Here is a 278,095-nt window from a genome sequence, read left to right as displayed (position 1 = left end):
TTATCTTGTATTATGTTAGTTTTCTTGATTATTATTTTTGTATTATATTAGTTTCCTTGATTATTATTTTTGTATTATGTTAGTTTCCTTGATTATTATCTTGTATTATATTAGTTTCCTTGATTATTATTTTTGTATTATGTTAGTTTCCTTGATTATTATCTTGTATTATATTAGTTTCCTTAATTATTATTTTATATTATATTAGTTTCCTTGATTATTAATTTGTATTATATTAGTTTCCTTGATTATTATTTTATATTATATTAGTTTCCTTGATTATTATTTTGTATTATGTTAGTTTCCTTGATTATTATCTTGTATTATATTAGTTTCCTTAATTATTATATTTGTATTATATTAGTTTACTTGATTATTAATTTGTATTATATTAGTTTCCTTGATTATTATGTTGTATTATATTAGTTTCCTTGATTATTATCTTGTATCATGTTAGTTTTCTTAAGGAATAGTTTGGGCTGTGTTGGTTTTCTTCATTGGTATGATGCACATTTCCGTGATGTTTTCATTCAGAGAGTGCATGAAAGTTTACGAAAACAATTACGAAATTGAAACAGGTGGAAAACAAAATCCAACTTATTAGTTTAAGGTTTCAGTTGAACTTAACTTGTGTTTATTATCCAGATTAGACACAAAATTGACAAAATCTTTCTGTGGATTGAAAATTATTTAGATAACAGACTACAACCATAAATAGCTTTCCGTTAAGAGATGTTGCAGTGACTTAGTACAGACTACAACCATAAATGGCTTTCCGTTAAGAGATGTCGCAGTGACTTAGTACAGACTACAACCATAAATGGCTTTCCGTTAAGGGATGTTGCAGTGACTTAGTACAGACTACAACCATAAATGGCTTTCCGTTAAGGGATGTTGCAGTGACTTAGTACAGACTACAACCATAAATGGCTTTCCGTTAAGAGATGTTGCAGTGACTTAGTACAGACTACAACCATAAATGGCTTTCCGTTAAGAGATGTTGCAGTGACTTAGTACAGACTACAACCGTAAATGGCTTTCCGTTAAGAGACGTTGCAGTGACTTAGTACAGACTACAACCATAAATGGCTTTCCGTTAAGAGATGTTGCAGTAGTCTAAGGAGAAACATCCTGCTTCAAATATTCTCATTAATGTGTTTTTTTTTCCTTAGGAAGAAGCTTATTCAGTGAAAATCATTTATAACATACAAAGTAAGGATATAAATTGGCTTTTTTTTTAATCTTGTCAAAATTAACTTTCAAACATTATTCGGTCGGCATGGTCTAAAGGTTAGGGGACGCTCGACTCGCAATCTCAGGGTCGTAGGTTAAAATTCCGATCACACGAAACATCCTCGCCCTTTTCGCTGGTGGACGTTACGATGTTACGGTCAATCCCACTATTCGTTGGTAAAAGAATATCCCAAAAGTTAGCGATAGTTAGTGAGGACTAGTTGCTTTCCCTCTAGTCTTACACTGCTAAATTAGGGACGGTTAGCGTAAATAATCCTCGTGTAGCTTTGCGACAAAACCAAACAAACTCAACAACAACAACAAAATTTTAAACGTTCTTGTTTTGAGAAATAGTTCAATCTGCAATATAAAGTATCATACTTTCCACCGTAGCGCGTGCAGATGTATATTGTACAAATAGAACACAGAGGCTTTTCTTGTTACATTTAAAGGAACCTCCGTGTACGAAGAAGGAGATTTACTATACTCAGCCAATGATCGATGGGAAAGTTTTACGTTCGATCTTGGGCCACGCCTGGGTACGTGATGTTTCCGGGTGGGTGATCGGTGTAAATATGTGTCTTTCTGATTATTAAACGTTGCGCCATAGCTCCTGTGCCGTCTTGTTTTGTCCTGTTGATCAATATTAGTAGTGGAACGCAGATGATTGATACCAACCACAGTGCCCATCTTCCTGTTGCCAAATCTCTTCGGAGTATGGGAGTGGAATAGCTTTTTTATATGCTTCTGTAGCGTTTCATTTCGAAAGACGTAGATGTAAGGGTCAATGAAACAGGAGCTAGAAGATAGGAAAATGACCACCAATGGGAAGTAAGCCGGCATCCAGGTATCTTGTGTAATATAAGAATTGAGAAACAAGACGGTGAAATAAGGTCCCCAACAGGCGATGAAAGAAAGAACTACCAAAAGCACAGTTCTGACTGCTTTACATTCTTTACCAAACAGAGAAAGCTGGCTGGAGCTGAAACTTCGACGACAGGGCTTCATTCTGTAGAACGGTGTGTCCGACATACCGAATGGGCCCTCTACCGGATTTTTTGCGTACGAGCTAACAGTACGGAAACTATTTTGTTTAGTTCGTGCCTTGTTTGCTCGAGCGGCCTTAAATAGCACGAAATAAATCCATATGGTATAAAAATACGGTAATACGAAACCCACCAGCGCAAGCAGAGAAGTATAGAGTGTGGTAATATAACCCGTTCTAGACCCTAGGCTAACGCAGCCGTACCATGCTTTCTCGTATTTTATAGCCGTCACACCAAACACCGGTGGGAGACTTATAAATATGGCTGAAAACCACGTGCTCGCGATTAGTAAATACACCTTTCTCTTATTCGTAGTTGTCTTATAATGTAACGGACTGCTGATCGCACAGTTTCTGTCCACGGCAATCAAGAGTAGAGAAAAAACGGTTTCCACGTTCAGGCACAATGATACTGTTTCACTCACTTGACACCAGATGTCACCAAATATCCAGTCTCGGTAAATAAGTGACGTCAGAGTGAAAGGAAGCACGAATAGTAAGTGAAGAAGATGAGTCACTGATAGGTTTAGAACAAAGCTATTAGAAGGTGTTCTCAGTAAAGGTTTCCTATAAAATCAACAACACAACTCCATTGCTTACCAAGCTAGTTGCCAAGACAACGAACAACATAATAGTTTCGAATTCCAATATTATTTCCTTTTCTAAGGTGTGTAGCAAAATATTATCATTCTTTGGAGATGTGTTTTCGGACCTATTGCCGACATTAAACATAGAGTTATCATTTAATACCACTAGATGGCTAGAAACTTCACTCATTGTGTAATTTATTATTTTACATATTTGTCAAATTACTTCACCAGATAGGCAGCAGCTTTGATAATATCTTAACCTATTCATCAAAGTCTCCATTAGATGATATTGATAACTAGCTAAAAGGAGTCACTTAATTGTCACCAGCTGTTTCGTAGGTGGCGCTTCCTCTTTTCACTGGAAAAAAAAAACAAAACATGAATCATTTCAATGATTATTTATATATATATACACACACCTATGTCTTGTTTTAATATGTCAAAATATGTAATAAAACGGTAATTTTTAAGTTCTTTTTGCGTATATCAATAATGTAAGAATTTATCTTCCACTAACGAACACCAGAATTGAAACCAACCACAAATGACCATACGATTAGTCGTTTCGTTTGGTACGCTATGCATATGTGCAAATAGGCATGTGTGGACGTCTATCTATGTAAATATCAAATAGTATAAGGAAGTATACGTGAAAACTACGCTCTTGTGCACGTGGACCTGTCACACAAGATCTCTAAGTATGTTTGTCTATTTCGCTTATTTTTCGTTACTTAATAGGCGACAAACGAAGCTCTCTGGAAGATATTGTTTTATAGTTAAAATGTATCTCAAGACGGCTGGTATAGGTATTAAAACTTTAATTAAAATAAAGTACAGAACAACGTTTCATCCTTCTGAGGGTCATCTTCAAGTTAACACAACAATAACATAATTTATGAGTGCAATGCAACAACTGCCACAACTTCTGTATTGGAGAAACAAGCATAAAATGAAAACTACATTCAAAGAACATAAAAAACACCTTCACACGTTTTGAACACTACAACTCAAATAAACACAACAAAGCCATAGAAAACACCCAAATATTAAGTAGAGAAACAAATATAAACAAACACAAAATCAAAGAAGCCCTACTTATGCTGCAACTAAAACTAAAATTAAACCAGCATAAAGGAACACCTTTATACCTATACTAATTAATAACATAACATCTAACTGCAACGCCCCTACAATCCGGTACCCGTTTATACTCTCGTCCCTAAGGCATGTGCCCGGCAAGGGTAAGTTGCAAACTCTTTATGTTAGCCTGAAGATGATCAAAGAAGGTCGAAACGTTGTTCTGTGCTTTATTTTAATTAAAGTTTTAATATCCACCCGTACCAGCCATCTTGAAATAAATTTTTCTTCAAATGTGTTTCTCGTAATCACAAATGTTTTAGAAGACACACTGGGCTACTAGCTTCTATGTCAACAACCTGTGAGATCGCGTACTTCAGAGTTGCAAGTCCAAAAACTTACAACTCTCTCACTGGGAGGGGAGGCTGTATTAGCGCAAAGCTACATAATGAGCTATCGCGAATCGAACTCCGAACCGTGGCGTTATAAGCCCTCTAAGCGCACCATTGAAACCTGAAGGATATCGCAGATTAGAAGGTAAACTAAGTTGTTTTACAACTAAAAATATCTTTTATCTTTTTAAAGTCACTGGCTGTGTATTAAAGTGTTCATCGATAAATGTTATCTCTCTACGTCTCTCAGTTTAAGGGTAATAATTAAGGGTAACGTCTAGCTCCACCGGTTTCGTGTGTTTCAAGAAATCTTATACTGCTTATTCCTTGACGAAAGAGACGTCCGGCAGATGCTCGACTCGTAATCTGAGGGCCGCGGGTTCGTCACACCAAACACGCTCGCCCTTGCAGCTGTAGGGGTGTTATAATGTGACGGTCAATCCCACTATTCGTTCGCAAAAGAGTAGCCCAAGAGTTGTCGGTGGGTACTGATGACTAGCTGCTTTCCCTCTAGTCTTACACTCTAAATTAAGGAAGGCTAGCGCAGACAGCCCTCGTGTAACTTTGCATGAAATTAAAAAAAAAAATCGCATCCAGTCAACCTGGTATAGAAATCAGCAGAACGTAGCAAACATTCCAGTAAACACAAAATTTATTCAAAAACCAGGTACGAAACTAAAGTCCATACTATGTAAAATCTCCACTGACAAACACAACACAAACGTTATTTATAAAATACAATTCAATAACTACTACGACTTCTATATTCTAGAAAGAAGCAGAAAAATGGAAACGAGATACAAAGAACACACAAAAGACCTTCACACATTTTTGAACCATGCAAATCAAATAAACACAACATAACCATTGAAAAACTCACATACTAAATAGGAAAACAAATACAAACAAACGTAAAATCAAAGAAACCCTATTTATACAAGAACTCAAACCAATATAATAGAACACTTTTATACCTATACTAATTAATACGGGTCCGGCAGGGCCAGGTGGTTAAGGCACTCGACTCGTAATCTGAGGGTCGTGGGTTCGAATCCACATCACACCAAACATGCTTGCCCTTTCAGCCGTGGGGACGTTATAATGTGACGGTCAGTCACACTATTCGTTGGTAAAAAAGTAGCCCAAAAGTTGGCGGCAGCTAGTGATGACTGCCTTCTTTCTTGTCTTACACCACTAAAGTATGGACGGCTAGCGCAGATAGCCCTCGTGTCGCTTTGCGCGAAATTAAAAAAACAAACAAAGAAAATATATAATGCAATGTTAGCACCACCATAGACAGTTTTATGCAGTTCTTCTCAAGGTTCACAATATAATCAGGAAGTCAGGCTTAAACTGGTTTGTATCTCCTTGTTCTTATCTGTAGTCGGCTGGAAATAGATTTGTGTCTGGACTTCTCAGTCCAAAGTGATTGGAAACTTGTTCTTTACTTGATAATAATAATGGAGAAAATGCATTATGGTCCACCACTCTGGAAACTCCACCCCCTTCCGTCTCCACTACTAGAAAGTGACGTGATAAGATAGTTGTTAAGTTTAATATTTCGATATTGGAATTTGTTATCCCTGAAGCAGGGCTTGTACTAACAGCTACTGAATGTATGTGTACAATCTACTTATCTTAAATTTTTTTGCGTTCACTGTAGAAGAAAATGTGTACAATAACTACATTACGTGCGTATCAAAAAGTCAAGGTTCGAGCCCGTCATATGGTGCCGAACACGTTTGGAACTTTCAGATGTTGACTTGTTATAAAGTGACAACGAAACTAGTTCTCACTTTAAGAATAGAATAATATGTAGTGAACTGTGCTAACTGGTTTTCTTCCTTCTGATCTGTCTCCCTTTGGTACATCGGTAAGTCTACGGATTTACAACGCTAAAATCAGGAGTTCGATTCCACTCGGTGAACTCAGCAGATGATCCGATGTGTCTTTGTTATAAGAAAAACACACACACACACGCTCCTTACGCTCTGTTTTGTAAATTAATGGTGGCTACTTGCAACGTCAGTTTTGAAGTGCCTGAGCCGTCTGATCACCCATGGTCAGCTTGAAAATATAAATATCGTTACTCTCAGCTGAAACACTGGTTAATATAATGTCTAGTTTCGTACCGGTAACCGTAGTAAAGTGTGAGACTCGCGATAACTTATTCCATAAAGCAATTCATATGATTCCTAATTCACTATTCATCAAAAGTTTGACATATTGCAAATTTTATCAAAGTTGAGAGGACGTTAAAAGAATATTATTATTCAATAACTACTGACCCACTGGATCAACAGGAAACCGGAGCCCTTATAGTGCAAAAAAACTGGTTTTAATACCCGCAGTAGACACAACACATAGCCTATTGCGTAATTTTGTGCTTAATGCTATAGAATTATACAAACCAAACTAAACTTATCCATGCTATAGAATTACACACACCAAACTAGAATTATTCGTGCTAAAAAAGAATTATACACACCAAACTAGAACTATCCATGTTATAGAATTTACACACACCAAACTAGAATTATCCATGTTATAGAACTATACACACCGAAACAGAATTATCCATGTTATAAAACTGTACACACCGAACTAGAATTATTCATGTTATAGAACTATACACACCAAACTAGAATTGTCGTAGATCCTGACAACCAAATTTGTTTTATTAAAGGTTGTTTGTTTGCAGTTAATCACAACGGTTATCTGTGCTCTTCCTACCACGGGTGTCGAAGCCCGGTTTCTAACGTTCTAAGTCCGCAGACATACCATTTTGCCAGTGCTGTGCATTAATATTACTACCTCGTTGAGTGTTATATTATATAACAGTGCATAACCTATCAAAAGTTACGGGACAAATAATACGATTCCCACTCTATAGTTTACCCTAACCTCACGTTAATTTTACGAAATCAATCTTGGACTGCAATGTGCGGTCGAGCCAGTCAAAAGTCGGTAAATTCCTTTGTGAGCCAATCAAAATTAACATCATTTATAAAATTAATTTGTGGCGTATTCATAGAACAATTATTGGAAAAAATAAGATTAGATTAATAACGTATATATGAAAAAGCCAGTGCGTTTTTAACGTACGTTCAAACAATCACTTCTACGTCATGTTACTGCCCGGCATGGCCAGGTGGTTAAGCGCGACGCGACTCGTAATCTGAGGGTTGCGAGTTCAGAATACCCGTCGCACCAAACATTCTCACCCTTTCAGCCGTGGGGGCAATATAATGTTACGATCAATCCCACTATTGGTAAAGAGTAGCTCAAGAGTTCGCGGTGGGTGGTGATGACTAGCTGCCTTCCCTCTAATCTTACACTGCTAAATTAGGGACGGCTAGCTTTGCGCAAAATTAAAAAACAAACAATGTCATGTTGCTTATCAACAAAAGTATAACCTAATATTGTTGTTAGTATAAAACGAAATGTATAAACAACAAAACTGGTAAAATATTTGTTGATGTATTAATTTAGTCTCAGTTGATTAATATTTATTTTTTTGTTTAAAATGGTGGTAATATAATAGTTTAATTCAGAAACGAAATATTTCTAAAATGTTTAAGATTAAATCGATATTTTTGTCTCATGAAAAATTGTATGCACTTGTCTCTATGTTAGTTGATCTCAGACCATGTTTTTACTTATTATAGTTGCTTAGACTTATTATACCAACACTCACAACACTTAAAAGGTTTCTCGTAAGCCGCCACTAAAATCATAACGAGCAGAGAGAGTAACCGAACTATTCTATCTGGATAAATGTTTTTTACCTTTTATGACCTCTGCTATTTCGATTATTCAAGTTTGACATAAGGTGGCACACACACACATTCATTGGTTTTGCACAGTTTGTTTTCGGTTTTTTTTTTATTCTCGCGCAAAGCTACACGAGGGCTATCTGCGCTAACCGTCCCTAATTTAGCAGTGTAAGACTAAAGGAAAGGTAGCTAGCCATCACCACCCACCGCCAAATGGCTCAAAGGGTGAGCATGTTGGGTGTGACTGGTATTCGAACCTGTGACCTTCAGATTACGAGTCGAGTGCCCTAACCACCTGGCCATGCTAGGCCACGTTATATACAGATTGGATGTACCGCTGTCTAATACTGGAATACAACAAAAACAAAATCCTTTGTACACTTAATACAAAGATTAATAATTGTTTTTTGTATTTTTGGTTATACACTAAAGTAAAATCAAATCTTAACCAGAAATCAGTAAGTTTAACTTTAATTATTTATGGATTTTAAAACTGTAGGAAGCAGCTCCTTGTGCTTTCTGTTTTGTAGCAAGTGTTACGTGCCTATCTAAGGAAATAACTTCTGTACTTAGCTCCACGTGCTTGTATTTCATAGTTTTATCCGCTCAAGCACGTTATTCCTCAAAATAAGTCCTTGATGCAGTAACTTATAATGTGATCTAAAAATACAACAAGAATGTTGAGTTTCCACGTGTTATTCAGATGATCCGTGGGAAAATAAAAGCCACGTCCACGCATATGTCTAAAATGTTCATACAGTTTCTAAAACTTTCAAAACAAATTAATACTTGGTAAACACTGTAGTTTTACATTTCAACCTTGAAAGTTTAAATACAGTAAAGAAAGGCACTTCCAGTAGCAATAAACGAGTTTATATTCAACTAGATACCCAACGTTTCGCTTTCCAAGTTCTTCAGGAGCGTTCATTAAAACACAGACCAAAACTAAAAGTACAAAGCTTCAATTTCACCTCTCATCAGTGGAACAGCAGTATTTCTGTCGACTTGGAACGCAAGACACCAGGTTTCACAGATAGTCCACAATGGAGCTTTGTACTTAGTATAAATGAACAAACAAACATCAGATGGTCCAAATAATAAATTGTTTTCGATTGATTAAGTTTGTTTTGAATTTCGCGTAAAGCTACACGAGAGCTATCTGCGCTAGCCGTCCCTAATTTAGCAGTCTAAGACTAGGGGAAAGGCAACTAGTCATCACCGCTCACCGCCAACTGTTGGGCTACTCTTTTTACCAACGAATAATCGGATTAGCCGTCACATTATATTGCCCTCACGGCTGAAAGGGCAAGCATGTTAGATATGACAGGGATTCGAACCCGCAACCCTCGGATTACGAGTCGAGCGCCTTAACCACCTGGCTATGCCGAGACCAAATTGTTTTCGAATCTACAACATGCTTTTCGCACATTAAGGTGTAAAGCTTATTGCTGAATGAAACGTATTGTTGAAATAATTAACTAGTACCTGTTGTAAATAAAAGTTCCATGAAGATTACGAAGTAGAAGAACAAAAAGATAGGATACAAATAGAATAATTAAAAGTATAGAGCCATTTTCTGCCCTATTCATCTGTGATCCTAGTTCTTAGACAAGAAAAGTTTCCTCAAATTTCCTGTCAGTGTACTTTGTAATTTTTTTAGGGAGGATGACAGTTGTTAGCTGTCCATGATTAGTTGTAAACCGGGTTTTTTTTTCACGTTGTTGTTTATAAAGAGCGCCACTAGTTTCTTCAAGTCTTCTGTTTAGGTTTCTTCCTGTTCCTTCTATGTACGTCTGATGTTACATGTAAGCTGGTTAGCAACACTGGAGACAAGACACCCATCTTTAGATTGAAAATATGTTTGGGTAAGAAATTTGGCTTTATTACATTATAAGGCAGTGTACTGAGATTTTGAAAGTAGTTTTTTAGGGTGAGACCAGGTCGTCCTATAGCGTTAACCGGCATTTCATATTTCCTAATTATATTTTTTTATTTTCTTAGATACAATATAAACATAAATGTATTTTTGGTGTATCATTGTGTAGTTTCATTAATCATACGTGTTATGAAAATATGTTTGTGTTTTTTTTTTTGTCTTCTTGTTTACCTGTGTTTTCTTGTGCTGCTGATTTTGCTGAAAAATTGTTCGATGTCAAAAGTTGGATATTTGTTGTTCAGAAGAAGTGATTTTAGTTTGGGATGTTCATTGCTTTTTCACTACAATTGCCATCGAGTCTAATTAATTATTCAACGATTGCATCTTTCTCGGAAGCTTTGGAATGACGGATGTTGAAGTGAAGGAAGAGAGGTTTTGCTTTTGAAACAAGTTAGTTTGTATATTATTGTCATGGTCGGTCCTTGAAATGATGATTGTATAGCATATGATCCTCTTGTCATTCCAATGATGTTTTGTTGTTTTTTGAATTAAGCACAAAAGCTACACAATGGGCTATCTGCGCTTTGCCCACCACGGGTATCGAAACCCGGCTTTAGCGTTGTAAGTCCGCAGACATACCGCTGAGCCATTGGGGGCCATTCCAATGATCCATAGTGAATTAGATGCTCAATTGTATGGAATTTACACATTCTATAAGCTGGATTAAAGAAGGAAGACCATCATTCCACAGTCCAAACACGTCATCAACGTATCCAAGCCAGAGATAAGGATCAGTGATGGTATCTTGACACCACTTATCAAGTGTCATTGTTTCAAAGCGTGAAAAAAACAACAGCGACTCTGTTACCCATTGAGGCACCACTGGGTTGGAAACAGCTTATTCTCAATACGAAAATATTCGTTGTAAAGGATGAAATGTAAGATTGCCCCGATAATGCCTATTGTCGGGCACATCTCCAAACCGTTTAGGTGATTCGTCATAAAATCACACCACTGCATTAACGTCTTCTTCTGTTTGTATAGATAGGTAAAAAACTAAAATGTCCATTGTAAAAGGTATTGTCGTGTTGATCACTAAATTGGGTACATCTTTGATTGGAGTTTGCAGATACTGTGTATTATCTAAATGAACTGGAACGTAACTTAAAATTACACCAAAGCTGAGACTATGTGTCGTAATGGCTTATCCGGTTTATATTCCTTTGTTAAACAGTATAATTGTGGGATGAGGTATAAGTTCATCCAATAGCTTCGTAGAAAGATTACTTGTTTTATAACTTCACAGATAACCTCTATAGCTTTCTTTTCGATTAAATAAAAATATTTCTGGTCTCCTGCTCAGAATGGCCAGGTCTTTAGGACACTCGACTCGTCTTGATGGCGTAATAATGTGACAGTTAATCCCACTATATTTGTAAAATAGTAGGCTAAGAGTTTGCGGTGGGTGGTGATGACTAGCTGCCTTCCTCTAGTCTTATGCTGATTAATTAGGGACGGCTAGCGCAGATAACTTAGCGCGAAATTCAAAAACACACAAACAAAATCAAATGTCTAATCTCAAGAACTTTTTTTTAATTACTGAATTTAAACTATATTCTAATGCATGTTGTTCAACAAAGAAAAAATCGGTAAATTTAATTATTTATTACAGATTTTATATTAAGGAAGAATCATTTTGTGTAATAAATACGACATTACTGGTGCGATCAAATACACAAGTTTTAATATTTACATCAATATTCCAACAATGTTGATTAACATAGTTTATTCAATTGATGGTTAGAAAAATGTTTATTGAAAGTATTAATTTAATTGATTGTTAGAAATAATGTTCGTTGAAATTGTTAATTTAATTGATTGTTGGAAACAATATTGAAACAAATTGTTGATATAATTCATTGTTAGAAACCATGTTCATTGAAATTGTTGATATAATTCATTGTTAGAAATAATGTTGATTGAAAGTATTAATTTAATTGATGTTTAAAATACATTGTTTGATTGTTGAATGATCGTTTAATTAGTAAAATCTTAGTTACCGTTAAACTTATGTACTTAAGAATGATCAAACAAGTCGTATCTGATATAAAAAATGATCTTCCTTACTATAAAAGCTGTTACTTTAAAAAAATACATTTAATCAGTAAGTGAATTCAAAACGAAACACCCTCTAGTGATACAGTGGAATGTCTTCGGACTCACTCCCCTTAAAACTGGGTTCCAGTACCCGTGATGGTCAGAGCACAGATAACCCATTGTGTAGCTTTGTGCTTACTTCCAAACGATCAGTCAAAATGAAACGAAAAATATACTTGTTATACACATGGTTCTATTACTTTACGAAACAATAATATCAAACTATAAGACAAAAATAAACATATTGTTACCAACCAAAACAGACTGTTCATTGGAAAAACATTAGTCTCGTGATGGGTATGAATACATTACAGCTGTTATAAGATACGGGTCGTACTTAAGAATTAAACGTGAAACACGAATACATGTTTTCATGTCTTATGATCACAAAAAGTGGGTGCCCAGGAATTTGAATTTGATCGCTAATGGTGGGGGGGCATACTTAGAATTATAAATAGTTTCATAGATAAGTGATTGAAAGAAGATCTGTCAAAACAAGTTGGTCTGTATGCTTAGGGTTATGGAGGGACGTGTCCTCCCTGCTCCCATATGTATATTCCTGTTACAAAATATTTGGAATACACCACAAAACTAAGCATGAAGTTAGAAAAGAAATCGCTATAAAACGCATATATAAAAGGAAACAGAAAATTAAATATTTACCAATGGACGAATGAAATACAGGAAAAGAAAGGAATAGAAACAAAGTACAGGTCAAACTTGTTATTTTTTATTTTAATTTATTTCAGAGGCAACAAATTAACTAAAAAAATATATCAAATGGGAATAACTGGAATGTAAAAAAGACGACATGGGATTAGTGACAAAATAAAACAGATTATCAACTTAAAATAAGTGTCATAACACTTTATCTTCAGCATAATGTAATAAGTGTCAGAAAACATAACACTTTATCTTCAGCATAATGTTGCGGAATATTTCCCCTCTCCTTTCCATCCCTCCAAATAAGAAGTATACTAGGAAATCTAAATTTAAGTTTAGAATATTTTAATAGGAGAATGTATTTGTGTATGTTTTTCTTATAGCAAAGCCACACTGGGCTATCTGCTGAGTCCATCGAGGAGAAATCGAACCCCTAATTTTAGCGTTCTAAATCCGTAGAGTTACCGTTGTACCAGAGAGGGAATGGTAGGAGATATTTCTGTAGAATGAATCAGATAACTTATACGAAGTTGAGGTTGAAACCAAATTGGAGGGTAATAATATGTCAATCTACCTCCCCCCCAGTGCACAGCGGTATGTCTGCGGACTTACAACGCTAGAAACCGGGTTTCGATACTCGTGGTAGGCAAAACACATATAGTTTATTGTGTAGCTTTGTGCTACAATATATGCCAACCACACCTTATCAAAACCGACGAGGCCTTTCGCTAAGTATCAAAACAGAAGTAAGTAAAAATGTTGAATGGGACAACAACTGTATTCAAGTAGACGTTGCACGCGTTCATGCTGTCACACGAAAGTAATGTTGACAAAGTGCTATTAGATAATGTTTAAAATCGTATTAACAGCAGTGCAACGGTGCATCCGTTCAGCTTTGAAACAAAATAAGAAAACGTATTCTTAGCAGTGGATTTTAATTGTCATGTGCAGCACATCACAGGAGACCTTACTTTAAAATCCGAAACTAACATATTATTACGCGTCTAGGTCATTTCTAATTAACGGATGAACCAACGGTCTATCTCAGTTTACTTCTTCATTCATGTCTAGGCCTAATACTTTTAATCTCTTGGACTAGGCGTGGCCCAATTCGAAAAGTCTAAGATTTACTCTACTCTCTACTTTCAGTTGTGGATGCGTTATTGTAGCGACAGTCAATGCCGTTGTTCACTTCAAAGTAAGAAGAGCCCTCTCACAACGAGTACTTTTGACCAACTGCCAGAATTCCTCTGACCAATAATACAATAATTAGAAATAGTTATACCTGAGCCCTAGTGATCTCTGGCCTGGCCGTCTAACTCATAGCATAGGTTCCACTCACATTTCAATACGAGTTCCTTACACCACTATACTTTCTAATGAGCAATGTAAAAGAGATAAAACACTAAAACGTTTCACGTTTTCAACGTTGCGGATTAGAATATTGGGTATACTAGAACCAATATGCTTTAAAACAACTGTTATGGTTGGTTGTTTTGAATTTCGCGCAAAACTACACGAGGCTTATCTACGTTAGGTGTCTCTAATTTGGCCCGGCATGGCCAAGCGTGTTAAGGCGTGCGACTCGTAATCTGAGGGTCGCGGGTTCGCATCCCAGTCGCGCCAAACATGCTCGCCCTTTCAGCCGTGGGGGCGTTATAATGTGACGGTCAGTCCCACTATTCGTTGGTAAAAGAGTAGCCCAAGAGTTGGCGGTGGGTGGTGATGACTAGCTGCCTTCCCTCTAGTCTTACACTGCTAAATTAGGGACGGCTAGCACAGATAGCCCTCGAGTAGCTTTGTGTGAAATTCCAAAACAAACAAACAAACAAAAAAGTATCTAATTTAGCAGTGAAAAACTAGAGGGAAAGTAGCTAGTTATCACCACCACCACCAAATCTTGGGCTACTCTTTTACCAATGAATAATGGTATTGATGTTCAATTATAAAATCCTTAGGGCTGAAAGGGCAAGCATGTTTGATGTGACTGAGGTTTGAACCCGCGGCCCTCAGATTGCGAGTCGATAGCCCTAAGCACCTGGCCACACCGGACCATTCCACTCTATAACTCTTAAATTAGGTACAACTAGAACAGATAGCTCTCGTGTATCTTTGCGCAAAATTCAAATTCAAATTGCCTTAAGGAGTGATAATTTATATATTACGCTAGTGAGCGAGAAAATACAGAATAATCTAATACTGTATGACGCAGCTGGGAAATAATTAAAACACATTCAGACACGTGTTCCACGTGTCTCTTGTATTTAAAATAAGAATAAAATAAAAAGAAGACCTACCGAAACAAAAACATCTCGAGTTTGTTCGTTTTTTTCTTCAGAGTTTCGTCTACTAAGTACAGCTTAGACGTAATACATACAATAAGTTTAGGAACTGGTAGTGGTTCAGGTTCTGGTTAGCGTTCTTCTACAGAAATGGCCCTAGCATCTCGAGCCAAGCTTTCCAAGATAAGGCAGTGGCATTTAACGTTGCCATAACAACAGCGATCCGAACAGTCGACCAAGCTGTTTATGTTTCCAACGACACGTTTTTTTCATTCTTATACACACCAGTTTACAACGCCGAGTTTTTCATTATGTTCCCCTAGGGTAGAGTTTTGCAAACCGTGGGGCACTCTCCCTCCCCTTCCCTGCAAGGGCGACCTTTTGACGGGAGAGTCCAAAAATAACGACGAAAGAAACAGAAGAGTTGAAGATGACGATAACCTAACAAACCATCACTTTCTTCAAACCAGTTTGTTTCTTTTGTCTTTCTTTCTTTTGCTCTCGCATTTCCTCACACCTTTAGACTCAACATGGTCAGGTGGTTAAGGTGCTTGACTCGTAATCTGAGGGTCGCAGGATCGAATTCCCGTTACACCAAACACGCTCGCCCTTTCAGCTGTGTGTGCGTCATAATGTTCAGTCAATTCCACTATTCGTTGGTAAAAGTGTTGCCCAAGAATTGGCGGTGGGTGGTGATAACTAGCTACTTTCCCTCTAGTCTTACACAGATGGTCCTCGTGTAGTTTTGCGCAGAATCAAATTTAAAATGATTTTCTTACAAGCATTTTTTCATTTAAAAAGCAGTTTGTACAAGCATATAAAGAAAATGTTCATTTTGCTGTTATTACGATACGACGGGAGTATCTAGAAATATGTAGTGAAATCGTACAATTATAACATACTTTGTATCACTTGAATTGTACTATTATAACACACTTTGTAACACTTAAATTGTACTATTATAGCACACTTTTGTAATACTTAAATTATACTATTATAACACGATTTGTTAACACTTAAATTGTGCTATTATAATACGATTTGGTAACACTTAAATTATACTATCATAACACCCTTTGGTAGCATTTAAATTGTACTTTTACACTATGTAACAAAAGTTATTAGGCAGAAAGCGTTATTTCCCAATTGCTTATGCCTAAAATAAATGAATAAGACTTCTTTTTTTCTCTCGCTCTTCAAACTTTACTTTTGTAGCTTGAGTAACGAAATTTTCAAATTTACCTATTTTTCAGGATTTTTCAGGTAGATTCAGTGCTGAGTATCTGATAGAGAATTTTCTCGAACTTACAAAAAGTTTTGAGAATTTTCTAGAACTTTCCATGGTAATATATATACAGGGGCTTACCACTCATCACTTCAGTTTAGTTCTAGCTGCCTAAGTGAACACATAGACCTATCTGATTTTATCAGAGATGGCATCAAAAAGCTGCAAGCATTCTCCAGACGCATTCTGCTATGTATGTTGTCAATTTATCAAAACAAGAGCGAAAAAGTACTCTGTAACAGCATCTGATAAAGGTGTGAAGCCTATAAGGTATATTTCGGCATACCTGTCGGGAATCAAGACAAACCCTGGGCACCTTATTTTACCTGTGAGCACTGCAAAAAAACTCTAGAAGGTAAGACGGACAATTTTTACTTGCTTGAATAGTAAGATTTTATATTATACAAATTTTAGACCTTTTAAAATTTAAATATCTTTGAATTTTTAAAATTTCCAATAGTATAAAAAAATATCACATACAAACTATTTTGCATGAACCTCTTACACATTAATTGTGAATGAAATAAATGTATTCTTCATAATAACAATTTTATTTTGCTCTTTTGCAGGATGGTACAGGGGAAAAGAGAGTCATGAAGTTCGCTATTCAAGAATTTGGCGTGAACCCACTGACCACTCAAGCAACTGCTATTTCTACATGGTGGACTTTTACAAACGTCGGGCTAGCAAGAATGCATCGCTGTCATATATCCGGACCTTCCATCATCCCTCGCCCCAGTGCCACACTGCCCTGAGTTCCCTGTACCCACTCCCGTCAGAGAGAAAACAGCCATCCTCAGAAGAGAACAACAAATCAGAAGAGAAAGTAAACGTTGAATATCCAGATAACAATTTGAAAGGTGCAGCTGTTGAGAGAAACCCATACTACCCCAACCAAAGACATCTCAATGACTTCATCAGAAATCTTGGTCTAACGAAGTCAGATGCCGAGACTATACTTTGGGGCTGATACGTGAAAGTGATTTACATTACAGTCGCAAATTTCGAGAAACTACTCACTTCTAAACATTTTATTCATTTTTGTTTAACTTTAATATAAATACATCTAAATTTTCATTCATATGTTGTTTTATTCAGACCTTATGTAAATGAAAATGTGCAAATTTGCCCATTTTTACATAGAAAATAGGTTAATTTCTAAATTTTATTATCACAAAAGCAAAGTTTGAAGGGAATAATGGCCATTTTCTGTACTTTTACAACGTAAGCACTTAAAAATAACACATACTATCCAGGACAAAATTTGTATTACATAGTGTTATAACACACTTTGTAATACTTAAGTTGTTATAATATAACGCACTTTGTAACACTTTAATTGTACTATTATAACACACTTTGTAACATTTAAACTGTACTTTTATAACACACTTTAGTAAACACTTAAACTGGACTATTTTATCACACTTTAGTAAACATTTAAGCTGTACCATTTTACCACACTTTAGTAAACACATCAATTGCACTATTTTACCACACTTTAGTAAACACTTAATCTGTGCTATTTATCACACTTTAGTAAGCACTGAAACTGTACTAAGGTTACCACACTTTAGTAAACACTTAAATTGCACTATTTTACCACACTTTAGTAAACTATTAAACTGTACTATTGTACCACACTTTAGTAAACACTTAATCTGTGCTATTTTACCACACTTTAGTAAACACTTAAACTCTACTATTTTACCATATTTTAGTAAACACTTACCCTTATGTTTCTTTGTCTGGCTATTTTATTACCACAGAATGAAACCCTTGTATTTATATATAAAGGTTATCTGTAACTTTTTTTTTTACTTCGCTGGTTTATTTTTAACAAACCAAATATTATCAACCCAACACATAACGAAGGCATTGAAAACACAATTGAAAACCAGATTGTCAGTCTGCTTCTGTAGGATGATGTCCCACTCAGCCATAAGTGCTGCACATAGTTCAGCGAGAGAGCTGGGGGCAGGATCCCAATGACGGATGCGCTGATACAGAATGTCCCAGAGATGCTTAATGGGATTCATATCGGGCGAATATGGAGGCCAGTCCAGAACATTCATATTGTTCTTGTTCAACCAATTTATACACACCCTTGCCGTGTGCGGACGTGCATTGTCGTGCATGAAGGTGCTCCCCAAAGTGTGCCTCGATCCTGGCTAGTGTCATCCATGTCATTAGCATCCCGACCACCTGATCTCTGCTTTCTTGCGTCATTCTTGCGTTATAATGTGACGGTCAATCCCACTATTCGTTGGTAAAGAGTAGCCCAAGAATTGGCGGTGGGTGGTGATGACTAGCTGCCTTCCCTCTAGTCTTACACTGCTAAATTAGGGACGGCTAGCACAGATAGCCCTCGAGTAGCTTTGTGCGAAATGCAAAAACAAAAAAACAAAAAACTTACATCTAAAACTATCACATACCTACGTCTGGAACTATTACATACATATATATGAATTATTATATACTTAAATCTAAAACTAGTACACACTTAAAAAGGGAACTATTACATAGATATATCTAAAACCTTTACATACTTACATCTCGAACTATTACTTACTTTCACCTGACACTGTTACATACTAACATCTGAAGTTTTACATAGATCTTTCTGCAACTATCACATAATTACATCTGGAACTATCGCATGCTTATATTTGGAACTATTACATACTTACACCTGGAACTATTACACACTATCACAAACTTACCTCTGAGACGATTACACACTATATCTGGAACTTTTACATACTTGCATCTGGAACTATTACATACGTATATCTGGAAATATTACATACCACACCTAGAAATATTAAATACTTACTCCTCCAACTATTACACATATACACTGCTGGCCAAAATCTGAAGGCCAATGAACATAAAGAAAAAATAGGCATTTTGCGTTGTTAGATTCAACCACTTATTTGAGTAGAGCTTCGAAAGATTAAAATAAGAAATGGGAAAATAAAAAACTTTTTTAGCATTTAATAGGGAAAATGTGAACACTATGAAATTAGCCTAAATACTAGTTGGTCAAAAGTTTAAGACCATACCAAAAAGAAGTCCTAAACATGGTAGAAAATACCCAACAAGAGGTCTCAGTAGTAAGTTGCACGGCCGTCATTGCGAATAACTTCAAACATTCGCTTTGGCATGGTCAATATAAGCGTTTGCAGAAGGCTGGCTAGAATGTTATTCCAAGTGGTGAAGATGGCTTCACGAAGATCATTCACTGTTTAGAATTGACGTCCATTTCTAAAAACTTCCCTTGCCATTCACCCCCAAATATTTTCAGAGGTTCAGTTTGGGCGAACACGCTGATGGTCCAAAAGAATCACCTTATTCGCCGTGAAAAAGTCCTTTGTCCTGTGGGCATTGTGGATTGTAGCGTTGTCCTGCTGAAAGATCCAGTCATTTCCACACAAGCGAGGGCTTTCAGTCAATAAGGATGCTCTCTCCACCATGCCAATGTAGCCAGCTGCTGTTTGACGCCCCTGTTTAACCTGAAGCTCCATTGTTCCATGGAAGGAGAAAGCACTCCAGATCATGATGGAACCTCCTCCACTATGTCGTGTAGAAAATGTCTCCGGTGGGATATCCTTATCGTTCCAGTAACGTTGAAAGCCATCTGGACCATCCAGGTTAAATGTTTTCTCATCAGAAAACAAAACCTTCGTGCACTTTTCTACGTCACACGTTTGGTGCTTCTCAGTAAAGTTTAATCGAAGTGTTTCGTGGTGTGGAAGGAGGCGTGGCCTTTAAAGACGTTTACGGTTTTTAAAGCCTTTCTCTCGTAGATAACGTCTTATTGTTCTTGAGCAGCACTCTGCGTCCGTAAGGGCCTTAATCTGGTTCGACGATCGGCTGGTGTCTTGCTGGACAACCCTTCGAATCCTTCTGCTCAACGCTGGCGAAATTTTCTTGGGCCGACCACTTGAAATTCTCGTTCCCTATCCCTCAGGGTGTTTTAAGAAATTTACAACAGCAGTTTTAGTAAGCCCAATCTCACCAGCGATGGCACATTGAGAAAGACCTTGCTTTTGCAGCTCGACAATTCTGCCACATTCAAACTCTGTCAACCTTTTAGCCTTTGCCATGTTTTTACCCAATGTAACACAGGAGATGTCAGTGGAAGATGTTGACAACGCTAATGTTTGAACACAAATGACTAAGTTCGTTACGTGTTTACCGATTAACACTTCGTTTCAGTATGGTCTTAAACTTTAGCCAGCTAGTATTTAGGCTAATTTCATGGTGTTCACAGTTTCCGTATTAAATGCTAAAAAAGGTTTTTTATGTTGATTTTCCCTTTTCTTATTTTTATCTTTCGAAGCTCTACTCAAATAAGTGGTTGAGTCTAACAACGCAAAATGCATATTTTTTCTTTATGTTCATTGGTCTTAAGATTTTGGCCAGCAGTGTACATCTAAAACTATTACATACATACATCTAAAACTGTCACATACTAACATCTGGAACTATTACATACATCTAAAACTATTGCATACTTACTTCTGGAACTCTTACATACTAACACCCGGAACTATTGCATACTGGCATCTGGAACTATAACATACATCTTGAACTATTACATACGTACATCTGGAACTATTACATACGTACATCTGGAACTATTACTTGTACATACTTACATCTAAAACACATATCGTAACTGATCAGGGTATGAATATTTCATACAATCACTCTCTGTAGGTAGGTATACATCATATCGTAACTGATCAGGGTATGAATATTTCATACAATCACCCTCTGTAGGTAGGTATACACCATATCGTAACTGATCAGGGTATGAATATTTCATACAATCACCCTCTGTAGGTAGGTATACACCATATCGTAACTGATCAGGGTATGAATATTTCATACAATCACTCTCTGTAGGTTGGTACACATCATATCGTAACTGTTTGTTAAAATGAATTCTTACATTCAAGAGTAAATAGAGTTATCTGACAGTTGTTCCGTCTTCTACTACCAGAAAAGTAACAGTAAAAAACAAAGGTATGTCAAAGCTACGATATTGTTACTTAGACAATAGTGAACATATAATAATAATTATTACTATTATTGTAAACATGACAAGAATAACAGTATTTTTATTACATGCTCACGAGATTCTATGGAATCTTTATTGGTTGACTTTCGTCTGTCTGCTCAGCTAGTTCACCGTTACAACATAGAGTAAATAAGATATCGCTAAAGTTAGTTACTGGTTCACTGGGGTTGTTTTCCTATTTCTATAAGTACACTGTAGGTCTCTGTTTCTATCAGTACACTGTAGGTCTCTGTTTTTATCAGTACACTGTTGGTCTCTGTTTCTATCAGTACACTGAAGGTCCCTGTTTCTGTCAGTACACTGTAGGTCTCTGTTTCTATCAGTACACTGTAGGTCTCTGTTTCTGTCAGTACACTGTAGGTCTCTGTTTCTATCAGTACACTGTAGGTCCCTGTTTCTATCAGTACACTGAAGGTCCCTGTTTCTATCAGTACGCTGTAGGTCTCTGTTTCTGTCAGTACACTGTAGGTCTCTGTTTCTATCAGTACACTGTTGGTCTCTGTTTCTATCAGTACACTGTTGGTCTCTGTTTCTATCAGTACACTGTAGGTCTCTGTTTCTATTAGTACACTGTTGGTCTCTGTTTCTATCAGTACACTGTTGGTCTCTGTTTCTAGCAGTACACTGTTGGTCTCTGTTTCTAGCAGTACACTGTTGGTCTCTGTTTCTATCAGTACACTGTAGGTCTCTGTTTCTATTAGTACACTGTTGGTCTCTGTTTCTATCAGTACACTGTTGGTCTCTGTTTCTATCAGTACACTGTTGGTCTCTATTTCTATCAGTACACTGTTGGTCTCTATTTCTATCAGTACACTGTTGGTCTCTATTTCTATCAGTACACTGTTGGTCTCTGTTTTAATTATATGATGAAAACAGATATCGTGCAGTTGCGTTTTTTCCTCTAACTCTGAACAATATGAAAGTTAGTTTCACTGTTGGATTTAACTTATGCTTAATTATATGAAGACATTGTGTGAACAATTACAATTCATATTGTGCTAACAATTAGAAATCATATTGTGCTAACAATTAGAAACCATATTGATTTAACAACTGCAAATCATATTGTGTTGACAATTAGAAATCATATTGTGCTAACAATTGGAAATCATATTGTGTTGACAATTAGAAATGTTAAGCAAATTTCTGAGAATTCAATTTTTTATTTATTTTACGATAAAACACAAAATAAACAGTAGAGATACTTTTATTCAAAACCAAGCACTAAAATAAAAGTTTATCTCAAGAAGGTTCATTTTGACAGAAATATTTACATACAGCGATACGATAACACAATATACGAAACGGGGCGCAACATAAACATCATTGTCAAAAAACATAACAATCTCCCATCACACATTTACGAACACAGCAAAACAAATGAACATTCAAGTAGCATTAAAACCCTTAAAATATTAACCAATTAAAAATATTAATAGAAAAAAGAAACTGAGTATTGATTATTCATGAACTAAATTTAAATTACATCTTATCCTGTAGGTTTTCCAAACTGGACTAAGACGCTCGAGCGGTATTTCACAAAACAGAGACACCTACCTGATGAATGCCACACGAGTGGTCGAAACGTAAAAAAGTTGAATAGAAGCAAACAATTCACTCACAAGCTGTATCCTTGGAAATTTGTTTGAAGCGTATAATTAATTTTCTTTCCTCACAACAATTAGAAATCCTGATTGAAACTATTACACCTTGTTTCCAAACCGTATGGAGGAATTGTGTGAACAATAAGTCCATTTTCACTGTTGGGTACTTCTGTTTAATCATATGAAAACATCGCATCAACAATTAGGAATCCAACTAGAAGAAAATAAAAGTTTTTCATGAAGTAATAAACGTTATCTTCGTTCCTAGGTTACTTGCTGCTTATTTTGAGAGAGTAGTGGTCAACAGAACTAAGTGTAATTTTATCCGTAGTTAATAACTAAGATATAAGGTAAACTACGAGGTCCGGCATGGCCAGGTGGTTAAGGCACTCGACTTGTAATCTGAGGATCGCTGGTTCGAATCCCCGTCACACCAAACATGCTCGCCCTTTCAGCCGTGGAGACGTTATAAAGTGACGGTCAATCCTACTATTCGTTGATAAAAGAGTAACCCAAGGGTTGGTGGTGGGTAGTGATGACTAGCTTCTGCTAAATTAGAGACGGCTAGCGCAGATAACCCTCGTGTAGCTTTGCACGAAATTCAAAACAAACAAACAGGTATACTATGTGCTTTTATGTGCATTATTTGGTCTCATTAGACGTAGCTTCAGTTTACACCGTCATCAGGAGCTAGACGTACACGTACTCTGGGTGTAACATGCTACAAATCAGTGCTTGACTGTAACACACATCATTATTAGTGGTCAGAGGCTTGTTCGTTCTCTGGACAGTTTGTAGTTAACCGCCGGGCCATATCAACAAAAACAGGTAACATAATGAAAAATAGTCTGCACGGCCATGTGGTTAGGCCGTTCGTCTCGCAATCTGAGGGTCGCTGTTTCGAATCCCCATCACACCAAACATGCTCACCCTTTCAATTGTGAGGGGATTATAATTTTACGATCAATCCCACTATTCGTTGATAAAAAAAGTAGTCCAAAAGTTGGCGGTGGGTGGTGATGACTAACTTACCTTCCCTCTAGTTTTACACCACTAACTTAAGGACGACTAGCTCAGATAGTCCTTGTGTAACTTAACGCGAAATTTAATACAAACAAATTCAAAAACCAAAAAAACGCGTAGATTGTAATGTAAATTTCTCACCACGTTATAACTTTAATAATTACCCCAAGAGGTAAGATATAGTATATCACAAGATATAATATATATAAGATATAATATATCACAAGTCGATAAAGTTTCTTGTTTCCTATGGTTCGGGTCACATTGGTCAAAGTGACCCCAAAGAAAAAGAAAAGACAGAAACGTCACCAAATTAGTTAATTTTTTAATTTGTTCAAATACAAATTACAAGTTGGATGGTTTTAGAAGGTAATTTACATATCATATAAATCATAATAAACAACTAACTATCCGTTAACCCACAACAACTGTTAGTGACTCTCGTTCTACTGTTTGAAATGTTGCTTCTCTCTCTGTATAAATGTTGAAGAAATTCCGTAAATCACATGTTACGTTCAACAAAATTTAGTTTATGTTACTAGTATGTCCAGGGGCGGATTAACTGTACTTGGACCCTGAGAGCCCTTTTTTATAGATTTTTATCAGCGATAAATGTGCATGTACAGTGTAAAGTACATTTACACAATTTACATGTATGGTACATATAGGCTAATTGAAAAGCAAACCGAAGCGACCCTGAACATAGTGTATTTTGTCGTCTGCTACCTATACAACAACTTAAAATACTAACGATTATAAAATTAAAATAAAAAGTAACACATATATTAAATATATTTTATGACTTTTTTTAGTTTGATATTTTAATACTACATTCCCACATATTTATATCAGATTTTTCTCTTATGCTCACTGGAGCTCTTGAAGCATAGAGCCTGAAGTTTCAGCCTCGATGATAACCCGCATCGGAGTGTTTATAAGATTTGAAATGTTTCCTCAGTAGTACAGCGGTATGTTTGCAGACTTATACCGTTATGAAACCAAGTTTCGACACCCGTGGTGGGAAGAGCATTGATAGCACTTTGTGCTTAACTACAAAACAAACAAATTCTGAGGTTTACTTACAAAGCTAATGTGCTTTATTGTGTTTGTGCTAATTAAACAAAACTGAAGGACAGTGCTAATCTACGGAATGACTTAAAATTAACCTTCCTATATTCGATTTCAGTTTACGTTTGTTACAACATGTCCACAATCACAGAAACGATGGCTTCCGTTATCCTGGTCTTTAGCTCTATGTTTACTATGGGTGGCCATATACGATATCCTTAACATACTCCATGCTTCTTTCCTGTACTGGCGTCTATAATTAAACTGCCCCACAGTCATGACTTGGACTCTCAAGCCAAATTACGCCTTGAGCCTCTTCTTGCACGGTTGTCATTTTACGAGGCAACACTAATCACTGAAATGACAAAAAAGCAAACAAACCTGACAATAAAAACGTTTTAAGTTTGTCTGCAAGATGTCGAAAGTTGCATGATTGCTCTTCCTTAGTTATTTAAGTATTAAATTTTAAAATAAGAAAGATAATTTTGGGCTACCCTGGACTTTGTGTTTCACTTACACCATTTGACTTTTCACGTAATCTCAACTTAACTACGTCATATCTACTTCTTTTATCTCCATGTTCTACGCCTTTCCTTCAAGATGCATACGCGATACTGACAACAAAATGCTTATAATGCAATCCGTCAGGGATTCTAAAAGTGTACATAGTAAGAACAGCTAGTCTACGATACGCGAAATAATTAACATAAAAAATAATAATTTGAGCTTCCCAAATACACTGCTCTTTTTGCTTCCATACTCGCTCTCCGCCTACAGAGACTGCCAAATATTTTCATCCCTTTATACTGAAATACGTCGCACCGCACATCATTTAATCATGTAAAAAAAAAAAACCGCATCCTTCTTATCAATATGTCAGTGTTAAAATTGTTACTTTTTTCTACTTCTTACAGATGAAAGGTAAATTCATCACCTACTCGAGAAACAATTTATCAGAAGTTTAATTTTAACACAGTTTAAGAACGTGTCTATAACATGTGGGCTCAGCGGTAAGTCTGCTAAAAATCTGGGTTTGATACCCTTAGTAGGCACAGCACAGATAGCCCATCGAGTAGTAACTTTGAGCTTAACCACAACCAAATCGAAACATGTTTATCTTCATGATACGTCTATTCACCGCAGGGAATCGAACACCAGATATTAAAGTCGGAGGTCCGTAGACTTACTGCTGACTCAGCCATGTAATATTGAGCAAATGTAAATCTACGTGGAAATTACTTTAATTAATTACAGTAACTGAAGAAACAAACAAACGGTTTCAGGAAGTAACATAATCAGTGACTCGTCATTACAAATGACACGTGGCGTTGACGGGTGTCACTTAGATGCACGTGTTCACAACTGTTATTTTCAGCGTTGGTGTTTAGTTCATTATGTAATTGAACGTAGTTTCGTTATGTAACCAAGAAATGGGAACAAATTAGAAACTAGGCTGCGAAATAACCTATCTGGTTGTTAAGGTATTTAAAGTACTGGTATAGCACCTAACGGTATCTTTTCACACACAAAAAGTAATAGTGTGAAGCCTTTTTGGTTTTGTTGTAATTAAGCACAAAGCTACGCTATGGGCTACCTGTGCTTTGCCCACCACGGGTATCAAAATCCGGTTTCATACTGTTGTGCCACTGGGACACAATTTAATAATCGTGTTACTTTCAAAATGGTTTCAACAAATAATATGTTTTACCACTTCACGCTCTCAGTTCAGTGTCAAATTTGTTTTATTTCTGACCGAAAATGTCCAGTTTTATAAACGTTGTGTGTTGTTAAAAACGCAAGTTTGCAAAACAATGAACCGATTTAATTAAACTCGTTGCAAGTGTATTTCGTTTTTTTTTAAGTTAGGCACGGGTTTCGAAACCAGGTTTCTAGGGTTGGAAGTCCGCAAGCATACGGCAGTACCACTGGGATGGGGGGAGGCCTTATGCGTGTACCTGACCTATTTAAGACGAGGATTTATAAGCTCAGCCACGGATGTCATGACATCAAATCCAGGTGGCGCTATTATATTTGTGCTGTATTAAAAGTAACTTTGTTTTTGCGAAAAAAATGGCTTTTATTACGCACAGGTTAACCAATTTTAATTTGGTTGATTAAAATTATCAAAAATTTTAGCGTTGATGTTTAGTTGGTGTTAGGTTAACCAATTTTAATTTGGTTGATTAAAATTTTTGATAATTTTAATCAAAAATGATTAAAAAATAATAAAAACAGCAACAGTATCGTGGTTTTAGAAATATGAGTAGATATTCTATGAGACAAGGATCTTTCGTGCTGTTTGGTTGTTCACTCGTAACATATTATTTGGTTTACGGCCGAAAACATCGTTAAGTGATGAAGCAATACAATCGTTATAAATGACAAAAGTCGAAAATTGTATTTAATTTATATGCTCACTTCCAGTTATATGTGACTTTTCAGTTTAGATCTATGTTAACAGGTCCGGCATGGCCAGGTGGTTAAGGCACTCAACTCATAATTTGAGGGTCGCGTATTTGAGTCCCCGTCACACCCAACATAGTTGCCCTTTCAGCCGTGGAGGCGTTATAAATGTTACAGTCAATCCCACCATTCGTTGACAAAATAGTAGCCCAAGAGTTGGCGGTGGTTGGTGGTGACTAGCTGCCTTTCCTCTAGTCTTACAATGTTAAATTGGGAACGGCTAGCGCAGATAGCCCTCGAGTAGCTTTGTGCGAAATTCAAAACTAACAAACAAACATATCACTACACCATTTGCAATACTTTTTTTTTGTCTGCTCTCAAACGAAAACCACGTGTTGTGAATGGACGTCTATTTATATACCTTCCCACAGGCACGATATAAAGTTCTGTGAACAAGTGATTCTAATTGCGAAGAAAAATTGAAGGTGAATCTCAAACTAGCGATTATCTGTAAGAAAAATACTACAAGCTCAATTTGTATCCATTCTTTAAGTAGTTGTAGTGAAAACGATGGCCCTACGTGTTTAGGGTTAGCACTCAAACTACTTGTAGTCTTAACATATACCTTCAAGTTATAACTTTGTATTAACTTCTGCAGAAATGATTTTCTAGTTAATATTTCTAGATGGCGCCAGCAGACAGCGACTTAAAGTCCCAAAGCGTTTACATATATATATTACACTTTTTTCATGTACTTTGTAAATTAATAATATATGCTAATAAAAATTGTGTTAGAAATTGCAATACTAGAGAATATTTAATAATTAAGAAATGAATTGCGCATGAAAACGTTACTAATAATAAATAAATGATATGTTGTATCTCAAGACGGCTGGTATGGGTATTTATACTTTTATTAAAATATAGTACAGAACAACGTTTCGACCTTCTTACGTCATCTTCAGGTTAACTTATATGTTGATATCTCGTTAATGACAAACACATTACATGTAAATGTTTCATTAAAATTTAACTCATAATTAACAAGAGCAATGTATTATAATTAGCATATTCCCTCACTAGCCCGAATACAAGTTTTTTTTTGTTTGTTTTTTTTGTCCGGCATGGCCAAGCGTGTTAAGGCGTGCGACTCGTCATATGAGGGTCGCGGGTTCGCATCCCGTCGCGCCAAACATACTCGCCCTTTCAGCCGTGGGGCGTTATAATGTGACGGTCAATCCCACTATTCGTTGGTAATAGAGTAGCCCAAGAGTTGGCGGTGGGATGGTGATGACTAGGCTGCCTTCCCTCTAGTCTTACACTGCTAAATTAGGGACGGCTAGCATAGATAGCCCTCGAGTAGCTTTGTGCGAAATTCAAAAACAAACAATACTTATTTTTTTACTATTTTGTTAAAGGTTAATTTTAATAACTTTGAAAATGCATTCGACACTTTACTGTAAATAGAACAAGTTGATTTACTACTAACATTACCTGTCGTTTTCTTTATCACCTATGACTCTTCGGTGTTGAGCGGTGGGACATCAGTACGCTTACAAACTTACAACGCTAAAATCCAAGGTTCGATTTCTCCACAGCAGACACACCAGATAGCCCAAGAGCTTATAATGGTAAAATTCTATATTCGATTCATGCTGTGGGCCAGCACAAACTGTACAGTTTTAGACTTAAACAAAACACACACAATGCATGTTTAATGTTGTTCTGTAAACACCAAACAATTAACTTTGGCTTAAAACTCATTTGTTTTTAACCTGACACAGCCCCTGACGTTAATAAATAGCATTATTATTATAACTACTTGAATATCAAATTATACATAGATATGTTTATTTTAATCTTTAAATTACGTACTTGTTTGTAATTTTGAATTTCGCACAAAGCTACACGAGCGCTATCTGCGTTAACCTTCCGTAATTTAGCAGTGTAAGACCAGAGGGAAGGCAGCTAGTCATCGCCATTCGCCGCCAACTCTTGGGCTACTTTTTTACCACAGAATAGCAGGATTGACCGCACATTATAACGCCCCCACGGCTGGAAGGGCGAGCATGTTTGGTGTGACGGGGATTCAAACGAAAAAACGTGTTTCTGTTTCATTCAGTTTTTGTTTTTAATTTCACTTTGTTATTTTTTTGTTTGTTTCAACAAAATCTTTTCAAATCTTTAAAACGTTCTAATTTTCTCCAAACTTAGAAAATAAAAAGTTTCTACTACGAGTCTAACTAAAGAAACAATACTCGTTAAACTTTGTAACGAAATTTCGTCCCTGGATTATCTTTATGACTCGTCAGCACGTTTAGCCTAGACGGCTGTTATTAGCTAAACTTGACTTCTATTTCAAGAAATCGTTTAGTTTTTGTTATGTTTATTCACAAACTTTTACTGACTGTTCAAAAAAAGTTTGCTAGGGATACAATAAAAATATTTTGCAAGTTTACCACGCTTTAATGGTTTGTCTTATGTCCATTTGTCAGATTAGAACAATATTCCTCGTAAAGGAACGGAATGAACCAGATTAACATTTATGGTTGGATTCCACAGAAATGACGTTAATTTAATAGACCATGTATGTATTATTCCTTCAAATATCAACTAATCAATTTTTTCTGGGAATGCCAGCAACAATCAGCCAAGTTCTAAACGTTTGTCGAGAATGAGATGACATTGGTTTTTGAAATTAATTAATTCTGATATTAAATTAACGTATATGTTGTAAAAGCAATTATAGTGTCACAAGTCAGCAACAGATGTCAGGAAAATCGTTATTAAAATATCTTTTTGTTGTTTTAAATTGAGCTCGAAGCAACACAATGGGATATCTGTTCTCTGCCCACCAGAGGTATCGAAACCCGGTTTTTGGCGTTGTGAGTCCGATGTGCCACTGGGGCATAGCTCTCTAAAATCACTGTTTAGCTTTATTTACAACATGTCACGATTACTATAAGTGTATTGTTAATTATCGAAATTAATTTAAAAGTATGTGATACAATAAATAAAGAAAAATACAGAAAAAGAAAACTGTATCTTTTAGCTAGTTTTTAACAAACTTTTGTTGTTGTTGTTTTTTTAATGTTTGTTGTCTCTTTCTAATTTGGAGCAGGGCGTGACCTCCAGGTTAAATAGTCGACCTTCGCATCAGAAGAACCACCCTAGTTTCAACGTTATAAGCCCTCACACTCAAGGCTAAACCATCAAAGGTGAACAAAAATATTTCGTTATCGTCAAGAGCCCGGAGAAAACACGTAGCACATCGAGATTCGAAGAAACGTGTACATAATCAATGACGTAATACAGCAGTTGTTCTTAACGTCTTCGACACCAAAAACCTCGTAATAACACAGCAGTTATCTTCTGCCTAGTTTAAAGTTTGTTGCTGTTGTGATTATTTACTTATTTTAGCATCAACAAAAATATTTTAAAGAATTATATTTTCGAGTAAAATAACAACAATTCTTAAACACGAACAACAGAGCGATATGCGAAATGTAGCTTGAAGTGATTTTTAAAAACGACAGTGAATGTTTTGTATTTCAACACCAGAATTTTTGGTGTAATTCATACGTGAAAAAAACTGCTTTTTACTTTCAAAGGAAATGAATCGAAATGAAAAATTCAGTTTAAATGTTAGATAACTTGATACCCCAGTGTTAGATAACTTGACACCCCAGTGTTAGATAACTTGATACCCCAGTGTTAGGTAAGTTGATACCCCAGTGTTAGATAACTTGATACCTATATGTTAGACAATTTGACACCCCAATGTTAGATAACTTAATACCCCCAATGTTAGATAAGTTGATACCCCAGTGTTAGATAACTTGATACCTATATGTTAGACAATTTGACACCCCAATGTTAGATAACTTAATACCCCCAATGTTAGATAAGTTGATACCCCAGTGTTAAATAACTTGATACCTATATGTTAGACAACTTGACACCCCAATGTTAGATAACTTAATACCCCCAATGTTAGATAAGTTGATACCCCAGTGTTAGATAACTTGATACCTATATGTTAGACAACTTGACACCCCAATGTTAGATAACTTAATACCCCCAATGTTAGATAAGTTGATACCCCAGTGTTAGATAACTTGATACCTATATGTTAGACAATTTGACACCCCAATGTTAGATAACTTAATACCCCCAATGTTAGATAAGTTGATACCCCAGTGTTAGATAACTTGATACCTATATGTTAGACAACTTGACACCCCAATGTTAGATAACTTAATACCCCCAATGTTAGATAAGTTGATACCCCAGTGTTAGATAACTTGATACCTATATGTTAGACAATTTGACACCCCAATGTTAGATAACTTAATACCCCCAATGTTAGATAAGTTGATACCCCAGTGTTAGATAACTTGATACCTATATGTTAGACAACTTGACACCCCAATGTTAGATAACTTAATACCCCCAATGTTAGATAAGTTGATACCCCAGTGTTAGATAACTTGATACCTATATGTTAGACAATTTGACACCCCAATGTTAGATAACTTAATACCCACAATGTTAGATAGCTTAATACCCCTAACAATGCTTCAAAATATATAACGTAAGTGACTGAGAGGAGAAAACTGATCTCTTCTTACGTTTTCAAATATTTCAGAAGTGACAGTGTGACACGACTTTTACAGAAGTTCACTAAGTTACTTCTTACGATCTCGATTATCTTCACAGATACAGAGTAATGAAAAGTACCTCCAGGTCATTTAATTTGACCTCCATCCATCTCCGTTCACTGATCGTTAGTTCAATACTTAACAAGTTTCCTTTTTTGATAATATTCTATAGGTTATTTTCGGTACGTTTGTTGTTGTAACACTTCTATACATCTTTACTACTTTCTTCTACCTTGTCTTCAATCATAGCTATTTTAATTTAAATACTACATCTACGTCTGTTTCTTTTAATCTTTCTCTTAAATTTCCGTCTCTTGTATTTTAAAGTTAGTTTTAGTTTTCTCTCTCGTTTTTGTACTTTATATTTCTTCTTTATTGTCTTTCAATTTTCCACAATTTTCTTCTTTTATCCTTGTTTTATTTTCACCAAAATTATCCCACTTCTGACAACAGTATTGTAATGTATTCTATCACTGAACGGGTTTTTTTGAAACATTTACTGAAAACAATGTGAAGGCTTTTTTTTCAGGCTCGGCATGGCCGTTGGTTAAGGCGCTTGACTCATAATCTGAGGGTTGCGGGTTCGAATCCCTCTCACACCAAACATGCTTGCCCTTTCAGCCGTGAGAGCATTATAATGTTACGTTTAATCTCACTATTTGTTGTAAAAGAGTAGCCCAAGTGTTGGCGGTGTGTGATGATGACAAGCTGCCTTCCCTCTAGTCTTAAACTCCTAGCGCAGACAACCCTCGTGTAGCTTTGCGCAAGATTCAAAAACAAACGAAACAGGAGAACAACAGTATACGATTCATACTTGGATTAAAACTACGTCTTTAAATTTATAATGGTTAACTTTAATTTGAAAGGTGAATGCTTATTTCTGGTACCACAATACAGGAAGTATCAGTTAATTTTTTTTTGTGAGAAATGAAATTATTTTTTATAAATATAAGAATAATCTAATGATGGAAATAATAAACTAGTATACACAGATATTCTGATACACCTAACCATCTTTTCTGGTAATTGTTCATTTTTCAACATTTTTTTAAAATTGATTATAGGCGAATACAACGACTCAGTTGTCTTGAATAGTAAATTAATGAGCTAGGTTTTCGTTACGTCTATCAAAAAAAAATTAAGTTTTTCTATTCGACGTATCCAGGTCAATAACCAGAGAGAGTTCACTGTATCGGTAACGAGTTGCCAACCCAGAACCCTCAAATTCACAGCCCAGCACAATATAAACACTAAAACAGTACAAGCTTTACATTAATTAGACTGTTTTTACATCTTGAAATACAGAACAAAAAATTGATACGTATGGTACTTTTAAACAAAATATGTTCATCGAAACATTTATTGTATTTAATATGAAACATTCATATTAACATAATAAGATATCAGTTTTCACGATAATGTGGACACGGATAAAAAGATAAGAGAACTGTGTTTCTAACACGAAGAAATCAATAGTTGTACCTGAAATGTCTATAAGTAATCTCCACACTGTTGTTTGTTTTAGAAGAAAGCCACCTTTGGCTATCAACTGTGTCAACCGCGGAGATTCATGTCCCAGGTTTTATGGCTGCAAGTTCGTAAACTTACCGCTCACCCACCGGGGAACATAAGGATTATATAAATATATACATATCTACCTTCGTTTAACATGCAACTTACTTGTAGATATCCATCCATACATTACAATTTGTTTGTTTTTTTACTTTGCTTTTACTTCACTCAGTTTGTTTGTTTTTCACTAATTTTGTAACGTGACGTAATGTCCCTACCCACATCTGTCTTTCCCGAACTTTACTACCTCTGCATGGCTGCCTCAATTTAGAACTGAAACCGGTTATTTACAGTAAAGTAAGTTTGGTCTTTCATAAAAAGCGAAAACGAAAATAATTTTTAATGTTATGTTAATACATTGCTCACTTGGTATCGTGTGTGTATATGAGTGTGTCTTTATTAGTTGTTATACTGAAAGCTTAAGATTTAACTACATTGAGGTAACACTTAAAAAAGCATTGAAAACTCTCAATTCTGAAACTAGCAATCACGATTATATGAATTTGTGTTATGTAAGCATTAAAACAATATAGGCTGTAATAACCAAGACATCTTAACACGAGAAGCACTCCTAAAAATTGCTAGAACTTTTAAAATGTGGTCATAAGATTTTATAAGGTTCATAATTGCGTGAGTTTTGGTTTGATATATACTCATATCTTTCATTTTAATACTACATAAGTTGATATAAGCTTCGAAAATATAAACCAAAAAGTCTTGAGTCATAGTACACGAAGCCTCCATTGGCTAAGTGGTAAGTCTGAAGGCTTACGACGCTTAAAAACCTGGTTTTGCAATTTTTTGTAAGTTTAATGTTGCGTAACAGCACATAAAATAGAGGGTCCTTTGAAAGGTAGCTCCAAGTATGTTAGCCCCTGGTCAGTTTTTAACGAATTCTGTTTGATTAACCTAAGAGTCAAAAGTATTAAATCTGATAATATATTGTTACGTGTTTTTTGTCAGTGTAATAGTAGGCAGTACGTTTATACATGTATTAATACTATATTTCAGTAAAACAGATATATTAATATAACTCGAGTTACTTATACATAAATAAAACAAAAACTGAGAGAACTGCCTTTGTGTACCTCATACTTTTTTATTGTCTTGGTGACCTCAACCCTTTCATTCCACTTGCACGACATGCGTCAAGGGTTCCAATATACACGTCGATCAGCTAATGCTCACGTGAACACCACCGAATCACTGTTTACGCATGCGTATTGTTACACTAACGTTTTCAAATCAAAATGAATAGGTGTAGAAGAGTTAAACGATCGGCTATTGTGGTGGAAGTGGAAAATTCGAGGAATTTTAGTTACAGTAACCTTTAGTATTCAGAACAGATGAAATTTTATCTGCGGTATACTAAAACTGTTGAACAATGTACTAGAAGTAGAGGAAAAGCAAAACTCTAAGTTACAACGTATAATATTCTAAATATCTGTCATGTAAGTTTGACGTTAGGCGATACGCTAAAGCCTAAAGACCATTTACTAACAAAGAGGTCTCGAATGAAGGTAAGACCATTTTTATTCAATTTTACGCAGGTAGCTTTCAGCCTTGCAACTATTATTGTTCCTAATATTAGGGTTAATGGGTCTCTGTTGATACTAATATTAATCTCGACACAAATATTGTTTGAAGTTTTGTTATTCATTTTTCACATCTGACGTTTTCCTCTGTATTTTTCTATTAAGTTAATTAATTAAAATTACATTACACAATGTGTCTAAATATTTAATATTATTTTGTCTAAAAAGTAGGTTTGCACTTAAGCCTTAACTTCAAAGTTGAATTTTCAGTTCAGTCCGATTAGGTCAACTGATACAACAATGAACTTTCAACTTGAAGATGGCCTAAGAGGTCGAAACGTTGTTCCCTGCTTATTAGTAAAAGTGTTAATACCCATACCAGCCTTTTTGATATGCATTTTATTTCGAGTGGGTTTCTCGTCATCAAGAATGAACTTTTACTGTTAGGTCCATACTGTAAAGAAAATGCATTATGTGTTCACTAAGTCTTCTCACTAGAAATGCATTTTGATTACTACTGTGCGTTATAACTTCTACTTTTATTGTGGTTAATATTCACAGAAAGTCGGTGATATCACTTCAGGCCTAGGAATCATTATTAACTTGTTCATTCTGGTGTAGTTTTGATAGTTTTAGCTTAGAGGATGTGACAGACATGAGTAATCAGTGGATCTCTTGTGGTCCCTAAATGTTGCTTTTCCTTCAAATTGGGACTTGTGCTTGTGAAGGTAAGGACAAAGTAATCATAAATTAATACATATTAATAGATATATTTAATATAAACATTTTAACAGCCCTCCATCAAGAGCTAAAATGTAATTTAACACTTTGTTACTTGCTAATTAAAGTGGAAAGTAAACCATATGATAAAACAATATAATGTCTTAATTGTTTTCATATTTGTTCAGTGAGGTAAAGAACAAAGATGCATCTTAATTTGTACATTTTTTTACTATGGTTGGTGGATGATCTCTATATGTATGGTTTGTATCTAGTGTTATATGAAATTATTCTAATGAACGTTGTTTCTGTAAAGTATCTAAGGATAAGGGAGAGTCCTCTAAAATTTATATAGAAGACTTCAAGATTGCTTTTATTAATTGAAGTATATTCAGTACTAAATGATAAATAAGAAGGTACAAGATATGCCTTTTATTGAAATTAATTTCAATTTATCCTTTATTCTAGAAGTAATAATAAATATATGTATTACATGCTTTTTTTTTTATTCATCCAAATAATTCATCTGTCAGATATTAAGTTACTAATGCTCTGAGGTAAATTGCATAATTTTATAATATGTATACTTTTAGAATTCTATAGAAGTTTTTCTTTTCAGATCTTCAATGGAAACAATGACAACACATGCAAGATAAGTTTTCAATAACATTAGGTTCAAGAAACACAAGATTTTTGGGTAAATCAACAAAAGAAAAACCTGAATTTAAAAGATGTCTAGTGCATTGAGAAGAGGACACGCTATCATTGGTCATTTTGGAAGTAACGTTCTACGTAGCATTGACAACCAAAAGTATGGGAAAAACACATCTTGGCTTGTTTTTCCTGCAGCTAGGACAATGTCCTATGTAGGAGATAGTCAGATAAACTTCCAGTTCAAGGAATATCCACGTACTATTAATTCATTCTATAACCAGACAACCATTGATGTAGCTGCTGCTCAGGTATTTATATTCATATTAAAATATTACCATATTAATTGTAGTATCTATTTAACTTTCAACTAATGTTGTTTCCAAACATTAGAAATTGTGAAAATCATTTTTTCGTTATTTTTAGTTGATTTTTCTCAAAGGTTTTCTAAACTGGTTATGAAACTTCTTATAGGAATACTTCTTAACTTTAACCACTTAGCTTTAATTTTACCAAAACATAAAATAACATGTCTTAATATATAATAGTGTTTTCCCTTTAGCTGCATTACAATAGTGAAATTTTCTTTTTCCCAGCCCTCAGTTCGTTTAGATCCGTCTACTCTCTTGTATTCCAGTAAAAGTCCAGATGGAAGTCATTTATTGGTAAGGGTAAATCTACTTTGTACGTTAGATTTTACATACAAAATGTAACTTTTCAGAAGTGTGTTGTTGGTTTTTTTTGGTTTTTTTTTAGTTCTGTGTGTATACATATTGGAGAATATTGTATATTTCCTGCACTACCTTTGAGAAGTTTTTTGCATGGCTAGACACCAAAAGCATTCATCTGTGAAACTACAGGGGAGCTGGGGTTTGTAGGACATGACAAGCTTTAAAATTTCTTACAAGGGACCAGTTACTTTTTATTTAATGGAGGGATATTTTGTAATTATAACACAACTGCTCTCATTATGACTGCTGCATTGAATTTTAGAACAAAAATGATATTATGACCAAATATCTTATGTAATTATTAGCTTGAGTGACAAAACAATTATTTACCCAAATATATGACTGATAAGTGACATATCTGTTAGTCATTAAAAAAAATTAAAACATTGTAAGATGAGAAATACATGTATGCACTGAGAACAAATGAGGATACCTATTGTTGGACCAAAAAAATAAATAGTTTTTAATATTTTTAAACTGTAGAAGAGAATATAATTCCATAAGCAAAGAAACTGCTTTTCTCGTGGTAATATACCACTTACCTAATGAACTGTTTTTATAAAACTTATTTTACATGTACTTTTCTCGTGGTAATATACCACTTACCTAATGAACTGTTTTTATAAAACTTATTTTGCATGTACTTTTCTCGTGGTAATATACCACTTACCTAATGAACTGTTTTTATAAAACTTATTTTACATGTACTTCAGAGAACTGTTTCTAATGCATCTGTAACCTAGTTTTCCTTCTGTGAAGTTAGACTTGAATGATAAAACATTCTGTATGTTCAACGTTTATTAGTTTCAGGTAGCTGTTTTAGGCATTTTGCCAAATGCATGGTCGCAGATCTATTAATATTCTTCCATGTACTGTATGCGTAGCTTTTACATATTGGTATGGGAAAGTACAGAATTTAGGTACATGAATTAGGTTGTGCATTTTACTATTATATATCATTCTATTTTATAAACTAAAATAGGTCATTTAGCTACGTGTATGATGTTACAATTTTCTAAGGGTTCTGTGTTTGTAATAATTTTTGTGTTAGTACTGTATTGTCCATGAAAATGCAGTGAAGTTATGAGTGATCATTTACTTTTTAATATGTATATATTTTATTGAAAATGTGTTTTGAAATAGTTAATAAATCCCATTATATTACTTTTTAAAGGAATCTAAATAAATAACCATTAAAAATAAATATATTGTACCACATATTACATATGTACCGCCTAGTTGGCTGTATTGTTTGTTAGATGCATTGTATGATTTATTGAGGATGAAACCAATAGTGGCATTTATGATAGATCAAACTGATTGTAGCACAAATTTGTGTTATAAAATCAAAATGCAATGTATGAAACTAATAACAAAATTGTTTTATGTAAACACCACTTTAAATGACTTTGCTTAATTTGGAAAATGGAACTTTTTTTATTTATTTAAGTTTTTAAATAAAAGTACATGTGGGAACCTGTTGCATTGTTTGTCTGTAAAAAGAAAAGTTATTTCCATGTTTGTTTAAAACCATTATGGCTGTTAGTTTGTATGTGTTTCTAAGAGTGGAATAGAATTCATTGTTTTTAAATTTTTCCTGAGTCATAACAGATTAGTCAAAAGTATGTTATATAATCATCTGTCATGACTTATCAATAAAAACTAGATAGTCCTCAATAGTTGCAACATCTGGAATCCTTTTGAGCAGGATTAGAATAAATTAATCTCAGACCTTTGGTTTTCCTTTTATTAGCTGTATTTTTGTGCATCTACAGTACTAAGCATGGAGTGCTTGTATACCCAGTTTGATTTTATTACTCATCAGGAACTCTTCTAGCCTACCTGCAAATTGTTTTTGTAGGTAGGATTGGAGTAAATTAACCTATAAGACCTTGTTTGTGATCAAATACATCAATTGAAAGGGTGTTAAGTCTCCTGAGTCCAAAACTGTGATCAAATCTTGGAAGGGTCAAGAGATGGAGCTACAAGCTAAAAGTTTGTACTTGAAAGAAACAAAACCACTTGGAGCTGTTATGTCATAGCTGAAAGTGGGTATAGGAGACATACATTTAAAATGTTTGAGGCATTAAATAATCTTAAATACCATGATGCATAATTATTTATAGATATTTGAGCAAAATTGTAAGTAATGTATCAGTGTTTAGAATGAAGTAATGAATGTACTGTGGTGATGGGAGAGTACTTTAATATTGCAATTTTCTTGAAATAAACAAGCAAATAGGCTTAACTAATTCTTTATTTATGAGAGATTAACACTGAGTGAACTATATTTGTGTGTAGACAAGTGATTTGAAATAAGATTTTGTATATATAGTAAAGTTGTATTAACATAAACTTGAATGCTACATTAAGTTGATATTTAAGCATGTAACGTTTTAAACAGTATCTTGTTGTGGTGCATGCTGGATAAATTTTAATGTCCTGTAGTAGTTTGGGTTGTTTATATGTCCAGTGGGAGGAAAAAATTGAAATGTGGGAAGTTTTTATGTAGCATGAGACTACTTGAGTTTGTGTGTCTCAGTCAGAAGTATTTCTAAAAGGAAACAAATGGCAACAATTGGAAATACATTTTTGTTTTTCTTAAGATGTTTGAGAAATAAAATACCCTATATGTTGTTTTTAAGCATATAAAATATGTATGTTTTTATTTTATAATTGGGAAACACAAACATTAATCTAACTTTTGTTTGATTTAAAAAGTGTTAGTTATGGAACTTAATTTTGAAATTCCACAGAAATCTGTATACTTATGTTGTATAAAAATTATTGAGGATCTGTGGCTTTACCCTTGGCATTTGTTAGTAATGTAAAGTTTCTAATGTTTTTATTTGCTTCAGAGGAGTGCTCAGTTTTTACACAAAGAATTGCCAGTGAGAATTGCTCATCGGATTGCTGGATTTCGCAGCTTGCCTTTCATTGTTGGATGTAATCCAGTCATTGTATCTGTGGTAAGAAAGGATTATTTCCCATCACCCTTATGGTATCTTGATCTCTAAGCCTTAGTTTTCTCTGATTTCATGGCACCATCCCTCTCAGATGTTTTATTAGTTTTATCTTGCCAGTTGATAAAGGTATGCAATGGCAAAACAAATGTGTGTGACTTAAGGTATTTTCTTTTCAATTTTATTACTATTGCAAAATTTATTACATAAACTTCCAAATTAAACTAGTGGCCACCTTTGGGATAATTACAAAAAAGTGGACTGGACTTTTTTTTTCTCAACACACTGGTAAATTTAATTCCCTCTGACCTTCTGTTAAAATAAAACCTCTAACAGATATTTCGAGCAGATGGTATGACAACTGTGTGACCTTTTAAAATACATGTTTGATTTTTGTCCACAATTTATAGTAAAATTAAAATCATCACATAATAAAGTTGGATATAATGTGATTTTTCTTTATCCACATAAACATTGACCTGAAAGCAAGTGTTCTTAAACATATCACAGTAGACTTTAACATTATGTACTAGGCTATTGTGTTGAATGAAATACTGAAATCAATTAAATCTATCATGATGATACATGGATAAAGGGCCATGCTTATCATATGTTTAGATGCCTTCTACAACAAACTTGCTGGTTCAGTCAACTTAGCATGGAAGCCAGTAAAACCAATGCACTCTTGAAAATATTCAAGTAATTAATTTATCAAAGTTCTAATGGGGGATGAATTTTGGTAGTACTAGTACTTGCAGGACTTGCTAGCATTATGTAGATTTCTGTACTTTTGTGTTGGAGTATGGTTATAGTGTATTTAAGTATTGTAATTGTTAGTTATTTGTATAATACATTTGACCTCTTCTATAAGTTTGTCTTTTGTTGTTCACTTTTAGCATGAGCTCTACATCCGGGCCTTCTTCATCTTGTCAGAATTTCGAGCAGTAAGTTTTCTACAATAAGTTTCTTAGGAACTACATATACTAAAACAGTTAATCTGCATATAACATGTATTTTTGTTTTTCTTGTAAAATTATATTTCAGATATTTTAATATGTAACTATTCAAGTTTAGCACTTCCATTTTTTTCTTTAATACTGTGTGTATGAAGAATCTTGTAACTTTATTTTAAAATGTCTTCATAAAAACTCCAACTCAGTTGTTGCATCTCCTCAAACAAATGATTTTTGCCCATTGTTTGTATTGTAGTGTTAAACATTCCCTAGTTCTTACTTGTCCATTTGATTTTAAACATGTAATTTTTGTGTGTAAATTGCATCTGTATATGTTTTTAGAATATTTTTTTTTATTAGATCACTGACTTGGAAATGGAAAAACAGTACAGCAAACTGCTTAAAAATCTGTTGGATGATCATCGGGATGTGGTCACAAAGCTGGCATCTGGATTCCAAGAGTGTAGAAAGCACATTAAGGTTGTTGTTGTTTTATCAATATTTAACCATCTTCCATAAAGTTGTAATGACAACTGTTTCACTTCTAATTTGTATGGTCATTTTAAATTAGTATAAATACTGATTGACAAAAGAAAAATAACAGTTTATAAAACAAATCTAAGCAGAATTTTTATTAGCTTAACAGATTGTCCTCGGAATAAATGTTTTTCTTGTAAGTATTAAAAATATTTTCAAGTGTGTGTGTGTGTGTCTAAATGAAATGGTTTAATTGTTCTTGCAACCCCCATGTAAAGACTGGTTAAAGTGCTACCTGTTGAGAAATACTGATGTTATGACAACACAAAGTGTAAATGAAAGCTCAGAACATAGCTTAGGTGTACAGTAACAATTATATTTGTGAAGAGAGTTTTCATTGTGAGGGTGGTAAAAGTGAATCATCAAAACATTCAGAATCTAAATGTAATGAGAAAAGAACAGATTTGATCCATGGTGAGATCTAACAATTGGTTCACCAGAAACATATAATGATAATTGTAGGTGTCAACTGACAGGAATTGTGGTCTAATTTGATTTATGATAACTTGTATAAATGGAATGCAAAGTAATTATTTAATAACCATATTTTGGAAGATATTGTACATGGACATGCCAGTTTAATAATATTGGTAATGTATTTGTGTGTGATTTATATGGAAATAAATCCAGTGAATATAGAATTTCTTTATAAAGGAAACTAAAACATCAGTACACATCCCAATACATCTACCACTAGGGGTAACAGCTACTTTTCCTGATTCTTTTGGATAGATGTAGAATCATGCAGCCATACAATGCTTCCAAATTTTAACACATTTTGTCCACAAATTCCTAACTTATGTTTAGATTTAAACACTTATTAATAGTACAATAGTTAGCTATTGTTTTGAACTAGAAAATGTTTTCTAGAATTACATTACAACCAGCTTCAAGTCTGTAAACAATTCATGATAAAAATTAATAACTAATAATTGTGACTGTTTCAAACACTTGGGACAATGGATTTTGCTACTTGTGTCCCTGAGTTGACTTTATCCTTTCTCTGTAAGTGTAGGTGGTCTGTCTGAAAACATGTGACTGTTGCCTGTGTTTAATAACGTATCATGATAAACTTCTGAAATTAGATTCTTATGAACTAAATCTCATTAATTAAATCACCTTAGAGATAGGAGTTGATTTCACTGATCCACAGGTTCCTTTTTTTTTATGTTGCAGGAGGAAGAATTAGTTCGGAAGTTTCTTGATAAAACTTTGACATCACGACTGGGAATCAGAATGCTAGCAGAACATCATCTAGCCCTACATAATGAACAGGTATAATTTGTTACTTAACCAAGTGTGGGCTATACATGTATGGTTTATGTTACTCTAAAGTATATTGGGTTAATAACTAAATCTTATATAAATGAACTACTTGGGAGAGGGAGAGTTAATTATGTGTTGTAATATTTTTCTGGTTTTTGGCAGTTGTGCATGCATTAAATAACATGACATTAAACTAGAGTAATGTTTTTTATAAAGTGTAATGTTGGTTTTGGTATGTAATCTTGTAGTCTGTTGGTGATACATAACATGCATAATGAAAGAGTTGTTAGTGTGATAACTGGTTATTGAGTCAATTATTGAGCCTGTTAAATGTTAACCAACAAGGTTTCAAAGTTAATGTAAATATGTGTAACATTATGGTAACTCAACATTTTATTGTTTTTCTCCTGTAAAAGTTGATGATAAAAGTACCACATTCACATTGTTTTACCCATGCAGGTGTGACAGTTCATGCTGATCACTCACTACATGACTTGTTATGCTGCTCATGTAAATTATTACATTTTACAATTCACATTGGATTATATATCAAAGTATTGAAGTAAATTTATCGACTGTCTTCACTGGCAGATTTTTAAAATGTTGAGAATCTTTGAAAGCCTAGAATTTTATGTCTTTTAATTTAAGTCTTCATTTTAAAACTATTAAATGAGTTGTTTTTGTCCTTTCACTAGCCTAACCATGTTGGTGTTATCAATGTTGCCATGAAACCCAAAGATATTGTAGACCGCTGGGCTGATTTCACAAGGTAAGTATGTTAGGTTTTTCAAAACAGAAAGGATCAGTGTTTAGGTAACCTTGATTGTCTGTCCCACAAGATTAATTGGTGTCGTCCATCCACAAAGTCTCACTAACAAACAGACCCTCCTGCTTCTTTCTCACAGGTTGTAAGCTTCTGTCTCTAGAGGATGAAGTATTTTGCAAAGCAGTGGTCCAATTTCATAAAGGAGGTGACTGACGTAGTGGACTATAGAGTACCAGTTGTTCAACCTAGGTGACATTTTCTAATCTACCATGAAGTGTTCTACACCACCTGGTACCTGAAGCTTAACTGTTAAACATATTCCTGTTTCTTTCCCTCATTTTCTTTTTTTCACTCTAGTTTATTTTTCAGGACTCAGAAGAAATAAAATAATAAATGTATTTGTCATTTTCTGAGGGAAAGAGAAAATTGGTAATATACTATCAGAGCAATGCAACAAAAATTGTATTTCAGTTTGGCACTGTATATTGCCTGCTTTCATGTGAATGAAGGTTTAAGAAAGGGGTGTGTGGGCACGGGCTGATATATGTATACCTTAAATCAGATGGACAGATAACAGTATGTAGATTTTCTGAGAAAGCTACTTTATTAATTCATGTCAAATGTTAAATTCACCAAAATGTAAGTTATATGGAAGTGTTTCATCCATTTTGAATAATTCTAAGTGAATGTGTAATGAAATATAACTCTGAAGGCTTCACTTTAATACTGTTTAATATTTTAGGTTTCATCCAAACTGTGTAGGTTTTGACTGACTTAAAAAAGATGCATTGAAAACTTGATAAGACAAGTTATGTAAATCCAAGATCAATTAATTGTCAGTTACTGGAGAAAATTGCATTGCAAGTAATGTTTGCTCAGTGTTGACTTAAAGTGAATAAAAAATATTTTAACCCTGTAGTTGTGATGGTGTTTTTAAGGTCCATGTAATGTAAAATTCAAACCAAATCTGGTTTTGTATTTCTTTAATTAAAATATTGGTGAGTACAAGTACTCTTCTTGTTTGTCTTTGTCTGTTGACAGTCAGTTATACATTTTGTAATGTGGTTTAGGTTTCTAATCTATAATTTATGCTATTTTTTCGTTCTTATCACTTATCTTGTCAAGTATTTTCAACCTGGTTTAAAAGGAAATGTGTTTATTCACTGCAAGATTGTTAGAAATAGTTTCCTAAGTTAATTTACAAAAATTGTCTGTTTTTGTAAAAGTTCATAATTTGATTTTGTTGTTTGTCTTGTGTTTCACATGCTACAAAAGAAACAAAGTATAGAAGTTAACATCTAATTTCACATCACACAGCTCTTTTAGTTCTCCAAGCTTTGACAAAACATTGGATGAAATGGGTTTCACTATCATGTAGAACGAAGACCTATTTAGTTTTTCAAAATTTACTGCCAAAGAAAGTTAGGAAAAGGAGTTCAATTTTATTTATATCAATAAAATTCTTTGGTAAGAAAAAAAAATGTTTTTCCATGATTAAAGAAATTGTATTCAAAATGGTGACTTCTAATACCCAGCTGTATATATATCCTGTATTTTTAATTGTTTAGCTTGCCTCATTTGTTTCTAGACAAATTGCTGACCATAAATATGGGAAAGCTCCAGTAATAAAATGTAATGGACACATCACTGCCAGTTTTCCATACATTCAGATTCCGATAGACTATATGATTCCAGAACTTCTGAAGAATGCAGTAAGGTAAGCAAAGAAACAACTCTTTAAACAAACAACTCAGTGTTCCTTTTCTTCTTTCTTATATTTTAGAGGGAAAAAAGAAGGAATCTAAATTATTCACAGCTAAGCTAGCTATTTAAATTTATTTAATTGTTTAAAAAATTATATTCATCTTGTAGGTGCTGCAGTCTTTCTCTATTCTGGTCAGTAACTCAAAATTTGTGATAGTAACAGTCCCAATAGTTTTGTCAGAAATACTGAACATTAAGCCATCTGGTTTAGAGATGTTAACCTTGGATCAGCATTGTCTTAATAATGGGAGACTTGGTCATTATAGTGCTTTATTTTTAGTAAGTGATCTTTGAGGAGGAATGGAATAGGAGAGACTGGACATGAAGTGAAACATGGTGAAATCTGTCACATGTAATACATAGCCTCTGTGCTTGCTACATTGACTCAAGGCGTTCTCAAGTCATACCTGTGGACAAGTAATATCTAGGCGATGCTGTGACCTAATGATATCATGAAAGGACTGTGTAATCAACAATCTTGCAATATCATTTTACTCCCAAATACAACTCTTATAATAAAGAACTATTTTAAAAATGGACGTGAAGTTTTGATTGCACTGATGACTAAAATGTCATACACTTTTACAAGTACCTGTTGTTACTATAAACCTAGAATTTGTAATGCAGTAATGGTTATAATCAGTAAAATGAATCTATTGTTAAGGAATGTTATCCACTAGAAAATAAAGGGTGTAAAGCAAAGACAACTCAGCACCATGTGTTACATGAAATATGTGCAGAATAAATATTACAAGAAAATAAAAATGTTTGGTATGTTTATATGGCACTGTTACCTCTTGTATTATTCAAAAAAGTAGAGAAGACTGGTGCAACATAAATGCATTTCATTTGCTAGTTGCAAGTCAGTTTTGTGTATCCACATGTAATTGTTATTTAACTTTTTCTTTGTTTAACTGAATAACTATATTACATAACTACTAACCTTTTGTTTTGTATTGTGAATTAATAAGTTTATGGTAACAGTAGCTCAGTGAAGATGAAGTATGACAATAAAATTATGATGGAAATCGAAGTGAAAGCTTTGTCTGAATTAAATATAGTAGCTTTTGTGCACTGACCCGTTTTTATAAATCAGAATGACTTGAAATTTAGAGGGTCAAATGAGTGTTTCTTAACCATATTAATTGACAAGGAATTCTAAGGACTTGGATAGGATATTCATACGTAAATTGTGTTGGTTTTTCATTTTGATTGCACTTCAGTGGTGCACAACAGTTTATGGAGACAGTAATCCTATCTCCAGTATTGGGAAAGGTTGAGAGACGTGAGCGTTTTGTTCTGTTTTGTATAGCCAAAATCTTAAGGCCACTCAACGTAAACAAAAAATATGCATTTTGCATTGTTAAACTCGACCACCTATTTGAGTAGAGCTTCAAAAGATGAAAATAAGAAAAAGGAAAATGAAAATAAACTTTCAGCATTTCATAGGGAAATTGTGAACACTATGAAATTAGCCTAAATACTAGCTGGTCAAAAGTTTAAGACCATACTGAAATGAAGTGTTAATTGGTAAGCACGTAACAAAACTTAGTCATTTGTGTTCAAGCATTAGCATTGTCAACATCTTCCACTGACATCTCCTGTGTTGTATTGGGTAAAAAGATGGCAAAGGCTAAAACGTTTGAACGTGGCAGAATTGTCGAGCTGCAAAAGCAAGGTTTCTCTCAAACGTGCCATCACTGGTGAGATTGGGCCTAGTAAAACTGCTGTTGTAAATTTCTTAAGACCCTAAGGGATACAGAATGAGAATTTCAAATGGTCAGCCCAAGAAAATTTAGCCGGCATTGAGCAGGAGGATTCACAGATTTGGAGCTTTAGGTTATACAGGGGTGTCAAACAGCAGCTGGCTACATTGGCATGGTGGAGAGAGCATCGTTATTGACTGAAGGCCCTTGCTCGTGTGGAAATGACTGGATCTTTCAGCAGGGCAACGCTGCAATCCACAATGCCAGCAGGACAAAGGACTTTTTCATGGCAAATAACATGATTCTTTTGGACCATCCAGCGTGTTTGCCCAAACTTAACCCCATTGAAAATGTTTGGGGGTGGATGGCAAGGGAAGTCTATAGAAATAGACATCAGTTCCAAACAGTGCATGATGTTTTTGAAGCCATCTTCACCACTTGGAATAACATTCCAGCCAGCCTACTGCAAATGTTTATATTGACCATGCCAAAGCGAATGTTTGTTATTCCCAATGACGTCCATCAAACTCGCTACTGAGACCTCTTGTTGGGCATTTCCTACCCTGTTTAGGACTTCCTTTTGGTATGGTCTTAAACTTTTGACCAACTAGTATTTAGGTTAATTTCATAGTGTTCACATTTTCCGTATTAAATGCTAAAAAAAGTTATTTTTATTTTCCCTTTTCTTACTTTAATCTTTCGAAGCTCTACTCAAATAAGTGGTTGAGTCTGACAATGCAAAATGCATATTTTTTTCTTAATGTTCATTGGTCTTAAGATTTTGGCCAACAGTGTATAACATTTAACTGGGATGTCTTGCTTTTCATATTCATCAGTGATGTGTGATAGGTGGTTAACTTGAATGTATACATATATGAACTTTGATCCTGTTTATTAAATGTTTTCTTTACTTAAAGGGCTACCATTGAAAACAACCCAGACAAACCAGAATCCAGTCTTCCTCCTGTGATAGTGACCATTGCCAATAACGATGCAGATTTTGTTTTAAGGTAATGTTTTGCCAGTGTTGCTATTATGTTTTGAATGTTATGAATTATCACTCCTATCTTCTAGTAACTTTGTGTGACTGAATCCTTGTACCATCATCACAGTATGTTGTGATGGTTGGGCAATATCTCTTACATTGTTTATTTTACTATAAAGATTTTTTCATTTTCATTTTTGCTAGTATAAATACATTGGAAGTTTCTAAAGATGAGATTTTCAGAGTTAACTCAGTTTTGCTTTTTTGAAAATTTTTCTAATTATAATTTTTTTTTTTTTAATCCAGAGTCTCAGACCGTGGGGGAGGAATTCCCCACCACATGGTTGACCACGTTACTCAGTACCATTTTACTACTGCCAGCACCTTGCAGGAGAAAGACATGGGATTGTTTAGCACCCTGATTTCAGAGTCTAACCATGGTCCATCTGGACCAATGTATGGGTGTGTAAACAAAAACATTTGTTACTGGTCATTTCAAATCTAGTACAAGTCATTCAAGCATTTTTGATGACTTGCACTAAGTTTTGTTTGGTGATTCTAATTATGGATTAAAGTATAAATTTTACCAAAGCAAACTAAAGTTGATGGAACTTATGAACATTAACTGTTTATCTATTTCTTTCTTCTTTAGGTTTGGTTGGGACTACAATATATTAAATATTATAAACCTAAAATTTTCTGATTTTTTTCTTCTATGAGGGGGGGGGGTATTTTTCTCCCTACTGCAGCCCTTATGGCGGCAGGAAGTGTGCCTCGTTTTTAGTAACATTGGCTGTGCACTTAAATTGTGACTGTTCACTCAGGAAAACAAGTGTGGTAAACACACTGTTTGTTCTGCTTGTTACTAGCCTTCCTTACACCAGTGTTTTTCCAAATGTATAGTTACCCACAAAATATTGGGAAATAATAAATATGTATCCAAGTCCTTCGTGTGATTTACCAGTTGTCACCAATTTGTGTCAGTTTTGAGGGAATTTCATGGACAGTTTAAAGAATTGGATTAAGTCTCATATAATCATATTCTTTCAATTTGTCCAGAACACCTGACAGTTGGTTTATAAAGTGAAAGAAAATTATCTGTTTTTTTCTTTCTATGAACATGTATGAAAGACTGTTGAAATTAATATCAGTTTCAAGCATGTTGTGAAGGAATACTGCAACATTTGTTGTATTAGGTGGATTATGAGAGACAGAATGATGTATGGTAGAGCTATGAGTGAAACTATAATTTTTTTTTTTCTTGTTTCACATATTGTGTTTTAATTGGGACATAATTTCAAAATATAATGAATATTCAACAAGCTATCTTTCTTTTCAGGTTTGGTTTTGGGTTGCCAACAACCCGAGCTTATGCAGAATATTTAGGTGGAAGTCTGACAATCCAAACAATGCAAGGAATTGGTACAGATGTGTATCTCAAGTTGAGACACATGGATGGAAAACAAGGAAGTTTCAGGATTTGAAAGAATAATCTCTTAAATCATAAGAAACAACCTAGAGACCAGAGCCTACAGAAGTTTTCAGGAAGTTTTGTTTTCTGCACAGTGTTCTTGATGTACATATAAATTCCTGTGAGTTCAGTCATAAATTCTTTATTTATATCTACTTCTTGCTGGAGATGTTTGTTTACTTAACTTATTGGCTATTAACTTGCACCTTTTATACATCCTTGTGTATTAGCTGGGAGGAATGAAATTTTGTATTTCTGAATCTTGAACACTTCTCATTTTAATTTTTTTAATTGTGATAGAATTGTTTTGATAAATCTTGAAACAAGTCCAGAATGTATTTGTTTAGATTGTGATAAAACAGGTGTGTTGTCCAATATTTTGGGTGCCTAATCCTAGGGGTTTAAATATAATGAGCTATTAAGTTTTAACACACCAGTTGTTATGACACCTAACTGAAAATAGTTAAGTGTTTCAATCCTTATTGGTTGTTTTATTAATTATTAATTAATGAAAATAAATATAATTAGTACCTACCTCATAAGACATAATTTTTCTTTGAAAAGAAACACCAGAATTGGAAATTTAGAATATGGAGGGTCAGTAGAGAACAAATGTTGTATTTCTAAATCTTGAACACTTCTTGATTTGTTTGTTTGAAATACTGGAAAAGAAATTACTTTGTGAAAACATTTTGTGTACATATGCTAACTTATTAAGTTTTTTCATACATCTGTCTAAAATGTCTATTTCAGTTACTCATTTTCCATCCAAATTTGGTGAAAGGTTAAAGTTATGGTTTTTTATTTTTTAATATTTTTTAAGTTAAACATCTGGAAGATAAGGTAATATTTCACACTTTTTGTGTGTGTTTAGTTATTTGGTTTTTAATATTTCATTTCTAAAACTTGTTTTAGTTTAATTTGACCATGATATTAATAGTTTGAACAGTTTATTTCTTGTTACCCAATAGTGGCTTAGCAGTAACTAATGGCTTACAATAGTGAAATTCATAGTTTGATACCTGTAGTGGGTGAAGCATTAATTAATAGCCTATTGTGTAGCTTCATATATTTTGACTTTGAAACAAAATCACACTAAACACTATTTACAACAACTAAAGATTTGTGTTAATTATAACATGGGTTACTTAAACTAATCATTCAGTTGTGTATCTACCAACATGAAGGCGTCAGCCTTATTTTCAACTAAAAGATAAGAAATTCCTTTTAAAACTAATCATCTTCTGTTGTCGCACATTTCTTATGTGAATTTTCTGTTTTCTTTGTACATTAAGACTACTTTTCTTCTTGACCCATGAAGTTAATGGTGGGTGATATAGCCTTTTATACAATCAGTCAGTTTTAATGTTTTAATTAACTTGAAAGATGTATCTTAAGAGAAAGTAGCTTAAAGCATCCTGAACTGAGTTTTTAAATTATATGAATATCACTTGGATGGAGAAGGAAATGTTTAAAAACCAAAACTAATCACAGAAAACATTATCAAGCATGCTTTGTTTGAGTTGGTTTAAACATTTCCTGTTCTTACAACACATCTTCAGGTATTTTAAACTTAAATAAATCTTTGACATGTACAATTATTAAACAGTTAAACCAACTGTATAATTTTAAATAACATGTGTGAACTATCATGAAATAAGACTCAAAATCCCATAGAAAACTTGGCTTTATTTTGATTATTGAGACATTGGATCTAAATGCAGGTGTTCTTTGACTAATCTTATTGCAGCTCCAATAATAAGTTTTAGTAACTGTTTGAAACTGACTGTTAAAGTAATGTTGACCAACTATCAGTGAGGTTTTTTACATAAAGTTCAAGAACTATTTCTTTTATTTAAAACTGTGGCATGAGATGTATATAGATTGGTATCAATGTGAGATTTAAATTATTAAATGATGGTGTTACTGCTGTTACCAGGAATTAACTAAAATAGGTTTTCTGGGTTCCAATGCAATTTTAAAGATACCATTGTTGCTAACAGTATTTTTGCAATGCTTGTGGTTTTTTAATTTTTTATTATATTGACAAAGGTTTACATATTACCATGTTTTGGTTCTTGGAGGTGACATGTCTCTTATTGCATTAAATTAAATTCAGGGTTCGATTCCTCACTGTGGACACAGCAGATAGCCTATTGTGACTTTGCTTTAAAGAAAACTACCAGATTCATATATTTGGTATAGTGGTTATGATAAAACAAAGATACGTTTCATTTAGTCATGTATGTCTACAAGCTATGTTATACGTCGCATTCTAGTACTAGTTAAAAATTGTTCATACAGAGTAGAGGTCCTGTTTTGTTGCATTAGTTTCTACTTTGTATTCCCGGATGAAAGAACTGATTGCCAACTGATTTTTTTTCTCCACTTTAAACAAGAACCGGTTTTGGTCGTTGTGTGCAGCCTGTGAGGGTTGGGTTCAAGGACCTCTTCCTGCACAGCTACTGATGAATGGGTTTTTGTTAAATGATACACAAGGGTATATTTTTTGTTGCTCTTGTCACAAGTTTGGTTTGAATTTCACGCAAAACTACACGAGGGCTATCTGTACTAGCCGTTTCTAATTTAGCAGTGATAACACAGAGAAGACAGCTAGTAAACCACCACCCAGAGCCATTACGGGCCCCAGCACAGCAAGCATAAAGCCCACTCCCCTTACATACACACACACCAAGTGGCAAGGCATTTATGTATAGCCAATAAAGCTTTTATAATATATATAGGCTGAACCTATACAAAACAAAAATCTGAAAATTCACATTTTATTTTTTTTTAAATATAAAAACAAAATCTAATCAAGTTTAGAGCAATGGACCTTTGCGTGCTTTAGTCTTAGCAACATGTCTAATTGTTTCAAAGTCCACTCTCCTCACCAGATGAGCCTCCACAGCTAGTGTTCCAAAACTTACATCTATTCTGGCACGAAGTAGAACGCATGACGTTTTTCACTCTAGAAAGTGTGCTGAAGGAACGCTCGGCTTGCGCAACTATGAAGGGCAAGGTACAAAAGAGTTTCAGTAGGTCCAAGATGTTTGGAAACAATGCCTCCAGTTTGAAGGTGAGAAGCTTATTCGGCAACTTAAGAAGTAGCAGGTCATTTTGACCAAGATTCGCTGGGGGAATCACTCTCAGATGTTCCAACTCCTGTACTAGGTCTGCTGATACATCGACTTGATATTTCATAAACAGTGTTTTGTGCAAGGTTATGAACGACTTCGGATTTCAGATGTGGATACTTATACAAGACACCAAATATTGACTCCCGTTTCATTGCTGCGTCATATTCCCAAGGATACAATCAAGAAAAACATAGACTTCATGTTTGAATCTGTCTTCTGGATCACAGTCAGTAGTATCTTTTTGTCTCACCTGCATACAACTTCCTCTCTCCCGTTGTTTTTCTGTAAACAATAGCGAATTTTCGATGCCATTAGCTTTTGGCAACTAGCTTGGACTCGTCCAAAATGGCGTTCTAGTTATCCCTCAAGCTCTTCAGATCTTGGATGAAACTCTTGATATTCTCAACCTCTGTCTAGTGTTGTGTCTCTTACTTGTAGAACTTTATTCCTCTAGTCAATTTCCGTCAGTATTTTCAGCAAAAAGAGGCTATAATAACACATTCAAACGATCCCAGACAGGTAGGTATACCATTTAGGTTTCCTCGCGTTTCTGGAATTAGGTTCATTTCGAGTACGCTTTAAACAGCTGTCTTCAGTCCCCCTGTGTGAGCCGCAAAATGCTGGACGCTATTAACCCGTGCAGACCAACATGTCTGCAACATACTGTGTAGAGAGCAACCAATGTTCTGTTTCAAAATTTCCCACCACTGTGGATTGGAACTGAAAATGTTATACAGTTTGTCAATGATTCCGAATAATGTTATTACCTTTTGGGCAGCTTCCTGCCGCATGAACGCCACACAAATTCAAGCTATGATAGCACAGGGAGAATAAGTGGGACACCGTTTTAAAATGTGAACTTGTGCACCTTTATACTGACCACTCATTACTTCCATTGTCGTGACCTTGTCCACGACAATCTGTTATTGGAGTTTGATGCTTCTTCAGAGTTTCAAGGATAAGTCTTGCGATTTCTTCACCAGTTTTGTTGATACGTAAAAGCTTGCTACCATCACAAAATAGTGTTGTTTATATCACTGTTACCAAAGAATCCGAGACTGTCCAGTCGAATCTGTCCCTGGGTTGCACGCTTTTCTTTTCTCTTCTGCACTCCCGACTTTGTGTTGATAAGCCATGATTTCTCGACGAATTATTTCATGAAGCACTACCGTTTCACTGCACGCTAGCCTACAATCAGTTGGTGTTATTTCAAGACCGTGACGTAAAAACGAATGAAAAAAATATTGTTATTCAAACAGATAGTTGAAACGTAGCTGACATACTAACTGTAACATTATAGGTTATTTGTAGCAACTGCTGGCTGCTTTAGTACGTGTGTACCCGTAGTAGCCCTAGAGATCTTGTAGTGGGGAGATGCACAAGTGTCTGAATAACGTCAGAAATGTTTCACAATCATCATACTGGGGGACCTTTCTTGGGTGATATGAAATGGACGTCACTATTCAGTACAATATTATAAGACCTATGCATGTGTTTCGTGTTAATTGCGGACAGCATTTAATTAATATGCGAAATCTTTACAAAAAACATGCGGACTAAGAGCAGTATCCTTACAATTACCACAACATAGTCATAGACGTGTGACTGAGGTGTCTGCAGCTAACGTTGTAAGACTATATATTTTTTTTATATTTTATAACCTAATAACTTTATAAGTAATCATAGAAGCTATTTCTTGTTATTGGATTTATTCACAAATTTCAGGGCCTACATGTGTGCATTTAGGGTGGGCCTTTCGTGTTTCGTGCTACACAAGTCTGTAAAGACTGTACAGTGTGAAAGACGAAATTGCGACGCCATTTCACTCCACCCAGAAGAGTGTGCAACTGTATGACCTATTTACATTTTGGACGTCAATTTGCGCATCTCCCCACTACAAGATTTCTGGTAGCCTTACATGCTAGTTCTACAAAGTCGATTGATGTAACCAGATGACAAATTTATTATGATCCTAATGTCATTCCCACAGTGAAAAGTGAGAACAGTTGAATCCGGCCCTAGTTAGTGTGCATTGACAGCATTGTACATGTATATAGCTGCGAATGAATAAACATCATAATGTTTAGTGATTTATTTTTACGAATTTTTTTGCTCTTCTTCTGGACCCCGGAGCACTATCCCCCCCTCTCGTCGAGCCTGACACCACCCAACATTCGGTGGGATTCCCTTTAACACTATAATGCGCCATGATTGAAAGGGGCAAGGATGTTCAGTGACATGGATTCGAAGCCCTGTCGTAACATTTTTAATTCTAGTTCTGTATTAACCATGCCACGTAGGAGGAAAGTATATTTAAGCCATACAGTAGGTGTCTCTTGCATGGTAACTGTTGTTAAACACAGAAACCTGAGTAAAAGAAGCTATTTAGTTTAATTCAACAGGAGAACATGGCCCAGGGTTAATTATTTTACTTAGATATGAACGTTCTAACTTTACATGAAGGATACAGTCTTGTGAATTTTGTAGCAGGACTTGTGTTGAAAGAACATAAATTATGCAAGTCTTGTTTATAAATATATATTGACAAATGGTTGTGGAATTTTAATGTAACAAATCTGAGAAAACTTTGATGTCAAGTTTCAATAAAAATCTGACAAAGTTGTGTGTTGTGATATTCATTATTTAGGAGACCTAAGAAGACCTATGGTGATGATGAATTAATTTTTTTTACACTTTAATTAAATATTTTTACAACTCTTTAAATCTTTAATATATTACTGGGTAAATAAAGAATAAGATGTCTGTAGTTAAAAATTAAATATGTGCTGCAAATTCTAGACGTTAAAAACCATGCGTGGCTTTAACGTTCATTATTCTGTAGAGGTTATCCTTATGGTTGCAGTGGTTAGTGATTTCCAAAACACTCTTGAAATAAGTCATCTGGAACATTACCAATAATTTCTTAGTTTTGAGAATTTCCATTTAAGTTAAAATCAAACTCTAATTCACTCGCTCTTGATATATCTAAAACTTTTATTTTAAGTAATGAAAGTGAGTTTAGAAACAGACCATCCTGAACAAGTGGTCTAAATTTTGGGTACCTTCCAAGATCGTTGAAACGAATAACTCGTTGACAAGAAATTGTAGTTTAGACGTGAATAGGGTTTTATTTAAAAACTAGACACGTACGCTTTCGACGATATTAAATTAAAATCTTTCAGTGCTTTAACTGTTGCCACATTAATACTTCAGTATTTCAATGCCTACTGAAAAAGTTGTTTATGAAATTGTAAATTTATTATCTAGAATGGAGGTTTTCGAGGCGACGGTTAAGCATAGAGGTACAGCTAAAACAAATGTTGATGGCGCCATTGTGGGGGTTACATAATATTATGTATCTATTGATTTCAGTAAATCTCTTGGTAATCCATTTTTCTTGTCGATAAAAATGGATTGAATATTGTAATAATTTTTGGAGGCTAGTGGGTGATAAGTCTCATAACTTAATACTAGAAAGTACATTAAAGGTGTTTGGATACCTGTGATGGGCACATTACAGATAGCCCATTGTGAAGCTGTGGACTTTATAAACAAACAAAAAATAATGTCTAGGCTTAACCTACCATTGGGTAGTTTGTATTTGCTTGGTTTTAGACTTTCTAATTATGAATGTTTCAGGTAAGATTTGCTCGTTGTTACTTTCAATACTTTAAACAATGATTTAGTTTTCAAAATTATTCTGTTGAAGTTATTCTATGGTGAATATATACAAAGGTTGACTTTTGTCTCCTAGGTTAGGGGTGGGCAACGTATTTTTCATAGTGGCCACAACTGTGACTAATGAAAACAACGTTGGCCATACTATTCCAAAGAATTTGAAAGATGTGAGCTTAATCGAAATAATTGCATTTCAACTAACTTTCAATGTGAAAATTGGGTGTTTTTTATCAACATGTTTTGTGAACTTTGTCTTAATATCTATGCTCAATGAGCATCTTAGCTCTGCCTCTAAATTTATGTCAGGAAGCCGAGATCTGTACCTACACTTGAAAAAAATCTAGCATAGAAAATGTTGACTCTCGCGCCAATGTGGCTCCAAACATGGAAAATAATTTTGAAAGTCCTATCTTTAAATTTCGAAGACTCATTTTGTCAGAATAGTAAGTCACAACTCTCTAATAAAACATTTTTGTTTGCCTTTTATGTGTTTTGCAGGGTAAGCATCTCGTTTTCAAATCCACACTTATCCAAAGACAAAGATGTAATTTCCTAAGTCAAATTTAAATGGATCATGCAAAAATTCAAATATCAACTTTAAATTTTCAAATTCGGAAAAACGTGATTCAAATTTTTGATATATTTTAATCCAGTTTACATAGCGATAATGTTTAGCATCAGAGAAATCATAGTTCTTATTATTTTCTAGAAAACTTTGCAAAATATGTCAAATCATTCTTTTGTAAGTGTTGCAGAAGGAGGTTTAGCTTCAATTGAAGTTCATGAATAGACTGTGATTACTCTCGTATTATTTTACCTCTTTCCTGAAGCTCCGTATTCAAGTTGCCATCATGTTGCACGGAAAGTGCAAATCACACTGCTATGACAAAGTTTCGATTTCAGGGAAGTTTTCAATATAACATTTTTCAACAACATACTCTTTTATTTGAGGAAATGATTATGTAAATCGTTCCAAGACTCTTCCTCAACTTAACCATCTTACATTTGCAAAATCAGTAAGGTCATCAAAAGGACTCGCTGCTTTTCTTCAAAAACTCAACAAACTGTTGATGGACGAGAGGGCTTCCACTTCTAATATAATTCACAATTTTTACAACAATGTCCATTTAATTTTTGAATTCATCAATATAAGACGAAGGAGCACATACAGTTTCATGATGCAAAATGCAATGAAAATATGGCAGCGTGGACTTCACATTATTTTCAATTAAATGCTGTTTTCAAAAGAGAAACAAACCGTAATTTCGCCACGGTCATGGCTGGAACACCGTCTGTTGTGACAGAAATCAGTTTTTTTTAAATCCAGGTTTAACTTTTTTGACATTAAGAAATTTTTTAAAGATGTTTTTCCACATGTTCGAGATCGTAATCCATAAAGGCCAAGGATTTCTTTCCTCACTTGAAGATCTGAAGTTCCATCTCGAACCCAAACTATCAACTGTGCAGTGTCACTAACATCTCCTGTCTATCTAATAGTAATGAAAAATACAAGCATTTTTAGTTGTTCAACCAACTGATTTTCTATGTATTTCGCTACCTCTAGCATTCTGTATAGCTAGCTAACATAACTAATTCTATCGATGATAAAAGTCTTTTTAGTGTTCCCTTTTGTTCATGAAGCTGTGCTTTCAGAGGGCTGATTTCATTTATACGACTTTTGGTATCAACTGGAAATTTTACCTCAAATTCATTGTAAAAAATTGTTAAAGTGTTGCTGAAGGTTGTATACTTTATTATTCCTAAAACTTTGTTACACAAAACACATTGGCTTATTATTTGCTTCAATCACTGCAAATTTCAACTCCGAACTTTCGTTAAATTCTCGTTTCACGTTTCTCCAGTCACGCCTCATTCTCTTTACGTTAGTAATGCCAGAATCAATGAAATTGTCTTTATTTTCTGAGTGTTCACCATCATCTGGATTCTTTCGTTTTGGAATAATCCACTTATTGATACTGTGGTATTAAAAACAAAATATACTTAACACTCCTACGAAAAGTGGGGCCTAATAGGCCCCAGAGCAACTTGAAAGGTTATTAATATTAGGCTAATAATTTTGTATTTAAATGAAATTGCCATTTAAATCCATTAATGAATGGATTAACGGGATTCCCACTGTCCCTATCTACTATCTAGCGAAACCACAGCCAGGGGAACGGGCTTGGAGAAATCAGGACTAGAAACGTCTTTTCGTAGGAGTGTTAAATATCTGGAAGTAGCAAATTTGCTTTTCATATATTTATGTTCCGCAGTTTTTATGGGCGATTTTTTATAACAATTACACATAAGGGAAGCAACTTTTCGTGCCCTAAAATAATCTTTCATTAATCATGAATACACATAACCTCCTGATGTCGAAAAACCCGTTTGAAGTAAAACTGTATCTCAAGATGGCTGGTATGGATATTAAAATAAAGTATTTATTTATTTTAAATAAAGTTTTATTACCCATACCAGCCGTCTTGAGATACATTTAAACATAACTTCCGTCCAGGGTACAAGTTAAAAAACAGAATATCTAACCTCACTGGCTAAACGGTCTTTCAAGAGATGGTTTGAGAGTGTTTATGTGGTGAAATTAGGCTAAGAGACAGTGGGATTATCCTTGCACGTTTCTGAAAGAGATTGTGTGTTTGGAACTGTGAAAGGAAAAATGTGTTGCTATTCCTTTGGTAGAAACACATTTGAAACGTTTTCATGAAACAAATAGAACGTGGAGCCATCTTTCTCGGTCTTTGTATCACTTTTAAAGGACTGTCACTGTCTTTGTGTGTTACAATAATAAGCTTCTTTGTAACTTTGAGAAAACATACCAGTTAATGAAGGAATGTTTAATGTAGAAGACCCAATATCAAATAAACACATTCCACAAAGTTCCAATTCTCCTTTTATACGTGGAAAAGTTGAGTAACTTCGTGATAAAAACATAGATTAACTTGTATATACAGTTTCCATCCTATGCGTTCTTCTGTGATAACTAAAAACTGGTAGATGCCGGTAAATGTTGCCTGGGATGACCGTGTTTTGATCAGGCTAACTGATCAAAGTCGAAAGAAATTTTGCAACACCTTACGACAGGAATGGAATGAACATTCCAGAATTTCCGAGAAAACACATATTGTTTGGGCAAAATAGCATGCCAACTTACAGTTGGGACACTGATAACATGTCATCTTTTCAGATGGATCCTATTTCTGGATTGTTAAAGCTGATGGTAGGATTTGTGTTTATCGCTTGACTAGAGAACAGATAAGAGAAATATGTTTGTTTTTTTCCACAAGGAACCCACAGGAGGTAGTACAGTACATGTTTGGGCAACTATTGATCAAGATGGAAAAACTAATATTTGTGTCTTCCAGGGAAATGTCAATGGCGCATTCTAGGGACAACACACGTAGACAATATTTCGGCCATATGCTAGGACAAAGTTTGGAAATAATCTTGTGTTCCAGAATGGCATTGCCACTGTCTACAGTGCACGCACCGTGCAGGATTATCTTGACCAGGAAGACATTATAAGATTGTTATGGCCAGCAAAGCCTACAGATTATAATCATATTGAGAACTGTTGAGAAGTACTTATCCGAAAAATTGTTAACCACAATCCGACATCTGTGACTGTAATTTAGTTGGAGCGCCTTCTAGTAACAAGTTGGGATAAAATTACAGTGGATTACATCAATAACCTCACTGACAACATACCACATCGCTTTGCTGAATAAACTATGTATTATTCTGTTACTGATGAAGAAATATTTTTCTCATGATTGGAAGATTGCTTCATGATATAAAGTTGTGAAAGCGTCCACATGGAAGTTTTGATTGTTTGGTTATGAATTTTGCGCAGAGTGATAAGTTGGGATGAAATCATAGTGGATTTGCATCAATAACCTCATTGACAGCATACCACATCACTTCACTGAGGTTATTAGAGTACGAGGAGGACCAACCAGGTCCAGTATGAAAAAATATAAGGTTACAGAAGCTATTTATAATAATTTGATGTTATTTTCTATCATTATATATGTTTTAACAAAGTTTTGTTGTGATGGGTGAAATGCTGAATTACAAATCATTCTACAGGTTTTTGATAAAAATGTTTGATGTTCTAATAAAATCGTTCATGATGGTCATACATCCTGTCTCATTATACAAATTACATATGTAGATGTTCAGTATATGACATATATCTTAATTTGACAGCTGTATAAAATATTAAGTAATATAAACGAAGCGCAATCTGTCATTCCATTTACCACACGCCAAAGACGATATCAGTCTCGAGTAATTCCGCCATCATTATCAATATCACAGAATACGTAATAATTTTATAGTTGTCAATGTATAACACTGGGGAACACTTTTTCAGTAACTTTGAGTTGCATTGGATATTTTAACTGATTCTGAAGGAGTTTTAGGCGCTGATTTCAAATTTGAAACTAGTTTTTCTCTACAAGCTCTAGTTTGTATGCAATTTGAGGTTAATGAAATTGTACAAATGTGAACTTGCGTAAACCATGTATAAGCATTTTCACGTCCATTTTTTGAACAGCCACCTTGATAAGTTCCCTGACAACCTGGGGGCTGTAAGTGACGAACAAGGAGAACGATTCCACCAAGACCTAAAGGTCATAGAAGAACGCTACCAAGGGCGCTGGGACAAAAGTATGATGGCTGACTGCTGCTGGAGCATTAAACGAGATTGTCCAGATGAAGTGTACAAACGCAAAAGTTACAAACGCAAATTCCTACCTGAATAAAACACACAAACAAATTGATAAGCTATTCCTATAATTTCCTATAATAACGAAACATTAAAAAATAAATAAAAATGTCAAATTGCATAAAATCTGTAGCTTGCAGACAAAAACCGACTTCAGATTTGAAATCAACACACTCAAATTGACTATAGAAAGGTCTTTTTTTAAATGCAACAAAATGAGTGTTCCCCAGTGTAATAGAATATGTCTATAGTTATTTTTCTCTTGCTTACATCTTAGTTTGAATTCAATTTTTGAGTGATTTTCTTTACTTCTGTCAATTTAATTTTATATACGTTCTTAAACTGGTTCATGTTATAAAAAGAGCAATTATTATACAAAGTTCAGGTCAGATTATTGGACAACCAGATAATTTTCAGTAACGGAGACAAAACAAAAATCAGGCTTATTCTATAGTAACGATACAAACTTGAAATTATAAAGACAGCATTAGTTTTACAAGTGGTTTAGAACACTATTAAAATAAACATAAGCTAAGCAGTTTATATAAAGTACAAGTAGAAGAAAAAATTTGAAGTCATTTCTCTGTAAGAAGTATGAAAAATAAAACCGAAACCACACTTATAAATAAAATCTCTTTATCATAAAGATCTATTTGAAATTAAAAACTTATTTTTACTGTTGGTAGTTAAGAACAATTATACCTAGATATTTTTATTTTGGATACGTATATACAAATCCTTACGAAACTTTACTTAAACTAAATACTTTCGTTAATAATCGTTTTATAGGATTACTTTGCAGACAGGACTCGCACTTTTAGTTTGTTGCGTGGTTTCACAACAGAATTTTAGAGGTCCTTTCAAATACCACCAACAGAGTGTAAATATCTTCCACGATATTTCTATCATAATAAAACGTTTACCAGGAGTGGGGCTCGAACCCACGTCTCCTTACGAAGACCAGATCTTAAGTCTGGCGCCTTAACCACTCGGCCATCCTGGTGGTTGATGAAAATAAACTTGATATACATAGGTTCTTCATACTATAATAAATTTAAAAATAAAGTGTTTTTAATCTAAATTTTTTTATCTCTTCTTTTATTCTGTGGTGGGTGGTGATGACTAGCTGCCTTCCCTGTAGTCTTACATTCCTAAATTATGGACGGCTAACGCAGATAGTCCTCGAGTAGCTTTGCATGAAATTCAAAACAAACCAAACCAGAAAATTAATGATCCAGCACATTATTGCAAACATGGACGTCTGTAAGAGATCATCTGAAATGACCATAAAAACTGACGTGTTAGATGCAATTGCATTTTTAAGTCATTTAATCAAATGCGTAATAAAGTGCTTTCGAAATGTGGATTTATTTTTAATAATGGCAGATATTGTGGAGAAGTTGTTCGTTATGACGATTCTAGTGAAATCCAAACTCTGATTGAGAAGATTGATGCAGATAATTTTGTGAACGTGGAAAGTTTTGTGAATGTTGACAAGAATGTTTCAACAGAAACTGATCAAACTGATTTAAAATCTATAGTAGAATCGCAAGATGGTAACAGTGTGAGAGATTCAAAAGATGAACAAAATGGAAAAGATAGTGAGGATATGGAAATTCCTACTTCATCGCAAGTATTAAGTTATATTAACACTATCAAATTGTATGCAAAATGAAGAGGAGAATGAACTTCATGAAAAGGCCGTAGAATTAGCATTTTCTTTTAACTGCAATAGCTGAAATTTTACACTTTCTTTAAATAAATGTGGTTAAAATTTTGTGTACTTATGTATATTTTGAATATCTATTTTTATTCTTATTCTAATAAATATAGCATAAACAGTATAATAACTTTATTCACAAACGTCTTACTTTCTTTGAGTCAAGCAAGTATAACGTTCCGCTCAAAAATTATATATAATTAAGTAAATGCATGTTCACTGTCTAAGCCGGAAATTTTACTCGGTTCCGTGCGATTCCGCCTCAGACAGGTTTTACTGTATATTGATATATGTTTTATTTTTGCCTGTGCTATTATGTAGAGATAATACAAATATCACCCTTGCTATCGTGTTTATATTATTCTTGAAGGACTGGTATTGGCCATCCCTACATTTACTTCATTTTTAAACGTATTTTATTTATTTATTTCCTTTTTCTTTTATGCAGTGTTTCAGAAGACTTATGATGATTTTTTTCTTATTATCAACTTCAAAATACGACGAGGATTCAACCATAATTTTTATTGTGTATTTCTTATTGGCTGATTATTCCTGTTCTCTGTGCACAAGGTTTTCTAAGAGACATAAAAATATGTAAAAACTTATATTCAATTAAGTTAATAAGGATAAAATTGTTTACACTAAAATTACGATGTTTTTTATTACTCCTAGTTGAAATTATTTATAAAAGCGGATATTCTGCTAAAACTTGTCATTTTAGTGAAACTGGCTGATGCCATTGTTTTGGTTTTTCGAGTTATGATGTAATAAAAGAGAAGAGAAATAAATTCAAACTTTTTATATTTACAGACATTTCCAGATCTTATGACAAGTGCGTAAGGCGTGCGACTCGTAATCCGAGGGTCGCGGGTTCGCGCCCGCGTCGCGCTAAACATGCTCGCCCTCCCAGCCGTGGGGGTGTATAATGTGACGGTCAATCCCACTATTCGTTGGTAAAAGAGTAGCCCAAGAGTTGGCGGTGGGTGGTGATGACTAGCTGCCTTCCCTCTAGTCTTACACTGCTAAATTAGGGACGGCTAACACAGATAGCCCTCGAGTAGCTTTGTGCGATATTCCCAAACAAACAAACAGATCTTATGACTCAGTTATTATATAGATGTTATTATAAAATAAAACACTGTATAGTATTGTATAGTTCTGATGACCTCTTGAGTAGATATTTAAATTACCGTTTTACTAAGGACAGTCTGAGCTATTTCTATATAGACAGTGCTGCTACCTGTCTGATTAACAAGTTAATAGATCTGCTGGCATTCTATATAGTATCAGCGTATATCGTTGAGGTATCTACTGCATAAACGTTAAAGCTAATGTTAGCTAGAATGACGAACTTTGTTTTCATGTATGAAGTAAGTAAACTACGGTAAAACTAGCCTCCTTTATTGTTTGTTTGTTTGGAATTTCGCACAAAGCCACTCGACGGCTATCTGTGCTAGCCGTCTCTAATTTAGCAGTGTAAGACTAGAGGGAAGGCAGCTAGTCATCACCACCCACTGCCAACTCTTGGGCTACTCTTTTACCAACGAATAGTGGGATTGACCGTCACATTATAACACCCCACGACTGAAAGGGCGAGCATGTTTGGCTCGACGGGGATGCGAACCTGCGACCCTCAGATTACGAGTCGCACGCCTTAACACGATTGGCCATGCTAGGCCAGCCTCCTTTATCAAGAATGAATATACAAGAGATTTGGTATTTAAAAATAATCATACAAAAATACTTTGTATGCTTAAATATGGATGCTTTCGAAACTTTATTTAAACTAGATACAGTGTGAATAATATTTGATTATTATTTAATTTTTTATAAGATGTAATTATTTAATTTTGTAAAGCAGGATTATGATAAAATCAATTTGACATGTCGTTGGCAAAAGTAAACCAAGAGTTAGTAATAATTTCATTTTTTTTTTTAAGGAGTCTTGAAGCATGAGAACTGATGAATCAGTCATTGCAATGAAAACAAGCTATATTATACAACGTCATATGTATACCATCCTTGCAGTAATATGACCGAAAAAATAAACAAAATTGTATCATACAGAGTTCTAACATATACCAGATGGCGCTAACAACAAAAACATTCAATGAAAGTTAAGTTAGGCATCTATTGACAGAGTATTTGTACTATTGCATAAAGCTGATGTTTTAATTTTGAGGAGAGGTGTGTCTTTCGTATTGTCTCTGTCGGTACGTATTTGTTGATTTTGGTAGTTTGCTATGAAGTATAACTTATTTTGGTTTAAAATGTCATATAGACTTAGAATGACCTCTTGAAAGCTCTTTGATAATGATCAGTTGGGTCTCTCAGTTTTACTTTCAGAATGTTTTGTTTAACGGTTTGTATATAGTTTACACTTCAGTCTTTTTGAAGTATGATTTTACTATCCTAGGGCTTATACGTTATTTTGAGAGGCTAGTTTAAAATTTATGTTTTAATATCACAGTGTACAAATAAAACTAAACCAGAACAGTTATTTGTAAGGATTACAACGTACAAATTATGATTTTACATTGTATCTTTAATATGCTTTTGAAGATGTGATTTTAAATTTAAATCGGGTAGTTGTGCAGTATATGGAAGATACTTGAAGGTTGATTTTTATTAAAATATATCTTGAAATAATTATTTTCATTGCTGTTACTGTTTTAGTTTTCCATAATATATGACTGTATTCTTAAAGTAAACTCTTACTTTAACTCCTGTAATGCAGTTTCAGTTTCACTCATTTTGATGCTTTTAAGTAACTAACAGTTAAAGTCATAAAATAAAAAAGAATGGAAAGAATAGGTCTGGTATTGCATGGTGGTTATGGGGCCACTGTTTTTTGATCAAGTGTACTCCAGTAGTTTTTGTATGTGCGTGTGTGTAGTTTTGACTAACTACCTTCTTTCTAGTCTGTATCACTGCTGAATTAGGGATAGATAGTGATGTAGATGTCCCTTTTGTAGCTTTCTGCAAACAAATATATAGAGTGGAATGAAATTAATGTCTTGAAAATATACTACAAGAAGTAGTATGTAAGTTTAATATTCAGCTTAATCATTTGTTAGTTGTGAATTGAAAGAAATAACTAACACATCTGAAGCTGTCTTTTTTTTATGAAGGATATCTGATATCTGTATTTAAATTTTCAAAATTACAAAATTAAAAGAATTAATTGGCCTTATATATATATGTTATTAAACTAAAACTCAAAAGATGTGTGAGTTTGGGATGGCTGCTACAGTTTTTATTAGCTGTAGTAATTTGATAATGAATTTAGCCAGATTTAACCTCATTTTAAAATAATTGTAGGTAATAGACTAAACAGTATAGCTAGTAAAATAAGCATTATGTGACTTAGATGTTGTGTATGGGTGTGTCATATCTAAGAAGTTTATATCAGATTAATTATATATAAATCTCCTCAGGAATACGTTAGGCTTAACTAGCTGTATTTTTTGTGATACACTTATGGAAGTGTGTCAGTGTCAGGCTTAACTAGCTATATTTTTCGTCAGATTTGTTAGATTTTTTTCACAATACATTCATGAAGGTGTATCACCATTTATTAAATAGGTAGGATTGGATATGTAATAAATAATTTGTGGAGAGTTTTTGCTATTAAATAATGTATTTGCTAAAAGTAACATAATTTTAATAACTATTTCACTTTTAATATTATTGATGCCATAAATGAGGTGCCATATGAACAAAGCCTGCCTTTAGATTTTACTGTAAAGAAAGATGGCAATAGCTCGTCCTCCTGGGATGGAGTTTGATCATAACTGGCCTGAAAGTGCCGAGTGTTTGACTCTTGATTTTGGCCCATTTGAAACTGTTCATCGTTGGAGAAGAATGCCAGAATGTGATGAGTTTGTTGGGGCACGGTGAGGTTTGAAACTTAATATTTATTATAGTAAACAGTCTATGATTTATTGTAGCTATTTATGTAAGAGTTACACATTTAACAGTTTGAATTGATGTTATAAATGTTTCATTCCTCTCTTTACTTCTCACTCTCAGAACAAAATCTGTCTTTCCTCTTAAACTGTTAAAGAACAATTTATTTGTTATGTTTTATGTACCAACCATTACTATATCTAGAGATAATAATCCAAGTATTCTTAGTGAAAATACAAGCTATCTATTGTTGTATAGTTCTTATTTCTTACTCAAAAAACGAGTTATCCACTATGCTTTTCAGTGTATCATTTTTTTCACTTCTTATTGTCAGTGTACAAGTTATCCATTGTGTTTTACAATGTATTGTGTTGTCTACCATGTATTCAACTAATGAGTTATCTAATATGGTTTATAAAATGTACCTTCCTTCTCACCTCTTATTTTTATAATACGACTAATGCATTATTCTAGACAATTACATAGACACAAGATATTCCCTCTTTGTGGTTGATTTAAGATCAAACAACAGTTCTTTTTCATCCAGTATTCTTGAAAAAGATATTTGTGGAAAGTATAATGTACTCCAGAACAAAATTATCTGCACATTTAACATCCAAAGAAAACTTAAGTGAAAAATGCTAAATTTCTGAAATGTATTAAGAGGTCAAAAATAATCAAAATTGTTTTAAATTAGTATTTGTTATATCTAGTAAATTTTTTAAGTAAAAGATGGTAGTAATTATAATATGTATATATCTACACTTGTACATATGGTAAAATTTAGTGCTTAGTGAAAGAGCGTATAATAACAGAATATAAACCACCCTTCACAGAAGGAGCAAGCATACTGTTGTAGCATACAAGGATGCTATATATGTATTTGGAGGAGACAATGGGTGAGTTGAACTTACTGTGCAAAAAGAAGTGTTTTTGTGTTTACCTTTTGTAGATTTTCACTGCTAAGAATGAGTTCAAAAACATAATTTGTTTCACAGATACTTTAGCATAAGTTGATCTTTTAGAGAATTGATAATTATTTGGATTAAAATATATAAAGTGAAATCCCTTTCTAACATTTCATAAATCATTTATGATCTTACAAGTTACCTAATTTGCTTTCCAAAAAATCCAACTTATGATTGTGTATCTTGAAGAAAAGATTTGTTGTGTAACAGATGAAATGCCAGCTTTTTAAAAACTACATTTCTAAACTGTTATTAGTGTTTAGACATACAAATAGTCATGCATGTTTATTGAGTCATTTTCTCAGTTTTTGTAAAAATTAGGAGACAGAATTTCATTCTAGTTACAACTTTGTTTGAATGACTTGTTAAGAAGTAGACATGAGTTATAAATTACATTTTAGAAAATGCATATGAAGTACTTTATACAAACATTATTACCTTTTGTATGTTATGTCATACAAATGCTTTCTTTTATTTTCAAAAAACAAAATGTTTGCTTGAGGCCTAAATGTAATGTTTCTTTTAGGATAAAGGAAAATGTTTGTATGTTGTAACTTGTTTTTGTCATAAGGTATTTTAATACTTTGTTTCAACTGCATGTTTTCTCATTATTTTGTGTGTGACATTATGTTTTAATATGTTCTAAGTTAGGTTTGAATTAATTAATAAAAATAAATCACTCTAATAATGTGTAAAAGCAAGAAGGTCTGTTAATTGTAATGTGTTGTATAAAAACTTCAAGCATTGACCGATTGTTTCCCTTGTAGTTTTTTATGTTACCTACTCAAAATATATTATGTAAAATAAACTAATTTAATCAAGGATTTTTCAGACTTCAGTTATGTTTTACTAAGTATTCAGATAAATGCAAAAAACACTAGTTAGTTTCCACAAAAAGTGATAGGAAATTGTATAAAGTTTTCATGTTTTGTAGATTTGTTTGTTGTTTTTTTGTTAAACAGTTCTGAGTTAATGTAAAAGAATTGTTGTAAACTCACTACTGTTTGCTGTTCTGCTTTCACATAGGAAACATATGTTGAACGACTTGTTGAGGTTCGATGTTAAGGATAAATCTTGGGGCAGGTGAGTGCCTGAGATCACACACATATATTACTGAACACTGTTGGTTGTGAATGCTGTTAGTTACTTTCATTTACTAACAGAGCACACAATAAAATAAAATTATAAGGGACCTTGAAATGTAAGAAGGTCATACAGTTAGTGGCATAGTGTAATATTAATACCACTTCAAAAATTTTTTTTCATTATTACAATTACTTTTTTGGCAGATTGCCCTTTTTCAGATGTTTTAAAACCATAAAACTAGAATAGGCTAAACATGTACTGCTTACATTAAGTTGAAATATTTACAGATCTTGTGTTGTAGCACAAAGAATTATCTGATGAAATTACTCAGATGTTACAAGTTTATATTCATTTCACTTATATAATTATTTTAATGTAGAAGTGACTCAGATATTAAGTGTTGGTAAGTTGTATTTTGAACTTATATTTGAAGACTTACTCATTTTGTACTTCCCAGTTTTCTCATTCACATCTGAGACACATTATAACCCAGTAACTGGAGAAAGGATTGTGTTTTGATGTAATTGTATTTACATTGATTAGATTATAATTTATTTTGTGTTGGTGGTGGTTTCAGAGCCTTTACGACAGGATGCCCTCCAGCACCAAGATATCATCATTCCTCAGTTGTGCATGAAAACAGCATGTTTGTTTTTGGTAAGTTTTTTAATTCATTTTCCAAGTGCTTAACACAGCCTGGTGGTTAGAGTGCTCGAATTACTATCCAAGAGTTGTGAGTCTAACTCTCATCACTGTACGTGTATGTCGATTTAGCCATACAGGAGTTATAATGCAAGTAAAATACCTTTATTAGAGTTGGTAGTGGATGGTGTTGACTAGCTGCCATCCCTCTGTTCCATCACTTCTATATTAGGGACAGCTAGCACAGATAACTATTTAGGAGAGTTGCCCAAATTCCAAAAAATAAAAAATTATTCTATTTTGGTTTTTGATAATTTTATTTCTCAAATAGCAAAATAAAAAGCCCTTTAAAATGTAAAAAAAATCTTAAAATATCCAAACTTATTTAACCTTTAGATATTTTCCATGGTATCTCTTAATTCCTGCTTACAAATAAATATATTAATAGGACATAGCTTATCAGTGAGTTTAGGTTTGGTTTGTTTGCTTTCTTTTGTATCAATCACAATAAGTATTTTGTAAAAACCTTTTTCTGAAGCTGCATATTACATTTTACAAATTCTAAGTTACATGTCCAGAGACATTTTATGATCAAGAATTATATTGTTAAAAGAGTTTTAACATTTTCTGTATAGTATTCAATACACTAAAGAAATTAGGGGCCAAAATGTTTTCATTGTGATGCCTATATTTGTAGGCTTTCCATATTCTTACCTCAGTAATTAGACGTATATGACAGACTTGTGTTGTATGATGACCTGTTTAAAAAAAAACTACTCTTATCATGTTGTTATTTATTCCTAGAGGTGTGCTTTAATAAAAACTTAATTTTTCAGGAGGTTACACAGGAGATATTCATTCGAACTCCAACTTAACGAACAAAAATGACCTTTTTGAATATAAATTTACTACTGGTTTATGGAGTGAATGGAGGTTTTTTGATGGAAAGTAAGCATTTTTAGTTTAGGTTTTATCAGTAAATTTGTTTCGTAAGTGTGCTATGTGTATAGCTGAAGACCTTGTAAAAGTATAAACACGAGAAATAGTTCATTTTTTTTATATCATACTTAATATACTATGGAAGGAAACTTGTCACTCATGACATGATTCTGACACGTTAGTTGATTTAAAAGAAATTTTGTGCATAAAATATTTCAAAATTTATTTCCTTATTGGATATTAGTGTAGAGAAATATCCTTTGTGCCAGTTTGTGAAGTGGGAAATTGATTTTTGAAGGTCAGATCGTAAGAAGTGAAGTAAATAGGAATTACGACTGTTGGAAATGTTTTTACAAAACATGTAATCTAGTTGTAATTTTTTTTTGCAGATAATCTTATTCTAATCTAGTATGTACATGAAGTATCGTTTGTAACTGAAACACAATATAGAATTAATGGAAAATAATTATACATTTCAGATTATTAAATATGCATCAGTCAGACAAAAACTAACCATCAGATTTAGGGAAAAATATATAGTTTTTATAAGAAATAAACTTTTAATTTGGTAACATTTGCTCTATTCCCAAATTTAAATTGGTGTATAGACTCTTGCACGAAAATAAAGTTTTTATATATTTAGCATCGATGATGGTTTTTACAGTGTTCGTAGAATGCCAGTTCCACGATCTGCCCACGGTGCTGCAGTTTATGATGGTAAACTATGGATATTTGCTGGCTACAATGGTAATGCCAGATTAAATGACATGTGGACATTCTCTTTGTTAGGAGATTCAAAGTCATGGGAAGAAGTAAGTTAGAGCCAATGGTGTTCTGGGTAAAGTCTGTTAATGGATTACAGGATTTTAATTAAGGTTTAAAATGTGTGATAAAATACACACACACACACACACACACACACACACATCTCCAGAAACTGATTATAAGGATAACATAATTTGTTTGGATTTACTAAAACTAGCTGCTGTGCCTGTTCTATATGTGAGGAACACATGTGGGTTTCCTAGGGGGTATGGGCTAAGTTTTGTGGTAATAGCCCATTGATGTATCGATTGTAAGTGGACACATGAACTTCTTGAAGGACAGTCTAGAATAGTGTTTAAGACTTGTATGTGTGTGTATATATTTTAAAACGTGGGTGTGTGTGTGTGTGTATGTTTTATTTCGTCTTATGAACAAGATATTTCAACGCATCTTTTGTACATGCATCATTCCTATTTCTTTACCACATCATCAGTAGAATAAGGCTTACTTTAAACAAACCTGTTATTCATAGTTGATAATGTACAGTAATTTTTAAGAGGTACTTTTTTAATTGTTGAACATATACAAAGTCCTTGTTTGGTGGAAATGTGATATTTATTTAAAAATGAGACATGATCACTTACAACATCTATAGGCCTAACACAGGAATGAGAAATTCTCATAATAAAATATGCATACATTCACATTCAGGTGTAAGTATTATTCTAAGATGTTTTGTTAATTTCAGGTTCCTCAACGGGGAGATTGCCCTCCCACTTGTTGCAACTTTCCAGTGGCTGTAGCAAGAGATAGTATGTTTGTGTTTTCTGGTCAGAGTGGTGCCAAGATAACCAACAGTCTCTTTCAGTTTCACTTCAAGGAGAAATAGTACGTGTCTTAGATATTTGGTAATCTTGTTTGAGGATTAAGTCTAATTGAAAACTAAGTTATTCCTCTGTCATGTCTGCGTGGATGCATTCTGCCTCAAGAGGAAAAATTGCATCATTGAATAAAAACAAAATTATAGAAAATAAACTGGTAGTTGTTCTTTGACATAGATTTGTAAAAAGTAGAGAAGAAATATTTCAGAGTTGAAATTTATTCAGTTAAAAAAGTTAGTTTATAAGAATTAAAATGAACTGTAAGTATTAATTTTGGATTGGTTTCAGCATGCTCTAAACAAAATAATTAATTTCTGTGAATAAGCTGGAAATTTTCAGAGCATAATACAGCACTGGTAACTCTAGGAAGAAAGTCATAGTAGTTTTGAATAAATATTAATAACCTGAACTGACACAGCAAGGCCAGATGGTTAAGGCACTCGACTTGTAATCTGAGGGTTGCGGGTTCGAATTCCTATCACACCAAACATGTTCACCGTTTCAGCCGTTGGGGCATTATAATGTGATGGTCAATCCAGCTATTCATCGGTAAAAGAGTAGCCTAAGAGTCAACAGTGGGTGGTGATGTCTAAGCTGCCTTCCCTCTAGTCTTACACTGCTAATTTAGGTACAGCTAGCACGAGTAGCTTTGCGCAAATTTCAAAACAAACTAACTTGACCTTGTAACTTGAAATACAGTACAAATATAGTTATATCGATCTTTAGCCAATCACATTTTCCCAACCTCATTTGTCATGACGTTACACAATTGTCTAATCCCAGTTTGGAGAAGACAGAATACTGATATAAACAGACAAGTAAAACTAGTATTATTTCCAGTTAAACAGAGATTCATTTAGAAATAGGAACAAAGTGATAAAATCTAAGCATGGTTATATTTTTCTAGAAAACAAAATTCTTTTGAAACAATTTTTATCACAAGTACAAAAGTGATTTAAGTTTTTTTAAAGCTTTTTATCATTTTGTATTTTTTGTGTAACAAGATCAGCTGGGCTTACTTAAATTGTTTAGCATTTGACCATAGCAAGTTTTGGTTTGCTAACGAGGCTGCTTTGTTAGGCCTTTTTATTTTTACTTATATCATATTGGCCTAAGAAACCATTTAGATGTTTGAAGAAAATCACTGGAAGTAAATATAAAACAGGTTTAAAGTTTATTACATTCATGATATGAAATCTTCTGATTAACAGTTTTTAGAAAAAAGTGAGCTTGCTTGTGATATAGGTATGATAGAAAAAATTGTTTTAATGGTAGACCACTGACTCTGTGTGTGATGTTTCTCAAATTAAAACAAGGTAAAATTTTCCACTTCATGAGATAAAATCTTCCTAGGATAGTTTTTAAAAAATGTAGAAAAACCCAGAAATTGATTATTAATATCTACCACAAATGTAAGTAAGTTTCAGTATAAAAAAGGTAAATTTATTTTTCAGATTGCACCTACAAAGTAACTTCTTAAGAAGTTTAAAAGGTAACACACAAGAAACCTATATGCAATAACTATGTTAAACTGTGCTGAGTGTTATGTACTCACAACAGTGTTGACAGCAGTGTTAGCCCTAAACCCAGATATAATATATTAAATATTTATTACCATTGTTATCCGAGGGGCATATTTTGACTGAGTGCTCTATTTAACCCAACCAACACCAGTCAAAGGTCATGTTATTGTGTTTGCTTTCAAAATGTTATTGAAGTACTATATTATGAATGTATGTCTGTATATTTGGTATCAAATTGTAGATTGTAATTCTGATTTTAGTATTATATACTAAGCAATTTCTAAATTTGAAAAGGAATGTTAAAAGAACATGCCTAAATATCTATTCTTATGTGTCACATGGGATGTTTAATGCAGCAATGGTTCTGTTTAGATGTCTGTGATATCCAAGTACAAAGTCATTATTTCTATATAAATTAGATACTCAAATTACCAGTATTGATAATTTAGAATATGAGAAAAGAACCTCTTATCTTTTCAGTTTTTGAAAACACCTGCTTACGTAATCTTCTTTGCTCAGTGATGTGTATAATCGCGTGTACAGTGTGAAAACTATATCAAACACAAAATGATTACCAGGTTAGCTCCTGGGACTGAGTCCATGTCGAGAGAGTTCACAGACTAACATGGTTGATTGTTTGTTGCTGTATTTATTTTTTTATTGGTTTGGTTCTTGAGTTGGTGTGAAAGAATTATTATACATTTTTATGTTTGAAGAATTCTATTTAATAACTGTCTTATTGTATTCATTGTTTAGTGTAACTAACTTAAATTGCAGCTGGACTAGAATATCTACTGACCACATACTGCGTGGAGCTCCACCGCCACCAACACGCCGCTATGGACACACAATGGTGGCATTTGATCGTCACTTATATGTCTTTGGTGGTGCAGCAGACAGTACTTTGCCGAATGACCTACACTGGTTAGTAAAGTGTGTGTTATGCTTTTGAAAGTTAAACCTTGTTGATATCATTGTATAACAGTATAAGTGAGTTTTTTGTTTATGTGGTGCATTTACAAGTTTTGTTACTTTTATGGATGTTTATATTAAAGTATTGTCCTTTCTTCTGACATGGGAGAAACTCCAGAAGAAATAATTTATTTGGAGATTATCTGTTACTTGTAATTTTATATTTAATGGATTCCATGGTTTCCTAATATTTTGTTATTTTTTAGAATATGTGAAGTAACAAAACAAGAGAAAACAAAGAGGGAATTTTGTTTACTGTTCAAGTTTTTATATTTATAGGTATTATATTAACTTTATCTCACATATGTTAAAACCTATAAATATGATCAGAATCTTGTCCGTAATTCTCTCATGACACGTATGCTAAATTAACACTCCACTTGCACTTATGGGAGTGCTTTTAATTATAATTTCAGCATTGTAAGAACCTTCAGGTGTGAAAGCTGGTTTTTTAAATCACCGAATGTGCCACATCTAACTCTTCTTTTATATGTACCATACAAACAATACTAGGTCAGTGTGGGTGGTCACACTGAGTTCAGGGAGAATAGACCTTGATACTTGGTAGTAGTGAATCTTTGCAGGGAGAAGACCATCTGTTTCACCGTTAAAACACACACATCATAAAGTTTGTTCTCAGAGAAATTGTGACACTGCCTGTTTTGACTATTTTAACCTAGTGTTAATGACTACAGGCATTCTTTGGAAAAATTTGCAAAGTTTAAAGTCTGTTTACTTGCTTCAACCTATTTCCATGTTGACTTTTTACAGTCTCTTGGAGCATAATGTGTTGTTTTACCAGTTTTGCGACAGTGTTAAAATGAGTTTCTTGTCTTTTATAATAGAACAAGTTAATAACAGTTACAAATAACATTACAGCTATTACAGAATGTGAAAATGAATAAATTCTATGGCCAATAGCTTTCACCATTTTAAACAGCAGTTTAATACTTCTACTGACTACAGCACTTCTTTTACAAGTATTTACAAACTGGATTCCATTGAAAGGCACTGGTTATGCTCCTTTCATAAAAACAGAATGGCAAATGAGTTTTAACATCAGGTTCATGAAGGAAAGTTTATGCATGCAAAAATCGTTTTTCTACAACAACTACATCATCCTGTTGTAAGTAACTGCTTGGAATATGTAATGAATAATTAATCTTTCGTTATTTTGCTCATCAACAGAGTACTGGTTAAGACCAATGTCGCATACCCGTCAGGAGGTTCAGCCACCTTTTTTAACGAGTGGCTTTTATTTGTGCTTGGTGTAACTTCACTTCTGAAATACAACCCTGAAAATTTTTCTACTCGTATAAACGTGTGTCATATAAACAAGAGGACAACACCTCTGACCCCATGCAAGAGGATGAGTATGAATAAACATCAATTTCTGGCAGTAAATACAATCAGGTCTAGTATACAAAGGAACAAAATTAATTGAATATGTTTTTGATCTGCAGCAGATGTATTTGTGCAAATAATTATATTGGATAACCAAATACAGTTTAATAAGATTCAGAACTGTACAAAGAATTCTGTTGGCACATCTTCATATTCAGTCTGGTCAGATTAAAGGTTTCATCATTATAACTTTAGTGTGAGAATATCAAGGTTTTTTATTATTATTTAACTGAACCCTTCTAAATATCAATCAAATCTGTTCTGTTATAAATGGCAGAGTTCTTTGTGTTTTTATCTTTGCTCCTACCACTTAGCACAAATTGCTTTTTGTCCAAGTTACTTTTGCAGCTTTAGGTCTTAGCAGGGATGACAATACGTTGAATTACAAATACTTGGGTTTTTGTTTTATAAGATGTTAATCAAACATTATGCATGTCCTGCTGGAAAAGATAAGTGTTTTATAAATTTTTTGGGATAAGTACTATCTTTAGATTTCCCAATAACAATTTAACAAACGTTGACATGTTGTAGGTTTGACAAACAATTTTTACTTTTCTAGTTTTGATCTGGATTCACAACTTTGGTCAATAATCCAGCCATCGCCAGATAGTGAGGTCAGTAAATCTAAGAGATGTCAAATTTCCAGTTGCAGTTTGTTTGTTTTTTCATATATAAAATTCAATATACAATATATAGAGAGTAGATTAAAATGCTTCCATTATCCAGAAAAAATTACTTTATTTCAAAAGGAGATTATTGCATGATAGCTTTTATTTTTAAACATGATTATAAAAACTTCTTTTTAATTTCCTTTTCAAGTTCAGATGAACTAAATTAAGTAGACTTGTCTTACAATATTTTTCCAGAAAGGTGTCACTTTAATTTATCTATATTCTTTCATTACCTTTCATACAAATTTTATTTAGTTGGGTCACACACATTCTGTTTATTTTCAGGATTGCAATGGCTAAATGGGCCCAGCATGGCTAGATGGTTAGGATGCTTGACTTGCAATCTGAGGGTCACTGGTTCAGTTCCCTATCCTACCAAATATGCTTAACCTTTCAGCTGTGGGAGCATTATAAAATGATGATCAATCTAACTATTCGTTAGTAAAAGAGTAATCTAAGATGGTGATGACTAGCTGCCTTCCTTTTTGTTTTACATTGCTAAATTAGGGATAGCTAGTGCAGATGGCCCTCATATAGGTTTGAGCAAAATTTAAAAAGAACAAACAAATCTTAACTCTTTGGTTAGTATAATTGGATTCATCCAATTTGACATTTATTGTCATTTGGCACAACAGCAGATTTGCCAAATGGTGTCACAAAATATTTACTCATAGTGCAACAATGGAGATGCACATCCTAGAATTTCCCACCTTAGTATTGCACTTATGTATATCATTGGACAGAAGAACAGCTAGTGGATTTAAATATTTAAAAATGCTCAAAAAGGTAAATTTTAAAATTTCATTAATTAACAGTTTTAGAGAATCCACTTAAGATTTAATTAAGCACTCAAAGGGTTAACTGTAGATATCAACATTATTCTGATGTTTTGTTTTGAATACTTAACTAGGAATACAATGATAGTGTATATATACACAGATTTTGTTAACTCTTCCTCAAATAAACAAAACTTAAGTTTTGTGGTTTTTGAAAGCTGAGGACATTTTCTTCTAAAAATTGATACATTAATCATCAGGTGCCTTCGGGAAGACTCTTCCATGCTGCAGCTGTGATTGGGGATGCTATGTACATATTTGGAGGAACTGTTGACAACAACGTTCGCAGTGGAGAAATGTTTCGCTTCCAGTTCTCCTGTTATCCAAAATGTACCCTACATGAAGACTTTGGTAAATTATTAGAGAGTCGACAGTTCTGTGACGTGGAATTCCTGGTGGGAGAGGTGAATTGGATTCTGTACGCATATATTAAAACTTTAAATCTTTAATTCATTATAAATAATGTTTAAAGCTAATGTAGTTTTACTGAAAAGAGAGTGAAATTATTGTTTCAGTTTATTTTCACTGAAAAGTAGACAGTTACCATGTAATAATGTTTTTCAGTCATAGAGTTTAAACTTTTTATTTTCATTCTTCTGTTTGAGTTTAAAGATAGTAGTTGCTGAGTTCATGCAGCTTGATATGAAACTATAATAATATTTAATATTGTCATGCAGTATGTAGTTTAATTCTGAGATATGTTTACTTACCAGGTACAGTTTTTAAACCTTAATCTGTTTTTGTGTAGTCTTTTTTAACTTAAGAGATAGCAATTATTACTGTACCTTTACACCTACAAATAAATTTTAGAAATTGTGTTAAACTGTGGGTAACTTATGTCCTTGGCTTTAGGAAGAGCACAAGATTCCTGCCCATGTAGGGTTTGTTGCAGCTCGCTCCCATTGGTTAAGAAACAAGGTTCGACAAGCAAGAGACAGACACAGAGAAATGGTAAGATAGACTTATAAAACTTTACATTTATTATTTTGTTAACCCTTAAATGGCAGCCATCATCAATTGATGCAGCTACCTGCAATGTTCCCACTCTTTAAGGGTTAAATGCATACTTTAAGGAGCAAGGCTTGACAAGCAAGACACAGATACAAAGAAATGGTAAAATAGACTTGTAAAACTTTACACTTATTACTGTGCTAAATACATACCTTAAAAAACAAGGTTCAGTGAGTACAAAATAAGATTTTTTTTTGCCAATTAGCTGGAGCAGACTGCTGTGTATGACTACCACCAGATGTCAGGCAAGCAGAACACACCTTTGCTACAAGTCAGGTTGAAAGATGCTGTCCCTGAAGCTTTTGAACTTGTTCTTACTTACATATATACTGATCGTATAGACCCTACTAAGAAAAGTAAGCTGATTTCATGTTATTATAGTTTGAAATAATACTGTCTTTGATTGTGCTTACCACGTGTTTGCATGGACAGTTGTACAAATGTTTATCCATAATATGAGTTGTCAAACATACTATTTTTAATTGCAGAAAATGAAGTGAAGCAAGAAACAAAAACTACCTGACTCACATTTAAGATATATTTACATGACTTTTCTAGGATATAACCATTTACTGCATGGTGCATGACTCACTAGAATGTAACCATTTACAACATGATGTACTTTAGAAATTGTTTTTCATTACTTCCTTTCACGGAACTCTTCATCCAACACTTGTAGACGTAACATATTCCTTCTTCACAAACAAAATTTAAATTTGTTACATATTACAATTCATTATGATTTGACAAATGGTTGATTCTATTTCTTACTGCAATGTGAAAACCACTGGAAATGTTGTAAAAATCATGGTGAATCTTGATTTGAAGTGTGTGTATTGTGTTGTTCACAAACTTAGAAAGTTTTGTATAAATGTAAATGCTATCTAGCTGGACCTTGTCCAATTTGTGGCGAGATCTCATTTGGTCTCCAGGTATTGGAAGGACCTCTTAGTTAAAGTTTAAATTTGTAAAACAAAAAACATCATTTATTTAGTGTTTTAAGGAGAAAAAGTATTATATTTCTCTCACTCTGTTTATTACAGTTCTGTAAAAATACAGTGCACAGATGTATATATGTTCCAACTTTCTAGATTTTTAATTAACAATTCTGTCTACGAACAGATTAAGAAAGTACAATCTGACATCATTAGTTGGAAGTTTAAAAATCACAATCTAAGTTAAGATTCCAGAATAGTTTGATTAGAAATACAAATGCATAGTGAATGGTCTTCTTTTTACAGTACTGCAAATTTTGTCACGTTTTTTGTAACTTATAATATATAATTATATAATATACAAGACACATTCTTGGTATCTTAAACACTTTTTGTTTTATCTGTTAATATCTACATAAATCATGAATTAGTTTTCTTTTCTCCTTATTAGGTAGAGATCCACTTAGTAACAAGATTGTTCTTTTAATGATGGATGTTTACCGACTAGCTGTACAGGTAAGATAAAACATTTAGTAATCTATCTTCACTGTTATTTCTTCTTTTAATGATGTTTACCAACTAACTGTACAAGTAATGTAAAACATTTAGTAATTATTTCTTTATTTGTATGTATTTGTTCTTTTAATGATGTTTACTAACTAACTGTGTAGGTAAGATGAAACATTTAATAATTCTTTCTTTACTTATATTTGTTCTTTTCATAATGTTTACCAACTATCTGTACAAGTAATGTATAACATTTAGTAATTCTTTCTTTACTTGTATTTGATCTTTTAATGATGTTTTTCACCTAACTGTACAGGTAATGTAAAACATTTAGCAATTCTTTCTGTACTTATATTTGTTCTTTTAATGATGTTTATCAACTAACTGTCCCCTCAGTGTGGATTCCTGTATGTGGTGAGGGGACCTCCTAGAGAAAGTTCTGTACTTTCAGCTTGTCTCTTCTGGGATCTGAACATCCACCTGCGTGCTTACCGTTCATGGTGACCCATGAAGGGAGGAGAGGATCCTGGTGGTTGAAGGGTCTAATTCCAACACACCACTTTAGCCTTGAATTCCTGTAGATGGACGGTCTTGGGGTGACCCCCTCAAGATCAGTCAGCTAGTCCATTTGGGCCAGAGTCAACTGAGTGCCAGCATAGGACATCCTCAACAGGTGTAGTGGACATTATGTCTGATATTGGTGCTTGGGTATAGCTCACGAAACCCTGCCGTTGCTGCAGTGACCTTATGTGGCACTGTAGTGTGTCCCCTTGTAGTGCTCCATGGTGGGTGGGGTCAGTGGGTGCCAAAATATTCCTGTTTTACTATAGGTACCCCTTAAATAGAAAAAATAAACAAGCACGACAGCATAGAGAAAAATTCGACTACCAGCAAACAACCATGCATTGATGATTCTGTATTGTCAAACTCACAACTTGAACCTGTCCTGCAATTTTCAATCATACATTCTTTAACTGAAAAACCCTTAGAGCAGATGTCTCCATTTTTTATTCAGAAGGGCTTGCTGGCTCACCTAAACTGTTAAAAAAAATTACAATCTGGGGACATTTTAGTAAAAATAGCTTCATCACAACATTCTAAACTCCTCTTGAAGTCAAAGGCCATTGTGCATATACCCATTGAGGTTACTCATCATTCTGTTTTGAATTCTTCCAGAGGAATTACAGTTGAGAGGAATTTAAAGACCATTTCAGAGTCAGAGATCCTCGTAGGTTTACCAGCCAAGGCGTTACAGCCGCGCGCTGAATTTTTACTCGTAGAGATGGGATTATGGAGCCAACATATGTTTTAATATTAACATTTACAGCATTGTGTTGTCCTACCACAATCAAAGCAGGATATCTGAATTGTAAAGTACAACCTTATATTCCTGACCCTTTTAGATGTTTTCACTCAGAAACATCTTGCTGTGGTTCCTTAACATGTGCCCGTTGTGCTGGTAAAGACCATGATACTTTTAAATGTCAACTAGAACCACATTGTGTTGACAGTAATGGTCCACATCTTTCCTATTTTACTTCTTGCCCTAAATGGGTGGAAGAGAAAGAAGAACAACATCTTAAGACAGTTCTAAATATTACTTATTCAGAGGCTCAGAAATTACTGTTCCCAATTCCATCTTGGACTTATTCTGCTGTAATCCATTCCACTGCTACAGTAGGAGTGCAGGTAGACCTTTCCATAGCTCCTACAGAATCATTAGCAGCACATCTTAATCTAGTACCCTCCAAAATCAACAAAGTTAATGAATCAGTATCTACTTCTATCTCTGTCCCTACCACATCTTCTAGTTATTTCCTAACTTTACCTTGCTCAAGCCCAGATGTTTCCATGGGGTCTTCCTCTCTTGACACCCCAAAAATTAAACAACCCATTTGTTCACATCCTGAATCACTGGAACGTATGTCTACAAACTCCGTCCTGCCTGCTCGATCCAGAGCAGGATCACTAGAGAGTGACCGACCCACATCCAGTAAAGAGAAAAAGCGTGGTCGTAAGCAGAAGGTCTCCTTGCCATATTCTCATCCAAAATAAAGACAAATGGCCACGCTAATTCAATGGAACTGTCGAAGTTTTCAATCATATGTGAATGACACCAAGGATTTGATTGACTTTTATCATCCCAATTGTCTTTCTTTACAGGAAACATTTTTAAAACCTACAAATACAGTCAAAATTTGACAATACTCCTTTTACCAAAATGACAGGTCATGTGTAGGACAAGGACATGGAGGAGTAGCACTGCTGGTTGATCAACATGTGTCCACCCAGTTTTTGTCATTGAATACGCCTTTGGAGGCTGTAGCCATCTGTATCTCCTTGGGTTGTATCATCACTGTTTAATCTCTGTACCTTACCCCTGGAAAAAATTATCATCCCTCAGACCTTGATACCCTCATTGAGCAACTGCCAACCCCCTTTTTAATTTTGGGGGATCTTAATGGGCATAATCCCCTCTGGGATGGTTCTAGTATTGATGTGAAGGGTCATACTATAGAGCATATGCTCCTGAATCTCAACCTGTCTCTCTTCAATACTGGCCCTTACACTTATTTTCATGCACCCAGTCAGTCATTTACTGCAATAGATCTTTCTATCTTTGCTTTTCACTTGCTTTTCTTAGTTAGGTTTACATCAATCCACGGGTTAGTGATCATTTACCTATCATATTAAGAGAGATTGGCTGTGGTCAGTGCCACCTGACCCGTGTGCCTCAGTGGAAGTTGGACCAGGCCAACTGGCCCTCTTTCACTGTTCTCTTGGAACTTGATCCTGTCATCTTATGTAAATCATTGATAGATGATTGTGTAGCAGCAGTAACTAATTGTATTATCCAAGCAGCTGCTCAGTACATCACTAAAACCTTGACGTTTTTCCACAGCATCCCCACCCATTTTGGAATTTCTGCTTGTTATATAACACGAAAAACTCAGAAACATGCTTGGGATAAATTTTATAGATACTCCACGTTTTCAAACTGCATTGCATTTCAGCAAGCCCATGCTCATGCTTGGCGAGTTAGTCATCAAAGCCAGAAGGAATCTTGGATTAAATACACCTCCAGCATTTCTTCAACCACCAGTTCAAAAGTCATATGGGACAAGATCCAGAAGGTGAGCAGTTGGTATACTTCAGCCACCCTCTCTTTCTTAATATCCAATGACCATGAAGTTGCTGATGTTCAGAGCATTGCTGGTACTCTTGATTAATGTTTCTTTCATGTATCTAGCTCTTCAAACTCATTCCCTTCCTTCTTTGCTATTAAAACGTGTTGAACATCTGCCTCTTTCCTTTTTGACTGATTGTTCCTATGACTACAATTGCCCACTGGTGGAACTCAAACTTGCACTTCATTGGTCTGGCAATACATCAGTTGTACCTGATGATATACATTATGAGATGCTATGCCACCTTTCTCCTGCCTCTCTCACTATTCTTCTGGCTGTCTCTAACTGGATAAGGCAGGGGAATGTCTTTTCTGATGCTTGGTGCCAAGCTATTGTACTCCCTATTCTTAAACCTGGGAAGGATCGAGAGATTCCTTCAAATTACCATCCCATTGCTTTGACAAGTTGTCTTGGTAAGACCTCAAAGAGGATGATTAATGCTTGTCTTGTTTGGTTCCTTGAATCAAACAACCTTCTCACCCACTCAATGTGGGTTCCGAAGACGATGCTCCACGATAGACCACTTAATTCGTCTTGAAACATCAGTTAGAGAAGACTTTTTGAAGCAACAACATTTTGTTTTTTTTTATTTATTTATTTAAAGAAAGCTTATGATACAACATGGAGATATGGCATCTTACAAGATCTTCACTCATATGGATTGTGTGGCAATTTGCCACTTTCTATTAAGAATTTTTTAATGAACTGCCAATTCCAGGTCCATGTGGGCTCAACACTTTCCCATTTTGTCACACAGGAACTTGGAGCCCCTCAGGGCTCTGTTCTGAGTGTCACATTTTTCATTATAAAGATTAATGCCATCTGTGAACAGCTACCCCCTACAATTGTAAATGGTCTTTTTGTTGATGACTTTCACATCTCATGTCAGTCATCAAAAATGAGGTTTATTGAGTAGCAGCTACAGACTGCAGTCAATCATATGCTTATGTGAACTACAGCAAATGGTTTTCAGCTTTCTCTCTCTAAAACTGTTTGTGTACATTTCCGCTGCCAACAGGGTATTCATCCAGATCCAGAACTTCATATTGATGATGCTGTACTTCCTGTTGTCCCTGAGGCAAAGTTCTTAAATCTTATATTTGACTGTAAATTAAACTTTATTTCCCGCATTAAGCAACTTCGTATCAAATGTATAAGAGCACTAAACATCCTCTGTATCCTGTCTTCCGCCTCTTGGGGAGCAGATCAATACTCCATGCTTAAAATTTATTGTGCCCTTATCCGATCCAAACTTGACTATGGGTCTATGGTTTATGGTTCTACCAAAACCTCAGCACTGAAAATGCTGGATCCTATCCACCATGAGGGGCTTCAGCTTTACACTAGGGCCTTTCATGCTTCTCCAGTCCAAAGTTTATATGTGGAGTCCCATGAACCCCTCTGTATATTTGCCATTTGCAACTGTCTCTTATGTATGCTTCCAAACTTTGCTCTTTACCACAGCATCCTACTTGGGGTTGTGTTTTCCATCCTCAGTGGGCCACATTTTTCTATAATAGAAAATCTGCCATTGTTTCTTTTAGCCTTCATATTTGGGCACAATAAAAAAAAATTGGATATATCTTTGAATAACATCACAGTATCAACAGTTTGGCCTCTTCCACCATGGCTAATTACTATCCCCAACTGTGACCTATCTTTGAGTCATTTGAGGAAGGCTGGTACTCCCAATTGGAAATATCACTCTTCATTTGCTGAACATCTTTCAAACAATCCATCCATTCCCATATATATGGATGGTTCAAAATCAGGTGACTGTAGGTTCTGCCATGGTTTGATACTGTTCAGTTTATTGCACACAGAATCCCCTCTATAGTTTTTGTGTTCACTGCCAAATTGTATGCCATTTCTCTTGCCCTGAATCATATTGAAATTATGCAATATATGAATTATATGATCTATACTGATTCACTCAGCTGTCTATTGGCCCTGACATCATTCCATGTTTGTTACCATCCTATTCTTATCAATATCCAAAACAAACTGGCCCATCTCTCTATATCATCTATCTATATCCAGTTTTTTTGGATACCAGGTAGTGTTGGTATTCGTGGGAATGGGCTAGCTGACAGAGCAGCAAAGACCAACTGCTCTGGCTCTATCACCACCATCCCTTTTCCATACATGGACTTTGGTCCAGTTATCAAAACCTGACTATACACCAGTTGGCAGTCGACCTGGAGTGAGCAATGAAATAATAAGCTTTTCCAAATCAAGCCTTCTTTAGCTCTTTGGGCATCTTGTTTCTGTAAAGATAGAAGGGAGGAAATTGTTTTGGTAAGGCTATGCATTGGCCATAGTTTTTTAACTCACCACTTCCTTTTATCTGGTACTGATGCACCAATGTGTGGTCTGTGTGGCACTCAGGTCACAATCATACATATTTTATTATCATGTCGTCGTTACAACCAAGAACGACGATGCCATTTCAAACATATTTTTCAGGTAGGTTTGTCCTTGACATTAGCCAATGTTATAGATGATACTGGCCACCTCGCTCATGTTTTTACATTTTTAGGAGTCATTGGTCTTTTAATCTTAATTCACGGTTTTTATTGGATTATACACTGTTTTAGCATGATTTATTTTACACATTTTAATTTTATTTTGACCTGAACTGGAAAGACCAACTTCAGGTGACTGACAGCAAGTTTGAACTTAATGCTTCAGTCTTCCTGGCTGGTTTTAATTTTACATATTTTATGTATTTTTATCTTCATTTCCATGTACCATTATAATGTACTACATCTTGTTTGGTACAGATAGCCTAGTAGCTTTGTGCCAATAAACATAAAAAATACCTACCTACCAACTAACTGTACAGGTAATGTAAAACATTTAGTAATTTTTTCTTTACTTATATTTGTACTTTTAATGGTGTTTATCAACTTACTGTACAGGTAAGATCTAGTAATATAAATTTTAATAGTTCTCATTTCTTGTAGTTTTTATGGTCTTATTTCAAGGAAGTGTTGCAGTCTCAGTTTATTTTGTGTAATGTTGATATTCATTGTCTTTTGTTGATTAAAAGATATTTATTCTATTCTTAATTAGATTTTTAACTGATCTTGAATGTTTTCCAGTTATTCTTTTGTTGTTTCTTTATATTCAGGTTGATGTATATTCAACCAGGAAAGTTTAATTTATCGTTCTAATGGGGTTTTTTGTATACAGAACTCATTTAGAGTGAATCAGAGATGAGTGTTTAGTGGATAATATTATTTGATTAAAAATCAGTATCATATTGTTCTCCAATATTAGTTCCACATGATGCGACTAGAGCAGCTTTGTGTACAGTACCTAGAATCAGCTGTCAATCACAGAAATGTTCTTGTGGCCCTGCAAAATGCCTCAGATCTTAAACTGGACTTCATCAAGGTTTGTGCTCTTTGCTTGACGTCAGGACTAGTTTTTTTGAAAGGGGGAATTGTTTCTTGACTTTATCAAACACATCAGTGATATGTACACTCGTTGTATTATCACACTTTTTGGCACTTACTTTGAAGTCTATTGTTTTGTCTCATGTATTGATGTGAATACTTGCTGTACAAATTCAGATGTTTTGATTATATTTTTTAGAAGAACATGGAAGGTGACTTTTTGGCTCTGTCACAAAAGTTACCTTTCATTTTCTGGTTATGGTGTCGTAATTTGTCCAACTGTAGTCTCCTGTATTGTTTAACCTCTTTTATAAATACATTAACTAAATATTTGTTTTAACATTCTTGTACAGTGCAGCTAGTCTTGCACTGTCAGAAAATGGCAAGCACATTATACAAGCTGTGCGTGGTTCCTTGCATACATAATTAGACTAATTGGTATGTTTAATAAGTAATTTATTTTTAAATTAATAATTTAATGAAAAAAAGAAATGTATCAGGTCATCCCACAAGCAATGTCTGAAAATTTAATACAAGGTGTATCATCATTTCTGTCTTTGTAAAAGGCTTTAATGACTAAAATATATAGTAGTACATGTATAAAAATGTTCAGACAAATAAAAGAAATTAATCCAACTCCACTTTTTCAGATAATTTATCAAATAAACCCTTATGAAGATGGATGTGTCTGAAAATCACATTAGGCATATAATGCTTTGAGTTTAAAAAAGGCAATAGTGCAGCAAAAACTACAAGAAACATTCAAGGTGTTTATGATGTGGAGTCTCTCAATGAAAGAAAATGTTGAAGGTGGTTTCAGAAGTTCAGATCAAGTGACTACAGCTTAAGTGATGCGCCATGTTCAGGTTGTCCTGTTGAGTTTAAAGATAACTTGCTGCTGGCTGGGCTTTGAAGATTGTGCTGTAACAGTTGAAGAACTAGCACAGAAGCTTAATTCAACCTATTCAACAGTTCACCATCATCTGCAACAGCTTGGTAAGGTATCAAAACTTGGAATATGGGTCCCCCATGATTTGACAGAAGCCAACCTTAGAGCGAAAGTAAACATTTACACTTCTCTGCACTTTTGTGAACGTATCTCACTTTTTCCGGACAGGTTAATGACTGGAGATGAAAAATGGATATTTTATAAACTTATTAAGTACTTCAGACAATGGCTCAGTGCAGGTAAACTGGCTAAAGCACAGTACAAAGTGAACCTCAGCCTTAGGAAAGTCTCATTAAGTGTTTAATGGGATATTGTTGGTGTGATCCACTTTGAATTGCTGCCACTCAGTGTAACATTTACATCAGACTTCTGTTGTCAACAGTTAGAGCACTTGAATGTTACACTGAAAGAAAAGAGGCATGCTTTGATCAATCATAAAGGTGTTTTGTTACACCAGGATAATGCATGGCCCCATAGAGCAAGGATCACATCTGCAAAGACTGAAGAGCTAGACTGGGAAAAATTTCCACATCCTCCTTATTCTCCAGACCTTGTCCCATCTGATTATCATATATTCCGAAGTTGTAGAACTATCTTGATGGAAAAGAGCTTGGAACACATGAAGATGTCGAAACTACCCTCTCTACATTCTTTTCCTCCAAATTCCAAGAATTTTATAGAAGTGGCATTCAGAAGCTTTTGTGAATCATTGGCAGGAAGTAATTAATAATAATGGAACACACATTATTGATTAAATAACATTAAAAGTGTTTGAAATCCTTTCTTTTTTTTCTCAACCTAATCCCCTCGGTGTGGATTCCTGTACGTGGTGAGGGGACCTCCCAGGGAAGGTTCTGTTCTATCTGGTTACCTTCTCTGGGATCTAAACATCCACCCACGTGTTTGCCATGAGTGGTGACCCATGAAGGGGAGGAGAGGATCCTGGTGGTTGAGGGGTCCAACCCTAACACACCACTTTGGCCTCGAATTCCTGTAGACGGGCGGCCTTTGGGTGGCCCCCCTTGGGTCAATCGGCTGGTCTACTTGGGCTAGAGTCAACCAAGTACCAGTGTTGGAAGTTCTCAACGGGTGTTGTGGACATTGTGCCTGATGCTGGTGTTTGGGTATAGTGCTCACGAAACCCTGGCGTTGCTGCATTGTCCTTGCGTGACTTTGTAGTGCGTCCCCTTGTAGGGCTCCATGGTGGGTGGGATCAGTGGGTACCGAAATTTTTTCTTTTTCCTATGGATCCTCTAAAAAATTTAAATAAAATTGTAAAAAAACAGTCAATGGGTAGCGACCACGTCTTGAATACTCAGAACAGCAATCTTCAACATCAGTAACACACGCATTACCTCATTCTCTTATATTACATTCTCTTCGAAAACCTTTAGGGCAAATGTCCCCTTTTTTATTCAAAAGGGAATAGAGGGACTTGCTGGCTCTCCAAAGTCAGTAAAGAAACTTCGATCTGGTGACATATTGGTTGAAACATCCACATCCCAACACAGTGAACTCCTCTTGAATTCAAAGGCAATTGGGGATATACCTATTGAGGTTACACCCCACGCTACCTTGAATTCTTCACGAGGAGTTATTGTTGAAAGGGATTTGAAGAACGTTTTCGAGTCAGAGATTGTCGCTGGTCTCTCCACTCAAGGAGTTTCTGCAGTGAGGCGCATCTCCACTCGCAAAGATGGAGTTACACTGCCAACAAATACCCTCGTTTTAACATTTACTTCACCACGTGCACCTGACACCATCAAGGCAGGTTATCTCATTTGCAGGATTCGGCCACTCAAAGACATCTTGTCGTGGTTCCCTGACACGTGCTCGTTGTGGAGGCAAGGACCACGATGCCTGTGACTGTGACATGAACCCACATTGCGTAAACTGCAATGTTCTCACCCCTCTTACTTTCATTCTTGCCCAAAATGGTTGGAGGAAAAAGAGGTGCAGCGTTTGAAAACGACACATAACATTAGTTATCCTGAGGCTCGGAAATTGCTGTCCACAACTCCATCTCGGACATATGCTGCTGCACTTCATTCCACAACTATAGTGGGAGTGCAGACAGATCTCTCTGTGCCTCCAAGAGAATCGTTTTCAAAACAAATGGAAAGCCTTTTGACCTCCGTGGTTAAAAAGGTTGATGAATCGACTTCCACACCCATCTCTGTTCCTCCCATACCTTCCAACAAATCTCAAGATCCACGTCCTTCAGTTTCAAATACAGGCATTTCTTCTGATACATCTTTTTCTCCCACCACAAGAGACAAAACAATTATTCGTTCGCGTCCTCAGTCACTGGATTCCCCCTTCCAATAACAAAAACCTGCCCACCCGACCCAGAGCAGGATCCATGGAGGTTGATAGACCTCCTCCAACTAAAGACAGTAAAGAAAAAAGACGTGGTCGTAAACCGAAGGGTTCTCCAGCCACTTAACCTACCCATTCTTAAAAATGGCCACCTTGATACAATGGAACTGTCGAGGTTTACGTTCTAATCTGGATGATATCAAAACGCTGATTGCTTCCTACCATCCTGTTTGTCTTTCTTTACAAGAAACATTTCTCAAAACTGCTGATACTGTCTCCATTCGGCAGTTTTCTCTGTACAGAAATGACAGGTTGTGTGATGGTCGAGTACATGGAGGGGTGGTACTGTTGGTTGATCAACACGTGCCCACCCTGTCTTTGTCACTCAACACACCCTTGGAGGCTGTAGCCATCCGTGTTTCCTTGGGTCATACCATCACTGTTTGTTCTCTGTACCTGTCCCCTGGAGAGACATATGATCAATCAGATCTTGATGCTCTCGTTGAAGAATTGCCATCTCCATTTCTAATCCTAGGGGATTTTAATGGACATCATCCCCTCTGGGGAAGTGCTATTATTGATGGGAGGGGCTGATCTGTAGAGCGGATGCTCTCTGATCACAATCTTTCTCTTTTCAATACTGGTTCTTCCACTTACTTTCATGCACCTAGTCAGTCCTTTACCACTATTGATCTCTCAGTTTGCTCCCCTTCATTATTCTCCCATTTTTCATGGAGGGTTGACAGTAATCCACTAGGCAGTGATCATTTTCCGATCCTTTTGAGAGAGACTGGCCGTGGTCAATGCCACCCTACCCGCGTGCCCCCGGTGGAAGCTGGATCAGGCAGACTGGTCCACTTTCACTGCTCTCGTAGAACTTGATCCTGCCATCGTAAATCAGCCATCAATAGACGACTGTGTAGCAGCGGTAACTGACTGTATTACACATGCAGCTGCTCAGTGTATTCCTAAAACCTCGACACGTTTTCCACGATATCCTTGTCCGTGGTGGAATCCTGCTTGCCACTTAGCACGGAAGGCTCAAAAGCGGGCCTGGGATACTTTTTGTAGATATCCCACACTTTCAAACCGGGTTGCTTTCCAACGAGCCCGTGCACATGCTAAGTGGGTAAGACGTCAAAGCCAGAAGGAATCTTGGATTAAGTTCACAACCAGCATATCTTCTACCACCAGTTCCAAGATCATATGGGACAAGATTCGAAAGGTTAATGGGCACTACAATTTTGTCCCCCTCTCGATCTTACTCTCTGATGTTCAGAACATCGCTAACACTCTAGATGAAAGCTTTTGCCCGGGTATCTAGCACTTCTGCTTGTTCCTCCACCTTCCTGGCCATCAAGACTCGGGCAGAGCGATCACCTCTTTCCTTTCGAACTGACTGTTTCTTTGACTATAATTGTCCCTTTACCCTGGTGGAACTAAAAATGGCCCTTCATCGGTCTGCCAGTACGTCTGTTGGACCTGATGATATTCATTATGACATGCTGCACCATCTATCTCCTGCTTTTCTTAATGTCCTTCTGATTGTTTTCAACCGGATCTGGCAGGAGAAAGTTTTTCCTGATGCCTGGCGCCAGGCTATTATTTTACCTTTCTCTAAGCCAGGGGAAAGATCCCAAGATTCCTTCAAACTACTGTCCAATTGCTTTGACGAGCTGTCTCTGTAAGACATTAGAAAGGATGGTTAATGCTCGTCTTGTTTGGTTCCTTGAATCAAACAACCTCCTCTCGCCCACCCAGTGTGGGTTCCGTCGACAGCACTCCACCACAGACCACCTAATTCGTCTTGAAACATCTATCAGAGAAGCCTTTCTCAACCGCCAACATCTTGTATCAATATTCTTTGACATAGAGAAGGCTTATGACACAACATGGAGGTATGGCGTCTTGCGAGACCTCCATACATATGGGTTACGTGGCCATCTACCCATGTTTATTAAAAAAATTTTAATGGACAGGAGATTCCAAGTTCATGTGGGTTCGACACTTTCCCGTTCTTTTGTACAGGAACTTGGAGTCCCTCAAGGCTGTGTATTAAGTGTTACACTCTTCAGTATAAAGATAAATGCCATCACTGAACAACTCCCTCTCACTGTTGCTAATGGGCTGTATGTTGACGACTTTCACATCTCATGTCAGTCGTCAAACATGAGATATATTGAGCGGCAACTACAAACCGCCCTCAATTGTGTACGGAAGTGGACTCTGGCGAACGGCTTTAATTTCTCTCTCTCCAAAACTGTATGCATGCACTTTTGCCGTCGACGGGGTATTCACCCTGATCCTGAACTTCATATCGGTGAAGTTTTGCTGCCATTGGTCCCGGAGACCAAGTTCTTGAGGCTTATCTTTGATCGTAAACTGACCTTTATACCACACTTAAAGCAGCTTCGGGTCAAATGCACAAGAGCACTGAACATCCTCCGTGTTCTCTCTTCTACCAGTAGGGGGGCAGATTGCTGTTCAATGTTAAAGGTATATCGTGCTCTTATTAGATCAAAACTCGATTATGGATCAATGGTCTATGGCTCTGTCAGACCCTCGGCCTTAAAGATGCTGGACCCCATTCATCACCAAGGACTTCGACTCTGCACTGGGGCTTTCCGTGCCTCTCCAGTTCAAAGTATATACATTGAATCTCATGAACCTTCTCTACACCTTCGCCATTTGCAACTATCTTTACAATATACTTGAAACTTCATTCCTTACCAAAGCATCCCACCTGGAAATGTGTTTTCCTTCCTCGGTGGGCAGTACTTTTTCAGAACAGACGATCTGTCATTGCTCCATTTGGCCTTCGCATCCGGACGCAATTGGATGAATTGGGTCTGTCCTTGGATAACATTGCAGATTCCACAGGTTGGCCCATCCCACCATGGCTTACTACAGCCCCCAAATGTGACCTTTCTTTCAGTCACCTAAAAAAGGCAGATACTCCAGATTGGAAGTACTGTCTTTTATTCAATGAATATCTTTCAAACAATCATTCAGTTCCCATTTATACAGATGGTTCCAAATCAGGTAATTCAGTGGGCTCTGCTATGGTTTGCTATGGGTCAGTAGTTGCATGCAGAATCCCTTCTACAGCTTCTGTGTTCACTGCTGAACTGTATGCCATATCTCTTGCCCTGGATCATATTGCAGCTGAGCAGTACTCCAACTGCACTATTTATACTGATTCGCTTAGTTCTATACTTGCCTTGGAATCGCTACACGTTAGCTCACATCCTATTCTCGCTGATATTCGAAACCGACTGGCCCATTTCTCATTAGCAGCTACTTCAATCCAGTTTTCTGGATACCAGGCCATGTTGGTATTCGCAGGAACGAGCTTGCAGACATGGCAGCTAAATATGTCTGTTTCAGCACCATCACTCCTATGCCTATTCCGTACATGGACTATGGTGTTGTCTTCAAGGCTCGACTCCGTGCCAGCTGGCAGTCCACTTGGAGTGAGCAACGTGACAACAAACTTTTCAAATCAAACCCAAAATTGGACTTTGGCCATCTAGCTTCCGTAAAGTTCGGAAGGAGGAAGTTGTTCTCACTAGGCTACGCATTGGTCACAGTTTTTTAACTCATCATTTTCTTTTATCTGGAACTAATGCACTAATGTGTAGTTTGTGTAACACTCAAATCACTATCAGCCACGTTTTACTTTCTTGCCATCGTTACAATTCTCAACGACGGCAATATTTTAAACATATTTTTTCCCAGGGTCAGTCTGTAACATTGGACAGAGTTATTGATGATGGTGACTCTGTCCACCTTGATAATGTTTTAATTTTTTAATGGCCATTAATCTTTTTAATCTCATTTAAGTGTTGCATATTTATTCATTACACCTTTTTAATTGTGGTTCCTTTTTTACAGTTTTAATCTCTCTCCTACAATTTGACATTGGACAATGGCCAGAACATTAAATAACTCGACACCAGGACTGGAAAGGCCAACTTCAGGTGACTAACGCTACTGTTTGAACTATCCGTTTGAACTACTCATTAGTCGTCCTGGCGAGTTGTTATTATACTTTTGCTGCATATCATTTCACACTTTTACTACTTAACTTTTTAGTACTGGCCATATTGACTCATAACCTGGAACCAGGACTGGAAAGACCAACTTCAGGTGACTGACGGTGGTTTTTATACTTACCTGTTAGTCTTCCTGGCGGGTTATGATCATTACCATTCTGCTACAGGTAGTTCTTTACAACTTTGCTGACTAGATGTCAACATTGGTTTTTACGCCATTTTCTGTTTTAATTGCCATTTTGCGTTTATCTTCAATTACTTTTACAAATTTTACTCCATTTACTTGACTTTTATCTTTTTACTGGACATTTGACTACTCATTGTTACAATTTTGCTATGTATCTTTTAAAACTTCTATTCTTTTACATTTTGATACTGGTTGCTATGACACATAACCCGGAACCAGGACTGGAAAGACCAACTTCAGGTGACTGACGGTGGTTCTTGAACTTACCTGTTAGTCTTCCTGGCGGGTTATGATCATTACCTTTTTGCTAGAGTAAATACCTTACAACTTCTTATACTCTACCTTTTATCTTAACATTGTAGACTAGGTGTCAACATTGGTTTTATTCTTTTTTGTTTTACCTTCATTTCCATTTATGTCTATTACTACATTTATTTATTTGTTTATTTTTTTTTTTACATTTTTACCGAATGTCTGGCGCAGATAGCCTCGCTGCTTTGTGCCATAAAACACTAAATCAATCAACTCAACCTAATATCATACATTACTTAAGGGACGACCTGATAGATATAAGGTTGTTTAATTTTAAAAAATTTATCAATTTTCAAATTTGATTACACTTTGACTAGTTTTACACATGAGGCTTCAAATTTGCACTGACTGAATGAACTAATACGTCTTTGTGAACTTGCATCATGTGAAGGACAAAAATGTATTGTTATAAAGAAAAATTATTGTGTATATTGTCTTTTAAGAGTTTATTTAGAAAATACACTTTTTTATGGAGTGAAGGAGTTTTTTCACATGAAACTTCATTTTCAGGGTTGACAGCCATGTTTTATACAAAATTTGAAATCCATGGATATGTATTTCAAATCTCTGGGAAGATGGTAAACCCCAGCCACAGATGTGCATTGCAAGTTGCACATCTGTCACAAACTCACATCTCTTACCTAATAGTTGAAGGCACCCTTTGGGGAAACTTTGTAAACTCTAGACATCTGGTGCATAAATCCTGCACTAATCAAAATCAAACATCAGTCACAAACTGAAATTTGTTTCCTGGCAGTCTGAGCACAGTATTGTATAAATTGTTTGTTCATATTGATTTATGAAGTACATTGTATATGTTTTATTATTGTAAAAAATAGTTGAAACAATCATATTAACCACAAATTATTTGATAAATAAACTACTGTGCTCTTGAAGTTTCGAAACTGAGTGTTATTTAATATTATAATAAGTCTATTCAGCATCTGATCATGCATGTTATGCTGGAAAGATTACAGTTGCCACCTACGAAGTTATGTATCTTTTAAAAAGGACTCAATTTTTTAAATGGTGTATCTCTCTGTTTAACCTTTTCCATTTATTGTTTAATTATTTTCCAAAATTGTGAAATTAAATCCCAAACTGACCATCCTTGTTGTCATGCTTATTAAAGACCTAATGAAAATGATTCTGTCCTTATGTTTTGAAAAACATTATTTTCCAGAATATTGTTTTCTTCTGGAGTTATAGTTGATGTTTTCACGTTTTATTATTTTGTGTGTGTTTAGTGTTGCAGTATGTTGTAATTGTTAAAACACAAGAATATGGATTTTCATGTTTTTTTTCAGTAAAATGAGTCCAGAGAATAGTTTTGTGAAAGATGAATAATGAGGCTTGTGAATTATAAAAAATACATTAAACATTTTAAAGATGGATATAATATTATGCTGACATTTAATGGCAACAAATTATCTTGTTATATAATATAAAGAAATTTACAGCTAAACAAAACATTCGAGTGAACTGTAAGTACTTACAGAGTTAAATGTACAGACATAACCTATGTTTGACTTTTTCAGTTTTAGCATTTTTTTATGTTACTACTGAAACAAATTTGGTTTCCAGGAATTTTGCCTCAAGTTTATTGTCAAGGAGAGCAACTACAACCAGATTGTGATGAGTAAAGAGTTTGAGACTATAGCACAGCCTCTAATGGTGGAAATCATCCGTCGTCGACAGGTGCCTGCTGTTCGACCTTTGACTGAACCACAGTGCGACTTGGCAGGTATTTTCAAGTCAAACATGTAATTAAATTACATTTTATAAAGCTGTAACTCTGGGTTGTATCCCCACAGAGGACATAATGCTTATAGCACATTTTGCAGCATTTTGTTTCTAAATTGTACGTGTTTCCAGTCTTAAAGTGTATCCACCTTTCTCTTTGTAACATGAGTTTGGATTAGATCATGATGTATTTGTTTCCTACATCACTTTTATTTGGCATTTAGTTTTAATTGAGAACCAAACATTTGGCTTAAAAGAAAAATGGGCTGATTTTTGCATAAACATGGTTACCATGTGATAAGAAGTGAATTGTTTTAAGACTGTAGTAAAAAATTTTGAGATTGAAGAAATAAAACAGCCACAGTATTGAAATGAAAATAATGCATTTTAATGGTGGTTTTATGTTTGAGCCACTTAGATTTTTTTTTAATTATTAAATATAGTAAGAATAAGTAAGGTTTTCATGAGTAGAGTGATAAATTTATCTTTTTACATAACATTAATATTAAACAAATTGCTGAAGCAGTATTTAAAAAATGTAAACTATTTTTTTAATGGAGTTTGTAAGTTCTCTGCAGTCACTAATAAAGCAACCAAAAATAATTTTGGTATTTAAATAACATAATTAAAATACAGAAATTATGTTAGGTTGCTTTATTGGTATTGCAAAGGACTTAAAAACCCCATTAATGCTGTATAGAAATCACCATTATAAGAGGCTTAACTGCATTTCTTTGTTTTGCTAGCCCAAGTTGTGTTTGTGAGTTCTCAATAGATGAAACTTAAGTCACACCAAAGGTTTCAGCCAATCAAAGAAAACATTAGTTCTCTGTGACACAGATTCTCCTTTAAATTTTACCTTTTGTTGGAACTGAAAAGAAATTTGTAACTAATATTTTTAATCATTAAACTAATTTCTTGTTTAATAATAGAGAAGTGAGAGAACTCTACAAACAACAAGTTATTTAATACACAAATAATACTTACGATATCTTAGAACTAGAAAGTCAAGCTAAAATGTATTGGTGTACTCATTCAGGTTGTTATTTGCTGGAGATTAGAAGATAAAGTTACTTCCATTTTAAACTTCTCAGCTCAAAAACTTTATATATGCAGCTCCTGTTAATAAGTAATGAAGATGTAACAAAGAGTTCTTGTTGAGTTTTAAGATATAGTTATAACAAAGAGTTCTTGTTGAGTTTTTTTTTCTTTCTTTTGAGTACTGATGAATAAAATATTCTGTTTCTAAGAGTAAACAAAGAAATGTATAGTGTTATAAAGTAAATGGTAGATTGAACTTACTATGGGAACTATAAAAGCTACAGGGTTGTTTAACCATAGTTTGATATTGTTATGAGAATAAAGTACAACACATTGTTAACAGTACTTTTATATTGTTATGGAAGATGTAAAAATGTATTGTAGTGTTTTGACAGTGGTCTGAAATTGGTAGACAAATGTAAAAATACAGTGTAGCTTTTTAACAGCTATTTGACATTGCCATATTGGATCTAAAACGTGTCTTTATTTCTTGCAGGTACAACTTTAGAGCAAGATATGGAAGCATTCCTGAAGGGTACTGGCACAGAATTCTGTGACATCACTTTGATGCTAGATGACCAACCAATCCCAGCTCACAAGGCAGTTCTTGCTGCAAGATGCAGCTATTTCGAAGCCATGTTTCGCTCCTTCATGCCTGAAAACAACACTGTCACAGTATATTACTTGGAAACATTTAGTTTTATACTTAGTTCTGGCTTTAAAATAATTTTATCTTTAAATTCAAGAATAAACCAACTATAACTTACCTAGATTATTTTGTGTACATGATTCAAACTAATGGTTAATGAAGACAATGTTTGAAAAGTAGTTTAATTCAGGGCTAAACTAGACCATTAACCAAACTAGATACAGTTTGCTGTGCTCATGTTGTCAACTGATTGTTAGTGTAGGTGTTGTGTTTTTCAGATTGCTATCGGTGAAATGATTCCTTCAATGCAGTCTTTCCATACGTTATTACGATACATCTACTATGGAGATGTTACCATGCCTCCAGAGGATTCTCTGTATCCTTACCTTATTTTAACGTTCAACTCACAGTTTGTCAAAATCAACATATTTTGATATGTACACAAATGTTGTTTCACTTAGAGCATGAGAGTATCATCTTTTATAACTGTTGTTGACATGGGAGGGTGTGTCAGTGAGGGTTTTCAACCTGTTTTTCTCACAGGTAAATTTTAGTATATTTAAAACTGGTAGTAAAAACAATTGTCGAATTAAGTGTCTTTCTCTGTGCAAGAAAACCCATGTTATGCATAACTGTGAAGTGCAGTACTGTGTGTCACCGTGAAGTGCAGTACTGTGTAGTACTGTCGCTGTGTTTTACTCTTTAACATGATACAAAACAAAATAGTGATTCTAGGTGCATTATGTTACTTTGTTAGGCTGAGTTGTTAGTGTGTGATAATTTGTTCATGAATCTAGGGAGCTGTGCCGCTTTTTTAACATCAGCATTAAAGTTATATGATGTTTTGTTACACTGAACCTCCAGAGTGTTTGGTGATATAACAGTTGTGTTACTTGGATAGGTTTGACATTGGTAATGTTTGTTTTATACAGTGATGTGGAACTTGGTGAATGATGTTAGTTAGTCAGTTAACTTGGAAGCTATTTTCTCTTAACTATTTATCTCTCAGGTACCTCTTCTCAGCTCCTTACTTCTATGGTTTTACCAACAATAGACTTCAGGTGAGTTAATGTATTTAATATTGTGTTAATAAATAAGTTTTGTGTAATAGTAATAGTGTTTGTAGTAGTATAGCATACAAATGATCTGTGACAATTGTACAAGAAATGCCAGTTTATGTCGATACAAACAAACTTGTGTTCAGGTGGATGTATAAAAAATTTGTATTGCATACACCTGGATGTTAAAACTGTTTATCAGTCAATACAAACAAGCTTGTGTTCAGGTGGATGTATAAAAATTTGTATTGCATACACCTGGATGTTAAAACTGTTTATCAGTCAATACAAACAAACTTGTGTTCAGGTGGATGTATAAAAAATTTGTATTGCATACACCTGGATGTTAAAACTGTTTATCAGTCAATACAAACAAGCTTGTGTTCAGGTGGATGTATAAAAAATTTGTATTGCATACACCTGGATGTTAAAACTGTTTATCAGTCAATACAAACAAGCTTGTGTTCAGGTGGATGTATAAAAAATTTGTATTGCATACACCTGGATGTTAAAACTGTTGATTGGTTGATACAGACTGTTAAAAACTCTTTAATTAGTTGGACGTATAAATTCATGATATATGCAGGTGGATGTTAAAACTTAACATCTGTTAAAGTTGAATGGCTAAGTGATGTCACTTGTATGACATTGAAGACCCATCTATGGTTTAAGCACAACCATGAAGATATTACGAGCTACATTAAAAGGCAGTAGCTAGTTAGTAAACTTGCAGGATTATACATTGAAATAAAGATGTGTATTAAATACTAGCCACTGTAGACCTAGACCTCAGTTGGACAATATTTAAGTTATAGGAAGAGTCATTTAAATAGAGAGAAAAAGAAACATTACAAATGATTGTTTGTCTTTCGTACAAGCTACTGATAAGGAAATGTCCGAAAGTTGTAAGATCACCATTCATTCATTCCCATTCTTCTCTGTACATCTTGCAGACCCTTTCTCAGAGTAAAAGATAAATCTCTTGAGAAGTTGACAGCTCATTTACATTGAGATGTCTTATAAGTCTTGTTTCCAGTTGAAGAGGACATGTAGTAGTTACCTATGTAACTTCTTTGTTATGGGGAATTTTAGAGAACAGAAACTTTGATCTTAGTTTTTTGTTTCAGCAATATTTACCTGTATAACAAAAGTTGTTATACTGTTTGTGGTTTTTGTTTCTGTTATACACAGTCTCTTTTGTTTTAACAAGTTTATCATAAGAATAAAAGAAAAAATCCCTTCAAAACAAACCTGTGTTGTACTGCTTTAACATACAGTTTAATACTTGTAATCATGCTTCTGTCTTAGTTTACGTGAGAAACAGTAGTAAGTATAACACTAAATGTCCCTTGCTGGGACAACAAGAAGTTTGATTCCACTCAGTGGACACAGCAGATAGCCTGATGTGGCTTTGTTCTGAAACAAACTATTAAATTTTTTGGTGTCACAGTTATTTTAAAAAAACTTCAAGTAAACCTTTGTCATAGAGAAGTTCGTTGTTAAAGGTGACAGCTGAATGTGTTCTCATGGGTTCTAGAGACAACCTAGTTGTTGTTATTGTGAATCATTTCACCATCAACGTAACTTTATTATGGTTATAAAAAAATATAATTAGTGTAATTGAGACTTCACTGAATTCATAAATGAAAACTAACTGGAAATAAAAAAACCAAAGCACTTATTGTTTCATTGTGATACAAATGCTGTTATAGGCTATCTGGAAAAGTCAAGGTTATGATTTAACTTGTATTTCATTTGTGTCTTATACAAAATAACACAAGCTAATAATCTTGTAATTTTATTTAATGTATTTACTCATAAACATGTTTATGTTAGTAACACTAACCATTTACGATGTATGTCAAGTGTTTTTGTATCTTACGTCTAGTTGTGTTTCTTTCATAAATACAGGGTGCTATAGTTATGCAAGCTTTAAACCATATATTTTGCACATTTTTCTTTCTTGTATCTAGGCTTTTTGCAAGCAAAACTTGGAGATGAATGTCACATTTGAAAATGTCATCCAGGTAAGAATTGTTGATGGAGTTACCACAGTCCTGAACTTTTTAAGATTTCAGTTTTTAGTAAATCTTTCAGGTTTATTCATAACTGTTGGTTATGTTTCAGTAACAACAATTGCTGTTATTTAGTTTTGTCTTAATACCTTCAGTGGTGTCAAATATCATTCAATAATAATAAAACATGGTGCATAATTTTACCATAATACCTTGAATTCTAATCATCGTGTAAACCCACATTTACTAGTGTTTGTTAATATTATCCGACAGGTTTTCATACTATTTATTAACAGATTTAATTTTATTAGTTGATGAAACTTGTGGCATTTGCATTTGCAAAGCACATCTGAATATTTTTATTTTAATTATGATTAGTAAGTTTAAAGGTTATCTGAAATCTTTTCCCAGATTTTGGAAGCAGCAGACAGAATACAAGCTTTCGACATGAAGAAGCATGCACTAAACTTAGTTGTCCACCACTTCTCTAAAGTGAGTATAGTTATTCAAACTCAAGTAAATATGACTGAAACTGTACAAGATCAACTCATTGTGGTTGTTCAATTAGCCTTGGTTGTCCACCACTTCTCTGAGGTGAGTATAATTATTGAAACTCAAGTAAATATGACTGAAACTATATGAAATCAATTAATTGTGGTTGTTCAATTAGCCTTGGTTGTCCACCACTTCCTGAAGGTGTGTAAAACTATTCAAAATTAGTTAAACTAGGTTGGTCACCTTGGAGAAATGGTGGACAAAACTAATCAAAATTGGTCAGGCATCATCACCAACTAATCCCCCAAATGTGAGTAAAACTAATCATAATATGACATATTACATAGTTTTTCATATTGTCTAACAAATGTAAAGGTACTGTGTCTTAAATATATTGACTGGAAAGTAACCGTCCATATTCTTATCAAATCTTCCAAAATTTCTATAACACAGTCATGTAATGATTCCATATAGAAATGTTTTAGTGATGAGAAGAGAACTGAGTTAAGACATAGGTTATGGTGTTAAGAAACTCCATTCAAACATGAAACTGTTATTAATATTGTATTCCATTCTTTAAGGAGCAGACTAGTTTAGGGTTACTTTTGTTTATAAACTAATAATTATTTTGGCATTTTGTCTTAAACATTAGATAGAACAACACATTGAATGTTTTGGTCTTGTAGTGGTGTTTTATTCTTGTTGTTATAACTATTAAAGCAATAAGAGAGACACTTCTTTATATTATAGGTGGCTCGACTTCCTCGAATTCGTAGCTTAAGTCGAGAACTTCTTATTGATATCTTAGAAGCCCTTGCAGATGATATGAGTGAATCCAAACTTTGCCAAGACATGTCCTCTGCTAGTCTGTGTGGTGATTCTGTGTAGATTTGGTAAGTCCAAACTTTGCCAAGACATGTCCTCTGCTAGTCTGTGTGGTGATTCTGTGTAGATTTGGTAAGTCCAAACTTTGCCAAGACATGTCCTCTGCTAGTCTGTGTGGTGATTCTGTGTAGATTTGGTAAGTCCAAAGTTTGCAAACACATGTCCTCTGCTAGTCAGTGTGGTGATTCTGTGTAGGCTTTGTAAGTTGAAACTTTGCCAACACATCCTCTGTTTGTCTGTGTAGTGTTTCTGTGTAGACTTGGTAAGTCCAAAGTTTTCTCATCTTCAAGGAAGGTTGTTAGTGTTCCTTACTTGTAACAGTTTTTTTTTGTGTGTTTTGAGTGTGTGTAAGCCTAATAACTGAAGCTTTCTTCAGATGAACAAGTTGAGTTTCAAATACTGTGCATTGAGTGTTTCTTTACATAGAGAAATAATATCTGAAAAACTACAACCTGAAATTGCATCGAGAAAGTAGGCTAAAGAAAGAAAACATTAAAGTTGTTTTCAGTTGTTAACAAAGAAAAGGTTTTAAATAGACAAAGCTTTTAAAAGTTAAATCTGTTTTGTGTATATAAGATTTCTGACAGATTTAAAGTTGATGTAATGCTTTTAATAGTCCACAAACTTGTACTGAGTTGTATGTTTTAATAAGTTTCTGATTACTAGTTTATTTATAAGAGGTTTAAATTACAAAACCATACCCTAGTGAAGTGGAACCTGTCTTGAATGTGTCTGTTATGCTCTTTTGGGCTGGTTCTTGTTTAATTGTAATGTATCTATTAGTATTGGCTGATGTTCACAAGTTTTAAATATATAGTTTGTAAAATGTTTTTTTTTTTCCCAAAATGTTATTTTTCTATTTGTTATAATGTTCTAACAGATCTGACTTAATTTAAAGTCTTTAATTTGATAAGAAGTGAACATCAGATTTAGATTGAAGGTATTCTAATGCCTAGTGTTTGTATGATTTGTTTTTTTTTGTAATTGTAAATTGTAATTTATCTAATCACAATTGTCATTAAGAAAATCACTGAAAGAATTTTTATTTCTGTTTTATAGATGTCTGATATTGGGGAGGGCTTACATTGTTTCATTTACACGTATGTATATTTGTATATTTATATCTCTTGTATCTAAAATGTCGTACCAACTATTAGTAAATGTGTAAATAAACTCTGTCCTAGTATTGTGTTTTGTTGTGTTTCTTTTAATTTTTGCTTGTGATAAACTGATGTGTGTGGGAAACAAACTGTGCCTAAATAAATTAACTCTGGATTGACTAAGAACATTTTTTTTATGTATTAAGCTTTGATCTTTCATATCTTTCATGTTATAACACTTCTTTTGTTCTTATGTGATAGGTCAGGCCACATACATACCCAGTTTTTTAATCAGAAAGGTGTTTCTAAATAAGTCAGTTCACTAAGATGTTGAAAGCATCCTTATGTACAAGATGTTGCTTCCACAGGGTCCCTGAAAGGCTCTGTTTCAAGAGTAAATAAAATCAAGATTAACAAACACGTATTGCTTTTCAACTTCAGATGTCATGCTGTGTTGTAGTGTACAGAATACATAATTCTAGTGTTTTGTGGTATATGGACATTTTAATGATGTCACAACTGTACAAATTGGTGTTAAATGTCCTTTATGTGATGTCATTTTAGTGTCTACTGATTGACTGACAGACAGCACACTAATGTTTAATGGTGCAAGTGGTTAAAACATGTAATGATAAAACTAGGATACAGTGCATACATGCATGAGAAAAGAGATGGTAACCAGTCGTCCAAGTTAATTTGTATGTCATCATATTTGTGTATTTTTTAAAATAACTTCCTCTTTAAACTGTTTTTAATGATGTTACTCTGTAAGATTTTGTAAGGAAATTCTGTTAGTTCATTTAAGAAACATATTTTTGCTCTGTTTCAAGCAGAGGCAAAATGCTAGAACGTTCAGAATTTATGTTTGGTGTTTCTCTTTTTTGAAATACTTTGAATTAGTCAGTGTTTACTAGAAAACATGGAAATATCATTGCACATCTTTAAAGAAGAAAGAAAGAAATATATGAAATTTGAAGGTACGTCATCAAAGGGATCAAACTGAATGTCCTTCAGGTACAGTTTTGATTACTTTGAAAGTTAAATAAGGGTGATATTTGCTGATTGGAATAATAAACCAAATTATTCAAACTACTGCCTTTTTTTTCATATCTACACTATTTTCGGTTGTCTATTTTCTCAACGCTCAGTGTGATGTTGATGCTACTGATTTATTTACCATTTCTCCAGAACCAGTAGCTTGTAATATTTCTCAAGAACCAACAGTTGTACCATTTCTCCAGGATGAATAGTTGTGTCATTTCTCAAAAGGTTCCAGTACCGGTCATAGGTTACAATTCAGAAGCTAAAGATAGTGTTACTCGTAGTTGGTCTAATTTAACATTTAACATTCTTGGCTGTTAAAAATTGTAAATCCATAAACCTACTGCTGACATCCCAGGAGACACCTTGGAATATCAAGGACAATGCTCTAAAAGATCGGTTATTGACTATAGTGACTGCAAAATAGTTACCTTTGTAATATTGTATGATCTTCAACTGCTGGTCAGAGAAAGAACAACTGGTCAGCAGTATCCACTGCCAAAAGGGCTCTGAACTGTACTGAATAAAGGACATTGACTATGTCTTATAACAACTGAAAGTGTAAGACATCTTAAATAGTATCGCAGCTCGAACTGCTGACATTCTAACTTGCAACCCGTCCGTGTAACCGGTCTTAAAATAACAGAAGTACTTCCTACTTAAAAGCCCTCGGGGGCTAATGGTATTGAATACTTGCATTTGGCAGAGAACAAGTATCACATTGTATAGCTTTACACTGAACAACAAACAAATAATTCCACATAAAACGTAAATATATCTTGAAAGCATTTTTTTACTGTTGTTAGATGTGTGTTTCCCAACCTGTCACTTGATTAGCTACTGTGTCCATATAAATGTTTTTTTTTCCTTCACACGTGTCTATCTGTTCTTACTTTGAGCTACTGACAACAACTTCTGTTTTCTTTCAATTTTATCTGTTATGTGTGTAATGATACTGCAGAGTATTTTGAAAGCTGTTTCCATTAAATCTACCATTTTGATTGTAGAAAGTTAACATCTGGAAAAGTGTCATTTGAACATTACTAGTATTAGTGGCCCAACATGGTCAGGTGGTTAAGGCACTCCAATTATAATCTGAGGGTCGTGGGTTCGAATCCCCGTCACACCAAACATGCTCGCCCTTTCAGCCATGGGTGCGATATAATGTGGCGATCAATCCAACTCTTCTTTGGTAAAAGAGTAGCCCAAGAGTGGGTGGTGATAACCATCTGCCTTCCATCTAGTCTTACACTGCTAAATTAGGGAAGGCTAACACAGATAGCCCTCGTGTAGATTTGCGCGAAATTCAAACCAAACTAATATTAATTACAAGATGTTAACGTTCTTTAAGAGTGAACTTTTTGTTTTATTGTTCTTGTTTCTCTGTTTTGATTTGTATATTGAAAATATTTTGAATCATGTGCAGTTGCTTTTCTACAATTTAGTGTTTGATGTACTTCATAATAGATGGCAGCACTGCAACGAAATTTGTTTGCGTTTTGTGTTAGTAGGTTAATATGTATGTGTAAAAAGTTTTCTGAAATAAATAATAATTTTTGGTATTTACACCAGAATAACGCATAGTGCAACACATTGATACAACGCACTGGCACGTACGTTTCTAATCTGGAACTGCTGGCCAGTGAGAACGCAATCACTTGGCAACATTGTCGCGGCATTGACTGTTACTTTTGTAAGGCACAAATCGTGTTCAGCAGAATACTGTGGTCTCAAACCTTGGACACGCCGCAGCAGAACAAGCGAACTACTCTACTACATCCAAAATGAGAGTCATTGTGAAAATCAGTAGTTAAAGTATCATCACAATATGTAGTCGCGACCCCCACACAAACAGTGATGAGTTGAGATAGTTTATTATCCATTCTAGAGCATTATTTCTAGGAAGGGTACAATGCTACATTACCCACTCACTTCTCGTTTTTTCTTTGAGGTCAAAATAAGATTTAGCATAACGTGGGTGGTTAGCATACACGACTCATGTTAGTAAACTTGTAACGCCATGGTCAATCCCACTTTTTGTTAGTAAAAAAGATTCCAACAGTTGGCGGCAGGTGATCATGAATTGCTGCCTTCCCTTTAGGCTGTGACACTAAACTTATGGAGAACGAGCACAGATGGTCATCGAACAACTTTTCACGATGTTAAAAGATAAACATCAAAGCAATATTTACAGTAAGTTGGTTTTTGTTTGTTTGTTTTTGAATTTCGCGCAAAGCAACACGAAGACTATCTGCGCTAGCCTTCCCTAATTTAGGACAAGACGGAAGGCAGTTAGTCATCACCACCCACCGCCAACTCTTGGGCCACTCGTTTACCAAGGAATAGTGGGATTGACAGTTACATTATAATGCCCCTACGGCTGAAAGGACGACCATGTTTGGTGCAACGGGGATTCAAACCCGCGACCCTCAGATTACGAATCGAACGCCTTATTAACCTGGCCATGCCAGGGCCTACAACACCTGGTAGTACGAAGACAATTGAGTTATGGACATGTCTAACACGTGATGAAATCATCATAGAACGAAATCCATGTTATGAGACATGAAATGTTTTATATTAGTTAAGTAATTTATTTTTTCTGATAATTTCTGGCTTCAGTAACTGAATATTTTTTGTCTTCTTCCAAGTTAAAACAATCAACAAAGTATATTAATTTTTTTTTATCGATATAATTCATTTCCAGTTGGTTTATTAATAAATAAGTTACACTTTCTCATTGTGTAGCTTTGTGTTCAACTAAAATATTTTGCACAAACTATGTAAGTAGGCTTGGCTATTCGTGCTCGGCCCATAATTAATATTGAAACCCGAATTTCAGCGTTATAATCCCTCGGACCTCCTGCTGAGACAAGGTTGGGAGTGAGGCTTATGATTCCCTTATTTCCGGTAGTTAGTAACTTAAACCTAACCTAACGATTTGTGGTGTAAAATAAGCTAACGTTAAGCTTTAAAATGTCAAGCAAATATGTGCTGTTTTGGGTACAAATACAGGCCATGAGCGTAAACTTAGTCCATTAGGCCTAACCTATCATGCATCGTTTCGCAATGTTTTACCGGTGCGAGCGGTTATCAAGGTTAATCGTTATTGGTTGATTTACGTCATCAGTCAAAGAGATTTATCTGTCAACGAAGAGAAATCTGAACAACGTTTTTATAAAGAATGCATCTTATGTTGGTAAGTACTGATTTTATTGCATGTCGTAAGAAGAAAACGTAAGATCTTGGTAGCCCGTGATTATACATCTTGTTAAAGTCGCTCCATAGGTTTACAAGAAAGCATCTGTAAGTTCATTGGACTTTGATCATACGTGTTTCCTAGCGCTCGACTGAAAACCTGAGGGTCGCAGGTTCGAATCCTCGTCACATCAAACATGGTTGCCCTTTCAGCCGTAGGGGTGTTATATTGTTACTGTTAAGTTCACCATTCGTTGGTAAAAGGGTACCTTCCCTCTAATCTTACACTGCTAAATTAGGGACGGATAGCCCTCGTGTAGCTTTGCACGAAATTCTAAAACAAACAATGGTTATTAATTTTTGAATAATTTTCTAATAGAAGATATTTTTAAACAATACTTTAACACACCTGTATGACTTGTATAGAGAAAATGTAAAAATAATGTTGAAGCATGTTATGAATTATTTATACTTCATAGAACTTTTACTTTAATAGAAACACAGGTGATATCTTTAATAGAAACCGTCGTTACGCAGGTGATATCTTTAATAGAAATACAGGTGATATCTTTAATAGAAATACAGGTGATATCTTTAATAGAAACACAGGTGATATCTTTAATAGAAACCGTCGTTACGCAGGTGATATCTTTAATAGAAATACAGGTGATATCTTTAATAGAAATACAGGTGATATCTTTAATAGAAACACAGGTGATATCTTTAATAGAAACCGTCGTTACGCAGGTGATATCTTTAATAGAAACCGTCGTTACGCAGGTGATATCTTTAATAGAAACCGTCGTTACACTGGTGATATCTTTAATAGAAACCGTCGTTACGCAGGTGATATCTTTAATAGAAACCGTCGTTACGCAGGTGATATCTTTGATAGAAACCGTCGTTACACAGGTGATATCTTTGATAGAAACCGTCGTTACACAGGTGATATCTTTCGAAAAGAAACCCATGAATCGTCATGAACTTTGGATTTCATAGCGACACACTTGAAATTCTGTCAAAATTCCTAAAAGCCCCTGTATTCTCTAGATTACTACAAGTATGTACCAGAAACCTGTCGTGGGACATAAGGATTAAGTTAGTTTATAAATGTTTCTATAACAGTCGTCTGTTGAGGCATATTATATGGTACTTGTAATAAATGTATCATATTGAGTCACTGTTGTTTTGTTTGTTTGTTTGTTTGTTTTTTGAATTTCGCACAAAGCTACTCGAGGGCTATCTGTGCTAGCCGTCCCTAATTTAGCAGTGTAAGACTAGAGGGAAGGCAGCTAGTCATCACCACCCACCGCCAACTCTTGGATCACTCTTTTACCAACGAAAAGTGGGATTGACCGTCACATTATAACGCCCCCACGCCTGGGAGGGCGAGCATGTTTGGCGCGACGGGATTGCGAACCCGCGACCCTCAGATTACGAATCGCGCGCTTTAATACGCTTGGCCATGCCGGGCCGTCACTGTTGTTTTTCCTGGCAAAACTTGTGTAAAGAATTGACAAACAAAAATGGATGACAGCTGTGAACTAGTATGTAAAACACATTGAACATTCTAGCTGTAGTTATTGGGATCAGTTGTAATATTGATGATATAAAACACAAAGAACATTCTAGTTGTAATTAGTGGGACTAGTTTGTTATTTTTTCCCCTTGACTAATATTATAATAGAAACATTTTAGTAACAAACTCATGTTCCCACAAGCAGTTTTTTGCATCGATATTTTACAAAAATGTTGATAAAAGTCAATGAGGTCCACGGCTAATGTAGCGATCTTAAATTAATACTCTCTAAAATATATTACAGAAAGTAAGCAGTTTTTTATAGATTCTTACCAAAAACGAAGTTGGACTGTGAATCCTAGGTTTGCGTCTCGTTACCACAAAATAATCGCGCATCGACGGTTATATGTTACTATTTGGTTAGAGTAGTCCAAGAGTTGGCGGAGAGTGTTGTTAACAAGCTGCCTTCTTTTATCCTTCAGTTAAAAAGTATATACGAAAGAGTATCATGGATACATGTTTTTTTATCTTTAGGAAAATAAAAGTGAAACGAATTCACTTTTTGAAAAACGCGGGGTGGAACATTATAGCAGTGAAATGTTATAATTCAGCTTCCATTTTATCTTTCAGTTTCTTTCAACAGAACTGTTGGCGTTGATGTTTACAGTAACCAAAATGTAATGTTTACAGCCTCCCCAGGGTTATCGCTGTATATCTGCGGACTTGCAACGCTAGAAACAGTGGTGGGCAGAGCACTGTTTGCCCATAGTGCAGCTTTGTGCTTCAATTACAAACAAGTAACACAATGTTTACAATAGCCCAAGTATAATCTAAACATTCACACTATGTCTTTAAGACGTCTACATTGATGTATATTCATGTAGCCAAACTTAACGCAATTAATTTGTATGAGCTGCATTCTCATTTTAACTGTGCAAAAGCTGCGAGATAGTTGAGCCTGAACTTTGTTTCTTACAAACTTGTTACGTTTTCTGATAATACGGTCTTTATGACGTGACGTCTTATCGTTGTTTGATGTTTATTTTTTTACATTTTAGGCTTAGTTATAGCGTGTCTTTATAATGAATAACCTCTATTGTTGGTAGAACATTCGAGGAAAAAAAGTTTGAAACAAATTTCTAAAAGTATAAACTTTAAAAATAAATAAAAGGCCGGAAACACGATATGAGGAAATACAGTGAAATACTAAACTACTATTATAATTATATCAGTCTATATAAAGATTTATTCACATAAAGAGACGTCAGCTCACATTTCTTCTACTTGGTTTGTTCTCTGTATCTTTCCTATTTTTATTTTTTTATATCGTTTTCCGACTGTCGAGTTCGAAGGTCAGTATATTGTTTATGTTTTTACCATCTGCTTGTAATTATAAGATATTTTTACTCGGGAACAGAAGGTACTGAAGAAGGTTTATAGGCGATTAGGAAGATGAATAGATATCTACAGGGCTACATGAATATTGGACCTTATGCACTATTTTCTTGCACGCATTTGTATGTGTGTGGTGAGGCAATTTTCTCTGTTCTGTCAATAGGATTCTAAAGAAAAGCACGTAAGTCTAATTTTCGAATCTTTTGAAAATCGAGTGCATCTTCGACAAGATAATAAATAGTTTTGAAAATGTCTGTTGTTGTTGTCACTTCTGTCTTACCTGTAGCTTTCTGCTTGGGAAACTTCTTTGTCTGCCAGACGATGACGGACAGAAGGACTGGCTAGAACAAACCAAAAATTCTACACAGTGAAGACCTACACAGAACCCTTGTCTGAAGAGGAGAATTATACGCTTGTGAAAACTATCCACTTAGTTAGAAGAAAGGACGTGGAAGAGATATGAAGGATGAACTACGACAAAAAATGAGTCCATTATAATAGTCGGTTCGGTCCCCTATTGTAGAGGAAAAGCCGGCTTTTCTTTCGTCTTCCCAAAGATTCTTATCAGAAATATAAAATATTCCTCATTCTTCTTAAATAGACAATGTATACTGTAAGTGATATTTATACACTGCAACTGTTGTTGTTGTTTTCTTAGACGTTTTATTTTTCACTGTAATTTTTTTTTCTAGTTTCTATTGAGTTTCGCGCAAACCTAGACGAGGGCTATCTGCGCTAACCGTCCCTAATTTAGCAGTGTAAGGCTAACAGTGTAAGAAAAGCAGCTAGTCATCACTACCCACCGTCAACTTTTGGGCTACTCTTTTACCAACGAATAGTGGGATTGGCCTAACATTATAACGCCCCCATGGCTGAAAGGGCGAGCATGTTTGGTGCGACCTAGATTTGAACCCGCGACCCTTAGATTACGAATCAAATGCCTTAACCATCTGGCCATGCCAGGCCTTTCACTGTAGAACGAAATGAACAAGAAAAAGAGAGTGTGTGTGTTTGTCTTATAGCAAAGCCACATAGGGCTATCTGCTCAGCCCACAGAAAAAGAGAGTAATTGTTGCTGAAGTACAGATACATCACACTTTTCTTGAGATTCAACCGAAAAATGACTATCCAGTTACAAGTTTTTAACATTGATATCATAAGATAATTAACGTCGCTGTTGAAATTGTCTGTTTGTTCTGGACTGGCTAACTCTTCCCATCGCATGGGTCGAAACCCGATTTTTAACGTTATAAGCCTGCGGACGTAAAACACCACAAGGGGGCGCTTCATAATTTAACTAAATGTACATTCCTGTGGCGAAGGTACACTGGAAGAAAGTTATGTTTGTCTTGTTGTTGTTTTCCGTGACTGTCTTTTTAAAGATACAGCACACATCTGGAACTTTCGCCTTTTTCAAAGTATTCTTACCTCAAAGGTCGGGCGTGACCTAATGGTCAGCTCCACAGTTTAGGAAGAGTTATAAAAGTGACCGTCAAATTTCTGTATTCAATCAGACAAGGCTCGACATGGCTAGGTGGTTAGGGCTCTCGACTCGTAATCTGAGGGTCGCGGGTTCAATTCCCCGTCACACCAAACATGCCCTTTCAACCGTGGGAACGTTACAGTGTCACGATAAATCCCATTTATAGTTGGTAAAAGAATAGACCAAGAGTTGGCAATGGATGGTGATGACTAACTGTCTTCCCTCTAGTCTTACGCTGCTAAATTAGGGAAGCTAGCGCAGATAGCCTTCATGTAGCTTTGCGCGAAAGTTAAAAAGACAAATCAAACAATCGATCGATCTGACAAGAGAAGCCCAAGGAACACATAATTTATTAAAACAGTTAAGGTACAGTTTCTAGTCGACCATCTATCAGATGCTATGTTAAATATTTCCCTTGTAGAGAGAGGGCTTTACAAGAGTACTCGTTCGAAACGACAAGAAGTACTTATCTTCAGTGAATGGTATATTTTACGAATGGTTTCAAATAATTCGTCGCGAGTTAGGTTATACTAACTATAGTTAGCGAAATTGCGAAATCTTGAAAATGGGTGTGATTAAACAAAGTTTCAAACCAGTAATGGCGTTGATCAGAAATAACGAATCTCTGTTCTACTAGTCGCGAAAATATTGTATCTTGATATTCAAGGTTTTGTGAGCAAATACGGCTGTGGTTTTTTTGTTGTTTTTCAGTGACTGAAACTGCACCTGCCCCTCACCATTTAGTTTTTGGTGATGAATTTACTTCGTACTAAAACCATCTTATCATATGATCCAGGTGATCAGTGGTGCATGCAGAGAGCAAGGAAACCAGTATAGTGGGTTATCGGCCTTAGGAAATTTAAGATGGTCCCCCATTGTTTCAAACCTTCTGATGGCCGGCTGTTGTCAAATAGGCACCTGTAACCTAATACAGGCTGCCAATTACCTTGTCGTCTCATTGTCCTGTTTCCCTTAGTTACTTGTATTCCACAGTTTTTGCTCGCATAAAGCGTTCTTTCTTCTCTGTCGTTTGCGTGAACTCCGTTTCAGTAAGGCGGTAAGTGTCGCAAGCCACGCGAGCTTCGACTGTCACTGTGGGTACAGACAAATAATGGTGTAAAAGTGCTCAGCAAAACAATTTTCACCACTTGCTCAAATGAATTGAAGGGTAGAAGTCATGCTAGGAGGCTCTTAATATGATGTTTGTTAACTGTCATTTTGTGTCCATATTCGGTAATCAATATCCATAGTTTACGTCACTTCATATCATAGAAATGTCTTTAAAGTTTAGCTGCGAGAAAACTGTTTCGTCATTCTTGTGACGTTGTTCAATACGTCACAATTTGGAAACATAACCTTCAAATTTGAGGTTTGATTTTGTTGTTCTCATGTTCCTTGGTTTAAGGGTAACTGGATGAATAAATAACATTGTTCCGACTGGTTCTAACACGACACTATTAAAATATAACTATGTCCAAACTGGCTTAAACATAACATTGTTAAAATATATTATAACATTGTTGAGACTGCATGTACCACAATACTATTAAAATATATAATAACAATTCTGAACTAACAAAACTACAACTCAGTAGAACAATTTTCAGATTGGTTAAAACATGACTTTGTCAAAATTACTAAAACTTTTTTTTTTCAAATTGGCTGAAACATGACAGTTTTTCATAACTTCCTGTCATTTACGGTGTTGTTGTTTTTTAATTTATAGACTGTATTACTTATAGAAGTTAAACTGTTGTGTTTTTTGCTCACTTGTCATCTTGTTGGTTTATTTAACGACAGCAGCAAATAACATAATTTTATCTAAATTAGTTAACAGTTGAAACCACTAGATGGAAGCACATTAGACTTTGTAAACATTTTGTAATGACTGGAGGCTATATAATATTATTCCTTAATTACTTACAATGCTAGTTACTCCACATTACAAAAACTGTTTGTTCGTTATAATCAGAAAAGGCTAAATTAACTATGGGTAATATCATTATTTTTCGTATCAAAGTGAATGAAATCTTAGGTTTAGTAACAAAGCCAATTAGTTTTGAGGTTAGATCACCACCAACCAAATATTGAAAATATAATAAAGAGCCATTCAGCTATTTAAAACATTTCATAATACTCTTCCTTCCATTCAACTTATGATTTTTTTTAAAACCAAAACCCTGTTTCTGTCTCGTGTAGCTTTTATCATTTAGTGTTTGGAAAATAAAAACTGTCTCTTGTTGAATTTCACATCTGTGCTTGCCTTTCGTAATTTAGCAGTGAAACACTAGAGGGAAGGCAGCTGGTTAACACCCCCCACACACAGTTTTCGATCCACTCTTTACCAATTAGTGGAATTGATAGAAAGGGTGAGAATGTTCGGTGGGACTGGGATTCGAACTCGTGATCGTCAGCTTGTGAAATGAAAAGGATGATTCATAAACAATTTTCACTCAGCCATAACCACTCTAGTCATGAGATCTGATATAACGTCTTTCTGGATTCTAACTTATGTATTATATTATTTAATTATGTACACGTATAGCCACTCTAGTCATGAGATCTTGTATAACATCTTTTGGGATTGTAATTTATGTATTATATTATTTAATTATGTACACGTATAGCCACTCTAGTCATGAAATCTGATGAAACGTTTTTCTGGACTGTAATGTATGTATTATATTATTTAATTATGTACACGTATAGCCACTCTAGTCATGAGATCTGATGTAACGTTTTTCTGGATTGTAATGTATGTATTATATTATTTAATTATGTACACGTATCGCCACTCTTGTCATGAGATCTTATATAACATCTTTCGGGATTGTAATTTATGTATTATATTATTTAATTATGTACACGTATCGCCACTCTAGTCATGAGATCTTATATAACATCTTTCGGGATTGTAATTTATGTATTATATTATTTAATTATGTACACGTATCGCCACTCTAGTCATGAGATCTTATATAACATCTTTTGGGATTGTAATTTATGTATTATATTATTTAATTATGTACACGTATAGCCACTCTAGTCATGAAATCTGATGTAACGTCTTTCTGGATTCTAACTTATGTGTTATCTTATTTAATTATGTACACGTATCGCCACTCTAGTAATGAGATCTGATGTAACGTCTCTCTGGATTGTAACTTATGTGTTATCTTATTTAATTATGCACACGTATATGACATTTGTGACAATTAAATCCGAAGGTTTAATATACGCGGCGAGCAGAACACAAATAACACAGGCCTGAGAACTTACACTTTATAAAAGCTGATTTGGTTTTAATAACGAATTTTCTCGTCATTCAGCTACACATATTTCTAAACTGATATTCGTTTGTTTTTCTATTACCTAAGCATATTTTTAGAACTAAGGGAGAATATTTCTTCCTTATATCAAATGATTATTTAATTATTAGTTCATGTGTCACAAAGAACTTTATGTTGTTTTTTTTGTCAAAAATCATCGATAAAATTCTGACGTCGCGATTGGTCTAGAGAAATTTGTAGCTAGTGGTTGTCAACATTTTAAGTATAACAAAATATCACCCGATTTTAATGAAAATGTTTCGCTTATGTAAAAATACGTTTTGTGGAAAGTCTGTACGTGATGGAGATAAATGGAATTATTGCAGAACTTTTAATAGTTTCAAGACGATAAAACCATCTCAAGTCTGTTATTCACATTGTAGCTTTGTGTTTAACAACAAATCAACAAATACATCTGACACTAATAGATGGTACTCTGTAAAATATTTTATGAATTTAAAGTGATTAATATTCTTTATTATTATTATTTATATCCTTAATTAAATGAATAGATTGTTTCATTAGGAAAATAAATCCTTATCTAGAATTATATAAAATATGAAACTAAAGATGATTGTAGCGACATTACAACAACAATATATCTGCAAAATATCCATCATCTATTTGTTTGTCAAACTGGTACATAACCGATCTCATATATTTTAGTAAAACAATGTTTACCTCCATCAAACTTTTACGTTTTTTTTTAATAACCGAAATTGTTATCAGAAAAAGGTAAGAAACTGTTTATTCAGAACTTAATGTTTAAACGATATTTTTTACACTTTGTTAAAATGTGTAGAATTCTTGAAGACGTTGTGGGTTTGTTCGTTTTTCAATTTCGCGCAAAACAACTCGAAAGCTATCTGCGCCAGCCTTTCCTAACTTAGCAGTGATTGAAGGCAGTGAAGACAGCTACTCAACACCAGTCGTCACCACCTCTTGGGCTACTCTTTTTACCAACGAATAGTGAGATTGACCAGTCCACTATAAAGTCCCCACGGCTGAAAGAGCGAGGATGTTTGGTGACGGGGACCCACCAGGCCAGTGTTGTGTGTTGAGTTAATGTTCGAAGTGTTTTGTTTACTTTTTTTCTTACCAGCGACATCTGATTCCAAGATTGGTGTCAGGTTTATTTCGTCAGAAGCGGTAGGTGTCGCTGTTTTTTCCACCACAGAACACACTTGTAATACAAGAAAGCATCCCAATCTCAGTTTACCCTTACAGAAGTGTATGAGAATCCGTTCTTGATTTTATCCGGCACATGAATACAGTGTTCCTTGGTGTCCGTGGGTTTGTTTCTAATTTCTTGTCATGGATGTTTTTGTTCTTTTTAAATCCATCATTAGGACGATGTTATCTGTCTTACCACACTTAGAGGTAAATTGATATACCTCCATGTCTTCGAACACAAGTGTCCCCCAGTGGGGTATCTGCTGTAAGTTTTCGCACTTTTACAACGCTAAAATCCTGCGTTCGATTTCCCGTGACGGACAGAGCGCATACAGCATACTGTTAAGCCTTGCACTAAGATAAAGAAACCTTATAACACCAGCATAACTTCTATAGCCCGTTATCCACCACGACTGTTTCGTGTTTTTCTGTTTATTTATACGATTATTTATTTCCTTTACTTACATTTTCAGTGTTAAATTATGCATATAATTCTAGAATAACACATATATCAGTACATTTCCTATATACCTAATCTGCAAACATAGAAGTCAAACAATAAAGGAAAAAAAAATTACCGAGTTATCTATACTGGAGCCGGAAATGACGTTATTAGCCTAACAAGTTATCTATATTGGAACCGGAAGTGTCGTTAATTAGCCTGTTGAAAGAAGTGTGATTTTTTTTTGTCAACTTGCAGTTTCTTGTTTTTTGTATTTCGTTTAGGAATTAAAAAAAAACGTTCGTTTTTAAAGTGTAATTTATTTAACAGATAATGAGAAGTATCTGTTAAAGGGAGTTAAAGAAACTGGCAATTTGACATTAGCGTTCATTTAATAAACATAATAGTAGGTGAAAAGAGGAAACGCCCTTGTCCAAGATGGCCGCTAGAAGCTGCGTGTTCCCTCTTGGCTGGGTCGAAAGATAAAAAGTTTGCTTTTTTTGTACGCTTGATGTGACTTATCTAGTCACGTGTAGGGTTGATAAAATAATATTAAGTTTCCAAGGATAAACTATGTATTAAATAAAATATGTCAACCCGGTTTTTCATAGTTTGTTGAAGCTAAGAATACATATATATGAACTGTTTTTCAAACTGTGAATGTTACGGTATTGAGATGATGAATTCTATTATGATAATTTCTCTACGTTGTTATACGCTTTTAATGTACTGAGTTACACTTATAGAGCGTTACATAATTGTATTCGTGTTTGTAATATATGCTATGCCCATATTGCTGTTGTTTTATTAGTACAAAACTACATAATAGATTATTTGTACACTTTCAACCCCGGCGATCAAACATCGGGCCTAAGTGTTGTAAGCTCGTAAGTCTACCCGCTGACCCACCGAGGGACCGTTTATTTGTACTTTTCATTCAAAATCTTGTGGCGAGAGCATCATACTTTGAATGTGATAGTTTCAAAGCCTACAATGTGATATAATAAAAAAGAAAACAGCCGAATGAACAGTAGAATATGAACTGTTTTTCAAACTGTGAATGTTACGGTATTGAGATGATGAATTCTATTATGATAATTTCTCTACGTTGTTACAACAACGTATGGCTTGTACACTAATGATAAAAACAATTTGTAGGGTTAAGAAAGAGCAGCTGTGCTGGTTCTTTGAACCCTATGATTTGAGAGAACCGGTTGTACTAGATTCTGTTATGAACAAAATATTCTGAGATATCAGGTACACAGGATTAGAAGTAATCCGTAGTGCTAAATCCGAGAGTTAGAAATAATCCGTAGTGATAGATTTGGTGATTAGAAATAATCTGTTATTCTGGAATTAAAAGCTGGGATAGTTTTATGTGGTAACTGTCAATGCTGCAAATGATATTAGCGGTTGGTCTTATAATTAAATACAAGGTAAATGTTGAATATAGTTTCAAGTTACTGTACCACATTGAAAGAACAACCGTGCTTAGTAAGTTGTAAATATTAAACATTTCAAACGTTACTTTGGTGTACGACGGCTTTATGTCAGATATGTTTCATGCGTCTTGTACATTGGTGTTGAAAATATAAATTTCATTTTAGTTAGTTTAATGTTTGTTGGTGAAGTTAACGAGTTATTTTATTGTTTTATGGCAAGGTTATGATGTAACTCTGGTGTTTGTTGATGATATAAATATGTTATTTCATTGTTTTATGGTACGGTTATGATGTTATTCTGGTGTTTTTTGATGAAGTTAATGTGTTATTTCATTGTTTTATGGAACGGTTATTATGTAATTCTGGTGTTTGTTGATGAAGTTAATGTGTTATTTTCTTGTTTTATGGTACGGTTATGATGTTATTCTGGTGTTTTTTGATGAAGTTAATGTGTTATTTCATTGTTTTATGGTACGGTTATTATGTAATTCTAGTGTTTGTTGATGAAGTTAATGTGTTATTTCATTGTTTTATGGTACGGTTATTATGTAATTCTGGTGTTTGTTGATGAAGTTAATGTGTTATTTTCTTGTTTTATGACAAGATTATGATCTAATTCTGGTGTTTGTTGATGAAGGTAATATGTTATTTCATTGTTTTATGGAACGGTTATTATAATTCTGGTGTTTGTTGATGAAGTTAATGTGTTATTTTATTGTTTTATGACAAGGTTATGATGTAACTCTGGTGTTTGTTGATGAAGTTAATATGTTATTTCATTGTTTTATGGTACGGTTATGATGTTATTCTGGTGTTTTTTGATGAAGTTAATGTGTTATTTCATTGTTTTATGGTACGGTTATTATGTAATTCTGGTGTTTGTTGATGAAGTTAATGTGTTATTTTCTTGTTTTATGACAAGATTATGATGTAATTCTGGTGTTTGTTGATGAAGGTAATATGTTATTTCATTGTTTTATGGAACGGTTATTATGTAATTCTGGTGTTTGTTGATGAAGTTAATGTGTTATTTTATTGTTTTATGACAAGGTTATGATGTAACTCTGGTGTTTGTTGATGAAGTTAATATGTTATTTCATTGTTTTATGGTACGGTTATTATGTAATTCTGGTGTTTGTTGATGAAGTTAATGTGTTATTTTATTGTTGTATGGTACGGTTATTATGTAATTCTGGTGTTTGTTGATGAAGTTAATGTGTTATTTTCTTGTTTTATGACAAGGTTATGATGTAATTCTGGTGTTTGTTGATGAAGTTAACGAGTTATTTTATTGTTTTATGGTACGGTTATTATGTAACTCTGCTTGTTGATGAAGTTAATGTGTTATTTTAGTGTTTTATGGTACGGTTATGGTGTAACTCTGGTGTTTGTTAGTGAAGTTAATGTGTTATTTTATTGTTGTATGGTACGGTTATTATGTAATTCTTGTGTTTGTTGATGAACTTAATGTGTTATTTTATTGTTTTATGGCAAGGTTATGATGTAACTCTGGTGTTTGTTGATGAAGATAATATGTTATTTCATTGTTTTATGGTACGGTTATTATGTAATTCTGGTGTTTGTTGATGAAGTTAATATTTTATTTCATTGTTTTATGGCAAGGTTATGATGTAACTCTGGTGTTTGTTGATGAAGTTAATGTGTTGTTTTATTGTTTTATGGTAAGGTTATGATGTAACTCTGGTGTTTGTTGATGAAGTTAATGTGTTGTTTTATTGTTTTATGGTAAGGTTATGATGTAATTCTGGTGTTTTTTGATGAAGTTAATGTGTTATTTTCTTGTTTTATAACAAGGTTATGATGTAATTCTGGTGTTCGTTGATGAAGTTAATGTGTTATTTTATTGTTGTATGGTACGGTTATTATGTAATTCTGGTGTTTGTTGATGAAGTTAATGTGTTATTTTATTGTTTTATGGTACGTTTATGATGTAATTCTGGTGTTTGTTGATTAAGTTAACGTGTTATTTTATTGTTTTATGGTAAGGTTATGATGTAATTCTGGTGTTTGTTGATGAAGTTAATGTTTTATTTTATTGTTTTATGGTATGGTTATGATGTAACTCTGGTGTTTGTTGATGAAGTTAATATGTTATTTCATTGTTTTATGGTACGGTTATTATGTAATTCTGGTGTTTGTTGATGAAGCTAATGTGTTATTTTATTGTTTTATGGTATGGTTATGATGTAACTCTGGTATTTTTTGATGAAGTTAATGTGTTATTTTATTGTTTTATCACAAGGTTATGATGTAACTCTGGTGTTTGTTGATGAAGTTAATGTGTTATTTTATTGTTTTATCACAAGGTTATGATGTAACTCTGGTGTTTGTTGATGAAGTTAATATGTTATTTCATTGTTTTATGGTACGGTTATTATGTAATTCTGGTGTTTGTTGATGAAGTTAATGTGTTATTTTCTTGTTTTATGACAAGGTTATGATGTAATTCTGGTGTTTGTTGATAAAGTTAATATGTTATTTTATTGTTTTATGGTTCGGTTATGATGTAACTCTGGTGTTTGTTGATGAAGTTAACGAGTTATTTTATTGTTTTATGGTACGGTTATTATGTAACTCTGTTTGTTGATGAAGTTAATGTGTTATTTTATTGTTTTATGACAAGGTTATGATGTAACTCTGGTGTTTGTTGATGAAGTTAATATGTTATTTCATTGTTTTATGGCAAGGTTATGATGTAGCTCTGGTGTTTGTTGATGAAGTTAATGTGTTGTTTTATTGTTTTATGGTAAGGTTATGATGTAATTCTGGTGTTTGTTGATGAAGTTAATGTGTTATTTTATTGTTTTATGGCAAGGTTATGATGTAACTCTGGTGTTTGTTGATGAAGTTAATGTGTTATTTTATTGTTTTATGGCAAGGTTATGATGTAACTCTGGTGTTTGTTGATGAAGTTAATGTGTTATTTTATTGTTTTTGGTATGGTTATGATGTAATCCTGGTGTTTGTTGATGAAGTTAATGTGTTATTTTATTGTTTTATGGTACGGTTATGATGTAACTCTGGTGTTTGTTGGTGAAGTTAACGAGTTATTTTATTGTTTTATGGTACGGTTATTATGTAACTCTGTTTGTTGATGAAGTTAATGTGTTATTTTATTGTTTTATGGTACGGTTATTATGTAACTCTGTTTGTTGATGAAGTTAATGTGTTATTTTATTGTTTTATGGTACAGTTATGATGTAACTCTGGTGTTTGTTAGTGAAGTTAATGTGTTATTTTATTGTTGTATGGTACGGTTATTATGTAATTCTTGTGTTTGTTGATGAACTTAATGTGTTATTTTATTGTTTTATGGCAAGGTTATGATGTAACTCTGGTGTTTGTTGATGAAGTTAATATGTTATTTCATTGTTTTATGGTACGGTTATTATGTAATTCTGGTGTTTGTTGATGAAGTTAATATTTTATTTTATTGTTTTATGGCAAGGTTATGATGTAACTCTGGTGTTTGTTGATGAAGTTAATGTGTTATTTTATTGTTTTATGGTAAGGTTATGATGTAACTCTGGTGTTTGTTGATGAAGTTAATGTGTTGTTTTATTGTTTTATGGTAAGGTTATGATGTAATTCTGGTGTTTGTTGATGAAGTTAATGTGTTATTTTCTTGTTTTTGGTAAGGTTATGATGTAATCTTGGTGTTTGTTGATGAAGTTAATGTGTTATTTTATTGTTTTATGGTATGGTTATGATGTAACTCTGGTGTTTTTTGATGAAGTTAATGTGTTATTTTATTGTTTTATCACAAGGTTATGATGTAACTCTGGTGTTTGTTGATGAAGTTAATGTGTTGTTTTATTGTTTTATCACAAGGTTATGATGTAACTCTGGTGTTTGTTGATGAAGTTAATGTGTTGTTTTATTGTTTTATGGTAAGGTTATGATGTAATTCTGGTGTTTTTTGATGAAGTTAATGTGTTATTTTCTTGTTTTATAACAAGGTTATGATGTAATTCTGGTGTTTGTTGATGAAGGTAACGAGTTATTTTATTGTTTTATGGTACGGTTATTATGTAACTCTGTTTGTTGATGAAGTTAATATGTTATTTTATTGTTTTATGGTACGGTTATGATGTAACTCTGGTGTTTGTTAGTGAAGTTAAATTGTTATTTTATTGCTTTATAGCAAGGTTATGATGTAACTCTGTTTGTTCATGAAGTTAATGTGTTATTTTATTGTTTTATGGTACGGTTATGATGTAACTCTGGTGTTTGTTGATGAAGTTAATGTGTTATTTTATTGTTTTATGACAAGGTTATGATGTAACTCTGGTGTTTGTTGATGAAGTTAATATGTTATTTTATTGTTATTATGTAATACTCTGGTGTTTGTTTTTTATGGCAAGGTTATGATGTAGCTCTGGTGTTTGTTGATGAAGTTAATGTGTTATTTTATTGTTTTATGGTAAGGTTATGATGTAATTCTGGTTCTGTTGTGTTTGTTATTTTATTGATGAGGTTAGATGTAACTCTGGTGTTTGTTGATGAAGTTTATGTGTTATTTTATGGCAAGGTTATGATGTAACTCTGGTGTTTGTTGATGAAGTTAATGTGTTATTTTATTGTTTTATGGTACGGTTATGATGTAACTCTGGTGTTTGTTGGTGAAGTTAACGAGTTATTTTATTGTTTTATGGTACGGTTATTATGTAACTCTGTTTGTTGATGAAGTTAATGTGTTATTTTATTGTTTTATGACAAGGTTATGATGTAACTCTGGTGTTTGTTGATGAAGTTAATATGTTATTTCATTGTTTTATGGCAAGGTTATGATGTAGCTCTGGTGTTTGTTGATGAAGTTAATGTGTTGTTTTATTGTTTTATGGTAAGGTTATGATGTAATTCTGGTGTTTGTTGATGAAGTTAATGTGTTATTTTATTGTTTTTGGTATGGTTATGATGTAACTCTGGTGTTTGTTGATGAAGTTAACGTGTTATTTTATTGTTTTTGGTAAGGTTATGATGTAAATCTGGTGTTTGGTGATGAAGAGAACATGATATTTAAAGTTTAATACGTTAACACATTGCTTTGGTGTTTACTGGTGAGGTTACATCATTATGTTTATGTTGGTTAAGAGGCTAAGAATAAATCTTGGTGTTATAAGATAAAATCAAAAATGATATGATTTGAGGTCGAATATATCATTATCTATTTATGTTTATTTCGTAAGTTAGAGGGGCTGTATGACATTAGTAGTACAGTTTATGGTAAGATATGCCATTCTGTGTTGAGGTAAGACTCGTGAAAGTGTACTGAGATAAGACTAATGAAGTATATTGGTGTATAAAATTAGGTTTGTCTAGGTGTATTGAAATGAAACTGTTTGTGATCTGTTTGTGAACACATAATTAGAGATTTTATATTAACTCAATGTTACATTTTCAAGTGAGATATGTCACGGTGTATCAAAGTAAAATTGTGAATGTATTATCATACAAGTAAATAAAAACGTTTCAAAGAAGGAAGTAAATGTAGGAATGGCTGATATCAAAACAATGGAAACAAGAAAGTGAGGCTGACATTTGTATCAGCCTTACATAATAACACAGACACACAGTGTATATATAAAATGAAGTAAATGTAGGAATGGCTGATATCAAAACAATGGAAACAAGAAAGTGAGGCTGACATTTGTATCAGCCTTACATAATAACACAGACACACAGTGTATATATAAAAGGAAGTAAATGTAGGAATGGCTGATATCAAAACAATGGAAACAAGAAAGTGAGGCTGACATTTGTATCAGCCTTACATAATAACACAGACACACAGTGTATATATAAAAGGAAGTAAATGTAGGAATGGCTGATATCAAAACAATGGAAACAAGAAAGTGAGGCTGACATTTGTATCAGCCTTACATAATAACACAGTGTAGTGGAATGTTAACAGACAGCAACAAGACAGATTAAACTCAGTTGTAAACAGTTTGATATGTATATATCGCTACATGTTAATATTTTGCTATAAATTTTTTTCTTTACTTGTTTTTCAATGCAATGTTTCAATAATCAGTGATGTCGAGAAACCCACTTGTTGAGAAATTTATATGCAAAAACGGCTCGTTTGGGTTGAGAAAATATTTTACATAGAAGAGCTCTTCTATATAAAATATGTTCTCAACCCAAACGAGCCGTTTTTGCATATAAATTTCAATGTTTCAATAGTAATAGGAAGGTTATATTTATAACCAAGTTCTAAATACCACAGTGAGATTCCAACTATAATATTTATTGTTTTTCTATTATTGGATGGTTATTCCCGTTCTACCTTCTACACATTGTTTTGTTTTGTGTTTTGTTTTTAATTTAGGGATACTAAATTTCTGTAAGGAAGCTAACTTCAAGGGTTTGGTTTGTTTTGAATTTCGCGCGAAGGTACACGAGGGCTATTTACGCTAGTCATCCCGAGTTTTGTAGTGTAAGACTAAAGGGAAGTCAGCTAGTCATCACCACCCACCGCCAATTCTACCCTTTTACCAACGAATAGTGGGATTGACCGTCATATTATAACGCCCCCACGACTGAAAGGGCGAACATGTTTGGTGTTACGGGGATTCGAAGCCGCGACCCTCGGGTTACGAGTCGGGTGCCTTAACCACCTGGCCATGCCGGACCGACTTCATGGGATAATGATAGCATCGTTTACACTCTAATTATGTATGTTTTTATTACTGCTAATTATATTAATAATACTTATAAAATCGGAAACTCCGTTTGAAACTATGTCACCTCAGTGGAACTGGCTCGTAAGATTGTTTTGGTTTTTTGGAGTTATGATACAATAAATAATAAGATAAGGACAGAAGAACAAAATATTCAAACGTTTTTTATTACACTAATCTATTTCTGTTTTGCTGTAATTGTACTAGGCCTAAGGTAAAAAAATTATGCCTATAATACGTACAAGACTGTCCCCCGCTGGGACAGCGACGAGTCTACGAATTTACAACACTAAAATCAGGTGTTTGATTCCCCTCGGTGGACACAGCAGATAGCCCGATGGGGTTTTGGTATGAGATAAACACATACACATAAGACTATTATAACCAAATAGTCTAAATCGCCGGAGCTAAGACTAAAATTATCACACTATTCTAACGTTGTTTCTAGTTGTTGGTTTTAAAGTTTAGGATAATAAAATCCATATGGAAAGTAGATTATTTCATGATAAGAATTTGAGCGACTTTTATTAGATTCGTTTCTGTCGTATTAGGGATTATGAACTTTCTCGGTATATCTATGAATATTACAAGAGTAATTACACGGAACGTCCAATATCTTTAAACTGGGTTATTAGTTGGAAAGATACGACAGACTCAATGATAATATTTTGAGTTGGCTGTAAGTTTTTCTGTTACGTTTTTTTTCTTTAAGTCGAACGACTTTCAATGAAATTATATTTCTTTTGTTTTCAAGTTCCTTTTGTTTGTTGTTTTAAACAAGCGGTTGCTATGGAGACACCTTCCGGGAACGCTAACTTTGTGTTGGAATAAAGTAACACACGTTAACTGTCGCGTTAGAAAGACATTGACGTCTGATTAATTGTGTCGCGTATGGGTATACGACACACGCGTGGAATTTACCTGTCGCACAAGGAAAACGTATCGCTAGCTGTAGGCGCCGCGTGACACTGTCGAACACACGCAGAAAGGCCATAAAACTAAGGGCTGTGTCACCTTTGACGTGCGTGCATTTGAAAACGTCCTTGCTCAACATGACCGTCACGCTTCGGAGAGAGTTATGTAGCTCGAAAAAAAAATACCTTTCTTATACAGAGATTGTGCTCATTTTCACGTGTCTTTCTACGTCACTAGTGTTGAAAGGAAAAGACAGTTTAGCTATAAAACAAGGAGAGTTGATACTTCGATTTCAACCTATATATAGATAGATGGATAGGCAGGTTTTACTTTTGAAAATCGTGCAAACACGCATCAGGGAGACTACAGATGACGAGAAATTTGGATCATGTGAAAACTCTTCAGATTAAAAAACGTTTATTTTATTTGTTTAAAACAGAATAAACAATTTAAAAACGAACAACTGTTAACCAGTCTTATACTATATAACACTCTGATACTATGTATCAGATTATGTTAGGTTAACCTGGAATATTATATATTCAGTTCCAAGTAGCTCTTTACATACAGTAACAGATAATTGTTTGTTTGTTTTTGGAATTTCGCACAAAGCTACACGAGGGCTATCTGCGCTAGCCGTCCCTAATTTAGCAGTGTAAGACTAGAGGGAAGGCAGCTAGTCATCACCACCCACCGCCAACTTTCGGGCTACTCTTTTACCAACGAATAGTGGGATTGACCGTAACATTATAACGCCCCCACGGCTGAAAGGGCGAGCATGTTTGGCGCGACGGGGATGCGAACCCGCAGATTACGAGTCGCACGCCTTAACACGCTTGGCCATGCCGGGCCCGTAACAGATAAGAAGTTACATTATGCATATGGTCTTCATCCGGGTAACACTTGAAATAATTTCGTGGAGAGAGATGTAGAAAAATATCGTATACAACAGTTATATTTTAAACCGCCAGGGCTCTTTTATTTATTGTACACGAGCGTTCAAAAGAACATGGGCTAATATTACTAATAATAGTCCGAATAATTAGTAATACATAAAACATTGTAATGTCCTGTTTCTTTTTAACTATTTTTTCTTGTATACTTGTAAGATATTTTTCTATCAGCATTGGCTATCACGTATTTAGTTATCGTTCTTTGTAATATGCAGTGAAACTAGGGTTAAAACTAATAGAAGCGTTAACATATATATAAACACGCATGTTCCTTACTTAAGAACTTTGCATCGCGTATACACTGTTTACAGGTGTCTGCGACACATAAAATTACACCTCTGACGACGTAATATGGGCTTGTGCATACTGGCGAACAGGTCGGTTAGTGCAATTGACGCAAAGATCCCAATACACTCCGCCGACATATGGTGAAGGGCAAATCGACTCTACAAAGGGTAGGTGACGGGACAGGGACTTCCTTACTCCTTCCAACTGGCTTGTCACATCTAGCCCCCAGGTGAATTAACTGTGAATTAGCGGGTCGGCCATATAGTTACAGCGCCAATATTGCATTCTTTAAAATCGTATGCATATTTTCTTGTGTAAAAACGCATTGAAAATTGGAGGATGGATGGATGGAAAAATGAGAGAACATAGATGGGGAAAAGGTGAACGGGTAAACAGATAATTTAGAGAACCCTTGAAATATGACACATGCTGACCAAATAAAGACATAACTAAACTGGCACTCTTTATGTTTATTTACACCACAGTGTGCCATAAAGAAATAAAAAGTGCCAGTTCGTTGGGCTCATTTGTCACACTGTCAGAGAGAGTTTATTTGAATGACTGTTGAAAAATAGGGTTAAAATATGAGTTCACTAAATATTTACATATGCTTCTTATTATAAATAACATTGAACCTGAAGGATTGTCTTAATGTGTACTACTATTATAGATAGGTGACGATATCGTTGTATTACAATAGGATAACTTTAGTACTGTTATAGATAGGTGACGATATTGTCATGTTACAATAGGATAACTTTAGTACTGTTATAGATAGGTAACGATATTGTTATGTTTCAACAGAATAACTCTAGTACTGTTATAGATGGGTAACGATATTGTTATGTTTCAACAGAATATCTCTAGTACTGTTATAGATGGGTAACGATATTGTTATGTTACAATAGGACAGCTATAATCCTGTTATAGATAGGTAACGATATCGTTGTATTACAATAGGATAACTTTAGTACTGTTATAGATAGGTGACGATACTGTTATGTTACAATAGGATAACTTTAGTACTGTTATAGATAGGGAACGATATTGTTATGTTACAATAGAATAACTTTAATCCTGTTATAGATAGGTAACTCTAGTACTGTTATGTTACAATAGGATAACTTTAGTACTGTTATAGATAGGTAATGATACTGTTATGTCACAATAGGATAACTTTAGTACTGTTATAGATAGGTGATGATACTGTTATGTTACAACAGGATAACTTTAGTACTGTTATAGATAGGTAACGATATTGTTATGTTACAATAGGATAACTTTAGTACTGTTATAGATAGGTAACGATATTGTTATGTTACAACAGGATAACTTTAGTACTGTTATAGATAGGTAACAATATTGTTATGGTACAACAGGATAACGTTAATCTTCGTATAGATGGGTAATGATATTATTATGTTGACATTAAAATACACGATTCTGAAGTGTCAAATGTTTCTTGTATTTTTGTTTTCTGTCCAAGATATATTTGCTGTTTCTAAATTTTGTTTGCATACTCCTAGTGGAGTGTGTCTAAACATTCTATATTTTACATATTACAGTCCTGGGGAAAAAGTGTGTAGAATAATACATGTTAGATAATATTGGATATGTTGATGGTTTCTGTAGTTGATTTTCTTGGAATTGTGAAGTGTGGAAATATCGATTTGGTTTAAGGAAAATTGAATCAACAAAGACTGGGCACTGAAGACATAACAACTTTCTAAAATTAAATTAGCTATAAAATTAAAATAAACAGATTGTTATATTCGTTCGATTGAACAGTGAAGTCCAGGTTGTCATATAACTGGATCAAAGATAACATTTGTCTACTTTGTAATACCACTATAAATTTATGGTTTGATCCACTCTAGGCTGTTGTGTTTGTATAAAAGTATCTGAACTAATAATTAATTTTAGGTTGTTGTAATTGTATAACTGTGACTAATGTACTGATTAAATCTAGATTGTCGTAGTTTTATAATTGTGACTAATGAAATTAAGTCGTTGTAGTTACACAACTGTGACTAATGTAATGCTTAAAACTAAGTCGTTGTAGTTATATAACTGTGACTAATGTACTGATTAAAATTAAGTTGTTGTCGTCATATAACATCGTAGTAATTATATAACTGTAACTAATGTAATGCTTAAAACTACGTTGTTGTAGTTATATAACTGTAACTAATGTAATGCTTAAAACTACGTTGTTGTAGTTATATAACTGTAACTAATGTAATGCTTAAAACTACGTTGTTGTAGTTATATAACTGTAACTAATGTAATGCTTAAAACTACGTTGTTGTAGTTATATAACTGTGACAAATGTACTGATTAAAATTAAATTGTTGTAGTTATATAACTGTGACTAATGTACTGATTAAAACTAAGTTGTTGCATATCTGTAACTCATGTAATTATTTGAAATGTGTTGTTATATTTGTATCATTGTATTTGGGATAATGGTTAATTTTATATTTTCCTCTCCATGTAAATTAACTAAGATAGTCCTCTGAATATAAAGTTGTGTGTAGCTACACCTAGTTTAGTAGCAAGCTTACAGTCTTCTCTGTATTATCTTCGAGAGAAAACTTTCTTAGAAACAGGGTTATAAAATATGTGTAATATTTAATGGAAGTGAAACCCGTGTGATCAACGTCTTAAAAAGCAAGAACCATTCTGGACAAGTAGCAGGTACTATTAAATAAGATAGCAGATCGATTTGTAACCTAGCAACTGTTACCATAGTGATTCTACATACTTTCCTGTTGGTAAACGCGTGACACAGTTGTACTTCATGAGGTGGGTCCTTACCTAGCGACGGCGACATCCAATCACATGCTTAAAAACAGTAACGAAGAATTAGATTCGTAGAGTAAAAGGGCTTCTGGAAATTTATAGATCAATGTGTATGTACACGAGAACGTTAACAAGCTTTCCATCGTACGTTCGTTCTCTGAACCAATAGATGATTAGCTAACTAGAGAAAGAAAGAACAAATTATTTGATTGTTCGAGGAAGCTAAGCATATTTTTCGTTACACCATCATTTAGTAGACTGTTCTGTACGAGAAAGCCGTGTTTCAAAAACGTTTTAGTTTAATGCATTAAAAGCATCAACGAAATTAAAGAAAAAACAATTATGGCGAAGTTTAGAACAGCGCCACCTAGTGAAGAGTGCTATACGTCCATAGTCTTGTATATGAAACTACATGACAAAGACGATGAGACGATTTTTTGTTACAAAATTTATTATCTATATGTTCACAGATATACGCGATATTTCACGTTAATCACTCACCCTGGGAGCGAGTTGCCTGACCTTAACAAAATTACACCAGAGAAACTTTATGTTTGAAAGATAACCTCTAGTTATAGTCTTTCTACTTTCCATCTGTATGTCATGGCGTAGCTTTCAAAGGAGAAATCATATAAGTCAGTAAATTATAAAAAAGCGAATCCACAAAATTCAGACCCTGACGTTTATTGTATTGTTAGATTCATTAAAATATTCTGAACTTTAGAATCTTATTCACAGAAAACACACTAACTTTCAGTAATAAGGTACGATACACCTTTCTTGTTACAACAATAAGACCGCCACACCAAACATGCTCGCCCTTTCAGCCGTGGGGGCAATATAATGTTACGGTCAATCCCACTATTCGTTGGTAAAAGAGTAGCCCAAGAGTTGGCGGTAGGTGGTGATGACTAGCTGCCTTCCCTCTACTCTTACACTGCTAAATTAGGGACGGCTAGCGCAGATAGCCCTCGTGTGGTTTTGTGCGAAATTCAAACCAAACCAGTGTTCAAACTGAACTACCAAGGAATACAGAAACGGGTGTCGAATCTAAAATAGAAGGTGGTGATGATGAAACCGCACTCCATTTTGAGTTCAATACACTGAGTACCGGCTGAATGCTTCCCCTAGCGGACTGAGCATGAAATGTAATCGTATGTGAGCAACGAAAAAGAGTTTCTGCCATCAGTACCTGCCGCAACATTTCACTGAACTTTGTAATTTTTAAAGTTATTGTTTGTTTGTTCTCAAGCGCAAAGTTACACTGCTGTCGAAATCCCCCGATTTATAGCATAGTAAATCCGCAGACTGTACCATTAGGGGCTGGGTGGGGGTTTTTAAACACACAGAACAACATTTTTCTCGCCACAGTTTGTTTAAAAGGAGCTCTCTTCCAGTAGCACAGCAGCGGTATGTCTGAGGAATCACACTGCTAAAAACCGGGTTTTTATACCCGTGGTGAGCAGAGCAGAGACAGCCCTCTGTGAAGCTTTGTGCTTAGGTCAAAACAAACTGTTAAAATACACTTGATTATAAATCAGTAATAGGCCTGGCATGGCCTAGCGCGTTAAGGCGTGCGCTTCGTAATCTGAGGGTCGCGGGTTCGCGCCCGAATCGCGCCAAACATGCTCGCCCTCCCAGCCGTGGAGGCGTTATAATGTGACGATAAATCCCACTTTTCGTTGGTAAAAGAGTAGCCCAAGAGTTGGCGGTGGGTGGTGATGACTAGCTGCCTTCCCTCTAGTCTTACACTGCAAAATTAGGGACGGTTAGCACAGATAGCCCTCGAGTAGCTTTGTGCGAAATTCCAAAACAAATCAGTAATAAGTTAGTATTTTATAATCCAACTAATTTATAGGCCAGTGAAGGAACGAATTAAGTAGTAAATTTGTGGCGCTGACAGTAAGTACAATAAAGGAAAATATTCAGAACATATAAAGAATGAAACAAACTCATTGGAAATGTGTGATATCAATGATTCTCTCAACTGTCACTCATCCAAGTGTCTAGAAATATGTAATACTTTACGTAACTTGTTTGTTTGTAATTAAGCACAAAGCTACACAGTGGGCTATCTGTGCTCTGCACACTACGGGTATTGAAACCCAGTTACCCCTGAGTCACTGGGGAGCGGTGAGCCTTTATATAACTAAAAGAAGACTGAACCTAGAAAAAGATAGTTCTCTTATCTTTTGAATATCTTCCCATCAGGCTTCCAACTATTGTACTTAATCTATAGAGGGGATAATGTTAAATATCCCTCACCTGATCCCTACAGTCCTTCCTAATCCATAAGGATATATTGTTGAAGTTCCTTCATCAGGACATTAACAGTCCCTTACAATTCATAGAAGTGAAGATGCGAGAAGAAAGTTTCGTATTTAATCTCAGTACTTTGAAAATTGTTTGCGTAACATAGGTCTAGAAGACATGTTTGTATAAAAAAGACTCGCAGAAGTATCCAATATTAAATCTTATTATAACTAATATTTTACAACAGCAAAAAAATAATCACCCTGTTATCAGGAACTTAGCGAGTTACTAGGGGTCGCTAATGGTTCTAAGTAAGAGAAAAACTTTGAATACATTTGTATTAAAATAGAGAAAGAATCTGTTTCGTGAATTTTCACGGTTGAAGAACTGCTTTCTACACGCATGATGAATGGTTTGAAAGTCTGTCTGTAACTGGTAATTACTTAATTAGTCAATTTTCGTCTACTTCTGAAAGTTACCGATCCTAAGTTTTGCATATCCGAAGAAACATGGCTGACAATAATGCAAGTTCGAGTTGTGAGGAAATGTCGTTGTTATGAGTAATTTCCTTGATATGCATAATTCATGAAAGTAACCAGTTGTTCAAACAAGTTAGGCCTTATCAGTTATCTATGTATTTGCATTTATTATGGGATCATACAATGTAAGAAACAGGTACCCTGTCAGTAAACACACGTTAATTTATGACATTTTAAATGTACTTTGAAAATGGAAGAATTTCTTTCTGTAACGTCATGTTCCGAGTTCTGACTTCATATTCCCAAGAGATTTGATGCAACGTCCTGAAGAATTTTGTCATTACGTTTGGTTTGTTTTGAATTTCGCGCAAAGCTAAACGAGGACTATTTGCGCCAGCCGTACCTAATTTTGCAGTGTAAGACTAGAGGAAATGCCAACTCACGGGCTGCTCTTTTACCAATGAGTAGCGGGATTGACCGTCACATTATAACACCCCCACGGCTGAAAGGGTAAGCATATTTGGTGTAACGGGAATTCGAACACTAAACTCTCAGATTACGAGTCGAGTGCCTTAACCACCGGGCCTTGTTATTACGTCCTCTTAGGTTTTGTCATTATGTTCTCACGAGATTTGTTGTTGGGTCCTAGTAAGATTTTGACATCATAACTTCCAGAGTTTCCTAAATTTATTTTTTTCGGATATAACGCTCAATTAACTGTGTTGTCTAATCATTTTATTGTTTTTATAACGTATAATCAAACACACGTAATATGCCATTTTATATAATTATCAGGGTTTTAAGTATATAAGTTGGGAGATAGGATTATTCTACAGTAGGCAGATGTGCTTTGTTGGCGATAAATTCGAACGATAAACGACAGGCACACAATCCACTTGTTTTAAAATAACGTATTCAAAACAAACTAAACCAATAATAAAACTCTTACATATATATATATATATATTACCTTCACTTAAATACTGTCTTAAAATCTAGCTATGTATAGATACACACACATTATATATTATAAATTTTTTAGAACTGGGAAATTAAATGTAAGAGAATATTTTATCCTACATTGTGTCAGTTTGAAGCTTTGATATCCAATAATAATAACATTTTCCGTTCAAACAGAGAGAGAATGGATAATGTTTCTTCTATACGTATAAAATCTTACAGTAGTCGAATTATACCTTTATTTTATTGTATTTTCTGTGGTAATATCTTTGTCACACGCACTGTTTGAAGCCGTTTGTTTTATATAAATTAACGGTACGTCTTTCCAGAATATATCCAGTGATATGCCTTTAGGAGTCAATACAAGAGTCAGCGGTAAAAAGTTATCCACGTGATTCAAGCAACGTAATGAAGAAGGATTTACGTCTAAAAAAAAACACTCAGTTTACGTGTATACAAATTATTCTCAAGAAATATCTTTTCGATCGTCACATATCTCAAGTAGCAAGAAAAATTAAATGGATATTGATGCTATTCACTACAGAGACAAAGCGTTGAAAGTCGTTTATGATATGAATGGACTGTTGAAACGGGCGCTTAGAAATCTTCGTCCTCATGTTATAGTTGAATTACAGAAAGCAGCCAAGGAGGAGGGTGTGCTTTGAACTTGGCAGCCTTACTACAGAGCCTTTTGCAATGGAAACTCTGCTGCAGAGCTATTGTCGAGATGCACGATCGGCAGATAAAGCAAGACTGGACATGGAAACATGGTTTTGAAACAAAGTGGAGGGGCTTTAAAATCGTTGAACTATAATAAACATAACCTCTATATTTTAATTAGCAAATTAACATCAAATCAGATATTTTTTTTACATTCTACACAAAGAACAAACAACTTTCAGAATTTAACGAAGTTTCTATGAAATATGTACATACACTGTTTTAATTCTACCAGTAATTACACTTTGCTGCTATATAATTTTTATCTCACTCGTGCATTTCCAGTCTCAGATTAATTACTGGGCTAAACAGTTGTTATTCTGAGACCAGCTTTACCTATTTTAGCCTTCTTATGATACAAGTTAGATAGAAAAGGGAAAGTAATATACCTTTGTATATAAACAACATATGTGTCCTTACGTATTTTAAAACTTTCACTTAGAGTTTTATGTAAATAGTATATATATCCTTAACGATAAATAATTGGAAAAATATTGTTTCAAGCTACTGTTCTTAAGGGATATCGTACCAATGTACTGGTCTCGTGGAAGTTATTTAACTACAGTGTTTCCAGCTACTGGTCTTGTGGAAAGCTAAATGATGCTAAAACCAACTTTTATATATATATATATTATATGATACTATATAGGCTAGATGTCGTTCGTGGTCTTCTGTGGCTCAACTGCAATGGTTTCTTGTAAAAAATAAAAATGAAGTAACAATTCCATATAAATATAGCTATAATCTAATACAACATTTTGCCCTAAACAATATATCATTCATAGATAATTGCACTCTTATCTCTTCAGACTTGTTTATCAGCAGGTATAATTTCTTACCACTAGAGAGGGTCATGCAGTACAACGACAGAGGTCATTCGGCTAATAAACTGCATGGGTAAAAGCTCAACTGGACCTGTACAACAGGATGCTAGGACTACTTAACCCTAATCACATTCGAATATGCTTGAAAATTCTGCTTACTGATTCGGCTCAAAATCATTAGATCGGAAAATTACCTTATAGTAATGAACTAGAGAGTTTGTAAATGGCGAGGATACAATTTCAGAAATTAATTATGAGGTAATTTTCCAGCTTTTTTCCCTCCATCCCCACCCTGTCCCAGTTCTTTAAATATCTTCTTTTCTTATTTTGATTTGTTAAATCGTGTCACGGGAACATTATTTTATTCCATAATACAAATATTTTAAACTGAAGCTACTATTATATACGACATATACATTCAATTTCGATAAAAATACAATAACGATAAAACACACTAGGTGCAATATTTTTTGAATTTTTACCTTTTTCCACTAGCTTTTGATATAAGATTGTTTTTATAACAAAGCTTTATTAACGTATGAATAGTATATCTCTAATACGTATATATTCGTATTCAGAAGTAAATGGTTTTTAATTGGTCTATTAATGACTATTTATTCTCTACCATAAAACATCTATTTAACGAAACGATAGCCATGAGCTACATCTGTACTTGGCCCGGCGTGGCCAGGTGGTTAAGGCACTCCACTCGTAATCTGAGGGTTGCAGGTTTGAATCCCCGTCACACCGAACATGCTCGCCCTTTCAGCCGTAAGGGCGTTATATATGTGACGGTCAATCCCACTATTTGTTGGTAATTGAGCAGTCCAAGAATTGGCGGTGGGTGGTGATGACTAGTTGCCTTCCCTCTAGTCTTACACTGCTAAATTAGGGACGGCTAACGCCGATAGCCCTCGTGTAACTTTTCGCGAAATTCAAAACCAAATTAACAGATTGTATACCCTACTTCATACAGTGTACCCTGTTTGATCTCGAATATTGTTTGTTTCATCTCATATACTGTCTCTTTTTATCTGGTTCAATCCATTCGTTTTGTTTTGTTTACTCTGGTTTATCTGGTATATTTGAATACGCATTTTGGTGCACTTCTAAACATATGTTATTTCTTATATCTTCTAAAGGAATTTCAGAGCCACAAAATTTGTTCTCACTGATTATGATGTATAAGTCATTTTTACTTTAAATGTACAAAGTATTCTAAATGTAAAACTTGGATCAATGTGTTAAAATGAATTCTGGAAACTCTATTAACTGTATTGTTATAGTTTAAACTGGCACTAGTTATTAATAATATTGTTACAACGTATATTGTACTTATTTGGATTTCCTAACAGTAAAATGATGAGAAAAAAAGGTAAAAAGAAGCATCTACTGCCACAGCTAACTGCCCACATAAAAGCACCTGGCAGGTGATCAAACATCACCGCCTGAAGGTTGTGTTTTCCAATATGTCATTCGTAAGACCATCAGCCAATCACCACCGACTTACTGTGCATCGTCTGTCTCCATTGGTGGGACAAATAATCCATCACACCGCATTACACCAGCGAGCAACGCGCAAGCTCAAGCGTGTCAATGATCTGTTGCACGATGGAAACGTACTTCCACAACACTGGCGGGAAAAGTTTCCAGCAGCAGTAATGGCTCGTTTCCTGCTCGCGGTTGGAAGATAGCTCTGCTAAGAAATCATTTCCGATCCGCAAGGCCTCACGAAATTGGGATCAGGTTATGCGGTATAGCGGGAAACTCAAAATAAATTAAAAATACATCCAGGACAGTAATATAATTGATTCCTCGAAATAGGAAGAGTTATAAAAATCAAAATACAGTTATTCAGATAGAGATAATTCAATTACTGTCTGCCTATTACGATTTTAGTGATAGGCGTGCAAGAGGGCCAGTGAAGCAGCCGTGAAACCTTATAAGAGTAGTGAATATTTGTATAATAAGCTTGAAGTAAAGACGTAGTATGGTACCAACTAGCCTAGTGTCAAGTGTGTAAAATGTATCATGAAAGTAAAAATAGCCATTCAACTGAAAACTTAAATCGTTTTTGAATTAATTTATTTCTGTTGTATCACTATTTTAAACAGAAAACAAATCTACTTAAACAACTGAGACTAAATTAAGAAGTCAACAAATATTTTACCAGTTTTGTTGTTTATACATTTTATTTCATACTAACAACAATATTATGTTACACTTTTGTTGATAAGTTACATGACAAAGACCATTGTTGGAATGTGGTGCGACCAAGGGACGGACACTAGCTTTCTTATATGTAAAGTTGTTAATATAATTGATTTTTACCAATAATTATTCCTCGAATACGACACGCATTCAGGTCATGAATGATCTTAATTCTGATTGGCTCACAAAGGAATGTACTGACCTTTAACTGGCTCGACTGCACTTTTCTGCCTCTTTGTTGTTCAACCTTGATTTCACAAAATATATTTATTTCAGTTAGCTATGAAACGTGGGGTTAGGGTATATTATAGGAAGGGGATTGTGGTACTTGCTCGTTTCTTTCTGCAGGCTGTACGCTTGTCTATACCTAAATACCTCAGTGAGAATGGAAATGTATTTCTAAAATATATGAATCATTTTTAATTGCCTCCAGTAATTGTTACCACCAGGTGGCTGACACATCAACGCATGTTTGGATGTTTTTGTTCTTTTTAAAGAGGTTCAAAGGTGGATATTATAGAAATAATAGTAGTGGTACCATAAAATTGGTGTTTTAATTCCTGATGGGGCAGCGGTAAGTTTACGGACTTACGACACTACAACTCAGGGTTGGATCCCCCATGGTAGACAAATCAGCCTAATGTGGATTTGCTGTAAAACGAAGTGCGTCTTTCCAACGTTAATAATATTATTCAACTATAATGTCTAAACTTATTTTTTATTGAAAACGCCCTTGTAGACATTTTAACAGTCAGCATAAAAAACCATATGACCTGATTTTCAGAACAAGCGACGTGTATCGATAAACAAAGCTAATATGAGTGAGAACTTTTAAGTAAGCCAGTACAATGTTGTGAGATGATAAAGTGATAGAACTAGACGAGGCGACTAGATGTTATTGTTCTCCAGAAAGGGATTCGATTGGCGCAAAGGCAAAAAATGGTCGTTTCTATTGGTGGAAATGCCTGAATTGACAACCGCTGAGAACGTGATGAATCACCATGAAACTTGGGTTAACAATGGCGGCCAATAACAGTCTGATGTCCGTAATGAAGAATTACTAGAAACGGCGATCGGAAAAAGCAGGTCTCGAATGGCGTTAGAACGTCAACGTAAATATTCTTATATTACCATTATCAACTTGTGCATGGTAAAATATATAGTGAGGTAATGCGACAGGGTATTTGTATGTGTCGATTGCTTATCTCATCACGTTTCTACTGATACTGGTGTTTATGGGTTAAATAATATTTAGATCTCTATTCCGAAATGACTATCACTCTCATAGGGCGCTCACATCCCCAAAGGTTGGAGTGAGTTTTTCTGGTAACAGGTCGCGAAACGCGAACCATCGAATGAACGGTGTGGGCACACCAATTTTACTGATGGAGGGCTTATTTATATATATAGTTGTTTTACAACAAATTACGGTGACGCTCTAAAAGTAAGCATCTACAAGCAGACGAAAATAAATGCACTATTTCTAAGTACAGGACTAAAAAAAAATCACAGTTTAATGTCACGTTTATTACATATATACTTTCATATTTTCCATGAGGTTTGTTTGTTTGTTTTAAATTTCGCGCAAAGCTACACGAGAGCTATCTGCGCTAGCCGTCAATAATTTTGTAGTGTAAGACTAGAGAGAAGGCAGCTAGTCATAACCACCCACCGCCAGCTTTTGGACTACTCTTTTACCAACGAATAGTGGGATTGATCATCACATTATAACGCCCCTACGACTGTAAGGGCGAGCATGTTTAGTGTGACGGGGATTCGAACCCGCAATCCTCAGATTACGAGTCGAGTGCCTTAACCACCTGGCCATGACAGGCCTTTTCCATGAGGAAACATGTGTTAATTTTGAGCTTCTTTCAGAATATCTTCAAACAATCATAAAGATTTTTCTTAGCTTCATTTGTTTTAGACATACTCAAGGTTTTGTAACAATAATTCTGTGTTTGATATTAACTATCAAAGTCATCTGTTAAGTACCTACGGTAATGTTGTGGTAATCGAACGTCTATCGCTTATCGTGGTCACTTACTAATTATTAATTAGCTGTTGTTCCGTTAATTACAAATTGTTTTATCCTATGATTCAGATGTTTGCTGCCATCCCAACAAGGACTGACTTTGTGGTGGGTTCGATCCCGTGTCTTCTTTGGAAAACGTATAAGGGGAGTAAGCAGGTGGAAATTCAGGGTGAGTGAAGAACACACCCGTACGCAGGTGGAAATACAGAATGAGTAAAGAACACACCCATGAGTGGACGGAAATACGGAATGAGTGAAAAGCACATACATGAATAGGTAAAAATACAGAATGGTTAAAGAACACACCCATGAATAGGTGAAGATCCATGATTAATGAAGAACACACCCATGAGTAGGTGAAGATCCATGATGAGTGAAGAACACACCCATGACTAATTTCGTCTAGTAAAACGAAAACACTGATTTAATAAATAGCATCAACAGTTCGTAGAGTACTGACAACTATGTTTGAGAGACATCATCAGTGGTTGGTAATCTTCAAGATAGCCTCTTGTATGTCACTCACAAAGAACAGATGTGACATGCTTATCTGGTACGTCGCAAATAATAATTGTATTTGTTTTTTAGACCAAATATGAATGCTCGGTAATTTTTTTAAGTTAAATCCAACTAGAATGTTTGAAAAAATATTCTGTTCGAATTTCGTTTCCAGATCGGGTGATTACGTCAGATTAAAAGTTGTAGACAAGTATATGAAGTGTTATTACTCAATTTGTGTAGTCACTAGGATAACCAATAAGTGTTTTTTATTAATTAGTTAAAACTGAAATTATATATGCCTTGTTATCAATAATAATAGTTAAAAATTAAAAGTATATTTATTACTTATTTATCACATTATTGTCGAATTATTAACAAAATCCCGTATCAGGTAACGAGAAACCTTCCGTAAGTGTTGTGTCGAATATGTAGACATCTGTGCTGGGCTCACGGTTCTATATTTAATTATTCGCCCTCCAGTGGCTCAGCGGTATGTCTGTGGACTTACAGCGCTAAAAACCGGGTTTCGATACCCGTGGTGGGCAGAGCACAGATAGCCCATTGTGTAGCTTTGTGCTTAATTCAAAATAACAAAAAATAACAAAATAACATTTAATTATTCATAATAATTAAATTTAATTAATTAAATAATTTAATTAATTCATAATATTATTTCTTTATTAATTATAATAGTTTATGAGAACTTTTAACCAACTTTACCTGTGTTTTGTTTTATTAGTGACAAAGATTCGTACGTAGCTTTTGTTAAGAAATTAACAGTGTTAAGGCAACTGTGTTAAACTTTAACGGTTTTCTGCTTATAATGCCCCACCACCAGAATCTCAGTGAAGTCTGGGGTCTTTTAACGCAAAAAATCGGGTTTGAATACTCGTGAAGGGCGCGACACAGACAGCCGATTGTGTGACTTTGTTCTTAACAGTAAACGAAACACACAGTAAGAGTAAGGAGTAACTGTTGTAAACCAAACAAGTGTCTAACTTTACAGGTGGTGTTTTTATTATAGAAAGTAAGTAATAAATGTTTACTTACCCACACTGATTTTAAATTGTTCTAAGGGAGGGTAAATGTGTACGTTTTTATATCTGAGATACGAACCGACTTACTGTGAGTTTCGTTACTTGCCGTTTCTCAGTCTGACATGGTGGTTTTCAGATTGAATACAAGTTGTATGTAACTGTTCCTGTTGTTTCTAAGGTTCTTCCTGGTGAAGGTACTTGCAGACTTATCAGTGACTGTTTTACTGATAAAAAAGCCAAGAGACCTTTTAGTGCTGACGTCCACCTACAATGGATAAGGGAGACAGAAACCAGAATCTTCGATGTGTACAGATCTTGGCTGACAGTCGGTTTCTCCGCCAACGTGGTTGGAGTTCGACAGCTAGTCCTATTAGAATCCGACAAAACTCCTTCTTTAAGATCATGCTGTCATGTTTTCCAACATACTCGTAATTTCAACTCATCTCAAACTCTTTTGTTCCAACCAAAATTTTTCGTATTACATGAGAAAGTTTCCTGTAATAACAAGTAAAGTAATCATACCTTCTTTAGAGTTAACTTCTTTGACATGGAATCTTTCATTTCTTCTTTACTTGAGTTTCTTTAAATACTCTGGAATCTTTTAACGAATCAAATGTTTCCGTAATATATTTTAAAACACACATACATATTAGTGAATAAGATTCAGTTATCTTTATGTAGAGTTTCACAAAATAAAGTTACATATTTATCAAGATACACTTCGAGACGTTAACGGTGTGTGAACATTGTAGCCATTAAACATACGTAGCACATTAAACAATACGTCATGAATGTTATATAGGTTTGTTTGTTTGTTTACTGGGGTATATATATATATCACAAACAATATACCGACGACTAGTGAACATTACGTTTTCTATGTAATACGTTATATATAAAATCCTATACTGACCTGTGTTATTCATATATACAGCGAAATAAAACTGTCGAAACAGTTTCTTTGAATTATTAAATACAAAGCGTCAAATTCGGTTCTAAACGTTACATACATATCATGTGACTTTGTATAAGTAGGACAGGAGTACCCATGGTAAAATGGTAATCATACGAATAGTTACCTGGAGTTTTCAACATTTCGTTAGGACTATATTGCAGTAAGGTATACATCACTAATATATGATACATAATACCTACAAATATATATGTTAAACCACATGGGGCAAACTAATTATTTAACATTAAAACATACGCCAGTTATTACAAACGTACACACACACACACACACACACATATACATATATATATACATATATTTTTCAAAACAACAACTTATATCACTTACTAAACTTAAAGTATTGACAGGTAAAAGTTAGATAGTTGTAGCTTAAACAGCTAGTTGTAGTTTAACTCTGTAAACATAATATTCTATACATTTACTGAAACTGATAATTTATTAGGGTTTTATTATTATTACTATTCTGTAGACAGAACACAAATTTTGATAATATTTGTAATGACCTGTGTATGCTATCACTCGCTATCCATTCTTTCTACCCGTCTTTTACTCGCCACAGTTGCTTGGGTTCTTAACGTACAAATAGACTCAGTATCCACCCTTGACAATTTTTAAAAAAAATTTATAAAAAGTCAAAGTACATCAAGCTATATTTGACGGCGTCTTTGATTTTAAAATCAAAGAATATTTCGGCTGAACTAAAATTATTATTTAACTTCAATTGCTCGATATATTTACTCTGTCTAAAGGCCTGCCTGTTATCCATTACTGGAACGTGAAATTTAATCTATGCCTGTTATTTTAATGACATGAGGAGTAATTTTCGTTAAGTTTTTTTTTCTTCCTACTTTGGATGTGGAGACGGGGTAGTGAGAAAATGAGACGACCTACACTTCCTTTGAAAATATTATTTAATGTTTAGAAAAAAAACAGAACTTAAAGAACAAATCACTGAAGAGACGGCCCTGTGGCAGAATACCTATCCTAACTATTAATTTAAATCTCAGAATTTTACACGTTAAAAGATATACTACTGACTAAAAACTATCAAACACAGCTCTTGTACGAGAGACTCATTTCGAGTAGGCTTTAATGTGAGTTATTATTAAGATAATTCTTATAATACATGTTTCATTTATGGTGTTAGAAAAACACGTACGTTAGACGTGAATAAAAAAACAATAATCCAAGTATAATATCATGAATTACATTTAAACATTATTAGGTCATTTATCATAACACGGGTTAGAAGTAAACATTATTAGGTGAGTTATCATAACACCGGATTAAAAGTAAACATTATTAGGTGAGTTATCATAACACGGGTTAGAAGTAAACATTATTAGGTGAATTATCATAACACGGGTTAGAAGTAAACATTATTAGGTGAGTTATCATAACACGGGTTAGAAGTAAACATTATTAGGTGAGTTATCATAACACGGGTTAGAAGTAAACATTATTAGGTGAATTATCATAAATTAAAATAAATAAGGAATAACAATATTCTTTCAGACGACTCCAATCTAACAGTACATTACATTACACCGTTTCTATTTCATTTCAAAGACTGAGTTAAACAACAAATAACTGAAAAAAAGACTCAGCCTTACTTTCAAAACTGGCTAGTAAAGTAAACGGTGTATGTTATATACATAAAACAAAGACTCAATCGTATCTTTAAAACTGGCTAGTAAAGTAAACGGTGTATGTTATATACATAAAACAAAGACTCAATCGTATCTTTAAAACTGGCTAGTAAAGTAAACGGTGTATGTTATATACATAAAACAAAGACTCAATCGTATCTTTAAAACTGGCTAGTAAAGTAAACGGTGTATGTTATATACATAAAACAAAGACTCAATCGTATCTTTAAAACTGGCTAGTAAAGTAAACGGTGTATGTTATATACATAAAACAAAGACTCAATCGTATCTTTAAAACTGGCTAGTAAAGTAAACGGTGTATGTTATATACATAAAACAAAGACTCAATCGTATCTTTAAAACTGGCTAGTAAAGTAAACGGTGTATGTTATATACATAAAACAAAGACTCAATCGTATCTTTAAAACTGGCTAGTAAAGTAAACGGTGTATGTTATATACATAAAACAAAGACTCAATCGTATCTTTAAAACTGGCTAGTAAAGTAAACGGTGTATGTTATATACATAAAACAAAGACTCAATCTTATCTTTAAAACTGGCTAGTAAAGTAAACGGTGTATGTTATATACATAAAACAAAGACTCAATCTTATCTTTAAAACTGGCTAGTAAAGTAAACAGTATATTTATGTACATGGAACAAGGACTCAATCTTATTTTCTCAATAGACTGATAAGTAAACAATAAGCTCTGTTTATAAGTACTGTACATGAGTAAACAAGTTTACCCTACTAAGATGATTTATAAAACAAATAACAAACTATTTAGAAGCTCTGTGTACAGGTATATTCAACCTCAACGTTTAAAATTTGCGACTGAAACGTGACTAGACCACAAGCATTGACACAGGTTCTACAACTTTTGTTACTTATTTCTCAACAACAACAAAAAAGTAAAGTCTCATTTTTACTATTTCCATGGTCAACTAGAAGGTATAATAGACTTGGTTACCTTATTTTACGAACACTGGGTCTCGTTAAAAGTGCCCATGTAAGTAATTATCTGGTTATCAGTATTTTGTGGAACAACTGTACTGCCTTAAAATAAAAAAGAAAAAGATACGCCATCTTTCCTATTTAGCAAAATTAATTATTAATTGCAATACGACGGTTGGAGTATTACGGTACTATTAATTATAACTCTGAATGAAAATAAAGAAGTTCATATAATGATATATCCAATACCGATGAGACCTTTCGCCAGCTACCAGGACTCTTCAAGCTGGTTTAAAAACAAATGTAACAGTCATAGAGACGTTATTTTATTTTATCTTTAATAATCGTGGCGGCACGTGGTTAACACATTTTTCCTCATGGAAAAGGCCCGTCGTGGCCAGGTGGTTAAGGCACTCGACTCGTAATCTGAGGGTCGCGGGTTCGAATCCCCATCACACCGAATATGCTCGCCATTTCAGCCATGGGGGCGTTATAACGTGACGGTCAATCCCACTATTCTTTGGTAAAAGGAGTAGCCCAAGAATTGGCGGTGGGTGGTGATGACTAGCTGCTTTCCCTCTAGTTTTACACTGCTAAACTAGGGATGGCTAACGCAGATAGCCCTCGTATAGCTTTGCTCGAAATTCAAAACAATCCAAACCAATCTTTAATAATAGCAAATCACTTGACAACAACGATTACGGTATTAATTTGGTAAAATGTAATTTTATATGTATCAGGGTAAGGGTTACCTAACACTATTATTTTTTAACTAATTATTATTTAGTTCTTCTTGTTTGTAATAAACCCTCTGTTTGGCTCCTGGCCTGGCCTGGTGATCAGGTGACGCTTGATATACAGTATGAGAGTTGTGGAATCGAATCTCCTGATCGTGGTCGCCCTTTCAACCGTAGGGGCGTTATTACGTAATGGTGAATCCCAATATTTATGGCCATCCTCAAGGAGTGCAAGGGGCACTTGCCGCCAAGGATATGAGAAACATAATTCTTTTTATTCACTTCACAATTTCACACTACTTTGCTCCCCCCTCCCCCCAAATCTGGAAAATTTTCTACGGACGCTCGTTGGTAGGAGAGTAGCCCAAGAGTTGGCAATCGGTGGTAATGACTAGCTGCTTACTCTCTAGTGTGTGTTTTCTTATACCAAAGCCACATCGGGCTATCTGCTGAGTCCACCGAGAGAAATCGAAACCCTAATTTTTGCGTTGTAAATTCGTACACTTGCCGTTGTATCCCTCTAGTCTTACACTGCTAAATTAGGGGCGTCTAGCACAGATAGCTCTCTTATAGTTTTACGCGAAACTCGTGACAACATCAAACCGTGTTCGTTTTGGCGCGAAAATGCAGGAGGACTATTTGCCCCCTTAAACTTGTTTATTGACGGATATACAAAGCATAATATCCGTGATTAAACACGTATCAAACAATAAATACATTCTAAGTTTTTCATAACATGGTGATTTCTTTGATAATTTATCTATTCATCTGCATGCTATTCACCACAGATAATTAAACCTCGGGTTTTAGCGCTGTAATTCCGTAAACTTACTTACCGCTGACTCACTGGGTAACTTCCAATGATCCAGTAAACCCGTATTTATGATTCTGCGTAACTAGGACCAGACCTAGCTCATAGTAACATATTCTCAGACAACGGAGGAAAACGGGTATGTCCTTTTCATGTAACGCTGCGTCTGTACGTGGAACAGCGGTTAATCACGGATCTATAGTGCTAACATCCGCGGTTCGAGTTCTGACGGAAAACAGGTATGTCCATTTATATAATTCTGCCTCTCTAGGTGGAACAGCGGTGAGTCACAGATTTACAATGCTAACACCCACGGTTAGATTCCCGACAGTGGACATGTCAGATAGCACAATCCAGCTTGGATCTGAAACAAACAAAGTACAAAGATGCTTGGCCTGAACAAAACGACGATGTTATAAGCTCCCAGTAGTCGATACGTAGAAACCCCCCAAAACAGTCGAACATATTTAAATGAATCCTGTTTGGGTACGAACTTTAAGCATACAGATCTTTTGATTTAGTTTTCAGAATCATTTAGTTTTACGTTAATATTTCCTTGTTATTACAACATGTACGTTAATATTTCCTTGTTATTTACAACACGTACGTTAATATTTACTTGTTATTACAGCAAGAAATCTTTAAATCTTCAACTGACAGTTACAAAAAATATGTAAATTACGTTTACCCATGCGAGTCCTAGAGGTGTCCTCCCTTCGGAGGCATGTCCCAAAGACAGGTTTATTGACATTTAATGCTTAGATGCTGGGTTCAATTCCCCGTAGTGCACAAAGTGTAAATAAGCCCATTGTATACCTTTCCGCTAACAAAAAGCGACGATAATGACGATCCCTATGGGACATTATGTTAACTATTTTTAATATGAGGCTTCATAAAAATACCTTAAACCAAATAGCCGATCAAAGTCTTTCTGTATGTGTGTGTGTGTCTTGAGATGGTATCAAACAACGATATCTTTGTTATCACACATAATTTACTTATAACATTGTCTTTGTGTAGTATCCATTGAAGACATCTAGCATTCCAAATAGCGATGTCTGGTACTCTTGAAATAACATTTTAGGTCCGATGGCAAAGTTCCATCACTTTTAATAAGAACAGACATATCTTGATGAAATGCTTTTACGTTCTCTCTTGGTTTATACGACCAAGTAATTTAATTATTTACTGATATATGATGACTTCAAACACAATTACAACCCCAATGTTTTCGACGGTTCTGCAGAACCACAATAGCAGTGTATCATGTTTTTAATGGTTCTCAATGTTTTGTTTGTTTATTTTTGAATTTCGCGCAAAGCTACTCAAGGGCTATCTGCGCTAGCCGTCCCTAATTGAGTAGTGTACGACTAGAAGGATAGGACCTAGTTATCACCACCCGCCGCCAATTCTTAGGCTACTCTTTTACCAACGAATAGTGGGATTGATCGTAACATTATATCGCTCCCACGGCTGAAAGGGCGAGCATGTTTGGTGCGACGAGGATTCGAACCCGCGACCCTCGCATTACGAATTGAGTACCATTATCTTTCTCTCACTGAATTACCACAAACTACATCCACTTACCCACTCTTCTTTCAGCTACTCTTTCGAGGTCTCAATTAACAGAGCGGTATGTCTGCTGCCTTATGTCACTAGAAACCGGGTTTCGATACCCGTGGTAGACAGAGCTCAACTACCCTTTCTTGTGGCTTTGTGCTTCATAACAAACAACAGTCATTAGATTTCGCTGTTTACGTCTGACGTGTTCAGATTCATCCAGCTTTCTTCCACATGCTCCCCAGTGGCTCAGCGGTATGTCTGCGGCCTTACAACGCTAAAAACCGGGTTTCGATACCCGTGGTGGACAGAGCAGTTAGCCCATTGTATAGCTTTGTGCTTAACTGAAAACAACAACAAATTCTTGTTACATAAATTGAACCAACCTATAATCAACGATAATTAAACTGGAAGCCGTTTATATATATATATATATACACACTACTTATTTTCATTAAGATATAAACTGAAGAAAGGCAAGACAGTGAAAGAATCAGATGTTGCCGAGGTAAACCTATCAGGCGTGCCAATGTATCAGAAATCTTTCGTGAAGACCTTCGAGTTTTTCTGGTTCTTCTTACGTAATAAACGGAGCCAATACTTGTTGTATCCGTATAAGGGTTGTGCTGATCTACTGACGGAACATACTTCCCCATTTCATAACAAGCTTGGTTTTTGTTTGTTTGTTTTGGTTGTAAAATATGTCAGAGAATAGATAGGGAAAAAGAAGTCCGCACAAACAGCAATGAATCACTCATTTGAGGTAAAAGTTGTTGAAGTTTCTACACAGCGTTGCATAATTTATAAGACAAGTTTGGTTGTTAAATTGTTTGTAGACTGTTGGCAGTTCTCTAGTTTGGTTGTTAAATTGTTTGTAGACTGTTGGCAATTCTATAGTTTGGTTGTTAAACTACTTATAGGCTGTTGATAATTCTCTAGTTTGGTTGTTAAACTACTTATAGGCTGTTGATAATTCTCTAGTTTGGTTGTTAGACTACTTGTAGGCTGTTGATAATTCTCTAGTTTGGTTGTTAAACTACTTGTAGGCTGTTGATAATTCTCTAGTTTGGTTGTTAAACTACTTGTAGGCTGTTGATAATTCTCTAGTTTGGTTGTTAAACTACTTGTAGGCTGTTGATAATTTTCTAGTTTGGTTGTTAAACTACTTGTAGGCTGTTGATAATTCTCTAGTTTGGTTGTTAAACTACTTGTAGGCTGTTGATAATTCTCTAGTTTGGTTGTTAAGCTACTTATAAGCTGTTGATAATTCTCTAGTTTGGTTGTTAAACTACTTGTAGGCTGTTGATAATTCTCTAGTTTGGTTGTTAAACTACTTGTAGGCTGTTGATAATTCTCTAGTTTGGTTGTTAAACTACTTGTAGGCTGTTGATAATTCTCTAGTTTGGTTGTTAAACTACTTGTAGGCTGTTGATAATTCTCTAGTTTGGTTGTTAAACTACTTATAAGCTGTTGATAATTCTCTAGTTTGGTTGTTAAACTACTTGTAGGCTGTTGATAATTCTCTAGTTTGGTTGTTAAACTACTTGTAGGCTGTTGATAATTCTCTAGTTTGGTTATTAAACTACTTATAGGCTGTTGATAATTTTCTAGTTTGGTTGTTAAACTACTTGTAGGCTGTTGATAATTCTCTAGTTTGGTTGTTAAACTACTTGTAGGCTGTTGATAATTCTCTAGTTTGGTTGTTAAACTACTTGTAGGCTGTTGATAATTCTCTAGTTTGGTTGTTAAACTACTTGTAGGCTGTTGATAATTTTCTAGTTTGATTGTTAAACTACTTGTAGGCTGTTGATAATTCTCTAGTTTGGTTGTTAAACTACTTGTAGGCTGTTGATAATTCTCTAGTTTGGTTGTTAAACTACTTATAAGCTGTTGATAATTCTCTAGTTTGGTTGTTAAACTACTTGTAGGCTGTTGATAATTCTCTAGTTTGGTTGTTAAACTACTTGTAGGCTGTTGATAATTCTCTAGTTTGGTTGTTAAACTACTCATAGGCTGTTGATAATTTTCTAGTTTGGTTGTTAAACTACTTGTAGGCTGTTGATAATTCTCTAGTTTGGTTGTTAAACTACTTGTAGGCTGTTGATAATTCTCTAGTTTGGTTGTTAAACTACTCATAGGCTGTTGATAATTTTCTAGTTTGGTTGTTAAACTACTTGTAGGCTGTTGATAATTCTCTAGTTTGGTTGTTAAACTACTTGTAGGCTGTTGATAATTCTCTAGTTTGGTTGTTAAACTACTTGTAGACTGTTGGTAATTCTCTCAAACCGTTGTTATTTTGACGCTTCCTGATTGAAGAGCCGGGTATGGCTTGATGATTGGCGTGCCGGACTGTGAGTCTGAGGATCTGTGTTTCGCATGCTGTTGCCGGAAATTTTCATTCGGCACTTTAGAGCAGAGGGTGCGTTATAAGAATAACAATTAAAAGCCACTAGTCGATAAAAGTACATCACGAGTTGGCGGTGAGGAACGAATAGCATAGATAGCTCTCATGTAGCTTTACGACAACCAAACTTAAACACTATTACTGTTTGTTTTTAAGCACAAAAGTAAACCAAGAGCTATCTGTGCCCTGCCCACCACAGGTATTGAAACATATATATAAGGAGACTTACAAATTATGTATATTTTTATTATCATTGAACACAACGTTTTGAACCAGGTCTTTAGTATTACTATATTATCACTTTTTGTTAAGTTTTTATTAAATAAATGCACAAAGATTTGAAAATCTCTAAACTGATGAAAACAACCAAAACAGGTTTCAGTGTTTCCTGATAGGAGATAATTTTACTACCTGTATTACTTATTGTTCTTGTTGTTATAGTGCAATGCTATACAATAGGTGTACGTGATCTGATAACTTTGGAAATCGAACCCCGAAGTTTACTATTCTCTGTGTTACCAATTCAGGAAATAAAATCAATCACTTTAATAAACGATTTAGTTCCTATTGAGTTCAAACGAATTAATACACACTTATTTTTTAACACTCCTACGAAAAGTGGGGCCTAATAGGCCCCAGAGCAACTTGAAAGGTTATAATATTAGGCTAATAAATTTGTATTTAAATGCAATTGCCATTTCATTTGATTTCATTTCATTAAAATTAATGAATTCTAATAATTCGCACTCAATCTAATCAAAACAAATTTGATTTCATTTCATTAAATGAAATGGCAATTTCATTTAAATACAAAATTATTAGCCTAATATTAATAACCTTTGAAGTTGCTCTGGGGCCTATTAGGCCACTTTTCGTAGGAGTGTTAATGAAGGGTCGGGCTTGGTAAATTTGTTAACGTGCTCGGACAATAAATTCGAAGATCCATGGTTCGCAGTTCATTTACGTAAAAAATGATCAGCGGTTTAGCTTCAAATGTTTTTTCCTATTCCACTAGCTTTGGTCAGGTGGTTAAAGCATTCGACTCTTAATCTGAGGGTCGTGGGTTCGATTCCCCATAACTCAAAACATGCTCGTCCTTTCAGCCGTGTGGGCATTATATATGTGCGGTCAATCCCACTATTCGTTGCTAAAAGAGTAGCCTAAGAGTTGGTAGTGGGTGGTGATGACTAGCTGCCTTCCCTCTAGTCTTATACTACTAAATTAGGGATGACTAGCGCAGATAGCCCTCGTGTAGCTTTGCGCGAAATTCAAAACAAACCAAACAATCCAAGCAGCTTCAAAGGTTTTCTTTCCTCTTCCATTAACTTCATAGGTTATTTTTTCTCTATCTCTTCCATTAACTTCACAGTTTTTTCTCTTCCACTAGGTTCAAAAGTGTTTTCCAGTCTTTCCTCTTGTCTGTCGAGTCATAACTAAAGACGGTCATTTGCACATAACTCTTTGTCGAGCTTGACATAAAAATTCTAAAACAAACAAACAATGAATCGAACAACGAAGTGCTATTGAAGACACATAAAAGAATTTTAAATAACTGATTCAAAGCTTTCAATAATTCATTTTAAACAATCAATGATTTTAAAACATTTATTTAAATAAAACTTATTTAAAATCAATTATTTTAAATTAATTAAACCAAAAATAAATTTAAACATTATAATTATAAGGTTAATCAGTACAATAATATTTATCTAAAGAATAAATAATTTATTTTATATATTTATATAAAACATTTAATAATTATAAAATTAATTAATCCACCAATACCTATATAAACAATGGATAGATTTAAGAACAGTTAATGCAGTAATACTTGTATAAACAATGGATCATTAATTCGCTACTATCTATATAAACAAGATATTATTTGTGCAAAATTAATCCAATGATATTTGTATAAACAACAGATATATTAAATTTTGATTTACCAATATATGAAATATAAAGTGAGATAATTATTGTTAAAATGTGATAGCTTCAGAATCAATGTGATCCATCGATTTGCTCTCACTTCTGAATACCTGCTAATTTATAATAGGACAATTTAGAAAAGTTTCAAAAGCTTTATTCATTGGAGTTTACCATTTCTGTGCGTTTTTTTTATTATTATTAATATTGTAAGTCATTGTTAAGAACGCGTAGTCGGTATTAAGTAACATCTGCGAGAAATAAAACAGTTTATTATTTATCGGTTCTCATTAGTCGGAAAACATCAAAAGGAACTGTGTTCATTTCGGTGCCTTCAAAGAGACACGCACTCAAGAGAGATTCTTTTCTTGGTTTATAGCGCTTGTTCAGTTATCTACAAACTGATCTGTCTTTGTGTTTAACATATTCTAGGAAAATGTAAGCACATTCATACACATACACTGGCTATTCCAGGGGTATGTTACGCAGTGTAGCTTATGTAGAGTTCAGACCTTGATGGGGTGCTTCCCTGTTTCTAGAGTGGGTCGGGGTTATGCGTACTGGTGCGTTACTCTGTCTATGTGGGCTTCGAGTTACAAAGTGGGTGTATATACATATAGATAGATATAAACAACATACTTGGGCAATTGGAGTTACAAAGCAGGTTTATACGCACACACAAACACATATATATATATATATATACACTTGAGCAGTTGTAGTTACAAAACGGGTGTATATACATAGAGATAGATATACTTCGGCACTTGGAGTTACCAGACAGATATATATACTTTGGCAGTTGCAGTTACAAAGCGGGTGTATATACATATAGAGAGATATGCGTGGGTAATCGGAGTTACAAAGCGAGTGTACATGTATATATATACTTGAGTAGCTAAACCTCCTAAGTCACTAGGTAATGTGAGCCAACAGACTGAAGTAAGTCAACATTAAAGTCGCTACTTCAACACTGCCTGTTCTTAATGCAGTGTTTCGTTACACAGGGCACAACTGTATAGTGTAGTTACTCGTTGTCACTTGAGTTTATCCTGGTTTATATGTCCAGAACTTTGTTGATTACAAGATCCATTGTAACGCCCGAGTCGGGAAGATTAAAAAACAACATTTTAATCAGTTTCATTGGTTTAATTTCTCTACATATAATTACATAGAAAAATAATTGTTGTACTCGATTCTCTTTCGGCCATTTCTTTATGCCAAGAAGTGGAATAGATACGACTTAAAATTATGGACACAATAGGTGACGAGAGTTAAATAAATAAATCAGTGTTTTTTAAGAATAAGGTTCATAGCTTCAACTGTTAGAGTTAAAGGTTATATAAATTCTCATTTTATGGACACAATAGGTGACGAGAGTTATATAAATAAATCAGTAATTTTTAAAGATAAGGTTCATAGCTTTAAATGTTGGGTTAAACATCATAGCTTCAACTGTCACCGCCATTGTTCTTGGTTGTAACTTAGTAATATAAACACGAACACACTATATATATAAGTTTGTTCCTTCCTGAATTATTAAACATATTCTGTATATCAGAACTCAGACATTAATGCATTTTTACATACTACTGAACATATAAGTAAATATTAATTTTATGTTTATGTTACCTTGTTTAGCTATCCAAACATTAGAACCATTGTTTGGAAAGAAGTTGTGTGTTCCTTTTCTAAGCACAATATCTACAACATACTATCTTTGCTGTGTTTACCGCAGGAACCGAACTCCAAGTTTTAGCGTTATAAGCCTAGACGTTTACGGGTGAGAAAAACATTTGTAATAAAGATTTTGATGGATTAAGGACATTTTTTTAAGATTCACAAATTAAGTACTTCAAGTATGTGTCACACATTTCCAGAAAAGCTATTTTCATTTTAAAATATTCCTAAAAAGTTACAAGTCAAATAATCTAGCTGTGTTTGTGTTGAATGTTTTAAACAGGATAATTTGTTCTATTAGTATTTATTAAGAAAGTTACAACTTATTCTGGATGTGTTCATGCTGAATGTTATAAACAGGATAATTTGTTCTATTATTATGTGTTAAGAAAGTTACAACTTATTCTAGATGTATTCATGTTGAATGTTATAAACAGGATAATTTGTTCTGTATTATGTGTTAAGAAAGTTACAACTTATTCTAAATGTGTTCATGTTGAATGTTATAAATAGGATAATTTGTTCTATTCTTATGTGTTAAGAAAGTTACAACTTATTCTAGATATGTTCATGTTGAATGTTATAAACAGGATAATTTGTTCTATTATTATGTGTTAAGAAAGTTACAACTTATTCTAGCTGTGTTCATGTTGAATGTTATAAACAGGATAATTTGTTCTATTATTATGTGTTAAGAAAGTTACAACTTATTCTAGCTGTGTTCATGTTGAATGTTATAAACAGGATAATTTGTTCTATTATTATGTGTTAAGAAAGTTACAACTTATTCTAGATGTATTCATGTTGAATGTTATAAACAGGATAATTTGTTCTATTATTATGTGTTAAGAAAGTTACAACTTATTCTAGTTGTATTCATGTTGAATGCTACAAACAGGATAATTTGTTATGTATTATGTGTTAAGAAAGTTACAACTTATTCTAGATGTGTTCATGTTGAATGTTATAAACAGGATAATTTGTTCTATTATTATATGTTAAGAAAGTTACAACTTATTCTAAATGTGTTCATGTTGAATGTTATAAGCAGGATAATGTGTTCTATTAGTATTTATTAAGAAAGTTACAACTTATTCTATAAGTGTTTATGTTGAATGTTATAAACAGGATAATTTGTTCTATTATTATGTATTAAGAAAGTTACAACTTATTCTAGCTGTGTTCATGTTCAATGTTATAAACAGGATAATTTGTTCTATTATTATGTGTTAAGAAAGTTACAACTTATTCTATAAGTGTTCATGTTGAATGTTATAAACAGGATAATTTGTTCTGTATTATGTGTTAAGAAAGTTACAACTTATTCTAAATGTGTTCATATTGAATGTTATAAATAGGATAATTTGTTCTATTATTATGTGTTAAGAAAGTTACAACTTATTCTAGATATGTTCATGTTGAATGTTATAAACAGGATAATTTGTTCTATTATTATGTGTTAAGAAAGTTACAACTTATTCTAGCTGTGTTCATGTTGAATGTTATAAACAGGATAATTTGTTCTATTATTATGTGTTAAGAAAGTTACAACTTATTCTAGCTGTGTTCATGTTGAATGTTATAAACAGGATAATTTGTTCTATTATTATGTGTTAAGAAAGTTGCAACTTATTCTAGCTGTGTTCATGTTGAATGTTATAAATAAGATAATTGGTTCTATTATTATGTGTTAAGAAAGTTACAACTTATTCTAGCTGTGTTCATGTTGAATGTTATAAACAGGATAATTTGTTCTATTATTATGTGTTAAGAAAGTTACAACTTATTCTAGCTGTGTTCATGTTGAATGTTATAAACAGAATAATTTGTTCTGTATTATGTGTTAAGAAAGTTACAACTTATTCTAAATGTGTTCATGTTGAATGTTATAAATAGGATAATTTGTTCTATTCTTATGTGTTAAGAAAGTTACAACTTATTCTAGATATGTTCATGTTGAATGTTATAAACAGGATAATTTGTTCTGTATTATGTGTTAAGAAAGTTACAACTTATTCTAAATGTGTTCATGTTGAATGTTATAAATAGGATAATTTGTTCTATTATTATGTGTTAAGAAAGTTACAACTTATTCTAGATATGTTCATGTTGAATGTTATAAACAGGATAATGTGTTCTATTATTATGTGTTAAGAAAGTTACAACTTATTCTAGTTGTATTCATGTTGAATGCTACAAACAGGATAATTTGTTATGTATTATGTGTTAAGAAAGTTACAACTTATTCTAGATGTGTTCATGTTGAATGTTATAAGCAGGATAATGTGTTCTATTAGTATTTATTAAGAAAGTTACAACTTATTCTATAAGTGTTTATGTTGAATGTTATAAACAGGATAATTTGTTCTATTATTATGTATTAAGAAAGTTACAACTTATTCTAGCTGTGTTCATGTTCAATGTTATAAACAGGATAATTTGTTCTATTATTATGTGTTAAGAAAGTTACAACTTATTCTATAAGTGTTCATGTTGAATGTTATAAACAGGATAATTTGTTCTATTATTATGTGTTAAGAAAGTTACAACTTATTCTAGCTGTGTTCATGTTGAATGTTATAAACAGGATAATTTGTTCTATTATTATGTGTTACGAAAGTTACAACTTATTCTAGCTGTGTTTATGTTGAATGTTATAAACAGAATAATTTGTTCTATTAGTATTTATTAAGAAAGTTACAACTTATTCTGGATGTGTTCATGATGAATGTTATAAACAGGATAATTTGTTCTATTATTATGTGTTAAGAAAGTTACAACTTATTCTAGATGTATTCATGTTGAATGTTATAAACAGGATAATTTGTTCTGTATTATGTGTTAAGAAAGTTACAACTTATTCTAAATGTGTTCATATTGAATGTTATAAATAGGATAATTTGTTCTATTATTATGTGTTAAGAAAGTTACAACTTATTCTAGATATGTTCATGTTGAATGTTATAAACAGAATAATTTGTTCTATTATTATGTGTTAAGAAAGTTACAACTTATTCTAGCTGTGTTCATGTTGAATGTTATAAACAGGATAATTTGTTCTATTATTATGTGTTAAGAAAGTTACAACTTATTCTAGCTGTGTTCATGTTGAATGTTATAAACAGGATAATTTGTTCTATTATTATGTGTTAAGAAAGTTGCAACTTATTCTAGCTGTGTTCATGTTGAATGTTATAAATAAGATAATTGGTTCTATTATTATGTGTTAAGAAAGTTACAACTTATTCTAGCTGTGTTCATGTTGAATGTTATAAGCAGGATAATTGGTTCTATTAGTATTTATTAAGAAAGTTACAACTTATTCTAGCTGTGTTTATGTTGAATGTTATAAACAGGATAATTTGTTATGTATTATGTGTTAAGAAAGTTACAACTTATTCTAGATGTGTTCATGTTGAATGTTATAAGCAGGATAATGTGTTCTATTAGTATTTATTAAGAAAGTTACAACTTATTCTAGCTGTGTTTATGTTGAATGTTATAAACAGGATAATTTGTTCTATTATTATGTGTTAAGAAAGTTACAACTTATTCTAGCTGTGTTCATGTTGAATGTTATAAATAGGATAATTGGTTCTATTATTATGTGTTAAGAAAGTTACAACTTATTCTAGCTGTGTTCATGTTGAATGTTATAAACAGGATAATTTGTTCTATTATTATGTGTTAAGAAAGTTACAACTTATTCTAGCTGTGTTCATGTTGAATGTTATAAACAGGATAATGTGTTCTATTATTATGTGTTAAGAAAGTTACAACTTATTCTAGCTGTGTTCATGTTGAATGTTATAAACAGGATAATTTGTTCTATTATTATGTGTTAAGAAAGTTACAACTTATTCTAGCTGTGTTTATGTTGAATGTTATAAACAGAATAATTTGTTCTATTATTATGTGTTAAGAAAGTTACAACTTATTCTAGCTGTGTTCATGTTGAATGCTACAAACAGGATAATTTGTTATGTATTATGTGTTAAGAAAGTTACAACTTATTCTAGATGTGTTCATGTTGAATGTTATAAGCAGGATAATGTGTTCTATTAGTATTTATTAAGAAAGTTACAACTTATTCTATAAGTGTTTATGTTGAATGTTATAAACAGGATAATTTGTTCTATTATTATGTATTAAGAAAGTTACAACTTATTCTAGCTGTGTTCATGTTGAATGTTATAAACAGGATAATTTGTTCTATTATTATGTGTTAAGAAAGTTACAACTTATTCTATAAGTGTTCATGTTGAATGTTATAAACAGGATAATTTGTTCTATTATTATGTGTTAAGAAAGTTACAACTTATTCTAGCTGTGTTCATGTTGAATGTTATAAACAGGATAATTTGTTCTATTATTATGTGTTACGAAAGTTACAACTTATTCTAGCTGTGTTTATGTTGAATGTTATAAACAGAATAATTTGTTCTATTAGTATTTATTAAGAAAGTTACAACTTATTCTGGATGTGTTCATGCTGAATGTTATAAACAGGATAATTTGTTCTATTATTATGTGTTAAGAAAGTTACAACTTATTCTAGATGTATTCATGTTGAATGTTATAAACAGGATAATTTGTTCTGTATTATGTGTTAAGAAAGTTACAACTTATTCTAAATGTGTTCATGTTGAATGTTATAAATAGGATAATTTGTTCTATTATTATGTGTTAAGAAAGTTACAACTTATTCTAGATATGTTCATGTTGAATGTTATAAACAGGATAATTTGTTCTATTATTATGTGTTAAGAAAGTTACAACTTATTCTAGCTGTGTTCATGTTGAATGTTATAAACAGGATAATTTGTTCTATTATTATGTGTTAAGAAAGTTACAACTTATTCTAGCTGTGTTCATGTTGAATGTTATAAACAGGATAATTTGTTCTATTATTATGTGTTAAGAAAGTTGCAACTTATTCTAGCTGTGTTCATGTTGAATGTTATAAATAAGATAATTGGTTCTATTATTATGTGTTAAGAAAGTTACAACTTATTCTAGCTGTGTTCATGTTGAATGTTATAAACAGGATAATTTGTTCTATTATTATGTGTTAAGAAAGTTACAACTTATTCTAGATGTATTCATGTTGAATGTTATAAACAGGATAATTTGTTCTGTATTATGTGTTAAGAAAGTTACAACTTATTCTAAATGTGTTCATGTTGAATGTTATAAATAGGATAATTTGTTCTATTATTATGTGTTAAGAAAGTTACAACTTATTCTAGATATGTTCATGTTGAATGTTATAAACAGGATAATTTGTTCTATTATTATGTGTTAAGAAAGTTACAACTTATTCTAGCTGTGTTCATGTTGAATGTTATAAACAGGATAATTTGTTCTATTATTATGTGTTAAGAAAGTTACAACTTATTCTAGCTGTGTTCATGTTGAATGTTATAAACAGGATAATTTGTTCTATTATTATGTGTTAAGAAAGTTGCAACTTATTCTAGCTGTGTTCATGTTGAATGTTATAAATAAGATAATTGGTTCTATTATTATGTGTTAAGAAAGTTACAACTTATTCTAGCTGTGTTCATGTTGAATGTTATAAACAGGATAATTTGTTCTATTATTATGTGTTAAGAAAGTTACAACTTATTCTAGATGTATTCATGTTGAATGTTATAAACAGGATAATTTGTTCTGTATTATGTGTTAAGAAAGTTACAACTTATTCTAAATGTGTTCATGTTGAATGTTATAAATAGGATAATTTGTTCTATTATTATGTGTTAAGAAAGTTACAACTTATTCTAGATATGTTCATGTTGAATGTTATAAACAGGATAATTTGTTCTATTATTATGTGTTAAGAAAGTTACAACTTATTCTAGCTGTGTTCATGTTGAATGTTATAAACAGGATAATTTGTTCTATTATTATGTGTTAAGAAAGTTACAACTTATTCTAGCTGTGTTCATGTTGAATGTTATAAACAGGATAATTTGTTCTATTATTATGTATTAAGAAAGTTACAACTTATTCTAGCTGTGTTCATGTTGAATGTTATAAACAGGATAATTTGTTCTATTATTATGTGTTAAGAAAGTTACAACTTATTCTATAAGTGTTCATGTTGAATGTTATAAACAGGATAATTTGTTCTATTATTATGTGTTAAGAAAGTTACAACTTATTCTAGCTGTGTTCATGTTGAATGTTATAAACAGGATAATTTGTTCTATTATTATGTGTTACGAAAGTTACAACTTATTCTAGCTGTGTTTATGTTGAATGTTATAAACAGAATAATTTGTTCTATTAGTATTTATTAAGAAAGTTACAACTTATTCTGGATGTGTTCATGCTGAATGTTATAAACAGGATAATTTGTTCTATTATTATGTGTTAAGAAAGTTACAACTTATTCTAGATCTATTCATGTTGAATGTTATAAACAGGATAATTTGTTCTGTATTATGTGTTAAGAAAGTTACAACTTATTCTAAATGTGTTCATGTTGAATGTTATAAATAGGATAATTTGTTCTATTATTATGTGTTAAGAAAGTTACAACTTATTCTAGATATGTTCATGTTGAATGTTATAAACAGGATAATTTGTTCTATTATTATGTGTTAAGAAAGTTACAACTTATTCTAGCTGTGTTCATGTTGAATGTTATAAACAGGATAATTTGTTCTATTATTATGTGTTAAGAAAGTTACAACTTATTCTAGCTGTGTTCATGTTGAATGTTATAAACAGGATAATTTGTTCTATTATTATGTGTTAAGAAAGTTGCAACTTATTCTAGCTGTGTTCATGTTGAATGTTATAAATAAGATAATTGGTTCTATTATTATGTGTTAAGAAAGTTACAACTTATTCTAGCTGTGTTCATGTTGAATGTTATAAACAGGATAATTTGTTCTATTATTATGTGTTAAGAAAGTTACAACTTATTCTAGATATGTTCATGTTGAATGTTATAAACAGGATAATTTGTTCTATTATTATGTGTTAAGAAAGTTACAACTTATTCTAGCTGTGTTCATGTTGAATGTTATAAACAGGATAATTTGTTCTATTATTATGTGTTAAGAAAGTTACAACTTATTCTAGCTGTGTTCATGTTGAATGTTATAAACAGGATAATTTGTTCTATTATTATGTGTTAAGAAAGTTACAACTTATTCTAGCTGTGTTCATGTTGAATGTTATAAATAGGATAATTGGTTCTATTATTATGTGTTAAGAAAGTTACAACTTATTCTAGCTGTGTTCATGTTGAATGTTATAAACAGGATAATTTGTTCTATTATTATGTGTTAAGAAAGTTACAACTTATTCTACCTGTGTTCATGTTGAATGTTATAAATAGGATAATTTGTTCTATTATTATGTGTTAAGAAAGTTACAACTTATTCTAGATGTGTTCATGTTGAATGTTATAAACAGGATAATTTGTTCTATTATTATGTGTTAAGAAAGTTACAACTTATTCTAGATGTGTTCATGTTGAATGTTATAAACAGGATAATTTGTTCTATTATTATGTATTAAGAAAGTTACAACTTATTCTAGCTGTGTTCATGTTGAATGTTATAAACAGGATAATTTGTTCTATTATTATGTGTTAAGAAAGTTACAACTTATTCTATAAGTGTTCATGTTGAATGTTATAAACAGGATAATTTGTTCTATTATTATGTGTTAAGAAAGTTACAACTTATTCTAGCTGTGTTCATGTTGAATGTTATAAACAGGATAATTTGTTCTATTATTATGTGTTAAGAAAGTTACAACTTATTCTAGCTGTGTTCATGTTCAATGTTATAAACAGGATAATTTGTTCTATTATTATGTGTTAAGAAAGTTACAACTTATTCTAGATGTGTTCATGTTGAATGTTATAAACAGGATAATTTGTTCTATTATTATGTGTTAAGAAAGTTACAACTTATTCTATAAGTGTTCATGTTGAATGTTATAAACAGGATAATTTGTTCTATTATTATGTGTTAAGAAAGTTACAACTTATTCTAGCTGTGTTCATGTTGAATGTTATAAACAGGATAATTTGTTCTATTATTATGTGTTAAGAAAGTTACAACTTATTCTAGCTGTGTTCATGTTGAATGTTATAAATAGGATAATTGGTTCTATTATTATGTGTTAAGAAAGTTACAACTTATTCTAGCTGTGTTCATGTTGAATGTTATAAACAGGATAATTTGTTCTATTATTATGTGTTAAGAAAGTTACAACTTATTCTAGCTGTGTTCATGTTGAATGTTATAAACAGGATAATTTGTTCTATTATTATGTGTTAAGAAAGTTACAACTTATTCTACCTGTGTTCATGTTGAATGTTATAAATAGGATAATTTGTTCTATTATTATGTGTTAAGAAAGTTACAACTTATTCTAAATGTGTTCATGTTGAATGTTATAAACAGGATAATTTGTTCTATTAGTATTTATTAAGAAAGTTACAACTTATTCTGGATGTGTTCATGCTGAATGTTATAAACAGGATAATTTGTTCTATTATTATGTGTTAAGAAAGTTACAACTTATTCTAGATGTATTCATGTTGAATGTTATAAACAGGATAATTTGTTCTGTATTATGTGTTATGAAAGTTACAACTTATTCTAAATGTGTTCATGTTGAATGTTATAAATAGGATAATTTGTTCTATTATTATGTGTTAAGAAAGTTACAACTTATTCTAGATATGTTCATGTTGAATGTTATAAACAGGATAATTTGTTCTATTATTATGTGTTAAGAAAGTTACAACTTATTCTAGCTGTGTTCATGTTGAATGTTATAAACAGGATAATTTGTTCTATTATTATGTGTTAAGAAAGTTACAACTTATTCTACCTGTGTTCATGTTGAATGTTATAAATAGGATAATTTGTTCTATTATTATGTGTTAAGAAAGTTACAACTTATTCTAAATGTGTTCATGTTGAATGTTATAAACAGGATAATTTGTTCTATTAGTATTTATTAAGAAAGTTACAACTTATTCTGGATGTGTTCATGCTGAATGTTATAAACAGGATAATTTGTTCTATTATTATGTGTTAAGAAAGTTACAACTTATTCTAGATGTATTCATGTTGAATGTTATAAACAGGATAATTTGTTCTGTATTATGTGTTATGAAAGTTACAACTTATTCTAAATGTGTTCATGTTGAATGTTATAAATAGGATAATTTGTTCTATTATTATGTGTTAAGAAAGTTACAACTTATTCTAGATATGTTCATGTTGAATGTTATAAACAGGATAATTTGTTCTATTATTATGTGTTAAGAAAGTTACAACTTATTCTAGCTGTGTTCATGTTGAATGTTATAAACAGGATAATTTGTTCTATTATTATGTGTTAAGAAAGTTACAACTTATTCTAGCTGTGTTCATGTTGAATGTTATAAACAGGATAATTTGTTCTATTATTATGTGTTAAGAAAGTTACAACTTATTCTAGCTGTGTTCATGTTGAATGTTATAAATAGGATAATTGGTTCTATTATTATGTGTTAAGAAAGTTACAACTTATTCTAGCTGTGTTCATGTTGAATGTTATAAACAGGATAATTTGTTCTATTATTATGTGTTAAGAAAGTTACAACTTATTCTAGCTGTGTTCATGTTGAATGTTATAAACAGGATAATTTGTTCTATTATTATGTGTTAAGAAAGTTACAACTTATTCTACCTGTGTTCATGTTGAATGTTATAAGTAGGATAATTTGTTCTATTATTATGTGTTAAGAAAGTTACAACTTATTCTAGATGTGTTCATGTTGAATGTTATAAACAGGATAATTTGTTCTATTATTATGTGTTAAGAAAGTTACAACTTATTCTAGCTGTGTTCATGTTGAATGTTATAAACAGGATAATTTGTTCTATTATTATGTGTTAAGAAAGTTACAACTTATTTTAGCTGTGTTCATGTTGAATGTTATAAACAGGATAATTTGTTCTATTATTATGTGTTAAGAAAGTTACAACTTATTCTACCTGTGTTCATGTTGAATGTTATAAATAGGATAATTTGTTCTATTATTATGTGTTAAGAAAGTTACAACTTATTCTAGATGTGTTCATGTTGAATGTTATAAACAGGATAATTTGTTCTATTATTATGTGTTAAGAAAGTTACAACTTATTCTAGCTGTGTTCATGTTGAACGTTATAAACAGGATAATTTGTTCTATTATTATGTGTTAAGAAAGTTACAACTTATTCTAGCTGTGTTCATGTTGAATGTTATAAACAGGATAATTTGTTCTATTATTATGTGTTAAGAAAGTTACAACTTATTCTACCTGTGTTCATGTTGAATGTTATAAATAGAATAATTGGTTCTATTATTATGTAACTCAAACAAAAATTTCATGAAATATTGAAAATATAAGTGGATGGGAGGAGGTTACTTTTACCACATGTATGTAATTTAAATCTCTTCTTGTTGTTCAGAGATAAAATGCGCCCGGCATGGCCACGTGGTTAAGGCGTTCGAGTCGTGATCTGAGGATCACAGACTCGAATCTCCGTCGCATCAAACATGTTCGCCTTTTTAGCCGTGTGACGGTCAATCCTAGTATTCGTTGGTTCAAGAATAGCGCAAGAGTTGGCGGTGGGTGGTGATGACTAGTTGCCTTCCCTCGAGTCTTACGCTGCTAAATTAGGGACGGCTAGCACAGATAACCCTGGTGTAGCTTTGCGTGAAATTTAAAAATAAAAGGTAAAATGTCCATGATGACAAGAAACCCACTTGAAGTAAAATGTGAAGACTATTATGGTATGGCTATGAAAACTTTAATTAAAATAAGTACCAAACGTTTCGACTTTTTAGGTCATATTCAGGTTAACACCTCTCTTTATTAACCTGAAGATGACTTAAGAAGGTCCAAATATTGTTCTATCCACTATTTTAATTAAAGTTTTAATACCAATACCAGCCATCTTTAGAATACAGAGAATAAACTGTCTGTAATTATTTTTACAAAAAAATCTTTATCTTGTGCGTAATCCCGCATGTCGTAATAAAACAAGAAAGTATCCATAAACCTAGAAATGAAAGTTGTTGTTTAAATAAACACAACTAAAATACGTTATATGAAATAACGTTAACACTAAAAAACTCAATGGCATTTTGTCATAATTTATTGATAGCCAAGGAGGTTTAAAAAACTATATTTTCACTAGATGGCGCAAGTGACTACCGATATTCGACTCTTGATCCTGGACTTTGGAATTGTGATTGGTAAAACTATTAATATTCTATGTACAACATCGTTCTGTGAGGAGAAGACCCTCGAACAACAACAACAAAAAAAAATCAGGGTGGAGATAATTTCATTATCACATCATTCATGTTGAGCTTGAGAATATTTATTTTATACACTTATAATTAATTTATTTATTTATTCATTTATAATTTACAATATCTAAAAAAATCGTACGACTTTAAGCTTCACCCGGTAGTAAGTTTCAGAGATTCTTTCCTGAAAGTTCAGTGTTCGATGACTACGGTGGAAATAGCACATATACTGTATTATACACATTCGCGTTTTAACAACAAACATTTTCTCTTTTTTATCTCTGCGGGCCCGGCACGGCCAAGCGTGTTACGGCGTGCGACTCGTAATCCGAGGGTCGCGAGTTCGCATCCCCATCGCGCTAAACATGCTCAACCTTTCAGCCGTGGGGGCGTTATAATGTGACGGTCAAACCTACTATTCGTTGGTAAAAGAGTAGCCCAAGAGTTGGCGGTCGGTGGTGATGACTAGCTGCCTTCCCTCTAGTCTTACACTGCTAAATTAGGGACGGCTAGCACAGATAGCTCTCGAGTAGCTTTGTGCGAAATTCAAAAAAACAAACAAACAATTCTTATATCTGAGACAGAGCCTCATGGGAACTGTTGACATCAAACCAGTCCTTTTTGTCTTTACTCCGAAAAAACAAAACCGTTTCTTCTTTAAAGCGATAGTACATGGAGATCAACCTCAAACTTATGTGTCGAAAAGCGACTGCGACTTACATAAAAAGGGATAAAATCCATTTTAGTTAGGGTAACGTGGATTTACAAAATTTGATCGAAATTGTATTTGTAAACAAAAACAAGTCTATAAGATGACCACAGAACAATGGTCAGATTTGATGCAACTCAAACACAGAATATTAACACTTCAACTGTATGTTGTCTGATGCAAGTTACGTATAGTAGAAAATGACTAACAAAGTTGTGTGTTGTGAATCTGACTTTAGATGTTATAAAAATTAATGTAGCGAGCCTGGTGAGACACGTTACTGGTCTAGGGGATTTGTTAAGACACGTTACTGGTCTAGAGGATTTGATGAGACATGTATCTAGTCTAGTTAGTTTGATAAGACATGTATCTAATCTAGTTAGTTTGATAAGACAATTAATGAAACAAGATTCACGTATACGTGTGTGTAGGAACGTAAGAAGTGCATATACTTGGATATCTATACAGTTTTCTATTCGATTTCATTTCTTTCATTCGAATAGTTAGCTTTCATTAAACAGATAATGTGTTAACTTGACACCAGTATAACAGTGTTTACTACTATTCTCAGTAACACATTGATTCATACATGTTCATATATTTAGCAAAGATATGTGATAAATAACAGTCATATAAGAAAAACTTAAGAAAAACAGATATGTAAGTGGCATTATATAACATACATAGTAGCCGTAGTGATATATGTATAAGGTAAGCACTCGAATCGTAATCTGAGGGCCGCGGGTTCGAATCCCCGACTCTAACCGACTAGAGACCAACTAGCAGCCTTTCCTCTAGTCTTACACTGCTAAATTAGGGATGGCTAGCGCAGATAGCCCTCATGTATCTTTGCCCGAAATTCATAAAACAAACAAAGAAATATAACGTAAGTTACCTGGTTTATCAAACAAAGAACAGGTTGATGTTTCTTTGTTACACGGTATGTTTGAGATTACATCTCTCTGTAACAATAATAACATTACTGGGCAAGCGTACTTAGACATACTATGTCAACAGCATGATGATACACAGGGGGATACAACAGCCTCTCCTTCCCCAGTTACGTAAACCATACCGGTATCCAACACAACATTTTCCTTATAACTAATACGTATTGGTATGATCGCTGAATTAATCTAGGCTGGGCGTGGCTTAGTGTCAGCGTGCCAAAGGCTGCGAAAGGCTACAATAACGTATTTCGCACAGTGGAATCGTGGGTGCGTTATAAAAGTAACAGCTGAATCCTACTATTCAATCACACATTAGTAGCTCAAGAGCTGGTAGTGGGTGTTGTTGACCAGACGGCCTCTTTCTCCTAGTTTCTCGGTTCAAAAATCGGGACAACTATTCACTGATAGGTCTTTTATAGCTTTCAGTTAAAATTCTGAAATGACAACCAATTGAAGCACTTAAAACAAGTGTTCAAAGTGTCCACGACCTTTATCAACGCAATAATGACTTTTTTTATTTTTATTTTGTTACGAGCCGACATGGTCAGGCGGTTAAGGCACTCGAGTCGTAATCCGAGGGTAGCGGGTTCAACTCCCCGTCATACCAAACATGCTTACCCTCCCAGCCTGGGGGGCGTTATAACGTTACGGTCGATCCCACTATTCGTTGGTAGTGGTTTTTCAGAAACAAACTTATTATTAATTAGATGCTACTAATATAAAAAGATCACGTGATATAAAACCGAATCAATATTCTTAATACCTTTGTCGCATTTTATACGATACTGTTAAAGAAAAAATGCTGTTCTGTGAGCAATAAACATCATCAAATAATCAGGAAGGACAACAACGATCACGTTGAAAAATATCGAAAATTAATGTACATAAAAAGAGTCCTTCACTGAAGTGGTTTTACCATGAGTGAGGGACGAATTGGAATTCTAAAGTAAAAAAGAAAAATAGTAGATATTTGTATACAATCCTCACAGAAGAAAAAGCCTTAAGTCTAACTCTATTGCTAAAGAAGGGAATGACATGGACTAGGTTTATACACGTATTGTGACGTAACGTCACGAGCTATATATTGAAGCCATAGTAGCTTTAAATATTTTACCATCACTTTAAGACACGAGTCTGTACAAGAAGGCTGTCGTATAGCGAGTTGAAACTGTCAATTTCATTTCACAAGAAGGTAACATAGAAATCGTTTCGACAAACAACGCTAGGATATGCGTAGTTCAACAAATAATGTTACGAAATACGTAACTCAAGAAACAACGCTAGGAGATGTAATACAAGAAATTATGTAAGTTAGACGTTACGTTGAGAAAAACGTAACTAAAGAAATAATGTTGGACAAACTTGACGCAAGATCACGAAACTAAGCTCAGGGATATGTTTCCAGAACCGTTATTGTTATAGTTTACATATAACCCTGGAAGTTTCATGTTATAAACTGTTTACTGTTAACTGTTTCCAAGTAATTATAAATGTTATCTACGTAATATAAAAATATATAAGTTATATGAATATCATATTTTATAAGAAAAAGAAATCTATTATTATTAACGTGAAGTTCTCCTATCTCACATAAACAGTGTAGAGATGTTTAAATATGCAACTCTGCTTGTCTAATTATAGTAGTCATACTTCATTAACATAAAAAATTAGAAACTGAATATTTTCTCTGAGAAGTACTGCAGGGGTAACGTGTTCGGGTAGTACCGATAGAAACTGTAATGTTTATGTATATGAAAGTTGTACCTTTAATAGTTTGGTTTGTTTTGAATTTCGCGCAAAGCTACTCAAGGGCTGTGTGCACTATCCGACCATAATTTAGCAGTGTAATACTAGAAAGAAGGTAACTAGTCATCACCACCCACCGCCAACGCTTGGGCTACTCTTTTACCAACTAATAGTGGGATTGACTGAAACATTATAACGCCCCCACGGCTGAAGGGGCGGGCATGGTTGGTGTGACGTAGATTCGAACTCGCGACCCTCAGATTACGAGTCGAGTTGATTTAAGAACTCGGGCTTCTCAACACTACAGTTGTGTTCTTGTAACTAGGGTACTTGTATATACAACTACCTCAATATCCATCACTGTTTAGATACATATTGTTCGTTTGTTTTGAATTTCACGCAAAGATTCTCAAGGGCTATACTGCGCTAGCTGTCCCTAATTTAACAGTGTGAGACTAGAGGGAAGACAGCTAATCATCACCACCCACCGCCAGCTCTTGGGCTACTTTTTCTACCAACGAATAGTGGGATTGACCGACACATTATAACGCCCCCATGGCTGAAAGGGTGAGCATCTTTAATGCGACCCTCGGATTACGAGTAGAACGCTTTAACCCAACTGGCCATAGCATGCCCATACATCACTCTTTGGTTACATATACCATACATTCTAAATGTACCTTAGATTACTTGTATATACTACTAGATCAACATAAATAACTGTTAAGATACCTATACCATACATTATAGATGTACCTTAGATGACTTGTATATACAACTGTATGGTATATGTATATACAGTTCCACCAACCTATATCACGTGTGTATTAAGATAGTTAGGTGAAATATCTAAACACGTAATAAAGTTGAAGGCACATTCAGAAAGTAGTCTCGTGTCCCCAGTAAAGACAAATACACTTTGTGAAAGTACTCTGATTAATGTTCTATCTTTCTTACGCTAGCTTGTTCGTTTGATTCCACGTGCTCTGTAATATCACGTGTACCAAGTATGATAGTTTGGAATCCCTTTTACAATGTCCAAACGTTTCTAAGTGAAATGTTTGATTTGTTCTATGTTCCTTATTATTTTTCTCCCTGGAAGACATGCAGTTTTCAAGATACCATTTTAAGTATGGGATTTCATTTGTAATTATCCAATATCACTGTGATCAAAACTGTGGAATCGACTTGAAAGAAAATTCGATGTCTTTGAATTCAGGCTACACTGTTTTGTTCTGACGCCATATTTGTTGTCTAACATAAATCGAAAAATAAAGTGTAAGATGCCCTACTGAAATCATTATATTGGAATTATATGTATATAATTCAAGTTTTATAGGATTGCTAAGTTATATACTCTGATTCCTCTTGACTGAAAGATACTGCAAGTAAAATATTCATGTGATAGAGAGTTGTTATTGGTAGGGTTACTGTTACCAGAGGCACCACCACCTTGATATTCCCATAAGTTGACTTTTTTGTTCATAATATACAGAGACCGTAATACAATTAGAACTAGATGTATTGACACTGCGATATAAATGAAGGTGAGTTGACATTGGGTTTTTTTAAATATGAAGATAAACCATATAAAATTTAACGGAACGTAGCTCGAAAATGTATCAGAAACATCTGCACCTGCGCCTTTGGGCAGTTACATTCTCTGATGTTAAGGATATCGCAACAGTCTTATATAACATTAATGTATAATTTTAAAGCCAGCTTGTAGTGATAACTCTTAGTAAGACGAAGAAAATAATACGTGTAAATAAAACGTAACAGCACGTGACTTCTATAATTCACTCATGCAGTTCATGGTGCTGACGAACTGTGACGTCCTGGATAACCTTTCTGTCAAAGAAAGATGTAATTATACAATGACAAACTCGACTAATGTCCGTAATAAGCTGTACAGAAGAGGTCTTGCAAGTACCAGACTATCAATTCTTTGTGTAAACACGAACGTTAAAGGTTTAATACAATTCTATCGTCTGCGTGCTTGGATGGAGACATAGGTAATGTACGGTGGTGGGTGAATAATTTGATTGGTTATACCTGAGTGCATGCCCCTTTATTTAATAAGAGGCCGATAGCAGTTTCCTGTTGGCCTGGTTTGGAAAAGCCCGTGACGTCACATGCCTTTATAACCATTGTTTTACCCCAAGGTTTTCGCATTGTTACAAGAAAATAATACAGATAAAACATCTTCTTTCGTATGATAAAAGTCAGGAACATCTCGCGTCAGAGCCCGCCATTTTCTACCAATATGTCTCTGTGATGCCGACTACACAAGCATCGTTATTTGTTTAGAGGTACACGTGTACCTTGTACAAAACACATTACTTCCTTTGATACCACTCTTTTCTTACATAAATTTGCGATACAGGCAGAGTAGTTAGCTCTCATTGGAACACCTATTACTTGTTTAGAAACCTGGTTATTGAAAAAATAATTATTATTATTTTTTGGAGCGAAATTTTCTTTCTTCCAGTACTACAACAGTATAACAGAGCTGTCTCATTAATGAATTAAAACGGGTTGGTTATTTTTACTATCCAAAATGTCTGTTTTTTTATTAATACACAAGTTTTTAATTTTATTAAATAAAATATTAAGTAATCTATTTAATAAAATGGATTATTTGAATTTCCCGCAAAGCTACTGAAGGGCTATCTGCACTAGCCGTCCCTAATTTAGTAATGTAAGACAAGAGGGAAGGCAACTAGTCATCATCACGCACCGCCAACTCCTGGGCTACTCTTTTACCAACGAATAGTGTGATTGACCGTAACATTATAACGCCCCCACGGCTGAAAGGGCGAGCATGTTTGGTGTGACGGGGATTCGAACCCGCGACCCTCAGATTACGAGTCGAGTGTCTTAATCACCTGGCCATGCTGGCCCTAATTAATAACACACAGAAAAGGCAAATCTAGAAAAATGTGGTTAAGAATAAAATTTATTATAAGCTTTAATGAAATTATTAATTACTGTAACTCTAGATTGGTTAATAAGTTTAAATATTTGTGTACTGCTGATTTCGTTTATCATAATTAATTAAACTTTTTTACAAATATTACAGTCACCTTTATCAACGAGAACTATAACATATTTTTCTTATAATTCTTGAAACTTACTTTTTAAATGAGAAAATGATAAATCTGTATATATTTAATATTATATAGGAAAATTTCAATATTATTTTTTAACCACATAAAACTTTCATTCCAGAAAACACCACCTGGGTGGATGAGATATAATATAGTTACGTTTCAAAATATATTCATCAACATTGTTTTCAGTGGATTTTAGAATATTTTGCTAATTATATTTGTAACAATTCTTTATATCATTTCATTGAGTATTTCACATAATTATTTATCTTTTATAATTTCAAAGTTACATATTATAATATATTTATGGAAAGTATGAATAAATGAACTCTTTTTACACTCAAGTATAAACTTTTTGTACGACCCCCTCACACATAAACGAATATCTTACTAGTACTAGTAAAAGAAATGTTCATTGCGAGTTTTCGGAGGTTAATCTCGTGTTTTAGCGCAAGTAAAAGTTTTGAACAGAAATAAAGTTGGGGTGTCTCCTAACTTTGATCCCTTCTACATGATGGGTGATTTTTGGTTTTTCTACCATAAAAAATAGTATTATATGTCGCATACTTTCAAATTTCATTTGAAGATCAGAAGAAAGAGAGGTGAAAAATATGGGTGATACGGATGCTCACCTTTTCAAATATGGATGTAATAACATATAAACTAAATGTGTAATTTATGTTTTCTATTAGATGTTCAAATCAAACGTATCGAGTCTTGTCGTAGGGTTATTTTGGAATATGTTTTTCGAATCAGCCAGTTGTGTACGGAATCGTGGACGTTATAAGAGTAAGAGTTAAATTCCACTATTATATTTGAATATAGCTCATCAGTTGGCGGTGGATGCTGTTGATAGCTGTCCTTTGTCCACTTTATCAGTCCAAAATTGAATGCCGCTATTGTTTGTAGCCCAAGAGTAGTTGTGTCGAGAAGATCACGTGATACTTACAAGCTTAACCAAATTTATCAATTATTGTCTCAAACTGTAGTGAAGAAAAGGAAGTTCATATCACTACATACGTATTGGTACTTTTTTGTGGCGGTACTTTTTACAATAAAAGAGGGCCCGGCATGGCCAGGTGGCTAAGGCACTCGACTCGTAATGCGAGGGTCGCAGGTTGGAATCCCCGTCACATCGAACACGCTCGCTCTTTCAGCCATTGGGGTATTATGTGACGATCAATCCCATTATTCGTTGGTAAAAGAGTAGCCCAAGGGTTGGCGGTGGGTAGTGATGACTAGCTACCTTTCCTCTAGTCTTACACTGCTAAATTAGGGACGGCTAGCGCAGATAGCCCTCGTATTGCTTTACGCGAAATTCAAATAATCCATTTTATTAAATAGATTACTTAATATTTTATTTAATAAAATTAAAAACTTGTGTATTAATAAAAAAACAGACATTTTGGATAGTAAAAATAACCAACCCGTTTTAATTCATTAATGACACAGCTCTGTTATACTGTTGTAGTACTGGAAGAAAGAAAATTTCGCTCCAAAAATAATAATAATTATTTTTTCAATAACCAGGTTTCTAAACAAGTAATAGGTGTTCCAATGAGAGCTAACTACTCTGCCTGTATCGCAAATTTATGAAAGAAAAGAGTGGTATCAAAGGAAGTAATGTGTTTTGTACAAGGTACAATTCAAAGCAAACAAACACACAAGTGTAGCTAATGAGCAAGACGAAAACCTTGAAACGCTATACAATGAAACGTTCAGTAGGCAGACCTTAAGCTATACCTTTTCACCAGAGAAAGCACAGTAAGTATCAATTGTCAGCTAATTAGAGTTTGATTGACAGGAGACCTGTTTGAAACCTGAAACCATTACCCAAAAAACGTCTCTTTTTATTCTTGGTTTCATGAGTTTTCGTTCGAGGTACATGGCGTGATAGCAGTCATTCTATCAAAACCCAAACATCGTAAACCTGCTTTCTGACAGCGATTATTTATAGGGAAGATATTTACGTAATTACGGTAATAAATCATTCTATGTTGAACTTTCTAGTTTTATTTTTATGTGTTGTTTTTTTCTAGCTTCAACTACAGAAACTGCACAGCTGGAAAAACTAGTTAAGGTTTCCGTACATTTTAGTATTTGTAAATAGAACTTTACAGATAAACAGCTTTTGTTTTCTCTTTGGTCTGTTGCATCCAACAGATGTTTACCTACAAAGGCATCTTACCTAAACTAAGTCGTAGCATAAACGCCCCGACCGTTTCGCACGTCCCTGATGTCTCACCGTTAATGTTGAATATTTATGATGGTAAAAATCGGGTTTCGATACCTGCGGCGAGCAGCGCACAGATAGATAACCCGTTGTGTAAATAACGTTTCGCACAAAGTTTTACAGTGAACAATAGAAGAGATCGTTGGTGGGTTCTGTTGCCCCACTGTTCTTCCTCTGGTCTACAGTTCAGAAGGAATGTTTTACGCAGACGCAAATAGTGCGTTAAACTCGTAGACTGCAACGACGACTTTTAGCCTTTTTCTATGTCATCTGATTTCAAGACAAAAATTTGCGCAACCACAGACAGCAAATCAAAACAACATAGAAACCAAAGGATCATAACAAACAACATATTGATGGGGAGATTTCAAATGTTTTTAAATCCAGAACAAAAGTAGGTTTAATTGTAATCATCTTTACGTGAAATTCCAGATAGCAAATCAAAACAACATAAATATTAAAGCATCATAACAAACGACATATTCACGAGACGATTTTCTAAGTTTTTTAACTGGGTCAAGATGTTCAAAAGAAGTTCCATGCACAGTTAAAACATTATTTGTTGGAAGTTGATATGTGGAATTAATCCGGAATAAAAGTAGGCTTAATTGTAATCATCTTTACGAGATCCCAGACATCACATCATAGCAACCAAAGCGTCACGGCAAAGCAAAATACTCACATGATGGTTTTTAAAAGCCTTTTAGTTATTAATAAAATTAGGCCTAATTGTAATCGTGCTTTCTCTGCCTTAATTGAGGTCAGGAATGAAGTTTGTCTACCGTCTAGATGAAGGGGGCAGCCAGATGGATAATTTGGTCGAGGGCAAACTCTTGTCAGTTTTTAAAATCGTCGTTTACGATTGAGTAATTTCTGTTTAGTTTGAAAAAATACAACAAAAAACATGAGTTGAACATAAAACTAATAGGTTATAACTGCATGTTAAAGTTTAAGTAAGTGTAAACCTAACCTTCTCTTTCTTTCTACTTCTTTTGTTGGACAATTTGGTATATTTCTGTACATACCATGATGCACCTATGTCAATAGATCTAATACAAATAACTAACTTGTTTAACCTGCCCCTTTGACGCTGCAGTAACACTCTAATGTGCAAATAAAACAACAAAAACCGGATTACATATTAACGATTGGTCACTGAAAACCTGACCTGACCTAAACCCTGTTTCTAGTTTACTCACGGATTGTAGATTTTATCGAATGTCGTGGTTTGATAACTATTGTAATTAACACTTAGTGATACTCCAAACGTGGGTGGAAAGCAGAAACTGAGATATTAATATCTAGAAGGCGCTAGTTGAGAGAACACCCAAAGTGGGCCTAATTACACATCCCATCAGGGTATAATTCAAAAATGATTTGAAGTTAAAAAAATACAAAACATAAATTAATCCAAATATTTTTTCTTCTATTCCAATAATAAATGACAAATCCACTTGTCACTAATTCAAACCGATTTCATGAAATAACGCCCCTTATCGATAGTCCAAGACATGAGCAAATTAATGGAAAAATTAAAAAAATAAAAACACGATGAGCCCGACATGGCCAGGTGGTTAAGGCTCGTATATATGACTCGTAATATGAGGGTCGCGGATTCGAATCCCCATTGCACCAAACATGCTCGCTCTTTCAGCCGTGGGAGCGTTATAGTGTTTCGATCAATCCCACTATTCGTTGGGCGCAGATCGACCAGTTGCTTTGCGCCATAAAACACCACCAAATTAAACTATTCGTCGGTAGAAGAGTAGCCCGAAAGTTAGTGGTTGGTAGTGATGACTAGCTGCCTTCCCTCTAGTCTTACACTGCTAAATTACGGACGGCTAACGCAGATAACCCTTGTATAGCTTTGCGTGAAATTTAAACAAAAACACGATAGGTTTCTTTTTAACGGTGTACCGTAAATTATGTGTTGTTTGTTGTTGTCTATTACCCACTTCAGTAAAATCGATATTTATATGCCTGTTGGAAAATATGTAGCATTTACGCTTCTAAGTTATCCTTCTGAATTATTCAACAGACAAGTTGATTAAGATACTAAAGGTAAATATGTAGCCTGATTCATCATTCAATCTGCCGCTTGTCACCGAGTTATAGCGGTTTCTAGAAATAACAACCGTAACCATAAATCTGGAATATAACTCAGTGACAAATGATAAATTAGACCACGTATTTCTTTTTAGTATCTTAAACAGCTTGTTTGTTGAATAATTCAGAAGGATAAATGTAACACATGCTTCAAAACCTATAAAATTATAGAAATATTTGGTTTATCCTTTTTTTTTTTTTTGGAATAGCCAATGGGCTGTCTGTGCTGCCCCCCAGTGGCAATAGTGGTATATATCTGCGGGTTTCGATACCCGTGGTGGGCAGAGCACAGATAGCCCTTTCTGTAGCTTTGGACTTAATAACAAGCCAAGAACTGCCTGTTCTTTGTTAAATGTAAGGATCGATCCCCGAATGCTGTCGTTATAATTCATTAACACAGATAGCCCTCATGTAGCTTTGCGCGAAATTCAAACCAAATTATAATTCATCATCAAACTTAATGGTTGTCCACTGGATAATTCATCATCAAACTTAATGGTTGTCCACTGGGAGATGGAGGTTAGAAAGAGATTCTTTACAGAAATTGAAAATAGTTACTAGGTAATTTGCGCTCATTGGACTATAGGACTCAAACTCTAAATTCTGGCGTTATAATCCCTCGAGGTTAATGCTGAGCCACTGGAAGGTGGAAAGGACAAAAAAAATTTTAATGAAAACTGTCAATAATCGTTCCGTCAAACATAATATTGTCCCCCAGCGGAAAGTCTAAGGATTTACAATGCCAAAATTGGAAGTTAGATTCCTCTTGGCGGACGCAGCAGATGTGGCTCTGCTATAAAATACACATTAAAAATCTGAGATGGTTCTTTTCTCTCCCCCTCCATGTAGCACCGCTGAATGTCTGCGACCTTACTACGCTAGGAATCGGATTTCGACACTCGTGGAGGGCAGAGCAGAGATAGCGCGTTGTGGAGTTTTGTGCTCAACTCCAGACAAACCAACATAAAGTTAAAAAACTGTTACGTGCTCCAATAAGTACACTATCACTGAGGTATTGAAAGTCACAATTTTTATAAAACGTAAATTCTCGCCCATCTAATCAAAGCTATTAAACACTGGTAAGTTTAATCGGTAGGTGTTTGATAACACATTTTCCTCGATTGTTGTTTTCTGTAATTTCTAGGATGGTTGTGACTGATGGCTGGGTCTTTATTATTATTACATATGTTTGTTCGTGTTTTGTCTGTTCAAATGAACACAACAACAAAGCTTATGATTTGAATTTCCTGGTCGTTAAGAAAATTTCAACGCGATGTTGGAAGAAAACCTTAACCCTGAAAACTGAAAGTGATACCATGTTTATTCCAACCGAACCAGTTAAGAACAACAGTTAAGGATGCCCATATTAACGAGCTAATGAAGTTGTTAACGGGCCAGGGATGTGTAATTGGTAAGAAAAGATTTCTTTAGGTTTCTATGTCGCCGCCCGGATGTGCCTCGCCATACGGGCTGATGAACATAACACGCTCGTTACGTTTCCCGTCTTTGATGCCCGTCGTGCACGCTAGTGTCCGTGTGAAATTATGGACTATGCCATGAGACCAAGCGGTAGATGAAAGGAGAGTGACATGCCCCCAGGAGTTATAAGCCCCGCCAGTTTAGTGGCGATATGCCCCAGTATTCTGCGAAATGTTAAATTTAGTAGAACAGACAGATTTCCGAAGAGACCTCGTCAATCAAAACCATATGGTTGCCTTTTTTTAAAGTGTGAAACAGTCAGGTGAATAACGCAATTTCTACTCCAATTAAATTGAAGCATTTTTCCCGCCTTTAGTGCTTAGTGTTTGATTGAATAACTACAAGTGCTCGCTCTAGAAAAGAGTACTTGAAACACCTTGGTAACTGACAGATTCGATTCAAATATAGCATCCGTGTATCGTAGCTCAGTGGCAATAACGAGGCACATTCAAAAACTGTCAACTTGGTCGGAAAAATTTCACTCACCATAACTGCTACATTTATTCACTCGTTTTAATTTTTCTTTTCTCTCAATATGGAAATTTAAAAGTGAATATTTCAAATGTTTAATTTTCTTTCTCCGTTTCTTTAAAGTTGAAAGAAATCTTCTATACACTGAACTTGTAAGGAAACGTGACGACTGAAGTGGGAGTTACAGGTGTTCCTTTGTGAAATATAATTAAGCAACTAATCCTATTATGTTGGACTTGTCACGTAATTTGTGAAATATCATGGTGACGTCACGACCATTATTATGCTGGACTTGTCACGTGATTCGCGACAAATAACGGTGACGTTACGATAGTTATTATGGCGGACTTGTCACTGATAATCATGAAGAGTAGTTCATACTCCAACTGATTTTGAGTCTTTCGGTTAAAAATTAATTCGAGCTTACATATTCCAAAAAGTACTCTCGCAAAGTTTATATTTGGCAAAAACAAAATACAAAGGAGATGCACCGTTTAGTTACCTCGTAACCTGGTTAAGAACCAAATTTGAATATAATTTTTAATGAAAAATATGGGGCTGAAGAGTGAAATAAATCAAGTCACGAGGCTCCGCAAGTCGCACGTTCTGCTTTAGCTCGACTTCTAAATGTTTAGCCCCGTAGGTCAAGCACGCGTTGTAGATTCCCCCACCCCACTCCGCGTGCACACGAAGGATTACCAAACAGTGTGCAAGTTTGTTAGTTGTGTAGTCAAAAAACACGAAGACTTGTCTACAGGGTCATTTCAAGTCACTACACTTAAAAAAGTGTCACTTATACATTAACGTCGGATAATTTACTTGATTAAATCAACTTAACACATAATAATATTTAGACACTTAAAGGTTGATTAGCGATGGGTAAAAAAATTAAAAAAACAAAAAATATTTCCATATGAACTTTATATAACAGTAACACTACGTTAGGAGATTAATAACATTAACATTACTGCATGAACTTTATATAACAGTTACACTATGTTAGGAGGTTAATAACATTAACATTAATAATTGCTTCGGTTCGGCTTGAATTTCGCTCAAAGCTACTCGAGAGCTATCTGCGCTGTCGTCACTAATTTAGCAGTGATAATCTAGAGGGAAGACAGCTAGTCAAAACCACCCACTTCCACCTTTTTTACCAATTAATAGGGAGATTGGTTGTTATGTTATAATGCTCCCGTGGCTAAACAGCGAGCCTAGTCTGTTTGTATGTAAGGATAAATATTGTACAAACTAAGACGTGTATGAAACTTGTGTTTGTATGCAAGGATAAATATTGTAGAAACTGAGACGTGTATGAAACTTGTGTTTGTATGTAAGGATAAATATTGTACAAACTGAGACGTGTATGAAACTTGTGTTTGTATGTAAGGATAAATATTGTACAAACTGAGACGTGTATGAAACTTGTGTTTGTATGTAAGGATAAATATTGTACAAACTGAGACGTGTATGAAACTTGTGTTTGTATGTAAGGATAAATATTGTACAAACTGAGACGTGTATGAAACTTGTGTTTGTATGTAAGGATAAATATTATACAAACTAAGACGTGTATTAAACTTGTGTTTGTATGTATACATAAAAAAACGAATTGTTGCCTACCTCCTGTCGTTGTTCTAGGCCTAACAAGAATTCTGAATTTGTTAAATTAAGACCCCTGTCCGGTCACAACAAACCGACCCCTTCTAGGCATCACGCCAAATTCTGAAATATCACATCCCAGAAGACGCTGATTGGTAGAAATAAACTACCTGACTCTGCTGTTCAGAATTGTTTTTTGATATTTTAAATCCATGAAGTATGAAAAAGGATACAGCTATATATAGTAGTAATGGTTTTAGATGTTTCAGTGTTCCCATATCCTCCGGAATCAATATTATACACCTTGCTTTCTTCTAATCTAATGTGATTTTGACCTCTCAGGCCACTTGACCTTCCTATTACTCTTTTTTCTCCACTTTCATCATCATTTCTTCACTTCCAGTTAACATAACTGACTTTATTCAAGGATGGATCCAAAGATAAGCGGTATCTATAAACATTACATTCTCCTTTCTTTCCTGTTAAGACATCTTACATGTACAACTTATTAGTATATCTTTTTAATCAGAAGAAGAAGCTTTCTTAGATTGGATTATTAAATTACAGTTACGTAATTGGGCGCCACCAATCAGTTGTTCGGCTCTGACATGCTTGTTTGTTTTTCCTTTTTTTTTCAGTGGTTATATTCAATTGTTACTCATAGTTTAGACTATTCCCCGATTTTATGGATGTATATCCCCCTGGTGGGGTACGTTGCTCTATGAACTTAAAATGCTAAAATCCGAGGTTCTAATCCCGCTGTGGACATAGCAGCTAGTCTAACATGGGTTTCCTTTAACACCACATTGAAACAAGCGAATTTAACGATATATCAACTTAACTAAATCGAGAAACTAAGAAAAATCGATAATGTTTGATTACGAAAGTCCAGAGCCCTTGATGGTGAATCGGGCACGTTTTTGTCGTTAGTGAGCCTAGATTGTAAACTCAAGGATTTACGGTTCGCGTCAAGTTGCCGTAAAAACAAATATGCTCCGTATTTTGAGGTTGTGGGTGTGCTATAAGAGTGACAGTAAATTTCCATTGTTGAAACGAAAAATACTGCTGGGTGCTACTGATTAAACTTACTTCCGTCCAGGAAATCAGTTCACGGCTAGAGATGGCTCTTCAGAGCTCTTGTGTGGCTTCATACCACATTCTGAGATAGAAAAGTTCTGTATTGGCGACTACTTTCTTCTGATTTGTTCAAAATTAGGGACTGGTACATCTGCATTCTAGGAGCCCCTGACCTGGCCTTTTAGACGTTATAAGCATAAAGGCCGAAAACATCACAAAAGTTCCTAACCTCTCATTTTAAAAGAAAGGCTTCGAAATAGCTGCATCTAAAATCTTCATTGAACTCATGTAATATAAACTGTGATTGGCTAAATAGAAGGTTTGAGCCATACAACATAATCTGTGATACGCTAAAAAGAAGAACTGATCCATGCTATTGGTTAAATAAAAGATCCGAGCCACATTATATAACCTGTGATTGGCTATACAGCAATTCAATAAAAATAACTTAGAGAGACAAAAACCAATCTCACCATTTATATAGCAAATTAAATACTTTTCTTTTTGCGTTTATACATATATAGATTACAATAAAATATACTATCCCTTGGGTACCCTCGCTTTTAAAGAGATTTTCGGCCGTAATTCCACTAATATCTCATAAGGCTCTGTGTAGGCTGTCTGGTGTAGGAGAAAAATGAAAACAAAAGTTAAATTATATTGAATGATATCTTAAAAAAATATTGGCTAACCCTTATGAAGTTTTTCACACTATTTTACTAAAACGGTATAAAATAAGGAGGAAATCGTTAATAGGCGGCATTTGAGATTATTTTAGTCGAGATCAAATTAATTTTTAAGACCTGTTCTTCTTTTTGTGCGCCAGCTATTAATAATATCAAGCGTGGGGCGCACGTATAACCAATTAGATTTTATTATTCATCAGGATCTCTGCCAGCCTACTCTGAAATTCAAATTATTTTAAGCAGGATCAGAGTAAATCAATCTGAGACCTTGGACATGGTCAAATATATTAATCGAAAGGATTTGACATCCTGAGTCCAAAACTGTAATTAGATCTCAAATCAGTCTGGAGATGATGGAGGTACGAACTGAAAGTTTGTACTTGAAAAACTCGGAGCCATTTTATGAGCCATTATGCCACGGTTAAAAATATCATAAAGTATTAGTAGTTGTTGATAAAATAAAATAGAGTAATGTAAAGCAGAACATACGGCAAATACTCATAATATTTTAACTGAGAGTAGTAGCACCTACTGTCCATTCTCTTTATAAAAAAAATATCATCAGAAAACGTAGCACAGCCGCCATATTGTGTCCAAAGCTTCTTAGAAGGTTTTTGATGATGTATTCTATGGATATTAAGTTTTCGCTATAACTTTCAATATTTTTCTCTATAATTCACTTTCTGTTATTCGTCTAGTTCTCTTGAAGCACAGAAGGGTTTATTGATTATAATCAATTAATTTTAGAGCCTCAAAATGTCAAAGGTATCTAAACCCCGTTTCTAGCATTGTAAGTCTGTAGGGGAGTGTCTTAGACAGTACAAACTAACACGATATTCATACAAGGGCTTACAAAAATAATGATAATTAGGTTTCCGTTTCTTTCTTTTCTCGTGTATAGTCATTCTAAATATTCTTACAAATATGTGTAATGTATTCTTAGTTTTGATATCGTGAACACTGCAATCAGTGACACTAAACTAATAAAAGAGGAACTACTCATTAGAAATAAAGACAAGATATTACTGTTGATAGCTAGATGGATAACAACAAATTAACCATTGACCCAAGTATATTTAATGGAAGCTTTTAAAAAGAATGTTTCCCCTTAATTTAACGGTAATTCGGAAGACTTATAATGCCAAAATTCGGGTTTCGATGCCCACGGTGCTCATAGCACAAACAGACCTAGGGTAGCACTGTTTCAGCAACAAATAAACGAACAAAATGTTTATGCATATAAAAAAAAGTATTGACAGGAAATAATTTGAACTATTTCGATTTTAGCTGTTTAGGTATAATAAAACTTTACGAAAGACCATAAACAAACCGCCAGAAGTCAAAAACAAAAGGTCAGCAACCTTTTCATTCTTCTAATCTGCCCTCGCGGCAGTTGATCGGGGTATGTTTCGCTGAATTTCTAGTAATCTTGGCTTTTAAAGGTTGGTTAAGCAACTTAATTAGATTGAAAATACAAGAACTTTTCTTAGAATTACAGCTTGCCTTGTGTTTAAACTGTTGATAGCTTCCAAAACCCGAGAATGATTCATTTTAAAAAGTTGTGAACCTTTCCAAGAAACTGTCTGCACCTATCGGAACTCGCTCTGATGTCGGTGGTTGAACCAGTTCACGGAAATATTATTGAGAAAAGAGCCAAACTTAGCAAACTTTCACTTGGAAACTTAAGTGTGTAATTGTTATATTCAGAACTAACACAATAGACTATTTTGCTGTACCCACCACAGGTATCGAAACCCAATTTTTAGGGTTGTAACTGAAATGAAAGTCACGGTTATGGGATGTCTAAGGTCAAAATTATTGTATATTACGCACGCTTATTACATTTTACAAAAAATAACATGCGTCATGAAATAGATAGGTTAGCTGGTGGATATGCCAATCAAATTATTCATTAGTTTAATTATGTTTCTATTACACTAGAAAGTTACAGTGTTTACAAGTTCTGTGAACACTTTGTCTAAGTTAACGTTGATATGGTTCTCACAACAGCATGATTTCTGTAAAGTGTTTACAAGTTCTGTGAACACTTTGTCTTAGTTAACGTTGATTTGATTCTCACAACAGCATGTTTTCTGTAAAGTGTTTACAAGTTCTGTGAACACTTTGTCTAAGTTAACGTTGATTTGATTCTCACAACAATACATGTTTACAGTAGAATTTTGTATACAACATTTTTATTGGATCACGAGGTTCGGAAGTATCAGAAAACCAAATCATGCACCCAGCTAATAGATTACTGTCTAGCAGGAATTTTAAGAGGACATGTTCTCCTGGAAAAAAAATGACCGCTAACATTATGAAATGAGCAACTGTTATTTTATGAAATTAAAGAACTGCTATGGCAAAATGATTTTTTTAATGGAGTAGAATGGCACGCGGGGAACGAGAAACCACGTGTCTTTCTGTTGTATTTTAAGGCAGAACAGATTCCCCCAAGCTCGGGGGATGGGCGGGGTGAAAACAATCGGAGAAAAATACCTTAAAAAAATTCCAGAAGTAGGAGTATATGACAATCAGAACCAGTTCAAGTTAACAACACACGTAAATGTCTTTCAACCATTTACGCTTTTACAATCACTGTTATATTTTCTCGTCCTTTCTATCAGTTCAGTAAGGGGGAATTCAATAATCTACATTACATATTGTCAGTGTTACCTTTTTTTTCTCTGCTATGAAATATTTACGTCTTTCAATCATTTCTACGAGCCCTGCATGGTTAGGTGGGTTAAGGCGTTCGACTCGTAATCTGAGGGTCGCGGGTTCGCGCCCGCGTCGCGCCAAACATGCTCGCCCTCCCAGCCGTGGGGGCGTTATAATGTGACGGTCAATCCCACTATTCGTTGGTAAAAGAGTAGCCCAAGAGTTGGCGGTGGGTGGTGATGACTAGCTGCCTTTCCTCTGGTCTTACACTGCTAAATTAGGGACGGCTAGCACAGATGGCCCTCGAGTAGCTTTGTGCGAAATTCCAAAACAAACAAACAAAAGAGTTAACTACAATTAATATATTGTGTTAGCGACAGTTTTCACGTGTTTAGGGTTAAGCTTGGTATTTCTCCGAAACTTTTGGGTTATTCGTTTGTTTGTTCGATTTTCTGTAAGCGTCGCCTGTCACCAAAACGTGCGGTAATGCCCTTGTCACGCTGATAAGGTGCACACAACTTCTTTTGGTCACGTTCTTCTCCCGACGACATGGCCTAGTTTAGAAAGCAGATTTTACAAGAAAAGAAACTACGTGCAAATTTATCAGTTATTGTTGTTCTTTTCGAAGCTTCCAATTAGCAGCTTAAAGAAGTAAGATAGAAGAACTAATTAGTTATTTTGTCTCTGCCATCCATTTCCTCCTTGCTGTTGTACTAAAAACCAGCGAAACCGGCGTTTCACTAGCCGCGGTAGAGGGCGCCAATTAAAGCCGGCTTCAGTCAACTTGTTCGCTACCGATAATCATCGTCTGTGGTGATGGCATTTTCGTCCCAGTGAGATGACATGACTTTTGGTGACTCATTACTTGCACGTGTTTACTGAAACTGTGCGATCAAATCCTGTCACACGCTAGATGCTGTCTTCGTAACAATATGTGAACAACTTGGATATCTGTTTAACAATCTCTAACCTTGTACTACACAATACGAGTTTATATATGGACTTAGTCATTTTAGCACTCCTGTAAGTACAGTGATATGAGTATAAATAATTATTTTTATGTCGTATACTTACACGTTCATACAGAGGTGTTTAGGTGTAGTTAGTTGTTAATTTGCGCCACTAGTAGGTATCCACTCTATATTTCTGTGTGAAAATACATGCGCACTTTAATGGATGCAAATATATTTAAGTAGACATTTTGTATAACAATATATTTAAAGCTTATTAAAGTGTTTAAAAAGTGAAACATTATAAGTATATTTATTGATAATATGAGGTACGGTAAAGTTTATCCCTAACTACATTAAAGAAAAACATAGCTTGTAGTGTTTTCTCTTTATTGGATATACGATGTACTTAATAAAGGCTTAACTAATGTTAGGCCTAAAGTGAGTTGGACCCTTAGATTTGTGATAAAACATTATATTATTCTAAAAATTTGGTATTTAAAGAAGTACTACAATAAATATACTAGTTCGACTACTTATGGTTTGAGGGTCTCGGTAATGGTATTTAGGGATTTACATTTTTTCACAAAACTACACAATGGGTTCTGTGCTCTTCCCGCCGCGGATATGAAACCCCGATCCTTAACATTATGAATCCTCAGACTTACTGCAGAGCCCTAAAATAGTTATTTCTTATATAAAGTTTTTATTGATATTGTAAGAAATGTTAATGCTTCGATTTTTCTTGCAAGAGTAAATACGTACTACTTTTTAACTTGTCGTCTTACCAACTTATGCGTCTGTAATTCATCACTTCTTGACTTTCTTTACCGAGTAAGTTTCACGTATTATTCCTCCGAAACTGTAATGTGTTTTTATTCTTTCTAAATCTTGCTCTAATACAGAAAAAAATTAGAATTCGGTTGTCTTCAAGAATTTCACAAGTTGTTAACTACAACTGGTCGTTTCGCAACGAAAATGATGTAATATGAAAACGATTGACTTATGATAAAAGAAATTAAATAATGTAGCAGAGTTTGTTAGTAACGCTCAAATTAACGTAGATGAGTTTCCCTGAGTTGAAAAAGACCAAAATACACTTTAAACGTTGATTTATATTTTTATAGTAATAATATATCGAACTAACAGCAACTGTCAAAACCGAAAAAAAAAAAAAAAAAAATTGCTTTCCAAATCCATGTGGAAGGGAACTTAGAGTAATTTCGTAATGGTTGTTTTGCCAAAGGGTACTTACAACTTACAGCCCACACTCATTTCACATTAATATCGCCAAGAAATTAATGAATGTCTGCTAATTGAAAGCAATAATAAAGCGTCCAAAATGTGTAGAAGTACTAATGGCATTTTAATTTTAATTTAATTGACGTTAATTAACGTGTAGTAATTAAATGGCTTCATTTCCATTAATATCGAACCAGTCGTTTAACTTGTACGATTAACATAAATTGATTATATAATGTATAAGAGACGAGTTTCATATAATTGAAAACGTTACTATTATAACAATGGTTATCAGGACAATACCTGCGTTTCTCTAAGAACAGTTTAGGTTTATTGTCCAATGCCTTTTTTAGACGTAATATAACACGTAGTTTCGTTACTTTCGAAAAAAGAAAAAAAGCCGGTAAACAAAATTTTGTCGAACCAGAAAAATTAAATAATGCTTCATGATTTACATCAAAGGCAAATAGAAAAATTTTTTATGCGTCTAAAATGTGATAATTTATATGGTTTTGTTTCTTTGCAATTAAGTACAAAGTTACAGAATTGGCTACCTGTGTTCTTCCCACCGCGGGTATCGAAACCCAGTTTCTAGAATTTTAATTCCACAGACATACCGATGTGCCCCTGGGGAGAGAGTCATTTTAATGGTGTTAAAAACTTCTGAACTATGGTATATGTATTTTTTTTTACACAAGTATAATGAATTTGTATTTATCGCTAAGCTACTGTCTAACGCTATCTGTCGCCATCTCTTAATTTTGAACTACAGACAAGGAGGAAACAGCACCCCAAGCACTGACCATTCAAGTTAAAGTTTTAAAATGTCATTCTTATAACGCACACACAGCTTAAAAATGCTAGGAGTGTTTTATGGTATGGCGCGGATTCAAACCCGGCTGCACATAGGGTGAATCTGAACCCTTCTAATTTATTAACCTTGAATTACTTAAAGGTTAGGTCCGGCATGACCAAGCGTGTTAAGGCGTACGACTCGTAATCTGAGGGTCGTTGGTTCGCATTCCCGTCGCGCCAAACATGCTCCCCCTTTCAGCCATGTGGGCGTTATAATGTGACGGTCAATCCCACTATTCGTTGGTAAAAGAGTAGCCCAAGAGTTGGCGGTGGGTGGTGATGACTAGCTGCCTTCCCTCTAGTCTTACACTGCTAAATTAGGGACGGCTAGCACAGATTGCCCACGAGTAGCTTTGTGCGAAATTCAAAACAAACTTAAAGGTTATCTTAAGGAAGATCGCAGCTGAGGAAAACATAACCATTCATCCTGTGAAATAAAACTGAAGTGAATTTAAATAGATAAATATATACAATAATTGTGATTTTAGGAAGTTAACTTACAAGGAAAAACTTGGGAAATATGGTAAAAATAAGAAATTGGATTGAAACAATGAAATTGGTTTAAATAATTAAATGTTCTCTTAGATATAGTTTGTTGTATTGTAACGGAAATTCTGTCCTTTTTTATTGTTCTCTACAATAAATAAATTCAAAAGAAACAAAAGTAATCGCCGCAATTATATTTTATTTTTTAAAGCAACACAAAAGAAATTAGACATAACTATCATACAACTATATGCTGGGTCGTAATAAATAGCTGGTAAAATCATTTGTACAATATTTATTTCAAGACAAAAGTGGCAGAATACAGCACAATGAACATCTTTCTACAATAATGTTGTGATTCATCGAAGTTTCCTTCACCTCTCGGATCCGTGTATGAAAATGTTCTGTCTGTCTTGTTTGGTTTTTTTTTCACCCAGATCTACTTAGCACAACAGACAATGTATTCTTATCTCTGATTATATAACACAAAACACGCGGGCATGAAAGTTAAGACCAGACAGACACAACAAAATACATCTACCTATCACATACATTTGGAGAATAATTTTATGTCTAAGGCCCAAGTTGGAACGTTTCATAATCAAGTTAAATTAGGGGTAGCGGCTTTTCATTTTCTTCCTCATCTCTTGCTATGTTTTTACTAGTTTTCTTGAAAGGCGCGTGTCGTTAATGTAACAGTTTTAGAATAATTTATAACGAGAACTTTCGAAATCATCACAAAAAAAGTGTTTAATTTGTTCCTTAGACAAAGATTTTAGGCCACTAGTTTTTGTTATACAACATTTCAGAATGTTCTTATAACACTATTCGTTGTCTTTCATACTCCAGTGTATCCTCAAATAAGAAAACTTTCTATATTGCGAAGTTGAGTTCAGTAGGGGGGCGGGGAGGGGCTACAGTATTTTTGTTGTCTTGAAGTACCCGAGAAACACAGCTTCATCAGTTCTAGGGTTTAGAACAGAAAGATACTGTTGTCTAACACCAAGGCCGACAAGTACCTTACGTTATAGCATACTGAGGAAGTCACAAGAAAAGTGAAAAGATACAAAGCAGTGACCTACAGGAAACCACAAGCTGTATAAAACAAATTCTTATTTTATACCCAAGAATAAAAGTAAATCTATTTTACACTTCCTTGAAAAGTGTCTACCATGAATGTGATTTAAAACAGGATGTGTCTACATTAGTAACATTTCAACCAGTTAGGGCTAGAAATACCCGTAAACCAAGATCGACAGTTGTTTTTACACATTATTAGCTAATGGACTTTAAAAAAGTAGACAGGAAACCCGAGTGCATGCATACTTTGTCGTTATAAAATTAATGTGCTTCTCAGAGCAAGAGATAAGACTTTATGACGCCCCCACCCCCTTACTTCGCCCACTTTCCTGCTTCCCATTTCTACAGCAGAAAGGTGTACAGATAGCAGACTTGGTAGAAAAGTAGACAGTAAGTACGTGCCAACCAACCTTTTTCCATCTGCAGTACACGTACCCTTATCTACAGCAAGGAATGTTCCACTTCAAATACAGGCATTTTCATTCACCGTTACACCATCTTGATGGAAGAGGCGCTGTTCGACAGACACGAAGGAAATGGTTTGTCGTATCTTTCTGGTTTTTTTGTTGTTTTTTTATGTTCGCGCTCACTTGATGAAAAGTTAAATACTTGTCATAAAATCCTACTGTTATTTTTTTATCCCAATCTTTCCACAAGAACTCTGTAATGTCACACAACAAGATCTAGTGACGGAGAAATAATGCGAATAACGAATATTTTTGCGATAGGTTAATAACTGAAAACGTTTTGTTTGTTTGTAGTGAGCTCCACACGCTAAAAAGTGCAATAAGCCACGCCTTTCCAGAAAATTAATTTCTTATGCCTAGTATCACCTATGCAACTTGTATAATAGAAATAACTTCTAAAAGTTTCTTCTGTTCGTGTGAAATATCTAGAAAAGAAATTTGAATGAATTTTATTTTTTTTATTTTTCAAAAGGACATCAGACACACAGTACACAATAGTGTATCAACTTGCGAGGTAGGTTTGAAAACATAGAGAAATGACTGATCCATCTCCCACTTGAAATTTAAAATTATGTGCTAACAAACGTTCATGTTAACCCTAACATAATTTAAAGGTTAACTGCTTAATTTTACAAATGGGAAATATACGCATTCTCATATTGAATAAAGACGATTTAAAAATAATTCAAATAAGGCCTCAAACAACAGAAAGTCTTAAAAGAAAATGCTTACTTCTGATGAGCTCAAACAAGTTTGCAGTTCATGATGTAGGAGATAATTGACAAGTAATCCACTACTTTTAATCCACGATAACCTTCATAATACGGGTACGCCTACTTTTGATGAACTTAAAGTTTGCAGTTCGTGATGTAGGAGAAACTTGACAAATAATGCAAATTACCACACGACGACTTTCACATTGTTATTAGGCCTACTTCTGTTGAACTCAATTTTATCCTTAAATTATATAATGATAGTTTGACAAGTAATACGCAATAAATGACTGACACACAACAACCTTTATGTATTATTAAGCAATTCATACTAAATTATCACATGACCATGCTGCAAACAAACACGCTATGATGAACGGTGACTAGTCCGAAAACGGATAGTGTTGTTTACCAATATATTAATCCGTCCAAGAGGAAAAAAAAAACGTACGATTACTTATGGAAAAGTATCATCAACATGTTACTAGGTCCCATACCAATAAGCCAACGTGTTTCACGTCAACACGTAAACGTAACAGTGGAATATTATGCAAATTGATTGTGACGGTTTCCAAGGGAAACAGGCAAGATGGCGTCAGATAGATTACGTGATGCAGTTGTCGTAGTTCTAGTTAGTTCCCGATAGCAGAATAATATGTTATTTCTATGTGTTATTAATTCGAACAAACGCCCGTCGTTACAGGCTTGAGATGTCATCGAATCTGTAATAACAGCACAGTTAAGAGTTACTTTCAATTTCCACAACAGTCCCCCGTGAATTTTTACTGAGAAAGTTGTCAAAACTTCACCATGCAGTTAATTTGTCTTTGCGTTAACGTTAAGATTCTATCGTACACTAAATTAAAAACTCTTTTATTCCTTTTGGTTTGAGCCAGTTTGGAGTTATCCATTATAAAACTTGTTTCCAAATAGGCACGATTTGTGATCTTTATTTCTTCGTATAGTCACTTGTGAAAGTGCGAAAACTGAAATATTACATTATTCATCATTTCTTTCCAAGCCTACATTAATATTGGCATAATCAGTCAGTTTTACCAAAAGATGGCCACATAAACTCAGAAGCTGTGTTGAAGAACGTGTTACTACTGTCCTTCATCGGGCAATGTTATCAAAGTTTCCATGACTAGTTGCTCTTGCCGACGCTCCAAACCATATACCATGTTTTCAATGTTTTTCAATTCACAAGAAACATCTGCAGTGGAACCACTTCCATTAGAATGAGTGAATTTTTTTTCCTGTAATGGTGAACTTTGTGACAATGATGTCGTGGTCTTAGATTTTTGATGTAGAAGAGATCGATGATTATGATGGTGTGGAGGGCTAGTTTCGGCTAGGCAGTGGGCACCCAGAGGAGATGGATTGGTGTGAATGGAAAATGGAACAGGATAGGGTGCAAATCGTTGTTGATGGCGGAGACGTGAATTCAGTTCAGCTAGACCCTGGTAACTATTGGCTAGCAGCGGGTAAAGCGGAGAAACTCTGGTAGAACTGGGCGGAAAAAATAATTGAGAATAAAAGGTAGGCGAGTACAAATAGGGCAAGAAATGAGGATGGGGCAAGCCAGCACCTATTGTGACGTTTGGTCCTGTTTGAGTAACAACGTGTTTGTTATGTAGAAATGAGGATTCCTCCTCACAAGACTTGGACTGTAGGCGATTATCAAACGTTAAGGAGTTGGTTGAGGACAACACGCCAGTACCCCTACGGTTGTTATGTCGGTGGTCTTCAGGATTTGGAGTGGACGATAGTTGTTCGGTTTCAGTTTCTTTACTATCATCATGTTGGGGACTAGCATCTGCAAGAAATAAAGAATACCAACATTTGCTTCCAACGTCTCAAAATATAAATTTAACTCTAACTCGTAAACATTTGGCCAATTTATGAGAGGTTTGTTTGCTTGTAGTCAAATACAAACCTGCACGAGGAGGCTATCTGTGCCTCTGCCCACCACAGGTATCGAAACCCAGGTTCTAGCGTTGTAAGTCCGCAGACGTGCTGCTGTGTCCTGAAAGCAAACGTGTTTCCGGAATGCGGAAAACAAAAACAAAGAATACCATAGACAAATAAATTAACAGTGTCGGAGTACAACAATATGGCGGGGATTAAATAGATTTGAGAAAGGACACATTATAGGCTGTTTTATATTAGGGTACTTGACACTAGAATTGTACGTGGTCACGTGCGATCTGTTGTGCTTGAGAGGAAAGACCATTTTATTGGAAAATACATATAATAACTTTCATGTTCCCAAAATTTATTTTAACTGTAATTTATAAGTAAACAACTCGATTGTTTCTTCACAAAATGCACATTATAAAAACTTGGAAATAAACTTACCTTTTCCGTTGCCTATAGTAGTTGACGAAAGAGATGATATCTGTGGCTTCATATCTGCAGCGCCCCCTACGTCCAGTCTTTCCTCATCATCGCTAGAATTTTCAACTTGTTCAGAACTTCCATCGTTTCTGGTCGAATTACTTTCAGTTGCTGGCAAATAGAGCTGTTGTTGGTTCAACTGTATTCCGTGTCGCCTGAAGAGGGAAGAAGTTTGAGGGCTGAAATAAATTAACGCTATTATATAGCCCATTTTTTGACTGACTCCCCCCACCCTTACTTGGTATTCTTATTGAAACACGTTATTTTCTCCATATTATATACCCCATTTTTTGACTGACTCCCCCTTCCTTACTTGGTATGTCTTATTGAAACACGTTATTTTCTCCATTCTTCAAGACTACGTACGTGGTCAAAGTATACATTAACTGTAAGATGTCCTTTAATAGTTCAAATTAACTAACAGAATTGCGAGTCTATAATATTACCAAAATACATTAATGTTTCAGTATGTCACACATCTACCTTTAGCAACATTATAAAATTTACGATTAAGTGATTTAAAAAAAACACAACGTGTTTCAGCAACAAACACACACTTTAGTATCGACGAAAAAAGGCACTTAAAGACTGACTGAATTAAAAGTACGGCTAGAAAATTGTATCAAACATAAAACCCACATTTAGATTTAAAACCTAAACGCATAAACTTTGCATAAACGTAAGTCACAGAAGCCTAAAATATCAGCCATTGTGTTGTAGATGTTTTCTTACTTCGCCACGAGAAGTAGTTTTGACTTCACAAACTGAGAGCATGGCTTGACGTTCGGAATTTTTTGAAGGTTTAAGAACTAATTAGAAAGTATAAAAATCTGAGTTAGGCGAGAATAAGTCGCTAAAATTGTTGATTGATTATTAAAGTCAACTAGTAAGTTCAGTACAGTGATTTTTCAGTTTTTGAGTTTCGAACTCAGTACTAGAGACACGAGAAGTACTGCGCGTGCGACAAAAATTAGTAAACAAGTTGAATCTCTCTTAAAATCCGAGAAATGAAATGCCTTACGTTGACTGGTCGTACATTACTCTTTTTTATTTAACGCATAATCCAAAAACGAACCTGCCTAACAAGGAGAGAGGTGCGTTCAGGTCAAATGTCAAACTTGGTTTTAAAAAAGTCTGTGACAATTTCTAAAATAAAACAAACAGCGAGGGATCTATTGTGTATCAAGCTAGCTTCTACTGGGTGATTGTGGGGGAAAGTGTGTTGAATCATTTTACACCGATTTCTGAATATTCTATAAAGTGACGAAAAACTTTAAAAAAACAAAAACAACCAATGCTAGCACATTCAGACAAACCTAACAACATAAAATAAAGTATTCGAAAGTACGGGTTTGTTGTTTGGATTGTGTAACTTGTTTACAGTAAGTGAGCAGCGTGGTGTTCGATAACCACATCTGTGTAAACAATGTGAAAACAATTTGTAACGAACAGTTTTTAGAGACCCAAAAGGGAAAAATTTACTCTCGGTGTCTGAAAGAGCCTTTTCAATTTGTTCTTTTTAATATTTTTAAGTTGCACTAGATGTCGCTTATGCAATACCACCTTTCGCAATTTGAAAATGATCGAGTAGAAATAACAACCCAAAAGGTATAGTTTTAGTTCCTGTGCGGTCATGTTTACAGTAATCAATATGAAAATTGATACAAATGTAATTTTTATGCGCTTAACATATGGACGTAAAAAAAAAAAAAAAGTTAGGTTTGGCTATTTTGAGTCTTTTTAGACAGAGGTCAGAGCTTACCAAAAAGCATAATTTTTGAATTTGGAGGTCAATTACTTGGCCATATTTCAACAAATTAAATAAAATTTAGTGCAAACAACTCTCAGAGAGAAATGTACACAATTTGGGCATTTTTATATTCTCAATTTTTCAGCGAGGAAAGCCCAATTTAGGGTTTTCAATTGGTATAGATAACTTTTTGCATGTCATGAGTAGTGATACAGCCAGTTTTTGATTATTCTGGTGTCAAAATTGGCCGTGTTAGGATTACGTATCGGTGAAATATTGGCTTCTCTAATTTGTAACCAGTTTTTAAGGTAAGTGGCAAAGTCATTATGTAAAGTTTAAAATAATATTTATAAAGTGCTTTCTTTGTCATACACAAAGATAAACCTGACGTAGTAATATTAATGCACTTCGTTAGTCGACCTTATAATTGAAGACTCACCTAAAACGTAACTACACATTGTGGCAAATACATTATAATTGTAATGTCACTGTACCACTAGAACTCTCATTGGTGAAACTGAGTTCTAAAAACCCGAAGGGCATTAATTTTGTTAAAAGAAGAAAAGAAGCTTACTTATAACAATTTATTGGTTTAATGGGAATGACTTGTACAACTGAATGTTTCGTCCTGGACAAAAATTTCTCTGCTGTTGGATAACAACCTTATATTTTAACATCAGCATATTGGCTCATAGAACAGCTCTCAGTTGCTTATTTCAAAGTATAAAGTTTTATCTCATACCTCCATCTCTTGACCGATTTAAGATCTAATTACTGCCACGGCTATTGAGGATTCTCTCTTGTTGATTAACGAGAACCGTTTACGCATAACCAAAGCAACTCTAACTACAATTCATGGTGATGTCATGCGTATGGCGTATACATCTCTTCTATTTTAGATTATACATACCGTACATCGCATACAACATTTCTGTTTACGGTTATATAAACTAATACATTCAAAACTCGTCTTTTTAGGGTTGGTTATATAAACTAATACACCTACAACTCTTCTGTTTAGGGTTAGTTATATAAACTAATACACCTACAACTCTTCTGTTTAGGGTTAGTTATATAAACTAATACACTCACAACTCTTCTGTTTAGGGTTGGTTATATAAACCAATACACTCACAACTCTTCTGTTTAGGGTTGGTTATATAAACCAATACACTCACAACTCTTCTGTTCAGGGATGGTTATATAAACCAATACACTCACAACTCTTCTGTTTAGGGTTGGTTATATAAACCAATACACTCACAACTCTTCTGTTTAGGGTTGGTTATATAAACCAATACACTCACAACTCTTCTGTTTAGGGTTGGTTATATAAACCAATACACTCACAACTCTTCTGTTTAGGGTTGGTTATATAAACCAATACACTCACAACTCTTCTGTTTAGGGTTGGTTATATAAACTAATACACTCACAACTCTTCTGTTTAGGGTTGGTTATATAAACCAATACACTCACAACTCTTCTGTTTAGGGTTGGTTATATAAACCAATACACTCACAACTCTTCTGTTTAGGGTTGGTTATATAAACCAATACACTCACAACTCTTCTGTTTAGGGTTGGTTATATAAACCAATACACTCACAACTCTTCTGTTTAGGGTTGGTTATATAAACCAATACACTCACAACTCTTCTGTTTAGGGTTGGTTATATAAACCAATACACTCACAACTCTTCTGTTTAGGGTTGGTTATATAAACCAATACACTCACAACTCTTCTGTTTAGGGTTGGTTATATAAACCAATACACTCACAACTCTTCTGTTTAGGGTTGGTTATATAAACCAATACACTCACAACTCTTCTGTTTAGGGTTGGTTATATAAACCAATACACTCACAACTCTTCTGTTTAGGGTTGGTTATATAAACCAATACACTCACAACTCTTCTGTTTAGGGTTGGTTATATAAACCAATACACTCACAACTCTTCTGTTTAGGGTTGGTTATATAAACCAATACACTCACAACTCTTCTGTTTAGGGTTGGTTATATAAACCAATACACTCACAACTCTTCTGTTTAGGGTTGGTTATATACACTAATACACTCACAACTCTTCTGTTTAGGGTTGGTTATATACACTAATACACTCACAACTCTTCTGTTTAGGGTTGGTTATATAAACTATACACTCACAACTCTTTTGTTTAGGGTTAAATAAACTAATATGTTCACAACTTTTCTATTTAGGGTAAGACATTTGAACACTGAGTAAAATATATTATACACTTTCTACAGTTGTACGTATCAACCGTATTAATAAACACAAATTAGAAGGCAGTAGAGAAGACTTGATTGAAAACTTGAGATTTATCAACAAAATTATTCTTCAAATATTTCATCGTTTAGACTTGAACAAAACAAACTTTACTTTTCTCAGCGACAGACCTCCTGTCTGTTGGTTACATATACTAATTAACATTAGCTATCTTGCCAGACCTCCTGTCTGTTGGTTACATATATTAATTAACATTAGCTATCTTGCCAGACCTCCTGTCTGTTGGTTACATATATTAATTAACATTATTCATGCGTGCGTGTGTATGTTTCTCTGGTAATAAAGAAATATGAATCTTTCTCACTTTCTTTCTCGCTTTCCCGCTCCACTGTCTCGAAATCCTTTTGCAAATGGGTTGTTATCAATCTTCAACTGGGTTATCTACAAAATCATGTGAAAAAAATTCATTTTAAACAACCTGTTATTTGTGTTGATAATGGAAGAAATCATAAATGTTTGTCCTCTAACTGTAAACGTAATTCCTACCAAAACGACGTCATGTTCTCTACATGCCCACAACATTGATGTCAGCATAAATCAATAAAGTATGAAACCCCTTCTCGTGGTGAAAAATTAAATCACAAAGTTATGAAACTTAATTTCACAAAAAACGTCACCAACAATTATCTAACTCTAGCAAAACAATGTTGTACTGTCCAATACTGTCAGAAACCAGAACTCCACACTAACAAAGTTTTACTGTCCAATACTGTCAGAAACCAGAACTCCACACTAACAAAGTTTTACTGTCCAATACTGTCAGAAACCAGAACTCCACACTAACAAAATTTTACTGTCCAATACTGTCAGAAACCAGAACTCCACACTAACAAAATTTTACTGTCCAATACTGTCAGAAACCAGAACTCCACACTAACAAAATTTTACTGTCCAGTACTGTCAGAAACCAGAAATACACACTAACAAAGTTTTACTGTCCAATACTGTCAGAAACCAGAACTCCACGCTAAGAAAGTTGTACTGTCCAATACTGTCAGAAACCAGAAATACACACTAACAAAGTTGTACTGTCCAATACTGTCAAAAACCAGAACTCCACACTAACAAAGTTTTACTGTCCAGTTTTTTGTATAACAAATACGTGAACAAGATTCTCAAAGTAACTCATAATACAAGAAGGTACATAATGTTTAGTATCATAGTAATAAACATAATACAACAAGGTACATAATGTGTAGTATCATAGTAATAAACATAATACAACAAGGTACATAATGTGTAGTATCATAGTAATAAACATAATACAACAAGGTACATAATGTTTGGTATCATAGTAATAAACATAATACAAGAAGGTACATAATGTTTGGTATCATAGTAATAAACATAATACAAGAAGGTACATAATGTTTGGTATCATAGTAATAAACATAATACAAGAAGGTACATAATGTTTGGTATCATAGTAATAAACATAATACAAGAAGGTACATAATGTTTGGTATCATAGTAATAAACATAATACAAGAAGGTACATAATGTTTAGTATCATAGTAATAACCATAATACAAGAAGGTACATAATGTTTAGTATCATAGTAATAATCATAATACAAGAAGGTACATAATGTTTAGTATCATAGTAATAATCATAATACAAGAAGGTACATAATGTTTAGTATCATAGTAATAAACATAATACAAGAAGGTACATAATGTTTAGTATCATAGTAATAAACATAATACAAGAAGGTACATAATGTTTAGTATCATAGTAATAAACATAATACAAGAAGGTACATAATGTTTAGTATCATAGTAATAAACATAATACAAGAAGGTACATAATGTTTAGTATCATAGTAATAAACATAATACAAGAAGGTACATAATGTTTAGTATCATAGTAATAAACATAATACAAGAAGAAGATTACATAATGTTTAGTATCATAGTAATAAACATAATACAAGAAGGTACATAATGTTTAGTATCATAGTAATAAACATAATACAAGAAGGTACATAATGTTTAGTATCATAGTAATAAACATAATACAAGAAGGCACATAATGTTTAGTATCATAGTAATAAACATAATACAAGAAGGCACATAATGTTTAGTATCATAGTAATAAACATAATACAAGAAGGCACATAATGTTTAGTATCATAGTAATAAACATAATACAACAAGGTACATAATGTTTAGTATCATAGTAATAAACATAATACAACAAGGTACATAATGTTTAGTATCATAGTAATAAACATAATACAACAAGGTACATAATGTTTAGTATGATAGTAATAAACATAATACAAGAAAGTACATAATGTTTAGTATCATAGTAATAAACATAATACAAGAAGGTACATAATGTGTAGTATCATAGTAATAAACGTAATACAAGAAGGTACATAATGTTTAGTATCATAGTAATAAACGTAATACAAGAAGGTACATAATGTTTAGTATCATAGTAATAAACATAATACAAGGAACATAATGTTTAGTATCATAGTAATAAACATAATACAAGAAGGTACATAATGTGTAGTACCATAGTAATAAATACAGTTTAATGTTTCATTTTCTACATTTATAATTTTATTTTAAAAACTTATTTTTCTCCCGAGAAAACGAAAGAATGTTTACACCACATTCTGTTAATAATTAAAAAAAGTAACACAATTAACAACTTCTAACGCACACATACAGAAGTTGCAGATTTAACTAAAACATACAAACAGCTAAAACATATTCTTATCATTAAAACAGACAAACAGCTACAAGTACCTTTATAAAAAATAAATTACATACTTTTCTTTATAGTTTGTGGGGTCAACTGTTATGTACAAAAACAAAAACTCGTGGGTGACAAAACTTCAAGAAACGTACTGTGGACGTAGTCGCCTCTCTTTCTATGCCATTCTTTACCATTATAAGTTCGAAATGATAAGTGAGCCAGCTTGGAGCTACTAACACTTGCGATTCGAGTAACTGATTTGTATATAGAGAAACTAGTACCTGAAGGAAAGGAAGGTTTTATTAGACTTCCATGGAAGGACTAGCATAACAAAGATTGAAAGCTCTCGTTGACAGATGAATGGGCTAAAAAAGTCTTTGTCTAAGAAAATTGAACGCGTATAGGGAGAGAAGAACCGTTTAAGAGAAAGACGAGATTTTACGAGAGTTCAGAGACCAGATACATAAAATACTTGGTCTAACATTTCGCGAAGGATATAAAGCTTTAGAAACGACAGCCTTCAAACATAAATATCTGGTGTTGACACCTTTCAATAGATGGTTTTAGAGTCAGAATACGCAAGTTAAAAACAAATAAAGACGTTTATAACAAAAATAAATATGTTTTGCTTGTTTTTTAATTTCGCGCAAAGCTACATGAGGGCTATCTGCACTAGCCATCCCTAATTTAGTAGTGTAAGACTAGAGGGAAGGCAGTTAGTCATCACCACCCACCACCAACTCTTGGGCTACTCTTACCAACTAATAGTGGGATTTACCGTAACATTATGACGCCCCCACGGCTGAAAGGGCGAGCATGTTTGGTGCAACGGGAATTCGAACCCGTGACCCTCAAATTACGAGTCCAGTGCCTTAATCACCTGGCCATGCCGGGCCGAAATAAATATCAATGTAATGAAAACAAAAGTAGTGACTTATAATTGCAAATGTCAACCAATAGCAGAAGATGTATGTAAGCCACATGTTTTGTTTCGGACGTCCGTACAAAGTTAAATCAGGGCCATTCTGCGCTAGTCTGCCATGGTTTTCAACTGACAAGTTATGGTAAAATATTTTTTGTTGTCTCTCAAAATTTGTAGAGAAACTTAGGCAGTTTGATGAAAAGTTTAGAGAAAATAAACGAACTTAACACTATATATATATATATATTTATTTATCAGGGTTAATAGCCACCCTAGAAAGCCGCAAAGGCGAAACGTTGTTTAAAATAATAATAAAGAGTATTATATCTAGAGTGGAAAGGTAATTTTTTTCTAAATTTTTATCAGAATGTTATAGTGAAGACAACTAGCCAACTGACTCTACTGTAAGCATTTTGAGTATTCCAAAGGAACAGTGGGATTTGCCCAACAATTTTATAAATCACCTATGGATCTAATGTTTGAAGCGCGATGGAAAGCGAAACACAAACCGTTGATCCATCATGATAACCACTAGGCCACGCTCGGATCAAAAAGTAATAATGTGTATAGGTAATCTCGGGAATATGTATTTATATAAATATTTCCTCTGCTTGGGTGGGAATGGCTTAGAGTAAGCTAATATACAAAGCCTATACACGACAAATAAATCAATAAAAATGATAAAACATGAGACAGAAAGAGAGACAGTTGAAGGATGAATCAAGTTAATGAAAAAAGAATAAAAGAAGGAGAGAAAGAGTCAGATGAGGGTGACGGATACAGACAGATGGAGACGCGACAAGGCGAAGTGGAAAGACAGAAGAGAGAGATGGTGGTGAGAGCCTGTCTCTGATTTGTTCACGGCTAACAAAGACTAGTGCGTCTAGTTAACCTGATGTAGAAAGTAAGGAAGGAAGAAGACACTAGCACGTGAGCTTCTGTGTCTACTTTTATTTAGTTTTATGTTTGATGCATTGAGCGGAACACCCCCATCCAATGTTCGGGGAGCATTCATGTGTGATAAGCTTTAGTGCCACCTGCTGGGATACGTATATCGGCAGCCAACCGTGGCTATCAGTGCCCTATTAGCCACACCAACTACAGCGGCCCTCTCGTCTCACTTGAAAGTTCCCATAAAAAGGGTTATAATAAGCACTTTAGACCATCTTATCAGAATAAATCACCATTGTGTGTTTAACAGTAGCTTAAATTAACACAGATTATAAGTTGGAGCCACTAATATATAATTTTTACCTTGACCTAGCTGTTAGGTATACTTTCCTTATAAAGTCCGTTTCTTTATTTTTGTTGAACTTCGCGCAAAGATGCTCCACGGATATCTGCCGTCCCTAATTTGTAAATAATAGACCAGAGTCTATCAACCAGTAAACAACACCCACCGTCAACTCTTGAATTACCAATGAATAGTGGGATTGATCGCGCATGATAACGCCCTCATAGCTGAATAGGCGTGTGTGTTGGGCGATGGGTATCGCACCCGCTGCGAGTACCCTAATCACTAGATCATTGACAGACCTATATGTCCTGTAGAAGTGTTAATAAAATCTTCAGGAAACTGTATACACGTATAATATAAACAAAGTTTGTAGTCACGTGGCAATAGTTTTTCTTATTAAGATCCACGAAACGTTGAGCATGACGTTTCATGCTCACATTGTCACATTGACAAACTCCGGTGATGTAACCCTAAAAAAAAAATAAACAAACAGAGAAACCTTTAGGCAACATAAAACAGTAATGGCGATCACAGCTCCATCTACCACGAAGTTTCTTTGCGATGGTACATTTTGTTCCTTGCAAGCTCTTACTGCAGTTATTGGACGGGTCGGTGCGAAAGGACAAGTCGGTTCTTCCTCGCCCCTTGTAAATGAGACGTGAACGGCAGGATGAGGGCTAGACACGTGGCGTTTATCTTACTATCGTGTTGATTCTAGTGGGTGGTGACAAAGACGGTACACATTTCTAACCCGACTCTACAGCGAACGAACATCTTCCAACAACCTACTTAACTGTCTTAGAATTCTGTGTTACTTCATCCTCAGTTTTCCAAAACAAGCGTCTTACATGTTCAGTGTAGAGATAAAAAACACGGAAGCTAGAACAACTATATGTAGAACAGTTGAAGATAAAACAAAGAAAAAAGAGACATTACTGAATTGAGAAACAGAATAATTATCATTCGAGCAACGGAAATAATTTGTCAAAACTCATGTTGAAGATATGTTGAAGTGTTTGTTTTTGAATTTCGCGCAAAGTTACACGAGGGCTAACTGCACTAGCCATCGTTAATTTAGCAGTGTAAGACTAGAAGGAAGGCAGCTAGTACAGATAGCCCTCGTATAGCTTTGCGAGAAATTCAAAAACAAACAAACAAACAAGAAAAACATGGCCATGAAGGACCTGACTTTTTGTAAAATACTTTAGAAAATTATACGTGCGTGTTTTATTATAAAGTCATTTCGAGCTATCTGCTGAGCTCACTGAGGGGAATCTAACCCCCGATTTTAGCGTTGTAAATCCGTAGACTTACGGTCGTACTAGTGGGGCCCTTTGGTTTAATTTGGTTCCAATACTTTATGGGTCCAGCATGGCCAGGTGGTTAAAGCGCTCGATTCGTAATCCGATGGTCGTGGGTTCGAATCTCTGCCGCACTAAACATGCTCGCCCTTTCAACCGTGGTGGCGTCATAATGTGACGGTCAATCCCACTATTCGTTGGTAAAAGAGTAGCCCAAGAGTTGGCGGTGGGTGATGATGACTAGCTGCCTTCCCTCTAGTCTTACACCGCTAAATTAGAGACGGCTAGCGCAGATAGCCCTCGTGTAGCTTTGCACGAAACTCAGAAGAAACCAAACAAATCAATGCAGTAAATAAGAAAACCAGAAAACAAACTACATCTTAGATGTACATTTGTTTCAATAAACTTTTCACAGGGAAACAAGTCACGTTTTTAACCCTTCAAACTGTAAGATATTGTTCGGTCCTTCTATACATGGTTCTAAGATATTGTTTAACGTAGTATATTTCGTACTTGATGGTGGTCACGGTCCACCGGTGGGTCAGGGATAAGTTTCCGGACTTACAACTCTAAAATCCGGGGTTTAATTCCCCGCGGCTGTCGAAGCAGAGAACCAGTTGTGGCTGTAAAAAAGTAAACGGTATTTACTAAATAACGCTTGTCACACGCATTTTAGGTAATATAAGCTACTGTTCTGTGAACAAGAGCGCTTATTTTGGTACATAAAAGCAAACCAAAAATTCGTCAGAAACTACACACTGACTCGGGTTCGACAGAAGCGCGTTGTATGGAAGAGCTGATTTGGCGCCATAAGGCGTGCGCTAGAGACGTTACGGATTCTCTTGTCTACAGTAATAAGAGTTATGATAAGGCAGAGATTACTCTTAACCGCAAAATAAAACAAGGTCTTTAAAGTTGAAAGATAAAGACAACAACAACAATAACAAAACAGTTGAATTTATTTTTCACGTTTTTCTGAAACAACGAGAAGAAAGCTCTTTTCTAAAACCAACGCAACGACCACGTTTCATCTTAGTAACTAATTGATGGCTATCGTTTTAGAATCATACTTTGCGACAGGATATCGATTTTATTTTATTTGAATATAGGTAACAAGTAAACATTTACATACCTTATCTGTTCCTTATAATTAATTAGCACGTCCACTCTTAAACAATAACCAGATCTATACTACCATACTGTTTCGCTTTTGAACCACATTTCTACCAGATAGCGCTTCTCTTTACAAATATGTGAACTGTCGTATAAATAATCAACATAATTATTTCAGCTTAGAATTAAAAATAACTAAAGCTTTAATTTAGAGTCGTATTTAAGGAAGTAATGAGATGATAAATAAATGCGTTAAAAAAGTGTTAAGTTCACCGTCGCTGTAATGTTCTCAAATACTGACGGATTGGTTTCGGTTGTCGGAAATTTTATGGACGAAAAATCATTTTGGTACAACAAAAACAAATGAATCGAAAGAGTGATTCTTACCAGTCATAGCAGGAGCGTAATGCATTTCAAAAAATACAAACACTGAGAGTGCGAAATGTGTTAATGTAGTAAAGTTCGCTTACCTTCTCATTCTGATAGGCGGTCACAGCAATAAACTGAGTCTCTTCAAATACGTAAGTTCGAAACGTACTGTACGGCAGCTTAAGGATATCGTTTGCCCTTACAAGATGGAACCTGGGTTGGTACTTGTGCATGGAGTTGAGGATCGTCTAATAAGAAGAAAAAAATCGAATATATCTAGATCCAGTAATGGAAAGGAGACACAAACATGTCAAGGAATCGCTAACAAAAGTCCAGTTTTCAAACATCGTAAGACAAGTCTTTTTTTCTGAGAAGACTGTGAGGATGATTAACAAAAAGTCCACTTTTGAAACGTTGTAAGGTAAGCCTTTTTCGGGGGGGGGGGGTAGACAGAGAAAACTATGGGAATTGTGGGTTGTTTCTGGTACACATATGGTAAACAAAAATCACAAGAAGGAAACACATCTGTTGTCATTGTTTTCTTCAATTCAATTTGTCTTATAAATACTTATATGACCTAAAATTAAACGATGCATTAACAATTATTATAATTTATTTTTACTGTAAAGGCCCTGTGTTCCATTTATTTAACAAATTATTTTTCCTTTCCTAATAACTCACAGTCAGCAAGGTTTAGGATGAGACGAACCTTTTTTCGTAATTGTTTAAATTTTTTGTGACAGACAAACAAGGGCACTTTGGGACCAGGAAAGCAAGGACCTGAGTCCACTCAACCCTATATACGTCACTGTTTAGATATGATATTTGTAAATATCATTTATTCGTTAGTTTATTCTATTCTAGTTTTTACTAAAAAAACACGTACTTAGATAACACCATTAAAATATTATAGCTTTAGAAAAGACTGGATGAGAAGTATATGTTTCTATATTTTAAAACCTCTTCATATTACATGTATATATGAGAGAGAGACAAACATAGAGACAAAGAAAAACCAACATCTTGAAAAATAAGTTCAAAAACTGAGACTGTTATCACTCGAAATGAATAATATTTTCCACAAACAGAATCCTAAACATTAAATCAATCTACCGTCGAGCTATTGACACAATAAAATTACAATTATATCATTTGTCAGGAAAAGTGCTAAAAGATGCCGTTGTAAAGTGAAAATGTCCGTGGTAACACCTCTCAAATATGTTGAAGATATTCCATCAATTAAACAACGTAGGTGAAGAACAAGACAGCTAGCTAGGAAAATCAAATAACATCCCAAAACATATGTTCGTTATCCCTAAAAGAAACGTTAAAACGATGTTCGATTTAGCATCCCAGTCCGAGCTGAATCTAGACCTTTTTACCTAGATAGACCCCCTAGTGACTTACATCGCTACAAACAGGGTAGCCCATTATGTAGCTTTGTGCTTCATTACAAACAAACAAATAAACCACCCGGAGAGAGTGAATAAAAATTAAAATTCGACAAAATTGAAAATACTTTAATTAAAAACAAAACAAAATAGTTAACACTTTCCAGGAGAATTCCTTCTGTATGCATCCTGAATTTAATACTGATCGCAGTAGAAATGTTTTGGTTGCAAAGACCGTTCTTAATATGTGCATCTGTCTAACGCCAGATGTCCGTCTTAGACCATTATTACAAGATAAAACCTCCATCAAGATAGTTCAATGATAACTGAGGATCCATCTTCCTCTACTGGCTTCATCAGGCGTCTGAATCATGATTTTATTCAAAACAAAATGGAGTTCTAAAGTATCCCTCTCCTAATATAACAGAAGCTCCTTAGCCTCAATCTTAAAACACACAAATAACTTTTCCTCAACATTAAAACACCTAAATAACAACTGTTACTCAACCTTAAAAGCCACAAATAACAACTGTTACTCAACTTTAAAACACAGAAATGGCAACTGTTCCTCAACATTAAAACACAGAAATGACAACCGCTCCTCAATCTTAAAACGTATAAATGATAACTGTTCCGTGGCCTAAAACAACATATAAAACAACTGTTCCTCAACCTTAAAACATGCAAATAACAACTGTTTTTCAACCTTAAAACATGCAAATAACAATTGTATATCAACCTTAAAACACATAAATAACCACCGTTCCTCAACCTTAAAACACGTATATAACAACTGTTCCTCAGTTTTCAAATGCAGAAAATGTCTTAGAATCGTTTGTTCACAAACAAAAATTTGGAAAGTGTCGATCAAGTGATGAACACAAGACAAAAGTTAAAGCTTGTCTTGATGATATAGTTTTAGCAAGTGGACAGACGGACAAGAAAGACATAAGCAGTTATCCGAAAGATCAATAAAATGTGTGCGTGTGTGTGTGTATACATATATATAAACTATTCTGTGACTAAGTAAGCGAAACCACTTCACACAATACCTTCCCAATAATTATCAGTCTGCCACCTATATGGTAACATCTGTGTATATCCAGCAATAATCTGACCTTTCTGTCGAATCAATAACAAACAAAATAGTAAAATAAAAACAATAAAGCAGAAGTATGCAGATATATTATTGTATTGCATAGTATGTATATTTACGTGAGCAGTTCACGTAAATATATATATATATACTTACGCGTTCCTGGGCTCTAGTGGACAAATAAAGATGGGCCCAGTATGACCAGGTGGTTAGGGCGCTCGACTCGTAATCTGAGGAACGGGGGTTTGAATTCCTGTCACATCAAACATGCCCATCCTTTCAGTCGTGATGGCGTTATAATGTGACGTGCGTGTGTGTGTGTGTGTTTTTCTTATAGCAAAGCCACATGGAGAGGAATCGAACCCCTGATTTTAGCGCTGTAAATCCGTTGACTTACCGCTGTCCCAGCGGGGGACATAATGTGACTGTCAATCCCAATATTCGTTGATAAATGAGTAGCCCAAGAGTTGGCGACCACTAGCTGCCTTCCCTCTAGTCTTACACTGCTAAATTAAGGACGGCTAATGCAGATAGACCTCGTGTAGCTTCGCGCGAAATTCAAAACAAACAAACAGATCAAGACAAAGACCAGTTGCCAAGATACTGTTGTTTATTCACAGTAACTGTGTCCCTCAAAACAACTGTATGTAAAACTGTCAGAACCTTGTTACATGTGGCAGTATTAATATGGTTCTTGTTACATCTACCAGTATTTTATGTTCACGTACGTGATACAGTGTGTATTGTTGTGGTTTGTAGTATATAGTTCATGTTAACAGAATTCATGGCTCGCATCAATGGCACATGGTCGTGCCTGTTAACGCTATTTGTTGTTCACGTTAATAATATATGGTTCATATTAGTGATATGTATTTCGCGCTAACAGTATTTATTGTTGACGGTAAGGATATAATTCATGTTAACAGTATTTATGGTTCATGTTAGTGACACATGGTTCGTCTTAATAGAACTGACCGTTGAAGTTAATGGTGTGGTTCACGCTAATGGTATATAGTTAGTTAATGTATTTTATTGTTCACATTACGGTTCGTTGTAGTGGTATATTCACTATTAGAATTATCTTGTCTGAAGAATGAAAATAAACCTTGTTTTTAAAAACAGTCACACTAATTCTGTGTGATATACATACATCAGTTTAATCCATTTTAAGTGCCTTATTGAATACACACACACACACACACACACACACATACCAATTTAATTCGTTATAACCAGAAACAAGCCGAAACAAAAATAAAAAACGTTGCACCAATTGAAAGGATCTCAGGGTACAAGCTATAATGTGGGATATAAAATGTGCCCTAAGTGTCGGAGGTGACTAGAGATGTAGGACTCGCATTGCAGTGGAGATGCATCGTCTATCAGTCTCAACCTCCATTCGCCAGTCTCACATAAAGAAAGTAATGTTACAATATTTGAGATCTGATCAAATCCACAGAAGTGTTTTACGATACCTGTATAGCAGTGTCATGAAAGACGTTGAGATTTTTATTAAAAAGAGCTCCTGAACTAGACATCACCCGTCTCTAATTACACAACACAGAGTTTAGACATGAACACGCGTCAGTCGAGTTTTATGAAGTACTGTGATTAAAGTATTTCAACATGTTCAACGTTACACCGAAAGAGAAAAGAATGGTTAATATAATAAACATGTTTTTATTATCCAATTATTCGGTTATTTAGATTGCTAAGAAAACGTATATTATTTTACTTTTTTATATACCCAAAATTATAGCCAATCAGATGAAATACATGTATATATCTCTCCAGGGTCTGCGTAATTGATTTAAATCAGTTATTGTTTGGTTTTATTTTGAATTTCGCGCAAAGATAAACGACGATTATCTGCGCTAACCGTCCCCAATTTAACAGTGTAAGACTAGAGAGAAGGCAGCTAGTCAACAACACCCACCACCAACACTTGGGCTACTCTTTTACGAACGAATAGTGGGATTGACCGTACATTATAACACCCCACGGCTGAAAGGGCGAGCATGTTTGGTGTGACAGGGATTCGAAACCATGACCCTCAGATCGCGAGTCAAGTGCCTTAACCACCTGGCCATGCCGGGCTAAATCAGTTATGACTAACCAAAGTTAGCTCGAACACTTTTTAATTTAAGCATTACAATCACTTTGTTCTTTGAATAGTTGGATTCACATAACTTTTTAAAGCATTATAGTCATTACTTCTTTGAAACGTTATAGTCGCAGCGTCACAGTCACCTAAGCCACTTGGTTCTTTGGAATATATTAGTGAGCATGATGTTTAAGTGATCTTTCACGCATGAAAAATACGCGTGGTAAGTTTTTATATATCCACGTGATATTATCATGATTAGGCTTAAGGCTCTTTATGTTAGTTGGAGAAGACATGTATATCGTTTCCACATTATTAAGAATTCCCTGGTGGGAAGGTTAAGGATGTGGGCTTATGGCTGTCTTTGTAGCACAGATGTAACTAAAGGATATGATGATACGTAACTATGTGGTCTGATATCAAACAAGCAAGTTGTGGTAATATTACAAAGATGTATCATAAGATAACTATGTGATATGACGCAAAGATGTAGTTACGTGACCTGATGGGCAACCAATTTAAATAAGTGATTTGAAGAAAAAGTGTAACAAACTTAATCCATAATAATGTGATAAAATAGATATAATAAAGCTAACAACATTGAAAATAAAATGAAATCATTTATTCGACTATTATAAATTATTAATACAAAAATAAGATTAATTGGACATTACCCCCCATATGAGGGCTTACTTCTATATGTTGTGGAAGGTTTCAGTATAACTACATATAAACGTAGATATTTCATACATTAAAACATGAAATAAAAAATAAACTTAATATAGTTAGTTGAATATATTTACTTGACAACAGAACTGATTAAAGTGATTTGGCAATTACTTAATTATTTATAAAAAAAATATGTTTCTTCCACCAAAATATTATAGTTATTAGTCATTTTAAACATAATTATATATGTATATATCCACTTACTTATTCATCTGTTTTTAATTCAAATCAATAAAATACTGTTACAGATTGTATTTTTTAATTATTATAGTTTATTAATTATACATGTTTGTTCTGGAAGTGTATTAAAACGTTTCGCACACACAAACTGCCAAGGACTCAGCCCAGCTGTACCTCAGTACGGTTAGTACGGGCATTAACTAACACTTTCACTGATAAGCAGATAACAAAGTTTCGACCTTCCTAGGTCATCTTCAAGTTAACGAAGATCCTTTTTTATTTCAAGTGGGTTTCTCGTCATCAAGATTTAAGCTCAACTGTTGTTCTTTTCCTGGGTAATTCATAAGACCCTTAATTTATCATCGTCTTAATAACTAATGTAGACAGCTGCTTAAACAGAGGCCTAGACGGTTTAGTTGATTTATTTCCAACCATTGTCCTTACTGTATTTTTAAGGAGTATAGTTAAATGTATTTGTATGGAATCTGCGGCTAGTCTCCAAGCTATGATTACATTATTTGATAAAGTTGATGAAATAAGTGTAACAACATGGTCAGGTGAAATAAATGTGGTGATGGTGGCAGGTGGTGAGTTAATAATCTCTCCTCGTGGTCAACTGCTGAAATAGTTTTGACAACTTTACAGATTAAACTGTCGGTGTTTCGATCATAAAATGACGTCACGAAACTGGTAAACAACTTGTGAGGCAGGAAAACAGGTTGAAAAAAAAAAAAGAAGAAATGGCCATTGTGAGAGACTGAGCCGCTAGAGGGATGTTGCAGAAACAAAAACAATAGAAACGACATTCCATCATGTTTGTCCAACTACAGGACGCACTACATGTAATAACTGTGTTATCATGTTAAAAACATCCGGCACGAAAAGTATCAAAAGACAAAAGTTTGCTGGGTTTGTGACACCTGGAACATTTTATCACGACATTAGACTTACGTAACAGCGAGTTGAAACACAACTAGCGAAATAAAGTTATTCTCTTATAAAGTTTGCACTCTTATTGTTTTAGGAAACAAACTGGTTGCTCTTTATGTCGTTCTCTGTGGTTTTCCTCTACTCTTTATCTTTAGTCCAAGCGAGTTCACAAGCATGGAAAACCAAAGACTATGGAACAGTAAAACATCTAACTAACACGACTCACCGGTCTTTACGATATTTAATGTTTAACAACTTATTTAAATTAGAATCAGTATTTGTTTTGTTTTGAATTTCGCGCAAAACTACACGAGGGCTATCTGCGCTAGCCATCCTTATTCAGTAGTGTAAGACTAGAGGTAAGACAGCTAGTCATCACCACCCACCGCCAACTCTTGGGCTACTCTTTTACCAACGAATAGTGAGATTGGCCGTAACTTTATAACGCCCCCACGGCTGAAAGGGTGAGCATGTTTGATGTAACGGGAATTCGAACCCGCGACCCTCAGATTACGAGTCGAGTGCCTTAACCACCTGGCCATGCCGAGCCCAAAATAGAATCAAACGACACTTCCAGACACAAGCAACAAGTTGAAAGTAAGAATGACAAACTCGCTATCAATTTAGCTGTTTCACTATGTATCTCTCTCTTCATTACCAAACAGATATTTGCAAAAGCTGAAAACAAAAACAATAAATCAGACATATTAAGTTCGTCAGAGCTTCACCTCGTACATAATTCTAGAGATACAGATAGGCAAGCTGAAATAGTCTGTTGAAGCAGATATATTCGAAATGATAAGACTGCTATCATGAATTCTTTTATTTTAGTATTTTTCATAACTGTAGTACCTAAAACCGTACATAACTGCTATCACTTTTCCTTCGCCTTTTTTTTTTTCACACTACTCTTCACGTATCCTCAAGTCATGCAGAGTCTGGTGTACCCAAACTGTGGATCTAAAAATCTGTGGTTCGCTATCCGTTGCCGCAAAAATGAGCTTCATGTGTTAAGGCCAGCGGTGTTCTATAAGAGTAGCCCAGACTAAGAATTGCTGATGGGTGTTTGAAGTTCAATATTACAAACATCTATCTGCATATATAGCTCTCTGTACGTGTAAGTGTGAAACAAAAAATAAAAATAAAATATTAAACTGTCCTTTGTTTGCTTGTAGTTGAGCACAAAGCTACACAATGGACTGTCTGTACTGTGCCCATCACAGGTATCAAAGTCATGTTTTAAGCAGTATAAGTCTTCAGATTTAGCACTGAACTACCAGGAGGTTAAGTGATGTTTTGCTTATTTATTTTAAAATAAAGCCAAACTGAGCTATCTGCTGTGTCCACAGCGGGGAATCGAATCCCGGATCTTAGCGTAGTAAGTCCCTAAAACTACCGCTGAACCACGGGAAAGTGGGGGAAGATGTAAATGTGCAACATCATTTTTCAAGTACAACTTTAGATAGACCTGGTGTATTACATATACTGTATAAGATAGACCTGGTGTATTACATATACTGTATAAGATAGACCTGGTGTATTACATATACTGTATAACGCTTATTTGATTTATGTTTAAATGAATCAAATAATTTTAACCCTGTTTCAGCATCACCATTGTTCTTTATACGGGGACTCATTTAATATCAACATTGGATTCGAAAGTACAAGTCTTGCTTTCACGGTAACCAGAACTCTATTGTCCTTTATCCTGCACTTCATATCAGCTGTCAGCGGTAACTTTACTTACTTATGCCGTTAAAACCCAGAATTCTATTCCAGCGGTGAACACAATAGAAAGTTTAATATTAGCTGTTTGTGTATTGCTCAGATATTACCCTGAATCTTGGTGATCTGAAATGGTTATCATTTTTCACCCCTGTTTCACTGCTTGCATGTGAACCACACATATAAAAATGTAGTTAGTTAGGTATGCGGTATTCTAATAGGAATTTTAAGACTCTGTATTTCAATTGGAAGAAAAAAAAATGCTTATTGGACCCGGTATATTTCTCCAAAATAAACAAACTCACTTACTGGGCCTTGTACATTCTGTTGAAATAAACTGACCAGTTTATTGGACCTTGTAGATTTCATTGAAATAAACGAACTCGTCTACTCTGTCAATTCGTTTAATAATTCTTTTTATATAACTTCACCTTCCTTAACCTATGATCTGTAGACCCCTAGAGGTCCACCAGAGTTCGCGATAGTAACGATCAAGTTTTTATATCATACCTTAACCTCCATATTTAAACCTCTTTTATGCACCATGGGATCAGAATCGGCAGACATGTCTGTCTCACCAGAGAATGGGTGAGTGAGGAAAGTAAAAAGTAATAATATTACTCACAAACGGATTACATAAAATTACACGAACTCCATCTTAACAATCAGGGTAAGTGGAATTTTATTAACAATGTTATCAGTGTCTATTTCTGAATATGTAAGGTGTCCTCCTATTTTAACCGTTTTTTATTTTATTATATATATATATTATTTTGTAGTACAGTCAGGAAATCATTTATATCACCCCTTCCAAACGTACTTTTGTCGTGTTACAGTTCTGCTATAAAACATAATAAATACAAACTCACACACAGATCACATAAAAATAGCGCAGCCAAACTTACAGGCACCCGGCAAATTCCAAATAAAATGAAGACGACCTAAGAAGGTCAAAACGTTGTTTTGTACTTTATTTTAATAAAAGTGTTAATACCCATACCAGCCATCTTGAGATACACTTTTACTTGAAGTGGGTTTCTCGTCATTACGAAGCGGCAAGCTCAACTGGGCAGAGCGTTCAAACATATTATACTGATATGCAGCATTTATGCCAAAGTTATAGTTGTCGTTTCTAGTTTTATGCTGTTAATCGGAGGTAAAACGACCAATCAACAGGAACCTACAACCAGCCATTCGCGATAAGGAATTAACTGTCACTCTTTTAACGTAACTTATAGCTCGGGAAATATTTTGCTGAACGCAAGGATTCGAATCCAGGTCGCCGGTTCCAAAATATAGATATCTAAGAAAGGGATACAGCGTTCATAGAACTTCATGTTATATAACGAACATGTACCAAACGTTTATTTTATATGGGTAAACAGATTCGTTAACGGATAGCCATAACGGATATTGGAGGTACTTACAATATAAATACATCCCGAACTGATTAGAAATATATAATTGATTGTATAGTCTGTCTGGGTACATCCTAAATCTTAACCCTAAAAACCCAGGTGGAATTTCGATTTGAAAAATCAAGAGTGCACGAAACAAATCTCGAGCATCTCGCTCGTTATATTAGGTATCAATAGCAATTCAGTTTGTGCTTGTTTTGTTGTTAAGCCCAAAATTATACAATGAGCTATCTGTGTTGTGCCCATCATTGGTATCTAAAGCCAATTTTTAGCATTACGAATCTACAGACGTATCGTTGAACCACCAGGGGAAGATTGAAAATATTGAAACGCGTTGAACTAGAATATTTTAAAATACAATTATAAAGCTAAACAAATAAATAAAACATACTTGATTCAGATCGTCGGGACAAGTAAGAAGGCCACATTTCGGTCTTAGATTTGTGGTAGATCGTGGGAGATTTGTAAGCTTAAAACGATGAAAAACGGGTTTCGATACACGTAGTGAGAACTGGAGATATAGTTTTTACGTTCAACACCAAACAAACAAACTATTATATGAAAAACATTGTCGTAACATAACATATCGGTTACGATTACTGGGGCCCATTTAAACAGTGTGATCTGGCGATGAGTCATTGGAATATCTAATATTCTAAACACTGTCTTACAAAGTAATCTGATTGGTAAAGCAAGCCCAAAATGAAACCGCCTAGATAAAACAACTGGTGCGTAAATAAAATATATACAAGAATTTATAGTAATGTTTCTACTACCGTCTAAAGTAGTACCAACAAGGGTAATGTTTCTACTACCGTCTAAAGTAGTACCAACAAGGGTAATGTTTCTACTACCATCTAAAGATTTACCAACAAACAAGGGTAATGTTTCTACTACCGTCTAAAGAAGTACCAACAAACAAGGGTAATGTTTCTACTACCGTCTAAAGAAGTACCAACAAACAAGGAGAATGTTTCTACTACCATCTAAAGAAGTACCAACAAGGGTAATGTTTCTACTACCATCTAAAGAAGTACCAACAAGGGTAATGTTTCTACTACCATCTAAAGATTTACCAACAAACAAGGGTAATGTTTCTACTACCGTCTAAAGATATACAGACAAGGGTAATGTTTCTACTATCATATAGTACCATTTAAACTAATGGTACATTTAAGAAGTACCCACAAACAAGGGTAATGTTTCTAGTACCATCTAAAATAGTACCAACAATGGTAATGTTTCTACTACCATCTAAAGTAGTTCCAACAAGGGGAATGTTTCTACTACCATCTAAAGAAGTACCAACAAACAAGGGTAATGTTTCTACTACCATCTAAAGAAGTACCAACAAACAAGGGTAATGTTTCTACTACCATCTAAAGAAGTACCAACAAACAAGGGTAATGTTTCTAGTACCATCTAAAATAGTACCAACAATGGTAATGTTTCTACTACCATCTAAAGTAGTTCCAACAAGGGGAATGTTTCTACTACCATCTAAAGAAGTACCAACAAACAAGGGTAATGTTTCTACTACCATCTAAAGAAGTACCAACAAGGGTAATGTTTCTACTACCATCTAAAGTAGTACCAACAAGGGTAATGTTTCTACTACCATCTAAAGATTTACCAACAAACAAGGGTAATGTTTCTACTACCATCTAAAGATATACAGACAAGGGTAATGTTTCTACTATCATATAGTACCATTTAAACTAATGGTACATTTAAGAAGTACCAACAAACAAGGGTAATGTTTCTAGTACCATCTAAAATAGTACCAACAATGGTAATGTTTCTACTACCATCTAAAGTAGTTCCAACAAGGGGAATGTTTCTACTACCATCTAAAGAAGTACCAACAAACAAGGGTAATGTTTCTAGTACCATCTAAAATAGTACCAACAATGGTAATGTTTCTACTACCATCTAAAGTAGTTCCAAAAAGGGGAATGTTTCTACTACCATCTAAAGAAGTACCAACAAACAAGGGTAATGTTTCTACTACCATCTAAAGAAGTACCAACAAGGGTAATGTTTCTACTACCATCTAAACTAGTACCAACAAGGGTAATGTTTCTACTACCATCTAAAGTAGTACTAACAAGGATAATGTTTCTACTACCATGTAAAGGAGTACCAACAATGGTAATGTTTCTACTACCATGTAAAGAAGTACCAACAAACAAGGGTAATGTTTCTACCACCATCTAAAGTAGTTCCAACACACAAGGGGAATGTTTCTACTACCATCTAAAGAAGTACCAACACACAAGGGGAATGTTTCTACTACCATCTAAAGAAGTACCAACAAACAAGGGTAATGTTTCTACTACCATCTAAAGATTTACCAACAAACAAGGGTAATGTTTCTACTACCGTCTAAAGATGTACAGACAAGGGTAATGTTTCTACTATCATATAGTACCATTTAAACTAATGGTACATTTAAGAAGTACCAACAAACAAGGGTAATGTTTCTAGTACCATCTAAAATAGTACCAACAATGGTAATGTTTCTACGACCATGTAAAGGAGTACCGACAAGGGCAATGTTTCTACTATAATGTAAAGAAGTACCAACAAACAAAGGTAATGTTTCTACTACCATCTGAAGTAGTACCAACAAGGGTAATGTTTCTACTACCATCTAAAATAGTACCAACAAGGGTAATGTTTCTACTACCGTCTAAAGTAGTACCGACAAGGGTAATGTTTCTACTACCATCTAAAGAAGTACCAACAAACAAGGGTAATGTTTCTACTACCATCTAAAGTAGTACCAACAATGGTAATGTTTCTACTACCATGTAAAGGAGTACCGACAAGGAGAATGTTTCTACTACCATCTAAAGAAGTACCAACAAGGGGAATGTTTCTACTACCATCTAAAGATTTACCAACAAACAAGGGTAATGTTTCTACTACCGTCTAAAGAGGTACCGACAAGGGTAATGTTTCTACTACCGTCTAAAGAAGTACCAACAAACAAGGGTAATGTTTCTACTACCATCTAAAGTAGTACCAACAATGGTAATGTTTCTACTACCATGTAAAGTAGTACCAACAAGGGTAATGTTTCTACTACCGTCTAAAGTAGTACCAACAAGGGTAATGTTTCTACTACCGTCTAAAGAAGTACCAACAAACAAGGGTAATGTTTCTACTACCGTCTAAAGAAGTACCAACAAACAAGGAGAATGTTTCTACTACCATCTAAAGAAGTACCAACAAGGGTAATGTTTCTACTACCATCTAAAGATTTACCAACAAACAAGGGTAATGTTTCTACTACCGTCTAAAGATATACAGACAAGGGTAATGTTTCTACTATCATATAGTACCATTTAAACTAATGGTACATTTAAGAAGTACCAACAAACAAGGGTAATGTTTCTAGTACCATCTAAAATAGTACCAACAATGGTAATGTTTCTACTACCATCTAAAGTAGTTCCAACAAGGGGAATGTTTCTACTACCATCTAAAGAAGTACCAACAAACAAGGGTAATGTTTCTACTACCATCTAAAGAAGTACCAACAAACAAGGGTAATGTTTCTACTACCATCTAAAGAAGTACCAACAAACAAGGGTAATGTTTCTAGTACCATCTAAAATAGTACCAACAATGGTAATGTTTCTACTACCATCTAAAGTAGTTCCAACAAGGGGAATGTTTCTACTACCATCTAAAGAAGTACCAACAAACAAGGGTAATGTTTCTACTACCATCTAAAGTAGTACCAACAAGGGTAATGTTTCTACTACCATCTAAAGATTTACCAACAAACAAGGGTAATGTTTCTACTACCGTCTAAAGATATACAGACAAGGGTAATGTTTCTACTATCATATAGTACCATTTAAACTAATGGTACATTTAAGAAGTACCAACAAACAAGGGTAATGTTTCCAGTACCATCTAAAATAGTACCAACAATGGTAATGTTTCTACTACCATCTAAAGTAGTTCCAACAAGGGGAATGTTTCTACTACCATCTAAAGAAGTACCAACAAACAAGGGTAATGTTTCTAGTACCATCTAAAATAGTACCAACAATGGTAATGTTTCTACTACCATCTAAAGTAGTTCCAAAAAGGGGAATGTTTCTACTACCATCTAAAGAAGTACCAACAAACAAGGGTAATGTTTCTACTACCATCTAAAGAAGTACCAACAAGGGTAATGTTTCTACTACCATCTAAAGTAGTACCAACAAGGGTAATGTTTCTACTACCATCTAAAGTAGTACTAACAAGGATAATGTTTCTACTACCATGTAAAGGAGTACCAACAATGGTAATGTTTCTACTACCATGTAAAGAAGTACCAACAAACAAGGGTAATGTTTCTACTACCATCTAAAGTAGTTCCAACACACAAGGGGAATGTTTCTACTACCATCTAAAGAAGTACCAACACACAAGGGGAATGTTTCTACTACCATCTAAAGAAGTACCAACAAACAAGGGTAATGTTTCTACTACCATCTAAAGATTTACCAACAAACAAGGGTAATGTTTCTACTACCGTCTAAGATGTACAGACAAGGGTAATGTTTCTACTATCATATAGTACCATTTAAACTAATGGTACACTTAAGAAGTACCAACAAACAAGGGTAATGTTTCTAGTACCATCTAAAATAGTACCAACAATGGTAATGTTTCTACGACCATGTAAAGGAGTACCGACAAGTGTAATGTTTCTACGACCATCTAAAGTAGTACCAACAAGGGGAATGTTTCTACTATAATGTAAAGAAGTACCAACAAACAAAGGTAATGTTTCTACTACCATCTGAAGTAGTACCAACAAGGGTAATGTTTCTACTACCATCTAAAGTAGTACCAACAAGGGCAATGTTTCTACTATAATGTAAAGAAGTACCAACAAACAAAGGTAATGTTTCTACTACCATCTGAAGTAGTACCAACAAGGGTAATGTTTCTACTACCATCTAAAATAGTACCAACAAGGGTAATGTTTCTACTACCATCTAAAGTAGTACCGACAAGGGTAATGTTTCTACTACCGTCTAAAGAAGTACCAACAAACAAGGGTAATGTTTCTACTACCATCTAAAGTAGTACCAACAATGGTAATGTTTCTACTACCATGTAAAGGAGTACCGACAAGGAGAATGTTTCTACTACCATCTAAAGAAGTACCAACAAGGGGAATGTTTCTACTACCATCTAAAGATTTACCAACAAACAAGGGTAATGTTTCTACTACCGTCTAAAGAGGTACAGACAAGGGTAATGTTTCTACTATCATATAGTACCATTTAAACTAATGGTACATTTAAGAAGTACCAACAAACAAGGGTAATGTTTCTAGTACAATCTAAAATAGTACCAACAATGGTAATGTTTCTACGACCATGTAAAGGAGTACCGACAAGTGTAATGTTTCTACTACCATCTAAAGTAATTCCAACAAGGGGAATGTTTCTACTACCATCTAAAGAAGTACCAACAAGGGTAATGTTTCTACTACCATCTAAAGTAGTACTAACAAGGATAATGTTTCTACTATCATGTAAAGAAGTACCAACAAACAAGGGTAATGTTTCTACTACCATGTAAAGGAGTACCAACAATGGTAATGTTTCTACTACCATGTAAAGGAGTACCGACAAGGAAAATGTTTCTACTACCATGTAAAGAAGTACCGACAAGGAGAATGTTTTTACTACCATCTAAAGTAGTTCCAACAAGGGGAATGTTTCTACTACCATCTAAAGAAGTACCAACACACAAGGGGAATGTTTCTACTACCATCTAAAGAAGTACCAACAAACAAGGGTAATGTTTCTACTACCATCTAAAGATTTACCAACAAACAAGGGTAATGTTTCTACTACCGTCTAAAGATGTACCAACAAACAAGGGTAATGTTTCTACTACCGTCTAAAGATGTACCAACAAACAAGGGTAATGTTTCTACTACCATCTAAAGATTTACCAACAAACAAGGGTAATGTTTCTACTACCGTCTAAAGATTTACCAACAAACAAGGGTAATGTTTCTACTACCATCTAAAGATTTACCAACAAACAAGGGTAATGTTTCTACTACCGTCTAAAGATGTACAGACAAGGGTAATGTTTCTACTATCATATAGTACCATTTAAACTAATGGCACATTTAAGAACTACCAACAAACAAGGGTAATGTTTCTAGTACCATCTAAAATAGTACCAACAATGGTAATGTTTCTACGACCATATAAAGGAGTACCGACAAGTGTAATGTTTCTACGACCATCTAAAGTAGTACCAACAAGGGCAATGTTTCTACTATAATGTAAAGAAGTACCAACAAACAAAGGTAATGTTTCTACTACCAGCTGAAGTAGTACCAACAAGGGTAATGTTTCTACTACCATCTAAAGTAGTACCAACAAGGGTAATGTTTCTACTACCGTCTAAAGTAGTACCGACAAGGGTAATGTTTCTACTACCGTCTAAAGAAGTACCAACAATGGTAATGTTTCTACTACCATGTAAAGGAGTACCGACAAGGAGAATGTTTCTACTACCATCTAAAGAAGTACCAACAAGGGGAATGTTTCTACTACCATCTAAAGATTTACCAACAAACAAGGGTAATGTTTCTACTACCGTCTAAAGATGTACAGACAAGGGTAATGTTTCTACTACCATCTAAAGATTTACCAACAAACAAGGGTAACGTTTCTACTACCGTCTAAAGATGTACAGACAAGGGTAATGTTTCTACTATCATATAGTACCATTTAAACTAATGGTACATTTAAGAAGTACCAACAAACAAGGGTAATGTTTCTAGTACCATCTAAAGTAGTACCAACAATGGTAATGTTTCTACGACCATGTAAAGGAGTACCGACAAGTGTAATGTTTCTACGACCATCTAAAGTAGTACCAACAAGGGCAATGTTTCTACTATAATGTAAAGAAGTACCAACAAACAAAGGTAATGTTTCTACTACCATCTGAAGTAGTACCAACAAGGGTAATGTTTCTACTACCATCTAAAGTAGTTCCAACAAGGGGAATGTTTCTACTACCATCTAACGAAGTACCAACACACAAGGGGAATGTTTCTACTACCATCTAAAGAAGTACCAACAAACAAGGGTAATGTTTCTACGACCATCTAAAGTAGTACCAACAAGGGCAATGTTTCTACTATCATGTAAAGAAGTACCAACAAACAAGGGTAATGTTTCTACTACCATCTAAAGTAGTACCAACAAGGGTAATGTTTCTACTGCCATCTAAAGTAGTACTAACAAGGAAAATGTTTCTACTACCATGTAAAGGAGTACCAACAATGGTAATGTTTCTACTACCATGTAAAGGAGTACCAACAATGGTAATGTTTCTACTACCATGTAAAAGAGTACCGACAAAGAGAATGTTTCTACTACCATGTAAAGGAGTACCAACAAGGGGAATGTTTCTACTACCATGTAAAGGAGTACCAACAAGGGGAATGTTTCTACTACCATGTAAAGAAATACCAACAAAGAGAATGTTTTTACTTCCATCTAAAGAAATACCAACAAGGGTAATGTTTTTACTTCCGTCTAAAGAAGTACCAACAAGGGTAATGTTTTACTACCGTCTAAAGAAGTACCAACAAATAAGGGTAATGTTTCTACTACCATCTAAATATTTACCAACAAACAAGGGTAAGCTACAATCTGTTGTTTGTATGTATATATATATGTACATAACGAGTTACGGGACAGCTGGAATTTGCATATCTATCATGTCCAGCGTGAACTGGTTAGTCTCCTACTGAGAATGCTGTTTAATTTAATCATCTTAAGGCGGCTGGTTGAACCGCTACTATAGCTGGATAGATATATAGATACTGGCTGACAAATACAATGATGGTGTCCTAATTTCGTCGCACACAAGACTAGTTACCTACCTACATATAGTGTCACTGTAATACCGCATTCCTTCTATATGAATTCACAGGACCACTGAGCAACATGAAAATGGTGCATTCTGAACTCATGTAAACATGTTCCACCATACCCAAGTCAATGTTATTCTGTCGATACTATCACGTTTGACTACTTTATTATCACCTGCGAGGTGGTGTTTAGGCAGGTGTTACTTTGAACAACAAAAATAAATATAATTACAACCGCGTTAGGTAAAACTTAAAATAAGTAGAGTTTATAACATATCGATAACACAAGTTTTATTAATTCCATACAACGCTTGTTTTTCCAGTAGTTTTATGATTCCTATCTATTAAGGAAAAAAAGTAAAAGAAAACGGAAGAAATTACTGATGACGAGAAAACCAACTTGATGCAAAACAGATAAAATGTCAGAATATATCGAATGAATACTATCGAAAACACTTTTCTTGTACAAATGTCAAACATCGTAAATAAACAAGTTCTTGTTGACAAAGGAATGTTGTGACTTCCATAGAAGTTAGTAAATGTGGTGCATGAGTAACGCTGAAATAATTTATCAATAATTCGACTTCTTTTCTACAGGTAATCATTTGGGTAAAAAAAATAGGTTAGAAAGTGTGAATAGCCTGTTTGGTAGGTTTTGGGTAAATAAATTGTTCATTGGGTTTATGGTAAATAAAATGATTGGTAGGTTTAGGGTAACTAAATTATTTAGTTGGTTTAGGGTTAATAAACTGTTTGATAGGTCTGTGGTAAATAAATTGTTTAATGGGTTTAGGATAAATAAACTGATTGGTAAGTTTAGGGTAAATAAATTATTTATTGGGTTTAAGGTAAATAAGCTGTTTAGTAGGTTTAGGGTAGGTAAAATAAAAACAAATTATTGATCTTTACTATTTGTTGCAACAAAGAACAACAAACAAACACTTAATATGATCCAGGATATCGGGGGACACAAAAAAAATTGAGAGGTGCAGGAAAATGTCAGTGGGGATTGAAGCGTTTGCTGCACTGTCCAGGTATTTGGTGTTTATAAGTTAGGGGTGAAGGGGGTAATGTTCTGGACGTTCGTGTTGAAAGGTTTCTTTGAAAACTATCGAAATATTTGTACCACATATCGCTTAACAACAGGCTATCTGTGGTATACCCACAGCTAGTGTCGAAACGCGTTTATTAGCAATATAAACCAGCGAACTTACCGCTGAGTCAGCGAGGAAATCCTCAAAGAATAAACAAGTCTGTAGTTGTTGTTGTTTTGCATTAAGCACAATGCTATACAATGGGCGATCTGTGCTCTGCCCACCACGGGTATCGAAACCCGGACTTTAGCGTTGTAACTCCGCATACATGCCGCTGAGCCACTGGGGGGCAATAAGTTAGTAAATTAAGGGTTAAAGAATAAGATTTGGTTTGCTTTAAATTTCGCGCAAAGCTGAACGTGGGCTATCTGCGTTAGCCGTCCCTAATTTAGCAGCGTCAGACTAGAGGGAATGCAGCAATCATCACGACCAACGAACACTGGGATTGTTCGTAACATTATAACGCCCCCATAGATCAGAGAGCTAATATGTTTGATGGAACGAGGATTAGAACCCGCGACCCGTAGATTGCGAGTCGAGCACCTCAACCACCTGGACATCAGTAAGATAAGTCACACTTAAGTTTTCTAACACTTCTTCGCTACCAAATAGCACAAAAATGTCACGTATTTATTGTTTTGTTGTTAACTGAAACTTTATAAATACACTCATAAGTACATGAAAGGCTTTCGAGAACTGAAATAATGCAAATGATTAGTAAGAGAAAGAAAATAATGAACAATTCCAAGGTCATCCTTCAAATTTAATGTTCGATTCAGCAAATTTAATTTAAACAACGCAATCGTTTTATGTTCTTTAAACTTATTACGCGATAAAACTTGACCTATCCCATTGAGGGACCACATTTATTCTGGACTAAGGTTTATTAAAAACTTTGGAATATCGGTATTCAAACTTACCCTGTTTATCTACCAGTTTTATATTGAATTATCAACCATTTTCAAGGACCTGGAAAGATTTGGGTGTTTAGTTTTATTTTTCTAACAGGGTGGTTAGCCTTTGGAATAGGTTACCTTCAGATGTTGTAAAGGAAGTAAATTTGAATAAGTTTAAGAAAAAAAAACTTGATAAGTACATGAACGATGAGTGTTGGTTTTAAGTCTTATCCACTGATGAAGGGCCCAGAAGGATGAGAATGTTTAATTTAAAATTAACCCTGTGTCTTACCACCGAAAATAATGAAAAGCGTTAAAATATTGATTACCCTTATTGATAGTTTATTGGTGTTCCAGGAAACATTCATAAACAGCTTATGATATTGTTCAAACCTGGTTTAGTGAACCTACCTAGGATATCTATATTATACAGGCCTGGATTGGTGAACTTATCTAATAATATCTACATTATTTAGGCTTGGTTTAGTGAACCTATCTAATGATATCTACATTATTTAGGCCTGGTTTAATGCACCTATCTAATGATATCTATATAATTCAGACCTAGTTTAGTGCACCTATCTAATGATATCTATATACTTCAGGCCTGGTTTAATGCACCTATCTAATGATATCTATATTATTCAGGCCTGGTTTAATGCACCTATCTAAGCATATCTATATTATTCAGGCCTGGTTTAGTGCATCTGTTTAATATTCTTATGAATCACGATATTGAGCAAAAAACCTCATCGGCACAGAATATGACAATAATCTATATGGAATATTATTACATTTTCATCTATGAGTTCTCTCAGAAGTTCTTAGAGTTTGTTGTGTAAGAAGAAAACATGAAGGAAATATGACAAATGTAACGGTCTTTCTCAACATTCCACCAGTTGGCACTAATATACACTAAACACAGGCTACACTGTGGGCTATCTGTGTTGTTCCCCCCCCCCTTAGATATCGAAACCCGATTTATTAGTGTTTTAAATCTGCTATAATTAATAAGTTAAAGTTAATATGTATCTAAGGTTCACAAATAACTTCAGAAGTCTTGTTAATTATATACACAAATTGACCAGTAATTTTATACAGTGTGAACAGGGGGCGCAATGAATTTCCCTGTGTTGTCAGTAAAGAACGTGATAATAAATTAATCCTGTGTCTCTTAGCTGTTTACATGGTTGTGACATAAAATTTCTATTCAAGGTTACTTACTGATTTGTTTGTTCGTTTTGAATTTCGCGCAAGGCTACACGATGATTATCTGCGCTAGCCCGCCCTAATTTAGCAGTGTAAGATTGTATGGAAGGCAGCTAGTCATCACCACCCACCGCCAACTCTTGGGCTACTCTTTTACCAATGAATAGTGGGATTGACCGTAACATTATAATGCTTCCACGGCTGAAAGGACGAGCATGTTTGGTGCGACGGGGATTCGAACCCGCGACTCTCGGATTACGAGTCGAACGCCTTAACCCACCTCGCCATGCTTGGCCGTGATTCCTTATTCAACGACATCACCCTTATAAGTATATATTCATGTGGTTCGTTGACACTGTTTTTTTTCTTCTCTTTTTTTTTTTGTACGTGTGTGCGTTTTCTTATAGCAAAGCCGCATTGAGCTACCTGCTGAGTCCACCGAGGGCAATCGAACCCTTCATTTTAACGTTGTAAATTCATAGACTTACCGCTGTACTCTCTCACTTTTTGTCCATTTCGATACTTTTCACTTTTTTGGCATTTGATTATTTCTGTGATTGAAGTTGGTTATAACTTCAATAAGTATAACTTATTACACATCTGTCCTCGGTTGTTCAGTTTTGTTTAGTCTTTGGCTTGCCTGGCAAGTGAACTGTTAGGAGGTTTCTTACAAACAACACTCGTCATTCTAGCATTCTTCATACTGATACCTAACTAATTATTTACTGATTGTGGGTTAATAGATATTCGCTATATTTAACTACTAACTAATATGGGTTTTTTTCACTTTCTTCAAATTTCTCAAAATAAGAGGGGATCAACGAGTTTTTTTTTTTTTTTTTATCCTTTGATCTTTGTCCTGTGTTCAGCTGAAACACGACAAAACAGCGACAGAGTTGGTGGTTCCATCAACCTTTAACAGCCCAGTGGGCGTACCCAGGGTAAACCGATATAGCCTATTACAGAAACACAATGGCGTGTAAAGGATTAGGCCTATCGAACACCGGGAGGCATTTGGTTGGGTTATTGTTTTTGGTAAAGCCCTTGGTATATTCACAATAGTAAAAGAGAGAGGTGAAAAAAGGAGATAAATACATAGGTAAACTTAAGCATAGCTGGAGGCCACAACGTTCAGCCCCTGACAAGCCCCGTTGGCGGGCAAATTAAGGCTGCAATCAGCAAACAGTACATTCAAGCTCGATCCTAGTTGCCCCTGTCGCCTCTGAAATTGACAAAAACAAACACTAACGACCCTTCCAGCACTTAAGAGACTTACAAGTAATACACCTCATTTACGCATGCGCGATGATGAACTAGAATTACCCGAATATAGTACTCGCAAGACGGACACACACACACACACGTACTTACATACAGTTGTTGCGGCACGAACTAAAAGGTGAGTTCCAGAACCACTTCAGCCTCTCCGAGAGGGATCTACTTAACTGGCGGCTTCAAAGCCGCACTTGACAAACAGGCAGAACCTCGTGCAATTTAGCTTGTCAATAGGCTAGTTAGGCTACTTAACGGACAGAGAGTTCGACCTTGAACAAAAGAGGGAAGCGAGACCGGTGGAGCTGTACTTACAAAGCCGTGTTTGTCCGAGATGTTGTTGGTGAGTTTCAGCTTGTGGAAGGACACCACTTTCTGCATCCACTGTTCCCCAGTGTTGGGCGAGTCCGGGTGGATGTACATCCGTTTGGGCATTTCCGGGTCAGCCTTACCGGCCACCATCCAACGACTGTTGTGGAACTTGTACCTGGAATCATCAGCTGCGACAATGTCCATCAACATGATGTACTTAGCTTTCTTGTCCATTCCGGACACTTGGACTTTAAAGGCAGGAAACATCCTCCTGGATGACATACAAGAAATAACAAAACCAAAATTAATGACAAAACTTTTAAAGCTTAATTATCCAGTTTGTGACCTTGGCTATTTTGTACTTTTTAACTCATCTCAGATCATGCATGATATTGGCAATACATTTAAGATGTTCCGAAAAGTCACACGTTATATAACTATCGCTTCGATTAATGGTATAAAATAAAACAACAATTGATCACCTCAAATATTTAGTGGCACATTTAAGTGAGTTTACTTCGTATCTTATTTAAATACATGGTTTCTTTTCCTTTCACCCCTGTGACTTAATGAACAAAAATGCCGGTTCCCGAGATTATATTTTCCACGCTTGTTGGGGCAGCAATATGCTTGAAGACTTATAGTTATACAATTTGGAGTTAGATTCATTCTTAGAGAAGACATAGAAAAGACGGCCCACTTAAAAACTTATTAAAAATTCTCAAATCAATACACATGTAAATATTTATGTAAATGCAAAATGTCAGAGAAGCGGGTAGAAAACTAAAACTATAAACGAAAACAATGATTTCATGTAGTGCGTTAGTGACAAAATAGCTACGAAAGACAGTTAATATTAGATACTGGTCTAGCGTTAAGAAGCGAATGTTTGGCCAGCTGTCGACATTTCTCGGAATTTTAAGAGTCGTTTTTTTCGATGTGACAACAAGACTTGGCGATGACAAGAGTGTCTTGTTTAATGTGACAACATGACTTGGAAGATGACAAAAGTGGCTTGTTCGATGTGACAACATGACTTGTAGGATGATAAGATTGGCTTGTTCAACATAATAACAAGACATGGAGAATGAGTGGCTTATTCAGTGTGTGACAACAAGACTTGTGGATGACAAGGGTGGTTTGTTCGATGTGGCAACATGACTTGTAGGATGATAAGAGTGTCTTGTTTAATGTGACCACAAGACTTGTAAGATGATAAAATTGGCTTATCCAGTGTGTGACAACAAGACTTGTGGATGGCAAGAGTAGTTTGTTTAATGTGACCACAAGACTTGTAAGATGATAAAATTGGCTTATTCAGTGTGTGACAACAAGACTTGTTGATGATAAAATTGGCTTATCCAGTGTGTGACAACAAGACTTGTAAGATGATAAAATTGGCTTATTCAGTGTGTGACAACAAGACTTGTGGATGACAAGAGTGGTTTGTTTGATGTGACAACATGGCTTGTAGGATGATAACATTGGCTTATCCAGTGTGTGACAACAAGACTTGTGGATGACTAGAGTGGTTTGTTTAATGTGACCACAAGACTTGTAGGATGATAAGATTGGCTTATCCAGTGTGTGACAACAAGACTTGTGGATGACTAGAGTGGTTTGTTTGATGTGACAACATGGCTTGCAGGATGATAAGAGTGGTTTGTTCAATATGATAACCAGACCTGAGAATTTCATGACTTTACATTAAAACCTCGCTATCAATTCAACCAATAGTTTGTTCGTTGTTAAATAAAAACCTATACGATTCGTTACTTGTGATATAACTACCATGAATATAAAAACCAGATGTTTAGCGTTATAAGTCTTCAGAACTATCGCTGAGGGTTAAGCAGCTTATAGTAAGTCATTACATTTCTTCATACATCCGTTAACAAAATTAAATAAAAATTTGTCTAAATATTTAATAACAATTTAATGAGGCCGAACTACTTTTTGTTTCTCTAAATGTATGACATATAGTAAATCACAGAGTAAATTAACCGAAATGACAACCTATTGGTTCTCCCAGTGGCTAAAACATTTCGATAACCCGTAGTTAGCGCAGCACAGTTAACCCATTTTGTGGCTTCCTGCTAAACAACAACCACAGAGAGACAACCACGTTGAAATTCCAATGTTAGGAAATGCGAGACAACTTTGTTAAGTAGTAACAAAGTAATGGTTGTATTCTTTATTTATTTACACGTCCTGGAGTTTTTTGTTTTAACACATTCAATCATTTTATTCTTTACTATAACTTACCTACACGCTTTAAAACTATATTAATAGTCACTTTATTATTTTCTATACCTTATTTACACGTTCCGAAGCCGTCTTAATAGACGTTTTAAGCTTACGTTCTGAAACTGTTAGGGTAATAAATAGCAAAAATAGTAATAATAGAAATTGATGTAGGATGTTGTGTGTATTGCTTAAATGGCGTTTCCTTTTTAGCTGCAACATTAGATGGATGTCGAGCAAAATAAATTTGCCTATAATAGCTATAAATATTAGTCAACATAAGGTACAGATGCAATACAGGTTGAACTGCTTATGTCCGTGACATAGAACCCACGACTACGAAAAGGTTTAGAAAATAATTCGGAAAGCGGCAAAAATAGAATAAGTAAAAAAACGACACCCTCAAGCATGCGCTAACTTTGCGCGAATCCAGTTGTTAATCTTGCTTCACACGTGCAATTCGCACGCAATCAAGTTAGATTGGTAGAAATAAGTATGTCATATTACTAAAATGATGCATCTAACCTTCCATCATAACTACATATGTGACGGTTTCGTGGTGTGTTATTTTAGTAATGTGACATATAGTAATATAGATGCAAGCCACGTGCAAAGTGTCAAATTTCTGGTTCCAACTGTTTTCAAATTTAAACACAGCATCTCAGAGTATCGAGATGCAATTTATTTTTTATTTTATTTTATTTTATTAGTGATACTGAGAACCATTGTTTCTTTGGAAGTACAACGTACTAAAATCGTCTTTTCTTTGTAAAGTCAATATACATTAAATCTGGTTACTCATACACGTCAATATGGAAATATGTTTTTAACTACTCGTTGTATGAAAGTAACGTTTCTTTCATTAATTTTCAATCATATTAATGATGAATATAAAACTATTTAACAGTCCTAATTCACGATCAGGGCCTATGTTTTTCTTTAATGTAACCCATGTTTAATTTATTACAGTTCGATATTTTTCTTTTTATACTTGAAGATTTAAATTATTAGAATCTGAACACAGTGAATGGTTGTCAATATTGTTATATCTGACGGGTAACAATACTTCAGAGATGCTCAAAAAAAGCAAGAGTTAAATTTGTATGAACCAATAATTTGTTTTACAAGATGATACATGACATAAGGCTGTGCAAGGCCTAGGACTCCGCCAGATTCTTTAAGAATCACCGCCAGAGGGATGAATAGTTTGTTTTTGAATTTCGCGCAAAGCTGCAAGAGGTCTATTTGCGCTAGCCATCTCTACTTCAGCAGTGTAAGACTAGATAGAAGGCAGCTAGTCATCACCAACCACCACCATCTCTTGAGCTATTCTTTTACCAACGATTAATGGGATTAACCCTCACTTAATAACGCTTCCACGGTTGAAAGGACGAACATATTTAGTGGATGGAGATTGGAACCTGCGGCGCTCAGATTGTGAGTCAAACATCCTAACCACTTGTCCATGCTAGGCCTTTAGAGTTTAAATAACGTTTATCAATAAGAAGGATAAAAATGAATCATTAATCAAAAAAGAAAAATAATGTGTTACTTTTTCAGGAGGGAAAGTAATGAGTCGCTATTTAGGGAAAGAAAATAACATAATTTGTAGTTACAACTTGAATGACTCCTTATGCAATAACGGTGTGTGTTAGCCACTGCCGGCTAGCTGCCTTCCTTATAGAATCTAGAACAAAGCAGAGCAGAAATCGTGACAGGTATTTCGGTTTAGGATTTAATTGGCCCGCCCCTAGCAGAGCTCTGGGCCAGAATTAACCGGAGGGTGCTCAAATTTATTTTCTCTTCACCTCACTCGTGATTGGATATTGGGTTAAGTCACGTGAAAAAAACTGTGTGTGTGTGTATATACATATATAAATACACATGCACATTACTTATACATGCATTCACAAACAAATTCTGGTTATGATCCGTAAACGAACAAGAAGCGGAAAAAACACTGACTACAGGTACCAGCTAGCGACTATATGGGACTTACGGTCCTTCAGGGCGGCGTGGGATCCGCAGATCCTAAGCCAAAAATTTGGTGGGGGGGAAAAACGGGGAAACCCCGAGAAAACCCATTTTCACTCTCGTACGCGATCTATCCGAGAAAATGCACGAACTTTGTACTTGAAATGAAAATGAAGAATGTTAGTGGTTAGTACATTAGATACTACAAATATAGTAAAGAGACTGATATGTGCGCCACGTGTTGGGTGTTTCTGTTAACGTTTAGAATTCTTTCGTTAGTATGTTCCTTGTGCTGGCTGTTTGATAATGTCTTTCGGCTAAATTCCGGATGCTTTCACTAAGTTTAGGTAATGTCTGTAGTGAATCTAAGTTGTTTAGGTAATGTCCGTAGTGAATCTAAGTAGTTTTAGTAAACGATGTCTTCCTTCTTGTCTATCACTTTAAAGTTATAAACTATTGGTACAAGCAGCCCTCGTGTAGCGTTCCGTGAAATTCAACAAACCAATCTACAGTTTAAAGATGGACACGGCTGTGAAACAAGTTATAACGGATAACACATCTCATATGGAAACGACTGTTAAAATTGCTAAACGCTGGAAATTTTTATTGTATGGAGTTTCGGGAAGTCTGACGAGGAAAACGTTTATGGTAAAGTTTCAACAGAAAGTGGACATTACCATTTACCCAATATTTCAGAGCATATCGTTTTGAGTAGGCCGCCTTCAGGTATTTCACTTTATACTGTAGGTGTGGTATATGCCAGATACGTTATTGTATTACTATAAATTCGTGTCTTAATACAACAGATAAAACTCTCGTGTACCTATCTAACTATCTTGTTCGTGCAAGTCGAAATGTTGTTCTGTACTTTATTTTAATTAAAGTTTTAATACCCGTACCAGCCGTCTTTAGAATACATTGTAACTATCCAGTTAGCATTAATTTGTCTGTCTTATCTATAATTATTGTGGCATAACTACAATAGCTGTTCATCACTGAATAAGAAATACAAATATAGTGGTTACAACACTGAACGAGGTATGTCACTACAACAGTTACAACATTGAACGAGGTATATCGCTACAACAGTTACAACATTGAACGAGGTATATCGCTACAACAGTTACAACATTGAACGAGGTATATCGCTACAATAGCTACAACATTGAACGAGATATATCACTACAATGCCAGTACCAGTTTCAAAACATTGTTACAAGATAGGACTAGCCCTCTCGTGTCAGTGCCAGTTTGAATCCGCTGTGGTATAGGATAGGCCTAGCCATATTTTGCAGTATTGATTTATAATTTTTTGTGTTAGAAGCTCGAGTTGTATATAACTTTCTGATATGTGTACGATACGCTAAAAAACAATGTTACACTTTTTAAACATTCCCGTTTCATAGCAACTTCATCATAAACCCGGTGGTTTAGAAACACATAATTCCTCCAGTTACAGGTCCGAGCAAAAGAATAACGTATGAAGAAATACGTATGAATAATTTATATACTATCGTAACTTTAGAGGGCGCCCCTTTATTCCACGTTTCTAAAAAGCATGGTTCCATACAAAACTCCAGTGCCTCAGCGACTAGACTAAGGGTTCATAATGACAAATAATACACACAGTGAGCACAACACGGAGAGCCAGTTAGTTATGCTTACTAACAAACTTAAAAAGAGGTGTCAGGTATGGAAGTATCACTTGGAAATTTAGAACTTACTAAAGTATTAATATAAGAGTGAATAATCTACTTTCTACTAATGACACATTCAGCATTAATAAATTTAAAAAAATTAACGTAATTTAAGATAAAGAAATCAAACCTCAATTGAATTCTGGCTTTCAGGGTATGAGGTCCCGCTGCACGAGCCGGTTACATGCACCGCTCGAGATCCTGACCAGGCAGAGAACGAATCTGTGCCCACTTCTACTCTGCACCACCATAAACACTTGGGTCGCGTAACGTCCTGGGCTGCACGAGGTGATTATAGTTAACCAGATTTGTAGAAATGTTTTGGGTATGGGCTTGACTACTACTTCGGTGACCAACTCGTGTTTATTAACAAAAACAACTAATTAGAGAATTGCTCTGGATTCAGAGAACCAGTTCCTCGTTCAAGAAGGAAACTGCCGTCTCTCATTGCAGAATGTAACGTATTACACCAAGTTTTGTACGTACGTCTTCCATGAATTACGCTAAAGAATAGCATACGTTTCCTAGAGTAAACTGCGATAACGCAGAATGTTTTTTTCATCAAAATAAAGCGAGTCAATACAGAATAAAGCGTGTTATCAAGGGTACTGCGTCTCAGAATGGAATAAAGCGTGTTATCAAGGGTACTGCGTCTCAGAATGGAATAAAGCGTGTTATCAAGAGTAATGCGTTTCAGAATGAAATAAAGCGTGTTATCAAGGGTACTGCGTCTCAGAATGGAATAAAGCGTGTTATTAAGGGTAATGCGTCTCAGAACAGAATAAAGCGTGTTTTCAAAGGTAATGCGTCTCAGAACAGAATAAAGCGCGTTATCAAGGGTACTGCGTTTCAGAAGGTAATGCGTATCAAGAACAGAAGAAATAAAGCGTGTTATCAAGGGTACTGCGTCTGAGAACAGAATAAAGCGTGTTATCAAGGTAATGCGTCTCAGAATGAAATAAAGCGTGTTATTAAGGGTAATGCGTCTCAGAACAGAATAAAGCGTGTTTTCAAAGGTAATGCGTCTCAGAACAGAATAAAGCGTGTTATCAAGGGTACTGCGTCTGAGAATGGAATAAAGCGTGTTATCAAGAGTAATGCGTCTCAGAATGAAATAAAGCGTGTTATCAAAAGCGTCTCAGAATGGAATAAAGCGTGTTATCAAGAGTAATGCGTCTCAGAATGGAATAAAGCGTGTTATCAAGAGTAATGCGTCTCAGAATGAAATAAAGCGTGTTATCAAGGGTAATGCGTCTCAGAATGGAATAAAGCGTGTTATCAAGAGTAATGCGTCTCAGAATAGAACAAGTTATTAAGGATAAATATCTAACAGAGAATAAACAGTGTTATCAAGAGTAGAGTGTGTCAACACAGAATAAAACGTGTCAACATAGACTAAAGCGTGTGAACATAGAACCACGTCCGCAATTAATTAACAGGTATCATCAGCCAGTTTTAAAAAATTATTTTATCGTATTGCTCAAGTGAAGTACATAGCTATCACAAAGTCGACATGAAACTGTATGCTGTATTTATACTAAGAGAAATATTTATTATGATACAATACTGCGCTGATGTATTATCTGATAGATATGGTTATTAAATCTGCCATTTCTTTAGTCTGTCGGCATTAAAACGTGGCATAGGTGAGGTGAGAAAGGCCATAGCCGACCACTTTTCGATTTCCATTATGTTAACCGAGTAATTAGCTGCGCATGCTCGCGAAGGGCCAATATGCTGCTTAAAGTTGTTTGAAAGTGATGGAAAGTCTTGTGTGTATTATTTTTAGTTTTATATGTCGTTGATTTTAGCCGCGGCACAACGGCTAGTAGAATGGCTCCGAATTGTTTTGTGTGTTTTCAAGTACGAACTTTTCGCTCATAGCTCTGTGATCTCTTGGCCGATTTGAGATCTAATTACAATTTCGAACTCAGAAGCTCAAACCCTTTCGATTGATATTTATGTATTACACCATGCCCCCAGTTCTGCCTAGAAACATTTCAGCTGTTGAGGGGGGGGGGGGCTGGTAGAAATCGTGATGGTTATTTAATCGAATTGGGTATATCTGCGTTCCACGCTTGGTATTGCTGGGGCAAAAAATACAGCAAATAAAAAGGAGAAAATATATTATATTAATTTGCTTTAATCTTGGCTAAAAGAATTTCAAGTGCCGCGGCTATTACGGGTTCCCTCTCCTTTCTTCTTCTTCTTGTTGTTGTCTTTGTTCGTTATGTCATTATTCTGTTTCACGAATCTCGTGTCTTTTATAAGTAAAATAGCGAACAACCCGTCAAAAATGAAGGGTCAAGTACTACCACCCCTACCCCATAGTGCACCCTAACCATATGTTTCACAGCTAACTGAAATAAATACATTTTGCGAAATAAATCTTGACCAATAAAGAGGCAAAAAATTAAAGTCGAGCCAGTCAAACATCGGTAAATTTCTTTGTGAGCCAATCAAAACTAAGATCATTCATGAACTGAATTCGTGGAATAATTATTGGTAGAAAACAGTTAGATACAACTAAGTATATACGAAAACCAGTGTCTCTTGGTAACACTACGTTCCAACAATGGTCTTTATGTGATGTTGTTAGTCCAAGTACTGAAAGTTTAAAAGGAAATGTGTAGAAAACAAAACTGTAACTGTATTTTCTATGTAACGACACCTGTGATTGATCGAAACAGGGTTCAATTAGGTTAACTTATGATACAAGAAAAATAATATTTCTATGTAACAACATCTGTGATTTGTCGAAGTAATGTCTATTCATGTTAACCTTCAGAGCATTAGACTTGCATATGTTTTAAAATAATTATTTTTACCATTTTTTGCAGAATTACTGGTACATTTGTGAAGTTTAGTTTCATAAGTACTTGATGTCAATTTCCCTCGCATTTTTAACAGTTTCGGTTTAACACGCACACTCTACGTGAGGTCAGAATATTTATAGTATGAAATCTGTTTCCCAGGCAATATTATGTACAGTAGAAGATACTTAAACGTTTAGAAAGATAGTAAGAATAAGCCTTAATGATTGAATATGAATGACCTTACGTTTAACATCCGTGTAATTCATGAACAGTATAAAATACATACTTTAATATACTGTTGAAATTATTATTAATTTATACGTTCATTAATCTTTAACGTGTTTATCAGAGTTTAGTATTATGCGTTTAACATGCTTATTAGTGTTGAGCATAATGTATTTAGTTTATCAAGTGTTGTATATAACAAGTTTTGTGTGTTGTGTGTAATCAGTTTTAGTTCGTTTTGTTTTGAATTTCGCGAAAAGCTACTCAAGGGCTATCTGCGCTATCCGTCCCTAATTTAGTAATGTAAGACTAGAGGGAAGGCAGCTAGGCATCACCACCCACCGCCAATTCTTGGGCTATTCTTTTACCAATGAATAGTGGGATTGACGGTCACGTTATAACGCTCTCACGGCTGAAATGACGAGCATGTTTGGTGTGACGAAGATTACGAGTCGAGTGCATTAACCACCTGACCATGCTGGGCATAATAAATTTATATGTTCGTGTGTTGTGTATAATAGGTTTTTTGTGTTAGTGTTTTACGTATAACGTGTCATTGTTGAGTATCATGTGTATTATGAATTAATCATTCTTGTGGTTGGTCATATGTTTCTATGATTAGTTATGCAACAAGATTTCCTCTGATGTATCATATTATTGACCACCTGACTCGATATAACACCGCAGAAACACACTTGCCTATGTAAACTTACAAACCCACACCTAACTCTGTAGGCATATAGAACTACACTTAACCGTGGAGGCTTACACAATTATACTTAAATGCACAGGCTTACAAAAACACTTAACTGTGTAAGCTTAAAGAACCACAGCTGAACGTTTTATGGAATTAGCTGATCTCACAATTTAACAATGGCTTTCTGAAAGTATAGACAGTGTTACTCTTTTTAACGAATTATATCTCCTTTTCATACATGCTCGACAAGAACTGCTGTTAAACCCTAAATTGGATGTAATTTTTAAAATACTTCGTAACCCTAAACTGGACATAATTTTAAAAATATTTACTAACCCTAAACTGGATGTAGTTTTTAAAATACTTACTAACCCTAAACTAGATATAATTTTAAATATTTACTAACCCTAAAGTAAATAATGTTTCCAACACTTGTTGATCTTCAATTAAATATAACTTAATACTTCTTAACACTATATTAAGAGTAACTCTACGTACAAAAATACGTGACATAAGAATATCTCCTCTATAAACCTCTATATCCAAATCTGTCTTGTCATAAAACTAAAATCAAAGCTCTGATTGTAATATATAATTGTCTTACGAACAGTGTGTTTAAAAATGGATCATAAAGGTGCAAATGTCAGCGTGGATTAGATTTTGTTTAAACAAACCGAAACATTGGATTCAGAGCAGCTCAGCTCAGAAAAGTTGCAATAAAAATGTAATAAATTATGTAAAAAAAAATCTTTTTTTTACTATGTTCCCAAGTACCAGAAAATCAGTGTAATAATTGAAATAAAAGCCATGATTAATACAAGGACAAAAGTATCAACACTAATACGTCCGAAGTTTCAGAGATATATAGAACATCATTTGATAATTACAGTTTACCGAGAATGAAAGTACTGTCAAAACTTAAAGCTTTGAGGATCTATTATACGAATGTTGTAATTAGAAGTACCACATACACAAAAATATAAAATTAAGAAAGAATATACGTGTAGTTGAGAGCCAAATTTAGTGTCATTGTGGAGTTGATTGAATGTTATTTCTTAAGCATGCACCAAAAACATTAATTCACACTTGTGCTAATGTATTAATGTGCCAATAGTATTAGTTCCATTACAAACTAATGTATTATTGTTTCAAGTGTATCATTTCCATTGAAGACTAATGTATTATTGTATCAACAGTATTAATTCTATTCAACACTGATGTATTATTGACAAAAAGTATTAATTCTATTCAACACTGACGTATTATTGTACCAACGGCATTACTTCTATTCAACATGACGTATTATTGTACCAACAGCATTAATTCTATTCAACATTGACGTATTATTGTACCAACAGTATTAATTCTATTCAACACTGATGTATTACTGTACCAACAGTATTAATTCTATTCAACACTGATGTATTACTGTACCAACAGTATTAATTCTATTCAACACTGATGTATTACTGTACCAACAGTATTAATTCTATTGAACACTGATGTATTACTGTACCAACAGTATTAATTCTATTTAAATGATAAACAATGTTCCACCAATGATGTTTATTCCATTTTTTAAGACTAATTGTAAAATATTACACATTTAGGAAACAATAACGAGTTGTTCCGTTTTACCTGCCGGTCTTCGTTATGACCATCTCTGTGCCCAGCGAATGGAACTGTTCCCACAGTTCCTTTGATTCTAACGTAACCTTCGGGTCGTCTTGGACTCCATCTTCGTCTGTCTCCAAAGGCCGCATGGCCTGCAGTTGTCCGCCGTATGTTAGTAAGTCTTCGGCGGTAAAGTGAGCCGGACCTGACAGAGCTGATGGCAGTTTCGGGAAGGGGAGTGGTTGATAGGCTTGAGGAAAGGTGAGCGATAAATGCTGGGTCTGAGACAGCAACGAGTTAACACTAAAGTCAGACGGTCGAGCAGATGGTAAAAGGAATGGGTGAAAGGCCATTCCTTCTCCGGATCCCAAGTTTGAAGGTTCGAATCTCATGGAGTACAATACACGCGGCGTGGGAACAGCGAAAAGTCGTTTTATCGGCAAGGGACGATCACTCGCTAAAGCTATGAACCCAGTGGTAACACGGACACTCTTGGTGTGATATAGCTCTCCTCAAGCTGAGAGAATCTGCTAGAAACAGTGTGAAGTACAAGCAGTTTCACCACTCGTGTCGATTGTGGCCCCGATGATTGGCTATTTGTTTGGACGGAACCAATCAAACCGGTATATTCGGGTGTCGTTTACAGGTCGCTAGGATGAGCCGAGGAAACGGACAATGACCTATTACACCAATAAAAATGTCACAGCTAACCACAACACCGTTTTTCATTGTGTTGGGCGAGAAGAAGAAAAAATGCTTATCTGGTTTTAATTGATTTAGGTTTAAGAAACAAATTGATCTAACATTACGTTCTGTATTTTTATACTTTAGTTTTCGGAAAATATTTAGTTATGATACGCTAGAGTCTGTCTTACGCAACTGCGATATCTGGTAATTACGTAAAGTAACACCTGTTTTAACATGAATACCTGAGACACCGTATTTTGTCTAGACTCTAGAGGATCTAGTCACTACAGTCATCTGTCGAAACTAGTTTTTAAAACACTTGTAGATAAAGACAGTTCGAGAATTATAATCGGTTTTAGTAGTTGCTTCCTACCGTGGAGATTATATCTTCTATTGGCGCCGACGGTGTGACGTTTCACAATGGAACAATATTCTTCATTCTCACAAATTACACTCGGCCCTGTAAACGGTATAATAAAATGTAAGGTCTGCTGTGAATCGTCATCTCGAGGGCTAGTTAGCAGGTCCGTGCTAGTTTTCTCACCTTCCTGTTTAATTAAATAACTTTTTAACTTTATTTCACATATTTCGTAAACATACCTTAAAGTATTTATAAAGTTTGAGAGGATTTTAATGCGTAGATTTACTGTTAAAATTTCTTTTATGATATTCAAAAGAAACACGTAAAAAAGCCAACACATTTGTTGCCAGAGTTGTCACGAGAGGGGGTGGGATTAATAACAGACCCGCCTTATCGGGTGACGTATAGCACCTCCACTGTTTAGTTCGCACCCAACCGGAAGTTATCAAGTGCTCTGAGCTGTAGTAGTGACGTAAGAATCAGACGTGACAGCAGCACCGCCTTGCCAAACTGGTTATTGACGCCCAGGTAAACCATGTCCCTTCATTGGGGATTTGACGTGAAAATTACTCCAGCGATATAAGTCCTATCATTAGGTTGTAGTCGTTTGTTTTGTTTAGTAAATGTGTATAATTTTCTATCTGATGAACGACCCGTCAGCAATTCCAGGTGGTTAGCAGTGCTAGTAGAAGTACAGTTCCACCTCGCGGTATTAGCTGAACTCGAATAAACCGGTTGGATTAACTTGCAATCAATAGATCCTTCCTACCTAAGTGGACAGTCAAGTCGGGCACAAACGTAAATAGGCACGTTCTGACTGAGGGGAAAGCCTAATGCACGTTCACCTCGTCTCGTCAGTACAAACAACTTTCTGTAAAATCCAGAAAAATTAGGATCGGTTGATTTTGTATTTCACAAACTCCCACATTCTACACAGGCTTAGCACGGTATTCAAAATGAGTTGTTGTTGGTAGTACTATTGCAATACTAATGTGATAATATCGAAAGTGAGGAATATTTATGTGCATGAACATTGATTTATATTGTATGGCCATCTGGCGACTATTTTACAAACTATTATTTTTTATCAAATTAAGCAGGCGGTTTGTTATAACTCAAAGCTACACTATAGACTGGGTGCTCTATGTCCACCACGGGGATTCCAAAGTTGGACTTTACCGTTGTGAAGTCTACAGACTCACACGGGAATTATGCAGGCGAACGTAAAGCAGTATGTTTAGGAAAATACAATGTTTTTTGAAACAAATACGAATATAAAAGCATTCAATTACAAACTATTGCAATTCATAACTACCACAAATGTTTCTATTCAGAGAGATTTGCTTTTTTTTTCTACATTATTTCTTCACCTGCTTGATGTCGATTTGGAGTTTTTCCGTAAGTTTTTTTTTTTTCTGTTATTCTTTGAGTTGCATAGTTTCTTCGATTGGTTTTACGGATCAATTCTCTAGAGTGACTCAGACTGAAGGCTTACAACGCTAAAGTACAAGGTTTTCATCACCATGATAGGCAAAATAACTGTATCCTGTCACTGTTGATGTAACAACTATATCCTAGTTTCATTATTGAAGTAATAACGTATTCTATTGTCACTGTTGGTGTAATAACTGTATCCTGGTTTCATTGTTGATGTAACAACTGACTTCTTGTCATTATTGATGTAATAACTGTATCCTTGTTTCATTGTTGATGTAATAACTGTCTACTGTTGTCATTGTTCATGTAATAACTGAATCATGTTTTTATTGTTGATGTAATAACTGTATCCTATTGTCATTGTTGATGTAATAACTGTATCCTGTTTTTATTGTTGATGTAATAACTGTATCCTGTTGTCATTGTTCATGTAACAACTGTATCCTGTTGTCATTGTTCATGTAATAACTGAATCATGTTTTTATTGTTGATGTAATAAATGTATCCTATTGTCATTGTTGATGTAATAACTGTATCCTATTGTCATTGTTGATGTAATAACTGTATCCTGTTTTTATTGTTGATGTAATAACTGTATCCTGTTTTATTGTTGATGTAATAACTGTATCCTGTTGTCATTGTTCATGTAATAACTGTATCCTGTATCCTGTTGTCACTGTTCATGTAACAACTGTATCCTGTTGTCATTGTTCATGTATAACTGAATCATGTTTTTCATTGTTGATGTAATAAATGTATCCTATTGTCACTGTTCATGTAATAACTGAATCATGTTTTTATTGTTGATGTAATAACTGTATCCTGTTGTCATTGTCATGTAATAACTGAATCATGTTTTTATTGTTGATGTAATAACTGTATCCTATTGTCACTGTTCATGCAATAACTGAATCATGTTTTTATTGTTAATGTAATAACTGTATCCTATTGTAGCATACAATAATACTATAGTATAGGATATACACAGTTTTAATATTCTCTTATTTATACATATAATTATATCATAAACTTCATGAATAAATTATTTTTTCCATAGTTATTATTTTTTGTTTCAAATAATTTACAATAACCATTCTTATCATGTTGTATTCCAATTTAAAACAAAAAACAAAAATAGTGGTTTATTATAATTGTGTATTGGTGTAGATATAATGATTGTAAGTAAAAAAGTATATTGTTATACCATTATATAATAATTGTAAGTAAACATGTACATTGTTATATGATTATATAATAGCTGTAAGTAGACATGTATATTGTTATACCATTATATAATAATTGTAAGTAAACATGTACATTGTTATATGATTATATAATAGCTGTAAGTAGACATGTATATTGTTATACCATTATATAATAATTGTAAGTAAACATGTACATTGTTATATGATTATATAATAGCTGTAAGTAGACATGTATATTGTTATACCATTATATAATAATTGTAAGTAAACAATTATATTCTTATACTATTAAACAATAATTATAAGTAAACATATACATTGTTATACTAATGTATAATAATGGTAAGAAAACATGTACATTGTTATATGATTATATAATAGTTGTAAGTGAACGCGTATATTGTTATACGATTATATAATACGGTAGTTGTAAGTAAACAGGGATATTGTTATACCATTATATAATAATTTTAAGTAAACATGCATATTGTTATACTATTATATAATAATTGTAAGTAAACATGTATATTGTTACACCATAACAGGTTACAGATTCGCATAGAAATGTATGTGGTATGTCCGTGAACCTACAACACTTAAAACCGAGTTTCGATACCCTTGGTGGGCACGGAACAGATAGCCCATTTTGTAGCTTCTTGCTCAGTTACAAACGAATGAGCGACCAAGAATATAGGTTTCAAAGACATTTAAAATCAAGTTCTTTGGTTTAACTTGAAAAAATCGTTCGCTGTGATTTCGTTTTCAAACGCACAATGTGAACCTGATCCTTGCTTTTAACTAAATCTTTTCATTTCAACTACAAGTGTTATTAGACTTCTTGTCCAAACGTCCTGTTATTTTTTCTTTAACTGGGATGTGAGCGTATCAGAATGATGAAAAGAGGAACAAGAAGGAATTTGGCTTATTTGTAAAACTGTTTCTCTTGTCACGCTCTGTAAAACTGTTTCTCTTGTTACGCTCTGTAAAACTGTTTCTCTTGTCACGCTCTGTAAAAACTGTTTCTCTTGTCACGCTCTGTATAACTGTTTCTCTTGTCACGCTCTGTAAAACTGTTTGTCTTGTCACGCTCTCCTATGCTGCAGGAAAAACAGAGCTAGTTAACAATTTATTGTGTAGAAAAAAAACTCTTTTTCTAAAATAAAACCTGTTGTAACAAAGATCTCATTCACTTCTTTGTTTCTTTATTACTAATTATTATTTATGTTTAATTAATCCATCCTTCGTTGGTTGTTTCTCATAGGATCATCACCTGTCATTTCTTTAACTGTCGTTTGCATTGTTGATTTTGTTTAGTATAAAACTACATAAGGGATTGTTTGTGCTGTGTCCATTACGGATATCAAAACCCAGTCTTTATACTTACCATTGCGCTGTTGGGGTCTTATTCAAAGCGAAAAACTTCAGAATTGCATTCAAATAACCGGGAAAGAGAAATACATTGCTGAATGCTCGGAAGTGTGACACTGAAAACTGTAGTGCTCAGGACAGTGACGCTGAAAACAATTGGTTTTTCTGTAGCATCCACAGATTTGTTGTTTCTTTAAGATGAAAGAAAGAGACTATACACCAGAAAACATCTGTTTGTTTGTATGAAACTTTAGCTGTGCTGAAAAAAAAATACAATGAGGATAGCATTTAACCAGTCTGTTGCAATATATGTTTGTTAAGTTGTGATTTCTGTGTTAAGTGTATCAATATGCTCCTATAGACCACAAATATTTAAACGCATGTAAATTAGTAAAATATTTGCGTTTTCTGTGGTTTGGGTTTCCAAAGCACAGCAGGCACCTTAAGAAAATACACGTTAATCTGAGTCAAAAAGTTTTTCAAACTATGCTGAACGTTGTTCAGTTTTCGTATTTGAACTGCCTCGAGGATATGTTTTCAAGTCTGAAATTTTTTTGAAGATGCGTTTCATTATCGACAAGAAATAGAAAGAAAGTTTCAATTATTTAATTACTAAGTAACTGAGTCTTCAAACATATATTACTTTAAATTTAATATGTAATTTGAAAATAATTTTTCTTGTCATGCGAGACACGAAAATGATTTTTTTTTCGTTACAACTGCGTAAGTGTTCACTGTTGTATTCTACTTATTAACTGGACTTTTGTTACTGATATTATTGTTTTCTATTTACACTCTGTCTACCTGGTGGATTCGAGCTCCGGAGTGTAGTCTTATTAAATCCATAAACGTACCATAAGGGAAACGTTTCTAACTGATTCAGTACCTCTGGTGGCTAGAAACCTAGTTTCGATACCTGTGGTGGGCAGGACACAGACAGCTCTTTGTGTAGCTCTGTGCTTTATAACATGCAACAACAATTATTGTTTTATAAAGTAAATGAAGCGAATTCATAAAATTTACATATGAACAGAAATTTAATAAAAATCTTTAAAGAGTACATGTAATTTTGTAACACCAGAGGGCGCTTGCACAATAAATATTTTTATTTGTTTGTTTGTAGTTAAGTACAGAGCTACATAATGCGCTATCTCTGCTGTGTCTACCACTGGTATCGAAACTCGGTTTCTAGCGTTATAAGTTAATAGTGGAGAAGATCAGAAAGCAAAGAACAGGTCATTTTGTTAACAGTTTCAATATGATTTTAGACAGTAATTTCTGTTTTATCTAGTGATCGTTAATTTTTAACTTACAATGTTGATGTTAAAATCTCAAACAAACTTCATTCATGAATTCCAACTCTCATATGACACCTATGGAATTATGGGTTAAACAATATGTGGATTTTTCGTATAGTTTAAGCTCCCCAAGTGGCACAGCGATATGTCTGCAGGACTTATAACGCTTGAAACCGGGTTTCAAAACCTGAGGTGGGCAGACCACGGACTGCATATTGTGTAGTTTTGTGCTTAACTTGAAAGAAACAAACATATTAATTTCAACTCCCTGGTTGTTATATTGGAGCAGTTATCTTATTTTAAAGTTACGCAATGGGCTATCTTCACTCTGCCCGCCGAGGGAAATCAAACTCGGGACTTCAGTGTTGTAAATCCGTAAACTTACCGCTTGAGAATCAGGGAACCAACTCTCTGGATACTAGATTTTGCGTGTTAGTGTCAGAACGTAAACCATCAACCATGGAAAGAAATTTTCTAGATTAGATAATAAAAGCATGTGTGAAAAATTATTTATGGCGATGGCAGCGACCTCTAACAACTTTTGCGTGCTACGATTCCTCGTTCACCTCTCATGATTTAATGTTCAATAAACGCTACCTTTTTTTTCTGTGTCTTGTTCATTCTCTTGAGACGTTTGTTAGCTGTCCAACCGTTGATATATATCTATTTACTATTTTATACGCATAATGGTTTTGCTTAGCGAGGCGAACTAAAACGCTTGAGGGCGTTGAATAGGCTTTCGATGACAAATTACCGTGCCTTCCTATTATTATATAATGGTCAACTAGGCTACGCAAATAACCATATCGCTAATCCATTATTATAAATGGCATTCGAAGAAATAGGTAGACAAAGATGGGAAGCTCAGTGTTGCTCTAAACACGCCATTTTGAAATATTAGGAGTTCCTGGAAACAAAAACAACACTACTTTAATTAGAAACGTATTCGCTACTATTATCGCTCATCTTATGCAACAAGTGACATCAAATGATTAGAGGGTATTTGTAGACACAATATTTAATAATTTTCTCAACGTTCATAAACAGTGGTACTTTGGTTCTGTTTCGTATTTATAATGGGTATTTAAAATGTCCAACTATAAGGTAACTCGTTGGGAGATAATACGTAATACAGGAACTACAATAGTGTAATATCATACTTTCTTTTTTTGCTGTTATTTGTTTTGTATGAAATTTCGCGCAAAGCTACATGAAGGCTATTCGCGATAGCCGTCCATTATTTTAGCAGTGACATATCGAACAGACGGAAGGCAGCTATTCAAAACTATTCACGAGCAACTTTTGGGCTGTTCTTTTACTAATGAATAGTGGTACTAAGCCATGAGTTAGGCTTAAGGTTTGCGTTAATGTTTATACGAACTTTCCTTCTTTTTTTTTTTTTGCACACACACAAGATAATGTCGTTTTTAGGTAATATATAAGGTAAAAAGAGACATGGTTCGTAATAACACGAAGTGCGAAAACACTTTAAGAAGGCCATTAAGTCTCAGTTACAGTATCATTCGTGTGTAAGTTACACCTGACAACAAATAAAAATCACGTACTTATTGTACAGTACCGGTATTCACCGATAACAATACCATTCGTGTGTACGTTACACCTGAAAGCAAATGAAAATATCGTACTTATTGTATAGTGCCGGTAGTCACTGATAACAATACCATTCGTGTGTAATTTATACCTGACAGTTTCAGGTTCGTTGAAAGTCCCTTCTCTTGGTGAAAAAAGCTTCTACGTCACAAGTTTTAATTCTTCTTGAATCAAGCATTACAATCGACTGCTAGAGGACAGACCACAGTTCTCTGAACCGATATTAAAACGACGATATAAACTAGTAATAACTTATATGACGTTTAATACAACAACAATATAAGCTGGTAATAGGTTATGTGACGTTCAATAAAACAATGATATAAACTGGTAATGGGTTATATGCCGTTCAATACAACAACAATATAAGCTGGTAATAGGTTATATGCTGTTCAATAAAACAATGATATAAACTGGTAATGGGTTATATGACGTCAGATCTAATCATTCACACAGATATCGCAGAATGTTTGATATCTGACGGTTTATTAAATATAAAAAAAAGATCCAGGGAATAAAAACCTATTTTTATTGAGTTTCTGATATCATAATGAGGATGGTTGGTTTGGTTTGGTTTGCTTTTTGCATTTCGAACAAAGCTACACCAGGGCTATCTGTGCTAGCCGTCCGTAATTTAGCAGTGTAAGTCTAGAGGGAAGACAGCTAGTCATCACCACCCACAGCAAACTGTTGGGCTACTTTTTTACCAACGAATTGTGGTATTGATTGTAACATTATAATGCCCCTACCGCTGAAAGAGTGGGCATGTTTGATGTGATGGGGATTCGAACCTGCGACCCTCAGATTACCTAGAATGAAAGAAAAACAATTTGACCTGAAGGATAATTATTTGTAGTTTCCCTCGCCCAGAAAACTAAAAACAAGTATTTTATCGCAACGGAGGTTTTGCCTTTTAACGTGGTCTTTTTTTTTTTTTTTATCTCTCCGCTCTCGTGATCATGCATACATGGGAGGATTTGAGTGATTCCTTTTTTCGTTTAAATATAAATGCTGGTCCTTCTGGGAGATCTTATGGTATGTCCGACGAGAGGCCCGGCATGGCCAGGTGGTTAAGGCACTCAACTCGTAATCTGAGGGTTGTGGGTTAGAATCTCCGTCGCACCAAACATGTTCGCCCTTTCATCCATGGGGGCGTTATTATGTGACGGTCAATTCCATTATTCATTGGTAAAAGAGCAGACTAAGAGTTGGCGGTGGGTGGTGGTGACTAACTGCCTTCCTTCTAGTCATACACTGCTAAATTAGGAACGGGTAGCGCAGATAGCCCTCAAATCGCTTTGCGCGGAATTCAAAACAAATGAAACCAAAAAGTCCGATGAGTATTAAAACCTTTGTTCTATCAACTAAGGTATCTAACAACCATGATTTGTTGATAACACTGAAACATAACAATATTAAATACAACAAGTACACTGTGTTATATCCTTCATCAAATCACCAGACTTGATAAAAGAGACTAGGCATGTAGCTTGAAAGCAACGTTATTTAAGATCAATATAAAGTAAGAAAGTTGACTTTAAGAAGAACTTAAGTAAAGCCTGAAATGTCGTCCCAGCATCAGCACAAAACAGGAAAAGGTGACTTGATCGTGAATGTTGAAGGATCTCGAAACGTTTTTTTTTCAAGTAGTTATTTAAAAAAATGCTATACTTATATAATACCAGCAAATTCGCCATGACGCCAGTGCACTGGATCCACGTGTGACGTATTCATGGTGTAATATCTGCATCCTGAGAATGGAGAAAAATGAAGTTACCTATGACGGAAAACGGAGGCGAACCGGGAAAATCATGACTCCTTTTGCAAATCTAAGTGAACATAAGATAAAAAATTTGCGAAGTTGGAGGTTGCTTATGGCGTAATAAAAAGGTTTTTCCGGTATCAAATAAGCAAGGCAAGAGTTCCATTATCCTATGATGATGATACTGCTTAAAGTGACGTTGCATTCTTTCTACGGAATTGTTTTTTTGAAACAGAGTGGTTAAGCTTGTCCTTAACGTTGAAAGGCATACATCATTAAATAATGAGAGGTCATTACAATAGAACGTACAGAACACTGATATAGTTAGGTGAACCGGATTATTAAAAAAACAAGAAAAGATTGAATCGACCAATCGAGTCTGTGATTGCAAAGGAGGATATATTTCATACAATACAATCAGGAAAATGTAAGATAATTGTAATATTTGATGTTGAAATCAATAAGTAATATAATGTTTTCAAAACAAATCATTGACATAATTTTATTCGTTGTTAACAGGAATAAAATACGTGAAAAACTATATTTCACCAACTCAATTCAGTTCACACCTTAAGAGCTGTTGTCAAGCAATTTGGTAATTCAGATAGTTTTCCCAGCCCAAGAGGCCTTTCATATAACACCAAGGCTCTATAGATTGGAGATTGTAGGAGATATAATGCAGTTGATATTTCTTTTCACTGAGAATATGTTTTAATGCTTACAAAGATGTATGGATAGAAGATTTAATATTTTTGCAATGTGAGTAAAAGTAATTATTTTAATAGCAAAGGCTTCGAAAACATTTTTATAAAAGAAAAATGTATTTCAAATTGTGCTTTCTTTTTCACTATGCATTGCTATCATATGATACACACATTCATCCATTGGTTTCTAAATCATATTAGAGGCTCTTCCTGCGTATTCATCACCATCGTTCAAACAATATTGTCATTTTACGCTTTTGTTGAGCTGGCTTTCAATGCGTCATTAATCTAATTTGGTAGATTACTGCAATGCATACCCATTTGTCTGGCATTGTAGTCAGAAACCAAGAATAAAGGGGACTAGGCTGATGGTCCAGGGTATTTCTGTAGTTTAGACCGGGAGGGCAACAATCCAAGAACGGTTGCTTTGGTGACCTGATGTTAAGTCTGTGATTCCTACTTACAGGATGTTATAGTGACAGATCAGTCAAGCGCGATGGCCGAGAAACCAGAAAATATTGGAGGTATCCTAAAGTAAAACAAGTTGTCTGTCGGTGTACGTTTATATTTGCCTTTTATACCTTTGAGCTGAAATAAAGTGAACTCCTCTGCATGCAAAAAAGATAAAACCTTCTGGCCCAACGAGAATATTCATCGTTTCTGTATCTTTCAATTATGCCTAAGGCCATGTTCCTCGTGGGCTTACCACAACGAATAAAATACAATATTTTGAACCTTTGACCATAGACAAACTCACACAAATAAATAAGTATTATCACTCTTGGGTTAACTGTTTAGTGCGACTCAGCTATTCTAGTGCAAACTTCGAGGTGAAGGCTATATGAGGTTTGTATTGGCGGATAATTTGGAGTATTTTGTGGTCCGTTTTAGTTATAGTTAAGCACAATGTTATACAATGGGCTATTTGTGCTCCATTAACCTGATGTTTGTTTTAGAGCGATGCCTCATTAGGCTATCTGTTGTGCCCACTGCGGGGAATTGAACTCTATATTTTAATGTTGTAAGTCAGATATAACGCTGATACACTAGGGAGATTAAGTACTTGAAAGCAGAGAAATCCAACATAAAAATGCACTTTTCTCTCTCCCTTCTTTCTACATTAGTAGAATATTCTAAACGTTGTACTCGGAAACATCAACTGTTTCATCTTCTAAAATTGTATTTCTTCCTCTATTTTGAATGAAAAGGGCATAATTTGCTATTAATAACTCAGTATTATGTTTGAACCTGTAGATATGGTTAACGTACCAAGTTGCATGTCGGTAGGTTCAAGACTAGAGTACACTAAACATTTTCAGCTGTGAGCACGTTATAAAAGTAACAGTTAATCCCGCTAGTTGGTAAAAAATAGTTGAGCACGTGGTGAGTAATGTTGATTAATTTTTTCCCACTTATCTTAATTCTAGATTATGGTCAGTTGTGTCCGACCCTTGATGTTTCTGATCTGGTCGCTTAACCCTTGCATAAAGATATTTTTTGGTTCTCAGTATACTCAACATAACACCAGTACATTCACTCACACCTTCCCTCTCTATGAATACATATACACATAATTGTACGTGCGTATCGTAGACAAAAGAAAATGCACGAGTTTGAATGATTACACTGGTTTACAAAGAAATTGAGGCAAGCACAAAAATAGCTGTTTTAACCTAATTTGGGGGTGCTGAATTCAGATTTGAAATCCGTTTTTACTCATCACCTCTAGTTTTTTAGATATGCATACTGTACATTTTGTACACATACTGTACATAAAGGCGTATATGCATTCAGGGTTAATTTCTAATATTGTGTGACTTATGTCTTCTTTTTTAGTTATTATGCAATAAATGTAAGTGATAGCATTACATTATATATATATATAGCTATATATCAAGACGGATTTTGGCAGTTAAGCGTAGCCAACACGTCTCAATCAACAGCCAGTAGTGCACTGGCAGTCAGCGCAGGAGGTTGGTGTCCCTCGACAATTGTGTTACACAATCTTTTGGGTATATATTTGTATTACAATTTCCAACGACGCACATAATTATTATTGCATTACATATGATTTAATTTTACTTTGTTTTTTTTTTCAGATTCTCCAATGGCTTCAAGCTCGTCAAAACACCGAGGATGCCTTAACAAGGCCAATTCTTTCTGCTACGTGTGTGGGGACTTCACGACAGTTGCACAGCGTCGAACCATCACTTCCCTCCTCAGAACTGCCTATTTTCATTATTTTGACTGTAAAATTGGTGATCAGGACAAATCTTGGGCTCCACACATCTGTTGTAAACCCTGCTACAATGGACTAACTGCTTGGTTTAATGGCAAGAAAGCGGCTTTCAACTTTGCAGTCCCGATGGTTTGGAGAGAGCCACGAAGCCATGCAGATGATTGTTATTTTTGTCTAACAAATATAACTGGTTTCAATGCATCTTCAAGAAAAAAAAATCAAATATCCCAACCTTCCATCTGCTATGAGACCCGTTCCCCTTCAGATGATCTTCCTGTCCCAACACCTCTAGTAAATAAGGATCTTCTTTCCTCATCAGATGAAGAAATGCCTCCAAGGGAAGATTCTGCCAAGTCAATCTCTTCCGAAGATACTGACTCTTCTTATTCAGGAACAAGTGGCAACGAGCCACACTGGATCACGCAAGAAGACCTGAATGACTTTGTTCGTGATTTGTATCTGTCCAAACAGCCATCAGAGCTCTTGGCTTCTCGGCTTAAACAGTGGGACCTAGTCCAGGAAGATGTAAGGATCACCAGTTTCAGGAATCGGAACAAAGACCTTGCTTCATTTTTCGACATGGAAAACAAGTTGTGCTACTGCACAATTGTACCTGGCTTGTTCACTTTCCTTGGTTTGACACATAATCCTTCAGACTGGCGTCTTTTCATAGACTCTTCCAAACGAAATCTCAAGGCTGTGCTTCTGCACAACGGGAATAAATATCCCAGCATTCCCACTGCACACTCTGTCCATCTAAAGGAGTCCTATGACAATATGGAGCTTCTTTTAGAAGCTGTTAAGTACAACCAGTACCAGTGGAGTCTGTGTGGGGACCTCAAGGTCATTGGTCTTCTTATGGGTATGCAAGCGGGCTTCACAAAGTACTGTTGCTTTCTCTGTCTCTGGGATAGTCGAGCTGTATCCCAGCATTACAAGCAGAAAGACTGGGGGTCCAGAAGCACTTTCGTTCCTGGCGAACACAGCGTCAAGAAGAATCCTCTGGTTGACATGAAGAAGGTGCTTCTTCCTCCTCTTCACATCAAGCTTGGTGTGATGAAGAATTTCGTGAAGGCCATGGACAAAAATGGTGCTGCCTTCCAACACTTGTCTACTGTGTTCCCAAGTCTCAGTGCTGCTAAGCTCAAAGAGGGCATCTTTGTCGGACCTCAAATCCGAGAAGTGCTAAAGAATACTGATTTTGAGGAGCTTCTTACCTCAAAGGAACTGAGAGCATGGGAAGCATTTAAGTCAGTCTGTAGTGGCTTCCTTGGTAACACACGCGTACCAAATTACCAAGCCTGTATTGAGAAGTTGCTAAAGACTTATGAGGATATGGGATGCCGAATGTCACTCAAAATTCATTTTCTCCATTCCCACCTCAACTTCTTCCCTCCAAACCTTGGAGCAGTGAGTGATGAGCACGGAGAAAGATTCCACCAATACATTACGAAGATGGAGAGCAACTACCAAGGCAAGTGGAACCCCAGCATGATGGAAGACTTCTGCTGGATGCTCTTGCGTGACATCCCGGAGGCAAAATACACACTTCTAACTGTCTGCGGTACTATGAATTGTGTGCATTGTGTCATCCAAGTATATTTATTCCGTCAATGTTCTTTATCTATCCTGTTTTATCTGTAATAAGCTGCTGCAACTGTTGAAATAAGCACGTATATACTCTGTATATACTAAAATGAGACTGTTTAAAAGCCAGAAAACTAGAGGCGATAGAGCAAAACTGTTTATAAATTTGAATTCAGCACACCTAAATTAGTAAAAAACACCTATTCACATTCTTGCCTCAGACAAAAAATATTTTTTTGTAAACCAGTGTTATTTCAGTCGAAATCTCCACACGCAATATTCTGTAAATAACTACAATATAACAGTGCCTGTGGTTCAGTCAAAGCTTAATGGGTTTCAAAACCACACAAACGCTGCAGCGACTTATCGTAACCGAACAAGTAGAGGTCAAAGCGGATCTATGTAGTAGGAAGAGCGGGAGAAATGTAGCGGTTCCTCGCTGGCTGAGCTTCACATCTAGTCGATGTTAGGAACAATTTCGAAGTTAAGAGATCGATAACCTGATTAGATCCGATGTTAAAAGCCGAACGCACGAAACAAAGTAGAATCCAAACTATGGATGCGTTAGATAAACTGATAGAGATATCTGATAGGGCTTTATATATATCCCAGGATTGCGTTTTATTTTAATCTTAAGCGCTCAGACTCGTAAGTCGACCGTCAAATTAGGTACTGTACATAAGAGAACTACATACAGAGTGAAACAAAAGTGACAGTACTATTGTTTCACTTGGAACTTACCCTAATATATGTTACTCTGAAACAAGCAGTAATTAAATTCGTTTCGGTTGTCTTCGTAATTTTTTTAAATTTATTATCAATCGTATAATATCAAATGTATCAGCCACGTGTCACCAACTGTACTGACTGTATTGTAACGATATAAAATTAAAACGCATTTACAATATGGGTTCTACATCAGAAAAAAAAAAAAAAAAACATCATTTTTACAATAACAACATTTAGGAATAACTTTAACACAACTAATAAACAAATGCCTGGCCAGGAATTCACACCAATATTAATCAATAATAATAATATCAGGAGAAAAAAACAACAACCTTATTCCAAAAATATACTCTTCAAAACAAGAAACGCAAAAGGGATATTTTTTTTATTTTAAAGAGAAATATATGTAATAACGTTACAAGCTCAGAGTATGTGATGTTACACGTGTTAAGGCACTGATTGTCAGACCAAAATGACAATAAAAGTTGTGCACTTTGAAAACGGAGGTAAACATCGGATTTTTCGCCAAAACGCATTCGTGTCCAATAAATTTGTTTGAGAGATCTGCATGTTCTGCAAGTGCAACATGTACAAAATCCCTATAAAAGTTTTACATAGCTCAGTGTTAAGCCACCGACACGCAATACAGTTACGCCAAGACTGACTGAAGCACAACGCATCAACGCCATTGGTCGATTGAAAGCAGGCAAATCTCGATCAGATGTTGCCAGAGCTGTGAATGTCCACCCAAGCACCATCACAAGGCTATGGAATCGTCATCAACAACATGGATCAACTCGTGACCGTCTACGATCTGGCAGACCTCGTGTGACCACGCCCGCACAAGATCGCTACATCCGGTTACGTCACCTTCGGGATAGGACCACCACTGCGACGTCTACTGCCTCAACCATACCAGGGCTGCGTAGGATTTCCGATCAGACCGTACGCAACCGTCTACGAGATGCAGGAATCCGACCTCGACGTCCAGTTAGAGGCGTCATCCTCACCCAGCATCATCGTCAAGCACGGCTGTAGTGGACTCGGGCACATCGGGTATGGCCTCATCAACGATGGAGACATGTTTGGTTCAGCGATGAATCACGTTTTATGCTTCGTAGGCAGGATGGAAGGACCTGTGTTTACCGTCGCCGAGGTGAACGTTTTGCAGCAAACTGTGTGCAGGAAGTTCACAGATTTGGTGGTGGCAGCGTCGTGATGTGGGCTGCCATCGCCTACAATGCCAGAACAGACCATTTGCACATTCGAGGGAATCTTACGGCTCAACGATACGTCGACGAGATTCTTAAGCCCCATGTGCAACCCATCATGGTGAACGTCAACGACATTTTTCAACATGACAACGCCCGTCCTCACACAGCCCGACTCACCACTGTCTTCTTGAGACACCACAACATCAACGTTCTTCCCTGGCCCTCCAGATCACCAGATTTAAACCCCATCGAACATCTTTGGGACGAGTTGGACCGACGTCTGCGACGGCGACAACCTCAACCGCAGACTCTACCTCAACTTGCAGCAGCTTTGCAGGCTGAGTGGACAGCCATTCCACAGGATGTGATTCGTCATCTCATCGCTTCCATGGGCAGGAGATGCCAAGCAGTTATTGATGCTCACGGGGGGCATACTCGTTATTGTTGAGTGACGTTAAACTTCAACTAGTGAGCGTGGACTTCGCCTTTGCAGACTTTGGATGTTCAGCAGTGAATGTGCAAAGTTTCACACATGTCATACAGAACTACCCGGAATAAACTTGTTAACAATTTTTCTCAAATTTTGCCTTTTGCGTTTCTTTTTTTTTGAAGAGTATATATAATAATTACAATATTAAAATAATATATTTCAATATCAATAATTATACCCTTCAGTAACTATCTCGTGACTCTCTCTTTCTTAGTGAAGCTTCTAATAGGATATTTATACACTGAGTAGGTCACGAACGTACACCTCGTATGATCACATATTTACATATGTTTAATCTGTTAGATTAATAGTGACTACTAGGGAAGATGGTGTCAATTTCGTCATAAACACATATATATTTACTCAAAATATTACTCATTATGTACAAGGTGACTTAGCTCTTTAATTCAACTAAGAATTCATAAATAAATTAAATGATAGAAGGAAATAATAAATGAACGATAAACACAACCATAATAATAAAAAATATAGAATATATTGACCAACTGTATATGAACTTCTGCTTCAAACTATAAAAAGTTGAAAATTGATAACCATTTGAGATTGGATGTTTTCATTACAAACTTACGTGCTTGATAATTCTTAAACTTTAACAAAAAAAAGTCTACTAGTTGTTCAGAATGACAACAATAGATCGCTGTAATACCCTTCAAATTAAAAGAAAATACGACTTATTTTAGACACTGTAGACACCTAAAATAGGAACACGTCTATTCCAGGAAGAGTGCAATAGAAAAATAAAGTTTTGAATCATGTGTTTTAAGTAAGAATATCAAACCGGCGATAGAGAAAGCAAAATCTAAAACTGAAGTGAAATTAAGTTTCTGTTAAAAAGACTGACGTGCACACATATGTTTATCTGTGTGTGTTTTTACATGCACGTTCGGTGTCCATCGTTATAAAAAGCTGAATCAGAAACTCCCCTGTAAGTCCATCAGTGTGGATACTTTCTGAGACACATACATCTTAGCGCGTAGCACTCCTCCTTAATCTTTCATCAAATCTTATTTTCGTATCTGATTCCGCGGACATACCGCTATGTCACTGAGGGAGAGGGGTGCTGCAGATAGACCAAACAAAGTTAAGAGGTCCTGACCGCGAAAACTTATTTACCTCTATACGTTCTCGTTTATAATTGTAATTTTGACCTTGTTCTGGAAGCCTCGATATCTAAAACGAGATCTGCAGTTGACCATTGTCCACTTACCAGAATAAATTAACTGAGTACAACATTAAAACTAAACTTAGTAGCCATCATAGCTACCTACTGTACTATAGCCACGGCGTAGCACTATACAAAAACATGTATTTTCTCTCCTTACCTTTACGTAACATTAAATAATTATTTGAAAAATAATTAGGGAAACCAATATATCATCAAATAACCAATGAGATCCATAAGCAAAATGTATTGTTACGTTTAGAATTTCGTATACTTTTATATTTATATGTGAAGTTCCCGCTAGTCACAGTTTAATCCGCATGGCTTTGAAGTTTAATTCTCAAAGGATATTTTGGCTTAATTTTGTTGTTAATTTCTGAATCATGTTGAGAATATGTGAGAGAAAGAGAGTTTTTTACTAAGCTTGGATGTGTAATAGTGTCATTCAGAGGGAGCTTGGAAGCCATTGTTTGGAACACAGTATCTTTCTCCCCCTCCCCCGGAAAAAACAACAATAAAAATCTCACACGAGGCCCTAACATATGGTTTCATTTTTGTTTCACCATCGATACCAAGACAGTGCTACAGAAGTCGTATAGCAAAAGATGGTGTGACGTCATTCAGGGCATCAGTTGTTTGAACTAGACCGTCGGTCTACATGATTCTCTGATTTAGTTCGGTCAGTCAGTTCGGAGCCGGACCCGGCTATAGCGTCTAGTTTGAAAATTGGCTATTTGATCTCGTGCAGTTTCGGCGCCGCTTGTAATTGTGTTGAAATGCACCGACGTCACTTCGGCGGCTGAGCGTTGACCACTAAAGAATCCAGCAATTAACTTCATGGTCAATTTAAAATATCCTTGACTGGTCATCTGAGAAGAGGAGATAAAGAAAGCAATTGTCCACCGAAAATGTACTTATGGAGATCTCCAGGATGGTTGGCTTCTTTAACCCTCAATAAAGCAGTAGTAATCCAAATATTCTGTCCTAACGATATTTGGTTTAGTTAAGACCTTAGCCCATCTCGCTCGCTAAACATCCTATCTTATTTTAAATTTGTAGTCATGTAAGTTGTTCATACTTTAAGACATTTCTGTTATTATCTGCTAAATCCTGGTTGAGTATAACTAAAAACAAAGCGGATTTGTATTTATGAAACGTTATAACAAATATCTCGTTTCGTTTTCTAATGATAAAGAAGTGTTACAAAAATAGTTCATGAGAGTACATCCCATGTGATCATAAATTTGCATAATTTTTTTTCATTAATTGGTGTCAGTTTCAAAACACCTACTAAAAAGAAACGTGATTAGCTAAACGGTGAGTCAGTGTTTTGATGTGACTAAAAATTCATAGATAAACTAAACAATAGAAAGAATAAACAGTTTCAAAATACCTACTAAAAAGAAACGTGATTAGCTAAACGGTGAGTCAGTGTTTTGATGTGACTAAAAATTCATAGATAAACTAAACAATAGAAAGAATAAACAGTTTTAAAATACCTACTAAAAAGAAACGTGATTAGCTAAACGGTGAGTCAGTGTTTTGATGTGACTAAAATTTCATAGATAAACTAAACGATAGAAAGAATAATAAATAAGCATTAAACAAAACAATGACCAATAAACAAATAATTTCACAACACACACATTAAAACACCATTTGTTTAAGATATGGTGTGTACTACTGCAATTCAAGTGGGCGAAATTTATCCTAATTTATATGTAGTGTGCTGTTAAGTATATAAAGAGAAGATAACCTAATATCAGATAACTTAAGTACCACATGAAAGCTACGACAGTGATACTTAGCTTAAATGTTGTTAAATACCTTATGTACCACATGATAGTAGTAGCAGTGGTATCTATAATATGTAGTGTTAGTTATATTAAGTACCACATAATAGTATTAGCAGTGGTACTTAACTTAAATGACCTTAGTTACTTTTAGTACCACATCTGTAGTAATCGTAGTGATACCTAACTCCAAAGGCGTTAATAACAGTGAGTATTATCTTGCAATAGTAGTAATGATACTTATAGTCAGGTTGTGATCGCAGTGCCTGTACCGACAATTTCCAATGATGTATGTACAGGAGTTTAACCAAGAATTATATTTTGTGGAGATCGACACAGGTTTTGTCCGATCGATCAATTGAACTGCTTGTTTACGTTTGAGTTTTGGAGACATCTTTTGCCCCACTAATCCTTAGATTTATAGTCAGAAGGTTCGTGGTTAATGTCCCATTTCTGTAGAACCATGGGTGATTTCTAACAGCAACGATCAAATCACAATTTCAACCACATAACAGTACTCCAAGATTTGGCGGTGGGCGCTGTTAACTATATTCTTCCCTCGATCTACAAGTTTAAAATTCGGAAGTAGATATCTCTTGCCTACAGTTACCCCATTTTCAGAAATAAACTGAAATTAAACTTCACTTTAAAAAAACACGTCAAAGTGACCATGGACTAGATGGAATACAGGAGGATCTTGTCGTAGTCACATGAGTCACTGGTACTTAAGAAACTGCGTAACCCTATGAGATTGTTGCTTATCTTATTGCATCGCTGTTTTGAATGTCCATCAGTTTTTGTTTCCTAGGGACTAAGGATGATGGAACTAAACCTAAATAGTTGCCTAATGGGCTCAACTACTCTGACCCAAAACACATACAGACAGACACAAGCAATTACGAGCGTATCTACACATGTTATTTAGATAATTAAGTTGCGGTTGTAACACAATTCGAGTTTCATATGAATGAGTTGTTGAATATCTATGGCACGCTGTGTTTGCAAACTAAGATGACCCTTGGAGACACAGCCATAAAACTGCCCCATCCCCCAACGACCGCCAACCGATCGTTATATTGTCTAGCATTAAATCCCCTCTAATTTCCGTCCACTTGTTATACGTGCGTATATCTTCTGTAATTTATTTTTCTATACGTAAGTACGTATCATACAGAAACACCAGAGGGATCTTTTCAGGAATTTTGATTAGTAAGTATAGGAATCAAAATTTATTTTGTCAAATATTTATATTTATGTCTTTATTTGTGAGTTAACACATACATATAAATATATATTTATTTGTTCCTTCTTAAGGCTTCTGTCACTTATAATACAAAATAAATATTAATGAGCAAATTTTTTTGCTGAGTTTTTACATCAGTTAATTAAATTCTCAGGTGAATTTAATTTTTCTTGATTTTGTCTTTGAGTTTTAAACAGCAAGATCTCAGAATAATGGGAACTGAAATAAATGAACTTCTCATTTAGTTAAACAGAATTTACACGAATTGAAAAAACATTTCTCAGGTATACTGAGACGTTTCTTCTACATTTAAAAAGCTCTTTATGTTCTAGAAATTTCCACGTGTTGTTAAAATAATAATGATAAAAATACAAACGTTTCGTCGTGAATACGATAAGGTAAACTGCTTATAAATTTCGGAATCTCCAAAGTTGTACTAACGTCTTGGACACTGAAAACGTTTCTTAGGTATGTATTAAACAGAATAAAACATATATGACCTTAGTGTATCCTGTGTGGTCACATATGAATACATACATACCACTGGCGAGATAGTTACAGCGTGCTCTCCTATAATTACTATTACTGTAGTAACATACTTCGTCCTATAATTACTGTCACTACAGTAACCTACATCATCCTATAATTACTGTTACTGTAGTAACCTACTTCATCCTGTAATTACTGTCACTGTAGTAACCTACATCTTCCTATAATTACTGTACTGTAGTAACCGACTTCATCTTGTAATTATTGTTACTGTAGTAACCTACTTCATCCTGTAATTACTGTCACTGTAGTAACCTACATCTTCCTATAATTACTGTCACTGTAGTAACCGACTTCATCTTGTAATTATTGTTACTGTAGTAACCTACTTCATCCTGTAATTACTGTCAATGTAGTAACTTACATCTTTCTGTAATTACTGTCACTGTAGTAACCTACATCATCCTATAATTACTGTCACTGTAGTAACCGACTTCATCTTGTAATTATTGTTGCTGTAGTAACCTACATCATCCTATAATTACTGTCACTGTAGTAACCTACTTCATCCTGTAATTACTGTCACTGTAGTAACGTACATCGTCCTATAATTACTGTTACTGCAGTAAGCTACATCATCCTATAATTACTGTCACTGTAGTAACCTACATCTTCCTATAAAAACTGTAGTGTAGTAACCCACTTCATCTTGTAATTATTGTTACTGTAGTAACCTACTTCATCCTGTAATTACTGTCAATGTAGTAACTTACATCTTTCTATAATTACTGTTACTGTAGTAACCTACATCTTCCTATAATTACTGTACTGTAGTAACCGACTTCATCTTGTAATTATTGTTACTGTAGTAATCTACTTCATCCTGTAATTACTGTCAATGTAGTAACTTACATCTTTCTATAATTACTGTCACTGTAGTAACCTACATCATCCTATAATTACTGTCACTGTAGTAACCGACTTCATCTTGTAATTATTGTTACTGTAGTAACCTACTTCATCCTGTAATTACTGTCAATGTAGTAACTTACATCTTTCTATAATTACTGTCACTGTAGTAACCTACATCATCCTATAATTACTGTCACTGTAGTAACCGACTTCATCTTGTAATTATTGTTACTGTAGTAACCTACTTCATCCTATAGTTACTGTCACTGTAGTAACGTACTTCATGAATTACATCTTGTTGTTTAGAGTAAGTAACATCCTCAGATGCGTGAAGTACATTTTGTTGTTATAAGTAACATCCTTAGATACGTGAAGTACATCTTGTTGTTTATAGTGAGTAACATTCTAAGATACGTAAAGTACAACCCTAAAATCTTGCGCTCGATTTGCTAAGTTGAATAGTCCATTGTGTTACGTTGGTTTAAAATAAAAAGCAACCAACAGCTGTTATAAAGAATTACTTTAGATGTTACGTTTTAGTTTTAATGTATATAATTATATAGTTAATTTTTATAATTAGCTCACTTTTAATAAGAATATCATAATCTCTCCTCATTCCTCTAAAGAGATGGATGAAAGTCACGTATTAGTTGGTGATCACGTCACATTTTTGTCCATTAAGATAAAAGTTATTATCCGTTTGTAGTTCCAAAATTTAACAACATAAACTAGAATAATATGTGAAACTATGTAGTGTTTCGTTTTCATCAACATAGACCAATATAAAACATTAAATTAAATAGTGTGATGCTTGAAAAAGAAATATTTAGCTACATAATAATTTTCCGTAAAGTGGTTCTATCCATACATGTTCGAATGTGATAATTATGAAATCGTTGTCACATCAAGAGAATAAAAACAGTAATAAATCTAACTCTCCTATTATAACGACCCCTTGTGGCGAAGAAATGAACCACTGCTAACATTATAACTAAAGGCATTAATAAGCTTGCTCGTGTTTTTTCCACTAGGGTATAATATCGTCCATTCAAACAGGGATGGAAAACAGCACCGTCCCGTCATTAATCACGATATTACAGCATAAGGGAGACTTTGGCTGCCTCGTGACACCCTGCATTCTTCAAGAACTTAATATTGATTGATTGCCGTTATTAAGAATAAACGTTTTCCAGAAGTCGTCACTACTTAGATTTTATCGCCCTCTCTCTTTATAATTTCTGTTAAATATATAGATGTTACTGTTCCGAAAATTTTCCGACAATTTTATTTTAAGAATATATGTTTTCTTACACTGTTCTTTGTTCTTAAGGCCAGAAGGGATATATTTGTTTGTTTAACAAGAAGTGAATTATTCTTTTAACGCAATTATATAGAGTGGTTTATTTGTGCTATGCTAAACTACAAAAGGTCTAGAGCTGACTCTTTGAATAGCTTTACATCCTTCATTATTAAACTACAGAAAATCAAAATCTGACTCTTATAATAGCTTTACATCCTTCAGGGTTAAACTACAGAAACGTTAGAGATGACTGTTGAAATAGATTTACATCCTTCAATGTAAAACTACAAAAAATGTCTAGAGCTGACTGTGGGAATAGTTTTACATCCTTCATGGTTAAACTGCAGGAAGTCAAGAGCTGAGTGTCGTAATAGCTTTACATCCTTCAATGTAAAACTACAGGAAGTCTAGAGCTGACTTATGGAATAGCTTTACACCGTTCATGGTTAAACTACACGAAGTCTAGTGCTGACCATTGGAATAGCTTTACATCCTTCACGGTTAAACTACAGGAAGTCTAGAGCTAACTTAGGGAATAGCTTTACACCCTTCATGGTTAAACTACAGGAAGTCTAGTGCTGACCATTGGAATAGCTTTACATCCTTCACGGTTAAACTACAGGAAGTCTAGATCTGAGTGTAGGAATACTTTTACATCATTCATGGTTAAAATACAGAAAACCTAGAGTTGAGTATCGGAATAGCTTTACATCCTTCATGGTTGAACTACAGGAAGTATAGAACTGACTGTTGGAATAGTTTTACATCCTTCATGGTTACTCTACAAAATGTCTAGATCTGAGTTATAGAATAGTTTTACATCCTTCATGGTTAAACAACAGGAAATTTAGAGCTGACTGTTGGAATAGTTTTACAACCTTCATGGATAAACTACAGGAAGTCTAGTGCTGACCATTGGAATAGCTTTACATCCTTCATGATTAAACTACACGAAGTCTAGTGCTGACCATTGGAATAGCTTTACATCCTTCACGGTTAAACTACAGGAAGTCTAGATCTGAGTGTAGGAATACTTTTACCTCATTCATGGTTAAAATACAGAAAACCTAGAGTTGAGTATCGGAATAGCTTTACATCCTTCATGGTTGAACTACAGGAAGTATAGAACTGACTGTTGGAATAGTTTTACATCCTTCATGGTTAAACAACAGGAAATTTAGAGCTGACTGTTGGAATAGTTTTACAACCTTCATGGATAAACTACAGGAAGTATAGAGTTGACTTTTGGAATATCTTTACTTCCTTCATGGTTATACTACAGAAAGTCTAGAGCTGACTGTTGGAATAGCTTTACATTCTTCACGATTAAACTAAAAGAAGTCTGGAACTGATTGTTGAAATATCTTTATATCTTTCATGATTAACTGCAAGAAGTCTACAAATGAGTTATGGATTAGCTTTATATCCTTCATGTTTCAACTACAAGAGATCTAGAGCTGAGTGTGGGAATAGCTTTACATCCTTCATGGTTATTCTACAAAATGTCTAGATCTGAGTTATAGAATAGTTTTACATCCTTCATGGTTAAACAACAGGAAATCTAGAGCTGACTGTTGGAATAGTTTTACAACCTTCATGGATAAACTACAGGAAGTATAGAGTTGACTTTTGGAATAGCTTTACATCCTTCATGGTTATACTACAAGAAATCTAGATCTGAGTGTTGGAATAGTTTTACATCATTCACGGTTAAAATACAGAAAGTGTTCAGTTGAGTGTCGGAATAGCTTTACATCCTTCATTGTTAGACAATATGAAGTTCAAAGGTGACTATTGGAATAGTTTTACATCCTTCAAGATTAAACTACAGGAAGTTTAGAAATGACTCTTGGTATAGTGTTATATCTTTCATGAATAAACTACAGGAAGTCTAGAGCTCACTGTTGGAATAGCTTAACTTTCCTTCACGGTTAAACTACAGAATGTCTATAGTTGAGTGTTGGAATAGTTTAACATACTTTATGGTTAAACTACAGGAAATTTAGAGCTGAGTGTGGGAATAGCTTTACATCCTTCATGGTTACACTACAGAATGTCTGGATCTAAGATATGAAATAGTTTTACATCCTTCATGGTTAAACTACAGAAAGGCAAGAGCTAAGTGTTGGAACAGTTTTATATCTTTAATGATTAAACTACAGAAAGTCTAGAGATCAGTGTCGGAGTAGCTGTATATCCTTCATGGTGAAATTACAGGAAGTCCAGAAATGACTGTGGGAAGAGTTTTACATTCTTCAATGTTAGACTACAGGAAGTTCAGAGCTGACTATTGGAATAGTTTTACACCCTTCAAGGTTAAACTACAGGAAGTTTAGAAATGATTTTTGGTATAGTTTTATATCTTTCATGAATAAACTGCAGGACGTCTAGAGCCGAGTGTTGGAATAGATTTACATTCTTCATTATTAAACTACAGGAAGACTAGAGCTGAGATATGGAATAGTTTTATATCTTTAAGGGTTAAACTTCAGAAAGTCTAGTGCTGAGTGTCGGAGTAGCTGTATATCCTTTATGGTTAAACAACATGAAGTCTAGAGCTAACTGTTGGAATAGTTTTACATCCTTCATGGATTAACTACAGGAAGTCTACAAATGAGTTATGGAATAGCTTTACATCCTTCATGGTTAAACTGCAAGATGTCTAGATCTGACTGTTGAAATAGTTTTACATCCTTCATGGTTAAACTACAGGAAGTCTAGAGCTGACTGTTAGAATAGTTTTCCATCTTTCATGATTAAACTACAGGAAGTCTAGAGCTTGGTCTTGGAATAGTTTTACATCCTTCATGGATAATCTACAGGAAGTCTAAAGCTGAGTTATAGATTAGTTTTATATCTTTAATGGTTAAACTACAGAAAGTCTAGAGCTCAGTGTCGGAGTAGCTGTATATCCTTCATGGGTAAACTACAGGAAGTCTGGAGCTGACTGTTGGAATATCTTTACATCCTTCATGGATAAAGTACAGGAAGTCTACAAATAAGTTATGGGATAGCTTTATATCCTTCATGATTAATCTACAAGAAGTCTGTATCGGAGTGTTGGAATAGTTTTACATCCTTCATTGTTAGACTACAGGAAGTTCAGAGCTGACAACTGGAACAGTTTTACATCCTTCAAGGTTAAAGTACAAGAAGTTTAGAAATTACTCTTGGTATAGTTTTACATCTTTCATGAATAAACTACAGGAAGTCTGGAGTTGACTGATGGAATAGCTTTACATCCTTCATGATTAAACTACAGGTAGACTGGAGCTGAGTTATGGAATAGTTTTATATGTTTAATGGTTAAACTTCAGAAAGTCTAGAGCTGAGTGTTGGAGTAGCTGTATATCTTTTATGGTTAAACTACAGGAAGTCTAGAGCTGACTGTTGAAATAGTTTTACATCTTTCATGGATAAAGTACAGCAAGTCTACAAATTAGTTATGGAATAGCGTTACATCCTTTATGGTTAAACTACAAGAAGTCTGGAAATGACTGTTGGAATATCTTTACATCCTTCATAGATAAACTACAGAAAGTCTAGAGCTGAATGTTGGAATAGTTTTACATCCTTCATGGTTGAACTACACGAAGTCTAGAGCTGACTGTTGGAATAGCTTTACATCCTTCATAGCTTAACTACAAGAAGTCTAGATCTCAGTGTCGGAATAGCTTTACATCTTTCATTGTTAGACTACAGGAAGTTCAGAGCTGACTACTGGAATAATTTTACATCCTGCAAGGTTAAACTACAGGAAGTTTAGAAATGAATCTTGATATAGTTTTATAACTTTCATGAATAAACTACAGGAAGTCTAGAGTTGACTGTTGGAATAGTTTTACATCCTTCATGGTTGAACTACACGAAGTCTAGAGCTGACTGTTGGAATAGCTTTACATCCTTCATAGCTTAACTACAAGAAGTCTAGATCTCAGTGTCGGAATAGCTTTACATCTTTCATTGTTAGACTACAGGAAGTTCAGAGCTGACTACTGGAATAATTTTACATCCTGCAAGGTTAAACTACAGGAAGTTTAGAAATGAATCTTGATATAGTTTTATAACTTTCATGAATAAACTACAGGAAGTCTAGAGTTGACTGTTGGAATAGCTTTACATCCTACATGGTTAAACTACAGGAGGACTAGACCTGAGTTATGGAATAGTTTTATGTTTTTCATGGTTAAACTTCAGAAAGTCTAGAGCTGAGTGTCGGAGTAGCTGTGTATCCTTCATAGTTAAACTACAAGAAGTCCAGGGCTGACTGTTGGAATAGTTTTACATCATTCATGGATAAACTACAAGAAGTCTACAAATGAGTTATAGAATAGTTTCACATCCTTCATGGTTTAACTAAGGAAGACTAAGGCTGAGTTTCGCAATAGCGTTACATCCTTCATGATTAATGTACAAAAAGTCTAGAGCTGACTATTGGAATATCTTTTTATCCTTAATTGTTATACTACAAGAAGTCCAGAGCTGACTGTTGGAATAGTTTTACATCTTTCATGAATAAACTACAGAAATTCTAGAGCTGACTGTTGGAATAGATTTACATTCTTCATGGATAAACTACAGGAAGTCTACAAATGAGTTATGGATTAGCTTTACATCCTTCATGGTTAAACTACAAGAAGTCTAGATCTGAGTGTTGAAATAGTTTTACATCATTCATGGTTACAATACAGAAAGTCTAGAGTTGAGTGTCGTGAGAGCTTTACATCCTTCATTGTTAGACTACAGGAAGTTCAGAGCTGACTGTTAGAATAGTTTTACATCATTCATGGTTAAACTACAGGAAGTCTAGAAATAACTTTTGGAATAGCTTTACATCCTTCATACTTACTCTATAGGAAGTCTAGAGCTGACTTCTGGAACAGTTTTATATTTTTCATGGTTTAACTACAGAAAGTCTAGAGTTGAGTGTTGGAATAGCTTTACATCCTTCATGGTTACTCCAGAGGAAGTCTAGAGCTGACTTTTGGAATAGTTTTACATCCTTTATGGTTAAAGTACTAAAAGTTCAAAAGTGAATATTGGAATAGGTTTACATCGTTCATGGTTAAACTACAGGAAATCTAGAGCTGAGTCTTGGAATAGTTTTACATATTTCATGGTTAAACAACAGAAAGTCTAGAGTTGAGTGTTGGAATAGCTTTACATCGTTGATAGTTACTCTATAGGAAGTCTAGAGCTGACTTTTAGAATAGTTTTACATCTTTAATAGTTAAACTACAGAAAGTCTATAGCTGAGTGTCCGAATCGCTTTACATCCTTCATTGTTAAACTACAGGAAATCTAGAGCTGAATGTTCGAATAGCTTTACATTCTTCATTGGAAAGACAGAAAGTCTTGAGCTGAGTTCCGAAATGGCTTTATATTCTCCATGGATAAACTCCAGGAAGTTCAGAGCTGACTGTTGGAATAGTTTTACATCCTTCATGGTTAAACTAAGGAAGTCTAGAGCTGACTGTTGGAATAGTTTTACATCCTTCATGGTTAACCTACAGGAAGTATAGAACTGACTTTTGGAATAATTTTACATCTTTCATGGTTAAACTAGAGAAAGTCTGGAGCTGAGTGTCGGAGTAACTCTACATACTTCATGGTTAAACTAGGGAAGTCTAGAGCTGACTGTTGGAATAGTTTTACGTCCTTCATGGATAAACTACTAGAAAAGAGGTCAGGTCAGTTTTATGTACGCAGGCTAGCTGAAGAAACAGCGTGTTGTTGAGTTATATATATCTCTCACAGTTTGTGTGTGTGTCTCTGTTTTATTTATCTATTTGTTTGTTTTTTTGTCTGTCAGAACATTGGTGATATTCCGTTGTATTGTCACCTTTATTTTAATATAGTTTAATGGTAATCCATTATACCATTGGTTATAGGTAAGTGTTTTAGTTACATGCAACTAAGAACAACCAGTCAGCGTTTTGAGTTGCAGTAAATATACGTATTAAGATAATATAATCTTACTTGAAATATAAAAAAAATATCTGTAAGTTTAATGGGTGAAATCAGTACTATAAACCTTTTGTGAGAGTAAAACAAACAGTATTAAAAATCAAATAGAAAACAATAGTACAATACGGAACAATTACACAATATTTGGAATTCATCATAACCGACATAGTGTTCATAAGCTTTGGTGATGAATGTGATATTCCATTTAACTAAGGTCAATATCTGAAGGAATCATATTTAAAATGAGATTTGTTGGTTAAATGTGTCCAACTTCTTTTCACCAGAGGGCATTTTACAAAGTTTCAAATTTTTAATGTGTCTGCTTGTTTACGAAACAGTCACTTCATATACGATTGTTATTTGTCCCTTGTGGTATCTAGATCGTCCCTAAAATCTGTGAAAGCCACTACCATTTCATTTTTTTTAAGTGCCTGCGTACATTGTAGTCAATATTATGGTAGGAATATGCAGTTCTTTCCGAATCTACAACTTTGTGTCGAACCACCTGCATTACCTGCAGTCTTGGAATATTAACCCTAGTTTCATAGTTGTCAGAAGGGTCGCTGTGTTAAGTCTGGTGTTCGTTCGTTTTCTGCTGACCCCTTGGTTTACCGTCGTTCAAGCATTTTTCCAAACCGCAAAGAATAACTACACGGGAGGTGGCCGACTGTATGGAGCCACTTGACAGAAGGGCGGGCCACAAACTGTACCGAAGAAATCTGACATATTTGACCAGACAATCTTCTCGAGTGCGATCGACAGAGGAGCAACGTTCAGCCACCGATGGGGGTTAAAGCAAGTTGGTTAAACTTTAGAATTTAGTTAATATAAATAGCAAGTGATAAGAGAGAGATAGACATTATAGGTTTAGGGAATCAATAGGAAATGGTAACCTAATTCTTTGCGACAAACCACCATCAGCGCTCAGAAGATTACACGCATTTTGTTCTTGAACTGGACATTATGCGACGCATGGGCTGGGTCAGAGAACCCTATGTTCAGGAACATTTGTTTGTTTGTTTTTTATTTTTGAGTTTCGTGCAAAGCTACACGAGGGCTATCTGCGCTAGCCGTCCCTAATTTAGCAGTCTAAGACTAGAGGGAAGGCAGCTAGTTATCACCACCCTCCACCAACTCTTGAGCTACTCTTTTACCAAAGAATAGTGGAATTGATAGTCACATTATAATGCCCCACGGCGGAAAGGGCGACCATGTTTGGTGCAACGGGATTCGAACCCGCGACCCTCAGATTACGAGTCGAACGCCTTAACCCACCTTGCTATGCCGAGCCCTATGCAGGAACAACTATCCCTAATTCAAATTTGCTGAACAGAAGGACGACAGCCAGAAATACCATTCGCCAATTATATGACTAATCGTAACTGAGTACCAAGATTGAATGTCACGCTTATAGCACCCCACAGGTGATATTACGGGATATGTTTCGTGTCTCTAACCTTGAACTATCTGTCCACAGCCTCTGCTGAAATACTTTTTAATTAAAGTTTTATTCAAATACAAAATGCTTTAAATAAGTGAATATCTGCATGTTTTATACAGCCATCAAAATGAGCCAGTCGTAATGATTCATCTAAATCAATATGGTCTCTCAGTTACTACTTTTACGTTTATTTATATTTGCCTTAATTCGTTCGTTCGTTGTTTAAGTACGGAGATCTATCAGTTTTCTCAATTCTCTCTAACCTTAATACTTGTTTCATTCTACGGGTCAACACCAACTGTGTTAAGATAGGTTAAAACACACTGTTGATGAATATTTCCTCTATTCACCATTTGTTACAATGTTACACGGGAGGATACACCTCCAGAGGTCGCTCGTAAGTCATGTGACCTGACTCCTTTCTTTAGCTGTCATATAATTTACTTATTTATCCCCCCCGCCCATTCCTCTTACTTCACCGCCCTCAACTGTTATTAAAATAATTACCCTTTGAAAGCTAATTTGATTCTCAAATTGTTTCTCTCAGACCGCGAGGACCACCTGCCCAGGACCTCAGTAACGCTCCTTCGATTTCTGAACGCCGCCTGTTATTCAGTTGTTACTTGAGAAAAACACTTTGACTCGGGTGAACCGTTCATAAGATTGGGTGATTTTTGTTTTTATATCAAAAAGATAAACCCTGTAAAACCAAACTTGAAGTAAAATGTTACCATTGGGAAACTTCGTTGGAAAATTAAGTTTCGAGGACAAATATTATGTTAATTTGTCGATAAAATCCAGATGCGTGCGAAGTTTAAGCCTGTATTATCGTATCAATGCACAAATATTACAAACATTACAATGTGACAAAATGATTCGTAGATTACTCTAAGACACCACTGGCACGAGTCTTATTTGTTACGTTCTACCTTCTGGTTCAAGCCAGTCGTGTCGAAGTATAATCTACCTAGACATATTATTAACCTGAAATCTCTGGCTTGAATCAATCACTTCGAATACTAATCCCCCGAGACATATTGTTAAGTTGTGGTCTCTGGATTGAACCAATCGCTTCGAACACAAATCCATGAGTCATATTACTATGTTGTAGTTTCTGGTTTAAGACAATCCCACTATTCACATTGTTATATTGTAGTTTCTGGTTTAAGACAATCCCACTAATCACATTGTTATATTGTAGTTTCTGGTTCAAAACAACTGTGTCGAACATTAATCCACTAATCACATTGTTATGTTGTAGTTTCTATTTAAGACAATCGTGTCAAACATTAATCGACTAATCATATTGTTATGTTGTAGTTTCTGGTTTAAGACAATCGTGTCAAACATTAATTCACTAATCATATTGTTATGTTGTAGTTTCTGGTTTAAGACAATCCCACTATTCCCATTGTTATATTGTAGTTTCTGGTTTAAGACAATCCCACTAATCACATTGTTATATTGTAGTTTCTGGTTCAAAACAACTGTGTCGAACATTAATCCACTAATCACATTGTTATGTTGTAGTTTCTATTTAAGACAATCATGTCAAACATTAATCGACTAATCATATTGTTATGTTGTAGTTTCTGGTTTAAGACAATCGTGTCAAACATTAATTCACTAATCATATTGTTATGTTGTAGTTTCTGGTTTAAGACAATCGTGTCAAACATTAATTCACTAATCATATTGTTATGTTGTAGTTTCTGGTTTAAGACAATCGTGTCAAACATTAACTCACTAATCACATTGTTATGTTGTTTTGGTTTAAGACAATTGTGTCAAACATGAATTCACTAATCACATTGTTATGTTGTAGTTTTTGGTTTTAGACAATCGTGTCAAACATTAATCCACTAATTACATTGTTATGTTGTAGTTTCTGGCTTGAACCAGTTCACCGAGTCACATTGGTATGATACATCACTGTTTGGTTAAGAAAATCGTGTCGTGCTATGTTATATGGCGTATGGAGCCACAGTCCACGAGTCACTTTATCATATTGTAGCTCGTGGGTCAAGCCAGTCGACTGCTGTAACCCAGAGATAATGTCTACGTATCCACGTGGGAGATGCACTTCAAAACTTTTCCCTCGTACGTGTTCTAATTCTAAAGTATGAACGAAATACATATTCGTTACTGTAACGATCTTCAAGAGATTGGATATATATAAACCTCGTATATAGAAATATACATAATTCATTATATGTTACTACAGTACAGGGGAAAAATAAGAATTTTCTGAAAAATTCTGAAACTTCTTACAATATATTCATGAGAAGAAACTATAATACTTATGTCTAAAGTGTCACCTAAACAATAGCCACTGTTTTGTAGCATTTCTCTGGTATTTTTAACCTGAGCAACACCTAATGCGAATAGTCAAAACGGCTAGGTCAGAATACCTCATAGTTCATACATATTTATATATACCACTGTTGTTCAGAGGGAGAACAGCCAATCAAAAGCCGCCGCTGCCAAAAGACATATGTTTGGTTCCTTCCAGAATAACGAGATTCTTCAGCACTTTCAGCTGTGGGTATTTAGAAGAATAACGGCTCGAACCTTGGACTTCCAAATCTGCAAGAGAGAGTGAGTCAGTGAACTGCTCAGTCTCTTTCTCAGTGTAAATTAAATGTAAAAAAAAAAAAAAAAACTTTAAATGTCTAGCTTGATTCTGTTTGGTTTTCTCTTTTTGTTTTTCTTTTTTTTTTTTTAAAGCATTGCTGTGCCCGTCAGCACTGTTAGTCCGTTACTTAGTACCGTCCCGTCGGGGGACATTTAGTTTGATAAATTTGAAACGTTTGGCTTGCAGTAAATGAATCCATCAGCCGTAACAGAAAAGTCCAATGTCATTAAAATATTTCGATTAATAAAGAATTAAACGATATCAACTGGTTTTGATTTTCCGTTCTCGTTTTTGTATCTCCACTTTTATTAATTACATAAATTCAGGTGAATTCAGGAGGGATGAATGGCTGTTTTGTTTTTCGTGGTCATATCTGATGTAGGTGTATTTGTCTTTATTTTTAGCTTTTGTTGACTTATTTTCAAATTTATCTTTATTTTTTCATTATAAATTGTCAACAAAATATAGAAGTTCAACCTTTATTGGATGAAATGAAAATAAAAAAAGACAGTCTACATTTTATCATAGAGGAAATAAATTAAATATAAAAAAAACAGAAAATTCAAAGTATACATCACCACGGAAACTATATAAACAAATGAAATAATAAAATAAAAAATCATTCTATGTTTGGTTTGTTTTGAATTTAGCGCAAAGCTACACAAGGGCTATCTGCGCTAACCGTCCCTAATTTAGCAGTGTAAGACTAAAGAACAGGCAGCTTATCATCACCACCAACCGCCAACTTTTGGGTTACTATTCTAATACCGAATAGTGGGATTGGCCTTAACATTATAACGCCCCCATGGCTGAAAGGGCGAGCATGTTTGGTGTGACCAGGATTCAAACTCGCGACCCTCGGATTACGAGTCGAGTGCCTTATCCACCTGGCCATGCCGGGCCCATTTTATGTTTCAACATGAACGAGGAGTGAACAATTAAAGTAAAATTTTTTTTTAGAAAAGTCGACCCATATGTTAAACAAATGACGTCATAAATAAACTCGATTATTCGCTATGAAAATCAGCACAATTACACGTTTCTTTTAAAAAATGAAAAATATTCATTGTATTTATTTTAGTCAACATTTTATTTCTAAAGGGATAGTGAAATAGAGGGAGGGAGAGTACAAGAGTTTCGCTTGAAATATTTTTCCTTCATTTTCATTATTTTCGTACCCCAAGCGGTTAGTAGATACACTACACAATAATACATGTAATATAACGGACGTAGGAGGTCATTAAATAACACTGTTGCTTCTATCATGAGTCAGCTTAGAGTCAACAGGAAGCATTCACTGATATACAATATAAATACGTTTGTGTACTGATGAGTTGTACGTACAAACATTAGGCCTATCAAACTTCTTGAATCTACAGAAAAAGAATAACGGAAGCCTCCAGTTTCTACGAGGCAATTTTAATTTCATTATTAGCTTGTTGAGTTCGTGCAAGAATGGTCTATAACAAAGTAAATATGTGCTATACGTACGATATGCTTCGCAGCCCGTGACAACGCTTGGAGAGACTGTTTCTCCTAAAGCGGTCGTCTCTTTATTGTTTGATTATTTTGTAAAAAGAAAAAAAGTTACTTGTTCTTAATGGTATATTGAGGGCGACTGACACAAAATATGGTTGAAAGTATTTTACTGACTTAGTAGAATTTGTTTTAAGTGATATGTAGTGCACTTATCTAAACAGAAGTTCTCCCAGTTGGATTAAGCATTTTTTAATGTTAATTTGAAGCAGGGCTTCTCAAATTGGTTTTCAACACATATGTTAATTAATTTGTTTGCTGCTTCAACTCATGTTTTGTTAGTTCAACACACATTTCGGTTAATTTCATTGTTGGTTCAACACGTATTTCATTTAGTTTAATTCTTGATTCATCACGTTTCAGTCACTTTAATTGTTGGTTCTACATATATTTGGATCATTTGACTGTTGATTCAACAAATACTTTGGTTAGTTCGAATTTTGCTTAGTTTCACTTTTCGTTTAATATGTATTTTGGCTAATTTGGTTATTGGTTTAAATACATGTTTTGGTTAGTTTGATTGTTGGATCAACACAATTAAACGTTAAATTAAAAATAAAATTTAAAGAAACAGAACTATAATAGTTCAAGAAGTTACTCCCACGTTTTTGTTTTTCTTTTGTCAAATTATTTTACTTACCTCTAGGACTACTGAGGTGGGGTTCAGGTTAAACATAGTTTTCTGGGCATTATATACACCAAGTTATTGATGAATTCACGACGTTCTTGTTTCCAGGCCTCTAAATTCATACGTGTCGCAAAATGATGCAAGTTTTGGTCACTGTACATCACTACACGAGGTACCTGATGGCTCCTGAGCTTTCGAATGTACACCTCCCTTTTTTCCATTCCAACCTCTAAAAAAGAAATTCTACCTTTCAATGGCACTCAAGATTAACGAGTCCCTAATTTGGTGACGGATTTAAGTTTTCATCCTTCGAAATTCTTAGTTTCGGAAAAAACCCAAAAACCTCGTTAGCCAACAGTTTGCCGTATCATTTCCGTGTTAAGTTTTGTCTACTACCCTGATAAGCATGAGTTTAACATTTAATTTGTGTGTGTTAATTCCTGTCTATCGAAAACAGTCTTCTTGTGTTATCTTTATTCAAAAATGAGTTTTAATAACATGGCTTATAGACATTATAGTTTGTAGGTATTCTGTGAAATTTAACTCAAATTACATTTCAAAAACTTGTCCTGCCTTCGAGGGAACAAGCAATGACTCACAAAAAACGTGCTATTACAAGGGACAAGAATCATGCACGCACGTGCTGCTTGAGGCGATGACGTTTTACTTTGGAACGTTGGAAATCGGGAAGGAGGGGAGGGCAGTAATTACTGAGTAACGTTCTTATTTAGGGATGACAACGGGTAAGCTGGTTGGGGAAGATAGATGAAGGAATAGATTAATATGTGTAACTTGTGGTCAATATGAAGATATCCGCTTGTTGTGGGTGGTCTTTAACAGAATTTTTTTTTAAATTATAGACTTTGGCATTACGTAAGGTAATATACGGTTTGAAAATTCAATCAAAATATTATGATACATCTTTTATGAAAAAGATTACGATGCAAAAAAGTAAAACACACAATAAAACAGATTTTTCTTGAAAAAAAACCTAGTTTGTTTTCACATATTCCTTACAAAGTTAACGTTTAGGAAATCTCGGATCAAAGTTAAACTTAAATATATGTAAAGAACTATATACGGAGTTGCTATTTTTCGTCTGAAATAACCCACGAAAATCATCTTATTATTTCATATGCAGGGATAGCAAAGTAACAAAAAATTACAAAGGACAAACAATACCAGTTTTATCAAGAGTTTCCTTTTATAAAATATATTTTTAACTAAATAAGCTATAAGTTACACATCTCAAAATAACCATTTTCCATTAAAACAAGCCCACACTGACAGCATTTATACAGAATTTAAGATTTGTTGTTTAGTTTGACAAAAACAGACACTTGGACTAGTTATCTCTCATACTGGCGCCCTCTGGTTACCGTAAACTTTGTGTTCCTACTTATTATTTACTTTATTCGAAGCGCTGGTTTAATACTGCTCCAATATGTTTTTGAATTTCGCACAAAGCTACAAGAGGACTACCTGTGCTAGCCCTCTCTAATTTAGCAGTGTAAGGCTAAAGAGAGAAGGCAACTAGTCATCACCATCCACCGCTAACTCTTGGGCTATTCTTTTAACAACGAATAGTGGGATTGCCCGTAACATTATAACGCCCCTACGGCTGAAAGGACGAGCATGTTTGATGGGATGGGGATTCAATCCCGCGACCCTCTTTATAAGTGCGGTTTATCACCCTATTCGTTGGTCAAAGAGTAGCCCAAGAGTTTGCAGTGGGTTGTTACGATTAGCTGCCTTCCCCTATTGTTTTACATTGCTAAACCAGAGACGGTTAGAATGGAAAGCCCTCGTGTAGCTGTGCGCGAAATTCAAAACAAACAAACTGAGGACTAAGAAGAGACAATAAAGGTTTGTTTATTTCTTTCTTATATTATATTCTTAAAAATATACGCGAGAGATATCTGTGTTTAGTTTTCTATGATTATTATATGATAAAGGATAAGCAGCTAATTAACAGCAGCCACCACCAACTCTTCGGCTACCCTAATAGAAAAGTGTTATTTAACCGTTACCCTTATAAAGCACTCACAGTCCCAAAAGTGATGAGCATAGATTTATGGATACGAGACACAAACTATGGACCATCTGTATCATCGTTTTAAACAGAAACTTACACTAGCCACAAGTTCATTTTTCGTTTCTGTGGAGACAAAATAAAATCTAACTGACCTTATGTTATAAATAGACTTACACTAACCCTAAGCTCATTCTCGTTTCTATAGAGACTCACTCAGTCGTTAACTGTTGAATCATTTTTGATTGACTGTGTAACATTCTATTAATTACTTATATTAAAAAAATTAGAAAGAAGTTGTCAGTTTCTAGTTAGACCTCCTTTGTTGATTGCAAATAACGTGACTGAATTTTACCGTGAATAGACTAGTAAAAAACAAGACATTACCTTGTTGATGGAGAAGGGATTAGCTTTTACTATTAGATAAACGATTAAAACAGTAAACAGAGCAGGATGCTCACAGTTAAACTGTATCTTTATGAAAGTACTTGCTGCACAAACTGTAAGAAAAAAACTTGTTCCAAACTCTTCTGCTTGTAAATATGATTACTTCAATATTGTTTTTCTCCTAAAAAAAAACACACACACACAGCAAAAACCTTTTCCAAACAAAAACAGACCTCAGAATGAAGTGTTTAGTATTTGCCTTTTGCGCTAACGGTATTTCATTTCTTTATGGAATCGTTAATCACTTATATTTCGAATGTTATACTTTTCGGTCACACAGACAGCAAAACAAACAGGTACCAGGTGATTTGACTCCTTAGTAAACACATTAAGAAACAAACAAAAGGTCATTGTCATTCTTTGATTTCACTGAAACCATAAAATTAATATTCATTTTCATTCTTTCCACGCAACATCCAGTTTCGGAAGGACAGATAGACAATTACTAGGGAACTGATAAGATAAACCTAATATATACGATTAATCGATATGTATCAGATCTCCAGGGCTCGTTGTTAGCTCAGGTGGTGTTTAATGTGGCCTGTTTTTATTGGTAACTTGTTGTGTTTTTTTTTCTCCTGGATATCTTATGTCTGCTGAATTTAATGTACTTATAATGTATTTGTACAACAACAATAATCAAATACAGTCTTACTTTGTTTAATGGGTTGGTATGTGTATAGAACAATCTGGTGTTGACATAATGACAGTTGTACGAATAATATCTGTGATGTAATACTGCAGACAATGTGTTCGTGTGCTCAGATGTTTTACGCCCGTGAATATCTGAGTCATTCGTTATCAAAAATAATTTTCGAAACCTTATTAGACGAAATACTTTTCAAATATTTACAAACAGGTACTGAGTTGGATTGTAATAGCGTCACTAAACTACTTGCAACCCAAGACAAAGCAGTAACGCCCCCAGTGGTACCTCTGCGAATTTACAACGCTACAAACCGGGTTTCGATACCCGTGGTGGGCAGAGCACAGGTAACCCTTTGTGAAACTTCGTGCTTAATTTTAAACAACAACAATAAAGCACTAAAGAAGCAAATATCCACTTTTGTCCTCTCACTAAGATCAGGTCGGGCATTGGCTAGGTTGTAAGGACGCTGGACTCGCATTCTGAGGGTTGCGTGTTCGAATCCCCGTTATGCCAAACGTTCTCGCTCTTTCAACCGTGGGAGTGTTATAACGTGACAGTCAATTCCGTTATTTCGTTGGTCAAAGAGTATCCCAAGAGTTGGCATTTGGTGGTGATGACTAGCTGCCTTCCTTTAGCCTTACACTGCTGAATTAGGAACGGCGAGTGCAGATAGCCGTTGTGTAGCTGTACACGAAATTCAAAATAAAATAAACCAATGAGAATCTCCCATGCCTAGGATCGCATGACTCCCGGACGTTAATACTACATCTGCATAAGGTTTGTTGTTATTATTGCTATCTCAGTGCAAAGATACACAATAGGCTACTTACAACATGTCTGCCCCAGAAAATCGAAGCCTTTACTGTAGTAAACGTCTTATTACTTCATTTAAAACGTTAAGAAATAATATAAACAGTTACTACACTTTATCTGCTTCATTAACAAAGAAAGATAAGAATACTTTACGAAATGTTGTCTCGCTTTCTTTTCTGTATGTTTTTAAGGCCCATGTAAAAGACCTGATGAAGAAGTTGCTTCGTATCGTAACCATTGTGATGAAACATATCGGACGAATAAAATTATTTCTACTGTTTTAAATCCAATATCGGACCAATAAAATTATTTCTACTGTTTCAAATCCACTATTGGACCAATAACAATATTTCTTCTGTTCCAAATCCAGTATCGAACCAATAAAACTCTTGCTACTGTTTCAAATCGAAAAGAGTACAAAAGATTAGTTAGACGTTTGGCTTTACTACTAACATTTGGAATATTTTTATTATGCAAATTGTTTTCATTTACCATATTATTATTATTTATTACTAGTTTTATTAATTTTATTCTTGAAGATAATTATTATTTGATAGATCTCAATGAATAATGTTTCCTGTTCTTAAAACGTTTGTTTCTTTTCTATATTTCAATCTCGCACAAAGTTACTCGAAGGCTATCTGTGCTAGTTGTCCCTAATTTAGTAGTGCTAGACAAGAGAGAGAGAGAGAGAAGACAGTCGATACTGTTTACCGCCAACTCTTTAGCTGCTTTTATTACCAATGAATA

At 34.6% G+C, this 278,095-nt stretch overlaps 4 protein-coding genes and 1 non-coding gene across 15 annotated transcripts; 2 read left to right on the top strand and 3 right to left on the bottom strand.

Moving 5' to 3' along the window:
* Positions 1-645: 645 nt before the first annotated feature.
* LOC143235965 (uncharacterized) lies at positions 646-2,817 on the bottom strand. The gene has a single exon (XM_076474120.1). The coding sequence runs from the start codon at positions 2,263-2,265 to the stop codon at positions 1,609-1,611; it is 657 nt and encodes a 218-aa protein (XP_076330235.1). The 5' UTR covers positions 2,266-2,817; the 3' UTR covers positions 646-1,608.
* Positions 2,818-35,012: 32,195 nt separating this feature from the next.
* On the top strand, positions 35,013-55,607 carry LOC143244187 (branched-chain alpha-ketoacid dehydrogenase kinase-like). The gene is made up of 12 exons (XM_076488418.1): positions 35,013-35,316; positions 36,671-37,013; positions 37,299-37,367; positions 40,292-40,402; positions 41,293-41,340; positions 41,710-41,829; positions 43,063-43,161; positions 43,848-43,921; positions 45,507-45,635; positions 48,306-48,398; positions 48,680-48,835; positions 49,713-55,607. The coding sequence occupies exons 2-12, from the start codon at positions 36,783-36,785 to the stop codon at positions 49,855-49,857; spliced, it is 1,275 nt and encodes a 424-aa protein (XP_076344533.1). The 5' UTR covers positions 35,013-35,316; positions 36,671-36,782; the 3' UTR covers positions 49,858-55,607.
* A 6,719-nt stretch (positions 55,608-62,326) lies between these two features.
* On the bottom strand, positions 62,327-62,409 carry TRNAL-UAA (transfer RNA leucine (anticodon UAA)). Its single transcript has one exon. It is a non-coding gene; the product is annotated as a tRNA-Leu (tRNA).
* Positions 62,410-65,197: 2,788 nt separating this feature from the next.
* Positions 65,198-140,453, top strand: Lztr1 (Leucine zipper like transcription regulator 1). Of its 8 annotated transcripts, none has more exons than XM_076488416.1 (24): positions 65,199-65,339; positions 66,862-67,022; positions 67,872-67,934; positions 69,030-69,086; positions 69,667-69,746; positions 70,568-70,679; positions 71,335-71,482; positions 72,184-72,323; positions 74,617-74,763; positions 76,775-76,829; positions 77,923-78,126; positions 78,575-78,673; positions 78,939-79,089; positions 80,120-80,184; positions 86,646-86,762; positions 96,171-96,330; positions 97,867-98,045; positions 98,298-98,395; positions 99,029-99,080; positions 101,051-101,104; positions 101,504-101,584; positions 102,338-102,480; positions 103,532-103,572; positions 139,811-140,453. In XM_076488416.1, the coding sequence occupies exons 2-22, from the start codon at positions 66,880-66,882 to the stop codon at positions 102,473-102,475; spliced, it is 2,343 nt and encodes a 780-aa protein (XP_076344531.1). In that variant the 5' UTR covers positions 65,199-65,339; positions 66,862-66,879; the 3' UTR covers positions 102,476-102,480; positions 103,532-103,572; positions 139,811-140,453. The 8 variants fall into 8 exon arrangements, with proteins under 8 accessions (XP_076344527.1, XP_076344532.1, XP_076344531.1 ...); XM_076488415.1 differs by lacking the exon at positions 139,811-140,453 and adding an exon at positions 104,473-104,661 and having other exon boundaries at positions 65,201-65,339; positions 66,834-67,022; XM_076488411.1 differs by having other exon boundaries at positions 65,207-65,339; positions 66,820-67,022; positions 74,596-74,763.
* Positions 140,454-187,848: 47,395 nt separating this feature from the next.
* LOC143244182 (T-box transcription factor TBX3-like) lies at positions 187,849-239,159 on the bottom strand. 4 transcript variants are annotated; one of them, XR_013024939.1, is made up of 7 exons: positions 237,610-239,157; positions 226,322-226,589; positions 204,137-204,283; positions 196,689-196,765; positions 192,288-192,505; positions 189,949-191,745; positions 187,849-189,641 (listed from the first exon to the last, which is right to left on the bottom strand). XR_013024939.1 is itself a non-coding variant. In XM_076488408.1 (6 exons), the coding sequence occupies exons 1-6, from the start codon at positions 237,975-237,977 to the stop codon at positions 191,033-191,035; spliced, it is 1,767 nt and encodes a 588-aa protein (XP_076344523.1). In that variant the 5' UTR covers positions 237,978-239,159; the 3' UTR covers positions 187,849-191,032. The 4 variants fall into 4 exon arrangements, 3 of the variants coding, with proteins under 3 accessions (XP_076344523.1, XP_076344522.1, XP_076344524.1); XM_076488408.1 differs by having other exon boundaries at positions 187,849-191,745; positions 192,288-192,481; positions 237,610-239,159; XM_076488407.1 differs by having other exon boundaries at positions 187,849-191,745.
* Between the last annotated feature and the right edge of the window lie 38,936 nt (positions 239,160-278,095).

This window comes from Tachypleus tridentatus, chromosome 2 (assembly GCF_004210375.1).
Source record: "Tachypleus tridentatus isolate NWPU-2018 chromosome 2, ASM421037v1, whole genome shotgun sequence".
NCBI lineage: Eukaryota > Metazoa > Arthropoda > Merostomata > Xiphosura > Limulidae > Tachypleus > Tachypleus tridentatus.
The sequence above is the reverse complement of the archived record's forward strand: the minus strand, read 5'-3'. Positions and strand labels throughout refer to the sequence as shown.

Coding starts and splice junctions, on each gene's coding strand:
- LOC143235965 (XM_076474120.1), bottom strand. CDS start 2,265: ATGTCGGACACACCGTTCTACAGAATGAAGCCCTGTCGTCGAAGTTTC.
- LOC143244187 (XM_076488418.1), top strand. CDS start 36,783: ATGTCTAGTGCATTGAGAAGAGGACACGCTATCATTGGTCATTTTGGA. Junction 37,368..40,291: donor CAGATGGAAGTCATTTATTG/GTAAGGGTAAAT, acceptor TATTTGCTTCAG/AGGAGTGCTCAGTTTTTACA. Junction 45,636..48,305: donor CTTCTGAAGAATGCAGTAAG/GTAAGCAAAGAA, acceptor CTTTACTTAAAG/GGCTACCATTGAAAACAACC.
- Lztr1 (XM_076488411.1), top strand. CDS start 66,880: ATGGCAATAGCTCGTCCTCCTGGGATGGAGTTTGATCATAACTGGCCT. Junction 78,127..78,574: donor TGGAATTCCTGGTGGGAGAG/GTGAATTGGATT, acceptor CCTTGGCTTTAG/GAAGAGCACAAGATTCCTGC. Junction 78,674..78,938: donor GAGACAGACACAGAGAAATG/GTAAGATAGACT, acceptor TTTGCCAATTAG/CTGGAGCAGACTGCTGTGTA.
- LOC143244182 (XM_076488407.1), bottom strand. CDS start 237,977: ATGAGATTCGAACCTTCAAACTTGGGATCCGGAGAAGGAATGGCCTTT. Junction 204,284..226,321: donor TCTCGGACAAACACGGCTTT/GTAAGTACAGCT, acceptor TCTTCTTATTAG/ACGATCCTCAACTCCATGCA. Junction 192,506..196,688: donor GCGGGAAAGCGAGAAAGAAA/GTGAGAAAGATT, acceptor AATTTATTTCAG/CCCTCAAACTTCTTCCCTCT.